Source organism: Choloepus didactylus, chromosome 4, assembly GCF_015220235.1.
Source record: "Choloepus didactylus isolate mChoDid1 chromosome 4, mChoDid1.pri, whole genome shotgun sequence".
Classification (NCBI taxonomy): Eukaryota; Metazoa; Chordata; class Mammalia; order Pilosa; family Megalonychidae; genus Choloepus; species Choloepus didactylus.
The window spans coordinates 110367884-110656241 of NC_051310.1; the positions used below are offsets into that span (position 1 = coordinate 110367884).

General features: G+C 39.6%; 3 protein-coding genes across 5 annotated transcripts; 2 read left to right on the forward strand and 1 right to left on the reverse strand.

Annotated features, from left to right (window-relative positions):
* The first annotated feature begins 47951 nt into the window (after positions 1–47951).
* CLN6 (CLN6 transmembrane ER protein) lies at positions 47952–66217 on the forward strand. The gene is made up of 7 exons (XM_037833577.1): positions 47952–48037; positions 55544–55658; positions 57885–57983; positions 58885–59073; positions 59387–59442; positions 60975–61097; positions 62693–66217. Exons 1-7 carry the CDS (start codon positions 47952–47954, stop codon positions 62961–62963), a joined length of 939 nt encoding a protein of 312 aa, XP_037689505.1. The 3' UTR covers positions 62964–66217.
* A 1593-nt stretch (positions 66218–67810) lies between these two features.
* On the forward strand, positions 67811–78799 carry CALML4 (calmodulin like 4). Of its 2 annotated transcripts, XM_037833580.1 has the most exons (5): positions 67830–68061; positions 68164–68194; positions 73312–73452; positions 75610–75798; positions 78530–78799. In XM_037833580.1, the coding sequence occupies exons 1-5, from the start codon at positions 68059–68061 to the stop codon at positions 78625–78627; spliced, it is 462 nt and encodes a 153-aa protein (XP_037689508.1). In that variant the 5' UTR covers positions 67830–68058; the 3' UTR covers positions 78628–78799. The 2 variants fall into 2 exon arrangements, with proteins under 2 accessions (XP_037689511.1, XP_037689508.1); XM_037833583.1 differs by lacking the exon at positions 73312–73452 and having other exon boundaries at positions 67811–68061; positions 78530–78667.
* Positions 78800–81261: 2462 nt separating this feature from the next.
* On the reverse strand, positions 81262–223635 carry PIAS1 (protein inhibitor of activated STAT 1). 2 transcript variants are annotated; one of them, XM_037833578.1, is made up of 14 exons: positions 223608–223635; positions 194390–194834; positions 130581–130665; positions 129302–129349; positions 125835–125925; positions 125226–125360; positions 110925–111030; positions 100750–100823; positions 95180–95340; positions 93278–93408; positions 92394–92574; positions 89180–89322; positions 85873–85910; positions 81262–85259 (listed from the first exon to the last, which is right to left on the reverse strand). In XM_037833578.1, exons 1-14 carry the CDS (start codon positions 223629–223631, stop codon positions 84966–84968), a joined length of 1956 nt encoding a protein of 651 aa, XP_037689506.1. In that variant the 5' UTR covers positions 223632–223635; the 3' UTR covers positions 81262–84965. The 2 variants fall into 2 exon arrangements, with proteins under 2 accessions (XP_037689506.1, XP_037689507.1); XM_037833579.1 differs by lacking the exon at positions 223608–223635 and adding an exon at positions 213613–214434 and having other exon boundaries at positions 84966–85259.
* Positions 223636–288358: the final 64723 nt, after the last annotated feature.

The window sequence follows — 288358 nt, forward strand, 5'->3', positions numbered from 1 at the left end:
CTGACCTCCTTGGAGAGGGAGAGAACATGCAAGAAAAGGGGGGGGGGGGGGAAGAGCTGCTCTTGCAGTGGTAAGGGGAAGGGGTGCCCTGGGAAGAAAGGTGAGCTCTGTGTGGGCAGACCAGGATTCTCATCCCGAGCCTGGCAGAACCTCCGTTCCCTTGCATACCTCACAAGGTAGTTCTTAGGATTTGAAAGGATCATTTATCCAAAGAATATTAGGAGACTACTATATACCGGTCTCTCTCTTGATACTGAGAATTCAGCAGTAGACCAGAGGCTTGCATTGCGGGGATGGCAGACAATAAATGAGTAAACAAATGATAGACAAGGCTGTTTTGAGTTAGTATCCTTACCATTTCCTATGAAGTAAATAAAATTGGATTGGGGGGGCCCTAATTTAGTTTGGGTATCAGACAAGACCTCAGTGACTAGTGACGATGTTATAAGCAGAGAGAATAGCTGGTAAAAAGGTCCTGAGACAGGAAAGCTCAGTGAGCTCAGGAATAGAAAGAAGGTCAATGTGGCTGAAGCAGAGTGGATGAAGGGAAGAATGATAGGCAATAAAGTCAGCAAGATGCTGGCCATGTTAAAGCCCAATGAACCATGATAAGGAGTTCAGATTTTACTCTTTAATGTGATGGGAGCATCTGAAGAGTTTTAAACAGGAAAACGTCAAGATAGGATTTATGTTTTAAACAGGATCACTCTGACTGATGTGTAGAGAATAGACTCTAGGAGCAGAGTCGTAAGAGAAGGAGGGATGCCAGTAGGAGAAAAGGTCTTGAGGCTAGGATGGTAGGAATGAAGGTGATGAAGAAACAGTCACAAAAATACAGGCTCAATGTGGAAGTTACTTCCTCTCCCCCCACAAAGTACAATCTCTACTACAGAGAAGAATAAATACATTTATCTGGCTCCAAGAGATGATGCTAGGTTCAGCAAGTTCCCACAAATTATTTTATTTGATCCCTACCATCCCACTCCTAGGAGGGGAAGATCTTGCCTCCGTTGCAGAGCTGTTGGTGGGGATTTGGGTCCCTTCTCAAATTCCATCCTCCATTCTACAGTGGAGCTTTGCCTACCTTGTAGATACCTACACAAATACTGTTGTTGTTTTTTTTCCCTTACATTAGTTAAACAAAAACAAACAAGCAAAAAAGACTTGGAAATGAGGGCTGAAGATAAAGTTCTGATGGTATTGTCTCTGAAATAGCTGGTAGTAAAGAGGAGGAAGCTGGCTGGTTTCATTCTGGGGCTTCAGAGTTCTAAGAAAATCCAGTTCTTGAAAGGCTGACCCACGCTTTTTGTCCTCTGGGGACCTGGACACATGGAGACGTGTGACCTGGAAATTCGCCTCCCCAACTGAGTTCTTACTTACACTGGCTGTTGCAGAGCAAACTGACACACATACTCTCTCTCTGTCTGTCTAGGCAGAGTGTGACCACTCCTGGACACATGCTGACAGCCATGGAGGAGTGCCTTTCTCCCTAGAAAAGATGTTCTCCACAGAGCCTTTTGCCCTAACATGTCTCTTCATCCTGCTTCTCCCACCCCAACTTTTTGGAGAAGGTGATTTAAAAGTCCAGAGACAACCCTTTTTAGGTTCTAATGAATTGGGGTAGCTGGTGGTAGATACCTGAAACTATCAAACTACAACCCAGAACCCATGAATCTCGAAGACAGTTGTATAAAAATGTAGCTTATGAGGGGTGACAATGGGATTGGGGAAGCCATAAGGACCACACTCCCCTTTGTCTAGTTTATGGATGGATGAGTAGAAAAATACGGGAAGGAAACAAACAAACAAACAAAGGCACCCAGTGTTCTTTTTTACTTTAATTGCTCTTTTTCACTTTAATTACTATTCTTGTCATTTTTGTGTGTGTGCTAATGAAGGTGTCAGGGATTGGTTTAGGTGATGAATGTACAACTATGTAATGGTACTGTGAACAATCGAATGCACGATTTGTTTTGTATGACTGTGTGGTATGTGAATATATCTCAATAAAATGAAGATTTAAAATTAAAAAAAAAAAAGTCCAGAGAGAGGCCCTTTCTCAGTGTTTTTCTGAAGGAGACCTTATTCATCCAGACATTTATTGCAGAATAAGAGACTTCCTTCTCCTTACATTAAGTTCAATAACGTCTATAATTTCTGGCACCAACTGCAAATAGTGCCATAGCTTCAAACACTTCTAACAACTCAATTCTGATTTAACTACCCAGAGTTTGGCCAGACTCCATAGTTCAGGGCAATCCTCTACAAGATTGCCCGTTCAGACACCAATAGCAAGCTCAGAGGCCCAGGTCACCTGCACTTCTTACCAATTGGCTACAAAGTGTTCCCACAACCACTTAGGGTTCCATAATTGGCTGGAACAACTCACAGAACTCACCAAAAATGCTATACTTAGGATTATAGTTTTATTATAGTAAAAGGATACAAATAAGTCAAAAGAAGAGACACATAAGGCAAGGTCTGGGGCAGGGTGGTGGGGGTGGGTCTCAAAAGCAAAGCAAGCTTCCTTATCCTCTCCATGTGGAATCAGAAAAAGTGATCCTCCCAGCACAGCAATGAATATTATCATTCACTATCAATCATGGAAGCTTATTTGAGCCCCAAGTGTCCAATCTTATATGGGATTTCATTCCAACCATAATTGATATAAGGTTGGGCTAACCAGAGAGGGGCCCTGATCTGTCCAGTATGGCACCTCTGCTTCAGCAGCTGAAAACTAGAAACAGTTTCTTGTGCTTTCATCCATATTTATCACAGTTGCCTAGTACAGGGTTCTGGGCTCCCTAAGGGCTCAATAGCTTTGGTTGACTGGAGACTATTTGGACAGCTCTATTTACCTGGGCTTGGAGAGTGACATTTCTGTGGTCAGACTGTGCAAATCTGGAGAGAAGATGTGTAAACAGGACAGCTGCTTTCCCAAAGGCCAGAAATAGTTCCTTGTACTTCTGAGCTATTGCCCTGCTTTTGACAAGGGAGAAAAAAAAAAAAAAAAAAAAAAACAGAGCGACTGAACAATATTAAAATATAACTGAGTAGTTAAATCCTGATCAAAATTGATTTGCTGATGGCTAGAAGCTGCAACTTTACACCTGGACAAAGGGTAGGACCTAGCTTCTCCTGTACATTGCTTCCTGGGCTTGGGTGGTGGCCTAGGAGCAGAACTGGATGCGCCTTCCATAGAGCATTGTTTTTTCCAAGCCAGGTTGGCCCTGCCCTACAACCCTGAGTCAATGGAGTTTCTCAGATTTTTATAAAGTAAATGCAAGATGTCATTCTTTGAGCACCAGTAAACATACCTCTTTGGTCCTCTAACCCTCCTGCATACTACAATGGAACAAGATGACCCCAGTGTTAAATAGATCTCAGTTGGACTCCTGCCTCTCCAGGCTAGCTGTGGCATTGGGCAATTTGTAAAAAATGGGGTTAATAAATACTTTGCATGGCTGATGTGGTGGTGAAGCAAAAGTTCCAGCATCCAGTGAAGGAGTGCCTCTCAGTATGTATTAATTGCCCTTCCCTCTGACTTCCATCCATCCCAGCACTGACCCCTCAATTGTAACATTAACCTTTCCAAGGAAGGACTTCCGGCTCCTTCAGCATTTTCACCCTGAGAATGTGTCTGACTCTGAGACTGAAGAATAAATCCACAAAATGCACAGGGTTAAAGAGGCTAATTAACAAGTGTTCAGAATTTCTGGCAGTACAGGAGGAAGATGTCAGAAATCAGTGTAACCACCAAGAAGCCACTAATGACCAGTTTCTGTTGGCCCAGTTTCAGAGGACTGACGGTCCATTGGCCTTTACCTCCTCTGCCTCCCACTCTCCTGCCTTTCCCTGAAAAGCAGATCTAATAATTGGTGAAAAAAATCTAAGATGGAGGAGAAAGAACATCCAATATGTGTTTTTTGCAAACCAATTCATCCCTGACAGTTTAGGTTTATTAGGAAAGTAGGGTGAAATAGACGTGTGTGTCTGCTTTGTTCTAACCCCATTCACCTCTGGATAGTGATACCAATCAAATACTCTAGAATTATAATAACAGAAATAATGATGGCTAGCCAGGCATCCTAGTAAACAGTCTAAATGGATTAGCAAGCTAAATGTTCACAAGTAGATACCATTATTATCATTCCCATTCTACATATGAGAAAACTGAGGCAAAGATGTTGAGCAGCTTGCCCATGGCCTCATAACTCGAGTAAGGTAGAATGCCACAACTTGAACTTAAGCTGTCTGACCCCAAGGCCATCCACATAAACACTCCACCACGTTGACCCCTTCCCTGCCCCTGCACCTGCCTTCTGTGCCTCCCTTTACTCAAGGAATGGGCCCCTGTCTGAGTTGCCCCCACCCAATCTGCTCTCCACAGTTAGGACCCGGGATGCGGGCCCCCAAGGCTTTCTGTGATCCTGCTCACACCACCTGGGCCAAGGCGCCAATTAACTAATCTGTGCTCATGGAGGAGGGGCTGGAGGAAACACACATACACACACACCCTGGACATTCCTCATTCCTCCCCCAGGAATGCAGGTTAAATCCAAAGAAAATGCCACCTCATCAGGAGATCTCTGATTTTGCCTTGAGCTCTATACCACTCTATACTTCTTGGGACCCTTACCCCTTTCTAATAATAACTCATATCTTCACAGCAGTTTACAGTTTACAAAACACTTCCCCAACCACCTAATCCAGGCCCCTCTTCCCAGGCTTCTTAACCACCTTCTATAACTGGGGTGGCACAAAGCATGGTGGTTCAGCACAGGAGCTCTGGAACTCACTCTGCCAGTGTTCCAGCTCCACCACCTGCTGTATGACTCAGGTAAGTTATTTACTTAACTTCCCCACATCTCAGTTTGTTTATCTGTGAAATGGGAATAAAAACATTGCCTCCTTCTCAAGGAGTGAGGGTTAAATGAAATAATCACACATACACACATACACACACACAGGCAGTTTCTGCCCTGTGTAACAACTCAGTTAAAGTATTGGCTATTGCTTTCATTATCTCACTGGCTCTTCCCCCAAACCCTGTAGGAATAAACAAGGCAAGTCAGTTCTTGTCATCAGTATAAATGAGTTTAACCTAGATGATCTCTAAGCTCTCTTCCAACTCCATCAAGCTGTGATTCTACAGTGAATCACAGTTATTTATAGATGTGTCTTAGCTCTTGTATGCTGTGGCTGTCACCCCAAGGCCCAGCCCTTAGCAGAGGGTCTTGTCTATGGTAGGCTGTCCTGCCAGGTCAGTGTTAGCATTGACAATAGTTCCTGCTTCATCTGGGCATTGGGATGAACAAATGAAAAAAATTCCTATAAAGGCTTTGGCACCATACCTGGCATTTAGTAAGCTCCTAATAATTTGTAGCTACTATTGTTATTCACATCTTATAGTGAGACTCCCAATCAGGGTCATTAAAAATATAGACTCTGGAGACAAATTGCTAGCGCTAACTCTGTGAGACCTTGAGCAAGTTAGGTAACTTGTTCCTCAGTTTTCTCATCTGTCAGATGGGCATGATGATAACAGTAGTTGCCTCCTCAGAATGTTTTGTGGATCCCATGAGTTAACAGAAGAAAGGCTCCTAGAACTGTGCCTGGCATATGCTTAGTGTAGGTATGTGTTTTTTATCATCATTTATAGATAAGAAGACCCAGGTTCAAAGACATCAAGTGACATCCCCATGCAGAAAGTGGAGTTGGGACCCAAATTCAAGCCTGTTTGATTGGAGCCTCACTTGTAATATTAGGGCATGTTGCTGCCCCATATAACCCATGTGTATTTTAATAAGAACCTTCCATGCCCACTCCTTTCAGTTACCCCCACCAGTAAACGAGTTCCTCTAATGCTGGAGATTTCAGAAGGAGAGAACAGTGAGTCCACACCAGAGACTTTTGGAGTCAGGGAGACCAGAAGATGCCCTCAAATCAAACCAGAGAAGAAGCTTCCTTTTCCTCACCTGTATGCAGTATATCATTCTAGCATTCCATCAGGGCCCAGCCCAGAAGCCTATAAACATGGTGCCACCCACACCTGCCATCTAGCCTGGAATCTTGCAGCAAAACCCTCATTATGCACATTGATGTCACACTCATGGCAGGGCCCCAGCTTTTCAAGACGGCCAGTCCCTGGCCTTGAGGCTTTTCCCATTTCTGAGGATGAATCAGCCCAAGAGACAAGACCAGACAGACTTGTGCCAGAGGAAGGAGGGTCAGGTGGTAGATCCAGGGGAAGAAGAGAAACAAACAGGGGTTGGAGCTGGGCTGAACCCACAGCGGCTCCGCTGCAGGGGGAGTGGGAGGGGCAGCCAGGCAGAGGCCTGCTGGAGGAGCTGGACAAAACGTTACTGCCCATTGACCGAGTTATCTCCCTTACAGTCAAATGTATTGATTTAAACGTGAATCCAGCTGTGCTTCTATATTTGTGTAGCATAGTATGATTTTCAAAGCAATTTCACCCAAATAACCTTGACTCTAAGGTTTTTTAAAAATATTTTTTCTCTTATTACAAAAGCAACACATGCTTATTGAGAAATACTGGGGAAATATTTTAAATGTAAATAACAGAAGTTAAAGAATGAATATAGAATTACACCACTAGCAAAAACATTTTCAGTAAATTTCCAACTGGTCTTTTTCGTAAGCCCATATACACATATAGCTCATTAAACAAAATTGGAGCCATAGTATATAAAAAGTTTTGTGTGGTTATTTTCCACTTAACATCAAATCATGGGCTTTTCCCAATGTTACCAAATATTCTGCTATAGCAATTCATAATGGCTGCATTTCCCAGTGAAAATGTGCCACAATTTCTGTAACCATGCCCTAATTGTTGGACATTCAGCTCATTTAAACTATATTACTATTATAAATAATACTACCATGAATATCTTGATACTTACATTTGTATTTATGTATCTGATTTTATCCTAAGAGTGACTTTCTAGTAATGGAATTATCAGCCCAAAGGCTTTGAATATTTTTGAGTACGTATGGCCCAATTGCTCTCCAGAAACTATTTTCAATTTACCCTCCCACCAGCAACATATGAGAGTAGACCTCACACTCTCCTTTCTGAGCTTTATGGGAGCCCGGCAACAGAGGAATGCGTGTCTCATGTTACAGATGAGGAAAACCGGGTTCAGAGCATTTAAGTAACTAGCCAGATTCACACAACAGAGGTCCATACTCTGGGCTCCTGGAGATGGTGGCAGGGCCTTCCTACTATAGAACTCTGCCTCCAGATAAGGAGAACTCATGAAGAGGTTTTCCTGATTAATGGAGTTGTATAAAAATTTCTTTTTATATTAATACTTATTGGTGAAAATACTTTTGAAACTCTTCAAGGTTTCTTGAACTTTTTTGTGCTGTGGACCTCTTTGGTGGTCCAGTTAAGCCTGTGGACCCCATCTAAGAATAATGTATTCATATACATAAAATAAAATACATAGACTTGCAAAGGAAACCAATTATATTAAAATATAAAAGAAAGATGATGATATAGTAATGTGTCCTTATTAATGCATTAAATAACAAAGTCTAGTACATGTTGGAGAGGCAGTCCACCATGAGCCCTGGGTCCCCTGCATGTTCTTGCTGAGTGTGCCAGACTCCAAGGCTCATCCACTGCCTGATATTGAGCAATTTCTGCAGCTAGTCACTTGGGCAACTGGACTGGCTTGTTTGCTGCTTGCTGCATTCACTGCTTTCTCAAAAAGTGCTGGGCCCTTGACTCTGAGTTCCTCTCTTGTAACATAATCCCCTATATGTGCTCATATCATCTAGCCTTCCATGTTGCCCGGTGGAAACTAGAGTTTACAGAAAAAGCACAAATATACTCACTCTGGCTACTGCTTTTGCTGTAATTTCAGCTCTCCATCTTTGTTCCAAGAGCCTCATGTCTTCTGTCATTATCTATGAAACTGTGACTAGTTAATTTGTTAGGTTGCAAATAGCATAAAATCTCAGTGCCTTCACAGTTCTGACACTAATTTCCAAGTAGTGGTGAGCATAAATGATATTTTGAGATACATGCAATAATTAAATTGTAAAATGAAGATAACCATAATTTTTACTGGTAACAAAGTCACCGTGGTTTGTTGCCTACATTCATAATTGAAGGAAGTGCTAAATTTCAGTTAGAGGTTTATGAAAATAAATGGCGTTTTTTTCTCATTTCTTGTCTACTGCCAATTCCCCCAAAAAAACACCAGAAAAACCTGTTGACCAAGCAAAGTCACTGTAAGTTTATTAGACTTACTGCAGTAAGGGAGAACACCACCTTAAAAGAAACTTGGTACTATCTCAGAAGGGGGATTTCAAGGAACATTATTTATAGGAGTTGGAAGAGTCTACTGACGGGGATTGGGCATAATCTGGGACATTTAGGAAGTTTGGGAATAGTAGACACAGAGAAACTTGGGGCCTGAAGCAAGTTTTGATAAACCAGTGTTCTGGTTTACTAATGCTGCCGGGATGCAAAGTACTAGAAATAGATTGGCTTTTATAACGGGGGTTTATTTGGTTACACAGTTACAGTATTAAGACCATAAAGTGTCCAACGTAACGCACCAACAAACGGGTACCTTCACTGGAGGATGGCCAATGGCATCCGGATAACCTCTGTTAGCTGGGAAGGCACGTGGCTGGCATCTGCCCCGGAGTTCTGGCTTCAAAATGGCTTTCTCCCAGGACATTCCTCTCTAGGCCTCATCTCCTCTTCAAAATGTCACTCTCAGTTGCTCTTGGAGCGTTTGTCCTCTCTTAGCTTCTCCAGAGCAACAGTCTGCTTTCAACGGCCATCTTCAACTGTCTCCCATTTACAGCTCCTCTCTCAACTCCTGTGCATTCTTCAAAGTGTCCCTGTTGGCTGTAGCAAGCTCATTCTTTCTGTCTGAGCTTATATAGTGCTCCAGTAAACTAATCAAGGCCCATGCTGAATGGGCAGGGCCACACCTCCATGGAAATTATCCAATCAGAGCCATCACCCACGATTGGGTGAGTCTCATCTCCGTGGAAATACTCAAAGAATTACAACCTAATCAACACTGATATGTCTGCCCACACAGGATTACATCAAAGATAATGGCGTTTTGGGGACATAATACATCCAAACTGGCACAGCAAGCTACTTGCCCATGTAAGCAATCTATTTTACGGATAGAAGAGCTGTTTAGCCAGATGAGCAAATTAAACAATTAATTTCTCAGAGCAAATAGCAAAGTTATTTATTGGTTTTCTGCCTTTTCTTCCTGGGCAAGAATTTTCTGGACCAGCTGTGTCATGGTAACATGAGTGGTCTCAGTTCTTACTCAACAAGCCCGTGTTCATGGCCTGGAAGGAGATTCTAACCTACATTTCTGTTGTTGCCAGCTTTTTGTATGAGACTTGACCCTTTCTCATAAAAAAGGAGGCCTGCCTATTTTTGCTTGTATTGCCAATCGGTCCTTTCCATACTGTGAGTTAATCTTACGCTGCTAGGTGTGGGATTTGTTTGTTTTTTATATAAATTTGTAGTTTATATACATAACTTATAACATTTTCTTTTATTTCCTGGATTTTTTTAAACTGAAAATTGTATCATAAGCATTTTCCCATCATATTATGCAATCTTTATAAAAACCATTTTGATGGCTATATAAGAACACTTATCATTGTTCTAGCATTAAATATTGGGTAATTGAGATTATATCCTTAGCTGGATTCCCATAAACTGTGAGTTATTGAGAAAAAAGTTATAAACATTTTTACATACCTTCTATCCATATATGAGGAACCTTATTTCACTAAACTCTCCTTAACATTGGATATTAATATTTTTTAAAGTACTTGTCAATTTGATAGTGTAACTGATAGCTCATTGTTCTAAGTAAATATATTTGTTTGATTCCTAAAAATGTTGGGAATTTTTCCATATGGTAGTTTATTAATTCTATTTAATTTTTGAAATTTTTTGTTGTTTTATTTTCTTCTTAAAAATGGGACCTCGGGTACTCAAATGCAGAGGATTGATTAATCATATACCTCAATCCATGGTTTATTGTCCTCACAAGTAGGTGCAATGGCCCTCTTGAGATTTTTCTCTTTTTTCCTCCTCTTCTCTGAAACCTACCCTACACACCGCTTCTAAAACTTTTTTTTTTCAGTCTCCAGAGAGCATTTTAAGACTCAAGATAATACCATAGATTCTAGTGCATCATAGTATGGAATATAACATATTTACATAGAAATGATAACTTTCCAAGTGCAATTTAACAAGTAATTAGAGAGCAAATTTCAAAGAATATTATGGGTTACAGTTCCACAGTTTCAGTTATTTCCTTATTGTGAAATATAACATACATACAAAAAGGTGGTAACTTTCAAATTACAATTTAACAAGTAGCTATATAACAAATTTCAAAGAATGCTATGGGTTACAGTTCCACCATTTCAGTTCTTTCCTTCTAGCTGTTCTAATACTTCAGCAACCAAGAAAAAGAAAATTATACAGAGATTCAGTATTCATAATCCTTTGTTAAGTTCTATCTTGCCTGTTGCTACCCCTTCCTCTAGTTTAACCACTTTCCCAATCTTCAGGGATGTTTAGGCAGTGACTACCCTAACTTGTTGAAAAGGAGTGTCAACATTATGGGTAAAGGGGACACAATTGGTTGATGTTCTTGAAGAGGCTGTTGCCTCTGAGTTTTGGTACTTTGCTGGCATAGGAGCTCTCTGGAGCATTTAAGTTTCTGAAGGATAAACTTAGCGAGTGAAACTTCTATAGAGTCTCAGATAGTGACCTGGGTATTCTTTAGGCTTTTCAGGACTACTGTGGAGTTGGGCTTATCATGCTGTGACCATTTGGGATATCTAGCTGAAACTTGCATAGGACTAACCTCCTGGACAGTCTCTCAACTCTATTTGAAATCTCTTAGCCATTGAAAACTTATTTTGTTGCCTTTCTTTTCCCCCATTTTAGTCAAAAAGGCATTCTCAACCCCTCAGTGCCAGGGGTCAGGATCATTTCCCGCATCTGTGTCCCATGTTGCCAGGAGACTCACTCACCTGAGGAGTCCTGTCCCACATCGGGGAGAGGGTGATGAATTTATTTGCAGAGTTGGGCTTAGAGAAAGTCCACATTTGAGCAACAAAAGAGGTTCTCCGGAGGTGACTCCTAGGCATAATTGTAGGTGGGCTTAGCTTCCCCTTTACAGTCATAAGTTTCACAAGGGGCCTCAAGATCAAGAGCTTGACTTATAAAGAAGGGGGTTCCTAATTCACATAGCATATGTTCTGTTGACAATAATCAATCAGTGTCTCACATTATCATCAGTTAGTTGTATAATCCTCATCACTCTCTATTTTAGATACTTTTCATGACCCAAAACACCCCATAGCTCTTTTCTAAAGCCTTGATGCAAGTCCTTAAATATGTATGTATCCTTAGAAAACATGTATAATGCATATATGTGATTTTAATAAATAATATTTTGCTATAAATCTTATCTGTTTCCTTAGTCAACCCTATGTTTTTGAGGCCCATTCATAATGTTTTATGTATATCTAGTTCATTACTTCTTTCCCTAACACTCTATCCCATGGTGTGCTATATTCATTGCAGTGACACTAGCTACTATAACAAAAAACCCACAAAACTATATTATGCTCATACACAACTGAAGTTTATTTCTTGTTCAGAAAGTCCAAAAATGGATATTACTACTTGGTATGCAGCTTTCCTCCCAAGTGTTTATTTACAGACCCAGAAAGCATCTGCCTTGTGAGTCCACCTTCTTTAACATGCAGCTTCCAAGATTGTCATGTCCATTGGCATCAGACTGGCAGAAGGTGAAACAGCATGGAAGAGCTTCTGTGAGAGGTTTTTATGGGCTTGGAATAGTGACATCACTTCCATTCACATTTTGTTGACTACAACTCAACCTAACTGCAATGGAGCCTGGGAAACATAGTCTAGTTATGTGTCCTGGAAGAAGAGGAAATAGGTTTGCTGAGCAGCTAACCAACTATTGCCACAGTTTGCATCCCTCACATTTTCTTCTCCATTATTAGCGATGGACACCTAGGTTGCCTTCACTTCCCTACCACTCAAACAAAGCCATACTTAAGATCCTTCTACATGTCCCCATAAAGATCTTTGTAAGAATTTCTCTAGCATAAATACTAACACACCAAATAAACTACCTTTCTAATTTTTGCCACTTTGATGTCCAGGTATAAAGTGGTATCTCATTGCTGCAATTTTCATTTTTCTGATTATTAGTACATTTGAGGGTCTCTTTATATTTATAGACTTTGGCTTCTGTGAATAGCTTGTCCTTGGCATCAATTTTTTTCTTTTGGGTTTCCTGTGGATTTATTTTGTTATTGGTTTGCATGAATTCTTTTTGTAATCTAGAAAAAAATCACGTATCTTGTTTGAGACATTACAAATATCCTCTCAAAATCAGACACCTACTTTTTTTTTTAATTTTATTTTGAAATAAATTCAAACTTACAGGAACAGTTGCAAAAACAATACAAACCCCATACACAGAACTCCAGCATACCCCGACCCCCCTCACCCGATACTCCATCCACCAACTTTAACATCCTGTCACACCCACCATTTTTTCTTTCCCTCCCTCCCTCCCTCCCTATCATCCATCATCTATTGCTCTGTCTTCTGAACATATGAGAGCAAGCTGCACACATCCTTGAACAAGCAATATAATTCACATATACATTTCCCATGAATAAGAACATTCTTTTACGCAACAGACACCTACTTTTAACTTGAACTTCATTGAACAGAAATTCTTAATTTTGACACAGTCATATCTACAGAAATTTGGCCCAATTATTTCTTCTTGGGTTTTTATTTAAGAGGTATTTGCATATTTCTAGGTCATAAAAATATTCTTCTACATTTTCTTTTATTATGTTGTCAATTCTTTTTTTTTTCTCTTTTAGGTCTTTAATACATCTGGGGTCTACTTTTGAATATGGTACAAAGTAAGGATCTGTTTTTATTTTTCTGCATATAATGAGCTAGTTTTTCTAAAACCATTTGTAAATAATCTTTCTCCATTGTTTTCTGTTACCCCTTGTGCCAGTTTGAATATATTTGTGTCCCCCAAACGCCATTATCGTTGATGTAATCTGGAGAACTCATGAAGAGGTTTTCCTGAGTAACAGAGTTGTATAAAAATTTCTTTTTATGTTAATACTTATTGGTGAAAATACTTTTGAAAATGTCCATATTTCCACAAACAGGCTCTTCAAAGCAGTTTAGGCCTTTTTTATCAAGCTCCTCACAATGCTGATGTGTTGCCTTGGACACTTTATGGCCTTAAGACTGTAGCTGTGTAACCAAATAAACTCCTTTTATAAAAGCCAATCCATTTCTGGTGTTTTGCATCCTGGCAGCATTAGCAAAATAGAACACCCCTTTTACCATCCATAAAATTCCCCTGCATACAAGGACCTGTATCTGAGCTCTCTTTGCTGTTCATTGGTGTGTTCATTCCTGTGTCTGATTATACCATTTTTGCTTTTATGGCTTTGTAGCATGTATTACACACATGACAGAGTGGATTATATTATTGATTTGGGACCATGTTTTTCACACAAGCATTAGAACCACTGATTAATAAATGACTGGATAACACTGTTATGATTTTTAAAAGAATATTTTAAATATAGTAAAAATCAATGTTAAAATAGCAGCACAATTGGCTGCCCATTCAGGGTGAGTCTGCATTAAATTACCTGCACTATATGCAAGATTCCAGGCTAGATGGCAGGCGTGGGTGGCACCATGTTTATAGGTGGCCGTCTTGAGAAGCTGGGGCCCTGCCATGAGTGTGACATCAATGTGCACAATGAGGGTTTTGCTGCTTAACTCCTTCTCCAATCTTGGCTCATACTGAAATGGCGGCTGGGTTCCATGTTTGGTTACATCCTCACATTGGGCTGTAGCTTCTGGGATTCCACCCCCTGGAAGCCCATAATTTTCCAAGCCATCAGCTTCTGGTTTCTTTGAACCCAAGAGTTCATTTCTCAGCTTATCTCTGTCCTCTCGCATTTTACTATAAGCTGCAAGGAGAAGCTAGGGTACCTCCTCCACACATAGTCTGGAAATCTCCTCAGCTAAGTATTCCACATCGTCGCTCTCAAATTCTTCCTTCCATCTTACACCAGGACTCAATTCTCTGCCACTTTAAAACAAGGATCGCCTTTCTTCCAGTTCACAACAACACATTCATCATTTCTGTTCAAGGCCTCATCAGAAGTATCTTTAGAGTCCATATTTCCACAAACAGGCTCTTCAAAGTACTTTAGGCCTTTTTTATCAAGCTCCTCACAATTCTTCCAGACTTTTCCCCTTATCCATTTAAAAAGCCATTCCAACACGTTTGGTATTTGCAAACTCAGCAGCAAAAGCACCCCACTCTCAGTACCAAAATCTGTTCTAGTTTGCTAATGCTGCCGGAATGCAAAACACCAGAAATGGATTGGCTTTTATAAAAGGGGGTTTATTTGGTTACACAGTTACAGTCTTAAGGCCATAAAGTGTCCAAGGTAACACATCAGCAATCGGGTACCTTCACTGGAGGATGGCCAATGGTATCCGGAAAACCTCTGTTAGCTGGGAAGGCACGTGGCTGGTGTCTGCTCCAAAGTTCTGGTTTCAAAATGGCACAATTGGCATTAAAGTCTCTCACACAATCTGTCAGCCAACTCTGTAAATAAACTCACTATCTTCTCCCCTATGTGGGAAATGACTCACAGGGGTATAAGTCTCCCTGGCAAAGTGGGACATGTTTGGCTTTCTCCCAGGATGTTCCTCTCTAGGCTGCAGTTCCTCAAAAATGTCACTCTTAGTTGCCCTTGGGGTATTTTTTCTCTCTTAGCTTCTCCAGAGCAAGAGTCTGCTTTCAGTGGCCATCTTCAAAACGTCTCTCATCTGCAGCTCCTGTGCATTCTTCAAAGTGTCCCTCTTGGCTGTGGCAGCTTGCTCCTTCTGTCTGAGCTTACATAGTGCACCAGTAATTTAATTCAGACCCACCCTGAATGGGCGGGGCAACACCTCCATGGAAATTATCCAATCAGAGTCATCACCCACAGTTGGGTGGGGCGTATCTCCATGAAAACACTCAAAGAATTACAATCTAATTAACAATGATAGGTCTGCCAACACAAGATTACATCAAAGATAATGGCATTTGGGGGGACATAATACATTCAAACTGGCACAGTATACTTAATGTTTATGCACTTTATTGTATGTAAGTTATACTTTAACAAAAATGTTTACCAAAAACCTCAATAAGATACCTTTTTTTTTTCATAAATAGAGATGTTCACTTTATGACTTCATTGAGCTGTAGTTTTTCTGCATGTATGTAAGACTTCAATAATTCTCTTTGAATGTTTAAAAAAAACACAAACATCCTCCTATTGACCCAACTTCCCTATTAGCTACTTGTTCATTTTTCTCCTTTTTATGTCAAAATTCCTAAAAGAGCTGTGAATGGTTATTGTTCCCAATTATCCTACTCTTATTCTCTCTCTTTCTTTTTTTAAATGAACTTTTTATTTGGAAAATTTCAAATATACAGAAGTAGAGAGACTTTGAGAGTACTCATAACCCAGCTTCAACAATCATCAACTCATAGTCAATCTTGGTTCATCCATACCCCGTCCCCCACCTCACAAACTCCCTTTTTATTATTTTGACACAAGTCCCAGACATTGTATCACTTCATCAGTAAGTATTTCAGAATGTATCTTTAAAAGATAAGACTTTCTAAAAACTTAATCATAATACCATCGCTAATAATTCCTTAATATCATTAAATATCCAAAGAGGGTTCAAATTGCCAAGTGTCTCACAAATGATATTGCACACTTTTTTGTTGCTATGTTCCCTAAATTTATTTTAATTTAGATATTCTCTGTCTATCCTGTATTTTTTTTCCCTTTTAATGTATTTACTAGAAAACCTAGGTCAATTGTCCTATAGAGTTTCCTACTGTCTGCACTTTGCTGAGTACATTACCATGGTATGTTGCTTAACATGTTCTTATCCCTATATTTTCCAAAACTTGGTAGACAGCAATTAGATCTAGTAACTTGATGAGATTCAGGTTCAAGTTTCTGGGCAAGAATACTTCATAGGCCATGTTGTGTTCTATTAGGAGGCATAGACTGTTCATTTGTCTCTCATTTTCTCTGTCTCTCTTTTGCAGCCATTAATAATCATTGTCCACATTTCCTTTAGGGTTACATTATTTCTTCTTTATTTACTAACTAGAATACTTTTAGAAAGAGAAACTTCCCCTCGTCAACTGTTTGGATATCCTGAAGCACAGTTTACATAAAAAGGACAGGTTAAATACTAGATTCTTTTCTTTTGCTTTCTAGTTTATTGGTTTTTAAAGTAGTGAATTGTTTCCCTAGCATCCTGCAGAAGTGATTGGTGAGGTTTTGGTTTGTTGGATTTCTTTTTTTTTTGTATCATTATAAATTCATGGATTTAAACATATTTGGTGTGTTCTTATTGATGGAAATGCCATTTTTAATCTATCATATCATCAAACCAAAAAGTTTGATAATATGCAGTGTTGGTGAGACTGTGCAAAGTGGTTCAACCTCAATGGAGAGCATTTTGACAATATTTATCAAATTACAAAATGTGCATTTCCTTCAAAAGAGCAATTTCACTTTTAGGAATTTATCCTACAGATATACTCACATACATGCAAAGTTGAGTGTGTACAAAGATCTTACTTGCAGCCTTGTTTAATTTTGCAAAAAATTGGAAACAACCTAAATTTATATTAAAAGGGGAATGGATTGTTGGGGATTGAATCATGTCCCCCAGAAAAGATATGTTCAAGTTCTAAACCCTAGTACTGTGGGTGTGAAGTCATTTGTGAATACAACCTTTGAAGATATTATCATTTAAGGTGTGAACTCATTTGTGAATAGGATCTTCAAAGACCCTATTTAGACGAAGCCGAACTGAATCAGAATAGGCCTTAGTCCATATGACTCGAGTCCTTACAGGCAAAGGAAATTGGACACAGAAGTAGAAGACAGAAGTCAGCAGAAACCAGAGGAGCATGCACAAAGAGAAAGAGATTTCCAGAATGCCACAGACTGGGAGAAAGCGAGCCCTGCCAGTACTTTATGTTGGCCTTCTAGCTTCCAAAACCATGAGACGATAAACTCCTGTTGTTGAAGCCAACCCATTGCGTGGTATGTGTCACAGCAGCCCTGGCAAACTGAGACAGGATAAAGAAACTAAGGAACTTTCAAACAAAACAACATTATGCAGTTATTAAAAAAAAATGAGTCATGAGGTTTCATCTTCAAACCCAGGATGTCATGAGGCTCTTCTCCACCGACTAAAGGCGATTCTTAATGTTACTAGTACCTGTAAATAACAGTTAACCTGTAATTCCGAGTTAAGTAATTGAAAGGTGATGATTCTCCAGCTCCTGGCTGGTTCAGATTCCCCTAAGTGCTGATTCCCATAAATGATACAGCCTTATTTTAATTAAAAGAAAAAAAAAAAAAAAGAAGGATGAGTCAGCTCTGTATTGGTGACATGGGACAATCTCCAGACTAGTGAAGGGGGAGCAAGAGAGCAAAAACCAAAACTAAGTGTACACTATGCTACAATTTATGTAAAAATATTACTAAAACTAAATATAAATGTATGGACTTATAGATGCATAGAATTTTTCAGAAAAAAGATAGAAGAAACTGATAAAAGCAGTGGCTTCCAGGGAGAGGAATTAGTTGTAGGAAGACAGGGATGTGAGGGAGATTATACTCTTTGAGTACCTTTTTAATTGTGTACTGTGTTGCGTGCCTACCTGTGCAAAAATAAATTTTAGAATAACAGTTTTTTGAAAATTAAAAAGTAAATTAAATGGTGCTATACAAATTTATGACCTTTACAATCTAATCTGGAGTCTAACATTCATTCTATTTATTATATTATATAGCATTAATTTCTCTGGATCTGGCTTAATTGTGTTTAATAGTATATTAGTAAAACTAATTTTATGGTATTTTGTTAAAGGTGGTATTAAATTAGTATGTAGTTGACATGTAATAAAGTTTTAGAACATATATTTCTCCCAAAATAATAGTTATCAGTCATGCTTATGTCACTTGAAGCAGGTCTTCCTTATTTTAGAAACAATCACTCAAGTTAGAAGACAGCATAGCATAGTGGTAAAGTGCTCTGGCTTCAAACAAACCTGGCTTCAAATCTGGGTTCTGCCACTTCCCAACTGTGTGACTTGATGCAAATTATTTAATCATTCTGTGCCTCCATTTCCTCATCTATAAAGTGGGCTCAGTAATAATCCTAAATGTTATGGGGAATAAGTATCATACTCCATGTGAAATTTTGTACTCAATAGATGTAAGTTATTGTCTTAGTTTCCCAGCTGCTATGACAAATACCACACAATGGGTTGGCTTAACAACAGGAATTTATTGGCTCTTGGTTTCAGAGGCTGGAAGGCTTGCTTCCTCCCAGGGTAGGTAGCATCCTGGCATGCTGGCAATCCCTGGGGTTCATTGACTTTCCTGTCACATGGCGATGTCCTCTTCTTTCTCTTCCGGGTTCTGTTGATTTCTAGCTTCCAACTACTCCCTGTGGCTTTCTCTACAAGTCTTCCAATAACAGGATTAAGATCCATCTTGATTCTGTTGGCCACTCTTTAACTAAAAATAACATCTTCAAAAGGTCCTATCTACTCTGAGAATTGAATCTTAGACCACAGGTTATCAGGGGAAGGCTTATTGTAAAGGGCCCTAGATTGTAAGCTCTTACAGAAGTTACATCTATTCCTGAGTTGTCATGGTTATCTCTAAATTCTGAGATGCTAAGTTAGGAGACAGCATAGCATAGTGGTAAAGTGCTCTGGTCAGTCCCTGGAACTTTGGGTATCTATGTGACACATGAGACTCAGAGCCAGAGTCCAGCAGCTATGAATGTCAGCATTACCCCATACGGCAACTGTTAAAAAGCTGAAAAAGAGTTCAGACTTCAATTAGAGATATGAATGAAGCAGATCTAGTTAGGACTAAGGCAATCAGCCTAAAGGGTAAAGGATGATATTGACTGTATTTTAAAATTTCAACTTCTGTGTGAGACCAAAGGAAGACATGTTTATTTGGTGCAAAATCTATATTTTCTGTAATTTAACTTCTACGGTCAGTTTATTCAAACACCATAATTGCATGGAACTTTGAATAGGCAGTGAGATCTGGTTGGTTTAATGTTACTAATACCTGTAAATAAAAGTAAATCTGGGGAGGTGGGGCAAGATGGCAGACTGGTGAGCTGTATGTTTTAGTTACTCCTCCAGGAAAGTAGGTAGAAAGCCAGGAACTGCGTGGACTGGACACCACAGAGCAATCTGACTTTGGGCATACTTCATACAACACTCATGAAAACGTGGAACTGCTGAGATCGGCGAAATCTGTAAGTTTTTGCGGACAGGGGACCCGCGCCCCTCCCTGCCAGGCTCAGTCCCGTGGGAGGAGGGGCTGTCAGCTCCGGGAAGGAGAAGGGAGAACTGCAGTGGCAGCCCTTATCGGAAACTCATTCTACTGATTCAAACTCCAACCATAGATAGACTGAGACCAGACACCAGAGAATCTGAGAGCAGCCAGCCCAGCAGAGAGGAGACAGGCATAGAAAAAAAACAACACGAAAAACTCCAAAATAAAAGCGGAGGATTTTTGGAGTTCTGGTGAACATAGAAAGGGGAAGGGCAGAGCTCAGGCCCGAGCTCAGGCCCTAAGGCGCATATGCAAATCCCGAAGAAAAGCTGAGCTCTCTGCCCTGTGGACCTTTCCTTCATGGCCCTGGTTGCTTTGTCTCTTAGCATTTCAATAACCCATTAGATCTCTAAGGAGGGCCCTTTTTTTTTTTTTTTTTTTTTTTAATCCTTTTTTCTTTTTCAAAAACAATTACTCTAGGAAGCCCAATACAGAAAGCTTCAAAGACCTGCAATTTGGGCAGGTCAAGTCAAGAGCAGAACTAGGAGAGCTCTGAGACAAAACGCAATAATCCAGTGGCTGAGAAAATTCACTAAACACCACAACTTCCCAAGAAAAGGGGGGTGTCCGCTCACAGCCATCATCCTGGTGGACAGGAAACACTCCTGCCCATCGCCAGCCCCATAGCCCAGAACTGCCCCAGACAACCCAGTGTGATGGAAGTGCTTCAAATAACAGGCACACACCACAAAACTGGGTGTGGACATTAGCCTTCCCTGCAACCTCAGCTGATTGTCCCAGAGTTGGGAAGGTAGAGCAGTGTGAATTAACAAAGCCCATTCAGCCATCATTTCAGCAGACTGGGAGCCTCCCTACACAGCCCAGCAGCCCAGAACTGCCCTGGGGGGATGGCACTCACCTGTGACATAGCACAGTCATCCCTCAACAGAGGACCAGGGGGTGCACGGCCTGGAAGAGGGGCCCACTTGCAAGTCTCAGGAGCCATACGCCAATACCAAGGACTTGTGGGTCAGTGGCAGAGACAAACTGTGGCAGGACTGAACTGAAGGATTAGACTATTGCAGCAGCCTTAAAACTCTAGGATCACCAGGGAGATTTGATTGTTAGAGCCAACCCCCCTCCCTGACTGCCCAGAAACACGCCCCATATACAGGGCAGGCAACACCAACTACACACGCAAGCTTGGTACACCAATTGGACCCCACAAGACTCACTCCCCCACTCACCAAAAAGGCTAAGCAGGGGAGAACTGGCTTGTGGAGAACAGATGGCTCGTGGACGCCACCTGCTGGTTAGTTAGAGAAAGTGTACTCCACGAAGCTGTAGATCTGATAAATTAGAGATAAGGACTTCAACTGGTCTACAAATCCTAAAAGAACCCTATCAAGTTCAGCAAATGCCACGAGGCCAAAAACAACAGAAAATTATAAAGCATATGAAAAAACCAGACGATATGGATAACCCAAGCCCAAGCACCCAAATCAAAAGATCAGAAGAGACACAGCACCTAGAGCAGCTACTCAAAGAACTAAAGATGAACAATGAGACCATAGTACGGGAGACAAAGGAAATAAACAAGACCCTAGAAGAGCATAAAGAAGACATTGCAAGACTAAATAAAAAAATGGATGATCTTATGGAAATTAAAGAAACTGTTGACCAAATTAAAAGGATTCTGGACACTCATAGTACAAGACTAGAGGAAGTAGAACAACGAATCAGTGACCTGGAAGATGACAGAATGGAAAATGAAAGCATAAAAGAAAGAATGGGGAAAAAATTGAAAAAATCGAAATGGACCTCAGGGATATGATAGATAATATGAAACGTCCAAATATAAGACTCATTGGTGTCCCAGAAGGGGAAGAAAAGGGTAAAGGTCTAGGAAGAGTATTCAAAGAAATTGTTGGGGAAAACTTCCCAAATCTTCTAAACAACATAAATACACAAATCATAAATGCTCAGCGAACCCCAAATAGAATAAATCCAAATAAACACACTCTAAGACATATACTGATCACACTGTCAAACACAGAAGAGAAGGAGCAAGTTCTGAAAGCAGCAAGAGAAAAGCAATTCACCACATACAAAGGAAACAGCATAAGACTAAGTAGTGACTACTCAGCAGCCACCATGGAGGCGAGAAGGCAGTGGCACGATATATTTAAAATTCTGAGTGAGAAAAATTTCCAGCCAAGAATACTTTATCCAGCAAAGCTCTCCTTCAAATTTGACGGAGAGCTTAAATTTTTCACAGACAAACAAATGCTGAGAGAATTTGCTAACAAGAGACCTGCCCTACTGGAGATACTAAAAGGAGCCCTACAGACAGAGAAACAAAGAAAGGACAGAGAGACTTGGAGAAAGGTTCAGTACTAAAGAGATTCGGTATGGGTACAATAAAGGATATTAATAGACAGAGGGGGAAAATATGACAAACATAAACCAAAGGATAAGATGGCTGATTCAAGAAATGCCTTCACGGTTATAACATTGAATGTAAATGGATTAAACTCCCCAATTAAAAGATATAGATTTGCAGAATGGATCAAAAAAAATGAACCATCAATATGTTGCATACAAGAGACTCATCTTAGACACAGGGACACAAAGAAACTGAAAGTGAAAGGATGGAAAAAAATATTTCATGCAAGCTACAGCCAAAAGAAAGCAGGTGTAGCAATATTAATCTCAGATAAAATAGACTTCAAATGCAGGGATGTTTTGAGAGACAAAGAAGGCCACTACATACTAATAAAAGGGGCAATTCAGCAAGAAGAAATAACAATCGTAAATGTCTATGCACCCAATCAAGGTGCCACAAAATACATGAGAGAAACACTGGCAAAACTAAAGGAAGCGATTGATGTTTCCACAATAATTGTGGGAGACTTCAACACATCACTCTCTCCTATAGATAGATCAACCAGACAGAAGACCAATAAGGAAATTGAAAACCTAAACAATCTGATAAATGAATTAGATTTAACAGACATATACAGGACATTACATCCCAAATCACCAGGATACACATACTTTTCTAGTGCTCAAGGAACTTTCTCCAGAATAGATCATATGCTGGGACATAAAACAAGCCTCAATAAATTTAAAAAGATTGAAATTATTCAAAGCACATTCTCTGACCACAATGGAATACAATTAGAAGTCAATAACCATCAGAGACTTAGAAAATTCACAAATATCTGGAGGTTAAACAACACACTCCTAAACAATCAGTGGGTTAAAGAAGAAATAGCAAGAGAAATTGCTAAACATATAGAGACGAATGAAAATGAGAACACAACATACCAAAACCTATGGGATGCAGCAAAAGCAGTGCTAAGGGGGAAATTTATAGCACTAAACGCATATATTAAAAAGGAAGAAAGAGCCAAAATCAAAGAACTAATGGATCAACTGAAGAAGCTAGAAAATGAACAGCAAACCAATGCTAAACCAAGTAGAACAAAAGAAATAACAAGGATTAAAGCAGAAATAAATGACATAGAGAACAAAAAAACAATAGAGAGGATAAATATCACCAAAAGTTGGTTCTTTGAGAAGATCAACAAGATTGACAAGCCCCTAGCTAGACTGACAAAATCAAAAAGAGAGAAGACCCATATAAACAAAATAATGAATGAAAAAGGTGACATAACTGCAGATCCTGAAGAAATTAAAAAAATTATAAGAGGATACTATGAACAACTGTATGGCAACAAACTGGATAATGTAGAGGAAATGGACAATTTCCTGGAAACATATGAACAACCTAGACTGACCAGAGAAGAAATAGAAGACCTCAACCAACCCATCACAAGCAAAGAGATCCAATCAGTCATCAAAAATCTTCCCACAAATAAATGCCCAGGGCCAGATGGCTTCACAGGGGAATTCTACCAAACTTTCCAGAAAGAACTGACACCAATCTTACTCAAACTCTTTCAAAACATTGAAGAAAATGGAACACTACCTAACTCATTTTATGACGCTAACATCAATCTAATACCAAAACCAGGCAAAGATGCTACAAAAAAGGAAAACTACCGGCCAATCTCCCTAATGAATATAGATGCAAAAATCCTCAACAAAATACTTGCAAATCGAATCCAAAGACACATTAAAAAAATCATACACCATGACCAAGTGGGGTTCATTCCAGGCATGCAAGGATGGTTCAACATAAGAAAAACAATCAATGTATTACAACACATTAACAAGTCAAAAGGGAAAAATCAATTGATCATCTCAATAGATGCTGAAAAAGCATTTGACAAAATCCAACATCCCTTTTTGATAAAAACACTTCAAAAGGTAGGAATTGAAGGAAACTTCCTCAACATGATAAAGAGCATATATGAAAAACCCACAGCCAGCATAGTACTCAATGGTGAGAGACTGAAAGCCTTCCCTCTAAGATCAGGAACAAGACAAGGATGCCCGCTGTCACCACTGTTATTCAACATTGCGCTGGAAGTGCTAGCCAGGGCAATCCGGCAAGACAAAGAAATAAAAGGCATCCAAATTGGAAAAGAAGAAGTAAAACTGTCATTGTTTGCAGATGATATGATCTTATATCTAGAAAACCCTGAGAAATCGACGATACAGCTACTAGAGCTAATAAACAAATTTAGCAAAGTAGCGGGATACAAGGTTAATGCACATAAGTCAGTAATGTTTCTATATGCTAGAAATGAACAAACTGAAGAGACACTCAAGAAAAAAATACCATTTTCAATAGCAACTAAAAAAATCAAGTACCTAGGAATAAACTTAACCAAAGATGTAAAAGACCTATACAAAGAAAACTACATAACTCTACTAAAAGAAATAGAAGTGGACCTTAAAAGATGGAAAAATATTCCATGTTCATGGATAGGAAGGCTAAATGTCATTAAGATGTCAATTCTACCCAAACTCATCTACAGATTCAATGCAATCCCAATCAAAATTCCAACAACCTACTTTGCAGACTTGGAAAAGCTAGTTATCAAATTTATTTGGAAAGGGAAGATGCCTCGAATTGCTAAAGACACTCTAAAAAAGAAAAACGAAGTGGGAGGACTTACACTCCCTGACTTTGAAGCTTATTATAAAGCCACAGTTGCCAAAACAGCATGGTACTGGCACAAAGATAGACATATAGATCAATGGAATCGAATTGAGAATTTGGAGATAGACCCTCAGATCTATGGCCGACTGATCTTTGATAAGGCCCCCAAAGTCACTGAACTGAGTCATAATGGTCTTTTCAACAAATGGGGCTGGGAGAGTTGGATATCCATATCCAAAAGAATGAAAGAGGACCCCTACCTCACCCCCTACACAAAAATTAACTCAAAATGGACCAAAGATCTCAATATAAAAGAAAGTACCATAAAACTCCTAGAAGATAATGTAGGAAAACATCTTCAAGACCTTGTATTAGGCGGCCACTTCCTAGACTTTACACCCAAAGCACAAGCAACAAAAGAGAAAATAGATAAATGGGAACTCCTCAAGCTTAGAAGTTTCTGCACCTCAAAGGAATTTCTCAAAAAGGTAAAGAGGCAGCCAACTCAATGGGAAAAAATTTTTGGAAACCATGTATCTGACAAAAGACTGATATCTTGCATATATAAAGAAATCCTACAACTCAATGACAATAGTACAGTCGGCCCAATTATAAAATGGGCAAAAGATATGAAAAGACAGTTCTCTGAAGAGGAAATACAAATGGCCAAGAAACACATGAAAAAATGTTCAGCTTCACTAGCTATTAGAGAGATGCAAATTAAGACCACAATGAGATACCATCTAACACCGATTAGAATGGCTGCCATTAAACAAACAGGAAACTACAAATGCTGGAGGGGATGTGGAGAAATTGGAACTCTTATTCATTGTTGGTGGGACTGTATAATGGTTCAGCCACTCTGGAAGTCAGTCTGGCAGTTCCTTAGAAAACTAGATATAGAGTTACATTCGATCCAGCGATTGTACTTCTCGGTATATACCCGGAAGATCGGAAAGCAGTGACACGAACAGATATCTGCACGCCAATGTTCATAGCAGCATTATTCACAATTGCCAAGAGATGGAAACAACCCAAATGTCCTTCAACAGATGAGTGGATAAATAAAATGTGGTATATACACACGATGGAATACTACGCGGCAGTAAGAAGGAACGATCTCGTGAAACATATGACAACATGGATGAACCTTGAAGACATAATGCTGAGCGAAATAAGCCAGGCATAAAAAGAGAAATATTATATGCTACCACTAATGTGAACTTTGAAAAATGTAAAACAAATGGTTTATAATGTAGAATGTAGGGGAACTAGCAATAGAGAGCAATTAAGGAAGGGGGAACAATAATCCAAGAAGAACAGATAAGCTATTTAACGTTCTGGGGATGCCCAGGAATGACTATGGTCTGTTAATTTCTGATGGATACAGTAGGAGCAAGTTCACAGAAATGTTGCTATATTAGGTAACTTTCTTGGGGTAAAGTAGGAACATGTTGGAAGTTAAGCAGTTATCTTAGGTTAGTTGTCTTTTTCTTACTCCCTTGTTACGGTCTCTTTGAAATGTTCTTTTATTGTATGTTTGTTTTCTTTTTAACTTTTTTTTTCATACAGTTGATTTAAAAAAGAAGGGAAAGTTAAAAAAAAAAAAAGAAAGAAAGAAAAACAAGGAAAAAAAAAGATGTAGTGCCCCCTTGAGGAGCCTGTGGAGAATGCAGGGGTATTGGCCTACCCCACCTCCATGGTTGCTAACATGACCACAGACATAGGGGACTGGTGGTTTGATGGGTTGAGCCCTCTACCACAGGTTTTACCCTTGGGAAGACGGTTGCTGCAAAGGAGAGGCTAGGCCTCCCTATGGTTGTGCCTAAGAGTCTCCTCCCGAATGCCTCTTTGTTGCTCAGATGTGGCCCTGTCTCTCTAGCTAAGCCAACTTGAAAGGTGAAATCACTGCCCTCCCCCCTACGTGGGATCAGACACCCAGGGGAGTGAATCTCCCTGGCAACGTGGAATACGACTCCCGGGGAAGAATGTAGACCTGGCATCGTGGGACGGAGAACATCTTCTTGACCAAAAGGGGGATGTGAAAGGAAATGAAATAAGCTTCAGTGGCAGAGAGATTCCAAAAGGAGCCGAGAGGTCACTCTGGTGGGCACTCTTATGCACACTTTAGACAACCCTTTTTAGGTTCTAAAGAATTGGGGTAGCTGGTGGTGGATACCTGAAACTATCAAACTACAACCCAGAACCCATGAATCTCGAAGACAGTTGTATAAAAATGTAGCTTATGGGGGTGACAATGGGATTGGGAAAGCCATAAGGACCAAACTCCACTTTGTCTAGTTTATGGATGGATGTGTAGAAAAGTAGGGGAAGGAAACAAACAGACAAAGGTACCCAGTGTTCTTTTTTACTTCAATTGCTCTTTTTCACTCTAATTATTATTCTTGTTATTTTTGTGTGTGTGCTAATGAAGGTGTCAGGGATTGATTTGGGTGATGAATGTACCACTATGTAATGGTACTGTAAACAATCGAAAGTACGATTTATTTTGTATGACTGCGTGGTATGTGAATATATCTCAATAAAATGAAGATTAAAAAAAAAAAAAAGTAAATCTGTAATTCTGAGTTAAGTAATTGAAAGGTGATGATTGTACAGGTTAATGTGAAACCCCAATACATCCCAAAGCAATTTGGGCAGAGAATAAAAATGTATTTGCAAAGCCCCCCTGAGGGACTCAGGAAAAATGCAGAAATATTAAACCTCTCCACCTGGGGAATTACTGATATTCTCACAAGCACTGGGGACTACCAATTTAGAAGGCCGAGCCTTTGATCTTGGGGCTTGCCCTTATGAAGCTTGTTATTGCAAAGGAAAGGCAATGATGATTCCCTGGGAAACATTGGAAATTTCTGAGAAATAAAAAGTAGCATTTAAGCACGTGCACTTCTAAGTTTGCAAAAGATCAAGGCAGAAAGAAAAAAAAAAAGACTGCTTGGCTGCAAGATCCATGCCACAGTGAAGTGCTCTTGGGCTGCTGTGGTTGTGCATTTAGGCACTGTGAGAACACACATGTTCTATTTTACATGGTTTCCTATGGAGAAATTAGAGTGCTGCTAATAGGATGTGTCGACATTCAAAAGCCTTTCAGATTCAGCAGTTATTTTACTGATGGATTAGCCTGCCATATAGTGGCGAAAGAGTGAAACTGCAGGCCACCTAAGAATGTTTAATATGCAATATTTGATACATCCAAAAAATTAAACACAACATAAAATGAACTCCTGGGAACCCCCGATCCATCTGAACTAGAATATTACCTATTGATGCATCTACCTGTTTGCCCCTGTCCTAGCTCATCTTACCTCCTCAACAGAGGTAATACTGGTTTGAATTTTATGTTGACCATTTTCTTATTTTTAAATGTGTAGTTTTATCACATGTAATCATCCCTAAACAAAATATTGTTAGTTCACTTGCTTGGGTTATACAAAAGCAGCATCATGACTTCATGTAGTTTTCTGCAACTTGCCTTTTTCATATGTTATGTTTGACCAAGTTGATGCCTTAACTGTATGTCATTCACTGTATAAATATCTCACCATTTATCCATTTTCCTATCAATGGACATTTGGTGGTTTCAAGTTTCTTTTTTTGCTATTGTATACAGTGCTGAAATGGATACTCTTAAGCATGTGCAAGACTTTCTCTGTAATAGATCTAGTTAAATTTTATAAAATGCTGCCAATGTGTTTTTCAAAGTTGTACCAAGAAAGACTCCACCTGTGCCGTATGAGGTCCACTGATCCACCTTTCACCAGCACTCGGTGTTACTAGGCACCTTAATTTTTGCCAACAGAGTTGGTGTAAAACAGTATCTTGTTGTAATATTGATTTATACTTACCTAATTGTTAAGGAGGTTGATCATCTTTTCATAGGCTTATTAGTGATTTATTTTTCCTTTTTTGTGTGACATGCCCATTCATGTCTTTTGCCTATTTTCCCACTCGTTTATCTTATTCTTATTGTAAGATTTCTACATATATATAGGATCTTTTTTTTTAATAGGATCTTAACTTTTCTCAGTTACATATGTCACAAATACCTTCTCCCAACTTTCATATTTTTGTATTTAGCAAACTTGCTGGGCTCTCATATTAATTCTAATTATTTGTCTGTAGATCTTTTGGTGGTTTTCTATGCACACAGTTATATTAGCTACAAATAATGATAGTACTGTTTCTTTCTTTATCCTTACATCTATCTTTTCTTGACTTAAAGAACAGAAGGGGTACAGCAAACCCCGGCTTCGTCTTGCTTTACTCTTAAAGAACAAGGCCTTCAATGAGTCACCCTTAAGAATCACAACTACTGAAGGCTTTTTGAAAAGAAAATCTTTCCACATTAAAGTTCCATTTTATTTCTGCTTTATTAAGAATTTTTATTATGAAGTGATGTTGACTTTTACTAAATGCCTTTACTATATATATTGATATGATCATATAACTTTTCTCCTTTAACCCATGAATATGACAAATTAAAGTTATGGATTTTTATGTTAAATCATCCTTATATTCTTGGGATAAATCCAACTTAGTCATGATGAATTGCTTTGTTGTACACTGTTGGTTTGGTTTGCTATTATGTGGCTTATGAATTTTTCATCTATATTCATGAGGAACACTGGTCTGTCACATTCCTTCTCATACAGTCCTTTACTGTATGTCATTCTCTGTATAAATATCTCACTATTTATCCGTTTTCCTATCAATGGACATTTGGTGGTTTCAAGTTTTTTGCTATTGTATACAGTGCTGAAATGGACCCTTATGCATGTGCAAGAATTTCTCTGTAATAGATCTAGTTAAATTTTATAAAATACCGTCTTACATCAAAGTTATACTAACGTCATTTAATGTTTGGGGAGTATATCCTCTTTACTATTCTTCGTAAATGTTTGTATAAAATTCAAATAATCTGTTCCATGAAAATCTGCTAGAAATTGCCTGAAAACTATCTAAAGCCTGGATTTTTTTAATCCATTGATTCAGTTTCTTTAATAGTTATTGGACTATTCAGACTTTCTTGATACAGCTTTGATAAATTATATTTTCTAGAAACATTTCCTTTTCTACAAAGTCTTCAAATTTATTGGCATAACGTTATTTGGGGTGAGCTGTTCTTATTTTTTATATCTCTTCTGTATTTACAGCTTTCTTCTGTTCTTCATTCTTAGAATTATATATACATGCTACAATCTTCTTTTTTAAACTTTGCCAAAGGTTGGTCTATTTTATCTTGCCTTGACCTTATTGGTCATCTCAATTTATGTATTTTTTTTCTATTTCATTCATTTTTGCTCTTACCTTATTACCAATTCCTGAAACTTTCTTTGGGTTTATTCAATTTTTTTTGTCTTGTGAAGGCTTGTGAAGTGAGAGCTAGCTCATTGATCTTCAACTTTTTCTCCTTTTTAATGTAAGCATCTAAAGCAATAGATTTCCCTGCAATTACCATTTTGCCGCATCCATAAGTTTTGATGTGTAGATTTTTTAATCATTGTTTCTATACAATTTTCAAATTTCCCTTATAATTTCTTATTTGATCCATAAATTATTGGGAAGACTTTCTACTTGTCAATCCTTAGAGGATTTTTCATTTATCTTTCTGTTACTAGCTTCTAATTTACTTGCATATGTTAGATACATGATCATAGGTCAAGAAATGTGGTTTGTGTGAATTAAATCTTTTGAAATTTGTTTGGACTGGTTTTATGGCCTTTCTCAATGGCCTTTTTAAAAAGATCTTTTTGAGATATATTCATTTATCATATAGTCTATCCAAATTATGTTATCAGTATCTCACAGTATCATCATTTATTTGCGCAATCATCATCACACTCACCTTTAGACCATTTTCATTACTCCAAAAAGAAAATTATCAGATAGACACAAAAAAAGAAAATCCAGAACACCCCATATCCCTTATCTCTCCCTATTACAGTCCCCTAGTATTGGTGTGGTGCACCAGTTACTGTTGATGAAAGAATTTTAAGGTATTATTGTTAACTATAGTCTATAGCTTGCAATGGATATTTTCTCCCACATACCACTTGTGCCAGTTTGAATGTATTATGTCCCCCAGAAAAAGCCATTATCTTTCATGTAATCTTGTGTGGGCTCACATATCAGTGTTGATTAGATTGTAATTCTTTGAGTGTTTCTTGGAGATGTGCCCCACCCAACTGTGATTGATGACTCTGGATAATTTCCATGGAGGTGTTACCCACCCATTCAGGGTGGGTCTGAATTAAATAACTGGAGCCATATAAATGAGCTGACAAACAGAAGGAACTCAGTGCAGCTGAGAGTGACATTTTGAAGAGGAGCTACAGCCAAGAGGGACACTTTGAAGAATGCACAGAAGCTGAGAGAGTAGCTGCAGATGAGAGGCAGTTTGAAGATGGCTTTTGAAAGCAGACTCTTGCTCTGAAGAAGCTAAGAGAGAACAAACACCCCAAGAGCAACTGAGAGTGACATTGTGGAGGGAGCTGCAGCCTAGAGAGGAACATCTTGGGAGAAAGCTATTTTGAAACCAGAACTTGGAGTAGATGCCAGCCACGTGCCTTCCCAGCTAACAGAGGTTTTCTGGACGCCATTGGCCATACTCCAGTGAAGGTACCCGATTGCTGATGTGTTACCTTGGACACTGTATGGCCTTAAGACTGTAACTGTGTAACCAAATTAACCCACTTTATAAAAGCCAGTCCATTTCTGGTGTTTTGCATTCCAGCAGCATTAGCAAACCAGAACACCACTCTATTATTAACTGTTTGTACCAGTGTCATAGATTTGCACCAGTTCATGCAAGTACTTATTTAAATTTGTAGTGTTAATTGGTGACATACATGACTCTAAACAACCCTTCTCAATAAAAATCACCAATCACCTACAATACAACACTGTTCCTTATTCTCAATTGACTTTAATATGATCAATTTTTGGAAATGTTTTGTGTGTGCTTTAAAAGAATGTCTATTCCTTGCTTGTTAGATGCAGGTTTTTTGTTTTGTTTTGTTTTGTTTTTTTAATAAATGAACACCAAATCAAGCTCATTAGTTGTGTTATTCAAATCTTCTTTCTTGACCCATCAATAACTGAGAGCACTGTGTTAAAATCACCCACCATGTTGTGGGTTAGTCAATTTCTCTCCATATTCCTATAATGTTTGCTTTATGTATTAGGATGCTATTTTAGGAGATACACACAACTTGATAATTATTATATCTCCCAGATGAATAAAACTTCTATTGTTATATAGGAACCCTATTTGTCCTTAATAACTTTGGCCTTAAATATATTTTGTCTAATATCAGTATAGCTACATAAGCTTTATTTCAGATAGTATTTGCCTGGTATATCTTTTTCCATCATTTTATTTTCACCCTTCTGTGTCCTGTTATTTTAGGTGCATCTAGATTTTTTTTAAATTAGGTCAAAGATCCTGTCTTTTAATTGATGTGTTTAGTTAATTTATATTTAATATGATTACTGATATATTTAGATTTCTAGCTCTTAATTTTTACTTTCTATGTGTTCTCCTTTCTTTAACTTCTTTTCTCTTTTTTTTTTTTTTATATTTAGTTTTTGTTTTTATGTTCTTATTCCATTTTCTCCTCTACTGGTGTGGAAGCAACACATTCTCTGTTTTTAGTGATTGCTACTGAAATTTTACCATGCATACATAACAACATTTAAAGTTAATCAGTACCTTAACCTTTTCTGGGAGAACACAAAGAAATCAGAACACTAACTTCCCTCACTGCCCTCGCCTTCCTCCCCCACCTAAAAATTAGTTGGTCACTATTTAATCCTGTTCTTTTTAACCCCACAAATTATATACCATCATCATCTTTTACTAGTAGTTTATGCAAATGGTGTTTGTTTGGAATTATCTACCTGTTTAATTTCTTGCTCACTATTCCTTCTTCCATTTTAAGACCTTCCTTCTGGGATCATTTTCCTTCTTCCTGAAGTACATCTTCTAGAAGTTATTTTAATAAAGGTCTGTTAATGGTTAACTCAGTTTTTTCCCTGAAAATTTCCCTATTTACTTCATGTTTCTATTTTACACTCATTTTGAAAGATAGTTCACTGGATACACAATTCTAGGTTAAAAGTTATTTTCTGTGAGTGGTTTGAAGATATTTTTCTGTTTTCTAGCTTCATTGTTGCTGTTACAGTCTGTTGTTTCTTTGTAGACATTCTGTCTTTTGTTTCGGCTGCTTTGGTATTTTGGGGTTTCTCTACAATATGCCCAAGTGTGGGATCTCTCTTTATTAATCTGCTTGGTTTATATTGTGTTTCTTCTTTCGTGTTTTTCATCAGGTCTGGAAATGTTTGGCCATTAGCTTTTCAAGTATTACTTCTCCCTCATTCTCTCTAGTCTCTCTTGGGAAATTCTGATTGAATGTTTTATAGACCTTTTCATTCCATCCTCTTTCTCTTAACCCCTTCTTCACATTTCTCATCTCCTTGACTCCCTGTGCTGCATTCTAGGTAATTTTCTCAAATATATCTTCCAGTTCACTAACTCATTATTTTGTTGTGTTTAATCTGCTGCTTAGTCTTTCCAATGAGTTTTAATTCCAACAATTAAAATTTAAGACCACTCAACTGGGAAAGAATATCTCTTCAACAAACAGTGGTGAGAAAACTGGATCTCCATTTGCAAAAGAAAGAAGGAGGATCCTTACCTCCCACCTTATACAAAAATCAATTAAAATAGATCAAAAACCTAAATATAAAAGCCAGAACTTTCAAACTCCTAGACAAAAACATATGGTAGCATCTTCAGGACCTTGTATTAGGCAATGGTTTCTTAGACTTTACACCGAAAGCAAAAAGAACAAAAGAAAAAATAGATGAATGGAATCTCATCAAAATTTAAAACTTTTGTGCCTCAAAGGACTTTATCATGAAAGCAAAATGACAACCTACACAATGAGAGACAATATTTGGAAACCACATATCTGATAAAGGTTTAATGTCCAAAATATATAAAGAAATTGTCACAACAAAAAAGACAAACAACCCAACTAAAAAATGGGCAAAAGACTTGAACAGGCATCTCTCCAAAGAAGATAGAAAAATGGCCAAAAGGCACATGAAAAGATGCTCAACATCTTTAGCCATCAGGGAAATGCAAATCAAAACCACCATGAGATACCATTTCATACTTATTAGTATGGCTAGTATTAAAAGTAAAAAATAGAAAGTTTTAAGTGTTGGAGAGGATGCAGCAAAATAGGAATTCTCATTCACTGCGGTCAGCAATGTAAAATGGTGCAGCCACTGTGGAAGACAGTTTTGCAGTTCCTCAGAAAAGTTAATATAGAATTACCATATGACCCAGGAATCCCACTAGTAGGTGTATACCCAAAAGAACTGAAAGCACGCCAATGCTCATAGCAGCATTATGTCCAATTGCCAAAAGATGAAAGCAACCCAAGTGTCCACCAACCTATGAAGGGATAAACAAAATGTGGTATATACATACAATGGAGTTTTATTCAGCCATAAAAGGGAATGAAGTTCTGATACATGTGATAACATGGATGAAACTTGAAGACATCAAGCTGAGTGGAATAAGCCAGACTCCAAAGTACAAACATTGTACGATCTCTATGACATGAAATAATTAGAATAGGCAAACTCATAGAATCAGAATCTAGAATATAGGTTACCAGGGGACAGGGTGGGGATAGGGAATAGGGAGTGTTCAGATTTGCTAATGCTGCTGTTATTCAAAATACCATAAATGGATTGGCTTTTATAAAGGGGGTTTATTTGGTCACCTAGTTACAGTATCATGGCCAGAAAAGTGTCCAAGGTAAGGCATCAACAACAGGGTACCTTCACTGAAAGATGGCCATTGGTATCCAGAAAGCCTCTTTTAGCTCGGAAGGCACATGGCTGGTGTCTGCATGCTCCCAAATTGCATTGCAAATGGCGTTCTCCAAAGTGTCTCTGTATCAGCCTCTTGGGGCATTTTGTCCTCTCTTAGCTGCAGCTTCTCTCCAAAACGTCACTCTTAGCTGCTCTGAGCTCCTTCTGTCTGAGCTTTTATAGGGCTCCAGTGAACTAATCAAGGCCCATGCTGAATGGGCGGGGCCACACCTCCATGGAAACATTCAATCAAAGGTCACACCCTAATCAAAGGTGTCACTCACAGTTGAGTGGGTCACATCTCTATGGAAACACTCAATCAGAAGGTTCCAACCTAATCAACACTAATACATCTGCCCCCACAAGATTGCATTAAAGAATATGGCCTTTTCTGGGGGACATAATATATACAAACCAGCATAGGGAGTTAAGGAAATGTTTGGTAATGTAGCACAACATTGCAAATGTAATTAACAGCACTGAAAAATATATCTGAATGTGGCTAAAAGGAGAAATGTTAGGTTGTATATATGGTAATACAATAAATGTTTTGAAAAAATCCATAAACCTATACTATACAAACAGTGAACCCTAAGTTAAACCATGGACTATAGTTAAAAGCACAATTATAAAAATATGCTTTCATCAGTTATAAAAATGTACCACACCAGTGGCATAAGGTGTAAAAAATAGGCTGGTATATGGGAATCCTGTATTTTATGCAGGATTATTATGTAATCCCACATTTCTCTAATAAAAAATTAACTAATTAATTTTTAAAAATTAAAATTTTAATTTCCAAACATTCCATTTCATTCTTTTTCAGATCTTTCTGGTAATCTGCAACAGTCTCTTTACCTTGCTTATATATATTTTAAATAACAGCTTTGTGGTATAATTCATATAATATAAATTTAAACTTTTTAAATGTACAATTCGGTGGTTTTTAGTATATTCTCAGAGTTGTAAAACCATCCCCATTACATAATTCCAGAACATTTCCATCACCCCAAGAAGAAACCTCACACCTGTTAGCAGTCACCCCCAATTCTCCCCTGCCCCCATCCCCTGGCAACCACTAATCTCCTTTCTGTCTCTATAGATATACCTATCCAAACAATCACATGAAAAGGATCATGCAGTATGTGACCTTTTGTGACTTGCTTCTTTCATTTAGCCTAGTACTTTCAAGATTCACTCATATTCTAGCCTCAGTACTTAATTTAGTATCAGTACTTAATTCCTTTTTTATGACTGAATATTGTTTCCATGTATGGATACACTACATTTTGTCTTGGACAAAAGGACACTTGGATCTTGTCCACTTTTTGGCTATTATGGATAATGCTGCTATGAACATTCATGTATAAGTTTTTGTGAGAATATATATTTTCAATTATTTTGGGTATATACCTAGGAGTCACATTGTAACTCTATGTTTAACATATTGAGGAACTGCCAGACTGTTTTCTACAGCACGTGTACAATTTACAAACATACCAGCCATGCATGTGGGCTCCAATTTCTCCATATCCTAACCAATACTTATTATTGTGTCCATTTATTTATTTATTTATTTATTTTTAAATCAGAGAAGCTGTGGGTTTAGAGAATAATCCTGCATAAAATACAGGATTCCCATATACCACCCTATTATTAACACCTTGCATTGCTGATTGTCTTTTTTATAGCTCGCTTACATCTGTGATCCATCTTTTATTTGTTCAAACATTTCCTGTCTAGTTATTTTATATCTTCTACCTGATAATTGCAATAACTAAATACCTCAAGGGCCTAAATGTGTTGGTTTTTGTCTTCGGTTGTCATCCATGGTGACTTAATTCCTTGTGAGTGTGATGATACTTTGCTGTAAAAATGTAAGGTAGGACTTATGTTTTGTTCATTGCTGTACCCCCACCATTTAAAACAGTGCTTGGTACTTAATAGGTGCTCAATAAATCCTTGTTGAATGCCTAAGTGAATTCTCAGGACCTAGGCAGAAGAGGAAACCACACAGAGGAGGTGTCTTTGCTTCTGCTGGGTGCCAGGATGCCTACAGATCTCAGACTGTGTTGCCTTCTATCAGTGAGGGTCTTGTTAGGAAAACAGAAGAGACTCTCTGTATTCCAAGTGTACCGTCTAGGTCCAATCAGAAGTCAGAAACCACACAGTGATTTAAACAGGGGACATTTAATATAATTAATTATTAAGCTAGGATTAAAAAGTAGCTATAAGATATAAAGAGAACTTTAGGACTGAAAGTGCCCAAGGAAGGATGAATTTTGAAGGGGAGGCTCCTTCCCCAAGGCTGAGGTTTAAACCTCACTGGAGAAGATGTGGTTGCAGCCCACTGTGTGGCCTAGGCCAGAGCTTGTCCTCAGACACTGGGTAGGAGGAAGCAACCTTCCAGGGCACAGGTGAGCCACAGCCAGTGGGCAGGTGGGCAGGCAGGGGGGTGGGCACCCACGTGCATAGAGGGAGTCAAGACTCTGTTGTGGGAAGGAAGCCTGGAGCACCCAGGGTCCATATTGGGGAGGCCACAGACACAGGATGCCAGGTTACTGAGGGTCTGTGTGCTCTGCGTGCATGACTGGGACAGAGCCCCACAGGAAATCCCACCCACGCTGCTCACTATGGTGCAGCCTGTGGTACCAGCAGGAGAAGCCCCCTCCTCCCACAATGTCCCTCCAGTGCTCTCTCCCAGAAAAGCTAACTCCAGGCTCATAGCTTTAGAGGAATTTTGCCCATTATCACAGAACAGGTGTTGAAAAGTGAATTCAGAGCTGAGAGGCAGTAAATTGATAATTGACAAGCCAAGTATCTGGGATTTGAATACAGGGAAATAGAGGTGTAAACAACCACTAGAAGGGTTGGAGGCGCAAAGGTAGATCTTAGTCTGCAACACCCAAGTGGGTGGTTCACAAGCGCTTTCCCTGAGGCCACTGCGAATTTCAAGAACCCCTGGGACCCGCCCACCCATGCTCTCAAGGTGCGCTATTGCAGGTGATTCTCAAGAAGCGCCCCCAGCAGCTGCTGTGAACTCCTGCCTGTCCATGTGTCTGCCTGTGATACCCCTGGGGAACTGGGCCCTTTCCCTCCGCACCACCACCTTCCAAGTCTCTCTCAATTGCCTCTCATTTGCAGACTCTCCACCGGAACCACGAGGGCAGAGGATTGTGGGAAATGTGGTCCCTGGTCTCCCCCCTGTGACGCAAAGAGACCTCAGAAGGGGACAGCAGTGACAACACACAGTCCCTTTGAGACACCGTAACTAATATGGAGTCTTGGGTCAGATCCCCCACCTTGCCACTGGCCCAAGGATAGGTCTCCCCAGAGCAGCCGGTCTGGGCGTTTACCCTCAGGGAGGCCCATCCTTCTCTTTGCTTTCCAGTCACAGCTCCCTGCTCTAGTTTCAGCTCCAGTTCTTATTTGTTTTTAGTGGTGGGGGACCTTCAAGATTTCTCTCACTTCTTGCATACCCAGCAATGCATTAAAAGTATTTTTTCCCTCAGGATCTAGATGTTGTATATGTAGAGTGAGAGCCCTGCAGAGAATCTAGTCCACTGCCCTCCCCAAAGCAGAAGATCCAGGCTACTTTTTAAAAGAATTGTTCCAACTGAACACTGGTAACACTCCTCTAAAGTCAATCGAATAATGTTAATACCATTGCTTGCAACAGAAAAACTTAAGAAATAAGTGGTTTTTTATTTGATAAAGTAATCTTAAAATAGAAAAAAAGAATTTTAGAAAAACATGTGCTCCAAATGAGCTTGAAAGCTTCCAAATTTAAACAAAAGAAAAAAAAATAAGTGATTCAAACTCGATGCCCATCTGTGGACCCCGTCCATGGAGATTAAGAATCTGATCAAAAAGAGAGTCACATCCAAAGTCTCAGCCCAGTTTTTATGAAGAGACCAAAGTCATCAGAACACTTCTCCCAATGCTTTTATAAGCACTAATTAAATATTCACCATTCAACAATGTTAGCATATTAGTTTTAAATGTATTAAAGGCATAGTAGCATTGTTTCTCATGTGGCATAAAAAATTTGCAGTAGAATAGAGCCCCTTGTAATTAATGGGTACAATGTCTTCATATCTGTTTCATAAAAACTGAACATAAGTTTACTAATAAATTATTATAAGGATTTTTGGTTGTAATAACTTTGCTCATATGACAGTTTTATTATTTATGTCAAAGTTTTAATCAAGAACCAATTCAAAATCAGCTCATCATTCTTATGGGGTAAACACAGTTGTATGTAATGGTCAGTTTTTCAAGATTGCCTTGCTTTGTGCATGTTAGTCTTGGTCTCTCAGCCACCTTACACTTTCCCCAGGGAAGGAATGGCCTAGCAAAAAGACCTGGGAGTCCACTCTGGCTTCTCTGGGCAACCTTGGACGGGTAGCTTATATTCCTGAGTTTCAGTTTAATCATTCAAAGAGATTAAATGGCAATACCCATGGAGTGGTCTGGCAAGCACAGTAAGGCTGCAAAAAATACTAGTTTTATGCACCTTAGCCTGTGCAACTTGACAAATGGTTATGGATCGATTGGAAAACTGAGAACTGTCTCTAGTTAATTGTTTAGCTAAGAGATCTGATCCAACTTTGACTGCTGGGTCCATTTAGAATTATGACTCACCCATTGTTTGACAGGGGATCCTGTAGCCAAACCAATGAATAGTTAATTTAAAGTCAGGCAAGGCTTTGGCTTTGCGTGGAAACTTAATTCCCAGGCAATCTATACATTATGTATAGACTTCCTTGACCTGATTCTGCTCTTGGCACTTACGGGCCAAGGGAACAGAACAGAACAGGAAGATCATTGAAGGGCAAGGAGGATGAGAGATGGGGGTGGGGGTGGGGCATTGACCGACTTAGTTTAGAGCTCCCCTTCTCACATAGCAGGGACAAGGAACCTCCAGGCTACAGGACTCAGCACAGTATTGCTGCAGTTACCACTGTTTTAGCCTGGAAGGTCATCTTTCTTGACTCTTACTGTGAGGCAGAGCATCTGAAGTTTTTAATGTGAATGACCAGTTGAAATGGTATAGCTACTTTGGAAAACAGTTTGCAGTTTCTTATAAAGTTATAACACAGACTTACCATGTGACCCAGCCATCCCATTCTCTACCCAAGAGAAAGGAAAATATCTGCACCCACAAAGATTGTATATGAACGTTCCTAGCAGCTTTATCCATATAGCCCCAAACTGGAAACAACCCAAATGTCCTCAACTGGTACATGAATTAAGCAGACTGTGGTTGATCCATCAATGACCACTACTCAGCAATAGAAAAGACTAAACTCTTGATACACACAGCAACATGAATGAATCTCAAACGCATCATACTAAGTGAAAGAATCCAGACACCAAAAGTTACATTATAATTCCATTTATCATATATTCAAGAAAAGGCAAAACAATGACAGATAGAATATCAGTGATTGCCAAGGGGCATAAGGGCAGTTTTTGAGGTGATGGAACTATTCTGTATTATAACTATGGTGGTAGTTACATGAGAATATATGTTTGTCAAAGCTCATCCAATTGTACCCAAAAAATGGTGAATTTCATTGTATGAAAATTATACCTCAGTAAAGATAATTTTTTAAAAACTATGTGATTTTAAGCTACCATGTTTATCTCTCAATAAAACCAATTTACTTGTGTCTGATCTTAGATTCACTTTTCTAGCAGGTCAGTGGGCCTCAGAAGAATTCCTAAGGACCCACTTGTGAGCCTGTGGTGCAGAAAGGCTGATGCATGCACAGCTTCTAAAATCAGAATTTGATGTGGTGTTTTCCGCTTTGGGAGTTCACAGATTTAAAATGCAGAAAGGAACTAAGGGTCATTCCTATGATTGGGAAAGGGATGCCAAGCCATCTGGTGGGACAAGCCCAGGAAATTATCCTTCAGAAGCACCCCCAAGTTGGTGCTTGAATCTCCAGTCTTCACCCTTCCTCTGGATTAAGCATTGCCTTCTCAGAATTTCCCACCTAAGAAACATCTTATGAGCCACCAGGACAATGAGCATGAGTTCTCAGACCTTCTGCCACCTTATTTGAATTTCCCAATAACCTTGGAAGGGGGCTGTTTTGATCACCCCCATTCTACAGGTAAAGAAACAAAGACTCGGAGACCTTGGTGGCTTCTCCAGGATCACACAGCCCTGAGTCAACCTAGGTGGGACCAGATCTCATCTAAGGTTTCTCTCTTATATCCCTCACTTTCTAAGCCAACCACAAAGACAGGGCTCTGGGCAGCATGGCATTGGAGTGAACATCTGCCTTGCTTTTAAAGAATGAGGTCTGTGAAGATTTTCTAAAGACTAACCATTCTGGGTCTCCTGTAACACTTAAACAGATGATTAAATTCCAACATAGAGGTCAGGGTTGACAAATTTTTAAGTACTCAAAGCAGATGTTACTCGTTGCTCACCATGACCATGGAAAAATCTCCCTCAAGCCTCCATGGATTGGCTGTTCAGGCATTTTAGTGGTTTCTGAAGAGTCAGATCCCAGAATCAGGATGCCCCAGTTCACTAACCACTGAACCATGACAAGCTGTGTGGTTCAGATAGGTGACTCAGCCTGATTTTCCTCTTCTATAAATCCCAGTAAGTTAGCTCTACCTCTTAGGGCTGCTGTGAGCATTAAATGAGATAATATGCATGAAGCATTGAGAATGGTGCCTGACACATAAAAATTGTGCAATAAATGATAGTCATTATAATTAAAGAAAAGAAGAAATGTGTCCTACAGCAAAACCAGTTGACTGGTAAAGCTAGTTTCCATCTCATTCTGTGGCCCCTCACCCTTCCCTTCAGTATCCCAGCCCTCTGGGTTATGGTCTTGTATGGTCGTGGTGGTTTGGCACCATGTAACCCAGAAATACATGTTTGTTATTAAACTTAATCCATTCCTGTGGGTGTGAACCCTTGTAAATAGGACCTTTTGATGAGGTTACTTTGGGTAAGGTGTAGCCCAGCTGAATTGGGATGGGTCTTAATCCTATTACTGAAGACTTTATAGGGAAGACCACAGAGAGAAGGCCAGCGGGAGCAGCCAGAAGGTAAACCTGGAAGAAAAGAGAAGCCAGAAGAGGCCATCATGTACATTGCCACCTGACAAATTAAAAAAAAAAAAAAAAAAAAAAAAAAAAAAGCACCAAGGATCACTGGCGGCCAGCCCCAGAAAGCCATAGTCTTCTGGGAGAAAGCATCACATTGATGATGCCTTAATTTTGGACTTCTCCTAGCCTCAAAACCATGAAGCAAGAAATTTCCATTGTTTAAGCCAACTCATTGCATGGTATTTGCTTTAGCAGCAAGGAAACCAAAACAGCAGCCTTCTAAGCATGTATGACCCCTGTTTCCCACATTCAAGGGTCCCTGTGTCAGGAAACTGACTGCCTTTCTCCCAATAACTGATCCTTGCCTGCCTATTTCCTCTTTCTCTGCCCTCTTGAGTCTCTGCTTCTGAGTTCAGGGGTCTATAGGTGATGACTCCCAGTTAGAGGCCACAGTCTAACATGGGCCTTCAAAGCCTCAGGGAGCAGGCCAGTGAGGGAAAAGAAAAATTGCCAGAAGTTTTTAAATTGATTTGACAGAAAGAGCCCAGATTAGGAGTGAGGAGACTGGATTCTGGTCCTGGCTTTGCTTCTAAGTCAATGTGTGACTTTAGGCTTCAGGTTCTTCAGCTGCAGAATGATGCAACTGGATGAGATCAAAGGCTTTCCAAGGAACCCTGTGGAGGCGCCTCAGCCATCGCCTTGGAAACCATAGGGAGGGACGAGATGGCACCCTACACCTCATTTCTCTTCACTTGGAGTAACCCCACTTTTTCAGTTTTATACACTGAGCTCCTTATAAGATGTTGTCTTAGCCCAGATTCCCTAAAAAGAGAGCTTGAGACAGAAGGGTATGTGCTAATACTTCATTAGGGAGTGCAATCCCAGGGAAACTGAAATGAGGAGAAAAGAGAATGACACAAAAGAGCAAATACAGGACTGCATTGCAGAGCTGGCCACCACTTGGTGTAAAGTGATGGCTACATCTTGGGGGACCTCTTTAAAGAGACTCTGTTAACTTCTGGAACTCAAAAGACAGTCCATCCAGGAAGAGGAAGAGAAAAGAAATTATCCACCAGTCCCTGTCTCTTGTTGGTCAAAGGTTCAGCCTGCAGATCGCCCAACACTCCCACACTCCCATGGCCAGAGGGTGTGGAGCTGATGGGAATGTGGCCCAGGGGATAGGGGGACTGTGGGTAAGAGGCAAGATGCTATTTGCTCATGCCTGTGTGAGGTCAGATGCCTCTGCCCCTAGAGTGAAACAAGCGGCATGGACCTGGAACAGGTGTGGTGAGAGGACCTGAGGTGGTACACTAAAGAGGATCTGATACATGATTCTGGTTGATGAGTCTGGTGGTGTAAACTGCTCCTGGGTGCTGTTCCCCTACAGAGAAAAGAAATAAAAGCCATCCAAATTAGAAAGGAAGAAGTAAAATAAAACTTTGTCTATTTGTAGAAGACATGATCCTATATATAGAAAACACTGAAAACTCCATAATAAGCTACTAGAGCTAATAAACAAATTCAAAGTGGCAGAGTAAAAGAACAACATACAAAAATCAACAGTGCCTCTATACACTAGTAACAAACAATCTGGAAAGAAAATCAGGAAAAAAAATTCCATTTACAATAGCGGCTGAAAGAGTAAAATATCTAAGAATAAATTTAATCAACGATGTAAAAGACTTGTACAGGGAAAGCCACAAAACATTGCTGAAAGAAATCAAAGATGACCTAAAGAAATGGAAGGTCATTCTGTGTTCATGGATTGGGAGACTAACTATTATTAAGAGTTCAATTCTTCCCCAATTTATAGATTCAATGTAATCCCAAAAAAAATTCCAACAGCCTTCTTTGCAGAAATGGAAAATCCAACCATCAAATTTATATGGAAGGGTAAGAGGCTCCAAACAACCAAAAACATCTTGAAAAAGAAGAACAAAGGGGACTCACAGTTCTCAATTTTAAAACCTATTACAAAGCTATAGTAATCAAAACTGTATGGTATCAGCACACGCAACGACATATAGACCATAAACTCTCACATCTCTGGCCACTTGATTTTTAACAAGGGTGCCAAGTCCACTCGCTGGGGAAAGAACAGTCTCTTCAAAAAATGGTGTTGAGAAAACTGGATATCCATATGCAACAAATGAAGGTGAACCACTACCTCACATCATATACAAAAATTAACTCAAAATTATAATTAGCACTGCTGAATTTTGTGTGAGTATGGTGGAAGGGTAAGTTTAGAGTTATGTATGTCCCCAGAAGGCAAGCTGGAGTATGTGGGAATATATAAGACATGTATATATACATGGAAATGTATAAAACAGTGAATCTTGTGGTAGGTGATGACTGTGATTAACAATACAAATATTAAACAGTTCTTTCATGAACTAGAACAAATGTACGACATTACTACAAGGAATCAATAATAGAGTGGTATATGTTACTAGAATAATGGTCACGGCCCAAGAGGGCTTTTGTTGCCAAAGGACTAAACAAAGCACTGGACACGTTCTGAGACATAAGCCTTTATTATAGGGTTTATCGACAGGGTGGGAAGTTGAGTCACATTGCCCTGAATTCAGGAGCTTCTCTGAATGGATTTGGGAGCTGCTCTGAATGGCAGCGGGTTCAGAGCTCACCGTGAAAATACTCCACACTTTGTGGGGGCTGAATAAGCTGGTTACAAGGGCTCCACATTCCAATGGGCATGAGAGCATAAGGCGGGCTTGCAAGGTAGGGAGGGATTGATTGTAATCAACAAGGAAGAGGGAGGATTATAGATTATCTTGTAGATAACAGTATCTCAAAGAGTCTCAGCAAGGAGGACTGATTTCACAAGGAGAATAGGTCAAAGATTAACTGTCCAAGGTCAAGCAAACTGCTGTGTGCAGTCTTCAAGACACTTGGGAGCCCAGGTTTCCCACAAATAAAAATGTTTTAAAAACCATAGGAGGGTACAACACGAACAGTGAACCCTAATGTAAACTGTGGACTATAGTTAATAGTATAATTATAATTATATTGTCTCAATTGTAACAAAGGTACCATACTAATGCAAAGTGTTAATAATAGGAAAACTGTGTAAGTGAGAGGAGGGTATATAAAACTCATTATTTTTTCTGCCTGATATTTCTGTAATCCTACAATTTCTCTAATAAAAAAAATTTAAAAACAACAAAGAAAGAAAAATACTGTAAAGTATTTGAAAAAACTATAATTGAATAATAGTGAGAAACTCTGCTAAGACAAAAATTTTAATCATTGGTCTAGATAATCCCAAAGGACCTTCTCAGCTGAAAAATTCCTTGATGCTGTTCACTGAAATTGCAGTTCAGAGAGCTGCAACCATTTACCCTTCTGGTATGCAGGGATCATGTCCCTAGATAGTTGCAAGCAAGACCCCAAAAATGTGACCCAAGTATTTGCCACCAACTTTGCTCTATGCACCCTCTCCAAACGTCCATGCAATCTGAGAGCTAATGAAGATGGTATTTTAAAGAATCCTGATGGGATGGGAGAGAGGGGGGATGAGATCCCACCAGGCAGGGAGTTTTCATCTAGTTCATATAGGAAGGCCTGGACTCCCCTCCACTTAGGCGGCAGCTACAGGCTCCAGCTAGAAGGCAGATTTGTTGGTATTTAAGGGATTGGAGGATTAAATGGGAAAGAAAAGCTCCCTCCATACAGCCTCATCCTCTGATGGCTGGAAGGCCACCACTGAGTGTTATTAAATCGATGATTACATCATGGGCCCTTCACACTTCTCCCTCCGGAGCCACCAGGCTTGCCAAGCCAGCAGAGAATGAGAGATTGGGGTGAGAACAGGAAGTCCTGATCCTTCTTCTGTGGTGCTTATATACACCAATTTGCCTATCAGATTCTCCTGACAAAGCCAAAATCAAACCTGGGATACAGTCTGAGCACTGTCATTGGCTGACCTTGGGCACGCTATTTCAGCCCAGGACCTCAGCATTTTCTGCTGCAAAACAAGGACATCCCTGTTCTGCCTGGGCATGGCAGGGAGCAAATGAGAGAATGAAAGCTGTAAAGCAAGAGTGTCCTTCAGCAGCACTGGTGGGGTTTGGGGTGTGGTCTGTGGGCTGCTGGAGCCCAGGAAAGGGCAAATGGAAAATGAGTCCCTGGCCCAGGCCGCCCCCGCCTCCCACAGGCGAGACAGGACATGCTGGTTCCAAGTAAAAAAGAGAAACACTAAAACCAATAAAATTCTCCCAAGAGAAAAGACAGGAAATAAAATAGAATGGAAATAGGCCTATCACTTCATGGAAGGAAAACTGAGGTCCAGAGAGAGATTATGGTAAATAACAAGCCTACCAGTGCCAGGAGCATTACTTCATTTCATCATCACAGCCCCAGTGCAGTCGATGCAACACACGGCTCCTTGTCACAGATGAGTAAACCGAGAGGAGTCAAGCTAGTTAGCAGTGGTGTCAAGACAGAAACTCGGGCAATCTATCCCACAGCCCAGGCTTTGTCTCTGGGTTCTGTTTTTAGTGGTGGCCAGCAATTCTTATCCTTGGCATTTCTTGGCTTGTAGACCCGTCATTCTAATCTCTGCCTCCATCATCACATGGCCTTCTCCCAGTGTGTCTCTGAATCCAAATTTCCCTCTTTTATAAGCACTAATAATATTGGATTTAGGATCCATCCCAATCCAGTATGACCTCATCTTGAATAATTGCAGCCACAAAGACCCTATTTCCAAATAAGGTCCCATTCACAGGTTCCAGATGGACATAAATTGGGGAGGGGGGAGCGGTACTATTCAACCCAGTCCAGGTTCCTGTGTCTTCTATATTCCCATAACTCCCAAGTCTGTTGGCCCAGCTCCCAGGTCTCACCTGAGCTTCAGACCCATGGGTCCAACAGTCCTCCCGACCCATCTCAAGCTTAATGTGTTCAAGGGCGACCCCTCATTTACCCTAAACCTAATCCAAACCACTTCTCAGTGGGTGCCTCCACCCAGCTGCGCTGCCAAATCAAGAACTTGGCAATAGCCTGAACTCCCCTCTCCCACTGGGGGTCACAGCTACATTACCTCCCACACCACTCTCAACGTCATCAACTCTTTCCTCCCCACCAGTCTGGGGCCCTCATTAGAAGGACACTTCCTGCATCTGGGTCTCCAGTCCTGCCTCCTTTCACCTTGGAGGGGATGAGTCACTCCCCAGCTCAATACCCCTCAGCTACTTCCCACTGTTCTCAGGATGAGGCGAGCCCAGCTCTGCACCTGCCCCTTCCCCACATCACCTCTTCTTGCTTTCCTGCCTGCACCCTCTGCTCGCTCTCGCTGAACTTCTTTCTGGTCCTCCAAACCCCAGCGTCTCTCTGGATGGTAAGTCTCCTCTTGTGCTGTCCCCTCTTCCTGGAACACTCTTCCCCACCCCGTGTGTTTGGCTAATTTTTGCTCTAACTTCATTTTCAGCTCAGAAGTCACAGTTAGGAAATCTGCCTCCAGAAGCCTTGTTTTACCCCACCCTCTCCTTGTCTCTGTACTTTTCCTATCACACCACTTACCTTTATATCCCCCACCCCAACTGTATGCCCTTCTAGAGAGGGTCTATCTGTCCCTCACAGCCGGCACTTAATACATGTTTGAATGAGAAAGAGGGTAAGTGCGTTTTCCAAGGCCACAAAGCCCAAGTGAGTAACAAAACCAGGGACTGAAATCTGGAGACCCCTCCCCAACCTGGAGGGACTTCGCTGCCCCTCTATGCCCTGCCCTACCTCACCGCTTATTAAATTCCTGGCATCAAGTGTCACAGAGCTGACATTTTAAGAACCATCCTCGCCTGAGGTAGCAAAGCGCCTAGCACAGCGGGGAAGGACTTGAAACCCTGCCCTTCCGTCCCCCAAGGACAGGGTAAACCCGCCTTGTCTCCTCCCAGCGGGAGCGTTTGGGTCAGGTTAGCCCATCCCCAGGTCCCTACCCCGCCCCATCCAATTTTCGGGCCCAGCCAGCCTAGGCAATGGTCCCTCTCTCAGGCGACGCTGGGAACCCCAGCAACACCCGGTCCCCATGCGGTCACACGGGTTGTGCGCGAATGCCCTTGGTGACCTCGGCTCTCTGCAGCGGATGCCACGGTCGCGCCGCCCCTCCCTCCGCTCGCCGGGCTCGCCCCGCCTTCCTGCCTCCACTTCCTCCCGCCCTCAGCGGCCCCGCCCCGGATCCTCGCCCCGCTGGCCTGCGCCTCCCGGGGCGGAGCGCCACCCGCCCGCCGGCCCGCCCCGCTGCTGGGTACTTGTGGTCACCGCTGTCAGGCAAGCAGGTCCCGTTTCCTACTCGGGGGAGCAGAGCTGAGGGGCCGGCCGGCCGGCGGACAGGACAGTCATGGAGGCAGCCGCGCGGAGGCGCCAGCACCCGGGGGCGGCGGGCGGCCCCGGCACGCAGCCCGGCGCCTCCTTCCTGCAGGCCAGGTGGGCGCGGGCCGGCGGGGTGGGGAGGGCCTGGCTCTGCGCCCGACACTGGAAACGCGCCCTCCCTCCTCCGCCCCGTGGCGGGGTGAGGGCAGCCGTGTGGAGACCCCCCTCTGCGGCGGGGGCCGCGGCTGGAGTGCAGCGCAGTGTGAGCCGGAGGCTGCCGCGGGACTCGGTCTGTCTCCTCTCAACTACCCTGGCAGCTTCTCCCTCGCCCACTCGCCTCCGCCCCGCCTCCGTGTTCTGTTCTCTTCCTCGGGATCCCCGAGTCCAGCGAGGCTCAGGGTGCCCCTCTGCAGCTCCGCCGTCATCCGAGTGTCAGGAGTCCCCGGCCAGGGTCTGGGGTCCGGGTCCGCTTCCTCTCTTCCCCGCTACCAGGGCCGGCGCTTGGAAGGTCGCTCTAGGGAGACCTCTCCAGCGGTCCGGGAAAGTCGCTGGAGGGCGGCGGGCCCGCGGTGCATCTGCAAACCCTAGTCGCCACCTCCAAGTTCTCGGGAATCCCTCCGGCCCTGAATGGGACTTGGATTCTGCTGTTAATCGGGAGGCTCGCTGCCTGCCCGGAGGGAACTCAAGAATATGAGATTACCAAGAGACAGCGGAGAAGAGTGGGGCCCTCCTCGCCGCTCCCCACGCCCAGAGAAGCCAGACAAACGGCTTTTATGCTTCTCACACGATTGCTTTTCCCTTCTCTCACTAAGAGAGAGAAGTTATGGGTTTTTCATGTTGAGAGGGAGCGGGGCAGAGAAAATGGCACGGAAGCTGGGTGTGTGTCTATGAGTGTGTGTCGGTCGCCTTTTAATCTTTCACTCCATTCTGTCTTCATCCTGTTTTACTGGCCAGAAACATTCCTTGCGTTCAAAAGGCATTCATTAAGTACTTCTGGCGTACCCGCGCTGCACCAGGCACTAAGAAAAGCGGGCAAAGGGGAGGCGCAAAGGGCTTGTAGTCTGATGGGATGGGAGGAAGAGAGCCCGAGTGGAGATGAGAGGTAATCTTTGAGGGCTTCGTGGAGGAAGTGACACTTGAGCTGAGCCTCAGAGGACTCAGTAGAGGACCCCGGGAAGAAAGGCTCTTCTGCTAGGGAGACAGTTTGGAAAGAGGGAGGAAGTGCAATGGTGCTGGAGCTTTGTGATCCTAAAAAGAAGCAGCAAGAGGATTTATAAAGATTGTGAAAGACTTTTCATAGCCACAGGGCTGGGTGTGAGAGCCTACAGCCCAGGCGCAGTGAGGCCCTACGCACCTCACTTGCCTCAACCTAGTTCCTACCTTAAGGGCAGGCCAAGAGGCAGCCTTTATTCCATAGACACTGGGGAGCCATGGAAGGTTTTTGAGCACTGAGGCAATGTTAGAATGCTTTTGGTATGATTTGGGATGATAGAAGTTTGGCAGTGTGGGCTGAGGGTAACTCTTCTCCGGCTTCTGAGGGAAATGTGGACTGAGGGATTGTGTGTGTTTAACTTAGAACACATACTTTAAACCCATTGATTCACCTAAGTCTCACCTCAGCCCAGATGGGTTAAGGAGACTGCACTAGGGGCTGCCTGCCGAAGTGTCCAACCTGTGGCCTCCCTCCTCTGAGGAGTTCCCAGCCCACTTGCTATCTGTTTTCTTCCAGGCAGCCTCCCTTGACTGAGGGACATCTTTGTTCTGGATCCCCATCAAGTTGGGGGTCTTCAGTTGCCCTGAACCGTGGAACTCCAATTATGATAGTATCAGATATAGTTACCGCTTTATTTCATGTGTGGGGCTTCCTTGTCCAGCGTCATAGGCTCCACAACACCTGTGAGCCGCCAGATGTTGCTTCCAATGTACAGGTGAGGATATTGAGGCCCAGAAAAGTTACATCACTTGCTGGCAAGAACCAGGGTCTGAACTCATAGCTTTTGACTCCTAATTTCTGCTCTTACTACTCCACCTTGGCTGCAGAGGAGTGATGTCCTTCTTTGTCCCTGCATGAGCTCCTTCCCAGCCAGGGCGCTTCTCTGGGATGGCACGAGGGCCTCTCCCAGGGTATCCTCTGTCCTCTGTGGATGCCTCTGGAGCCATTCCCGGTGTTACTGCTGTTCAAGACAGAAGGCAGATTTATCCTGTTCAATTCCTAGGATTTGTGGCTTCCCTCTTTTGCATCCATGATTTGCTTGCACACCTCTAATGACAGGGGCCTCACTAACACTCAAGGTAATCCATTCCAACTTCCATCTGCTCTTAGACAGCTTTTTGTATTCTAATCAAAGTAATATATGCCATGATTAAATCTCTCCCCAGCACCAGACAACCACATCAGCCTCTTTTATCTGTTTCTGCCAGAGTTAAATTTATGTTATATATAAGCTTATAATAATAACAACAAACACTTAACTAGTACTTTCTGTGGGTCTGGACTTATTCAAGGCTCTTTGCATATGTTGACTCAACCACAACCCTTTGAGGTAGGATCTACTATTACTCCCATTTTACAGATGAGGAAACTCAGGTCCAAGATCTGGTCAGTGGCAACTGAGATATGAACCCAGGCAGTCTCCAGAGTCCATGCCCTTACCAGCTGCGTGGGACTGTTTCTTGGTTTATCGGTTTTAAATATTACCCTACTGACTTCCTACTATGATTTGGCTCACTTATCCCTCCCCCATCTTCCCAAGATGGTTCTTTTTATCTTCTATGTATTATGTACTAGTTTCCTAGGGCAGCTGTAACAGAAAGTACCACAAACTGGGTGTCTTAAAAAAAAAAAAAAAGAAAGAAACTTATTTCCTCAGGGTTCTGGAGGCAAGAATTCTGAAATCCAGTGTCAGCAGGGCCAGATTCCCTCAGAAGGCTCTAGAGAAGAACACTTCTTTGTCCCTTCCAGCTCCTGGTGGTTACCAGCTGTCCTTGGCGTTCTTTGCCTTGGGCTGCATCAGTCCAAATTTCTGCCTCCATCTTCCCATGGCCTTCCTCCCTCTGGGTGTGTCTGTGTGTGCCAAATCTCTCTCTTTATAGGGCTACCAGTCTTTGCATTTAGGGCCCACTCTAATCCAGTAGGACCTCACCTTCACTTGATTACCTCTGCAAAGACTCTGTTTCCATTGAGGTCACAGTCATAGATACCAGGGGTCAGAACTTCAACATATCTTTTAGGGGGACACAGTTCAATCTGCCACCGTCACTACTTTTAGTTTTCCTACTGCTTACCTCTGTAGCCTTAGGGGATACGCGTACACCGTTATTTCCTTTTTAGTCAACTGTAGGCAGAATCTTTTGATTCTCTGCTTTTGAAAGGAGGTTAGTGTCCTAACCTTACCTTTAGCTTCCCTCACCCTTTCTCCCAACTCCTCTCGTCTGTATTTTTACTTTCATGTTATCAAGGTTGACGATATTTACCTGCTATTCTATAACCATAATTGTCTTCCATGTTTTGCCGGTGGATTGATTCTAAACACTGAAAATTTACATTAGTTTCACCAGGTAAATACTGTTCTCTACAGAACCAAGTAATGTTCAGTAATTACATTTACTTTCTTATAATGCTTTTGCTTTTCCTAGAGTTTCTATATTGCCTTTTTTTTCTCTCATGATTTGCCTTCATTTCATTTTCTGTTCAAACTGTCTATCATGTCATATTTTACCATTCTTTATATGGAATCAAATTAGCCCTCACAGGGGTGGGTGGTGGATGGGGTATATGGGAACCCCATACTTTCTGCATAATTGCTCTGGAAACCTACAACTGTTCTGATATATATATTTTTAAATCATCCCCTCAACTGTCCCCCTACTTGACTCCCCCAGGACAAGCCCTCTTTCTGTTCCACCAGGCAGTCCTGCAGATGCCACTGGCTGAATATTTCAACTGTACGGTGTGCGCTCCCTGGCTGTTGTGGTATCAGTTTCCCCATACGGTCAACTTGTCAGCTGTGGAGGAGAGAAAAGGCCAGCCTTGGTTCGGGTTACCTGCCATTGTGCTTTCGCCATTGTTCTTTGGCAACAGCTGCTGGTGATTGAGACCCAGGGCCGGCATGGGCTGGTGGCTCAGTGGGTGGAGTCTGCGGACCCAGCAACTTGGAACAGGCTGGAGGCTGCTCATCTCCAGGTCGGGGCTGGGGAAGAGGATGTCTTTACCCTCCATGCCTGCCCCCCATGTAAGGATCCCAACAGAAGAAACCAGTCAGATGCTGATCAGTCTTGATTCCCAGGCTGGATGTCTGCCTGTGCTTGCCTTTTTTACCTGCCCTGCTAATCTAGGATGGACCAATATCAGGGATCCCCATAGACCACGGTGCCTCCCAAGTTAAAGAGAACATTAATGAGCCCCTTGTGTGTCAGGTGCCCACAGATTCCAGAGACCCACACCCAAGTGGTTTCTCAGGTTTTTTATAACCCTTTATTCCTATTCTTTGCCCATTGTTTTAGTTTCCTAGGCTGCTTCAGCAAATAACCATGAAATGTGGTGGCTAAACTGGGAATATATTGGCTCATTGTTTTGAGGCCTGGAGAATGTCCAAATCAAGGTATCATCAAGGTGATGTTTTCTCCCCAAAGACTGTGGCGTTCTGGGGCTGGCTGCTGGCGATCCTTGGTTCCTTTGTCACATGGCAAAGCACAGGGCAGCATCTCCTGTTCTCTTCCTTCTCTTCTGGCTTCTGTTTCAGCTTCTTGCTTCCTGTGGCTTTCTCTCTCTCCTGTCTGCATTCATTCCGTTTATAAAGGACTCTAGTAATTAAAGATAAGATGCATCCTGATTGGGCAGAGCCACACACACCTTAACCGAAGTAGCCTCATCAAAAAGTCCTACTTACAATGGGTTCACACCCACAGGATCAAATTTAAGAACATGTTTTTCAGGGGTACATACAGCTTCAAACCACCACACCCATTTTGGAGGTTTCCAGAGAAAGGGGAGCAAAAACCTTAAGGGGCCTTATCTTCCTTCTGCATCCAGGTCTTCAGGCACAGAGGATATCACTGTGTCCTTTCTGAGGTCTCACCCTGATGGTCACTAAGGGGTGGGGGCGGTTGGGGCCTCCATGCTGGTCACTCATCTCCAATCCCTGAGCAGGCCTTACAGTTACTATCTGAAAACTGCCGAGTCTGTGGTCCAGCTGGTCCCTTCATTCTCCCCCTCACCCACCATTAAGCCAGGAATCTCAACTCCATGCAGAATCTCATCTCTTCTACCTCCAGATCCTCTATCCTGGTGCTTTGCTGCCCAGGTAAAGCTATCCATCCGTGTGTCATGCTCCCTTCATGCAGTGTTTGCATACTGTTCGAGGTTGCCCTACACTCTTTGTTGTAAGCCAAATTGTTGTTATAGCAATTGGGAGCAGAATGGTGGGTTGTTAAGAACAAATGTTTTGAATTCAGAGAGACTCAGGTTTGAATTTTGTGCTATTCAGGACTCCTGGGTTGCAAGTGACAGAAACTCTGAACTGTACCACCCTTAGCAGCAAAAGGGAATATTTCAGCTCATGACCAAACCACTGACTTTGGGGAGACCTAGAACAGGAACTTGAACACTATCAAGTCTTTTTCTCCCCCTTTCCCCTCATTCTCTCTGTGGGTTGCTTCATTTTCACCTTACTGGCCCTTGAGGCTGGCATGTTGGCCATAGGCAGCCCTGGGCTTGCATCCTTAGAGTCCCAGCACCAGAAAGGAAGGAGCTCTTTCCACCAACTTCTGTTAGAAAAGTCCCACTGGGCTAGTCTGGATCACAGGTCCTCCCTATGATCAAGGAAACAGCGTCTCCTACCAGAGGAAGCAGGGAGTAGGAAATAAACCAAAAAAGGAATAGTTGCTGCAGCTCCACACTAGACAGGTGACCGTGGCTAAGTCACTTAACCCCTCTAAGCCTCTATATCCTTATCTGTAAAACAGAAGGGTAACAGTTCCTGCCTCCTGGTATTGCCGTGAGGGTTAGATGAGAGGGTGGAGGTAAAGCTTGCACGGCACACAGTTTGTGCTCAATTAGTGGTGGGGACACTGAGTCGGGGTGACAGGAAGACTTAGTTGACTAGAAAAGGTCTACTTCCCCTGTCTTGCCTGCCAAGACCCCCCAAATATTTGCCTCCTTGGTCTCCGGGTTCCTCTATCAGCCCAGTGTGAATGCTCTTGGACTTGGCTTTACAGGATCCTAGAATGTTACAGAAGGAAGGCCAATGGCTGCATTGAAGAGGAAAGCCTTTGTGGTGACTCTAAGCTGATGTTTGCCACTAGAAAGAATGAGTACCTGGTAGTTGTGATTGTTTTAAAACAGCCAATAATTACTGAGCATAAACCAGGTACTGAGCTGAGAACTCTGGAGAACAGAGATACATGTCACACAGCTCCTGCTCTTGGCACAAATGGGATGGTAAAACTCACACCTCAGTCATCTTAGGAGGTAGTGGGGTGCTTGTCACTGGAGGTATGCAAGAAATGGCAGGGACACTGTGAGGATTTGGACTTTGGTGGAGAGATGGGTGAGATAATGGGATCTTAAAACTCACCCCTCTTCTTGAGAGTCTAGATGAAAGAACAAAACTCCAGCCCTCTGATGTTGTGGCCAGACTGTTAGAGAATGAAGTGCTCTCTGTAGTGGGCTGGGGGTGCCTTGGGGAAAGGCTTCATCAAGGAAGCCTTCCCAGAGAAGGTGACATGTGCGCTGGCCCTTGAAGTTCAGCTCCTCTGGGAACAGCAGATGGCAGACCACTTTGCTGGCAGATCAGGCAGCTAGAGATACGTTGTCACCAGGTGTCTCTCACATCAACTCATCCTTGCTGGCTTCCTGCTGAGGTTCCACTGTGAGCAGGCTTTCTCCACCTGGTGAGAAGAGGGACTCCAGCAGCTTCATTCTTACCTCCTTATGGCTCAGGGACCCAGGGAGGGGGAAACCTCTCCCTCCCAGTCTCTCCATAAGGCAGATCTCATTGCTGGGCTCTGATTGGTCCAGCTGGGGTCACATGTGCTTCCCATGGACCAATGATGGGATAGAAGTTAAAAGTATAAGCTCTGGAGCCCAAGCACTTAGGTTCAAATGTTTAGCTGTGTGACCTGGGGCAAGGTACACAACCTCTTGGGCCTGAGTTTTTCACTTGTAAAATAGGGCAACATTTCAACCTCAAAGAGTGCGTGAGGTTTAAAAGGGTTAAATGAGATAATACAGGTAAAGAGCTAACAGTAGTGCCTGGAATATAGTAACTGTTCAATAAAGGTTAGCAACCATCATCCATCCTCATGTTTCCCATTTTCCAGCTGCATCCTTTGCCTCATTTGATTGCCCATCATTCCTTGAGGGAGGAATTCTAACAGTCAGTGTCCCAGTTTAGCAGTTTCCTTCCTGAAGCACAGAGAGGCTAAGGTTAGGGCAGCTGGAGTCCATGCCCAGGACACCTTCTCCTTGACTAGAGGACCAGACCCCAATATTTCTGGCAAAATCCTCTCCCTAAAACTTAATCCTGTGTGCCTCTCCCAGTCCTCTTTGTAGCCCATCTCTGGGAGAGATTCTCTTGGGAGGAGAGAAGAGCTGACCCCTCCCGTCTGGTTCCTTCCCAGGCACAGCTCCGTCAAGGCTGATGAGGCTGCCCGCGCGGCTCCCTTCCACCTCGACCTCTGGTTCTACTTCACCCTGCAGAACTGGGTGCTCGACTTTGGCCGCCCAATTGCCATGGTGAGTGTGAAGCTGTGGATGGAGCTCCAGCCAGCAGGGAGGAGACTTGGTATGACTTGAATTTGCTGAGTGACCTTAGACAAGTCACTTCCCTTACCAGTAAACTGAGAGAAGAGCCTAGAGGCTTTCAGATCCTTTAGCTCTGTGACTGTGGCTGGTGCAGCAGGTGCAGTGAGTGGGGCCCTGTCTCTCTCAGCCCACATCTTAAGCTGGTGAACCAGGTTTAACCAAATCACCAAGCCAGACAGAGAAGTACGGGAAAGGAAGTGGAGCACGCCCTCCATCCTTCCCCGCAGCCTTGGAATATTATTTTTCAGGAGGTGAAGAGGTATAGGCTGATTTTTGTATATTAAACATGACTCTGACCCTCAAATAATTTCTAGTGTCATCTGGGAAACCATCTCCTTCCCACCAAGGCTGCCTCATGCATCAGAATACAGTAGTGGGCTTCACAGAGGAGATTAATACTGAAACAGCACCAAAGATGCTCACTTGTAATTAATAAATAAATGAATAAAGGAAACATTTAAAAAAACAGAATGTGAAAAAAAATTTCAGTGAGGTGCCATCATGCACCAAATTAACTTTTTCATAAAAATAATAATACATACAAGATCATAATTAATACCTGGAATAGTGTCTAACATGATAAGTGCTCAATACATTTTTATTGAATGAATAAAACCAACTAAGGTAAAAATAGCCATTAACATATGAAGTGCTTACTCTTCTAGGCACCGTTCTAAGTTCTTTACATGTTTCAACATATTTAATTCTCACATCAGCCCTATTTTAATTCCCATTTTATAGATAAAGGAACTTGAGGATAGAGAGGGTATGTAAACTGGCTCAAGGTCACACAACTTGCAAGTAACAGAGCCAGGAGCTGAACTTGGTCACTCTGGCCCTAGAGCTGACCTCCTTCCTAAGAAATTAAACCCTGTCATTTATGTATCCAGGACCCTAATATGTACATCCCTCCTGACCCAGTAACACCTCTTCTGAGAATCTGCCCCAAGGAAATAATCAGCAAAAAGAGAAAAATCTCTATCCCCAAAGATGTTCATTGCAGTATTACTAATAATAGCCAAAATTTAGAAATGATTCAATATCTAGCAGTAGGGACTGAGTAAGTCAGATTTGCTGTATCCGGTATAGGGAATGTTACCTGGCCACTAAACAGGAATTATGGAATCTATACAGCAAATTGAAATGTCCACAATTTAATATTTCAGGAGAAAAAAAAGAGATAGATTCCTAAGTGGCATCTATACTGACTGGTTGCAGCCAAAAAAAAGCTGCCCTGGCAGTGGTGTCAGGGAACAGGAGTTATGATGCTTGATGGTTCTCCTTTCTGCAGACTTCTGTAATGTTGTCACAGTGTTTTTTTAGAAAACACTGAGCCAGGAGTCACAACACCTGGTTGGGTTTGGTGGTAAACTTGAGCAAGTCACTGTCCCTTGGGCTTCAGTTCTGTCATCTGTAAAAAGACTGGTTGGACTAGCTGCTTTGAGCCTCATTCCTTGATGGTTCCACATATTGGGGACCAAAAGAGCTGCCCATCAAAGTGGTGCCCCGAGGAGGGCACGGTGAGGAGGAGGGATGGGGCCAGAGCAGGCCTGTGACTCTCCCCACTCACTAGGACTCAGGCTCGCGGGCCTGGTGGGGAGCTCCTGCTGGTTGAGCTACTCCCCCTTCCTGCCCAGAGTTGCTGTAACCCTATAACCCGAGTGGGACTTGTTGGGAGAGCCTCCTAGACTTGCCCCACTGGGAGAAGGTTCTACTTCACCCTGCAGAACTGGGTGTTCGACTTTGGCCGCCCAATTGCCATGGTGAGTGTGAAGCTGTGGATGGAGCTCCAGCCAGCAGGGAGGAGACTTGGTATGACTTGAAATTTGCTGAGTGACCTTAGACAAGTCACTTCCCTTACCAGTAAACTGAGAGAAGAGCCTAGAGGCGTTCAGATCCTTTAGCTCTGTGACTGTGGCCAGTGCAGCAGGTGCAGTGAGTGGGGCCCTGTCTCACCAGGAGAGGGGCATAGGGTCAGGTGCCAGGTTTGTGTGTGACCAGGGTCAGGTCCATTTACCTTCTCTGGAACTCAGTTTCTCTATCTGGAAATACCTCTTCCTGGGGTTGCCCAGAGGATCCCTAGAGATCACAGAAAGAATTAAGTGTGTGTGACGGGGGCTCAGGCCTGGGTGCACACCATGTTCCCCTCCTCCCCAGCTGGTGTTTCCCCTCGAATGGTTTCCGCTCAACAAGCCCAGCGTGGGGGACTACTTCCACATGGCCTACAACGTCATCACGCCGTTTCTCCTGCTCAAGGTATGGTCCCAGCTCCCTACCTCCTGGGGCAGCCCCCACCCTTCCTGCCATCCTTCCTCCCTACACTGGTGCTGAGCTGGGAGCTGGTGCTGAGCCCCCTCTTCCCTTGCCTGACCCTGGGGGATGAAGACTGTGATAAGAAGGATGTGTCACATGCCTGGAAACCCCAGGGGAGGCAGGGGCCGCCTCCAGCCTATGGGGATGGAGAAAATCTCCCCCAAAAGAGACATTTGTTCTGGCCTCAGCCTGTTGTGCTTGGGGGTGAAGTAGGGGAGGTGTTGAGGGTAAAAGGAGCTGAAGACAAGGCCATGCTTGGGAAACCATAAAGCATTTGGGGACGCTGAGGCAGAAGGAGTGATTGGGGTGCCCATAAACGCCGTCCTCTGGCCTGGGGTTCCCTAGCTTGGGGATGTCACTGCAGCACAGAGCTAAGACTGCTCTAGGACTGCCAGCTTTGTACTGTGCCAAGTAGGAGCTCTTAAAACAGGTGCTGCCCTCTCCTACCCCTAGGGTCCCTTATGCAGGTGGGCCCAGCCACCCGGGGCACTGAGGCTGAGCACAGTTGGGGGTGTGGAGCCCTGGGGCCTGGAAGCCTGCCCTGAAGGCCTGGCTGTCACCTGCCACTCATGGTTCCTGTGACCTTGGGCAATGAACTGTTTCCTCTCTGGGAAAATGCGGTGCTGTTCCCTGCTCCCCTGCTGGGTTCACAGGGATTCTGTGAAAATCTGGAGGCTGGTCTGGCCCCCTAGAGGGACCACCAGTTTCCAAGTGACTTCCCAGCTCCTCTTGTCCGTCCCACCCCAGGAGGGAGGTGAGGGAAGGAAGCGAGGGTGTCACTATTGTGACAGCGGAGGGGTCAGCTGTTGGGCCTGCGACTGACATGCGCCACCGTGGCCCTCAGCTCATCGAGCGGTCCCCCCGGACCCTGCCCCGCGCCGTGATCTATGTCAGCATCATCACCTTCATCATGGGCGCCAGCATCCACCTGGTGGGGGACTCTGTGAACCACCGCCTGCTCTTCAGCGGCTACCAGCATCACCTGTCCGTGCGCGAGAACCCCATCATTAAGAACCTCAAGCCGGAGACGCTGGTAAGGCCGCCCCCCTCCCTGCCAGTAAGCACCATCTCTCTGTCCATCCTGGGAGACCAGAGAAATTGCCCCAACCATTAAAGGGGGGTCCACCAGGCACGGGCACCCTCACCCCCGCCAAGCGAGGATGCGTGTGCATTATTAGAAAGCGGCATGTCAGCTGGCTCCCACCTGGGCTCGGGGAGAGGGCAAGGCTATGAAAGTAAGGAATAGGGAAGAGGGGGAGAACCAGGGGGAGGGGGGCAGAAGGGCTGCTTGGGGCCCAGCACCCTCTGATTTCCCCTTTAACCCTGCGTGCCCTTGCCTCCCTCAGATTGACTCCTTTGAGCTGCTCTACTATTATGACGAGTACCTGGGCCACTCCATGTGGTGAGTGATGGGTCCAGCCTGGGCCGAGAAAGTGTGCAGCATCCAGACTGTCTACCCCAAGGGGACCCGGCGCCTGGTCAGCTCTGCACCAGCCTCTGGGACACTGTCAAGTGCAGCAGTTGGAATGGCGTTCTCTTCCCCTGCAAGGGCCCTGAGCACAGGCCCCTGATGAGGCTGCCTGGGAGGCTGCCTGCTGGCCCCGGGCCCTGGCTCTCCGCCTTCTCCCAGCCCGGCAGTGCCTGTTGCGGCCACTAGAGGGCAGCAAGCAGCTGTCATCCCTCCGTCGCCCAGCCTGGAGCCCGAGGGTGAGGAGGAGGATGCTGACATGCAGCCTTGACAAGCAACCCCCAGGACTGAGGTGGGGTGGGGATAGAAGAGGAGACCCCTACCCGAGACAGGGCCGTGGTTTCGGGGCATAGAAGCGGGGAGAAAACTGAGGAAGGCCCGTTACGCCAGGTCAGAAGGGTGGGGCCCTGTGGCTCAGAACCCCCAGGGACCCCCTCTTCCTCCACTCCTCACCCTGCAGTCTGGAGGAAACTTCGGAAATGTGGGCTTAGCCCCAGAAGATTCAAGGCCCAAGCTGGGAGCAACTCGAGCGGTCATCAGTTCCAGCCCTCTACTTTATCCAGGATAAACTGGGGCCATGGGAGACATAGCTAGGGGGGAGTAGAGCCAGCCGGGAGCCAGGTGGCTTTACCCACCTGTGCCCTACACTTGTGTTTCCAGGGTCTGTTTCAGGGCATGAAAAGCTGATCTGCCTGCTCAGTGAGGGTTTCTGGACAGGTCTCCTGCCAGCTCTCCCTGGCCTTTGCCAGAAAACCCTTCCCTCAGAAGGCTGGAGAAGGGAGGAGGAGAGAGGGACAGAGACCTGGAGAAATAATGGGAGAGAACAGAGGAGGGCAGCACGGGGGAGAGCCTGTGTGTGGTGGGGGGTAATGAGACAAGGCGGAACATGGGAAGGGAAAAGGGGTGTGTGTGCATGTGAGAGAGAGAGCAGCCTGCGAGTAGGGAGGAGAGGAGGTGGCAGTTTTGGGGCGAGGTGGTGTGTGTGCGTGCCAAGGGGGTGAGGCCATGGGCTGAGTATGGATGAAAAGGCTTCCCAGAGCTTCCTGGGGCTGCCAGCAGGTGCTGCTGGGGTTTATTCAATCTGGACCATGGGCCTCTCCCTCCTCAGCCCTGCAGCATGCACCCGTTTCCAGGCCAGGGCTGCTGGTGAGTAGGTGTGTGTGTGAGACAGAGGTATCCCCCCCACACAGACCCCCGTCCTGTAGTCTACGGACCTTAGATTTGCACGCGCCCTGAGAGCCAGCCTCGCTTTGCAGGTTCCATTCCTGCCCTAGCCCTGGATCCCCAGCACAGGGAAGGCCGAGCAGGGGTGTGCACCTCACCCAAGCTAGGCATTTTGTAAACCATGAAGTGATCCTCACAGGACAGTGCCAGGCAAGGGCTGAGGGGTGGGAAAGAGGGTGTGGGCAAGGCAGGTGGCCAGGGCCACTGGGCAGGCCCCTGAGCCCCTGGCCTTCCTGTTGCAGGTACATCCCCTTCTTCCTCATCCTCTTCATGTACTTCAGTGGCTGTTTCACTCCTGCCAAAGCCGAGAGCGCGATGCCAGGAGCAGCCCTGCTCCTGGCGGGGCCCAGCGGCCTGTACTACTGGTGAGTGGACGTCAGCATCTGGGGGTGGAGAGGTGTGGACGGGCACACAGTGAGTCCCAGTGGTAAAAATCTGACCTGACCACAGGCCTGCTGCATCACCCTGGTGAGAGTCTCCCCCTTGGGACCCCGGTCCTCCTCTGAGCAGTGGGGGCTGTGACAGTGCCTGAGGCCAGGTCCTGGTGTGACAGAGAGGTGGGCGGAAGGAGTAGGGTTGCACAGCCTCTCCCTCCTCTTTACTCCACCTCCCAGCTCCCTAGCTCCGTCTTGAGACCAGCAGAATCTGCCTCCAGCTCCAAGCCCTATAGAGCTCCATGGGCCTCAGTTTCCTCCTCTATGAAATGGGGACGGTGAGGATCCAGAGGTAGAAAAAGGGCCTTTGTGTGTCACACACCATGGAGATGGCAAAGGGCAGATGGGGCATCCCAGCCCACTCTTCCCATTATAGATGCCCCAGGCCTCAGCCAGACTCATCCCTCCTCTGTCGCTTCCATTCTGGGACATGTGCCCTCTGGGGAATGGGGCAGCCTCCCTGGAAATGAAAAGGGGCCAACTCCAGCCCATTCCTAGGGCCTGCCCCTTGGCTGGCTGAGAGGGTCCATTGGGGCTAATCCATATTCCCCACAGGACAGGATTAAAAGGAGTGGGTGTAAACTACAGCAGGAGGGAAAGAGGTTAGACATGGGAAAGAGCTTCCTGCCCAGTTCTTCCCCATGGCATGTTGTTTCAGTGATGGCTACAGCAGTAGCAGCAATCATTTGTTGAGTGATACATGTGCCCAGGTAAGAGAGGGACACAGCTCATCTCATAACCATGGGAGGTGGGACCAGATATGCACACCACACCCCCTTTACAGGTGAGAAAATGGAGGTTCCAAGGTGTCGTCAAACTTCCTCAAGGTCACACAGCCACTATGTTGCAGAGCTGTAGTCCCCTGCGTGGGATGGGTCAACATTGCAGTTCTCCTTAGAGGCAGGGGAGTAGACCAGATGACCTCTCAGAATCCCTCTAACAAGTGTTACTGTGCTCCTGGCTGTGTGCTAGGTACTGGCTTGGATGCTACAGGGAACCCTGGAGGTCTGTGTCCCAACCTTCAAGGAGACAGTGATGACAACCCCATAAATGTGGAACTGCATTCCCAAACTCAGATTCCTAGAGGAACATAAATGCATCAAGCAGGCTGCAAGTGAATAATAGGGAGTGGTAGGGACTGTGGCAAAATGCTATCTCTCAAAGGATGCAGCAACTACTTCTCCTCTTGTCAGTGGTCATGTGAAAATACAGGCCCAGGTTGACCAGAGAAGCCAGAAATCCACATTTTCAGGCAATCTCCTGATGCTTAAGTATAGGCAGCAAACTCAAAAGTTTAAAAAATAGTCACTATACAAGCCAATGTGCCACACTTGGGCTGCGGCTTACAGTAGTGTGGTTCATGGAGCCCACTTGCTCTGTGAGCTTCTCTGACTCTGGCTGGGAGGTCAGCCTGGTACCCAGGGCCAGGGAGAGATGCAGGATGGGATGGGGAGGCCACGGTGCTGGCCTCACGGTGCCTGCCTCGCCGCGCCCCACCCCACCCCACCCCCACTTTGCCTCTTCAGGTACCTGGTCACCGAGGGCCAGATCTTCATCCTCTTCATCTTCACCTTCTTCGCCATGCTGGCTCTCGTCCTGCACCAGAAGCGCAAGCACCTCTTCCTGGACAGCAACGGCCTCTTCCTCTTCTACTCCTTTGCCCTCACCCTCCTGCTTGTGGCGCTCTGGGTTGCCTGGCTGTGGAATGACCCCACACTCCGGAAGAAGTACCCAGGTGTCATCTATGTCCCCGAGCCCTGGGCCTTCTACACCCTCCACGTCAGCAGCCAGCACTGATCAGCCACGGGTGCCCTCCCAACGGGAGATGGGCCGTAGAGAGCATCTGAGCACACTGGGGCTACATGGGTGTGCACCCAGTGCCTGGGAGTGTGGGTGAGGGCATGCATTGTGCCATGAACAGGGGTGTGTGTGCACACGGCTGTGTACATGTGTACGGAGTGCGTCCTTCTAAGACTCGATTGTTTTTGGTCAAGTTTCTATTTGGTTTGGATCTTTTCAGGGTCAGATTTAGTTTTAGGCCAAGCTGCTGTTCCCTGCCTTCGTGTGCCTGACTGGAGGAGGGGCCAGATGCCCTCTGGTGGCTGTGCAGGGAGGACTGGGCATATCACCCACCTCCTGCTTCATCCCCCGGGCCCACTGCTGACCCCAGAGGCCAGGTCGCTGTAGGTTTCATGAATGTTCCATGTATTGTTGAGCAAATCACACTTCCCTTCCTGGGTCTCATTTGTACCAGACAGACCCATGGCTCTAAGGTGGGTGAGGGGGCTGGAGCTGCTGATTACTGGGGCAACCTTGAGACAAAGCGCTGCATCCTTGAGGCCTACCTGCCTGTCACTGCCCTCACTCACCCTGGAAGGTGTGTGTGTGCCCCAGGTCCTTCCCCAGCCTCAGGCCCTACAGGATAGCGAGCTCCTACTCCCAGCATGCTCTGGGCCAGGGATGCTAGCTCCCCAGCCGTCTCCCTCCCTCTGCCAGAAGCTCCTGTCTCCCTACTCCCGCTCTGGAAGAATTGAATTGGGGCATCCCCTTGTGTGTCAGCCTGACCACAGGTTTTTGAGCTGCAGCTGAAGACAGAGTTCTCAAACACTTCCACTCCTCCCTCCACCCCATTAGAGGGGTGGGATGGACATCTTAAGGCTCTCTCCAGCCTGAATCTCTTGCCTTCTGCCAGCAGCCCAACTCCCAGAAAAGGGAGGCCTTTTTCCCAGCAGGATGGGGAGGGAGAGAACCCCAGCCCCCTCCCCCAACTCATCTCTTCCCAGGCATTGGATCCAGGTCTCCCCACACTGCTGAGGGCACCACAGCCTCTTTCCCTGACCTGCACTGGCCCAGGCCCTCTTGTGGGACTTGGCGACCTGCCTGGCCTTACCAGGCCCCTTCCTCCTCTCCTTGTATTCTCAGGTGGTCTCATGCCTCAGATCCTTTTATGTTGGTATCCCCCTGCAGCGTCCCTTAGGGCTCTTGCAGCCCCTGGGTCAGCCCCCATCAGCTGGCATGAATAAAGGCCCCTGCAGAGCCAAGCCTGGCTGGCAGCTGGTGCTTGCTTTTGGGTGTGGATTTGGGATGCAGGAGAGAATTCCCTGGAGGGGAGAGAGACTGGCAGATCTGGGGCTTGGGCTGGAGCTGGAGAGTCTCCATAACCGCAGGCTGGGCAGAGTGGGCAGACCCCATGGGCCCACCAGCCTCTGGTCTGGGCAAGAGCAGACACTTCCTCTGCCAGCTGGTCCTCTATACCATGGGCTCCCAGGAGGGTAACAGTGAGGGGACAAGAAGAGTCTCTCACTGCTCTCTTCAGAGAAGCCTGGGGGTTAACTGGGCTTGGGGAGGAGAAGGCATCCCCAGACCTGCCCCTCGAGCCTCCCAGCCATGCTGCCAGACCCATTCCAGATTCCCTATGGGGGAAAGGCAGGGAGGCCGGGTTATCAGGGGCTGGCTCTCAGCCTTGGGTCTCTTGATCCCTTGGGGCCTTGGCTTTTGATAATTAGAGGTGCTCGGCCTCTCACACAGTCCTAGAGACTTATTTGGGCTGTTGTTCTCAGACATCACACAGGAAGGGCAGCGCCTGACGGAAGACAGCTCGCTCTGCCCTGGAAGAAGCCCACTTTGCCGGCAAACATTTGATTCCTTCCATACCTAGAGGACACTGCACCCTTAAACCCCTGCTCCAGAACAGTCCTCCACAGACGGACTTAACGAGTATTTTATGAGCAGGGTCTGGCCAGTTGTGTAGGGTCTGAAGCATGTGCAGTTGAGGGTGGGGAGGGGAATTTCTTTGATAAGAAAACAGTTTTTTTAAAATGTAAATAAAATTTAGGCATAAAAGTGAATATTTAAAATGGAAAATAAATCAGCAAATTTTTGGTGCCTTGGACATCTATAACCCCTCTTGACTGAGAGCTCTCTGCACAGTTTGCTGGAAATGCTTCCCTAGAAATACTTATTGATTGTAACCTGACTTCATGCTACTTAGAAAACTTGAGGCCTCTGCTTGTCAAAATGTAGTCCCTGCCCATCAGGATCAGGATGGCCTGGGAACCGCAAGGAAATACAAATCGGTGAGCCCCACCCCAGACCTGCTGAAGGACAAAAGGGGTGGGGGTCTCCTGGTGATTCTGACACACTCAGGTTGGAGAAGCACCGCTCTAGGGCCCGGCTACTCAGAGTGGGGTCCTGGACCTGCAACATCGGCTTCACCCAGGAACTTGGGAGAAACACAGAACCTCGCTCTCCCCACCCCAGCCCTCCTGAGTCTGCATTTCAACAGGATCTGCCGTGATTCCCCTGCAACGCCACTCCACAACCAGGACTTGAAGGGCCAGTGACGGGCCTGAAGAGAGAGCTTCCTGAACCCTCTTTTCTGGGGCTCCCAGGACCAGGAGAAGGAAGGCTGGACAGGCCTCCAGGGGCCCCCTCTGCGCCCTTCGTCCAGCAGTGAAGGGGCTCAGGCTCCTCTGATTGTGGGGTGGGTGGAGGAGCCCTGTGGTGAATCCAAGCTTGTTTCCTGGAACAAAGCAAGCACAGGGTGGTGGCGAGGGTGGAGGACAAGCAAGCACGTCTTGCAGAGTGCCTGTGTCTGCATTCCTGCTCTGGGTGGGGAGAGGGGCAGAGAGGCTATGACCCAAGACCCAGAGCTCTTCTCATAGAACCACTGAGAAGTGTCAGGGCCCTGGCGGCCCTGCTGGAGGATTCCTTAGACAGAGTGTGACAGGGGGAAGGATGAGACGGAAAGAGGTGGGGAGCTCCCAGGGCCAGGTATGCGGAGCAGGAGGGAAGGGGTAGTGCCCAGGGGCTATGTCCACTCCCAGCCAAGGGGCCAGGGGTTAAGAATAAAGAGGTATTGGAGATGTTTCTATTTTGTGTTGAAGTGTCACATGCACACGATACAGTCAAGGGCACGAATCCCAAGGGGACGGCTGGGTGGATTTTGGAATAGTGACCCCTCATGTGGCCCCCACCCCGATGCAGGGTTTTGCCCATGTGTGACACACCCCTTGGAGACCAGGAAGAATATGAGGAGGGAGTGTGCAAGGGTGTATCGTCTAGGATGCCTTTTGGGGGCACGTGAACTTGAGCAACAGCATGCCTAACCTAGACCTCAAGGAAGTGTCTTCTCTCCCCTGTTGCGCCTCTTCCTAAAGGCGGGGGGCTCCTCGTGAGTGCAGCAGCTCGGCGGCCTGGCCCCCGCACGCCTCCCCACGGGCTTCAGCTCCGTCCCCCCAGTGCCCTCCCCCTCTGTCCCCCTGGCTTCCCTCTGCTCAGGGAAACCTCTCCTGCCTCCCGTGGCAGCGGCACCCACCCCTCTCCTCAGAGGTCTCCCACACTCTTTTTCACACCCAAAAGGGAGGCCTCGGAATCCTCAAACTGAAGTTCTCTGGGTGGAGGAACACGTGTAAGGAGGTGACAGGAGACAATTTGAGGGAAAAAGAGGGCTTTCCACATGCAGGTGGTCAGGAAAGGAGGGAGGAAGAGGGTGGACCACAGGCAGGGCCCCTTCAGCCCTGTGCCATTCTTTGCACACATTCATAAGGGGTCCCTCCTCCTCTGGCTAGATGCGACCCCTGGCAAGGACCACTCGCCCTTGGGCCGGGAGCCTAGTGCAGGCACCCTGGATTTTGAGCCCACGTCTCTGGCAGTGGACAAGGGCCTCCAGCTCCACCCAAGGGAAACGGGATCAGAGATGCAGGGGCAGCAGCTCCAGGGAAATGCCTCCACCCTGCCCTCATTTCCTTTATGGAGGAGGGGAGCAGCACAAACCACTGAGGAAATTGGGAGTGTCAGCAGCTTCTGCCGGAAGGGGTGGAGCTGCCGGGTAAGGAGAAGATGGAAAGAAAGAAAACAAGGTGCCTTCCTGGTCAGGCAATGCCCCCGGAGTAGCCTGCTGTGGGGCTGGACACCCCAGCTCAGGCAGAGTCCCCCAGAGGGAGGAAAGGGAACTGAGTCATGTTGAGACTTGACTGTGTACTGGTCACTAGATTCAACAGTCCTGCAATACGGCACAATAGGGAAACTGAGGCACAGCGGTGAAATGATTCGCCCAAGGTCACTTAGCAAGTCAGCGTCAGAGGAAGGATTGGAATCCAAATCTGAAAGCACCAAAGTCTGTGTTCCTTCTACCACACCATATTCCCAGCTTCACTCTTCACTCTTGCCTACAAGATGGTGTGTAATGAGCCTTAAATAAGATACAAGGTGTAAAGTGCCTGACACATAGTAGGAGCTTGCCGGGGCTCCAGCTTCCTCCCAGGACAGAGAGGCAGGTGCAGGGCAGAGCCAAGGATCAGCCCCCCCAAAACACACATACACACACACACACACACACACACACACACACACACACACACGAGCCGAGGATCAGCCCCCCAAAACACACACACACACACACACACACACACACACACACACACACACACACACACACACACACACACACACACACACACACACACACACACACCCTCCCAGCATGCAGGGCTCCAAGGAAGGAACAACAGTGCCTGTCATTTTGCTACACAAAACACACACACACACACACACACACACACACCCTCCCAGCATGCAGGGCTCCAAGGAAGGAACAACAGTGCCTGTCACTTTGCTACACCTCCGAGCAGCCCGGTGTCGGGAGCCCCGCGAGAGCCCTTCTGCAGTACCCTTTCCTCGAAAACAAACCTGCTGCTCCCCCTCCTCCCAGGCCGGCGACTGGGGCATCCGCTGTGCACAGGAAGCTGGAATCTGACCCCCAGGGGCGTTGGGCCCCGTCTCCACGGCAGCCGCGGATTTATTACTGGGGCCTCCACCCAGCTTGGGGACCTTTCGACTTGCAGCCGGGAGGGAAGGGAACGGAGAGGGCGGTCCCGGGAGCTGCGCAGCCATGGTGAGGGAGGGTCTGCGTCCGCGCGGCCGGCGGGGCTGGGGAATGGGGGGGAGGAGGCATTACTTAAGTCTTTCCCTGACTATTTTCCTCTCTCTGCTGCAGGCCAAGTTTCTTTCCCAGGACCAAATTAATGGTAGGTTGGAGTTGCTCTTTAATTAGTAACTCACAGAGAAATACGGGGCTCGGGCAATTTGCTCTGCTCGGTTTTTTCGTTGGTGGGAAGGAAGGCAGCTGGTGGGCAAGCTGGGAACACCCACGGGTAAGGGGTGGCCTGGGCAGGGTGCGCTGGCTGGTGGAGGAGGGGGAAGGCTCAGAGGTAGAAATGTTTTTACATTTGTCAGGGTGATTTACATGCGGGGGGTGAAAGGAGAGGGAGACCACAGGGTTTTCCTCCAGGACCTGATAGCTGGCTTTTTTGGAAAGAAGAGAGATTGGGGATAGAGAGAGAGACAATTAACTGGCTGTGGCTGAGGGTCTAGCAAAAGAAGGAGGGGGCTTTGAAATGGGCTGAGAAAGAGAAAAGGGCCCAGGTCTGCCTGCTCAGGCAGGATACTGCTATCTGGCCCTCAGTCTCCCCATTTGTAAGGTGTGGGTCAGATTAGGTGGTCTCCGAGCTCCTCTCTGCCCTGACATCAAGCCTGGTTGGGTGTGAGCCCTTTTTCCTGTGTCCCTGACCTTCCCGCACCCCACCATGCTTCCATTTCCCTTGGTATTGTTTCCACAAGGCCAAGGGGAGAGTTGGGTTACACAGAACCCATCTTGGGTTGATATATTAGAGTCCGAGGTCTGCCATAACAAATTACCACAGACTGGGTGGCTTAAAGCAACAGAAATTATTCTCAACACTCTGGAGTCCAGAGGTCTGAAATCAAGGTGCCAGCAGGATCATGCCCCCTCTGGGGGCTCTAGGGAAAAATCCTTGCCTCTTCTGGCCTCTGGAAGCTCCCAGCCATCCTTGGCATTCCTTGGCTTGTTGCTGCATCGCTTCAGCCTCTGCTCCATCTTCACATGGTCTCCTTCCCTGTGGGTCTCTGTGTCCTCTCCTCTTCTTAGAAAGACACCAGTCATTGAATTTAGGGCCCACCCTAATCCAGTAGGGCCTCATCTTAACTTGATTACCTCTGCAAAGACCTTTTTCCAGCTAAGGTCACATGTATAGGTACACATATCTTTGGGGGTGGGGGGTGGATAGAAGGGATGCACTAGTTCAGTTGGGTTACACAGAACTCAGGGGCCCTGACTTGGGCCATGGGAGCCGCAAGGCTGGAGCATGAGAGCACCTGGCGGGAGCAGCCCAGCAGAGCCCAGCCTGGAAGCTCAGGAAGGCACAACCAGCTGCTCCTTGAGTCCTGAAGCTGTCTCAACAGGGCACAGCCTTGGGATCTGAAACTCCACTGCAGTTTTCTGCTGAAATGTTACCTTCTCAGTGGGGCCCTCCCGACCACTTGAGATAAAGTTGTAAGCACTTTGGGCCTGCAGTGCTTTCGTGATCCAGGCCAGGGGTCTGGTGGGTCCTGGAAGTGGGTTTAGGATTACCTGGGCAGGGATCCCAGGGTCCTGTTTGGTCTAGCTTCAGGGTGGGGAGTGTGGACTCCAGGTGGACACATCCCCTTGGGCTCTTTGGACTTCTCACCCCAGGGGGAGAGCCAAGGCCAGCAAGACCAGGGGAGGGCCAGAGCAGGGCCTTGTAAATCTCAGGGCCCTGGGCAGAGGCCCCTCCTTGCCTAGGTCTAATGATGATATTGAATGATGGACTCAGGGCTCGAGTCCAGCTCTTGGCCTCAGTGTACCCCCACCAGGTTCTGAGGCTCATTGGCCCTCTCTTCTTGGGCCTCCGAGTTTCCGAGAAGGGAAGCTGTGTAAGCTGCTCTTTGTAACACAGCATCCAGCTCTAAAGGTCCACTAATGTCTAATGAACAAATGAAAGACTGGACAGGGGTGGCATGCTGGAGTGGGAAGAACAGGGGCTTTGGAGGCACCTCTGAACCTCAGTCTTAGCATCTGTGACATGGGGATAATGGTAGCACTACACCAGGCTGCTATGAGTGAGGGCCGAGGGGAGGATGCCAGCCATGGGCCCGGCATGACCTAGCACAGGGCGGGATCCCCCAGGTGTGTGAAATGCCATAATTAGGAATTTCGCGAGCTAGTTTTAAAACACATCCATTATTAAATAATGTAGATTCAAACAATGTTTCTGTCCCTGCATCTATATAGAAATATAAAAAGTAGCCCTATTGCAATCAGTGGTGCTGCAGCTTTTCCAAAAGTTTTCACTTTAGTGAATATGATTAGTACAAGGGTAAGAAATACTTTAACAGTAGATCACATATCAGATTTAATGCAAAACATTCGTTGGAAAAGGAGTTGCATTCATTACCATGCAACTCCATTTGTCAAATAACGGTTGAATTGCAACTACAGGTTGACTATGGATATAAGAGTTTGGCAAAACTCAATTGTGGTCATCAATTGGCTTTATGAAATTAATAATAAAGAATATTTTATATTTTAGTATAATTGGTAAATTGTGTGCTACATATCTTTTATGGCATTAAAGTTCACAATAAATTTATGTACACACATGTATATGCTATATATCACACCTCCCCATCAGAGACCATTTTTAAACATTTCCCAGCACATTACAAGTATCAGCCTTGCCCCGGGCATTTGCACTTTCAAAGGGAAGGCCTAAACAAGGTTTTTAATCCAATTCATTTAACCCAATTAATTCGTTCATTCAACAAATATTTGAGTACTTTCTATGTGCCAACCCTGTTGTAGGGTTGTTCTAGGATACAAGAGTGAAAACAGCAGACAATCTCCCTGTCCTCATGGGCTTCACTTTTAAATGAGGGGAGAACAATAAGAAAGCGGTAGAACGTGCAGGATGTTAGTTGGTGAGGAACCAGGAGGAAAAGCCAGGCATTCAGAGCAGGAAGCATTCCGTGCAGGGTAGAGAACGGATGGGAAAGGGGCCACTGGCCTGCACCAGTGCAGAAATTCCAAGTTCAGATCTGGCCTTCCAGGCTATAAAGATTATTTGTCAATGTCAAGGGCTGGACCTTTTATGTAACTGTTCACCTGCTTTTAGAACTTTTAATATTTGTAGATATATGGGAGATGAGCCTCCATCTGAGCCCTGGCCCTGCTGATGTTTGGGGCTGCAGCTCCAGTTACTGATGCAAGGCAGGGGGCAGGCAGTTTGCCCATCTATAGATCTGGTCCAATTCCAGGTCTCAGGGGTGTGATGAAAGCCTTCCAGCACTGGTCAGCCCAGTGGGGACAGTAGTTGAGGGAGAACAGCTGTCCCACGCCTTGCTCACAGGCAAACCCAGACAGAACAAGATAGGGGTGGCCACAGGAGGCCCCCCTCTCTCCAGGATGCTCGGGTCCCTAGGAGCTGTGCCCAAGAAGAAGGCTGAGTTTAAGCCCCATACCTGGGGGCAGCCCTTTCCTTACCCCTCTGAAATGGGGTGGCAGTGTATCACTGCTGGTTCTACAGGAAGCAAAGATGGGATCTCTCCCTTGGGTCACTCCAGCCCCTTGCAACCTGGTCCTCTTTGGTTTGCCCCTTCCCAAACCTAGGCTCTGGAAAGTTCTGAAAGAGCAAGTCAGCACCCCTTCCACCTCAGCCTCTCCACAGGCGCTGATTATCTCTAAACTCCACTAGGCCAGCCTGCCTTTCATTAGCAACACCCCTGAAATCTTAGACACAAAGGCTGCTGACCAGGAGGCTGGGGAGGCTTTCATTAAAGAAGGGAGGGAGGGTTTCGGGGCTTCTCTCTGCCTCCCCTCCCCAACTCTGCTGTGCTTTGATGGCCTGTGTCCTGGAGTGGAGGGGACAGTGTGGCCTTGTGAGTGAGTTTTCTTCAGGAGCCAGGCTGCCCAGGAGCAAACAGTGGCTCTGCAAAAAGCCTCAGCTGGGGAAGCACCAAGCAGCTCCCGCCTTCACTGCCCCATCTGCAAATGGGGATGAGAATCATCTAACCTCAGGGTAGTTGTGAGGTTTAAAAGAGGGCCTGGGGGTGAAGTGCTCAGTAACGGTAAGTGAACTGTCGTTATTGTTATTATTACCATCAGCTAAAGGGCAGCTAGTCCAGGCCTCTGAAAAATGACCTGAGTGGTGTGAGGAGAGAGGAGGCACCAAACTGAGCCAGCAGAGCACAAGGCTAGAAGGGGCCCCAGCAGGGCCAGGGCAGGTTCCCAGTGAGGGCTCTGCCCTATGGGCCTCAGTTGCCTCAATTGGAAAACAAAGGGGATTACACTAAAGTCACCGGGGGAGCATTTAACCCATTCTGAAGGCAGGCCCCACACCCATCTCCTGAATCCGGGCCCAGGGATCTTCCCAAGCTCCGAGGCTGGCTTTACTGTGCCTCCAAGGTTGGGAGCCAGAAGAACAGAGGATGCAGATTCCAGAGTGCAAGGGCCTTAGCTCTAACAGCCATTTCATCTCCACCAAGTACCAAGGAAGAAAGAGGTTCAGTGGGCCAGCAGCAAGCCAGATCGCAAGCACACCCTGGAAGGACTTACCGACAGTACTCCTTGAAGTCTTTAAGAACAGGACCAGCACCTGTGTCCTGATGACAGCTTGAAAGTTCAGCAGCCTGGAGGCAGGGTGCTGGACACTTGTAGTAATAACAATAATTATCACGATAAATGGAGGACCACTCTACCAGGCTTTCTCAGAGGAGATTTCTGGTCCTCACAGTAACCCAAGGGCATTATCCCAGTTTCCCAGATAAGCTATGGTATGCAAAGATTCCCTGGGATCTGGGTGCCCTGCCATGGACTCCTGGTACTCCTGGGCTGTCCCTGGAGGGCAGGAGAGATTTGACTATAATTTTAGTCAGTTGTGAGAGGGGAGAGAGCCATAGGGAGAGTTAGGAGAGAGGAGACAGGGTTGCCAGATTAAATACAGGACATCCAGTTAAATCTGAATCCAGAGAAACAACAAATAATTTTTTTAGTGTTAAGTATTTGCCATGCAATGTTTGGGATACACTTATACTAAAAATCTATTAATTGTTTATCTGAAATTCAAATTTAACTTGGCGGGCCTGTATTTTTATTTGCTACACCTGGCAACCCTAGGAGGGGCGAAGGAAGGAGGGAGGAAAAGTAAGGAGAAAGGGGGGAGGAAGGAGAAGTGCTGGCGGTGGGGGGAGGGCAGGAAGAGGACAGTGAGAGGTGATGGGGGCGGAGAGTGAACAAATGCTAACTGATTTACCCTTCTGGGCTGTGCAGAGTACAAGGAGTGCTTCTCCCTGTATGACAAGCAGCAGAGGGGGAAGATAAAAGCCACAGACCTGATGGTGGTGATGAGGTGCCTGGGGGCCAGCCCAACACCAGGGGAGGTGCAGCGGCACCTCCAGACTCACGGGATAGGTGAGTGAACCTGGCCAGAGGGGCTTGCTTAGCAAGCAGCAACCCAGCCCCTGCAGCTGAAGAACCCAGCAGGCAGCCCTGGAGGGGGAAGGTGTGAAGAGCTCAGGCATTTGAGGGGCAGGCGCAGAGCTCCTGGGGACTGAGCCAGAGGCACCTGGCCAGGTGAACTGTAGGTCCGCTCACGCTTCCATGAATCCTCACGTCAACCAGTAACACCTCATTTCACAGAGGACAGCAGGATCCAGGCATTCCAAGCTTATCACAAAGCCATAGTAAGGACAGTGCCAATAGTGGTCCCAATTCTGTTTTTTTTAAGCAAAAGTTCCCTTTATTAAGTACTTATTGTTAGGTTCAGAGCCGGTCAAGAATCCACACAAACGCAGCGAGTCATGGTTTAAGTAGAGAGTTTAAGGTTTATTAGAGGAAGAAAGAAGAAGAAAGCAGGTGGGAGGCATCAGAAAAGAAAAAAAGGAAAAATGGCTCCGGCCCTCTATCTGAGAGCAGCATTTTTTAAAGGAAAAACCCATGTTGGGTGTTGGGGGGGAAGGGTCCTGCTGAGTGTGTTCTGGGCCTCGACTGGGTGAGTGCTTATCAGTTCCTGCTGACTGGTTACAGACGTTCTAACACACTTCTCTTCTTTGATGTGCACTATATTATCTATGTGGAGGAAGTAGGCCTTTTGGCTTATGGGCATATCTGATCTTGCCTTGTCCACCCCCTAGAGTCTAGGTGCCACTGTGACTGGGATTTCTAAAACAGCCTTCAACCCTTGCTTTATGGCACACCTGGTATTTATGAGATAAGCAGCAGGGCCCCTGAATCAGACATTCCTTCTGTATGTTAGACTCTTTTTTCTGGGGTCTGACACTTATTAGGTGCAAGGCTTAGCTCAGACAACCCTATGAACATTATTATAATTCCCATATTATATGGAAAGAACAAGGTTTAGAGCCATTAAGTAACTTGCCCAAGTCAATCAGGACTGGAACCCAGATCTTCTGAATTCAAAGCCCAACCTCCTAAAAACTATGCAATACTATAGGAAAAAGACCAGAAGGAAACCTACCCAGGACACTGCTGAGTGGTTCTCCCCGGTGATGGAGTTATGGATGATTTTCATTCCCTTCATAGTTGTTTCCTATATTCCCTATGAGAACATTTTATCATCAAAAACAAGTTTTGCTTTAAGAAAAAAAAGGAGGAAGGGAATGTTGGAGGCCAGATGGCCATTTGCACTGGTGGGTGGACATTCAGGAGGGACTGGCCCAGAAGAAGGGATGGCCTGGAAGGAGCTTTTGGCCTGGAACCCAGAGGCCTCTTCTCAGTTTCTGGTCTCAGTTTCCTCTTCTATCAGGTGGGTTAGCACCATCTGCTAGGGTTGCCGGGGTCTCACTGGGGTATGGCTGCAGCAGTGCTGACAGATGACAGGCCAGGCTTGAGCCCCAGGTGGGATGCTGAAGGCCTGCAGCCCAGTGATGGGATGCTCAGTGGCTTGATGTGGGAGACTCACTTCCAGCTCTGTAGGAGATGGTGGTTTCCTTGGTTCCTGTCTCCTGACGGGAAGCTGCAGTAAGGTGGAAGTTCCAAATTCCTGTGGATATAGTCTGGGCAGGGCTTGTGCTACAGTCCCTGGAAGAGGCTCGCCAGGCTGGAATGGAGGCAGCAGAGGGGAAAGGTAGGTGAGCCATCCAGGCTGAGTGAGGTCATCTGTCCATCCTTGTGGCTGTGCTGTGATGGCCACCAAGGCAGGCATGGCCTTGGCCCAGAAGGGGTCGACCTGTGGGCATATGCCCTACAGTTCAGGGCAGGAGGGAAGCACCCCAGAGGGAGCAGAGGAGGTGGTGTCCCAAACTGGTCCTGCATCTGCTCTCTGAAGTTACTCCATACTCTGAGCTTCTGTCTCCTCATTAGGCAAAATGGGATAATGATAAACACAATCACCGAGGATTGTTTGAGGGGATTAAATGGAAGAGATCAAGTATAGTGAGTAGCCCTGGGGGGAACTCAGTAAGAGGTGCCACCTCCTCCTCCTCACTTTGACCTCTCCACCATCGTGGCACCTCCTGAGTCACCTCCTGGCACCTGAGTTGGCTGTGATGGTTTGGGCAGGCGGCCTTTCCATCCCTGTTCACTCTGCTGTGTTTGGGGGTTTTCTAGACAGAAATGGAGAGCTGGATTTCTCTACTTTCCTGACCATTATGCACACGCAAATAAAACAAGAAGACCCAAAGAAAGAAATTCTTCTGGCCATGTTGATGGCGGACAAGGAGAAGAAAGGCTACATCATGGCATCTGAGCTGCGGTCAAAACTCACAAAACTGGGGGAGAAGCTCACCCACAAGGAAGGTGACAACCTGGGACCCTGTCTGCCACACTAGAGAGGGTGGGGATTGGGGGGTGGAGACTAAAGCCCAATAAATGCCTCCAGGATTGAGTAGACCCCTGCAGTTGATGCATGCCCAAAAGTCAAACTAGGTGAGCTCTGGACCACAGTCCAGGCCCTAGAGGACCGAGAGGTGAGACCAGTGGGGACCACCCAGGTGAAGAGATAGCCTGGGGAAAACCTTGCTGGGATCAGGTAGCATGATGGTGGGCCTCACTCTGTGGTTGAGCCTTCACTGTAGGCCCTTGTCTAATGCTTGCAACACCCCATTGAGCAGTTACCCTGTTTTAGTGAAGAAGAAAGGAGGTGAAGTGAGTGGCCTGTGAGTAGCAGAGCTGGGTCTGGTCTATTAAACAGCTCCCACCCCCCACCTCAGGCTCTTTTCCCCTCACCACAGCTGTCCTTTGAAGTTGCTGCTGATGCCAAGAGCTTTCAAGTTGAGATGTGAATTTGGTCCCTTTCCTCAGGACTCAGCCAGCTCTAATTGCTCTTCCAGAAGGGGACTCTGGGGTGGCCTTTGCTGGGATAGTTGGACAAGTGCTACTGGTCACGGAGCCCTGCGAAGGGGCCCTTGTCTCGTACCTTCCTGTAGCCAGCATGTCATCCTAAGAGCACGACAAGGGGCCCGGGTCCTCTGGGTAAGCCCTTTATAAAGCTGTCGCTCCTGCCACAGCAGCCTCCTGACCTGCCCCTGGAGTCCATGTCCACTGACCGCCAGAGGTTGGTATTTCCAGTTGCGCCACTGGCTAGCAGTGGTTGGGGTGGGAGGGCTGGAGCTAGGACATGAGAAGGTGACAGAAAAAGGATTCAACAGTGAGTCACATTCAGTCTTTCATTAAAGGCTGAGTTTGACCTCAAAACAGACCAATGGAGGGTTGCAAAGGTGTGGAGTCAGGTTTGCATCCTATGGCTCCCCTTCTTGTTGGAGAAGCTAAGAGGAGTTTCTCCTCAGTTTCCTCACTGTGAAATGAGATTACAATAGATAATCCCTCAAGTTCCTCCAAGAGCTGCCATTCTGTAAAACAGTCTGTTTAGCTTTTATCTGCAGTCACAAAGACAGTGCAAAGCATTTAAAAATAGTGCTACAGAAAGCAGATTTTTCTACCCCACCCTCCTTCAGGCTGGCAGCTATCACGCTATCCCCTTTCACTGAGGCTGTGTTAATGTGAATGGGGAAAACAAGGACACTCTTTCCCCTTGGGACACTGCTCAGGGCCTTTTATGTACCAGTGTAGTGTTGGCATATAGGGCGGCCAGGGTCTTAATTCCTGTGGTTAATGATCTCTGTCTAAAGCAAACACCATGGCCCCCAAGCTCACAGACATCTCTCATTTGTTTAACCAGCAAAGAAACATTTCAAAGAAACTGTAATGTGTTCCAGACAAGCAGGGAGACAGATTTCACTTCTCTTGCCACATGTGGGAGGCAGGAAAGATGATACCAGAAGTAGGGATCCTTTACCCTGAGTGAAAGAAAATCTTCACTTTTATTAAGAAGCTTTCTCGGGGCAACTGGAGAAGGCTGTCAGGATAGACCTCCCTTCCATTTACTCAGATGGCACCATCAGGCTCCAGCCTGGGGCTATGAAGTGGGGGCCCCTCTTCTGGACAGGCAGTGGTGCCTGGGCTGGCTGGAAGAGGGTACTAGGAACCACTGCTGAAGCTGGAGATGATGCTGAGCATGTCCACTGGGATGGTTTTGACCAGCTGGCTGATGAGTAGAAACTTCTCTGTGAAATAAATTAGTCCCGACTTTCTAAAAATACCCAGGCCTACTATTACTGGGTATCAGCTTAGGCTCACTGCACAATAATCACACTTTAGAGGAGGATGGTTCAGCAGATGATCACTGGATATTTCCTAACTGCCAGAATTATGAGTGGGGGGTGCCTAGGTCCAGGAGAGGCAACAAAGGGCAGTGAGACGGTTTTTGCAGGAGGGTGAGGACGGTCCAAAGAGCCAATGGTAGGTCAGCCCTGAGAAGCCAATGCAGAGAAATGTTGGCTGAAATGGCTTTTCTTGTCAAAGACTGGGACAAACTAGTATTTTGTCCTGGGAATCCAGAACTAGAAGAAACAAGCAAATGAAGTGATTTCTATTTTTTTTTTTTTTTTTTTCGGAGCAGCGCCTAAGAACAATGGCAGTTTTGTATGCTTTGAGCTTTAGACACAGTTGGATTTATTTTTCTCTTATAATATACCCTCCCCCCAGACTCACTTTTTTTTAAACAGGTGATGGTAGCTGACACCACTTATCACTGAGTCTCCTATTGGTGTGGGGGCAGGGGTGATGCAGAATGCAAATTTGGAAGAGGAAGGCCACACCAGGACATTTCAAAGCTGGGATGCTCAGAGGCTGGGCTGTGGAAGATGACATCTAAGCCAGAGATTTTTTGAAATATAGGTGCAAGGGTCAGGTATTTTCTGAAAAGCACAGGATGATCTTCGCATCTGAAACCTAACCAGTATACCTCCCCACCCCTAACCCAGGCCCAGAAGAATGCCTGCTTAACTCAAAATTGACTGGGTGGTCTCCAAGGGGAAGACAGCGGGTTGTCTGTTTCTGATCACTGGTCTACTTTCTGTTCTACATGAACAGTCAGAAAGACCTCTGGGGATCCCCAAAGCCCAAAGAACTCAATGTCCTATAATGTAACACTAAAGCCAAACTGACAAATTAATGTGATTTATTGCAGTGGATGATCTTTTCAGGGAAGCAAATATCGAACCAAATGGCAGAGTGAAGTATGATGAATTTATCCGCAAGCTCACCCTTCCTACACAAGACTACTGAATGAGGACGAATGCAAGAGGGCCTTCCCTGGCCCTGAAAACTTGACTGATTAATTTTTAAAAAGAAAAGTGTTCCTTTCACTCCAGGGAGATAGTGAACAGCAGCAAGATGGCATTATCCAACTGTAGCTGAGAATAACCAGCAATGAAAATAAATTACTTCAGCCATGGTATTAGCATGTCTTTAATAAATGACATTTTTATTGATTTTAGTAACTACCATTAGTCTAGCACTTCACAGCATGGAAAGAGCCTGCAGTTTGGAATTGGGCCTGGGTTCCAGTCTTGGCCCTGCCATTTCCCAGCTATGTGACTTTGGACAAATAATTTCACCCTTCAAAGCCTCGAGGGCCTCAATGAAGTTGAATTCCTATTGAGAGGATGGACTAAGACAATGACTTGAAAATGCCTTTGCAAACTGTAGAGCACTGAGCAATCCTGAGTTACCATGGTAGTGTTTCTCCTAAAAAGGGCAATCTACCAAAATACCATCTTCCACACTTCCAAAAAAAAGCCAATGCTAGCTGAGAAACAGCAAGAACCAAAGGGCTAAAAACAAACAAACTTATGGCAATACTTCTTGCAGCACCACAGGACCACTTATAAATTCACATTTCCATCTCAACAGACCCTAGTTCAGAATATCCATTCATAGACACTAAGTATAGAGTAAAAACATATTCATGTACAAATGAGGCAGCATCTGCTAAGCAGTGGTAAGTGATCTGACTTTACATCCCCATACCAGAGGAGCCCTTTCAGACATTCCTGTCAAAAATTCAAGCTCTCTCCTGGACTGTGTTGTAAGGGAGAGGGAGGATTGTGGGCTAGATGGTCTGCTCATGTGGGAATGGGCCAAACTGATTGTGACCTCAAGCCACTTCCCCAAGATGAATAGAAGGAAATAAAAGGATGTAACACAGCCAATTATAGTCTATTTGAGTCTGCAGCCAAGGCCAGAGATTCAGCAAAAGACCTGGGAAACAGTAGTAGGGGTACCGGTCCTTCAGGGAGCCCACCCAGCTCAGCTGACTTTGAGTGAGTTACACAGCCAGGAGGTGCTGTAGGCTGGTGCTGCCTGGGCTTGGAGGTAGGTCTCCACACACTCATCACATTTGCAGATCCATTGGTAGTGTCAGCACAGCCCTAAAAAGGGCTGGAGTCACACGGCAGCATACAGAAAGGGAGGTGGGGGGAGAAGCACCAAGTACAAAGGTTTTCATCCTTATATGTATCAAAATTTGGCTCTCTGTGCTGCTGCCTTGTCTAATGGTGCCTTAGTGGCTAAAGCAAAGAGCACCAAATCAAGAAAGAGGTGTGTCCTTTGGGAAGCTATACAAAATACACTTCTTAAGGGCCAGGCACTAGGGAAACTGCAGGGAAGAAGACAGTCATAGTCTTGCTGCAACTATCTCATGATGCCACGTAGCTCCAGACCCAACCGAGGTCCTGACAAAGGAGATTTTTAGTTTTCCTGATGTTGTAATTGCCAATTGGAATGAGTAGGAATTCACAGGAGCTGCAGAGAGAGGTTTTCTGGGGGTCAGGCAGTTAATGGCCCTAACACCAACTAAGTGAAGCTGTGATATGCAACTGGGGAGTCAGGTCCACATGGGGAAGAGGAAGGTTCAGGTTTTATGGGACTCAGTGCTTACACAATTTGGTGACCTTCTGTATAAATACAATAGAAATGGAGAATTTCTAGGGTAGCTCCAAGGAGCTTTGAAGAGGCCCAAGCAAATGAGGGTCCCCAACACTTAAAACTTCGTTAACTTAAAGGTAAATCCACCTGAGAGCTGGTTAGACTTCAGCACCTCATAAACAACTGCCACATTTCACCTTCAGGCAAGGCACGAGGGTCCTAGATCCACAGCTCCTAACTCCCAGAGACATTGGAAAGCAAATCTTGGACAGCCCATGTGGAATACCAAGTATTAGGAGAGAGAGATGATTTAGATGGAATAGGAAAAGGAAGTTCTGGGCTGTAATAATAATCAGAAGATCCTTTCCTTCAAAGCTTTTTATTTTATATCTCTTTTTATCATTGAGTGGTCCCAGTATGTTTTAAAGCAGGTTTATTAACATCATTTGCTGAACAGGGATGTGAAGTATACTTCCCCAAAATACAGAGGTGGTGTGTAGTGGTCATTAGAACCTGGGCTCCTCTTTGCTGATGGAGGGTGTATGTTCCTAATTAAAGGTGCTCGGTGACTAGGATCTTGAGCTCCTATGAAATGTTCTGGTTTAAACCTCTACTAGAAAAGGATTTTACACTACCCACTACTTCTGTCCTGGTTTCACAGTCATTCCTGAAATTCCAGTTGGTTTACCTAGCACCTTGTGTTGTTTACAAAAAAAGGCCATGGTGCTCTTACAACTCAAATTGCAGATATTAAAAAGATTTAAAACTAAGCAGATGCTGTGGTTCATTACAAAGCTAGCCATATTTCAATGAGAAGAAAAAATGATTGCAGTATATTCATGACTTACCTCAAAGCATGTTGCAAGTGAATTAGTTAACTTGTCATGCTTTGAAATCTCCAGATGAAAGGTGCTTTGGAAGCACAAAAAATTATCTTTTTCTCATAGAGGTCATCAAGTGGTATACCCAGTAGCATATTTTACAGAAGACAAATTAACTGAAGGCTTTTCTTTTATTACATCTAAAGAACTCTACATAAACAGGTAACATTCAATAGGTAAACAATTTTTTCCAATGCATGTAATAAATATTTCCACTTGGTACTTTTATACAAACCGACATTAGTCTACTATACATTTTTAAAAGCCATTTTACTGGTTTGGCATGCGGTATGGAAATTCTAAGAGAGAAAGTTTTAAGGCAATGAATCACAGATTTAAGTTCATGAAATTTATGGTAACTTTTATATCTGTTTATATACATTTTCCCCTTTGTTAATTAAACAATTAACAGCAGCACACTCTGGGACCACCAGATCTTCACCCTCCCTCTTTACCGAAATCAAAGTTCTGTGTTTTTTTAATTTAAAAAAAAAAACAAAACAAAAAAACAAAACACAATTCAAATATATTGATAAAGCAAAATTCTTACTAAAATAACTTCACGTGTGCTTTAAAGTTCCAAAGATCTAGATGTGTTTTATGTATTTAAAACTAAGTTACTTAAAAAACAACATTCTTTCAATAGTTATTAGTTCAGAATTGGGATAGAATTTCATCCGGTTTCCGACATCTGACTCAAAGGAAAATCTGCCAAGAAATCACATTTTTCAGAAGCTTAGGTGAATCTTTCCTAAGTCAGTAATAAGTAATTATGATAATGCCTAAAATAAGAGAAGTAGAAATATTTTAATGCTCAAAATAAATTAGTCAACCAAGTGTGGCATGGTTAATGTTCAGATTGTTTTAAAAAGATGTGTCCAATAATGCCCACAAAGTAATTAAAAGCCACTTCAACCCTGCTAGTCAAACAACTATTTTATCAAAGATGTGTGCATACACACACACACACACACACACAAACAGTACTATACAGAAACACATACACAAACATATGCACACCTATTAGAAAAACCAAGGCAAGGGGAATGCTGGCAACTTGTCTGAAGACTAAAGATTCTGAGAATCACTGTCTGTCCACAGACAGCATGTGGGGAAATGAGGGTGAGCTAAGGAAAAGAGATGAAATGAATATGAGCTTTTTTATTTTTTTAACTCGAAACAAAGATGTAGTACACGACTCTACCAATAATTATGACTGATCATGAAAGTCATTGGTTTTAACCATGGAGCCAACAGAGTAATTACTAATAATGTAACATTTTGGAAAGTCAACAACTGAAGAAAACAAACTCCTTACAGAGTGGAAGGAACTAAAATAAAAAGATAACTGAATGGTTAATTTCACCCATGCAGACATGACCAAAGCCACTGTACATTTATTTCTCCCTATTATCCGTTCTTCCCTTAGGTTGGTGTAATGCAGGACACTGAAGGAAATTAACTGGGCTGAAGAAAGTAGAGGGTCAGGTTTTCAACTGCAACATTCAGAGAGTTTGTAATTCAGCATCATACACAAAGTTATTGATCAGAATTTTGAAACCACTAACAACGACAGAAAAAAGGGGTGGGGGGAGAAACAAGAAAAAAGAAAACTACTCATTTTACCTTAGGTAGCTGAATTAAAAGAAATATGTGTCCTAATGCAATGTGAAATAAGAAGCGACTCCGCACAATTTAGGAATTTCTACCCCCATCTGAATTTAGACACAAATTAGGACAGTGTTAAGATATTAGCCTAAAGTAATATGGCAATAGGTGATCTTAAACTGTTTATTCATCATAATACCAGATTCATTTTAAAATTTAACTATTTCCTGTTTTACCTGACAATGAATCTGAGTTTTTTTTTTTTTTTAATTGCAAATTGTTTAGTGACTATACTCAGACATTTGTGTGATATACACATGCACAGGGGAAGACTATATAACTCACTTGTCAGTCACATACACTTATCTATAAATACATATATACATACACACATATAGTATCAACATCAACTTTTTTTTTTTCAAAATTCAAGTCAACAACTTAGTGGCAGAGAGAGGCTGTAAAAAAGTCATTATTTTTAGATGCCATATAGCCATGTGAATTATTAAATTTACCATACAACTGAAGGTACAACCATCTTGAATTCTACCTGGATAAAAGTAGGTTTAAAAAGACAAGTTCATACACAAAAAGTGGTCCTTCATCAACTCTGAGAACAACCTGTTGACATTAACAGTTGTGATATAAAAATCCAGTCTGGAAAACTGGCAATTGATAAGCCCCTTCTTTATCTTTTTTGTTACACCTGCACTCTTGATCTGCTATAAAAATATTTCTCATACCTGAGAATATAACACTTTCTCCAATGAGGATTTTGGGACACAAGTAGAACCACTTTTCCTTCCCTCCAACCCTCACTCATCTCCTGAAAAACAACTTCAATATATTTACATGTTCCATTGTTAACAAGAATAGATCAGACTAATCTATGAATTCCAAAAAAACGTAACTCTCCCATGTCATGCTTTTCTTTAAAAGCTGAAGAAAAAACAAAACAAATAAGGTAGATAGGCTAAGTAAGTAAGTATACTCAGAACCAGAGAGTAAAAATAACTAAGACTCAAACCCATTTTAATTTTCAACTGTTTATCAAAGAGTAGATGTCTACAGATTGACATATACGGTGCATGGTATTTTCCAAACAGAATTTACTTTTAAGATTAGAATTTCTTTCTTTTTTTGAGATGACGATAACCTTACCTTTGTCAGCTGCACAAGACATGCAACGGGACCTTCTAAACTATTTTTACTTCCTACTTCGGTATGAAGATCTTGTTACCCTGTGGCCAAAAAAGCAGGTGTTCACAGACTTGGTTTAAATACACAATACTGGAAATCCAGATTTAGATAAAGAACTAGCCTAAAGTGTATTACTCACAGGTCTGCCAAGCCTACTCCTTACCCTGACAGCTTCACTCCAATATCTCTAAAATATATTCTCAGGGGATATATAACAAACAAGAGAGGATATGTGATGGAAACATGCAATTGGGATAGTCAATAAAGATGCTTACATGAGTTCAAGACCTTCAAAGCACTCTGAAAGAAGCAAGCAACTGATATATCAACTGAATGCAAACTTGGGAGGTGAGGGAACAGTAATAACAGGAAAATACACACAGGCACACACACTGAAAACACACCGAACACACACCACTAGCTAGGTCCTGAAAATACACAGGCAATGCAGTGGGACAAATGAGATTTATAACTTAAGGCTGGATAAAATATGCACACATTCACACAAACAGAACCCAACTTCCTCATTTTTAGAAAATGGAAATTAAACTTATCTTCCCCCAACCCCCTCCCCACAACAAAGAAAAGCCCGCAATTTAAAACATGCAATTACTTTTTTCTGTTTTTTTTGCAAATAAAATAATGCCATTTTTCTGAAGTAAAATAAAACTAAAACCATTGGACAAATGATGAAAAAAATCTTCAGAATCCAGAAAAAAATGAACTGAAGGTGGTCTGTGGGTGCTTTTTTTTTTTTTCCTTTTCTTTTTTTTTTTTTAACAAGTGTTTTATCAGACAGGCAGTCTTAGATTTTTATATACAAAAGTAAAACTGAAAATATAGTTTTGTTCTCTGTACATTTCTTTTAATTTTTTCCCTAAAAAAAGGAAAAAACACACGCTTATGTACTTTTCTAAACAGAATAAGGTAAAACAGAGCACAAAGTTCTCTTCTTTCTGCCAAGTTCATTTACTCTGGTGTGGGGATGGGAGCAGCAGGGCAAGGGAATCAGTCCAATGAGATAATGTCTGGTATGATGCCGAAGATGGATGCTGTGTCTGTGCCACTCCTGTTGGGGATGGTGTGGCTATGGCTCTCCCGTAGGCTGTTGGAGGACACGAGGCTGCTGTTACTGCCACTGCTGCTCCCATTGGTGGTTGGCAGAGAAGTACTGCCTCCTGCACTTAACTGATCAAGAAACATCTGTGAGGAGGTATACGGAAAAAACCGAGACGAGTGTAAGAGGTCTTGGTCATCTGAAACGGCTGCTGCGGCAGCGGCAAGGAGGGAAGTGTTGTAATGCTAGGGAGGGAAACATAAGATTTTTAAAATGTTAATTATACTCATAAATTAATAAATTTTCTTTTTGGCAGAACAAAGTCTAAATCTAATGTATTTTGAGTATCTGTTGTTTTTTATGTATTTTGTAAGACATTTTGCAAAATCCAATGGCCTTATGTAATGATTTTTGACACTGACAATTTTTGGATTTGAAACTAGACAAAAAATCTGAAATAAAAATTTTGCTGGTCTTTGTTTTAATTTGTATTGCAAACAATTTTTCAAAGTTCTGTTTTCAAAGAGGCATAAACGCTGAGAAGAAGCAGGACAATTCAACTCTCTTTCTCTTAGGGAACTATTTGGCCAAGAAATCTATCAGTTAACATTACTCACTGCATTATAAACTGCTTCTTTATAAAGCAATATTAGAAAGCAACAAATAGACACTGTTATTACATACTCAGGCGTAATTGAAACAAAGGGATTTTTATTTAAATTCTTAAAACAATGTAATGGGTATGACAGTCTGAAGTTTCTGAGGAAACTTATTTTCTTTCTTTTAGCTACATATTATATACATTTAAATATTTAAGTGAACATTTAAAATACTAGTAATTTTTTTAATACAGCATACCTGATTGTCTCCTGATAAGAAAGGAAAGAAATCTAATCCTGTAGGGAAAAAAAATGTATTTTAGTTTTGGAAAAAAAGAAAAAAAAAATTCCCCCCAAATGCCTCAATATTCCAAAACAAATATGTATCTTAAAAATGCTGTATAATTTAGAATTTTATTTAATCATGAAGAGTTGAGAAGAATGTTTTATGCTCTCTCCTATGTCTAGATTACTAAGGCTGAAGTCCAAGCTCTAGCAATGATTTCTATTTCCATCTATGGGACTTGGGCATGTCATTATTTTTGCCCTCATTTTGCAGAGGAGAAAGTTTGAAGTTAAAAGAGTTTAAGCAAGTTATAAAACAGATTTTCTGTTTTCAATTGCTCTTTCTCAAAAATGCTCACTTGCTACCATCTGTACCACATTCTAACTCAGAGACTTCCCAGGGGCTCAAGGGGAGAAGAGATCTGAGAGAGGGCCTGAGAGTTGAGGTGATGGCTATTACCAGAAGACCAGCCCCAATACCTGACTGCTAGGGATTCACTGCCAGAAGGCCCCCTTCAATACTATTCTTGTCCATACCACCCAAATGTGTAATGCGACAAAGACCAAGTAAACTAATGTGAACGAAATGCCTCATTATGATATCTAAATTTTTGGGAAAAGCATAACAAGTAGATGGAGATAAGAAATATGTCAATATTTCAAATGTATTTCAAAAATATATAAATATTTCAACATACTCGGAAAATTAGGTTGGGTGGGGATCCACCCACTGTCTACGTTAGAACAGATTACAACATAAGGACCTGCAAAATGTATAGCACTGGTTCTTCATGGTGAGATTTCACAATGGGCTAAGTGAGATATAGGCTGCACTGTCCAATAGGATAGCCACTAGCCACATGAGGTTATTTAAAAATTTATTAAGATTAAGTCAAATTAAAAATTTAGTTCTTCAGCCACACTAGCCACATTTGAAGTACTCAACAGGCACACATGGCTAGTGGCTAATATAATGGCCAGTAAAGATTTAGAACATTTTCCTCATTGCAGAAAGTTCTATTGGACAGTGCTGAAATGGGGTTTTCATTAAAAGTCACTAAGAACCCACCTAACTTTTCCAGGTCCCATGTCCATCTGCCTGGATTACTCTGTAGGGTCCTAGGGCCTAAGCTTAGGGACAAACCTTGACCATTCTCTGCTGATTAGACAGTGTTTGTGACAGCAGGCCCTACCAGTGGGTCTGGCTGAGGAAGATCCATGAGCCTTCTGGCCCAGAGGGACATGGGTCTGGCAATACTGGGGTGGAACTAAAGAGGCTACAGAAGGAAATGAAGAACTGAAGGGGTTAGGAAGGAAGTGGGATTTGCTGCATGGGGCATATCTTTCTTACTGGTAAAAACAATAAAAATGGTTGTGTGTGTTGATGTATGGAAAACAGTGAGAAAGAGAGTGACTGATAGGACTTAACATTAAAACAAGGTTGCAAGTCACTGAATTCTTAAACAACCTTTAAAATAAATTCCCTTGACTCCCAGGGGTGTAAATCCCCCTGGCAATGTGAGACATGACTCCCAGGGATGAGCCTGGACCCGGCATTGTGGGATTGAGAAAATCTTGACAAAAAAGGGGAAGAAATATGAAACAAAAGAAAGTTTCAGTGGCTGAGAGATTTCAAATGGGTTGAGAGGACACTCTGGAGGGCATTCTTAGGTGCTATATAGATATCCCTTTTTAGTTTTTTGTGTGTGGGAAGGCTAGAGGGGAATGAAGCTGTCAAACTGCAACTCAGCAGCCTTGATTCCTGAAGACGATTGCATAACTGTGTAGCTTACACGGTATGACTGTGTGGCTGTGAAAACCTTGTGGCTCACATTCCCTTTATCCAGTGTATGGACAGATAAGTAGAAAAATGGGAACAAAAATGAAAGGAAAAATACAGTGGGATAGGGGGTGGTGGAATGTTTTAGGTGTTCTTTTTTATTTTCATTTTTTTTGGAGTAAGGAAAATGTTCAAAAATTGATTGTGGTGACGAATGCACAACTCTATGATGGTATTGTGAACAACTGATTGTACACTGTGGATAACTGTAGGGTATGTGAATATATTTCAATAAAACTGTATTTTTTAAAAAAATGCCCAACAAGAAAATAACAATTGAAGTTTATGACACAAACAAAACATCTCACACTTGTCACACAAATTTACCATTCTTATTTTAGTTAGCACCTTGTGAAACTAGCTCCTTAACCCTAGTTAAGTGGTTCCCTCATCCCCATCTCCAGCTCAAGATCTTCTTAAAAGACAGAATCCTTTTCGAGGGGAGTCATGCTCACTTTCACCTAAAGGATTTTGTATAATGATACATCTTTACTGAGAACAAACCAACTGATGACCAAACAATTTAAACAAACACTATTCAAATTATTTATCTTGTTTTTAACCAAAACCATTAATTATAAATTCATAAAAAACGTTCTTGATATATTAAGTGAATAAAGCAAGTTGCAGGAAAAAAATACTCTTTAAAAAAAAAAAAACTTTATGTGTATGTTTCTTATGTGTAGAAAAAGGCCTGGGAAGATATCAAACTGTTAAGACTAGTTGTAACTTCTGGAGAGTGGAATTGTAGGAAGGGGTAGAGGGAAGTGCTCACTTTATGTTTCACAATTGAATTTTCTATAATAAGCACATATGGTTTTTTTAATAAAAAAGATGCTCTTAGATTATATGGCTAATATATACATTATTAAATTACAAAGATACATATAAACAACTAATAATTCTTCTTGATAATGCAAATGATAATTATGAACTCAAAATACGTTGTACAAATGAGTGCACTGACATTTCAAACTACTTCAAAAAGAATAAGGTTCATTGGAACAAAAATACAAACTTTCAAGAATATCCATTAAGCATTAACTAAAAGATAATATAACATAGGTACCCATGATGCCTGCTGCATTATAAGTGGAATCAGGGAACAGAAAATAATACACATAAACATCAAAATTCAAAGCAGAATATTGTAAGTCATTCAAAAACAACTTGCAGAATATTTTGAAGATCACAAAACCTAAAGATCATTACACTATTTTTACCACTGGTAGTAAAAGTAAAACAATGGCTATAGATGCAGGTACAATCAGGGACCTGGATCTGTATTTATGACCACAGTAAAAGTATCTCCCAGTTTTCTGGGTCCAAGCCCCTGTTACCCCAATCTTTCAATTCTTTCTTAGACTGACTCAGAAAAGGACTATACAGATCAAAGGCATTCATAATGTTAAGTGACAATACAGAAGAGTTGGTGACTCACCTTGTAAATCATAAGGCATGGGTGTCATATGGAAAGGATGCCTGTAGTCTTGGATGAGGGATGTGTTAATGTAGCTCGTGTCTACAGCAGGGAGGCTTGGGGTGCGGGACACTGGAGATGCTTGATGAGGAAGACTTAAGATGCTATTAGAAAGAAAAGTGTGCATAATTTTCAGGAGTCAGTGGAACTTTAAAGTTTAACAAACAAAGGATCTCACAATTAAGCCCTAACTTTTGGGCTGGAAATAATAAAAGGCAAGCAAAGCAATGTATAAATTATATTATCCATGATTATTAAGAAATATTTGTAAACTTTGTAGTATTTTTAGCGAATATAGGGAGAATGGATGCAATGGCATCCAACAATCAAAAATCACTTGCTATCTCTGAAACATCATCATCTATACTTTCAGAATAGAGGGGAAAGGCATAGCTTAGTCAACTAAATAGGATATGCATGAAAGGTATCTATGGCAGAAGAAACCCTAAAACCTTTTTAAAACCAGCACTGGAGTTTGGCTATGGTATACCTAATGCCCAGCACTGTCATCAGCAGACTGTTTGCATAAAAGGCTCAATGAATGAATGAAGGTAGCAAGACAAGCAGAAGAAATGTTTCAAAACGAATAGGTGATGAAGAGTTTTAAAAGGGAGAACAGCATAACTAGAAAAAGAAAAGAGGGATCTCTAGAAGAATAGGATGCAAATGTGTAACTGAAGGTTCAAACTAAAAAGAGCCTGTCTTTTGTTTATAAAACTTCATTTATAGTACTTGGGGTGTGGAATGCAATTTCAATGGTGCACAACATTTCAAAAAATGCCAGGGTGATTTCCAGGAATAACATTCTTGTTATGGGCATCTACCATGTTTATATGAACAGAATATGAAACACAAAATACTCTCTCATCTGACTCACAAAAAATGTTTCCTCTAATGGAAACTTTAATTAAACCTTTAACATCTTTAAAAAGTATCACTTTCCATTAGCTGTCTCCTCTGACAATGCCTAAGGAATTACAGGAGAGAGGAAAGCACTGGAAATGCTAGTCTTTTAAAATATCTCAGTATACCAAATAGTACAGGAAATTTCTGGATGAAATACTAAACTGGAAGCACACTCAGTGGCTGAAGACTAAAATGTTTTACATTTACTGATGCTTTGCCTCTTTCTAAATTCTGGATAGCTCCTTTTCTTTCAAATCTGTGATAATGTTCTGAAATGGATTTCCATCGTTAACACAGGACAATAACAAAAACAATATGCTTGGTTTATGTTTCTACTTATTGACTAAACAGTACTGTAAAATGGCCACTAGTACTAAATATAGTAATACCCTACTTCTAAAAATGGCATAAACTTTCAGGTTTCCTGTTTTCTATCTGAAAGTAGATAAAGAAAGAGCTGGCATTTGAAAATACTATATCTGGGTTCAATTAGTTACTAGGAAGCTCAGGAAGTAGTTAATGCATCTAATGTAATTTTCTATACATAACAAACAGCTATTTTGAGAGAAACAATAAAGTAAATATCCAAAAAAGAAATATTAGTTTCCTTAACACTTAAAAGTTTCCTTTAAGGAAAAAAATACAGACAGTAAAACTACTGCATAGTTTATGTGTATACTTGTATGACTACTATTAATAGTGCAAAGAGAGCTAACATATAATGATGCATCGAACCCATAAATTATTTACACAGCCAGAGTTTACGAAACTTAGTTACAATCACAGCATCAAAAAAAAAAAAAAAAAAAAAATGACAATATATATTTACTCATACTATGGTTTGATATTAAATATAAAATATTTTGAAATAAAAATTCTATAGATACTGCTTGAACTATGCTAACTTCAGAAAATCTGACCTTTTTTTTTAAGTTGGTTTAATAAGGTCAGGCTTACTGGGTAATAACCAATAGGATAAGTTTTCATGGGAGCTAATATTCACAGAACAGGATTTAAAGAAGAATTAGTGTTTAAATATTCATTTTGTTTAGAACAATGATACTACTTTTAATGTCTTTCTATAGTAAACTGAGATGAGCCACTTTAGAATGAAAATATCAACCTTCGTAAATGTTTGATGGCATTTTGAAGATTTCTAAAATAGTCAAAGCACTGTAACAAGTGAGGAGAAACTACATTTATCATGATTGTGCAGTTTTACTGTTGCAATTTTATCTTTCTGGTCACTTCAAACATATTCAAATGTGAGACCTTTTAATCTCATCAAACAAGGAAATGCCTGCTCTTAGACTGGTGTCAATTTTCCTTCTTGAACCTTGAAATCTATAACCATGTCATTTATAGACTTTCCTTCTCTCCCTTACATTTTTTCTTCAGACACTACTCTTGGTTAGAAGATTTTTTGAATAGCTCCTATTCAGTTACAACAGGCCATGATGATTCTCTTGATAAACAACTAAACAGGGGCATGTCTATTTCTAGATTTACCTTTAGTCTGGTATGCTAAAATTGTGCCACAGCAAAACATGATGTCTTTTGCTGAGACTCTCCAATGTGTTTCATGAGACTAAAATTCTGCTTTAGAACAGTTAGAGTTACATACTTGTTTTACCACCCCTTACACAGTGTTAAGCTCCCTTGATCATTTTATCATCATCCATGTTTAGCATGGGGTGTTTTACACTGTTCATGGATTGAACAGAAGCAAAAGCAAGGTGCATTACAGGTATGAAACCTAATGGAAAATACAGGAAACGAGTCTGCAACATAAATAAGTAATGTGTCAATCTAAGTCACCTTTGACTTCTTTCACTGATTCTTTCATTCATACATGTCCTCAGGGAGGTTTAAAGCATTCATCTTTCCTTCTTTGCTTTCTACTTGAAAAGCTCAACTTAGGGTTACTTTTACAGCATACATTTTCCAGTCTGAGTAAATGTTCTTAACTTTGTAAGTAGCATCATGACCACCTGATAACTTATAGACACGGGGAAGGGGGTGGGTTATGCACACTAAAGTTTGAGAAACACTGTACTAGATTCGATTCATCTTTCGGGTATGATGAATACTGCACCCAGGTAATCCATTTAAAGAATATTGTGCACCTGGGGAAAATTCAACATACACTTTGATTGCTAAATTAAGTTTTACAATCATAAAAAAATCATTTTGTTTGGCAGGTCTTTTAATCCCTATTTTGCTGTGTTAACTTTCATGATGATTTTTGTTTTGTTTTATTTTCACTTACCCTTTATTATTTAGCGGCGATGTGGGAGATAGGGAAGGACAGGTCCTCTTGGCAGATGGCTCTTCATCCTCTTCATCAGATGAGCTGTCTATGGTTAGGTCAATCACCTCGACTTTCTTGTTTTTATTTGAGGACTGGTGGTGAGAAGCCACCTGATGCTCCAATGTGGAGCTCAAGCATCCTGCATGGGAGTGATTAAAACACAAGGCAAAGAAGACCTATGACCTCTCTTCTTTGATCAGTGTCCCGAAGGATTAATTTATCAATTATAGTTTAGATGATAATACTGCTCAGGCCACAGAGTGGAAATTCAGAAGTGACTCTGCTCCTATAAGCTTAGAACTATTTCCTATTGAATATTAAGTAATTTTTTTTGAAAAACAATTCTGAATTAGGGCAAACAATCCAAATATCTTGTGTCCACTTCAGAAATAAAAGCAGTTTGAGAGCAGACACTGTACCTTACATGTTTATCTAGGTAGCACCTGACATACTTAAAAGAAATACTATAGTAACATTTTTTTTAAAAGTCATAGCCCCCACCCAGGATTAAATAAATAAATAAATAAATGAAAAAAGGAATGTTCACTCTCTGTATCAAATCTGTTAAAAATTTAAAACGATATTATTTCAAAAGCTTGACTTTACATGTGACTTATTAGATTATGTTACTTTGAAATCTTGTATCAGAAAATTTAAAATCCTGCAAAAAGTGAATTTAAAAGGAGTTCTACTTCTAAACATTTTATCAATAGTTTTTAATAAGAGTTATTGAGCTATCCATGAACTACTCAGTGTTTTTAAAAAATTTACACATTTTAATATTGAAAATCAAGACTTTATAACAGCAGGGAGACTGAATCACCCTTTTGGAAAACACTCACCATCAACTCCATTGTAAGAGGCAGAAACTTCCTGAACTTCCTTCTTTGATCTCATAGGTGCCCAAGAGCCATCTTCCTTAAACTGTATTTCATCACAATCTGTACAGTACTTTAGGATTTCCATAAACAAACTAGAAAAAAACAATTTGTCCCTTGAATATCACATTAAAGCAAAAATAAATTTGAATTATTACTGTTAAAAATATTCACCAAAATATGAAAACATTCAGGTCTTCTATATTTGGTACAAGTTTAAATGAGGAACAAGAAAGTAGAACAGATGAGTTATATTTTTCTCAAAATCTAATGTAAAACAGGAAACAGTTACTTAAATTATGGTGCATTTATGCAATGACATATTATGTAGCCATGAAAAATGAAGTTTTGAAGATTTTTAATAACATGAGGGAAATACAAAAAATAGGAGTAGGCCTAGAAAAGAAAAAAATCTACATATTAAATATAAAATTCTGTGTGTGAGTAGGCATATAATAGCAGTTATCTCTGGGTGGTAAGATTATAGCTATTTTTTTTCTCTCTACACCTTTATGGCATCTTCTAAACTGCCTACAAGAAGCATGTCTTATTTTATAAACTAGAGCAATCATATAAAAATGTCAATCAAATGTTAAATCTCCTTGATAAAAATATTTTTCTGACATTAAAAAATATTAACAAAGAATGTGTAACACTAACAATCTTAGCTTATAATGTTAAATGAAAAGATAAAAATTAATAGTGTTAACTCACAGTTATGTTAAAAAAAAACCTGAAAAATATACACCAAAAAAGCTTTTTCTTTCTTTCCCTATACTTTCCAATTATTCAAGTGTGTATATATAACAAGAGAATAAACTCCATTAGAGGGAAAAATTCTAAAACTACATAACATACAGAGTTGGTAAAACATTAGTATTTCATTCAGATTTAATGATCATTGCTATTTCTGAAAAATTAAACATAAAACATTTAGGTTTTATGATGGTTTTTTCCCCCCATATGACTGACTGGTCTGATATCTTTCAAGCTCTGGGTTATATATGCATTCACAGATCTATTGTTTGTTATGTTATACCTTCAGACTCCTGTATTTTCTCAAACACTATAGATAAGAAGCCTTAAGAGCTTTGCTAGAGAGTACAGAAAATATTAAGTAGATCCTCCTTTTTACAATTTGTTATCTTTGTTCAGTGACAAGAAGGGGAAAAAAAGGAGGCTAGAGAGTAAGGGAAAATTTAGAGGAACATTGCAAGATTTCTGATAGGACAGAAAAACTACAGAAGTATTAAAAACAAAACTAAACAAAACAGAAACAACCAAATTGCCTTTTGTGACACTGTAGTTGGACAAGAAAGAAAAGGGTAAGTATTTCAAAGAAAAGAGAAAAACAAAGTAGGCAGCTATATTCAGTTTGCTGATCAGTTTTAGGAGTCCTTACAGTGGGAGAATAAGCATGATGGACTGTGACTGAAACTTGATCCGATCTCCAGAAACAGGCAGGCTAACATCTATTTAAAAAGCTCAATTTTTGGTAGGCTTCAGTTAACCAGTTTCACAATTCTTTCATTTTTTTCTCAAATACAGTTTGCAAGTCTAGGGACAGACAGATTCATGTTAGGAGAAGGGCTACGTACACCCTTGCTTAGAATAAATGTTGCTTTAAATATCAAGAGGCATCGATGGTAAAGCATGCATCTCCAAAACAAGGGGAAAAAAAAAAGTTTACAATACTTAGTTACTTATTTTAAAAATACTGATTTCTTAAAATCATGAAAATCCTAAAACATATGGAACTCAGCAAACACTAGCATAGTATTTTTATCCAAACCTGATGGGTTACAAACCATGAAAACAGGTGGTCATTTTAAGGTACAAGGAAGAACTATGTAAAAAGTGACATACCCATCAATAATAAGGTGTTCATATGGAGCCTTCTTATCACACACAGGACAAACCCAGGTTGGTTTTTTCTCATTCATCTGAATATAAAGAGTTGCATCAAAACACTGCAGATGAGAGCATGTGAGGGCCCGACATGGAATTGTCAGCCGCATTTTACCAAGCTTGAAAAGAAGAGGGAAAAAAGGAAGTATCAGACAACTGTTATTCAAAATTCAAGCTTTGATCAAAATTTCCTGAAATACAACTTGTATGTGTTCTGATTTAAGGCATATTGTGTTTACTTTTCATCTATGTAGAAGAATATTAAACATATTTTTCTATGAAACATATCTACCAAGGTAAAAAATTATAGTATTTCTTTGGACATTAAACACAGTGACTCTGGAGAGTATACACTGAGGATTATTTGTCCCAATCCACACAGCTCACAGATTGGCTGGTGGAGAGGAAGAGGGAGAGAACCTTCTGAAATTACATGCAAAATGTTTATAAGAGTAAGCATTTTTCTGAAGAGTGCTTTCACCCAATTCTCAGAGCAGTCCCTGATTCAAAAAAGTGAAGAACCACTTAACTAGGGATTAGAGAAAGGAAAAAAAGAATGTCTTATTAGACACTGCAGGATACAGAAATATATTGACATTTACCATGAGCCTGATCTTTGAATGACAACAGTTCACGGGACAAAACCAAATCAGCAGCAAGCATTCAATGTTTGCATTGCAAATGCTGGCTCTTAGGAGGAAGTCAGGTGTACAAACTTTCAGTATTTCTTCCCTCTCTGGGCACCATCACAGGCAACTCTGCCCCTCTAGCGTCTCCAGCAAGCTATGGGACTTTCCCCTCTTGCCCTGAAAACGTTGCCTGAGATGACCCAGACTGAGCCTATCCTATGAACAATGAATGTTCTTCATCTGGTCCCTGAGCTGCTAGCATTGGCCCACTGTGGCAGAGAAGCTGCCCAGAGACCTACACAAGGAGCTGCCATATTGTAACCCTCTTCCCTGGAGGACACCTTGTACAGTATAGCTGGATTACCACTGGGGTCCTCACAGTCAACACGAGACACACAGGTTACAGGTTATCTTCTTTCAATAGCCATATTATTTGCTAAACACTAGGAAAAGATTTTCCACATATTTGTCAGATTGAAAAATATAAGGCTTGAAAATAACGTGAGTTAAATGAGGAAAAAATTCTTGGTCTAGAAGAATTTCAGGGAAATGTGCAGTTTCCCAGTCTATCCAGGAAAATAACTGTCATTTGGGGCCAAAATAATTGTTCTACCACTAACACTAAATGTCTCTAGGAAAGACATTTAAACTTTCTAGGCCTCTTTTTCTATCTCTAAAGTAACACTGTTTCCTCCTTACTTCAACTGGATATAGTGATAAAGAATAAAAAAGAACCCAGAATGTGTTATAAACATTTACCAGAAGGGAGTAGTAATGCCTGTTCACAATACAAGAACGGGCAGGAGGGACCAACACAGAGAGAACTGATAGCTCCTTTTTCTGTGTTCCCTTCTCTACCCATGCACTCAACAACATTTCATTACACTATTTATTTGTGTATGGCTCCTCCTCCTAGAAATATGTCAGACTCATCTCCTTATCTCCAGCACTTAGACATGTACCTGCTATGCAGCAGGAAAACAGTCTAGTGTACCAATAAGACTCTGGTTGTACACACTGAGCAGTTCTAGGAGGCACTCTTTATGACAGGTGTACAGGTTGTACATAGCATTTTACAAGGAAAGGCTGAGTGAGTTCTGGGAGTAGACTACCTAGGTTTGAGTCTTGGCCCCACTATTTATCAAATGTGTGAATCTTGAGTGACTAAATAAGTCTCTCAGCTTCAGTTTTCTAAAATATGGATAAAAATAGCATCTATATCATAAAACTGTGGGAATTAAATTAAATATATGCTTACAATAAATGCTATTATTAATCAAAGTACATTTCTTTAAACCACTTTGTAACTTAGTAAGAGAGCCACCCAAACCTCAGTCTCAGTCATTCTTCTGTTCTATGCTCACACAGCACTAAGCAGCCTCATTATTCCTTCACTACTACTCTATGCAATTTTTATTTGATTTACATAAGTGCCTGATGAAAAGGCCAGAAGAACAAAATAGCTTTTATAACAGAAATTAGCCAGGACATACTGCATTAGTCCAGAAACATTTTCCAAACAATCTGATTGGCAGTGCTAAGCCTTTATATTTTAAGTCAGACCTTAACTTACCTGCAAAACGCAAATTCCTACTAAGTAGGTATTTTTGCTATTGCCCTAATACTAAATAGAGAAAACATAGGCTAAAAATTCCAGCCAAATATGGTAATAGTACACATGGTTCATGTACTGCACAACTAGTATGCTACCTCTGATGGTTTATAAGGACAATGGATAGGGAGATAAGAAGTAAAGATAGTTTCAAAATTCAAGTCACAGGCCATGGTATTTATACTCTGAAAAGCAGTTATTTCAAATTCTTTCATCTTATATACCTTTTATCCCCATAACTCCCAGCTAGCTGTTAGTTCATATCTTTTTTACTGAGAAAGTAACTCTCAAGACCTTATGATCAGACACACTGACAACAGAGTTTTTAAGGAACACAGATACTTCAATGATACAGGAAGGACACTTACAAATGGGCACACTAAAGCAAAAAAAGTTCATTTTCAAATGTACTATTAGCTGTCACACAAATGCCTCCTTACAAAGAATCACAATTATGTGAAAATCCTCCTCAGATTCCTAATGTTCTGAAGAAAATCGCTAAATTCCAAATCTGATCTGACCAATGGAAAAGGATTTTCTCTAAATTGGTATCAAGAGGGAAACTGAGCTTTGAACATCTTCATCTTGTGATTACAAATTCCCCTTCTCCCTTTACAGGATGTGATAGATATTTGCATAATTTGCAGATACATGCTTTGAAAATAACTCCCAAATGGGTTTTCTTATGCCACTAACCTTACTATAACAGTGTATTTGAGCTATATTATTAACCAATGGTGCTGCAAGAAGAGACAACCTAGATAAGCTTAAACCAGCTTCTATCAAAAAGATCCCTTAAAAGTTAATAAAGGATGTATTTTTTCCTTATAAAAAGAGGGGAAAGTGTGATATTAAGAATAATTTCATAAAATTTAAATAACAGTTCATATGTACATTTCCAAAGTGTTGATTTTTTTTCCTTCTATCAACTCTGTAAGTCATTTAATATTTGGGTTTATAGGCATGGGAACGATTTCACACACAATACATGTTCTCAAAGATTCTCCAGCTCTACTTTAATTAATCAGAATTTAAAATTCCCACCTAAGAGCAAAAGCATTAATTATTTTTGTTGCCTTTACCTAAATGGCACACAAACAACAGAAACTCATTTATTTTGAGCTCTTTCTTCACAACAAGGACAATTCAAATATGTAGTGAGACATCATAGTTACATATTTCAAACAGAACAATCTCTTTCATTATTCTATAAATTTGCTAAGTAGATAAGTTGGCATTACTGAATTTTACTTCTGAGTAAACACAGATCTAAAATGTATGTTGCTACTATTTCAGAATAATTGTAAAGGGATTCTGCCTTTAGCCAAAATGGAACTCATACAATTATTATAATCATAGACTTTATATATATGTATGTGTGTGTATACACACACACACACACATATGGGGGAGAGCTTATTTTTCTATAATGTGAATTTTGAAAACAGGTAATTTAAAATGAACTACTGAAAGTGTTGGAACCAAAAGAGGAGAAGCAGGGAGATACAGGAAGAAAATTAAAAGCTTGCCCATTAGAGAAAGAGGGGCAAGAAGCAAAATAAGATTATTTTCTAACAATACAGATAATAGTACCTAACTATAAAATTCAAAACTAGTTCCACTAATAAAAACTTAACAAGACTTATATTGGAACAATATACTTATACAAATAAAAGCTTCACATATGTTAAATGTTATAAACATTATATATATTAGTGTATCTCTACATACTTTTAAAATGAGAATGCAGATTAACAAGACATCTTCCAGCAATTTAAATGGAAAATGAAGCTTATGTACTTTTCTACATTTATCATATTCTTAAATTGGTATTAGAAGGGAACGGAATGGAATGGCATGGCAAGGAACCATCTGTGCCTTGAGGGAGATAAATCAGGATTTTGGGGAAAGAGGGTGGCATAAGTGTGTGTGTGTGTGTGTGTGTGTGTGTGTGTATTTAATCATCTTCCCACCTTCCACTTCCCTGGTCTGTGAACTATTTTCCTAAATGGTAAAAAGTAGCAGCTTCCTTTACAACATAGGCTGTTAAAACACTTAACTGATTATAATTTTTAATAATTATGATATTTTACATAAGAAAAAGATCAGCTATAAAGAGGAATAAAGAGAAAAGATATACGAATAGAAGGATATACATGAAATAATAGGAGTTGGTGTTTTTTTTTTACTAACTTCATTGTGCTTTTGCTGTAACTTCAAAAAGTTTTATAATGAACAAGAATAACCACAGTAATTACAAAAACAAACAATGCTTTAGTTTTAAAGGGCTATGTAAAGTACAGCATTATAAACTAATTCAAGAGCTGATGACTTTTTCATATTCTGTTTGAGGCTTTACAAATTCTAAAAGACTAATATAGAGAACTAATAACACTTAGATTTAATTTGTTTGAATTCTTTGATTTTTATTAAGATTACAATGACTACATCTTAGATTTGCAGGATTTCAATTAATATTGAAATAATAGCCCTCCGTATTAGGCCTGAACAATCCAGTCAAATCAGGAAACAGATGTGTCCTCTCATTCTTCATATACACTCCCTCCACAATTTAAATGATTAATTCGATTAATTTTAGAACAAAGGTAATCAAAATGTCAAAGTAATTTAGTGTTAATTTTTTAATATTTTAGTTTGAAAGCCAAAAGTCAATTTTCATTCCTACTATTGCTGGACCTAACATCAAGCTAGATAAGGATAATCCGTAACAAAACATTTTCTTGGAAACTTTTTCACTACAAGTTTAATCATTAGGTAAGATGCAGGACCTTATATTTATTTCATATTTGATTTTGACCTCATTTTTTGATTTAAAAATATTTCTAGGTTATTTTTATATGCATAATAAATCCATTTATTCAGGCTGAATAGTTTTTAATTGGTAGAGTCTCATAATGTAGTCAAAGTTGGCAAAGTGGTTAAATTGAATATGTGGGTAATGATGACCAGATTTTTCTTCAGAAGGATACGATTTTAAAAGATATTATGAATACACTGATAATAAACATTTCTTATTTTGAGAATTTATACTGAGCCCAAGAGATAGTCATTAAACACAGGCAATATTTAGAATCTCTTACTATGAGAAGTTTATGCACATTTCTAGATCCTAAACTGTATGCCTAGATAATAATATCTTTCCATTTTTCACAAGGTGAGCATATTTTTAAAGTAAACAGAATTTCTCAAATATTGGAAATAACTTGAAAAAAAAAAAAAGAGGAACTGTATATTATGCCTTCTGGAAAGCATCAGTTAATACTTACTGGACACAGCAGAGAAACCCTTAAGCTGGTTGTAGCTATTTCACTGTCTGGATCTGCGGTCAATTTCTCTTTAACTGATATTCATTGAAGAGAAAAGAAACAAACAAATAGAATAAGTTTATTAAAGATACTTCACTGACGCAACATTTAAAAAATGGGGAAGTTAAATGAGGAACCTTTAAAAAAAGGAACTAAAAAATAATATGTTCAACTGTTTTTCAATCAATTGAACAGAAAAATAAAAACTAGATAGCCTATGATTTCTAAAATAAGCAAAGGAAGGAAAACAATTGTTCATCTATAGACTGACTACTTTTCCTATGAGTTTCCAGGAAACTGGAATATGGAAACTGGAAACTGCAATAACACGGAAATTTCTGTAGCAGGTTGACATATTCAACTGATGGCAGACCCTTTTACTTTTATAATTCTAAGATATTGGATGAAGATTTTATTTTAAACCATGACTAATATTATTTTGGCTCTTCTATTTTAAAGTAAATTAATGAACAGCAACTATAAAAATAAAATTTATGAATTATTTGAAAGCTCATATAATAAACAGTATTTTTATTATAACAGAATTGTAACTTTAAATTATGAAAAGAAAATCTTTAATTGCTTTTTCTGCCATATAATTAAGATCTACATTTATTTATCTATAAACTCACTGGACTATCTTGAACAAGTCAATCCACTTCTCTAATACTAATTTTACATATAGCAAAATAAAAATCCACACTAGACAACCTCTAAGTCTTGTAATTCAAACTTTCTATGGTTCTTAAAAGAGAGGAGGCACTAGAAATTTTATCTTTTATTGGCTATTCTGTACTATCCTTCAATCTAATACAACCAGGTTCTTTGTATCTGGAAAGCTGAGGCATCTGTTACCTCTGAAAACTTCAATCAACAAAGCATTATAGATAAGACTAGAAATAGTCTTTCAGATTAGATGTTTGCTGTGCTGATAACCATTTATGAAAATTAAAGAGGCCTGCCTTTATTAAATATGGTGACTTTACTGTCTGGATTTTTTTAGATGGTCCAAATCTTGGATAGTCTACCCAACTATTCCATAAATCAGTGATTCTCAACTAAGACCCATCTCAGAATTATCTACAGAGCTTTCTGATTTATAATTGTACCTAATACTAAATCCACTGAACCAGAATGGAAAAGAGGGACTGAATGAATGTGAATGCAGATGCTCCAGATGTGATTCTGATGCAAGAAAGAAAAAAAAAAAATATATATATATATATATATATATCATTTAATGGCCTGGAAATTCCAAATTTTCAAAGTATATATATTTCACAGACTGCCTCTCACAATTGAAAACGCCTAAAACCCTTGGTTGTTAGTTTGGAAAATACAGTTATCACACTTTATGCATTATAATTAACACCACATTTAAATTATAAAAAGTATGCCTTTGCCATTACAGATCCAATCTTAGTCAACCCTTTGCCGTAAAGATATTTTTAAAGAACAGTATCTTATTAAAGGCAACACATAATTGCTAAACAAAATAAACATGCGAACAGAATTCTAATGTAATTAATAACGATTGTGCATGCCTTCACCAATGCCTTCACTAACAACCCCACCAAGCATCCACCCACACATGCAGTGATGGGGGACAGTAAATCAATTTGGGGCTTTTTGTCTACTTAAATTTTCACTTAAATGAAGCATAAACACTGGTTGTAATTCAGCCTAAAGCAAAGCAAAGTTCAAACTTTAATACTTAGAGAAGAAATTGAAATAAAACAGACAACACGAGCAGTGATTAAGAGCACAGGCTCTAGGTCTGACTCTTAACTCAGGCTCTTTAATAATTATAAACCTTAGCCAAGGTTTCCTCTATGCCTCAGATTCATCATCTGGTAAATGGGAATAAGAACAGTACCTCCAGGGTTGTTTAGGGATTAAATAAATTAATACACACAAAATGCTCAAAAATAATCTGACATATAGTAAAAATACTCAATGAATGTTATCTTTTATTACTTAAAAATAAAATGATTTGTGTGTTCATTTTCTCTTTAGAGTTGGGAGAATTTTCTGGAATTATTTTAAAATCAGCTCATCAATTTCTATTTTTAAAAACCTGCTGGAATTTTGATTAGGACTGCACTGAATCTATAGATCAATTGGGAGAGAACTGACATCTTAAAAATATTGAGTCTTCTGTTCCATACACATGGATTATCTTCCATTTATTCAGGTCTTTTAATTACTCTCAGCAATGTTTTGTAATTTTCAGGATACAAATCTTCCACATATTTCATGAGATAAATCCCTAAGAATTTTGTGTTTTTGGACCTTACTGAAAGTTGTTTTGTTTTTAAACTTCCATTTCTGATTGCACTTTGCTAGAATTATACCTATTTTTTGTACATTTACCATATACCATGCAACCTTGCTAGACTCACATACTCTAGTAGCTTTTATGTCAATTTTCTGGGATTTTTCTATGTTGACAATAACATCATGTGCAAATAAAGGCAACATTATTTCCTCATTTCCAATCTTTTTTTTTCCCTTGCCTTATACTGGCTAAGATCTCCAACAATGTTGAACAGTAGTACTGAGAGCAGATATTCTTGCCTTGTTCCTGATCTTAAGGGTGAAGCAGTCAAGCCTTTCACCATTAACTATGATATGAGCTGTAGGTTTTTTCTAGATGCACTTTACCAAATTGAGGCAGTTCTCTTCTCTTTCTATTTTGCTGAGAGTTTTATCATGAAAGGATGTAGAATTTTGTCAAATGCTTTTTCTACATCTATAGAGATGCTTATATGGTTTTTCCTTTTTAGTTTGTTGAGAAGGTGAATTATATTGATCGATTTTCAAATGCTGAATGAATCTTGTATGACTGGAATAATCCCTATTTGGTTACCATGTATTATCTTTTTATATACTGGACTTAGAATGGTCAAAACAATTTTGAAAAAGAAAAACAAAGCTGGCGGACTCGTACCACCTGATTTGAAGGCTTACTTATCAAGCTTAGATCAACAGTGTGGTATTGACATAAGGATACACACTTCTATAAGAAAAATATAAGAAAATGTCGGTGACCTTGGGGTTAGACAAAGATTTCTAACTATACAAAAGCCATGAATTATAAAAAGAAAAAAAATTGATAAAGTAGGCTTCATCAAATTTAAAACTTCTCCTCTTCAAAAGACACTGATAAGAAAACAAAGAGGCAAGTCACAGAGTGGGAGAAAATATTTGCAAAACACATGTAATTCCTTAAGTTTGTCCAGAATATACAAAGAACTTTCACAATTCAATAGAATACCAATTACCCAATTTCAAAATTGGGCAAAATATTTGAACAGATACTTGACCAAAGAAGCTATAAGGATGGCAAATATGCACATGTTAAAATAATTAATGATGTTAATATTTAACACCATTAGTCATTAGGAAAATGCAAATTAAAACCAGAATGAAGTACCAACCCAAATGGCTAAAATCAAATCAACCTGATAATACCAAGGCCTGGTGAGGAGCAACCGGAAATTGTATACAATGCTGAAACAAATGCAAAATTGGTATATCTACTTTATATGAAACTGCCAAACTGTTTTCTGTACATTCATTATATGACCCAACAATTCCACTTCTAGGTATTTACACAAAAGAAATGAAAAAGTGTCCACAAAAATGGTACATCCATATGCAAAATGCAACTGTTTACAGCAGCTTTATTCAAAATAGCCCCAAACTGGAAATGATCCAAATGTCCATCAACTAATAAATTAACAAACTATGGAACAGACAAATGGAATACTACTCAGCAAAAAAAGTACTATGAAAACATGAAATTAAATGATAAACCTTCAAAGCATTACACTAAGTGAAAGAAGCCAAAGGTAAATACAAAAGGCTACATACTGTAGGATTCCACTTATCTGACATTCTGGAAAAGGTACAGAGACAGACATCACATTAATGGTTAACAGAGAATGGAGGGAAGGGAATTGGGATTGACTGCAAAGGGCCATGAGGGAACTTTCTGGAATGAAGGAAATGTTCTATATTTTGATTGTGGCTGTAGTTTTATGATTGCATACATTTGTCAAACTCATCAAACTATATACTTAAAGGGGGCGAGTTTTTACTGCTTGTAAATTATACTTTAATAAACATGATCAAAAGAAAAAAAAGGAAGGGAAGGAAGGGAAAAAATTAAAAAGCATATTAAATTTAATCACCAGAAAATATGGAAGAAAAATAAAATACCTGAAACAAAGTACTTAACATTCATGAGCAAGGGAGTAAAAAACAAAAACAAGACATATAATTCATATAACTCATCTTGCTGTCTTAAACCATGACATGGTAAGTCATCTGAGAGTTAACATTTTCTTATGTCATTGTGATTTGCAGTAGAAACAGTATTTTATTATATGACCTATAATAAAATTATAGCTAGTCACATTTAAAAATTTATTTTGTTTTTGATCCCTGTTGTCATGAACTAAGTCTATCCACTAGCCATAGGTGGCTATATTTAAATTTAAATAAAATTTAAAATTCAGTTTCTCAGTTGCTCTAGCTACATTTCAAGTGCTTAACAGCCACAATTGGCTGGTGGCTACCATATGGAACAGTGCAGAATACAGCATTTCCACCATCACAGACTGTGCTAATAGTACTGTTCTGGGGATTTTAAAAAACAAAAAAACAACTCTATTCTCCATTAATATCAGATTATTTTATATTCAGTCTTTTAGAATCTTAAAGCTGGAAACAAGTAAACATATCAAGTCCCATGTTTTGTTTTATAGGCAAGAAAACTGAGGCACCAGGTCCTAATTTTTACTCTAGATCTCTTTTCATCAGTTTACTGTGACAAAAATTTGAGGGTCTACTATGTGCCAGACACTGTGTTAAGTGCTAGGAATTCAAAGAAAAATAAGATTAAAATTCCTGTTCAAGTGTGATTGTGAAGACCTTGTGGATCACACCCCCTTTATCTAGTGTATGGATGAGTAAAAAAATGGGCATAAAAACTAAAGGACAAATGGGGTGGGATGGGGGGGATGATTTGGGTGTTCTTTTTTTTTATTTTTATTTTTTATTCTTGTTCTGGTTCTTTCTGATGTAAGGAAAATGTTCAGAGATTGTGGTGATGAACGCATAACTATGTTATACTGTGGACAGTGGATTGTATACCATGGATGATTGTATGGTGTATGAATGTATTTCAATCAAACTGAATTTAATTAAAAAAAAAAACAAAAAAACTAGATACAGAATTAAAAAAAAAAAAAGAAAAAAAAATTCCTGTTCAAAGAAACTTACAGTCTAGCAGAGTGCATAGAAACTCAATGAAATCATCTCTTAAATGTGCTCTGATGAAACTATTTTCAGGATGCTAACTGAAAAACCACTCCTCCACTCTGAGGTGCTAGGGATGCCCCCTAGAAAGTGAAACAAGAAGGTTGAACTGGAGTCAGACAAAGAAGGCAGCAGGAAGGTTCTGAGGTATAGAGAATGTTGGTAAAGCACCAAGGAAAAGACAAAAAAAAATTCCAATAATTTTTGGAGTGTAAAATATGAGAAGAGTGAATACAGATGGGGCTGGAAAGTAACAGACAGATGTCATGTCATGGAAAGCTTTATATAACTGCTACAGAAGTTGGAGTTTTTATCCCATTAGTTTTAAAAAGCCATGGAATGGCAAGATTAGCTCTGTATAAATCCCTTAAGGTGCTACCAGAGGAGAGATTTGAAGAGGGGTCAAGAAAGGAGGGGTAGATATTTGAGAATAGTTTTTTTATAAAAACAAAGGCAGGATATGTGGGCTTAAACCAGGGCAGTGATAAAAGAATACAGAGAGACAGGTTTGAGAAATATTTAGGCTGTTAAGTTTGACAGAACTTGGTGAGTTCAGATTTAAATAGGTGAATTTTAGGAACCACTGGATGTTTAAGTGAAGGCAGTTAGCTATAGAAGTCTGAAACTCAAGGGAAAGATATGTATTTGGGAGTTGGTGCTAGTAGAAGAGGAGAGAATTTCAAGGAGAAAGTGGCTGGTATCAAATGCAGCAAAAATATCCAAGATGAAAACTGAAAAGGCATACTTCAAATTTGGCAATCAGGCTGTCACTGGTGATATCTGCAAGAGCAGTTTCAGTGAAATGATGGGGGTTAGTGAGACCACGGTAGGCTGCACCAAGGAGGTAGAAGTATGTGTGGATGCTCTTTCAAGAACTAGGATAAGAATAGGAGGGACACAAACCTGTATCTAGAGAGGAGCTTGTTTTCCTTTTTCAAAAGGAAGGAGGGAATTGACACGGAAGGCTGAAAAAAAAATGCCTATAGAGAGGGAAGAACTAAAAACACAAGACAAAGAGCAGCAAAATGAGGGAGCCACGTATCGTAATACCGTTTACTAAGCATCTCTACCTGGATGTCTCACAGAAATTTCAAACACTACAAGTCTAAGACTGTACTCTGAATGTCCCCATGCAACCTCATCTTTTTAATATTGGTTTTCATTTTAGGAAATGGCACCACCATGTAACCAAGTGCTTTATTAAGAAGCCTAAAAGTCATCCTTAATGCCTCCTTTTGCTTCACTCTCCACAAATAACGAGTCACCATTTCTAGCCTTCAATACTTCTCAAACCCATCAACTTGTCCCCATTTGCATTCTATCACCTTAATCCAAGACACCATCATCACTTGTCTAGACTACCGCCAACAGCTTCCTAACTGGCCTCAGTGCATCAGCCTTGCCTTCCTTCAATTCAGTCCTCAGTGTGATATTTTTATTGTCAAACATGATCAAGTCACTACTCTGCCTAAAACGCTTCAATGGCCTTCTATCACCTAAATGAACCCGTCCTGCAGCTATCTCTCTGGCCACTCTCCCTTTTCTCTCTCCATGCCAGCTCTACTGGCTTCTCCCTTGGCACACTCCCTTCCACTCTTGGGGCTCAACCCCTCTTCATCCTTATAATCTCACCTTAAACATCACATCATCAGAGAGGACTATGTTCCTCTGCTGTACCTCCAAAGAGTTCCCTGTCTTTCTTCTTCAAGGCACATGTCACAACTGTAATTCGTAAAAGACTTGTATGATTACTGAATGCCTGTCTTTGCCACTGGATTGTAAGCTTCTGAGGGATGCAGAGACAGTATGTGTCTTATTTAATGCTATATTCTCCTGAAACACAATAGTATCTCAATATAATTTCTTAAATGAGTAGAATAGATGAATAAAAGATTAACCTTGAGCAGGAAAAGGGACATTTCCCCCCGAGACTGAAGGGAATGAAGCAAAGATGCATACAAGTATAGATATATTGAAAAGTAGTTATGATAGCACAAAGACTGGGGAAAAAATGGGCAGTTTAGAGAATTCATATCTGGTAGCCTCAATTTTCTTGCATCAGCAGTGTGCTGAGAGAAGGGACAGTGTTTGAGAAGACTGTGGCCAAGGTTTGAAGTGATTGTTGAAGGGGACAGAGGAAGAGGAGAGAGGGACCTGACCAAGTAAAAGACTATGAAGTGATGTTGAGGCAACAACCCTACACAAAAAGTGAAACCACAAGATAAAATGCAGGAATCAGAAAACGGTATTTCCTGTTTAGTGAAAAGCGTAAATACTACCTACTAATTGATTAATAAAATTTTTCCAACAGAATTTATTGATAAGACAAAAAAAAAAAAAACCTTAGTAACTAAGACTTAAGACAAAAAATGCGGATAAACTGACTCTTCAAAAATATCTGAAATACTTGCCAATATTTTCTTCTGTCAAGTCATTTTTTAAAATATCTCTTAATTAGAGATTAATTCATCTCTTAATGTGTTGGTAAAGTTACTTTTTATAAATATAAATAGTATGAAGGCTACCAATAGTATAAAGGTTGTCTTAAGTCAATTAGAACAAATTTCTTATTGGTGGGATCCAAATTAACATTCCATTGGTGCCCCAGGCCAATAATTAAGACAAGACATAAATACCACAAAAATCCCACCCAATCTGAAACTCCTCTCCACCTCCAGTACTACATCAGAGTTGAAACCAACAGTTTTTGCTCCTTAATAGTAATTGTGCTGGTTTGGATGTATTATGTCCCTCCAAAATGCCATGTTCTTTGATGCAATCTTGTGGGGGGCAGACGTATTAGTGTTGATTAGAACTTTTTGATTGTTTCCATGGAGATGTGATTCAATCAACTGTGGGAAAGACCTTTGATTGGATAATTTCCATGGAGGTATTACCCCACCCATTCAGGGAGGGTCTTAATTAAATCACTGAAGCCAAATAAAAGAGCTGACAAACAGAAGGAACTCACTGCTGCAGCCAAGACAGACATTTTGAAGATGGCTGTTAAAAGCTGAAGCTCACATTTTGGAGAATGCCATTTTGAAACACAACCTAGGAGCAAGCAGACACCAGCCATGTGTCTTCCCAGCTAACAGAGGTTTTCCGGACGCCAATGGCCTTTCTCCAGTGAAGGTACCCTATATTGTTGATACCTTGCCTTCGACACATTATGGCCTTAAGACTGTAAATTTGTAACCAAATAAACCCCCTTTATAAAAGCCAATCCATTTCTGGTATTTTGCATTCTGGCAGCATAAGCACACCGGAACAGTGGCTCACAGTGGTTCCTTGGAGAAGGTAATTCCAGGCTCACCTTCCCACTCTCCCTGCAGATGGTGCTACAGTGACAAACTGGAGAAGAGTAATGAGCTGGAGCAAAGACAGCTTGCTTCATATTATTATTTCATATAACAGCTTTACCTGTCTTATTTCTTGTATTCCTTTCCTCACACAGGCTCACATAACTCCACAATGCTTTCTAATTAGATGAGACCCTAGCACTATGTGGCAAATACAGAAGATTCTCAGTGGAATGAATAGAAATGGGCTGCGGCAAGGTTGTGAAAAATGAAAAGTTCTTCTCTTTGCACTCTTCTTAAAGGTAGATCTCTGTCCCTTTTTTTCTTTCAGGATCCCCACTATCTCCTCCTTCCTTGCCAGAGGGTGCCCCCACTCCTCCAGCCCCACTGTCTGTCAAGGAATGCCTACAGAGGCATTAGTCAGAAATGTGCTCCCCTCCACTAAGGATTATCTGCATTTTAAAAGGGCCCTTTTAATATAGAAAAAAAATCCTTCAATGAACTATTGGGGACATACTGATATGCAAAGGTATGGAAAACAGGTTCAAGAAAAAGATAAAAGCTATACCACAAAGGGAAGTGAAAGTAAAGTCAGCCTTATTACCTTAGTTCTTTCTACTAGAGTGTTCCTAATCCCAAATCTCATAGTGAGCTTTACTAATCAACTCACATGAAGGATCCTTACAGGGTAGCTGTCTTTAAAAGTTTTGTTCCCTTAGCACCCACTCTCCACCACCAAACCCATTCATGAAGGATATACCTCTCACAAAGAAAAGAATAGAGAAAGAACTTAGTTAACCTCTTTGGAAAGGCCACTGATCTCTGGCCTTACCTCTCAAAAACTGAGGCCAGAATGGCCAATTTGCAAATCTTACTGCAACTCAAATTCAACATGTCAAAATGAACCATCCAGTAATACACACCTACAAACCCAGACCCGGGAGAGACAAGTCACATGGTTCAAACCTCTTATTACAGAATATGAAACTAAGAAGAGTAGAGTGATTTGTCCAAGGCCACCTGATTAATGGCAGAGCCCATTCATTACTATTTTTATCACCGCACTGACTCTCTTTATACTTTGTTAATACAGGGTTGTAGTCATCTTATAATCCTGTACTCTTTTTTCCTGGATAAACTTCAATCTAAAATAATTCTCTTGAAATATATGTATGCCAAGATTTCTTTCCCATCTCCTAGAAAGGGAAAACAATTATTTATTTTATGATGTTTTAGTCAAATATTCTCCCACGTTCATGTACTGAGTTTACAAAGTTAATTTGAAGACCAGTAAAATGGATTAAAAAATATAGGTCATGACAAAGATATTATAACTACTACTGGGACTTGTTTTACTCCAACAGCAAAACATGTTCTCAGTGTTTTCAATCTTCTATGACCAGCTCTAGTAAACAGACAAACCTTAATATTTCTTGAGCTGTGAAAATACTACTCTAACCTTTAAAAAATATTTCAGCTGCATAAATGAAATAAGTTTATTATACGTACTTAAAGCTCTAGAATGATCCGGATTCCTTATTCCCTTTGCTCGTAACCTCTGAAGAAGAACTGTTGAGGACAACTGTTTTACAAGATATACTGCCATGGAATAGTTCTGGAAAAAAAAAAAAGATGTAGAAAACAAACAACATATGTAAGTAAATAGTACATCTATTTTAATCCCACACTGATAGGGAAAAGAAAACTGACGATTGTTAAAACACCTATTGTGTGCCAAGCACCATCTTAGGTGTTTTCATGAACAGTAATTCATTTAATCTTGACCAAAAAGCTGATGAGGTGATCATATACCCACTTTTATGAATGAGGAAAGTAAAGTGCAGAGAAGCAAAATAACTTGCCCTAATTCTACAACTTTCAAGTAACAAACCCAGGTCAGTCATGCTGCTGTATTACCTAACTACCTATATACTTGAAGCTCATCAATTTAAGGTACTTAAAATAAAAGGACACTGTTAAGACTAAATATAACCGAGGGCTAATAAGACATTAAAGTCATCACAAACCATATTTCATGGATAACATACATCTAAAACAGTAGCTGTTAAAAACTTACAAATGAGATAGGCTTCCTAACATATCCAAATCTATATCTTTTAACCTCCCCTCTATGCCTTCAACTAGTTCTTGAAAAGAGCCTATAAGGGCCATTATCACTACAAAGTTCTTCAAGCAGTGGGAACATTAAAGAGGGTTTTCAAAGAGAAGCTGCTGGTTTAGCAAACAAATCAATAAATATCCATTACCAATAGAGGGACTACCTAGAGATGGCAGTGGGAGAAGGGGATAAAGGCAGAGTGAAGGGTACACTGTTGGATAAGAGTAAGAAAAGTGGGCCAAGGTTAATGTAGAGTGGGAGAGATCTAAATGAGATAGACCACTTTCCATTTGGTGTTGGGATCAAGAGGAAGATCAAGACTTTGAAAAGAAGGAAAAGAAAGAATAATTACTGCCATCTTGTGTTTTATAGTGACATAGACTTTTTAAAGCACTCTTAACATATACTATCTACTTCAGTTAAACCTCACATTTGTCTAAAAGAGCTGATAAAACCATGGCACAAAAAGATTATGTAGTCTGGTCATGATCATGCAACTGCCTGGTTACACAGCAGGCAATAAGACCTAAGAGGAAACAGGAGGGATGTCAGAAGAATGGACTTAGTGACCAAGGTCAGTGTAATTCTCTACAGTTCTTGCTTTCACACACACTACTTGCTTTGAACCTCCTAACCCTACAGAATGCACATTCCAACTTTCAATTACTTTCACACTTTTGAAAATACATTCTCCTCTTTTGGCAACAAGAGAAAATACCCTACAGTACTCTCTGAAGATCAAATTTTCATTTAAAATTCAGAAACTTATCCATGTTCACATGCTGCACATTTTTCAGGGGAAAAAAATGAAAAGTAAAGAAAAGCTATTTTATTTTCTATGAGGAACTAGTAATTTTAAATATTTCCTAAATTATAGCACATATAACATCTCAATCTAATATAAAACTGAAAAGCTTCTTTTAGGAACAAAAAATGTGTTCACCTTTACTTCAAGAAAGATAAAAACTGGAGAAATGCTAATTAACACTGTGAAATCATGTACTGACAGCTTGAATCTTCTGAGCCAGGAATTACCCTAAGGATATTCATAAATATTTAAGAAATGATCAAGCAGAAATCACAACTACAAGTTCAGTGAAAAGGTAGGTTCATTCTAGTTGAAACATATAAGCAAATAGAGAAGAAAAAGTAACAAGAATGTCAGATATTAACAAATGCTACTTGTACTGATAACCTGGAATTCAATTTTACATTATATGAAAGTGGTTCAGCAGCAAAAAAATCCCAAAGCTAAATATTGGCGCAGTACCTCTTCTAGGTAGAATATATTATATTGCTACCTCTAACCCTGCAAACTAACTCCTACTATTGATAAATACTGCATCACACTGATGTTTCTGTCAAATGCTTTTTTCAAAAGTTTTCAAAATGGTCCAAGTTCATATGATACTTTCTCCATAATTAAAATGTAATCAACTCGAAAAAAGCAAGAAAGAGGAGGCAGGGCAAGATGGCGGACTGGTGAGCTGTATGTTTTAGTTACTCCTCCAGGAAAGTAGGTAGAAAGCCAGGAACTGCGTGGACTGGACACCACAGAGCAATCTGACTTTGGGCATACTTCATACAACACTCATGAAAACGTGGAACTGCTGAGATCAGCGAAATCTGTAAGTTTTTGCGGACAGGGGACCCGCACCCCTCCCTGCCAGGCTCAGTCCCGTGGGAGGAGGGGCTGTCAGCTCCGGGAAGGAGAAGGGAGAACTGCAGTGGCAGCCCTTATCGGAAACGCATTCTACTGATCCAAACTCCAACCATAGATAGACTGAGACCAGACACCAGAGAATCTGAGAGCAGCCAGCCCAGCAGAGAGGAGACAGGCATAGAGAAAAAAAACAACACGAAAAACTCCAAAATAAAAGCGGAGGATTTTTGGAGTTCTGGTGAACATAGAAAGGGGAAGGGCAGAGCTCAGGCCCGAGCTTAGGCCCTGAGGCGCATATGCAAATCCCGAAGAAAAGCTGATCTCTCTGCCCTGTGGACCTTTCCTTCATGGCCCTGGTTGCTTTGTCTCTTAGCATTTCAATAACCCATTAGATCTCTGAGGAGGGCCCTTTTTTTTAATCCTTTTTTCTTTTTCTAAAACAATTACTCTAAGAAGCCCAATACAGAATGCTTCAAAAACTTGCAATCTGGGCAGGTCAAGTCAAGAGCAGAACTAAGAGAGCTCTGAGACCAAAGGCAATAATCCAGTGGCTGAGAAAATTCACTAAACACCACAACTTCCCAAGAAAAGGGGGGTGTCCACTCACAGCCATCATCCTGGTGGACAGGAAACACTCCTGCCCATTGCCAGCCCCATAGCCCAGAGCTGCCCCAGACAACCCAGTGTGACAGAAGTGCTTCAAATAACAGGCACACACCACAAAACTGGGCATGGACATTAGCCTTCCCTGCAACCTCAGCTGATTGTCCCAGAGTTGGGAAGGTGGAGTAGTGTGAATTAACAAAGCCCCATTCAGCCATCATTTCAGCAGACTGGGAGCCTCCCTACACAGCCCAGCAGCCCAGAACTGCCCTGGGTGGACGGCACTCACCTGTGACATAGCACAGTCATTCCTCAACAGAGGACCCGGGGTGCACAGCCTGGAAGAGGGGCCCACTTGCAAGTCTCAGGAGCCATACGCCAATACCAAGGACTTGTGGGTCAGTGGCAGAGACAAACTGTGGCAGGACTGAACTGAAGGATTAGACTATTGCAGCAGCTTTAAAACTCTAGGATCACCAGGGAGATTTGATTGTTAGGGCCATCCCCCCTTCCTGACTGCCCAGAAACACACCCCATATACAGGGTAGGCAACACCAACTACACACGCAAGCTTGGTACACCAATTGGACCCCGCAAGACTCACTCCCCCACTCACCAAAAAGGCTAAGCAGGGGAGAACTGGCTTGTGGAGAACAGGTGGCTCATGGACGCCACCTGCTGGTTAGTTAGAGAAAGTGTACTCCACGAAGCTGTAAATCTGATAAATTAGAGATAAGGACTTCAACTGGTCTACAAATCCTAAAAGAACCCTATCAAGTTCAGCAAATGCCACGAGGCCAAAAACAACAGAAAATTATAAAGCATATGAAAACACCAGACGATATGGATAATCCAAGCCCAAGCACCCAAATCAAAAGATCAGAAGAGACACAGCACCTAGAGCAGCTACTCAAAGAACTAAAGATGAACAATGAGACCATAGTACGGGATACAAAGGAAATCAAGAAGACCCTAGAAGAGCATAAAGAAGACATTGCAAGACTAAATAAAAAAATGGATGATCTTATGGAAATTAAAGAAACTGTTGACCAAATTAAAAAGATTCTGGACACTCATAGTACAAGACTAGAGGAAGTTGAACAACGAATCAGTGACCTGGAAGATGACAGAATGGAAAATGAAAGCATAAAAGAAAGAATGGGGAAAAAAATTGAAAAAATCGAAATGAACCTCAGGGATATGATAGATAATATGAAACGTCCAAATATAAGACTCATTGGTGTCCCAGAAGGGGAAGAAAAGGGTAAAGGTCTAGGAAGAGTATTCAAAGAAATTGTTGGGGAAAACTTCCCAAATCTTCTAAACACCATAAATGCACAAATCATAAATGCTCAGCGAACTCCAAATAGAATAAATCCAAATAAACCCACTCCGAGACATATACTGATCACACTGTCAAACACAGAAGAGAAGGAGCAAGTTCTGAAAGCAGCAAGAGAAAAGCAATTCACCACATACAAAGGAAACAGCATAAGACTAAGTAATGACTACTCAGCAGCCACCATGGAGGCGAGAAGGCAGTGGCACGATATATTTAAAAATCTGAGTGACAAAAATTTCCAGCCAAGAATACTTTATCCAGCAAAGCTCTCCTTCAAATTTGAGGGAGAGCTTAAATTTTTCACACACAAACAAATGCTGAGAGAATTTGCTAACAAGAGACCTGCCCTACGGGAGATACTAAAGGGAGCCCTACAGACAGAGAAACAAAGAAAGGACAGAGAGACTTGGAGAAAGGTTCAGTACTAAAGAGATTCGGTATGGGTACAATAAAGGATATTAATAGACAGAGGGGGAAAATATGACAAACATAAACCAAAGGATAAGATGGCTGATTCAAGAAATGCCTTCACGGTTATAACATTGAATGTAAATGGATTAAACTCCCCAATTAAAAGATATAGATTCGCAGAATGGATCAAAAAAAAATGAACCATCAATATGTGGCATACAAGAGACTCATCTTAGACACAGGGACACAAAGAAACTGAAAGTGAAAGGATGGAAAAAATATTTCATGCAAGCTAAAACCAAAAGAAAGCAGGTGTAGCAATATTAATCTCAGATAAAATAGACTTCAAATGCAGGGATGTTTTGAGAGACAAAGAAGGCCACTACATACTAATAAAAGGGGCAATTCAACAAGAAGAAATAACAATCATAAATGTCTATGCACCCAATCAAGGTGCCACAAAATACATGAGAGAAACACTGGCAAAACTAAAGGAAGCAATTGATGTTTCCACAATAATTGTGGGAGACTTCAACACATCACTCTCTCCTATAGATAGATCAACCAGACAGAAGACCAATAAGGAAACTGAAAACCTAAACAATCTGATAAATGAATTAGATTTAACAGACATATACAGGACATTACATCCCAAATCACCAGGATACACATACTTTTCTAGTGCTCACGGAACTTTCTCCAGAATAGATCATATGCTGGGACATAAAACAAGCCTCACTAAATTTAAAAAGATTGAAATTATTCAAAGCACATTCTCTGACCACAATGGAATACAATTAGAAGTCAATAACCATCAGAGACTTAGAAAATTCACAAATACCTGGAGGTTAAACAACACACTCCTAAACAATCAGTGGGTTAAAGAAGAAATAGCAAGAGAAATTGCTAAATATATAGAGACGAATGAAAATGAGAACACAACATACCAAAACCTATGGGATGCAGCAAAAGCAGTGCTAAGGGGGAAATTTATAGCACTAAACGCATATATTAAAAAGGAAGAAAGAGCCAAAATCAAAGAACTAATGGATCAACTGAAGAAGCTAGAAAATGAACAGCAAACCAATCCTAAACCAAGTAGAAGAAAAGAAACAAGGATTAAAGCAGAAATAAATGACATAGACAACAAAAAAACAATAGAGAGGATAAATATCACCAAAAGTTGGTTCTTTGAGAAGATCAACAAGATTGACAAGCCCCTAGCCAGACTGACAAAATCAAAAAGAGAGAAGACCCATATAAACAAAATAATGAATGAAAACGGTGACATAACTGCAGATCCTGAAGAAATTAAAAAAATTATAAGAGGATACTATGAACAACTGTATGGCAACAAACTGGATAATGTAGAAGGAATGGACAATTTCCTGGAAACATATGAACAACCTAGACTGACCAGAGAAGAAATAGAACACCTCAACCAACCCATCACAAGCAAAGAGATCCAATCAGTCATCAAAAATCTTCCCACAAATAAATGCCCAGGGCCAGATGGCTTCACAGGGGAATTCTACCAAACTTTCCAGAAAGAACTGACACCAATCTTACTCAAACTCTTTCAAAACATTGAAGAAAATGGAACACTACCTAACTCATTTTATGAAGCTAACATCAATCTAATACCAAAACCAGGCAAAGATGCTACAAAAAAGGAAAACTACCGGCCAATCTCCCTAATGAATATAGATGCAAAAATCCTCAACAAAATACTTGCAAATCGAATCCAAAGACACATTAAAAAAATCATACACCATGACCAAGTGGGGTTCATTCCAGGCATGCAAGGATGGTTCAACATAAGAAAATCAATCAATGTATTACAACACATTAAAAACTTGAAAGGGAAAAATCAATTGATCATCTCAATAGATGCTGAAAAAGCATTTGACAAAATCCAACATCCCTTTTTGATAAAAACACTTCAAAAGGTAGGAATTGAAGGAAACTTCCTCAACATGATAAAGAGCATATATGAAAAACCCACAGCCAGCATAGTACTCAATGGTGAGAGACTGAAAGCCTTCCCTCTAAGATCAGGAACAAGACAAGGATGCCCGCTGTCACCACTGTTATTCAACATTGTGCTGGAAGTGCTAGCCAGGGCAATCCGGCAAGACAAAGAAATAAAAGGCATCCAAATTGGAAAAGAAGAAGTAAAACTGTCATTGTTTGCAGATGATATGATCTTATATCTAGAAAACCCTGAGAAATCGACGATACAGCTACTAGAGCTAATAAACAAATTTAGCAAAGTAGCGGGACACAAGATTAATGCACATAAGTCAGTAATGTTTCTATATGCTAGAAACGAACAAACTGAAGAGACACTCAAGAAAAAGATACCATTTTCAATAGCAACTAAAAAAATCAAGTACCTAGGAATAAACTTAACCAAAGATGTAAAAGACCTATACAAAGAAAACTACATAACTCTACTAAAAGAAATAGAAGGGGACCTTAAAAGATGGAAAAATATTCCATGTTCATGGATAGGAAGGCTAAATGTCATTAAGATGTCAATTCTACCCAAACTCATCTACAGATTCAATGCAATCCCAATCAAAATTCCAACAACCTACTTTGCGGACTTGGAAAAGCTAGTTATCAAATTTATTTGGAAAGGGAAGATGCCTCGAATTGCTAAAGACACTCTAAAAAAGAAAAACGAAGTGGGAGGACTTACACTCCCTGACTTTGAAGCTTATTATAAAGCCACAGTTGCCAAAACAGCATGGTACTGGCACAAAGATAGACATATAGATCAATGGAATCGAATTGAGAATTCAGAGATAGACCCTCAGATCTATGGCCGACTGATCTTTGATAAGGCCCCCAAAGTCACCGAACTGAGCCATAATGGTCTTTTCAACAAATGGGGCTGGGAGAGTTGGATATCCATATCCAAAAGAATGAAAGAGGACCCCTACCTCACCCCCTACACAAAAATTAACTCAAAATGGACCAAAGATCTCAATATAAAAGAAAGTACCATAAAACTCCTAGAAGATAATGTAGGAAAACATCTTCAAGACCTTGTATTAGGCGGCCACTTCCTAGACTTTACACCCAAAGCACAAGCAACAAAAGAGAAAATAGAGAAATGGGAACTCCTCAAGCTTAGAAGTTTCTGCACCTCAAAGGAATTTCTCAAAAAGGTAAAGAGGCAGCCAACTCAATGGGAAAAAATTTTTGGAAACCATGTATCTGACAAAAGACTGATATCTTGCATATACAAAGAAATCCTACAACTCAATGACAATAGTACAGACAGCCCAATTATAAAATGGGCAAAAGATATGAAAAGACAGTTCTCTGAAGAGGAAATACAAATGGCCAAGAAACACATGAAAAAATGTTCAGCTTCACTAGCTATTAGAGAGATGCAAATTAAGACCACAATGAGATACCATCTAACACCGGTTAGAATGGCTGCCATTAAACAAACAGGAAACTACAAATGCTGGAGGGGATGTGGAGAAATTGGAACTCTTATTCATTGTTGGTGGGACTGTATAATGGTTCAGCCACTCTGGAAGTCAGTCTGGCAGTTCCTTAGAAAACTAGATATAGAGTTACCATTCGATCCAGCGATTGCACTCCTCGGTATATACCCGGAAGATCGGAAAGCAATGACACGAACAGATATCTGCACGCCAATGTTCATAGCAGCATTATTCACAATTGCCAAAAGATGGAAACAACCCAAATGTCCTTCAACAGATGAGTGGATAAATAAAATGTGGTATATACACACGATGGAATACTACGCGGCAGTAAGAAGGAACGATCTCGTGAAACATGTGACAACATGGATGAACCTTGAAGACATAATGCTGAGCGAAATAAGCCAGGCACAAAAAGAGAAATATTATATGCTACCACTAATGTGAACTTTGAAAAATGTAAAACAAATGGTTTATAATGTAGAATGTAGGGGAACTAGCAGTAGAGAGCAATTAAGGAAGGGGGAACAATAATCCAAGAAGAACAGATAAGCTATTTAACGTTCTAGGGATGCCCAGGAATGACTATGGTCTGTTAATTTCTGATGGATATAGTAGGAGCAAATTCACAGAAATGTTGCTATATTATGTAACTTTCTTGGGGTAAAGTAGGAACATGTTGGAAGTTAAGCAGTTATCTTAGGTTAGTTGTCTTTTTCTTACTCCCTTGTTATGGTCTCTTTGAAATGTTCTTTTATTGTATGTTTGTTTTCTTTTTAACTTTTTTTTCATACAGTTGATTTAAAAAAGAAGGGAAAGTTAAAAAAAAAAAAAAGAAAAACAAGGAAAAAAAAATATGTAGTGCCCCCTTGAGGAGCCTGTGGAGAATGCAGGGGTATTCGCCTACCCCACCTCCATGGCTGCTAACATGACCACAGACATAGGGGACTGGTGGTTTGATGGGTTGAGCCCTCTACCATAAGTTTTACCCTTGGGAAGACGGTTGCTGCAAAGGAGAGGCTAGGCCTCCCTATGGTTGTGCCTAAGAGCCTCCTCCCGAATGCCTCTTTGTTGCTCAGATGTGGCCCTCTCTCTCTAGCTAAGACAACTTGAAAGGTGAAATCACTGCCCTCCCCGCTACGTGGGATCAGACACCCAGGGGAGTGAATCTCCCTGGCAAAATGGAATATGACTCCCGGGGAGGAATGTAGACCCGCCATCGTGGGACGGAGAACATCTTCTTGACCAAAAGGGGGATGTGAAAGGAAATGAAATAAGCTTCAGTGGCAGAGAGATTCCAAAAGGAGCCGAGAGGTCACTCTGGTGGGCACTCTTACGCACACTTTAAACAACCCTTTTAAGGTTCTAAAGAATTGGGGTAGCTGGTGGTGGATACCTGAAACTGTCAAACTACAACCCAGAACCCATGAATCTTGAAGACAGTTGTATAAAAATGTAGCTTATGAGGGGTGACAATGGGATTGGGAAAGCCATAAGGACCACACTCCACTTTGTCTAGTTTATGGATGGATGAGGAGAAAAATAGGGGAAGGAAACAAACAGACAAAGGTACCCAGTGTTCTTTTTTACTTCAATTGCTCTTTTTCACTCTAATTATTATTCTTGTTATTTTTGTGTGTGTGCTAATGAAGGTGTCAGGGATTGATTTAGGTGATGAATGTACAACTATGTAATGGTACTGTAAACAATCAAAAGTACAATTTGTTTTGTATGACTGCGTGGTATGTGAATATATCTCAATAAAATGAAGATAAAAAATATATATATATAAAAAAAAATGTAATCAACTCATTAAGTGCCCTTTATACCAGTATCTAAAATATTTCTCTGCAAACAACATGAGTTTAATAAAGGCCGAATGCAGTGTTTACGTTAAGGTGGGATAAGAAGTTACAATAGTTCACTTATTTCCTTCAGGCACTGTACTAGCTCTTCTACTCATTTCATTTCAAAAGACATATTTATAGCATTTCTCAAAAACAACTAATCATACACATTTATCAGCAAAACAGTAACAGAACCTACATGAACTATTCAGAATATCTTCAAAAGCTGAATTAAAACCAGTGATCTAAAAATAACCTAATAACATCACAGTTCTGGGCTTGGAAAAGAATAATTTCCTTTTAATGGTTCACTTCAGAAAGACGGTCTTCAACTTGTACATCAGGATCTACACAAAGAGCTTACTTGTAGATCTTAAAATCACTGTAGACACTCTTCTCTCTGAGGTTTGGAAGGCTCTCCACCACATCCTCTAGTGCTATAGATCAGCTACACGTGTCCAGCCCCCCAAATCTCACCTCGTTTCAGACTTCTTTCATATTTCATAATAAATACCCCATTCCTTCCCTGGTGGGTTACATTTTTCACAAAAGAAAAGCATTTTCAAGCCTCTCTTCAAAAAGGATGAAAGAAGAGATGGGAACTCCAAATTACACTAGAAGTAAAATATTTAAAAGGATTTTAAAAACCTAACAACTACAAATTAATTAGTTAAAGGAAAAAAATATAACCCAAATAGGTCAAAAGGGATTTTGATAAATTTCAAAACCCATAAACCCATTTCTAATACAGTAAAAGAGGAATGCATCCTAGATGTAATTAATTTCTGTGGAAAATTAATAGCCATTACATACTTATTATAAGGAATGTATCAAGTCTGCCCACTAACACCCACATTAACATTGTTCTAAAGGTTCCAGCCAGCACAAGCACAAGGAACAATGGCAAAAATGAGGATTATCATTATTTGTATAATGATACATCTCAAACTCAAAATTGCTCACCTAGAAATCCCAAGAAATCAACTAAAAAATTGAATCAATATGTGAATTTAGTACAAAGTAAATAGTCAAAAATAACTAGTTTTTAAATAAATCAATAATCATCTTCAGAAATAGTCTTCAGAAAATAGAAAAAAGATTTAAAATAGCAGTAATAGTAACAAACGAATTGATTTAAAAATAAGCAGGATTTATAGGAAGAAACCTATTACATTACTGAAGAACAAATAAAAAAGAGGATTTGAGTAAATAAAGAAGCATTTAGTTCCTGGAAAGGGTATAATACATACTGTAAATAAATTAATCTTTCCCAATTAATCTATAAACTTAAAGCAATCTCATACAAATTCAAAAGAAGTTTTAGGGGTAGCATGGAGGAGGGAAGCAGGAATTTGATAAAGCAATTCTGCAATTCATCTGAAAGAATCAATATGAAAAAACAAGAGTAATGCAGGGAAACACATCCCACTCTATGCAGTAACTTTTCCAAGCTTTCCCACTCTCCTCAAAGCCCCTATTGCTTCCCTCAATTTCAGCAGATTTATCTCACTTCTTATCTCACAGACATAAGAGAAGTCATTGGATCAGAACTTACTCATCTCTCCAGTACCAAACATATATATTCATCCAATCCTTTTATCCTCTCATTAAATAAAACAGTTATCCTATCTACTGTGAGTTCCTCCAACTATACAGTTCACTATTGATTATGCCTTCTTTCTAGTGTATTTACTCTTGTCCTCTCAAAAAGAACCGACATCAACTTTTCAACATGTTAACACACTATCTCCACTGTCTCACCTCCAGCTCACAACAATCTGTTTTCTACTCCCTCCATTTCACCAAAACAGCTCATGCTAAAGTCACCCTCATGTTCCTAATCCCAAGGGTATTTTTTACACTTCAACATACTTAACCTCTCAACACCTGTTCGATGCTGTTTAACACACCCCTCCTTTTTGAAACTCTTTTCTTGGCTTTTCATACCCACTCCCAATCCTACCCCTCTCTCTGGCACTATTTCCCCATCTCCTCTGTAGACTCATTCTCTTTTTTAGCATTTAAACATTCAGTTTATATTAAAGTTCCTCAAGGATAGGTTTTAAGGGTTCTTCTCCACCTACTGAATGAATTCCCCCTAAGCAACGCCAGCCCTGTCTGTGTGGTTCCAATATGCAGATGACAAACACATTCTTTACCCCTCCAGCCTAAATTTATCCTCTGATCCTATATACCCAATAACCTATTCAGGATGTCTCACAAGCATCTCAAACTCAAAAGCTGCAAAACCAAACTCATGATTTTCTTCACCCAGCCCTCCAAAAAACAAAACAAACAAAACAAAACAAATCTAAACTCTGTTCTCTCTCAGTGTTCCCTCTATCTCAGCAGTGTCATTATTTACCTTGTTACCCAATCCAGAAACCAAGGAGCCATATCTTTCTCTTAATCCCCATTTCTGAACCATCAGGTAGTCCTGCAGATCCATCCACATTATCTCCATCTCCAGTGCCACCACTCTAGGCCAAAATATTCTCTCTCTCACTAATACTTCAACAAGAGCTTGCCGCTACAATGTGGTCTCTCAGCATAATTCTGGCTTCCTTTCAAGCTATTTTCCACTCTGAAGAGTGACCTTTTCTAAACAGATATAGAGACCTGAAAACTTTCTGCTTAAAATAGAAAATCCTTGACATTAACATTACCTACTGGGCCCTGCATGGTTTGGCCCTTTCCAATGTCTCCAGCCTCCTCTCATGTATTACTCTTCCCCATTCTCTGTACTCCAGCCACAGTGGCTTCCTTTCAGCTTCTTGGAAAAAACTAGGTTCACCCCTGCTACTGGGCTGTTGTGTGGGTTGTTTCCTCCGAACCTTTCTCCTAAGTGATCCTCCACCCTTCTCTCAGCTCTTGGCTCAGCCACTACTTCTCCATGGAAGACCTCCTTGACCTCCCTCTAAGTTCAAAGTACCCTTTACTATATTCTAAAATTACCATGGACCTCTACTTTATAGTACTTATAATAAGTAATCCACATTGTTTTGAGTGTGAGCACCTGGCCCCTGGATCTCAGGCTCCATGAGAGCAAGGATTTTTTTTCTTTCTCCCTATGGTATTGCCTGATTTGAGCACAGGGCCTGGCATGTAGTAAGCATTCAACAAACTTCAAATGAATTGGTGAATAGATATGAGCTCCTACTCATATGGATTAAAAACTGCAATAATCAAAACTCTCTGCAATTGTCCCCCAAAAAGAATACTAGACTAGGAGATAATATGGAAAGCCCAGAAATACACCCAGAATAAATAAAAATTTATTATATAAAAACAGTGGCTTCTGAAATTAGCATTTATTTAGCGAATGGTTTTAGAATCACTGGCTAACTATTTCAAACATGAAAGTAAATCTTTATCTCATGCCACATACAAACTTAAGATGGATAAAATATTTAAATATAAAACATGAAACCTTAAAAGTCTAGGGTAGATGGACTAAGAAGCATGACGGGGAGGCAAGATCATAAAGAGAAAAAGCTGGTTAAGATTTAGCTCCATAATAAGTCTTTTATACTTTAAATAATTGCATAAATAAAATTAAAAGGCACACAGACTGGAAATAAATATTTGCAACATGTGACAATACATAAGGAACTCTCATAAATCAATAAAAAAGGAAAAACAGTAAAAGAGAAATAAGACAGTAGTAGAGAAATAAGACAGATTTAATTTTAAAATACAAATAATCACAAACATAAACCATGTTGGATCTCAATAATAATAAAAGGAGTATCAATTACAACAATGTGGTGCCATTATTTACCTATTAAATTGGTAAGGATTTTAAAGAAGACAGCACTTAAGTGTTGACAGGTATGGGGACACATTTATACACCATGTTTTGGGAGGGCAATCGGTCAACGTACCCAAAATGTCTTAAAATTCTGCATCCTCTTTGGCTCTGCAAATCCATTTCAGCAACTTTAAGGAAATCATCACGTATATATGCAAAGCTATAGCTGCAAGGATGATCTTCAAAATGCTCTTTGAAACAGCAATGAATCAATCAAGAAATCAAGTAAGTGCCCAAAAACAGGGAATAGCTTAAATTATGGCAGAACTGTATGTGGATATGATGTAGCTATAAAAAACCTTGCAGAAGAACTTGTTATGACATAGAAAGACATTTATGATAAATTGCTGAATGGGAGGATCAGGTCACAAAACACTGGGTACCAGATAATCCCATTTTTCAAAAGGGATCATGTTGAATATTCACTGTGAGACAAAAATATATCCTTTTGCAAGTAATTTTCCAGTATCATTCACATAAGTTCAGGTAGCCATGTAGATTAACCCCTCTTAATAACAGAAAAATCTAGTAGAAACGAAAATTTACTTACTCTTCCAATTTCTGCAGTCCAAGAAACAACAATGGTGTTTGGTACTGTTGTGGACAGTCGGACAAGTGAGGTGATATTAATTGGTCGGCTGGGTCGCTTTGGTTCCACACCATTTTTAGTAGGTGGAAGATAACCCTAAGAATGAAATAATTTATTTCTATTTATTATTTCCACAAACACTTCAACTACCATTCCTTAAAACATAAAACCTACAAGTAACATACTAGAAGATAAGAATGTTTTCATCAAAGAGTAGAGAAGCAAACATTTACAAGAGTTTCTTGTGCTATTATTTCTTAAACCACCCCCCCACCCCATTTAAGGCACAGCATTCTTCAAATCTCTACTCTACCAGATGAACATAATAGAGGAATTTTTAAAACAACTTCTCAAAATAGAGTACAATTCTAAAACTATCACACCCAACTTCAAATACAAGACTTTATTTCTATAGTTAATATCACAGCTACCAAATGCACACAGTTAGTAGAAGTACTTCACTCAAAAAAATGCTTTCCTAATGAAAAACAATGATTAACAGAAGCTGTGATCACCTATTTGATAGCTATGTTGCAATACATTTTTTAAAAACCAGCTTTTCTGACTTACTGGAAGACTGCAAGGTTTTGTATTCACTTTCACACAGAGATTGGGTGGGAAGTGATCTTCTTGTGGACAACTGGTTTCTGATAAACAAAACCTAAACAAAAAAAGAACAAGTTAAATTTCCTTTTTTAAAAGATGACCTCACTAATATTTTTGTTTAAAAGCTAATTTAAAAGATGGTCAACTCTTAACAACAGAAAAGGGAAAACTTAAAATTGGGGATTTCATGTAACAAATAAAGATATTTAAACAGGTTTAAAATAAATAACCCTGTCAATGAAGTGTTTCAGGAATACTGGCAATCATTTATTTAAGCATGTTTTGAGAAACACTAGCTGCCTGGAATATTAATAGGTATGTGTTGGGGTGGGGGTAGGGGATTGGGGTGGGTTGTTCTATGGTTAAATTTAAGAAAATCTGAATAAAAAAAATAAATTAAGCTTCCTAAATACAGAACTTCTCAGAGCTTTCAAAGGATTAATATGCATTATGACTCTTGAAGAGGAAGATACAGAATATAGTGTTTCCCAAATTTATTTGCCTACAAAATGCTTTTTTTTGGTTCTCAACAGAACATTCTGGAAAAGCTATGTAAGCCCATCCCCACAACCAAGTTCTGTTCACAAAGCCAAGGTACTCCATTAGCCCCTGAAAACTGAAGATGTTGAATAATAACATTATTTGTGCTACATCACCTATATTCAGAACACTATTTTAGAAATTTATAAAAACGTTTATTTCTAAATTATATGCATAGTCTTTGAGGAAAACTAAGGATATCTACATTATTTGTAATTCTCACTCTGTTCACCCTTTATATAGATATAATAATTTACTATATAAGAAATAAATTATTAATTTTGCTACTTAAGACTTCTATTCTTTATCACATCTTTATTCTCATAATACACCTACGGCTCATTCCACTTTTACAAAATGTGAATTATAAGCACATTTGAATTATATGGTAGGGAGAGCCCTATCTCTGAATTCTGCAAAACATTCATCGTGCATAAACATCTTCCCTAAACACCTATGGTGTAGGATCTTAATCTTTTGGCCATGGAATCCTTGTGTGGTTAGGGTCCAGAAAATGGACAATTTTCTTTGCAAAATTTTAAGAGTACATATACATGTTCATCTTTATGGGGAGACAATCCATAGCTTTCATCAGGTTCTCAAAGGGATCTCTAAAAATATTAAGAATTGCTTATCTATAAAGATCACTCAAAATATACTTAGCAATAGATGTCCAAGCTTACAAGATCATCTCTAACCTGAGCAGGACCTTCAATTACAGGTCAGTTCTTTAAACTGCAACTGTAAGAGGATGCCACTAAGTTTTTAATCAGTTATTCCAATGTAGTGATAAGTTTAAAACATTACATTGTTTTAAACACTACATGGCTGCCTGAAGTTATAGAAAAATAATAATTTATATGACAAATTGATTCTTATTCAGTCAGGTAAAACGTGAAAATCTAAACCTCTCTAACAAACTGAGGGGGATAAGAAAAAAAGTGAACAACGGTAGAAAGTGTCTGTGAAGGAGTTCATGGCAGAGGGGAGGATGATGATAAGTACGTTAATGAAAAGAGACTCAGGAGTCTAATAGAGAAAACACTGATCCTCATTCTGACAAATTATTGCCATGCTTTAGATAAACTTTTACAATTAGGATAGCAGATAGCAATATATACTCCCAACTTAAATAATATACTGGGGCTACTGACCTAGCAAATGTTGGGGGGAGGGGGGCATGAAGAAAAACAATTTTATTAAAATACAAAGAAACACCTAACGATGAGCAAATAAAATACAACACAGTTCATTTTTTATCAAGTTCTGGAGACATATTTTTAAAATGGCTAATCTATTTTTATATCTAAGATTCCCTTGGAATTCCTGAATTAAAGAGCTGATCTACCTTAGAAAGAAAACCATACCTGCTATTGCTTTAAAGAATGCATATGCATTAATACACATTAATATAAAACACTAAGGATAGTAACCAGAGCTTTTCATCCTAGAGCTATAGTTTTCAAATTTTATTTTACTATTTGGTCTCTTTCTTCCAATGAAACTTTACCCAGAAGTCAAACATGTCCAGAAATCAAATAGATCAAAGCAGCACACTTTTGGGGAAAAGGAGCAAGAATGTGGGACCCTAAGGGGAGCTCCATGCAACAATCTGAAAACAACTGTTTTAAAGGATAATGTCACATACCAGTTTAAGCAAAATGAAAAGTAAATTGTTGAAGCAAGGAATAAATAAGATTAGATTACAGGAATATATCATTAATTCTGAAGGCATCATATTTTAGTCCTTCAATTTATTCAGTCATTTTCACAGTCTGATCCTGACACAGGAAAAAGTACCAAATCTCCAGTATAAAAAATAATCTTTGTCAGTGCCTTTCAAAACCAAGCCCTAGATTATCATTTTTCTACTAGGGTGAGGTTTCGTCATATTGTTTTATGGAGTAAAAGTTGATCAAATGTAGTCATGTCCTTTTTAGAATCTTCAACTCAACTTTTCCTCTGCTTTCTCACTGTTTTCATCACACTTTTCAAAAGCCTGGATCAGAGGTTTTCAAATTGTACCACAAAGTTCTAAGCAGATGCTTGAGATTAATCTCTTTTCCGACCACCTTATAATTTGTATATGTAACCTAGTATCTGATTACTGAAACTGGGTAATCTCTTAGACTCGTCCTCTCATGATATAGAGAAAACAGCTTGTTGAGGGAAACAATTGTCTTCTATTTCTTCTTCTATTCCTAATTGCAAAAAAACAAAGAGTCTGGCACTTAAGTTCATGTAAGGACAGTCACTGTGTAACTTAAGAGCAGCACAAAATGGTTTATATAAACAAGAAAGAGACAAATTAACATAAAAGATTTTTCAGATATTCTAAGAAATAAGAGTGCTAAGAAAAGAAACCAAGTAGGGGGCAGCCGTGAATCCATGTTGGAAAATTTTTCATTAGTCTTTGCAAAACTAGGAAGATGTCTCATATAGAATCTAGACTAGGGAGTATTTAAATTAATGATTTAAAATAGAGGACAAAGCAAATTAGAATATTTTGGGTTTTGTTAGTTCATGACATACTGTAGACTTAACCTAAGTAGTAGTTCCTTACCTGCAGTATAGTTTGCCTCTTGTGCAAATAAGCCTCTTGTTTTCATAAAACACTGTATTTCTAAAGAGCTGACCACTATGGTATTTAAAGACATCATTACCTGAGGCTTCTCAATAAACCAAGGACAATCAAAGGGGAGAAACGCAGTTAGACATATGATACATGACTTGCTATATTATATATCTCATAATGGAGAAATGTTCTCCCTCACCCAAACATCGAAACACAATACTTTCAATATACTTAATGAAAGTTAGGTGGATTTTTAAAAATCTTTAAGGAATATTAACTTTTACACTTTGGATATATACTGTAGTCAATACTGTACCTTAACTGGACCTGCACTGTGAAGTCACATTTGGTCCCAGAAATATCCCTAGAAAAGACAAAATAAGAACTATAATCTTTTATTAGAGAAGTTGTATGTTTACAGAAAAACCATGCATACAATAGTTCCCATATTATACCCTATTAACACCTTGCATTAGTGTGGTACATTTGTTACAAGAGATGAAAGAACATTTTAATAATTGTACTATTAAAGGAACTATATTATTTTTAAAATATGCACATGAAAGTTGATTCAAATACAGTTATTTCAAAAAGTTTTTTGAATTATCAGAGATATAACTGTTCTTAGGGTAACTAACACTCTATACTAATGCTTTCAGTATGAATATTTTCATGACACCAATATTCACCCAATACACTGTTTTTTTTTTCCAATACACTGTTGTTGTTTTTTTGTTTGTTTTTTATTAAATTCAGTTTTACTGAAATACATTCACACACCACACAATCATCCATGATATACAATCCACCGTCCACAGTATGATAACATAGTTATGCGTTTATCACCACAATCTATCTCTGAACATTTTCCTTACATCAGAAAGAACCAGAACAAGAATAAAAAATAAAAGTGAAAAAAGAACACCCAAATCATCCCCCCATCCCACCCCATTTGTCCTTTAGTTTTTATCCCCATTCCTCCACTCATCCATACACTAGCTAAAGGGGGTGTGATCCACAAGGTCTTCACAATCACATTGTCACCCCTTGTAATCTACATTATTATATAATTGTCTTCAGGAGTCCAGACTGCTGGGTTGGAGTCTGGCAGCTTCAGGTATTTACTTCTAGCTATTCCAATACATTAAAGCCTAAGAGGTGTTATCTATATAGTGCATAAGAATGTCCACCAGAGTGACCTCTTGACTCCATTTGGAATCTCTCAGCCACTGAAACTATTTCGTCTCATTTTGCATCCCCCTTTTGGTCAAGAAGATACTCTCAGTCCCACGATGCCGGGTCCACATTCATCCCCGGGAGTCATACTCTGCGTTACCAGGGAGATTTACACCCCTGGGGGTTGGGTCCCACGTAGGGGGGAGGGCAGCGAGTTCACCTGTCGAGATGGCTCAGTTAGAGAGAGAGAGGGCCACATCTGAGCAACAAAGAGGTACTCAGGGGGAGACTCTTAGGCACCATTACATACAGCTTTAGATTCTCCTTTGTGTCCAATACACTGTTTTTTAAAATCACTTATTATAAAACAATATTGGATTCAAATGTCAAACTGCAAGCTATACTCAAAAACAACTTACATGGAACTACTGATTTGCTGCACTTGTTGCGGTGTCAAAGCAAATGCAAAACAGGTTTCTCGAAAGCGCTGACTATTATCTGATGCTAAAGAAAAAAAGAATCATAGTTTTAATTACTTTCAAATCATCAATAGGGAAGACAGTAACAAAACACTTGCATGTCTTTAATTAACTGGGAAGTACTCTAGAATGAGGAAAACAAGACAACTAAAACATCGAAAAATAAGAAATATGCCGGCTATATGATAATAGAAATTGGCATAAAAACTGGCTAATTCCTGAAGATAACACATTAGGACTCAAATTCAGGAAACACATATTCAAAGCAACACTAATAAAATAATTAACTAATCATATAAATGCACACATCTAAAAAATAAATTGTACTTGTATTAAAAAATACACTGATACCTAATTTTACTTGAAATAATATAAACCCACTTAAAGACAGAAGGTTTCTGAGCTAAGTAACAAACATGCACCTTGAGATCTGCACAGATGAAATGACTTTTGTTCTTCAAGGCAAATTAAGAATTGTATCATCTCTCATCAAATTATACCATTCAAGTTTTATATAAATATAATTTCTCCTATGCTTAGATGCTTGACTTCAAAATTTGCCTGTTGTCCCTATCTCAAAGAAGGAAAGAGTTACAAGAAGAAGGGAAAGAAGAGAATAAAGAAAAAGAGGGAGAGAGCGGGGTGGAAAAAAAACGAAAGCAAGGAAAACAAAGCAAGAGCAAGTGAGTAGGCAGACAAGTGTAGGTCAGTCTAGAGCAGGGATTCCTAAGAAGGCTGTACACAACCATAGTTCTCATGGCTTTTAAAATATGTGCTGTGCTAACATGAACTCTGTGAAAAATGTAAAATAAATGTTTTATATTGCAGAATGTAGTGGACATAGCAATAGACAGCAAATAGTGAAGGGGGAACGATAATCTAATAAGAACAGATAAGTTTATAGAGGATAATCTTAATGTTCTGGGAATGCTCAGGAACAACTATGGTTTGTTAATTTTGAGGGTATGGTAGGAACATGTTGGTAGCAATGTAGATATTTTAGGTTGTTTGTTTTTCTTATTCATTTGTTTGGTTATAGTTTGTTTATTTTCTTAGGGTAGGGTAGGAATATGTTGGAAGCAATGAAGTTATTTTAGGCTATTTGTCTTTCTTATTTCTTTGTTCAGTTATGGTATGTTAATTTTCTTGGGGTAGGGTAGGAACAATGGTAGTTATTTTAGGTTATTTGTTTTTCTTATTTCTTTGTTTTGGTTTTGTTTGAAATGTAGTTTTTTATTGTTTTTTAATTTTTTGATAAAGTTAAGAAAAAAACAAAAAAAATGTGGGAAAAAAATCAGTGGACAATATTCTTCTTGTTAATCAGTGTTTACTCAATGCTTGACACAAAGAAACATGTAATGACTATTTGTTGAGTGAGTAAAGGAATACAAAAATTTAAGACACACCAGATTAAACTTTAAACTTTACTTTTCCAGGGTAATACTCTAGAACAAAAGTCACCAATAACCTTGGTTATTACCAAGGAACTCCTGGCCTATTGGCCATTTGAGACTGGTGCAGGAAAAAAACAGCTGAATTTGGCTATTCTGATCTCTTGATTAAACTGGGTTTGATCCTATTCACAAGCAACACTTCCTTTACACCTATCATCAAAACTACAGTATGTCATGCAGAAAACTGTATAAATGTATCATTATGATGAAGAAATGGAAAAGAGCACTACTGATCTTGAATTGTATCTCAATATAGGAGTATCTTTTATAGGTGAAGGCTAGATTTGCATAAATTAGTCTGAAGCTTCCTTCTGTAATCTGGGAAGATTTCATCATAATCTATTCCCCAAAAATAGCTCCTAACCAGAGAAAGTCATCTTGATTATGAAACATCAACTTGGCAACGGCAAAGCAGTAAAGTAGACATGTCCCTCTAAGCAACTAACTTCTTTGCTTCTATCTGCCTAAAAATTTCAGTCCAGGAAGCTGAGCCTAATTTAGATTTTTGGCTCCATTCTAAAGCAGTGCTAAAATAATTTCCAAGTACAAAAATTCCTATTACTCTTTAGGCAAAATTTCAGGTTCTTTTTAAAGCCAGTGAAAACCATATAGCTTTGGTTTTAGATAACAGACTACCTAAAATCCATTCTTAAAGTGAACTGAGCTATCATTAGCCCTTCCAGAAAAATTCAGGCAAGATCACAGAATCATGGAAGTCTTCATACTGAAATAAGCCTTACAAGTGACCTAAAATAATACCTCCAATGCTGGGGGTATGCATTTTGGTGGGTAAACAAAACAATCCATAGTGATACAGGAAAAAATATCTATCCACATGTAAAAGAGAAGTTTAAAAAGGTTGAGATTTTACATAAAATCAAAAATCTGATCTACAAAACAATCTAAATTTCTAAGTAAAATCTTAAACTTTTTAAACTCTATTTTTCATGTATATTTTATAATATACACAATATTAGTACAATAGTTTGTGTATTATATGTGTATGTTCAATATTTTGCTGAGAGGTGCATGTGATCAGAAGAATTTGCAGACCACTGATCTCCAGTCCCAACTCTTTTTCAACCCTTCCATTCATTCTCTGTTGAATTCTTTTAGAGAGGAGGGAGGTGTGGTCAATACTTTGTCAGGCAGAAGATGGCTGAGGGTAGACAGTTACATTGTAAGAAAGCTTGCAGCCTCATAGAGTAGCCAAGTATAGTGGAAAGAGACGAGATCACACAAACTGCATTCCAAACTGCTTTTGCCACTTATTTGCCATGTGATCGTAGGTACTTATCTAATCTGAATGTTTCTTCCAAAATTTAAACACATACACATACATCCCCCCTTGGGGCCATTGTGAAGAACATAAATGAGATAACATGTTTAAAACAACCAACAATTTCCTTGTCTGCCCCCTTTCCTACTAAAACCCTCACAATGAATCAAAATATATTCCGCTATAACTTCACCCCTTGATACCATACAGCACTGTACTAATCTTACTATCCAGTGACAGCCATTCTGCAAATAATGTGAAGAAAGCATTAATGGACCCCTCCCATTTCCACTGTCTCTCTTCTCCCTGTATTTCAGGTGAGATTTCAGAATTATTCACTATCCTGATCTTCCTCCTCTGGTCATAGCTCATGTTGTCATATCCTTATTAAAATGACAGCCAGAAATGGAAACGCTCTGCCATAGCATATATTATTGTTCAAAATATATGCTGTCATTCTGTACTGGTCCATTCCCACCAGAGGATTCTACTTCCAGTGCTAATGACATCAGCCTTGGCCAACGAAATGGGAGAAGTGTACCACTTCCAAGCAGAAGCTCGAAGAGCCATCCTGTGTTTTCACCATCTTTCATCTTTCTCTGCCCTCTGCTTTGAATATATTATTCCAGATGTGGTATGAGTAGAACATTATTTTTATTAACAACTACCATCTACTAAGCACTTACTTTGGGGCTTTAAATATATTATTCCTAATCTCAACAATCATGAAGGAAGGATGCTAGTCCCTTTTTCAGATGAAGAAATTGAGGTTCAGAGTTATTATACAACTTATCAAAGACTCATATTTGGTAAGTTGCAAAAGCAGAATTTAAACTCAGATCTTCATGTCTCCAAAGCCCATGCTTTTCTCTAACATAGGTCTATGAGTTTGCTTTAGAAAAATTATCCTTATCACATTTTTCAATTGCCAGTCTCTATTACAATATTTTAATTATTCCATTGATTAGTCATTTAGGTTGTTTCTAATTTCTCATTATATGAAACAATGCTGTGAACATCTATGGGCTTATAGGTTTTATTGCGGTAGAGGGTAAATTATTATTTTCTTCGCATAACTCCCCAGACATGATTTCAGGGTCAAAAAAGTATGATTTATTTGAATCTGAACATACGATTAGGATGTTTTTCAAATAGTTGTAACAATATATTAGACCATTAGCAATTCATGCATCTAGTAACTGCACTGCACTCTGGCCAGCATGGGAGTTGTTGCTAATTTAGTGGGGATTTCGGTAACTTCTTGATAGTTTATTTTAAAATTGTTTTTCATGTTTACTTACTTGATGCATTTCCTATTTGGTTAATTGTCCAATCTTCTGTAATGCCCACGTATATAAGGGTTTCATATATAAGACTGTTAACCTTTGGAAATGTACTACAAATATTTTCTCCAGTCTGCAATGTCTTTTCATTTTGGCTACATTTTTGGATGACGTGAAAGTGAAATTTTTATTTGGTCTAATCTGTCAACCATGTCCTTCGTAAATTCTTCCACTACTTCTAAGGTTAGATGGTTATTCCCCGTCTAAAGTCCAATCAATATACATTTCAGTTCAGTGGCTTGTTGTTTCTAATTAATTATTTAATCCATCTGTAACTTTTTAGTAAGTGATGCTTTTAAAATCTGAACTTCTTTTACTCCAAACTGCCTAGAGTTACATCAACAACATTTGTTAAATAATCCTTCCCTTCCCTATTAATATATTGGCTTCCTTTATCATGTATTAAATTCTTATATTCAACAGGTTCCAATTCTGGGCTATTTTCCATTGGTCTTTTTATCTTGTTGCTGAGACTTTTTTTTTTTTTTTAATTTTTATTGGCATAACATATATACAACACAAAATTTCACATTTCAGCTTCATTATATTTTACTTACTTTCAGTTAAGAGAAGGCTTACCTGCAATTCCTAAGGAATTAGCTTTAAGACATCATTGATATTTTAAAGGGAAAATTTCTCTTCCTTTCTAACGTTTATATTTCTAGTTTTAATTCATGTTGTATTATATAGGCCAGAACTTCCAGGAAAATGTTGCAAGCATGGTGGTGACTTATTGTCATTCCCCGTGTGCCAGTTTGGATGTATTATGTCCCCCAAAAGGCCATGTTCTTTGATGCAATCTTGTGGGGGTAGACTACTAGTGTTGATTAGGTTGGAATCTGAGTGTTTCCGTGGAGATGTGACTCAATCAACTGTGGACAAGGCCCTTCATTGGATAATTTCCATGGAGGTGTTACCCCACCCATTCAGAGTGGGTCTGAATTAAATCACTTGAGCCATATAAAAGAGCTGACAAACAAAAGGAACTCACTGCTGCAACTTAGACATTTTGAAGATGGCCGTTAAAAGCAGACTTTTGCTCTGGAGAAGCTAAGAAGACAAAACACCCCAAGAGCAACATTTTGAAGAACGCACAGGAGCTGAGAGAGAAACTGGAACACAATCCAAGGTCAGCAGATGCCAGCCACATGTCTTCCCAGCTAACAGAGGTTTATCCAGATGCTACTAGTCTTCCTTCGGTGAATATACCCTATTGTTGATGCCTTACCTTGGACACTTTATGGCCTTAAGGCTATAACTTTGTAACCAAATAAACCCCCTTTATAAAAGCCAATCCATTTCTGGTATTTTGCATTCTGGCAGCATTAGCAAACCAGAACACCCTGCCTCAAAATAGACATATCTTTGTTTCTGTGAATTGTAAAATTATATAGAGTACCCACTGAAAAACAATTAAAAACAGAAGTGTATAGAGTATACGTATATAAGTATACTTTATACTTTATACTATATACTTATATATATATAAGTATATAGTGTATATATATAAGTATATATTATATATATATAAGTATATAGTGTGTATATATATAGTATATGTATATATATATATATTATATTATATATATATATATACTATATACTATATACTTATATATAAGTATATAAGTGTATAAAGTATAAAGTATACTTATATAAAGTGTATAAAGTATCCCCATAATCTTGCTGCCTCCCTCAGGAAGAAAAAAAAATCCCCAAACATTGTGAACAACTTGGTTAAAAAAAAATCATACGGTCTTTTAAGAATTTATAAATATATGTATGTATGTACGTATGTATCATGTATGTGTGTGCATACATATACACACATATCTATAGAATTATATTATTTTACAAATTATTTTGCATCCCTTTAAGATTTTGAAAATACCTTCTCATATCAAGATATACACTGAATTCTCTAATCCATTTTAATGTCTGCAAAGCATTCATTTTATATATATATATAATATATATATTTATAATCTACACACAGCTTTAAAATAACTTATTTATACTTTTATCTTTATTATATCTTCCCTGTTGGGGTTATTTCCCCCCCTAAATTTTAAAATAAATTCATGGTTCTTTATCTTCTTTTCAAGTGACCAAAGCACTCAGTGCTTTTTGCTTTTTTAAGCTGAACTTCAGTCAGATTCTTTGGCTTTTCATACATAATATCTCTGTTTTCAATGTACTGAAAACAGTAACTTAAAAGATTTCTGCCTTTTTGAATTGGGAAGTATCTTTATTATCAAGTATATATAAGGTTTCATGAGTATTTCATACACTGGAAATATGCAGTATCCTCTGTTTATAAGATACAGTATTTGGTAAATACATGTTATGTAACATGGCACATTATATACAGAAAGTTTTGGTCTCTTTATCAATTATTGCTATTCACCCATGGACTTCATTTTCTGGAAGAAAAAAATATCAGTACTATTTTAGTTTTTCATTATTGAGACTTCTTTCCTAACTGCATTTATTTACTGTACATTCTTGACTGCTCCTCAAATTTGTCCTCAAGACCACTAATTTGATTTTGTACAGTATTATCTTTTCCCAATTTTCAACAGAGATTTAACTTTGGCTATGTTCTGCTGGCTGGATTGCAAAGAGAAAAGACCCTCAAGATAAGCTGAAGAAAGGTTACTGAAATGTGTTTTAATCTTTGCATAGATAATGAGGGTAGTATTTTTTAATTTGGGGCCTTTTCTGAGCTGTCCCAATGTCCTTTTCAGATCAGGATTCTCAAACCTGTCCACACACTACAATAATCTAAGAACTAAACACAAACAAAACAATAGATGCCGGGGCCCACCCTAAATCAACCACATGAACTATCAGATCCAGGTCCTGGTCTTTCTTAAAAGCTTTCCAGGTGATTCTAAATGCACAGCCGCAGTTGAAAACCCCCATCCTAGAACGACCAATTAAACTACCTAACAAAAGATATAACAAGGGGGAAAAAGTCTCTCCTGGTAGAGATTGCTGCCTTAGTACATATACAGAGTTTCGATCCTTCCCAAAATTTCAATAAAGGGTCAAAGAGTTGTTTTATATTTGCTTGTTTTGTTTTTCAAAGGAATAAATCCATCAGGATGGAGGGGAAAGGACCGGAGACACTAGCCATGAAATTTTGGAAATTGGAAAGCAGATGTATACGTGGTTTAAAAAAGAAAGAGAGGCGGGGCAAGATGGCAGACTGGTGAGCTGTATGTTTTAGTTACTCCTCCAGGAAAGTAGGTAAAAAGCCAGGAACTGCGTGGACTGGACACCACAGAGCAATCTGTCTTTGGGCATACTTCATACAACACTCATGAAAACGTGGAACTGCTGAGATCACCGAAATCTGTAAGTTTTTGCGGCCAGGGGACCCGCGCCCCTCCCTGCCAGGCTCAGTCCCGGGGGAGGAGGGGCTGTCAGCTCCAGGAAGGAGAAGGGAGAATTGCAGTGGCTGCTCTCATCGGAAACTCATTCTACTGATTCAAACTCCAACCATAGATAGACTGAGGCCAGACACCAGAGACTCTGAGAGCAGCCAGCCCAGCAGAGAGGAGACGGGCATAGAAGGAAAACAACACGAGAAGCTCCAAAGTAAAAGCAGAGGATTTTTGGAGTTCTGGTGAACACAGAAAGGGGAAGGGCGGAGATCAGGCCTTGAGGCGCATATGCAAATCCCGAAGCAAGGCTGATCTCTCTGCCCAGGGCACCTTTCCTTAATGGCCCTGGTTGCTTTGTCTATTAGCATTTCAATAACCCATTAGATCTCTGAGGAGGGCCGTTTTTTTTTTTTTTTTTTTTTTTTTTTTTTTTTTTAAATCCTTTTTGCTTTTTCTAAAACAATTACTCTAAGAAGCTCAATACAGAAAGCTTCAAAGAATTGAAATTTGGGCACGTCAAGTCAAGAGCAGAAATAAGAGAGCTCTGAGACAAAAGGCAATAATCCAGTGGCTGAGAAAATTCACTAAACAACACAACTTCCCAAGAAAAGGGGGGTGTCCGCTCACAGCCACCATCCTGGTGGACAGGAAACACTCCTGCCCATCGCCAGCCCCATAGCCCAGAGCTGCCCCAGACAACCCAGTGTGACGGAAGTGCTTCAAATAACAGGCACACACCACAAAACTGGGCGTGGACATTAGCCTTCCCTGCAACCTCAGCTGAATGTCCCAGAGCTGGGAAGGGGGAGCAGTGTGAATTAACAGAGCCCCATTCAGCCATCATTTGAGCAGACTGGGAGCCTCCCAACACAGCCCAGCAGCCCAGAACTGCCCTGGGGGACGGCACTCACCTGTGACATAGCACAGTCATCCCTCAACAGAGGACCCGGGGTGCACAGCCTGGAAGAGGGGCCCACTTGCAAGTCTCAGGAGCCATACGCCAATACCAAAGACTTGTGGGTCAGTGGCAGAGACAAACTGTGGCAGGACTGAACTGAAGGATTAGACTATTGCAGTAGCTTTAAAACTCTAGGATCATCAGGGAGATTTGATTGTTAGGGCCACCCCCCCCTCCCCGACTGCCCAGAAACACGCCCCACATACAGGGCAGGCAACACCAACTACACACGCAAGCTTGGGACACCAATTGGGCCCCACAAGACTCACTCCCCCACTCACCAAAAAGGCTAAGCAGGGGAGATCTGGCTTGTGGAGAACAGGTGGCTCGTGGACGCCACCTGCTGGTTAGTTAGAGAAAGTGTACTCCACGAAGCTGTAGATCTGATAAATTAGAGATAAGGACTTCAACTGGTCTACAAACCCTAAAAGAACCCTATCAAGTTCAGCAAATGCCACGAGGCCAAAAACAACAGAAAATTATAAAGCATATGAAAAAACCAGACGATATGGATAACCCAAGCCCAAGCACCCAAATCAAAAGACCAGAAGAGACACACCTAGAGCAGCTACTCAAAGAACTAAAGATGAACAATGAGACCCTAGTACGGGATATGAAGGAAATCAAGAAGACCCTAGAAGAGCATAAAGAAGACATTGCAAGACTAAATAAAAAAATGGATGATCTTATGGAAATTAAAGAAACTGTTGACCAAATTAAAAAGATTCTGGACACTCATAGTACAAGACTAGAGGAAGTTGAACAACGAATCAGTGACCTGGAAGATGACAGAATGGAAAATGAAAGCATAAAAGAAAGAATGGGGAAAAAAATTGAAAAACTCGAAATGGACCTCAGGGATATGATAGATAATATGAAGCGTCCGAATGTAAGACTCATTGGTGTCCCAGAAGGGGAAGAAAAGGGTAAAGGTCTAGGAAGAGTATTCAAAGAAATTGTTGGGGAAAACTTCCCAAATCTTCTAAACAACATAAATACACAAATCATAAATGCTCAGCGAACTCCAAATAGAATAAATCCAAAAAAACCCACTCCGAGACATATACTGATCACACTGTCAAACATAGAAGAGAAGGAGCAAGTTCTGAAAGCAGCAAGAGAAAAGCAATTCACCACATACAAAGGAAACAGCATAAGACTAAGTAGTGACTACTCAGCAGCCACCATGGAGGCGAGAAGGCAATGGCACGATATATTTAAAATTCTGAGAGAGAGGAATTTCCAGCCAAGAATACTTTATCCAGCAAAGCTCTCCTTCAAATTTGAGGGAGAGCTTAAATTTTTCACAGACAAAGAAATGCTGAGAGAATTTGCTAACAAGAGACCTGCCCTACTGGAGATACTAAAGGGAGCCCTACAGACAGAGAAACAAAGACAGGACAGAGAGACTTGGAGAAAGGTTCAGTACTAAAGAGATTCGGTATGGGTACAATAAAGGATATTAATAGAGAGAGGGAAAAATATGGCAAACATAATCCAAAGGATAAGATGGCCGATTCAAGAAATGCCTTCACGGTTTTAACGTTGAATGTAAATGGATTAAACTCCCCAATTAAAAGATATAGATTCACAGAATGGATCAAAAAAAATGAACCATCAATATGTTGCATACAAGAGACTCATCTTAGACACAGGGACACAAAGAAATTGAAAGTGAAAGGATGGAAAAAAATATTTCATGCAAGCTACAGCCAAAAGAAAGCAGGTGTAGCAATATTAATCTCAGATAAAATAGACTTCAAATGCAGGGATGTTTTGAGAGACAAAGAAGGCCACTACATACTAATAAAAGGGGCAATTCAGCAAGAAGAAATAACAATCGTAAATGTCTATGCACCCAATCAAGGTGCCACAAAATACATGAGAGAAACATTGGCAAAACTAAAGGAAGCAATTGATGTTTCCACAATAATTGTGGGAGACTTCAACACATCACTCTCTCCTATAGATAGATCAACCAGACAGAAGACCAATAAGGAAATTGAAAACCTAAACAATCTGATAAATGAATTAGATTTAACAGACATCTACAGGACATTACATCCCAAATCACCAGGATACACATACTTTTCTAGTGCTCACGGAACTTTCTCCAGAATAGATCATATGCTGGGACATAAAACAAGCCTCAATAAATTTAAAAAGATTGAAATCATTCAAAGCACATTCTCTGACCACAATGGAATACAATTAGAAGTCAATAACCATCAGAGACTTAGAAAATTCACAAATACCTGGAGGTTAAACAACACACTCCTAAACAATCAGTGGGTTAAAGAAGAAATAGCAAGAGAAATTGCTAAATATATAGAGACAAATGAAAATGAGAACACAACATACCAAAACCTATGGGATGCAGCAAAAGCAGTGCTAAGGGGGAAATTTATAGCACTAAACGCATATATTAAAAAGGAAGAAAGAGCCAAAATCAAAGAACTAATGGATCAACTGAAGAAGCTAGAAAATGAACAGCAAACCAATCCTAAACCAAGTAGAAGAAAAGAAATAACAAGGATTAAAGCAGAAATAAATGACATAGAGAACAAAAAAACAATAGAAAGGATAAATATCACCAAAAGTTGGTTCTTTGAGAAGATCAACAAGATTGACAAGCCCCTAGCTAGACTGACAAAATCAAAAAGAGAGAAGACCCATATAAACAAAATAATGAATGAAAAAGGTGACAGAACTGCAGATCCTGAAGAAATTAAAAAAATTATAAGAGGATATTATGAACAACTGTATGGCAACAAACTGGATAATGTAGAAGAAATGGACAATTTCCTGGAAACATATGAACAACCTAGACTGACCAGAGAAGAAAGAGAAGACCTCAACCAACCCATCACAAGCAAAGAGATCCAATCAGTCATCAAAAATCTTCCCACAAATAAATGCCCAGGGCCAGATGGCTTCACAGGGGAATTCTACCAAACTTTCCAGAAAGAACTGACACCAATCTTACTCAAACTCTTTCAAAACATTGAAAAAAATGGAACACTACCTAACTCATTTTATGAAGCTAACATCAATCTAATACCAAAACCAGGCAAAGATGCTACAAAAAAGGAAAACTACCGGCCAATCTCCCTAATGAATATAGATGCAAAAATCCTCAACAAAATACTTGCAAATCGAATCCAAAGACACATTAAAAAAATCATACACCATGACCAAGTGGGGTTCATTCCAGGCATGCAAGGATGGTTCAACATCAGAAAAACAATCAATGTATTACAACACATTAAAAACTCGAAAGGGAAAAATCAATTGATCATCTCAATAGATGCTGAAAAAGCATTTGACAAAATCCAACATCCCTTTTTGATAAAAACACTTCAAAAGGTAGGAATTGAAGGAAACTTCCTCAACATAATAAAGAGCATATATGAAAAACCCACAGCCAGCATAGTACTCAATGGTGAGAGACTGAAAGCCTTCCCTCTAAGATCAGGAACAAGACAAGGATGCCCGCTGTCACCACTGTTATTCAACATTGTGCTGGAAGTGCTAGCCAGGGCAATCCGGCAAGACAAAGAAATAAAAGGCATCCAAATTGGAAAAGAAGAAGTAAAACTGTCATTGTTTGCAGATGATATGATCTTATATCTAGAAAACCCTGAGAAATCAACGATACACCTACTAGAGCTAATAAACAAATTTAGCAAAGTAGCGGGATACAAGATTAATGCACATAAGTCAGTAATGTTTCTATATGCTAGAAATGAACAAACTGAAGAGACACTCAAGAAAAAGATACCATTTTCAATAGCAACTAAAAAAATCAAGTACCTAGGAATCAACTTAACCAAAGATGTAAAAGACCTATACAAAGAAAACTACATAACTCTACTAAAAGAAATAGAAGGGGACCTTAAAAGATGGAAAATATTCCATGTTCATGGATAGGAAGGCTAAATGTCATTAAGATGTCAATTCTACCCAAACTCATCTACAGATTCAATGCAATCCCAATCAAAATTCCAACAACCTACTTTGCAGACTTGGAAAAGCTAGTTATCAAATTTATTTGGAAAGGGAAGATGCCTCGAATTGCTAAAGACACTCTAAAAAAGAAAAACGAAGTGGGAGGACTTACACTCCCTGACTTTGAAGCTTATTATAAAGCCACAGTTGCCAAGACAGCATGGTACTGGCACAAAGATAGACATATAGATCAATGGAATCGAATTGAGAATTCAGAGATAGACCCTCAGATCTATGGCCGACTGATCTTTGATAAGGCCCCCAAAGTCACCGAACTGAGCCATAATGGTCTTTTCAACAAATGGGGCTGGGAGAGTTGGATATCCATATCCAAAAGAATGAAAGAGGACCCCTACCTCACCCCCTACACAAAAATTAACTCAAAATGGACCAAAGATCTCAATATAAAAGAAAGTACCATAAAACTCCTAGAAGATAATGTAGGAAAACATCTTCAAGACCTTGTATTAGGCTAGTTTATGGATGGATGTGTAGAAAAGTAGGGGAGGGAAACAGACAGACAAAGGTACCCAGTGTTCTTTTTTACTTCAATTGCTCTTTTTCACTCTAATTATTTATTCTTGTTATTTTTGTGTGTGTGCTAATGAAGGTGTCAGGGATTGATTTAGGTGATGAATGTACAACTATGTAATGGTACTGTAAACAATCGAAAGTACAATTTGTTTTGTATGACTGCGTGGTATGTGAATATATCTCAATAAAATGATGATTTAAAAAAAAAAAAAAAATAAAGAATATTACAAAGTTAAAAAAAAAAAAAAAAAAAAAAAAAAAAAAAAAAAAAAAAAAGAAAGAAACAGGGCAATTACCTAAGAACTATATGAAACAGTGTTTTCGGGGTCTCCAGTAACCAGTCACCCATCGGACGCAAGTTTGGAATTGGAGGAAAAGCTGAGAACGCGGCGAACCTTGTAAGTTCCCCAGACCAGGGGTCTGGCACCCCTCCCCACCCAGACCTCACAGACTGTCTTGCTGCTGGCTCCCTGAAAGGGGGGAAAAAAAAAACAAAAAAGAGCAATCTGTTGAGGGCAAGAAGGGAGGCTCAATCCAGCCTCAACTGCAGAATTAATTAACAAATTAATTAACTAATTTTAGGAGCTGGGAGTGCTAAAGAAGGGCTGGGCTCTGAGAAAGGGGGGCACATAAAAGCAGGCACCCATTCCCAGGCTCCAAAAAAGCCATTTTTTCCCCCTACATTTTGTCCCTTCTGGCTTCTCACTAATTCCTTACTTTTTGCATTTCAGTAGCCCCCGGCAGGGGTGAAATTGAAGCTGTTGGAGAGTAATTATCAGACAATAGCCCAAAGTACATCTTCAAATGCTCTATTCTGACACTGACAAAACTTCCAGGCTGGGGAAAGACTTTTAAAAGGGACTCATTTTTTTTTCTTTTTTCTTTTTCTTGTTTTTCTTTTCTATTTTTTTTAAATCTTTTCTTGTTTTTCTTTTCTATTTTTTTTTAATCTAAAAGTGGTTATTTTCTATTGGAAAGCCCAGGTTGATGTACTAGGCTGGGCTTGCGGGGAGACAGGGTACCCACAGCGTCTCTGAGTTCCAGATTCACTTCTGAAGGTCTCCACCCCCCGTCTTTAATTGGCAACTCAGGCTGACCAAGGAATATAGCTGGAGATGCCCCAAAAAGGAGAGGGGAGAAGGGAATAGTGCCCCTGAGAGACAACTGGAGTTCTGAGGATTGGGAGAGTGGAGGAAGGTCCAGCTCAACTGGCAGTCCTCCTTCTGGGAACTCAGACCCCAGGGGCTGGAATTCAGATTCCAGCTTCAGTCAGCCACGCCCCCAACAGGATCAGAGTCACCAGGAGAACTAAAGTCTCCATACCTCCTTACACTGGTGGGGGAGCTGTGGGTTGGCAAGCGCCACCTGCTGGACAGGAGAGAAAAAGCACCGATTCAAAGGCCTCATAGGAAGGTCTCATTCTCAGAAAAACTCCATACCCTCCCAATGAGACCTGGGCCTCTCTAAACAGGGAAAATATGACTGGGGTCGACCATATCTGCGGACACCCTCTCACAAAAAGGCAGAGCAAGAAACAGAAAAAACAAGAGGTGAAAAATTCTGATCAACTAAACAGAACCTAAGTTAGAGGTCTAGAATAAGTTGAACTGAATAACAGAGGCCAGAGAACAAAGCCAACCAACAAGAAAACCCCTACATAAAAGATAGAAAACAAGCTCCAGAATAAACTAATCAAAAAAATCAGATGCCTAGACAACTTAAGATAACAAGCCATACCAGGAAACATGAAAACATGGACCAGCCAAAGGAACAAACTAATAGTTCAACCAAGATACAGGAGTTGAGGCAACTAATGCTAAATAAATTCAATGAAATGAAGGAAGATATAGCGAAAGAGATGAAGGATATAAAGAAGACACTGGATGAACATAAAGAAGAATTCATAAACTTGAAAAAACAAATGGCAGAACTCATGGGAATGAAGGTCACAATAGAGGAGATAAAAAACACAATGGAGGGACACAACAGTAGATTTGAACAGGCAGAATATAGGATCAGTGAACTGGAAGACAAGACATTTGAATTCATACACACAAAAGAACAGATGGTGAAAAAAATGGAAAAATACAAGCAGGGTCTTAGGGAGCTGAGTGACAACATGAAATACACAAATATACGTGTTATGAGTATCTCAGAAGGAGAAGGGAGGGGAAAGGGGGCAGAAAGAGTAATAGAAGAAATACTCACTGAAAATTTCCCAACTCTTATAAAAGACAGAAAATTAGAGATTCAAGAAGGACAGCGTACCCCAAATAGAACAGATCCCAATAGACCTACTACAAAACACTTACTGATCAGATTGTCCAATGTCAAAGACAAAGAGAGGATTCTGAAAGCAGCAACAGAAAAGCAATCCATCACATACAAGGGAAGGTCGATAAGACTATGTACAGATTTCTCCGCAGAAACCACGGAGGCAAGAAGACAGTGGCATGATATATTTAAGATATTGAAAGAGAAAAACTGCCAACCAAGAACTCTATATCCAGCAAAACTTCCTTCAAAAATGAGGGAGAGATTAAAACATTTTCAGGAAAACAGACACTGAGAGAGTTTGTGAATAAGAGACCAGCACTACAAGAAATACTAAAGGGAGTGCTACAGGCTGATAGGAAAAGACAGGAGAGAGAGAGTTGGAGAAGAGTGCAGAAATGAAGATTATCAGGAAAGGTAAAAGGAGAGAGAAGAAAAAAGAAGATATGACATATGAATTCCAAAAGACAAAATGGTAGTAGAAAGTACTGCCCTTACAGTAATAACACTAAACGTAAATGCATTAAACTCCCCAATGAAAAGACACAGACTGGCAGAATGGATTAAAAAAAAGGACCCATCTATATGCTGTCTACAAGAAACTCACTTTAGACACAAGGACAAAAACAGACTGAAAGTGAAAGGCTGGAAAAAGATATTTCACACAAACAACAACCAGAAAAAAGTGGAAGTAGCTATATTACTATCAGACAAATTAGACTTCAAAAGTAAAACATCAGAAGAGACAAAGAAGGACATTATATATTAATAAAAGGGTCAATTCATCAGGAAAACATAACAATCATAAATATTAATGCACCAAGCCAGAATGCCCCAAAATTCATGAGGTAAACACTGAGATCACTGAAAAGAGAAGTAGACACCTCTACAATAATAGCTGGAGAATTCAACACACTGCTCTCATCAATGTATAGAATATCTAGACAGAGGATCACTAAAGAAACAGAGATGTTGAATGGTATGATAAATGAACTAGACTTGACAGACATTTATAGAACACTACATCCAACAACAGCAGGATACACTTTTTTCTGAAATACCCATGGAACATTCTCTAGGATAGACCACATGTTGGGTCACAAAGCAAGTGTCAACAAATTTAAAACTATTGATATTATACAAAACACTTTCTCAGACCATAATGGAATGAAGTTGGAAATAAATAAAAGGCAGAAGGTCGTAAAATTCACAAACATATGGAGGCTAAACAACACTCTCTTAGAAAACCAGTGGGTAAAGGAAGAACTAAAGAGAAATTAGTAAATACCTTCAGGCAAATGACAACAAAAACACAACTTATCAAAACTTATGGGATGCAGCAAAGGTGGTGCTGAGAGGGAAATTTATTGCCCTAAATGCGTATATTAAAAGAGAAGAGAGAGCAAAAATTGAAGAGTTAACTGTCCACCTGGAGGAATAAGAGAAAGAACAGCAAACTAACCCCAAAGCAAGCAGAAGGGAAGAAATAACAAAGATTAGAGCAGAAATAAATTCAATTGAGAACAGGAAAACAATATAGAGAATCAACAAAACCAGAAGTTGGTTCTTTGAGAAAATCAATAAAATTGATGGACCACTGGCTAGACTAACATAAAAAAAGAGAGCGCGGATGCAAATAAATGCAATCAGAAATGGGAAAGGAAATATAACTACCAACCCTGCAGAAATTAAGGAGACAATGAGAAGATACTATGAGCAACTATATGCTAATAAATTAGACAACTTAGATGAAACGGACAACTTCCTAGAAAAGCAAAAACAACAAACATTGACTCAAGAATAGATGACCTCAACAAACCAATCACAAGTAAAGAGATTGAGTCAGTCATCAAAAAGCTGCCAAAAAGGAAAAGCCCAGGACCAGATGGTTTCACATGTGAATTCTGCCAAGCATTCAAGAATTAGTACCAATCCTGCTCAAACTCTTCAAAAAATTTGAAGAAGAGGGAAAGCTACCTAACTCATTCTATGAAGCCAACATCACCCTAATACCAAAATCAGACAAAGATAGTACAAAAAAAGAAAATTATATACCAATTTCTTAAATGAATATAGATGCAAAAATCCTCAACAAAATACTCACAAATCAAAACCAGCAACACATTAAAAGTATACACCACGACCAGGTGGAGTTTAATCCAGGTATGCAAGGCTGGTTCAACACAAGAAAATCAATTAATGTAATACACCCCATCAATAAATCAAAGCAGAAGAACCACATGATCATCTCAATCGATGCAGAAAAGGCATTTGACAATATTCAACATCCTTTCCTGATGAAAACACTTCAAAGGATAGGAATAGAAGGGAACTTTTTCAACATGATAAAGGCAATATATGAAAAACCCACAGCTAACATCATACTCAATGGGGAGAGACTGAAAGCTTTTCCTCTAAGATCAGGAACACAACAGGGATGCCCACTGTCACCATTGTTATTCAACTTTGTGGTGGAAGTTCTAGCTAGAGCAATTAGGCAAGAAAAAGAAAGAAAAGGCATCCAAATTGGAGAGGAAGAAGTAAAAGTTTCACTATTTGCAGATGACATGATCCTACATGTAGGAAATCCAGAAAAATCTACAGCAAAGCTACTAGAACTAGTCAATGAATACAGCAAAGTGACAGGCTACAAGATCAACACTCAAAAATCTGTAGTGTTCCTATACACAAGTAATGTGCAACAAGAGGAGGAAATCAAGAAAAAAAAATCCCATTTATGATAGCAACCAAAAGAATCAAGTATTTAGGAATAAACTTAACCACAGAGAAAACTGTAAGAAACTGCTACAAGAAATTGAACAAGACCTAAAAAAATGGAAGAACATACCATGTTCATGGATTGGAAGACTAAATATAGTTAAGATGGCAATTTTACCTAAACTGATTTGCAGATTCAATGCAATACCAATTCAAATACCAACAACTTACTTTACAGAAATAGAAAAACCAATAACCAAATTTATTTGGAAGGGCAAGGTGCCCCGAACAGCCAAAAATATCTTGAGAAAGAGGAATGAAGCCAGAAGTCTCACACTACCCGACTTTGAAGCATATTACAAAGCTACAGTGCTCAAAACAGCATGGTACTGGCATAAGGACAGATACAACGACCAATGGAATCAAACTGAGTGTTCAGAAGTAGACGTTCGCATCTAAGGACAACTGATCTTTGATAAGGCAGTCAAGCCAAAGCAACTGGGAAAGAGTAGCCTCTTCAATAAATGGTGTTTGGAGAACTGGATATCCATTTCCAAAAGAATGAAAGAGGATGCCTATCTCACACCTTACACAAAAATTAACTCAAAATGGATCAAAGACCTAAACATTAGCACCAAGACCATAAAACTCTTAGAAGAAAATGTAGGGCAATATCTTAAAGATCTTGTGATAGGAGGTGGTTTCTTAGACCTCACACCCAAGGCGCAAGCAACCAAAGAACAAACAGACAAATGGGAGCTCCTCAAAATTAAACACTTTTGTACATCAAAGGACTTTGTCAGAAAAGTAAAAAGGCAACCTATACAATGGGAGATGATATTTGGAAACCACATATCAGATAACGGTTTAATATCCCGAATATATAAAGGACTCCTACATCTCAATAACAGAAAGACAAACAATCCAATTAAATAATGGGCAAAAGACATGGAGGAAATACAAATGGCTCAAAAACATATGAAAAAATGCTCAACTTCACTGGCTATTAAGGAAATGCAAATCAAAACCACACTGAGATATCATCTCACACCGACCAGAATGGCCATTATCCAAAAAACAGAAAAGGATAAGTGCTGGAGAGGATGTGGAGAAAGAGGCACACTTATTCATTGTTGGTGGGAATGCAGAATGGTGCAACCACTCTGGAAGACAGTGTGGAGGTTCCTCAGGAAGCTAAATATAGACTTGCCGTATGACCCAGCTATTCCATTGTTAGGTATATACTCAGAGGAACTGAAATTTAAGACACAAACAGACATTTGTAAACCGATGTTTACTGTAGCATTATTCACAATTGCCAAGAGATGGAAACAGCCCAAATGTCCATCAACGGACGAGTGGATAAACAAACTGTGGCATATACACATGATGGAATATTATGCAGCTGTAAGACAGAACAAAGACATGGATCATATGATAATGTCGATGAACACTGAGGACATTATGTTGAGTGAAGTTAGCCAGAAACAAAAGGACAGATTCTGTATGGTCTCACTAATATGAACAGACATTAACAAACAAACTTTGGGAGTTAAAAGCTGACAATATAGGCAACCAGGAGATATATGAGAGGGGGATATAGGGGAGGAATATGGGATTCTTGGTAGTGGTGTTATTTGCTGTCCTTACTATTATATTGTATTGTATGACATGTTATTTTTCTTTTTATCATCTTTTTTATTATTGCTAAAAAAAAAAAAAACAATTTTTCTTGTAGTAATCAATATGTTCAAGTGCTGACTGTGGTGATAAATGTAGAACTTTATGATGATACCATGAACAACTGATTGTACACTGTGGATAAATGTATGGCATGTGAATATAACACTATAAAATTGTAGGAAAAATATATATAGGAGTAAAAGTGTTGGAGAAAACATGGTGAGAGGGATGTACCTATCTACTGTTGATGAGCAGGTAGAATGGTGCAGCCTTTCTGAAGGTCAGTGTGGTGGTTCCACAAAAAGTTAAGTATGTGGGGAACATAAGGTCCTGCAACCTCATTATGGGGTATGTCATTTGAAGATTTGAGAGCAGAGACATGAATGGACATTTGCAAACTGTTGTTCAAGGAGACAGTAATCATGATTTGCAATGGGTGGAGGTGACCTAAGGGAACATAGACTGAGGAAGAGAATGGTGAACTGTGGTGTATGCATACAATGGAATATTGAGCAACTACGAGAAGGCGTGAAGCTGTGGGACACCCAATGAGGTGAACAGATCCTGTATACAGTATTTGAGTGAAATATGCCAGAAATAAAGGCAAACACTACAATACCTCACCAATATGGACTAACTACAATGTGTAAACTCAGAATTGAATCTTAGAACATAGCCTAACGTGGACATGATTATTGTAATAGTCCCTAGATTGTAAGCTCTTACAGCAGTCAACTCTATTCCTGAATTGTAATGCCTATCTCTAAACTTTGAGATGCTGATCCCTTAGTGTATAACCTGATTGGTCTCTGGAACAATGCATATCTGTGAGACATCTGAAACTCAGAGCTAGAGCTCGGCAGATATGAATGTCAGTATTAGTGCATACAGCAACTGTTAAAAAAAAAAAAGCTGAAAAAGAGCCCAGGCTTCAATTAGTGATACGAATGAAGCAGATTTGGTTAAGACTAGGGCAAACGGGGCCAAAGGGTAAAGGTCGAAACTGACTGTGTTTTAAAACTTCAACTTCCATGTGAGACCAAGGGAAGAGATGTCTATTTGGTGTAGGATCTATATTTTCTAAACAATATAACTCTACAGTCAGTTTGTTCAAACACCACAATTACATGGAACTTTGAAGAGGAAATGAGATACGGTAGGTTAGTATAGGTTAGAGTAAAATAGTGACACATCCCAAAGTAATTTGGGCAGAGAATAAAAAATATATTTACAGCCTCCCCCACCACCACCACCACCCCAAGGAGCTGGGGGAAGGTGCAGAAGTGTTGGACTTCCTCACCTGGACTGGTGTTGATGTTGTCACAAACACTGGGACTGGTGGTTTGATGTGCCGAGCCCTCAATCGTGGGACTTGCACTTATGAAGCTCGTTACTGCAAAGGAGAGGCTAAACTTGCATATAATTGTGCCTATGAGTCTCCCCCTGAGTACCTCTCTGTTGCTCAGATGTGGCCCTCTCTCTCTCTCTAACTGAGCCATCTCAACAAGTGAACTCGCTGCCCTCCACCCTATGTGGGACCCGACTCCCAGGGGTGTAAATCTCCCTGGCAACACAGGATATGACTCCTGGGGATGAATCTGGACCCGGCATCGTGGGATTGAGAATATCTTCTTGACCAAAAGGGGGATGCAGAATGAGATAAAATAGATTCAGTGGCTGAGAGATTTCAAATGGAGTCGAGAGGTCACTCTGGTGGACATTCTTATGCACTATATACATAACACCTCTTAGGTTTTAATGTACTGGAATAGCTAGAAACAAATACCTGAAACTACCAAACTCCAACCCAGCAGTCTGGACTCCTGAAGACGAGTATATAATAATGTAGATTACAAGAGGTGACAGTGTGATTGTGACAACCTTGTAGATCACACTCCCTTTATCTAGTGTATGGATGGATGAGTAGAAAAACAGGGATAAAAACTAAATGACAAGTAGGGTGGGATGGGGGGGAAGGTTTGGGTGTTCTTTTTTTACTTTTATTTATTTACTCTTATTCTGATTCTTTCTGATGTAAGGAAAATGTTCAGAAATAGATTGTGGTGATGAATGCATAACTATATGATTGTACTGTGAACAGCTGATTGTATACCATGGATGACTGTATGGTATGTGAATATATTTCAAAAAAACAATAATAACACAAAACTGGAGTGCATATCAGACAAGGTAGATTTCAGAACAGTAATAAAGAGGACCATTCCATAAAGATAAAGGGGTCAAGAGGACCTAACAAACCTAAGCGTTTATTGCACCTAAACCCAGAGCTTCCAAATAAATGAAGCAAAAACTGATAAAATTTAAGGAGACAAAGAGACAAATCCACCATTATAATTAGAGATTTCAGCATCCTTCTCTCATTTGATAGAACTAGTAGATGGAAAATCAGTAAGGAGAACAACAGTATTAACCAACTTGATCTATTTGACATTTATAGAACACTCAACCAAACAAAATATACATTCATTCAAGTGAACACAGAACATTTATCAAGATAGACCCTATTCTGGGCTATAAAACAAGTCTCAATAAACTTACAAGGATTCAGGTCATATAAAGTATGCTGTCTGACCAAGTGGAATTAAATTAGAAATCTGTAACTGAAACATATCCATAGATGCCCAAATATTTGCAAACTAAATAATACACTTCAAAAGAATCCATGGTGATGATACTATGAGCCACTGATTGTATACTCTGGATGGATTGTACGATGTGTGAATATATCTCAATAAAATTGCATTTAAAAAAAAGAACCCACAGGTCACAGAAAAGATCAAAAGGGAAATAAGAAAATATTTTGAACTGAATGAAAATGAAAACATAGCCTATCATAGCTAAAGCAGTACCTAGAGGGAAACTGAACTCTCTAAAATGCTGTTATTAGAAAAGAAAGGTCTCAAATCAATGACCTCAACCTGCATCTTAAGAAACTTAGAAAAGCAAATGAAATCCGAAATAAGCAGAAGAAAGGAAATAACAAAGATCACAGCAGAAAACAATCAAATAGGAAACAAAAAAATAGAAAAAAACAATGAAACCAAAAGAAGGTGGTTTCTTTCTAAGATCAATAAAATTGATAAGCCTCTAATAAAGACTAAGGAGGGAAAATGAAGAGAAGACACAACCAATATCAGGAATAAAAGGCAACATCACTACAAAGATATTAAAAGCATACTAAGGAAATATGAATAGCTTTATGTCAACAATTTCAGCAACTCAGGAAAAAAGACAAATTTCTTGAAAGGTACAAACTACCAAAGGTCACTCAAGACAAAACAGATAACCAGAATAGCCCTGTTATCTACTAAAGAAACTTGATTTTTAGTTAAAAACTTCCCCTAAAAGAAAACTCTAGACCAAGATGGCTTCTCCAGGGGAATTCTACCAACAGTAAGAAAGAAAGAAAACCAATTCTACAGAAACTCTTCCAAAAAATTGAAATGGAGGGAATATTTCAGTTACTATTCTGATACCAAAACCATTATTCATAATAGCCAAAAAGGTAAAAGCGGCCTAAATGTCCATCAAGAGATGAATGGGTAAACAAAATATGATATATACATACAAAGAAATAGTATTCAGCTATAAAAACAATGAAGTTCTGATAAATGCTACAATATGGATGAACCTTGAAGGCATTATGTATAGAACACGCAAATTCATAGAGATAGAAAGTAGAGTGGGATGAGGAGTTAATGCATAATGGGTACAGAATTTCTGTTTGGGATGATGGAAAAGTTTTGGAAATGGATGGTGGTGAGGGTAGCACAAACACTTTGAATGTAATTAATCCCAATGAATTGTATGCTTAGGAGTCGTTCAGACAGGAAATTTTATGTTGTAAATATGTTACTACAATTTTTTTTACAGTTGGTGGGACTGTATAATGGTTCAGCCACTCTGGAAGTCAGTCTGGCACTTCCTTAGAAAACTAGATATAGAGTTATTACCTTTCGATCCAACGACTGCACTTCTCGGTATATACCCGGAAGATCGGAAAGCAGTGACACGAACAGATATCTGCACGCCAGTGTTCATATCAGCATTATTCACAATTGCCAAGAGATAGAAACAACCCAAATGTCCTTCAACAGATGAGTGGATAAATAAAATGTGGTATATACACAACTACAGAATACCACGTGACTGTAAGAAGGAACAGTGTCGTGAAACATATGACAACATGGATGAACCTTGAAGACATAATGCTGAGCAAAATAAGCCAGGCACAAAAAGAGAAATATGCAACCACTAATGTGAACATTGAAAAATGTAAAACAAAGGTTTATAATGTAGAATGTAGGGGAACTAGCGATAGAGAGCAATTAAGGAAGGGGGACTGATAACCCAGTAAGAACAGATAAGCTATCGTGGGTAAATTTAACCTTCTGGGAATGCCCAGGGATGACTATGATCTGTTAATTTCTGATGGGTGTGGTAGGAACAAGTTCACAGAAATGTTGCTATATTAGGTTATTTTTTGGGGGTAGAGTACGAACATGTTGGAAGTAAAGCAGTTATCTTAGGTTAGTTGTCTTTTTCTTACTCCTGTTCTATGGTCTGTTTGAAATGTTCTTTTATTGCATGGTTTTTAAAATTTTTTTTATATATAGTTATTTTTTTAAAAAAAGAGTTAATAAAAAAAAAAAAAAAAAACAAGGAAAAAATATGCAGAGCTCCCTTGAGGAGCTGGTGGAGAATGCAGGGGTGTTGGGTTCCCCACCTCGATGGTTGCTGACGTGCTCACAGACATAGAAGACTGGTAGTTTGATGGGCTGAGCCCTCTACCACAGGACTTGCCCTTGGGAAGACAGTTGCTGCAAAGGAGAGGCTAGGCCTCCCTATAATTATGCCTAAGAGCCTCCTCCTGAATGCCTCTTTGTTGCTCAGATATGGCCCTCTCTCTCTAGCTAAACCACCTTGGCGGGTGATCTCACTGGCAATGTGGAATACGACTCCTGGGGACGAATCTAGACCTGGCCATTGTGGGATGGAGAACATCTTCTTAACCAAAAGGGGGATGTGAAAGGAAATAAATAAGCTGCAGTGGCAGAGAGATTCCAAAAGGAGCTGAGAGGTCACTCTGGTGGGCACTCTTAATGAACAATATAGACAACCCTTTTTAGGTTCTAACGAATTGGAATAGCTAGCAGTAAATACCTGAAACAATCCAACTACAATCCAGAATCCATGAATCTTGAAGACAGTTGGATAAAAATGTAGCTTATGAGGGGTGACAACATGACTGGGAAAGCCATATGGACCACACTCCCCTTTGTCTAGTTTATGCATGGATGAGTAGTAGAAAATGGGGGAAGAAAAAAAAAAGAACACCCAGTGTTGTTTTTTACTTTAATTGTTGTTTTTCACTTTAATTTTTATTCTTACTATTTTTGTGTGTGAGGTAATGAAATTGTCAAAAATTAATTTTGGTGATGAATGCGCAACTATATAATGGTACTGTAAACAAATGTACGTTTTATTTTGTATGACTGCATGGTATGTGAACATATCTCAATAAAAATGAATTTAAAAAAAAAAGAAGCAATGACATATACACAGAACAGTGACAACCATCATAACACAACTCAACAAGAAGCCAGAGAGCAAACTCCAAACAATGCCATGGGTCACAGTTCTACAACCTCAGCCACTCCCCACTGTGATATACAACATACATACAAAAAGGTGACAACTCCCAAAGCTCGATCCAACAAGCAGTTACACAGGTAAGTTCAAAGAATGCTATGGGCCACAGCTCCTGTATGTTAGATTTCACAATAAAAAATGTATTAAAAAAAAATTTTTTTTAAAAGAAGCAATAACAATTAAATGTAATCACTAGATACTGGACTGGAGAAAATGCCCAAAGGACATTATTAGGACAAAATGGAAAAATTTATAATATAGACTGCATGCTTTATATTAATGTTAAATTTCCTGAATTTGATAACTGTACTTAAGATGGTTATATAAGTGAAAATCCTTGTTTTTAGGAAATATATATGAAAACATTGTGTTAAAAGGAACATTATGTATGCAACCTACTCTCAAATGTTTAGAAGACAGAGGAAGGAAAGAAGGGAGGGAGGAGCAATAAATCAAAAGTTGGTAAATCTGGGTATCTGGGTAAGGGTACTGGAGTTTTCAGTACTGTTTTTGCAACTCTCCTGTAAGTTTGGAATTATTTCAAAATAAAAAGTTTAAAGCCCCAAAACAAAAAGGATGCTCAACATCATTAATCTGTGGGAAATACAAATTAAAACCACAAACTAAATACAAATTAAATATAAATTAAAACCACAAATTTAAAACAAATTAAAATCATTACACACCTACTAGAACGTCTAAAATTCAAAAGATGATGAGGTAAGTGCTAATAAGGATACAGAACAGTTAGAACTCCCACACGCTGCTGGTAGGAATGCAAAATGGTCCAACACTTTCGAAAGCAGCTTGGCAGTTCCTTTTTTTTTTTTTTTTTTTAATTAAATTCAGTTTTATTTAAATATATTTACATACCATTCAATCATCCACAGTGTACAATCAACTGTTCACAGTACCATCATATAATCATGCATTCACCACCCCAATCTATTTTTGAACATTTTCCTTACATCAGGAAAGAACCAGAATAAGAATAAAAAATAAAAGTAAAAAAGAACACCGAAATCATTGCCCCCATCTCACCCTATTTTTCATTCAGTTTTTCTCCCCATTTTTCTACTCATCCATCCATATGCTGGATAAAGGGAGCGAGAACCACCGAGTTTTCATAATCACACTGTTACCCCTTGTAATCTACATTGTTTTACAATCGTCTTCGAGAGTCAAGGCTACTAGGTTGGAGTTTGGCAGCTTCAGGCATTTACTTCTAGCTATTCCAATACATTAAAACCTAAAAAGTGTTATCTAGTGCATAAGAATGTCCACCAGAGTGACCTCTCAACTCCATTTGGAATCTCTCAGCCACTGAAGTTTTACTTCGTTTTATTTCGCCTCCCCCTTTCGGTCAAGATGTTCTCAATCCCATGATGCCGGGTCCAGATTCATCCCCAGGAGTCATATCCTGCATTGCCAGGGAGATTTACACCCCTGGGAGTCAGGTCCCACATAGGGGGGAGGGCAGTGAGTTCTCCTGCAGAGGTGGCTTAGTTGGGGGGGGGGGCACATCTGAGCAACAAAAAGGTACTCAGGAGGAGACTCTTAGGCACAATTATATGCAAGTCTAGCCTCTCCCTTGCAGTAATGAGCTTCATAAGGCAAGTCCAATGATAGAGGGCTCAGCATGGCAGTTTCTTAAAAAGTTAAACCATGCATCCATTAGATAACCCACCTATTCCATTCCTAGGTAATTTATCCAAAGGAAATAAACGCATATAATCATAGTAGCCTTATTTTCAATAACCAAAAACTGGAAACAACCCAAATTTCTGTCAATATATGAATGAACAAATAAACTGTAGTATATCCATACAGTGAAATACTGGTCAGTAACAGGAAGGAATAAACTATTTATACAGACAACATGAATAAACTATTGATACATACAACATGGATAAATCTCAAAATAATAATGTCCAAAAAGAAGATTAATTACTCTATGATTTCATTATATAAAATTCTAGAAAATCTACAGTGACAGGAAGCAGATAGCAGTTGTCTAGGGATTGGTGTGGGAATGGAAGGGGCAACAGGGAGGAATTACTAAGGGTCACGAGGAAACTTCGGGGGTGTAATGGATATATGTTCATCATCTTGACTGCGGTGATGGTTTCACACGTCAAATTATCAAGTTGCACACTTTAAATATATATAATTCACGGCGTGGCAAGAATTCTTCAATAAAGCTGTTTTTTTTTGTCTGCTTTTTTTTTTAAAAAAAGTGGCTAAGGGAAAATGTACCCAACCACCATCCCATCCCACTCCCCCAAAAAAGTGGGATGGGTGTCAACAGAACACTGGGGAACTGATACCAGCATTCAAGGCTCAAGTCAAGGAAGAAATGGCTAGAAATATAGAAGAAAAGTAGGGAAGAAATGGTTTCTTTGATACCAAGAAAAGACAGAATTTCAGAGCAGGATTGGGCAGTGTTAAATGCTGCAAAGGTCAGTTAAAATAAGAATTGAGATCTGGGTTTAACAACTAGTGAGTCAAAAAAAAAAAAAAAAAAAAAAAAAAAAAACAACTAGTGAGTCATAGGTGATCTTAGCTAGAGCCATGTCTGTGAAATGGTAGGTGCAGAGGCCAACTGCAAGAGGTTCAGTTGTGAATGGCTTAAGTCATTTATTTTAACACTTAAGTATAAGATCTTTAATTGTTTTCATACCCGCACTAGGAAATTATATTAGTCATATCAGATTTGACTGAATTATTGTACTGTTTTGAATAACTGTAACCAATCCTGAAGATTCTCAAGTTTCTATAATGTACAGTAATTTGACATTTTGCTAAAACCAGTGTCTGAATACTGGGTGCTTTGGGGTTGACTTGACCAGTGTTCCTGGGATACTGTCTCAGCCTCTCAATGCGGCCTCACTTGTTCTCTACTTTTCAGTAGTAGCTCTCATTAAGAGTAAAAACAGAAGCAGTTCAAATTTCCCACTTATCCTAATTATTGTGTTTCAGGGGAAAGCTTAAATGTTTTCATGACAGTCATACATTTGGGCACTTACAAAGGTCATAGGGACATCTCTTATGAATATTAAGGGTTTTCTGTACTTTGGAGGAGATTTTCAACAACCACCTCCCCTAATAAGCATTAAATATTAAAGTTTCATCTGTAGGAAAGAAAAACATTGCCCACAATAACTAGAAGGTATACTTATAATTAAAAATACACAGAATGTGCAGAGAGAAAGTTAAGATTTTTGAAATTTGGCCTTTTTGTGTTTTTTTATATACTGTTCCACACAATCAAATTAGACCAAAAAGAGAAAGGAATCATGTTGCAATTTACATAAGTTCAAAATATTGGAAGGTAAAACCTAGATACATGAAATACACAAGGTTACCAAGATTCTGATAGAAACATTGAGCTAATCTAAGTGGCTGTACTTTCAACTGCTCTAAAAATATTCCCTATTCCACCTCACCAGCAGAATGAAAAGCTAAAAATAGTAATCTTTCTGTTATAGAATATTTCTTACCATCTTAGGGAAAGTGAAATTACAATACATTTCTATAAACGTCAGTCTTATAATCTTTAATGAACTTTCTGGTTTACTCAAGCAAATAAAAAGAAATCTGGACAGCTATGTAATTTTTTTTTTTTAATATAGCTGGAATGATACCACTTCATCAAAGAACTGTCAACTACCATTAAGAAAGAAGGTTGCACACACACCCCCCCAAAAAAAGCAGTCCCTTCAATAAAAGGCACATACTGAATCATTAACAAGTCCACAATACTTTAACCACTTTATCTTTAAAATGGGAAGTTTGTTTTTTTTACAAAAAAAAATATTTAATGACAGACAACATGGTCATAAAATCAAATTACATGGCAAGATATAAAACTCAAACGTACAGCATAAGCAAAATCATATATACATGCATTGCAGACCAAAAAAGGCAGCAATAATTGATTTCTTTGTAATTTCTACTTTCTAAATTTCTCACATTAAGCATATATTGCTTTTATAATATTTTTGTTTTACATATTTTGTGCAAAACCAATGTAATATCACTCATTTGTGTGCGTATATGTATATATATTTACATATATATGTTTGGGTGTATACATAAACATAATATTGGATTACTAGATTTCAAGAATTTTCATGGTAGCATATTCACAATAAAACTTGGCTAAAGTTCTTTGAGGAAAAACATAAGTTACATATGAATTTTTCCACACACACAACAGAAATCATTACTGAGAAACAGGAATTACAACATGCAAAACTGTTGGACTTCAGCTCTAAATGATCCTTTGATTTCATTTTATCACACCCTAATTGCAGTTTCTGAAAAACCCACCTTCAATGAGCTTGCCTAAACTTTTTAGTCTTTCTCCTTTGGGGTTTACTTCTACTGTCCTATTTATTCTGTATTGATACTATTTCTCAGATAGTTTACTGAGTTAGTAGCTGACCTTCAAGCAGACATACTCTAACTCCTAGTAGATTTACTCAAACAGGCTTGTGGAAATTCCTGGGCAATTCTGGAGCTAAAAACCTGGTAAACATTTCATGTGGCCCATCTATTCTCTCACAACTGGCAAGCTATCAGGCTATTTTAAGTCTGATAGGGTTAAGAAACAGGACTAGGTCAGACCAAGCCAGCCAAGTCTGAATGATCACTATCCGAATGCAAAAATAAAGGAAGCAAAATACAATAGGGAAGTCAGTTTTCTCCATTTTGCAAAAATTTCTTTTCCTTTGTCCTTTGGCGGTGGTGGTGTTGCTAATACAAGCCTTCTAAGTCAGCGAAAAATGTATAATTTTAAGTCTTAAGAAAAAGTGACCAGCCAGATAGGAGAAAATCAAGAGAGTATAGCATCCTGAAAGTTAAGTGAGAAAATGCTGCAAGTAGGGGACCTGGTCAATTGTGTCAAATTCTGCTAAAAGATCAAGTAAGATGGAGGCTGAGAACAGAGAATGAGGCTTGACATCACAGATAAACAAGAGACGTTTCACTGGAGTGATAAGAGCAAAATCCCAAATGGAGCAGACTTACAGGAAAATGGAAAGTGAGGAAGTGGAGAAAGTGACTACAGAGGACTCTTTCAAGGAATTTGGCTACAATGAGAAGTAAACCAATCGGGTAGAAACTAGTGAGAAGTGGCGTCAAGAAAAGGATCCTGTTGATGTTCACTGAGCTCATAATCAAACCCCCTATTCTTTGGTTATATAAACCAATAGATTAACTTTTTTGTTCATGCAAGTTTTAGCTGGGCTTTCTATCATTAGCAGTAAAAAGAATATTGGTTTTTCACATTAACTTTGTAACTTAGCTATCTCACTGATCTCTTAATTAGTTCTAACAGCGTCTCACTGCTGATTTTCTAATAGTTTTCTTGTACAAGCCCAGAGGTAGCTAGTAGTTTCTGGCTACACTACACTGAAGATGAGAAATTATTTAAAATAATGTTTTACCATCTATCTGATAGCCTAGCCTAGATTCATTTCAAAAATGATTGAGGAAAACCTAAGATGGCGGCTAGGTGAGACAGGGCAAAAAAACACCTCCGTGAAAAATACTAGATAAAAACCAGAAAGTGACCCAGAACACCAATTCCAGCGATGAACCAGCTGGACAACGTCTGCTAAAACCACAGGGACCATGCACTTGGTGAAACTGGGAGTCTCCATTCTGAAACGAGTGAGTAAACTGGCTGAAAGTCCCGCAACCATGCTGCGGTGTGGGGAAACTGCAGGTTTGCGTTTGGAGACGGACTAGTTCTTTAAAAAAAAAAAAAAAAAAAACAAGGAGCGGCTGCAGATATGGCAATGAGAACTGCGCAGTGAAACACTGCAGGAGCAGGCTGTAGCCAATGCCTCAGTGTCTAGCGTGGAGGACAGCCCTCCCACACCTGCTGCTGATTGTCCTGGGGCCAGAGAGACAGAGGGGAGAGCCAAAAGGAGAAAGAAACCGTGCCCCTTGCAGCTGGCTTCCCGGTGTGCTGGCGACACTCCTGCCCAGGGCCAGACCCACAGCCCAGAGCTGTGCCAGGAAACCCAGTCTGACGGGGAGTGTATCCCACAGCACCACGCACACACCACAATATCAGCCGTGGACAGTGGCCTTGGGTACACCCACAGTTAGCTGTCCCGGAGCTGGGAAGGTGGAGCTGTGTGAAAAGTGTGTGTGTGGGGGGTTTGAGACGCCCCATTCAGCCATTTTTGCATCAGGCTGGGAGCGCCCCTGCACAGCCCAGCGGCCCGGGGCTTCCCTTGAGGGAAGGCGTGCACTTGTGACGTAACACAGCCTTCCCTCAGCACAGGTCCTGGAAGATCACAGCTATCAAGCAAAGCAAATGCCAAGAAGCCAAGAACAACAGAAAATCTTAAAGCATTTGATAAAACCAGACAATATGGAGAACCCAATCCCAAACACCCAAATCAAACGATCAGAAGAGACACAGTACTTGGCACAATTAATCAAAGGACCACAGTCAAAGAATGAGAGCATGGCACAGGATACAAAGGACATAAGAAAAACATGGCACAGGATATAAAGGACAAAAAGAAGACCCCAGAAGAGCATAAAGAAGAAATTGCAAGAGTAAATAAAAAACAGAAGACCTTATGGAAATAAAAGAAACAGTTGGCCAAATTTAAAAGACTCTGGATACTCATCATACAAGATTAGAGGAAGCTGAACAATGACTCAGTGTCCTAGAGGACCACAGAACAGAAAATGAAAGAACAAAAGAAAGAATGGAGAAAAAAATCGAAAAAATCAAAATGGATCTCAGGGATATGATAGATAAAATAAAACGTCCAAATTTAAGACTCATTGGTGTCCCAGAAGGGGAAGAGAAGGGTAAAGGTCTAGAAAGAGTATTCAAAGAAATTGTTGGGGAAAACTTCCCAAACCTTCTACACAATACAAATACACAAAGCATAAATGCTCAGCAAACTCCAAATAGAATAAATCCAAATAAACCCACTCCAAGACATATTCTGATCAGACTGTCAAATACTGAAGAGAAGGAGCAAGTTCTGAAAGCAGCAAGAGAAAAGCAATTCACTACATACAAAGGAAACAACATAAGACTAAGTAGTGATTACTCAGTGGCCACCATGGAGGCAAGAAGGCAGTGGCATTTTCTAAGTCTCTGATGGTTATTGACTTCTAATTGTATTCCATTGTGGTCAGAGAATGTGCTTTGAATAATTTCAATCTTTTTAAATTTATTGAGGCTTGTTTTATGTCCCAGCATATGATCTATTCTGGAGAAAGTTCCGTGAGCACTAGAAAAGTATGTGTATCCTGGTGATTTGGGATGTAATGTCCTGTAGATGTCTATTAAATCTAATTCATTTATCAGATTGTTTAGGTTTTCAATTTCCTTATTGCTCTTCTGTCTGGTTGATCTATCTATAGGAGAGAGTGATGTGTTGAAGTCTCCCACAATTATTGTGGAAACATCAATTGCTTCCTTTAGTTTTGCCAATGTTTCTCTCATGTATTTTGTGGCACCTTGATTGGGTGCATAGACATTTACGATTGTTATTTCTTCTTGCTGAATTGCCCCTTTTATTAGTATGTAGTGGCCTTCTTTGTCTCTCAAAACATCCCTGCATTTGAAGTCTATTTTATCTGAGATTAATATTGCTACACCTGCTTTCTTTTGGCTGTAGCTTGCATGAAATATTTTTTTCCATCCTTTCACTTTCAGTTTCTTTGTGTCCCTGTGTCTAAGATGAGTCTCTTGTATGCAACATATTGATGGTTCATTTTTTTTGATCCATTCTGCGAATCTATATCTTTTAATTGGGGAGTTTAATCCATTTACATTCAACGTTAAAACCGTGAAGGCATTTCTTGAATCGGCCATCTTATCCTTTGGATTATGTTTGCCATATTTTTCCCTCTCTCTATTAATATCCTTTATTGTACCCATACCGAATCTCTTTAGTACTGAACCTTTCTCCAAGTCTCTCTGTCCTGTCTTTGTTTCTCTGTCTGTAGGGCTCCCTTTAGTATCTCCAGTAGGGCAGGTCTCTTGTTAGCAAATTCTCTCAGCATTTCTTTGTCTGTGAAAAATTTAAGCTCTCCCTCAAATTTGAAGGAGAGCTTTGCTGGATAAAGTATTCTTGGCTGGAAATTCCTCTCACTCAGAATTTTAAATATATCGTGCCACTGCCTTCTCGCCTCCATGGTGGCTGCTGAGTAGTCACTACTTAGTCTTATGCTGCTTCCTTTGTATGTGGTGAATTGCTTTTCTCTTGCTGCTTTCAGAACTTGCTCCTTCTCTTCTATGTTTGACAGTGTGATCAGTATATGTCTCGGAGTGGGTTTTTTTGGATTTATTCTATTTGGAGTTCGCTGAGCATTTATGATTTGTGTATTTATGTTGTTTAGAAGATTTGGGAAGTTTTCCCCAACAATTTCTTTGAATACTCTTCCTAGATCTTTACCCTTTTCTTCCCCTTCTGGGACACCAATGAGTCTTATATTCGGACGTTTCATATTATCTATCATATCCCTGAGGTCCATTTCGAGTTTTTCAATTTTTTTCCCCATTCTTTCTTTTATGCTTTCATTTTCCATTCTGTCATCTTCCAGGTCACTGATTCGTTGTTCAACTTCCTCTAGTCTTGTACTATGAGTGTCCAGAATCTTTTTAATTTGGTCAACAGTTTCTTTAATTTCCATAAGATCATCCATTTTTTTATTTAGTCTTGCAATGTCTTCTTTATGCTCTTCTAGGGTCTTCTTGATTTCCTTCATATCCCGTACTAGGGTCTCATTGTTCATCTTTAGTTCTTTGAGTAGCTGCTCTAGGTGTGTCTCTTCTGGTCTTTTGATTTGGGTGCTTGGGCTTGGGTTATCCATATCGTCTGGTTTTTTCATATGCTTTATAATTTTCTGTTGTTTTTGGCCTCGTGGCATTTGCTGACCTTGATAGGGTTCTTTTAGGGTTTGTAGACCAGTTGAAGTCCTTATTTCTAATTTATCAGATCTACAGCTTCGTGGAGTACACTTTCTCTAACTAACCAGCAGGTGGCGTCAACGAGCCACCTGTTCTCCACAAGCCAGATCTCCCCTGCTTAGCCTTTTTGGTGAGTGGGGGAGTGAGTCTTGTGGGGCCCAATTGGTGTCCCAAGCTTGCGTGTGTAGTTGGTGTTGCCTGCCCTGTATGTGGGGCGTGTTTCTGGGCAGTCGGGGAGGGGGGGTGGCCCTAACAATCAAATCTCCCTGATGATCCTAGAGTTTTAAAGCTACTGCAATAGTCTAATCCTTCAGTTCAGTCCTGCCACAGTTTGTCTCTGCCACTGACCCACAAGTCTTTGGTATTGGCGTATGGCTCCTGAGACTTGCAAGTGGGCCCCTCTTCCAGGCTGTGCACCCCGGGTCCTCTGTTGAGGGATGACTGTGCTATGTCACAGGTGAGTGCCGTCCCCCCAGGGCAGTTCTGGGCTGCTGGGCTGTGTTGGGAGGCTCTCAGTCTGTTCAAATGATGGCTGAATGGGGCTCTGTTAATTCACACTGCTCCCCCTTCCCAGCAACAAAAGAGAAAATAGATAAATGGGAACTCCTCAAGCTTAGAAGTTTCTGCACCTCAAAGGAATTTCTCAAAAAGGTAAAGAGGCAGCCAACTCAATGGGAAAAAATTTTTGGAAACCATGTATCTGACAAAAGACTGATATCTTGCATATACAAAGAAATCCTACAACTCAATGACAATAGTACAGACAGCCCAATTATAAAATGGGCAAAAGATATGAAAAGACAGTTCTCTGAAGAGGAAATACAAATGGCCAAGAAACACATGAAAAAATGTTCAGCTTCACTAGCTATTAGAGAGATGCAAATTAAGACCACAATGAGATACCATCTAACACCGGTTAGAATGGCTGCCATTAAACAAACAGGAAACTACAAATGCTGGAGGGGATGTGGAGAAATTGGAACTCTTATTCATTGTTGGTGGGACTGTATAATGGTTCAGCCACTCTGGAAGTCAGTCTGGCGGTTCCTTAGAAAACTAGATATAGAGCTACCATTCGATCCAGGGATTGCACTTCTCGGGATATACCCGGAAGATCGGAAAGCAGTGACACGAACAGATATCTGCACGCCAATGTTCATAGCAGCATTATTCACAATTGCCAAGAGATGGAAACAACCCAAATGTCCATTAACAGATGAGTGGATAAATAAAATGTGGTATATACACACGATGGAATACTACGCGGCAGTAAGAAGGAACGATCTGGTGAAACATATGACAACATGGATGAACCTTGAAGACATAATGCTGAGCGAAATAAGCCAGGCACAAAAAGAGAAATATTATATGCTACCACTAATGTGAACTTTGAAAAATGTAAAACAAATGGTTTATAATGTAGAATGTAGGGGAACTAGCAGTAGAGAGCAATTAAGGAAGGGGGAACAATAATCCAAGAAGAACAGATAAGCTATTTAACGTTCTGGGGATGCCCAGAAATGACTATGGTCTGTTAATTTCTGATGGATGTAGTAGGAACAAGTTCACTGAACTGTTGCTATAGTATGTAACTTTCTTGGGGTAAAGTAGGAACATGTTGGAAGTTAAGCAGTTATCTTAGGTTAGTTGTCTTTTTCTTACTCCCTTGCTATGGTCTCTTTGAAATGTTCTTTTATTGTATGTTTGTTTTCTTTTTAACTTTTTTTTTCATACAGTTGATTTGAAAAAAGAAGGGAAAGTTAAAAAAAAAAAGAAAAAAGAAAAAAGACAAACAAGGAAAAAAAAACAAAAAACAAAAAACGATGTAGTGCCCCCTTGAGGAGCCTGTGGAGAATGCAGGGGTATTCGCCTACCCCACCTCCATGGTTGCTAACATGACCACAGACATAGGGGACTGGTGGTTTGATGGGTTGAGCCCTCTACCATAAGTTTTACCCTTGGGAAGACGGTTGCTGCAAAGGAGAGGCTAGGCCTCCCTGTATTTGTGCCTAAGAGTCTCCTCCTGAATGCCTCTTTGTTGCTCAGATGTGGCCCTCTCTCTCTGGCTAAGCCAACTTGAAAGGTGAAATCACTGCCCTCCCCCCTACGTGGGATCAGACACCCAGGGAAGTGAATCTCCCTGGCAACGTGGAATATGACTCCCGGGGAGGAATGTAGACCCGGCATCGTGGGATGGAGAACATCTTCTTGACCAAAAGGGGGATGTGAAAGGAAATGAAATAAGCTTCAGTGGCAGAGAGATTCCAAAACGAGCCGAGAGATCACTCTGGTGGGCACTCTTACGCACACTTTAGACAACCTTTTTTAGGTTCTAAAGAATTGGGGTAGCTGGTGGTGGATACCTGAAACTATTAAACTACAACCCAGAACCCATGAATCTCGAAGACAGTTGTATAAAAATGTAGCTTATGAGGGGTGACAGTGGGATTGGGAATGCCATAAGGACCAAACTCCACTTTGTCTAGTTTATGGATCGATGTGTAGAAAAGTAGGGGAAGCAAACAAACAGACAAAGGTACCTAGTGTTCTTTTTTACTTCAATTGCTCTTTTTTCACTCTAATTATTATTCTTGTTATTTTTGTGTGTGTGCTAATGAAGGTGTCAGGGATTGATTTAGGTGATGAATGTACAACTATGTAATGGTACTGTAAACAATCGAAAGTACAATTTGTTTTGTATGACTGCGTGGTATGTGAATATATCTCAATAAAATGATGTTTTAAAAAAAAAAAAAAAAAAAAAAAAGAAGGCAGTGGCATGACATATTTAAAATTCTGAGAGAGAAAAACTTCCAATCAAGAATACTTTATCCAGCAAAACTCTCCTTCAAATTTGTGGGAGAGCTTAAATTCTCCACAGACAAACAAATGCTGAGAGATTTTGCCAATAAAAGACCTGCCCTACTTCACATACTAAAGGGAGTCCTACCGACAGAGAAACAAAGAAAGGAAAGAGATACGGAGAATTTTAACAGACATATATGGAACCTTACATCCCAAATCTCCAGGACACACATTTCTCTCTAGTAATCACAGATCTTTCTCCAGAATAGACCATATGCTGGGACATAAAACAACCCTCCATAAATTAAAAAAAAAAAATTTGAATATATTCAAAGCACATTCTCTGACCACAATGGAATACAAATGGAAGTCAATAAGTTTTTGATTTGTAACTCCACTATTTACTCCCTATAGGATATAAAATACATAAACTTTAATGAGAAATCAGTGGTTTTGGACTCAATGTAAAATATGTAATTTTTGAAAAGAACTATATAAAGGTGGGGGAATGGAGGAGTATAGGAACATAGTTCACAGGTCCTATCGAAGTTAAGCTGGTATCAAAGAAAACCAAGATCATTATGGAATTAAGAGGCTAAATTTAAGCCCCACAGTAAACACAAAGAAATTATCAGTGAAAATGACCATAGAGATGAAAAGTAGAGTATGGGGAAGGGGCAATGGGGAGTTAAGAAATGAGTGTAGGGTTGCTGTTTGAGTTGAAGGGAAATTTCTAGTAATGGATGGTGGGAAGGAGATAGCATTACAACATTCTAAATGTAATTAATCCCACTAATGGAATGCTAGGGAGGGGGTGGAATGGGAAGATTTTGGCTGTAAATATGTTTCCACAATAGAAAAACAAACAAACAAAAAAGACAGTCTAAACAGATGACAGTTGAATGCCAAGGATGATCCTGGATGGGATCTGAGGATGGAGGACAGGAGGCTCAAAGAGACACAGTTCGGACATAAGAAAAAAAAAAAAAAGGAAATACAGAATGTAAGCTTTGTACCGATGTTGAATTTCCTGAATTTCTTAGCTGCGCTTAATGGGATTGCATAAAAGAATGTTCTTGCTCATGGGAATTGTATATGCGAATTACAGTGTTTGTGCAAGAATGTGTGCAGCTTGCTCTCGTATGTTCAGAAGACAAAACAATAGATGATGGATGACAGGGAGGGAAAAGAGAAATGGCGGTGTGAAAGCATGTTAAATTTGATGGATCGGAGTATCAGGGAAGAGGGGTCAGGGTATGCTGTGAATGGGGTTTGTATTGTTTTTGCAACTGTTCCTGTAACTTTGAATTTATTTCAAAATAAAAAAAAAATGATTGAGCACTTAGTTTTCTTCTTAAATATGTCTTTTCTCTGTCTAAGTATAACTTTTTACTATCAACTTTTCTCCTATTTATAAACGTTGGTAACCTTATCATTCATCACATATCATTATTAGCTATATAATTGTATTTATATACCTTTTCATAGCCATTGTCAAATACATTCTACACTAGCCTTGCTTTCTTAAATGAAGTATAAGGGTAAAGTACTAAAATTTGAGTATAAGCCTCAATTCATGAAACCAGGAAAGGTTCCAAAGGCTATAATTATCTAGTATATTAGGCATTTAACATTTGCTCATAAATGACTTCATATTCAGAATAGATTAACTAGAAATTCCAGGCATTTAGGTAAATATTGATTTGTACTTCTGAAATACACAGCTTAAGAGAACTCAGGGAAGATGGTGAGGTAGGGAGCTACAGGACTCACACTTTCTCCAAAAACAGCTAAAGGACAGGCAGAAACTGTCTAAAACAACTGTTCTGGGGCTCTGGAGGTCAGGGAAGCACTGTACGGCATCCAAAGAAGAGCAGGATGAAGTTACTGAGAAACTACAGTAAAAACTGTAACTCACTCTGTGGCAGCGGCAGGAACCCATCTCCCACCCTCAAGGCATGCTACCTTGGGATCATTCCCTGGGTCACTGCTGCAGAGAGGACGCTGAAGCCCTACAGCCAAGAACAAGGCAGGGCACAGCCAAGTAACGACCACAGCTTTTGACTGGTGAGTTTCAACGCCTGGGTCCTGGCTCTAAACTGTGTCTTATCCTGCCAGGGACAGGAACCTCCATGGCCATTGTTTCAACCCTGCCCCCGATACAGGGTTGGAACAGGAGGTTTAAAGACACACTGCCTACTTAGGGCTGCAGGGACCAGTTAGCCGAAGAGCTCCATCTGCTGAACAGGCAAGGAAAGGGCAATCTCAGGGAGCTGACAAAAACGATTTGGGGCATCTTTCCTGTCCCTCTCCCTAGGTCCTTCAGAAATGGTCTGCGCCCACTTCGTGGTCCCCTGGCCCTGTTTTGGCTGGGAACTAACGACTTGTTTAAGTCCTCTGCGGAGTGACCCCCCAGGCAAAAACGGAAGCAAGGAAAGAAGACTTAAAAAAAAAAAAAACACTTAAAGAAGCAAAACAAAAACAGAACAGATCGAGATTCCCAGAAAAGGAATAGAGGAAAGGAAGCTTTCTCCTGAGGGTGAAACAATTGCACAGAGAATCTTAAAAGTTGTACCACATACCCAAAGGGCAAGAATCACATGTAGAATAGCTGGATAAATCTAATCAATTAAACACAGGCAATTATAAAAGTCTAGAGTAAGTTGTACCAAGCGTCAAAAAAGAGCTTCAAAACAAAGCTAATCAACAACAAAACCCTAGATGAGAGAGAAACTGACCTTCAGAATAAGCTCATCAAGATAACCAGACACCTAGACATTAGCAAAAACATTACAAGCCATACTAAGAAACAAGAAGATACTGCCTGAAGGAACAAATCTAAAAGTTAGAGGGGAAACAGAATTTGGAATAACTAATCAAACATTTTCAAACAAATCTCCTAAATCAATTCAAGAAGATAAAAGAAAATATAGCTAAAGAAATAAAGGCTATTAAGAAGAATCTGAAAGTATGAAAAGAAACATTAACAGAACTTATGGGAATGAAAGGCACAAAAGAAGAGATGAAAAATACACTACCGGCATACAACAGAAGATTTCAACAGGAAGTAGAAAGAATCAGCAAACTAGAAGACAGGACATTTGAAATCTTACAGACAGAAGAACAGATAGAGAAAAGAAGGGAGAAAAAATCCAGCAAGGACTCAGAAAACTGAAAGACAGCATGAAGTGCACCAACATACATGTCATGACTGTCCCAGAAGGAGAAGAGAAAGGAAAAGGGGCAGAAAGAATACTGAGGAAACTATAGCTAAAAATCTTCCAACTCTCATGAAAGACATAAATATACACATCCAAGAAGCAAAACAGACTCCAAACAGTATAAATCCTAATAGACCTACCCCAAGACACACAGTAATCAGAATGTCAAATGCCAAAGATAAAGCAAGAATCCTGAAATCAGGAAGTGAAAAGCAATTCATCACATACATGGGAAGAGCAATAAGATTAAGTGCCAATTTCTCATCAGAAACCATGGAAGCAAGAAGCCGGTGGTATGCTGTATTTAAGGTACTGAAAGAGAAAAACTGCCAGGCTGAATTCTTTATCCAGCAAAACTATCCTTAAAAATGAGGGAGATTTTAAAATATTCACAGACAAACAGAAACTGAGAGTTTGTCAAGAAGAGACCTGCCCTACAAGAAATACCAAAGGGAATTCTGCAGGCTGAAAAGACAGGAGATCTTACAGCAGTCACATCTATTCTGGAATTACAATGGCTATCTCCAGATTCCAAGATGCTGATACCTTTGTGTATAACCTGATCAACCCCTGGAACTTTTGGCATGTGTGACACCTGAAACTCAGAGCTAGAACTCAGCAGATATGAATGTCGGTATTAACACATACAGCAACTGTTTAAAAAGCTGAAAAATAGCCCAGATTTCAACTAGAGATATGAATGAAGCAGATGTGGTTAGGACTAGGGCAAATTGAGCCAAAGAGTAAAAGATAATCCTGACTGCATTTTAAAACTTCAAATTCCATGTGAGACCAAGGGAAGAGACGTTTAGTTGGTGCAAGATCTATATTTCCTAAACAATTTAACTCGTATAATTTGTTCAAATACCATAATTACACGGAACTTTTAATAGGAAGTGAGACCTGGTAGTTTGCACAGGTTAGTGTGAAATAGAGACACATCCCAAAGTAATTTGAACAGAGAATAAAAATATATATGCAGGGCCTCTCGGAGGAGCTGGCGGAAAATGCAGAGGTGTTGGGCTTCCTTACCTGGTTTGTTGCTGATAATCTCACAAACATTGAGGACTGGTGGTTTGATATGCCGAGCCCTCTATCACAGGACTTGCCCTTGTGAAGCTCGTTACTGCAAAGGAGAGACTAAACCTGCTTATAATTGTGCCTAAGAGTCTCCCCATGAGTATCTCTTTGTTGCTCAGATGTGACCCTCTCTCTCTGGCTAAGCCAACTCAGCAGGTGAACTCACTGCCCTCCCCCGTACATGGGATCTGACTCCCAAGGGTGTAAATCTCCCTAGCGACATGGGATATGACACCCAGGAATGAATCTGGACCTGACACCGTGGGATTGAAAACATCTTCTTGACCAAAAGGGGGATACGAAATGAAATGTATGAAAGTTTCAGTGGCTGAGAGATTCCAAATGGAGTCGAGAAGTCACTCAGGTGGGCATTCTTATGCACTATATAGGTAACACTTTTTAGGTGTAATACACTGGAATAGCTAGAAGTAAATACCTAAAACTATCAAACTGCAACCCAGTAGCTTTGACTCTTGAAGACGATTGTACAGCAAAGCAGCTTACAAGGGGTGACAGTGTGATTGTGAAAGCCTTGTGGACCATACTCCCTTTATCCAGTGTATGGATGATGAACAGAAAAATGGGGACAAAAAATTAAATGAAAAATAGGGTGGGCAGGATGATTTGGGTGTTCTTTTTTACTTTTATTTTTTATTCTTATTTTTACTTTTTCTAGTACAAGGAAAACGTTCAAAAAATAGATTGGGGTGGGACTGGAGCTTTACTTCAGACCCCCGCCATGGTGATGGCGCTTTTCTTGCCAACCCCAACCCTGCTGCTCGAATAAAACTTTCTTGCCTGAAGTCAAAAAAAAAAAAAAAAAAAAAAAAAAAAAAAAGATTGGGGTGATGAATGCACAACTATATGATGGTACTGAAAAAGTGATTATACACTTTGGATGATTGTTGTACGGTATGTGAATATATCTCAATAAAATTGAATTTTAAAAAAAAAGGCAGGAGATCGAGGCGGGGCAAGATGGCAGACTGGTGAGCTGTATGTTTTAGTTACTCCTCCAGGAAAGTAGGTAGAAAGCCAGGAACTGCGTGGACTGGACACCACAGAGCAATCTGACTTTGGGCATACTTCATACAACACTCATGAAAACATGGAACTGCTGAGATCAGTGAAATCTGTAAGTTTTTGTGGCCAGGGGACCCGCACCCCTCCCTGCCAGGCTCAGTCCCATGGGAGGAGGGGCTGTCAGCTCCGGGAAGGAGAAGGGAGAACTGCAGTGGCAGCCCTTATCAGAAACTCATTCTACTGATCCAAACTCCAATCATAGATAGACTGAGACCAGACACCAGAATCCGAGAGCAGCCAGCCCAGCAGAGAGGAGACAGGCATAGAAAAAAAACAACACGAAAAACTCCAAAATAAAAGCGGAGGATTTTTGGAGTTCTGGTGAACATAGAAACGGGAAGGGCAGAGCTCAGGCCCTGAGGCTCATATGCAAATCCCGAAGAAAAGCTGATCTCTCTGCCCTGTGGACCTTTCCTTAATGGCCCTAATTGCTTTGTCTCTTAGCATTTCAATATCCCATTAGATCTCTGAGGAGGGCCCTTTTTTTTAATCCTTTTTTCTTTTTCTAAAACAATTACTCTAAGAAGCCCAATACAGAAAGCTTCAAAGACTTGCAATTTGGGCAGGTCAAGTCAAGAGCAGAACTAGGAGAGCTCTGAGACAAAACGCAATAATCCAGTGGCTGAGAAAATTCACTAAACACCACAACTTCCCAAGAAAAGGGGGGTGTCCGCTCACAGCCATCATCCTGGTGGACAGGAAACACTCCTGCCCATCGCCAGCCCCATAGCCCAGAGCTGCCCCAGGCAACCCAGTGTGATGGAAGTGCTTCAAATAACAGGCACACACCACAAAACTGGGCGTGGACATTAGCCTTCCCTGCAACCTCAGCTGATTGTCCCAGAGTTGGGAAAGTGGAACAGTGTGAATTAACAAAGCCCCATTCAGCCATCATTTCAGCAGACTGGGAGCCTCCCTACACAGCCCAGCAGCCCAGAACTGCCCTGGGGGGACGGCACTCACCTGTGACATAGCACAGTCATCCCTCAACAGAGGACCCGGGGTGCACAGCCTGGAAGAGGGGCCCACTTGCAAGTCTCAGGAGCCATACGCCAATACCAAGGACTTGTGGGTCAGTGGCAGAGACAAACTGTGGCAGGACTGAACTGAAGGATTAGACTATTGCAGCAGCTTTAAAACTCTAGGATCACCAGGGAGATTTGATTGTTAGAGCCACCCCCCCTCCCTGACTGCCCAGAAACACGCTCCATATGCAGGGCAGGCAACACCAACTACACACGCAAGCTTGGTACACCAATTGGTCCCCACAAGACTCACTCCCCCACTCACCAAAAAGGCTAAGCAGGGGAGAACTGGCTTGTGGAGAACAGGTGGCTCGTGGACGCCACCTGCTGGTTAGTTAGAGAAAGTGTACTCCACGAAGCTGTAGATCTGATAAATTAGAGATAAGGACTTCAATTGGTCTACACATCCTAAAAGAACCCTATCAAGTTCAGCAAATGCCACGAGGCCAAAAACAACAGAAAATTATAAAGCATATGAAAAAACCAGACGATATGGATAACCCAAGCCCAAGCACCCAAATCAAAAGATCAGAAGAGACACAGCACCTAGAGCAGCTACTCAAAGAACTAAAGATAAATAATGAGACCATAGTACGGGATACAAAGGAAATCAAGAAGACCCTAGAAGAGCATAAAGAAGACATTGCAAGACTAAATAAAAAAATGGATGATCTTATGGAAATTAAAGAAATTGTTGACCAAATTAAAAAGATTCTGGACACTCATAGTACAAGACTAGAGGAAGTTGAACAACGAATCAGTGACCTCGAAGATGACAGAATGGAAAATGAAAGCATAAAAGAAAGAATGGGGAAAAAAATTAAAAAAATCGAAATGGACCTCAGGGATCTGATAGATAATATGAAACGTCCGAATATAAGACTCATTGGTGTTCCAGAAGGGGAATAAAAGGGTAAAGGTCTAGGAAGAGTATTCAAAGAAATTGTTGGGGAAAACTTCCCAAATCTTCTAAACAACATAAATGCACAAATCATAAATGCTCAGCGAACTCCAAGTAGAATAAATCCAAATAAACCCACTCCGAGACATGTTCTGATCACACTGTCAAACACAGAAGAGAAGGAGCAAGTTTTGAAAGCAGCAAGAGGAAAGCAATTCACCACATACAAAGGAAACAGCATAAGACTAAGTAGTGACTACTCAGCAGCCACCACGGAGGTGAGAAGGCAGTGGCACGATATATTTAAAATTCTGAGTGAGAAAAATTTCCAGCCAAGAATACTATATCCAGCAAAGCTCTCCTTCAAATTTGAGGGAGAGCTTAAATTTTTCACACACAAAAAAATGCTGAGAGAATTTGCTAACAAGATACCTGCCCTAATGGAGATACCAAAGGGAGCCCTACAGACAGAGAAACAAAGAAAGGACAGAGAGACTTGGAGAAAGGTTCAGTACTAAAGAGATTTGGTATGGGTACAACAAAGGATATTAATAGAGAGAGGGGAAAAATACGACAAACATAAACCAAAGGATAAGATGGCTGATTCAAGAAATGCCTTCACGGTTATAACGTTGAATGTAAATGGATTAAACTCCCCAATTAAAAGATATAGATTCATTGTTGGTGGGACTGTATAATGGTTCAGCCACTCTGGAAGTCAGTCTGGCAGTTCCTTAGAAAACTAGATATAGAGTTACCATTCGATCCAGCGATTGCACTTCTCGGTATATACCCGGAAGATCAGAAAGCAGTGACACGAACAGATATCTGCATGCCAATGTTCACAGCAGCATTATTCACAATTACCAAGAGATGGAAACAACACAAATGTCCTTCAACAGATGAGTGGATAAAGAAAATGTGGTATATACACACGATGGAATACTACGTGGCAGTAAGAAGGAACGATCTCGTGAAACATATGACAACATGGATGAACCTTGAAGACATAATGCTGAGTGAAATAAGCCAGGCACAAAAAGAGAAATATTATATGCTACCACTAATGTGAACTTTGAAAAATGTAAAACAAATGGTTTATAATGTAGAATGTAGGGGAACTAGCAATAGAGAGCAATTAAGGAAGGGGGAACAATAATGCAAGAAGGACAGATAAGCTATTTAACGTTCTGGGGATGCCCAGGAATGACTATGGTCTGTTAATTTCCGATGGATATAGTAGGAACAAGTTCACAGAAATGTTGCTATATTAGGTAACTTTCTTGGGATAAAGTAGGAACATGTTGGAAGTTAAGCAGTTATCTTAGGTTAGTTGTCTTTTTCTTACTCCCTTGTTATGGTTTCTTTGAAATGTTCTTTTATTGTATGTTTGTTTTCTTTTTAACTTTTTTTTCATACAGTTGATTTAAAAAAGAAGGGAAAGTTAAAAAAAAAAAAAAGAAAAACAAGGAAAAAAAGATGTAGTGCCCCCTTGAGGACCCTGTGGAGAATGCAGGGGTATTTGCCTACCCCACCTCCATGGCTGCTAACATGACCACAGACATAGGGGACTGGTGGTTTGATGGGTTGAGCCCTCTACCATAGGTTTTACCCTTGGGAAGACGGTTGCTGCAAAGGACAGGCTAGGCCTCCCTATGGTTGTGCCTAAGAGCCTCCTCCCGAATGCCTCTTTGTTGCTCAGATGTGGCCCTCTCTCTCTGGCTAAGCCAACTTGAAAGGTGAAATCACTGCCCTCCCCTCTACGTGGGATCAGACACCCAGGGGAGTGAATCTCCCTGGCAATGTGGAATATGACTCCCGGGGAGGAATGTAGACCCGGCATCGTGGGACGGAGAACATCATCTTGACCAAAAGGGGGATGTGAAAGGAAATGAAATAAGCTTCAGTAGCAGAGAGATTCCAAAAGGAGCCGGGAGGTCACTCTGGTGGGCACTCTTATGCACACTTTATACAACCCTTTTTAGGTTCTAAAGAATTGGGGTAGCTGGTGGTGGATACCTGAAACTATCAAACTGCAACCCAGAACCCATGAATCTCGAAGACAGTTGTATAAAAATGTAGCTTATGAGGGGTGACAATGGGATTGGGAAATCCATAAGGACCACACTCCACTTTGTCTAGTTTATGGATGGATGAGGAGAAAAATAGGGGAAGGAAACAAACAGACAAAGGTACCCAGTGTTCTTTTTTACTTCAATTGCTCTTTTTCACTCTAATTATTATTCTTGTTATTTTTGTGTGTGTGCTAATGAAGGTGTCAGGGATTGATTTAGGTGATGAATGTACACTATGTAATGGTACTGTGAACAATCGAAAGTACGATTTGTTTTGTATGACTGCGTGGTATGTGAATATATCTCAATAAAATGAAGATACAAAAAAATAAATAAATGAAAAAGAAAGAAAAATAAATAAATAAATTCCTCAAGCACCAAAAAAAAAAAAAAAAAAGGCAGGAGAGAGAGAGTTGGAGGAAGAGTGTAGAAATGAAGATTATCAGTTAGTGTAACTAAAAGGGTAAAAAGAGAGACAAAAATAAGGTGACATGTAAAAACCAAAGTATAAAATGGCTGGAGTAAGTACTGCCTTCACAGTAATATTATGTTAATGGATTAAAATCCCCAATCGAAAGACACAGATTGGCAGAATGGAGAAAAAAAGTATATGCTATCTACTAGAGACCCACCTTAAACCCAAGGACACAAATAGATTGAATGTGAAAGGTTATAAAGATATTCCACGCAAACAGTAACCAAAAAGGAGCTATGATAGCTATACTAATGTCAGACAAAATAGATTTTAAATGCAAAACTATTATAAGAGACTAAGAAGGACACTAGATATTAATAAAAGGGGCAATCCACCAAGAAGAAATAACAATCATAAATCTCAATAGAGAGAATATCTAGTCAGAGGATCAACAAGGAAAGAGAGAACTTGAATAATATGATAAATGAACTAGGCCTAACAAACATATACAGGATATTGCACCCCCAAACAGCAGGATATACGTTCTTCTCAAGTGCTCATGGATCATTCTCCAGAACAGACCATGTGCTGGGTCATAAAACAAATCTCAATAAATTTAAAAAAACTGAAATTATACAAAGCACTTTTCCCTGACCATAATAATAATAAATCAATAAAAGGCAGAGAACTAGAAAATTCACAAATATATGGAGGTTAAACACCACACTCTTAAACCATCAGTGGGTCAAAGAAATTGCAAGAGAAATCAATAAATATCTTGATATGAATGAAAATGAGAACACAACAAATCAAAATTTATGGGATGCAGTCAAGGCAGTGCTGAGATGGAAATTTATAGCTCTAAACACCTACATTAAAAAAGAAGAGCTAAAATCAAAGACCTAACTGAACACCTGGAGGAACTAGAAAAAGAAGAGCAAACTAATTCCAAAAGCAAGCAGAAGGAAAGAAATAAAAAGAGCAGAAGTAAATGAAATTGAGAATGAAAAAAATAGCAAGAATCAACAAAACCAAAAGTTAGTTCTTTGAGAAGGTCAGTAAAATTGACAGATCCTTAGCCAGGCTGACAAAGAAAACAGAAAGAAGATGCAAATAAATAAAATCAGAAATGAGAAGGGGAACAAAACTACTGACCCCACAGAAATAAAAAGGATCATAAGAGGACACTATGAACAACTGTATGCCAAGAAATTTGACCAGTTAGTTAAAATGGACAAATTCCTAGAAACAGATGAACAACCTAAACTGACTCTAAAATAAATAGAAGACCTCAACAGACTAATTACAAGTAAAGAGATTGAATCAGTCATCAACACTCACCCCTACCTCAAAAAAAAGCCCAGCACCAGATGGCTTCACAGGTGAATTCACCAATGAATAAGGGTAGAGAATAGGGAACCAATGCTTAATTTGTGCAGAATTTTTAACAAGGCTGGCTGTGAATGTTTGGAAATGAATAGAGGCTATGGTAGCACATTATTGTGAGTATAATTAACAGTGCTGGAATTATGGGTGTGAATGTGGTTGAAAGGGGAATCTTAAGGTAGTGTACGTTACTAGAAGGAATGCTAGAGGACAAAATACAGGACTGTACAACATAGTGAATACTGTTGTTGACAATGATTGTGGGTAATAGTACAAATTAAGAATGTTCTTTCATGAACTAGAACAAATGCATGTTACTATTACAAGGTGTTAATTACAGGGTGGTATATGGGAAAAAATACACCTAATGCAAACTATGGACTATGGTTAACAGTAATATTTCAATATTCTGTCATGAGTTGCAACAAAGGTACCACACCATGCTAAGTGTCAACAATAGGGAGATATAAGATTGTGGGTTTCGGAGTAATGAAAATGTTTTGGAGTAATAAAACATGTTTTAAAATTAATTATGGTGATGAATGCACAACTCTGATTACCCTGAGAGCCAAAGAGTGTTCACTTTGGATGGATTGTATGGTTGGTAAATATATCTTAAGAAATGTAGTTTTAAAAAAAGTGAGAAATCAATCATATAAACTATTAGGTGCACTTTCCCCTAGGAAGAAATGGAATTTCCTTCTGGTAAGGATTAAGAGATATCATGAAGTGACAGTATATGGGGTCCAGCAACAGGCAGGTATGGAGGCCTGGAAAGAATGCTACAGTGAGGAGCTAAAGACACTAGATGCCTATGGAGGCAGTAACAGGAGGTGGGAAAAGCATGAAGAAAGACAGCTAGGGAGACGGCAAAAACAACTTTCTATTAAAATTTGGCCTGAGCCAGCCTTGCATCTAAGGTAAGAGAATATTTTATTCCTTCTCCTACCAGTTTACCTTCCCATACCACAAAACCCTTCACTCAGAAAATCTAGAATATCTAGCCTAGAAGCAAAGGTTACTTTCTTCATGCACATAGGGTCAAGTGTTTAAATCACATTTCTGGGATTTCCATCCCAGAGGAAAGGAAACTTATGTCCATATAAAAACCTGCACATGGATGCTCACAGCAGCATTGTGATAGACAAAAAAACTGGAAACAACCAAAATGCATTTCAATAGGTGAATAGTTCAACTGTGATATGTCCCTATCATGAAACACTACTCAGCAATAAAAAGGAACAAGCGGTAAATTCGCAATACCAATCACAAAATCAAAAAACAAACACATTGGATAAAACAGCTGCAATTTATATCACAAAGGGTTAAATTATGTAATTGAACAAAATGGAAAAATAATCCCAACAACCCTATTTTAAAAGGGCAAAGAATATGAACAGTTCAAAGAAAAAGACATACAATCACCTCAAACACATTAAAACATTTTTTAAAAACCCTGCATCCAAAAAACAAAACAAAACAAAACAAAACCCTGCCCCACCCAACCGTGGGTGATGACTCTGATTGGATGATTTCCATGGAGGTGTTGGCCTGCCCATTGGGTGCGTCTGAATTAAATTACTGGCGCACTATATAAAATCAGACAGAAGGAGTGAGTTTGCTACAGCCACGAGGGACGCTTTGAAGAAGGCACAGGAGCTGCAGACGAGACAGTCTGAAAATGGCCGTTGAAAGCAGACTCTTGCTCCACAGAAGCTGAGAGAGGACAAATATCCCAAGTGCACTTAAGAGTGACATTTTTGAGGAACTGCAGCCTAGAGAGGAACATCCTGGGAGAAAGCCATTTTGAAACGAGAACTTTAGAGCAGACGCCAGCCACATGCCTTCCCAGCTAACAGAGGTTTTCCGGACACCACTGGCCATCCTCCAGTGAAGGTACTTGATTGCTGATGTGTTACCTTGGACACTTTATGGCCTTAAGACTGTAACTGTGTAACCAAATAAACCCCTTTTTATAAAAGGAAAAAAAAAAAAAAAAAAACCTGCATCCTCACTAAGAGAAATGCAAGTTAAAACGAATTATAAATTCCCACCTATTTTTTTGCAATGATCAAAAACTTTTATAATATACAACATTTTGAGGGACTTATGAAAAAAAAACAACACTCTCTTACATGTCCAGTGAGATTATAAATTAGCACAAACCTTCTATGGAGGGCAATTTGACAGCATCTACTAAAATTTTAAATATATGTTCTACTTCGAGGAATTGACCCTGTAAAATTATTGAATATATTTAGACATGGGCATGGTGATACACCACATAAGTATATAAACAAATGTGTGTGTGTGTGTATATACATACACACACACACACACACACATTCACATATATACACACACACATACACACACAGAATATTCTCTGCAACACTGTTTTTATAAGCAAGAAACTACTAAACGTCAATCATTAGAACACTGAATAAAGCATAGTCTAATAAGTCTATCAATTACATACAGTAGCTGATAAAAAGAAGAATGAGGCAAATATATTTGTATAGGCAGAGAACTATCTCTGGAAAGACATAAAAGGAACTGAAAGCAACACCTGTGGTTGAGATAAGGGTGGGCAAGCGACTTCCTTTTCATTTTAAACTCTTTTGTAAGTCTGATTTTTGTGCCAAGTGAAGTTTTTAAAAATTACATAATTAAAAACAATAATGCCATTTAAGTAGAGAAACACACAAATAAATCAGTGGAACAGAATAAGGTTCAGGAAATAAAAAGGTTTTAGAGAAAACACTCATGGTACACAAAAATAAAATCTAGCAGCTTAAAGAATTGAGCACAAAAATCCAAAAATGTTGGAACTGAAAAATGTAGGGATCATCCTGGAGGCAGGGTGGGTCAACTGAAATCAGAAAAAATCCAAAAGCCACTGGTTTAACAAAATCAATGTAATAAACCATATTAATAGAATCAAGGACAAAACACCACATAATCATCTCAATAGAGGCAGAAATAGCATTTAACAAACCCAACACACTTTCATGATTAAAAAAAAAAAAAAAAAAAAAAAAAACCTCAACAAAGTAGGAAGAGAAGTAAACATCCTAAACCTGATAAAGAGCCTCTGAAAAACCCTTAGCTAACATATTCTTGCTCTCTACAGAGCAAGAAAAGGATGTCTACCATCCCCAATTCTATTCAATATTGAACTGGAGGGTTAGTCAGGGCCAATTAGTCAAGGAAAAAGAAATAAAAGAAACCCAGGTTAGAAAAGCAGCAGAATAACTTTCCCTATTTGAAGATACATAATCCTATATATAGAAATCCTAAGGAATCTACAAATGAGTTTAACAAGATACAGGATACAAGATCAGTATACAAAAATCATTTGCATTTCTATATCCTAGCAAAGATCAATCCAAAAATGAAATTAAGAAAATAATTCCATTTACAATAGCATCAAAAAGAACAAAATGAATTTAACAAAAAAAGTGCAAGACTTAAAAAATCACTGAAAGAAATTAAGGACCCAAATAAATGGAAAGGCAACCCACACCCAAATTATCTACAGATTCAGTGCAATTTCTATCAAAATCCTAGATGCCTTTTTTGTGGACATTGACATATTAATCCTAAAATTCATATGGAAACGTAAATGACCCCATAGTAGCTGAAACAATCTTGAAAAAAGAAAAAAGTTGACTTTCTATTTTAAAGCTAGAATAAACACAGTATGATATTCAAATAAGGATAAACATATTTATCAGTGGAACAGAATCTGGAATCCAGAAATAAAACCTTACATTTATGGTCAGTTGATTTTCAACAAAATTGTCAAGACAATGTAATGGGGAAAGAACATAGTCTGTTCAACAAATGGTGCTAAGACAACTGAATATCCACGTGCAAAAGAATTAAGCTGGACCCCTACCCTCATACCCTATTAATAATTAACTCAAAATGAATCACAGACCTAAATTTAAGACCTAAAATCATAAAATCCTTAGAAGAAAACATAGGAGTAAAGCTTTGTGGCCTTGGATTAAGCAATCATTTCCTAGATGTGACATCAAAAACACAAGGGACAAAGAGAAAAAAAAAGACAAATTGGATAAATCATTAAAATTTTAAAACTTTTGGGCCTCAAAGGTCACTATCAAGAAAGTGAAAAGACAGAACAAAATGGGAGAAAAGATTTGCAAATCATATATCTCATATAAAGAACTTGCACTAGAACACATAAAGAACTCTTACAACTCAATAATAAAAGGAAAATAAATATAAAAACCCAATTAAAAATAGGTGAAGAATTTGAAGACATATCTACAAAGAAGATATACAAAGGCCAATAAGCATACGAAAACATGCTCATTATTAGTTATTAAGGAGATGCAAATCAAAACCATAATGCAAATCAAAACCACTTCACAAAACCTTGTGGATCACACTCCCTTTATCTAATGTATGGATGGATGAGTAGAAAAATGGGGATAGAAACTAACTGACAAATAGGGTGGGATGGGGGGATGGTTTGGTTGTTCTTTTTTTGCTTTTATTTTTTATTCTTATTCTGATTCTTTCTGATGTAAGGAAAATGTTCAGAAATAGATTGTGGTGATGAATGCATAACTATATGATCATACTGTGAACAGTTGATTGTATACCATGGATTATTGTATGGTATGTGAATATATTTCAATAAAACTGAATTAAAAAAAAAAAAAAACCACTTCACACTCACTAGAATGGCTATTATTAAAAAATGGAAAATAAGAAGCATTGGTGAGATATGGAGAAATGGGAACCCTCAACACACCAATGGTGGGAATGTAAAATGGTACAGCTGCTTTTGAAAACAGTCTCGCAGTCCCCCAAGAGTTAAACATCGAGTTACCATATGACCCAGCAATTCCACTCCTAGTAACCAAGAAAATTGAAAAAAACTGTTCCTGCACAAAAGCTAGCATACAATGTTCAAAGCAGCATTAGTCCCAAAAGTCAAAAAGTGCAAACATCTCAAATGTCCATCAACTGATGCACAGATAAACCAACTGCGGTATATCTATACAATGGAATTATTTGTCCATAAAAAAGAATGGAGTACCAACACATGCTACAACATGGATGAACGTTGAAAACATTGTGTTAAGTGAAGGAAGCCAGTTATAAGAGGTCACATAGTGTATGACTCCATTTATCTGAAATGTCCAAAATAGGCAAATCCATAGAAACTGAAAGTAGATAATGGTTCTCAGGGACTGAGAGAGAGAGAAGAATGGAGAGTGGTAATAGGTAAGGGGTTTCTTTTTTGGGGTGATGAAAATTTTTGAAATTAGATAGTGGAGATAGATGCCCAATTCTGTGAATATACTTAAAACCAATGAACTGTACACTTTAAAGGGCTGAACTTTGTGAAATATATCTCAGTAACTTATTTCCATAAAATACTGTACTGTAAAAATATTTTTATATTTAATTATTTAATATTATTTAACTATATATTTATTATGCCGTAAAAATAACTGATACATTTGACAACTCTAGCGTTTTAAACTTCCGTGTAATGAAAGACACTATAAAGTACATAAGATAAGTGACAGATCAAGATAAAATATTTGCAACATATAATAGAAAGCAGGTTAATAAGCATCACATACAAAGGACAAACCAACCAGAAAATATACAAAACAGGAAAATGAACAAAGTATATGAACAAGCAATTCACAGAATACAATTTGGTTAATAATCATAAAAATGTCTAACTTCAGAGTAAGCAAACATATGCAAATTAAAGCAAGACGTTCTCGTTTTATCAGTTTATAAAGATTTTTAAATTACTGATAAAACTGGGCAAACAGGCACTCTCATAAGAGTATAAACTGTGGAAGTTTAAACTCTTTTTGGTGAGGGGGATGCAAATTGATGGTAGTAAATTCGGAGCATGCATACCCTTTGAACTAGCAAAACTACTACGGATTTAAAGAAATATTCACATGAATCTAAAAATACATTTTTTATATATAAGGATGTTCATTAGTGTTAATAGCAAAAACATAGAAACAACCTACTTTCGTAGAAAGGATAAAATGTAAGTTTATGATTAACACTTATACTATGATACATTCTGTAGGGATTTAAAGAAATGAGGTAATCTATATGGGAAGGTATGTATTAATATACTACAATGTTAAGTGTAATTCAGAAGACGTGGTATGTGGCAAATCTCTAATTTTAATAAGCATCCCAGGTAATTCTGATTCAACTACTCTATGAGACAAAAATGTTAAGTTCATGTTCTCTAGTAGACATATCCCTTTAACTTTTATCACTAGATTCTGTCTTTATTTTATTGTGTCATATGTTATCCGAGGTGAACTACTATTATGTTTGACTCCACCTAGATCATGAACTCCTTGAATAATCGTGTCTCTTCCAGCAATTAGAAACATGCTTAGCACAAAAAAAGCACTCAATAATGGCTGAATGAATTATTGTTTTAAATATTAAAAATAATTATCTTTATATGAATGTAAATTGAAAAGTCACAAATCTTTTGGGAGGAAGAGATACAGAAAATCATACTTCCATGACCACAGGTATTTACATAAAATGAAAGCATGCCTTAAATAAGATCTTTGATCTTTTGGAATGTTTTACATTGGCTTGATCCATATGGAAAGTATAAAAATCAACAAAAAGAACTAAAGAAGAAAATAAAATAAATCATGAATCCTCTATAGTTCCATTTTTCTTTTATTCAAGTAATTTTAAAAGAACTTTTAAAATTCAGTTATTTATTTTTTCCTCATTCTTTTTGAGGAACCTAACAACTGTATTTTTGAGGTCCCTCTACATCTTACAAAGAACTATATGAATTATTTTCAAGGAAAGAAGGTTCTGCTTCCCTCAAGTATTAGGAAATCTCCAGAGAAATTTTAAGATTAACTACAGATACATGTCATTTCAACAGAATGAATCTTACCAAAAATATGAACTCTACAGACTAAACTGAATTAAGTTCTGAAGGGTTCTGGAATTTTGACGTGATACACATTTTTTTTAATTACAGACTATTACCTAGAAGTGATAAATCAGAAAACCAGAACTCCTTATATCAACTGTGATTTCATAAAGGACTTGTTTAAATAAAACAGTATTAATTTACAGTATGCCTGGTAAAGATTGTCATGTAAAATTAAAATCACAAACCTCTTTCAATGTATGTATGGAATACAAAAGACCTTCAGTAGTTCTCTGTACATTTCAACACACTGATCCTACTTTTCTCCAGTAACTTCTATTGAAAAAAAATTCAGGGAAATTTTCCAAACAAAAATGAGAGCAAAAGATGTTATAAAATTACTAAACTGTTGTAAAAAACAATTTTTAATCTTTTTATTTACTTTTTAATATCTGACGTTACATAGTAAAAAGACTGTAGAATCAAACTGTGTTCAAATCCTGATCCCTTTACCTTCGTGAATTACCTTCTTCAGGTCTCAGCTACCTCATTTATAAAATTTAGGCTGTCTCATTTTTGTTTGTAAAAATAAAAAAAAATAATCTAATACTATAGACAAGATTTGGAACCTCAGTATTAACTTATTTTCAATTTCCCCAGGTAACTGGTGAAACTGAGCATCTTTTCGTGTTTCTTAGTTGCACTTCCCCTTTAAGTAACTTACCTCTTCAGAAATGTTGTGAGTTCTTTCCTTTTGTCTTATGTTTGAGTCAAATATTTTTCCTATATGGTATTTGCCTTTACACTTGGGCTTTTAAAAAAATTGATGCATAAAGGTTTAAATTTTATGTAATCAACTTTATCATTTCCTTTGTGATTTCTTCAATCATTTGTAAACATAAATTGTTTAAACTTGACATGGGGGGATAAACAGCACACAAAGTTTAAGAGTATTTATATTATGAATAAGCAATTTATCCCTTCACATTTCATGTAATAAAATATATTAATTTTATAGCTAAAATAAAATTTAAGAGCACAATTAAAATTCTGATTCAAAAATATACTTCAAAATAAACACTGAAACAAAATTCTAAGAACTGCAGACTATCATGCAAGGACATGTGAAGGGGATAAAAATGTATTTTTCTTTAAATTCAGCTTTTATGCTTCTACCTATTTTAAATTGCTTTAATTCTAAAACTACATTCAACATATCCTATTCCAGCTTCTTTTGCCCAGCAATATCCCCATCTTCAGTCCCACAGTACATCTAAAGCTTATTTACATCTTAGTTTTAATAAATTTAGGTAGCAGTAGTATCAAAGAATTAGAAGGACTAATCTCTGCTCAAAACTAGTTGGGTCATCTGCCAAAGTAGCATGGTTCATGAAACGGAATGGCTTAAAATTATCTTCCAATCATCCAGACATCTATCAATAAGATTTCTGGAAGAAGAAAGAGAGGGAAGGGGTAAGGAGGAGGGAATGAAGACAAAGAAGGAGATTCCTAAAATTAGGTTCTCTCCTATTATTCAGTCCTGATTACCACAACTGCAAAAGCTGGTCAAGTCCTACAGCTGATTGCCCTGCAACTCTTACAGCAACTCAATTTGTGCTGGGAAGGCTATATCGAAGTGGTGCAGAACCCACTGGCAAATTCTGAAATCCTGCATTTCAAACACTATATATTGGGTGTTTGATCTTTAAATTCTATTCCAGTAAAATCGTGTATGTTGGATTATTTTTGTTAAATTGTGCTTACTTCTTCTGACCCTAAATGGTTGGCTGATTAATCTAGTCATTTAAAATATTTAATTTAGTACTTACAATTAAATAGAAGGGTTCTTTACTGATTCTGATTGTCAAGATCCCTTTCCAAGCAAAAACAGACTATCATCCCTAGTTTCCAAGATTACACTCAACTACAAAGACACCCATTTATTATTTATTTTATTTATTAAATAAAAACACACTGGATGCCTTGGAGCTTCTGGGCAAATATAAAAACACTAATAAAAATATTAAATTAAATTTACCAGATAAAAAGAAAGAATATTATCTACAAAGGAATGTAAGATTTAGAAGGTAAATTGTAGATTTTGTTTTGCAGATCAGAAACCAGTGCTGCCAAATTAGGAAGCGAAGTTTCTAAGGAAGAAATCCGCCTACAGAAAAATTAGTACTTTTGATTTCCCAAATTCAAGTATAGAAGAGCACAGCTTGGGCTTAATTGTTAGAAGGCAAATTTTCTAAAAGCAGAATAAAGTGGATCACAAAATCTCTGAATGCCTTTTCCAATACTTATCAGAGTCTGTGTCCTTGAATTTACATCACCTGATCTCCAGGCACTGGTTATTAGGCATGTGGGGGAAGGAAAACTCAATTATAAAAAATGAGGAGAAGGAAACTGTGAAACATAATCCAATGCCAGAGGAGTCCTTGGCAGAAAGCGCTGGTAACCAGTGTTACTAAGATGCCGCAGAAACCTTACCCCCACTGCACAAAACAGTATGGATCATTTTAACTATTTAAGAATGCTAAAGTGTCTCCTGCTTTTTTTCATAAAGCAAAGTCCAAGCTTATATATATAAAAGTTCAAACGTTTTCTATAAACTATCCTTGTATCTTCCCAAGCTTAAAACAGTTATAAATTTCTATGTAGAAATGTTCTGCTTTTAAAAGGAGATCACAATCTAGCTTTCTAAAATACTGACACTTATAAACCCAGTTTGTTGGTCTTCCCCAGGAAATATCAGTAGATATGCTGCCTCACACAAGTAAGAAATACAACATACTTTTAGAAATTTAGGAGGACAAAGAAAAGGAGAACACTTTCACAGATTAATTTCCAACTTTCTGGTGACAAACCAGAGACTTAAGAGAAAATGCCCCGAAAGGGCTTCATTTTATCCCTGCCAATTACTACTACTATCCTCAATGAGAAAAAAACTGAACTGAATGAGCTCCAAATGAAAGACTACAAACATAAAACTGTAATATAAAAAATGTTATTTACTACTTCCCTAATTCTCCCAATCCTCAACCCTATTTCCCCCATTACAACCTTCCCAAAGAGATGAGAGGAAGACAGAAGTAGACCTCTTTTAAAAAAAACTCAACTATAATTCACCAACAAGAGAACAAATAAATTTCTAATTTCATTGTATTAGAAGTCAAATAAGAATGGTGCAAAAAAATTCAATAGAAGCCCTCCTAACCGACCTGAGCTTAAACGGATTAACTGAAGCTTTCCATTCCCTCTATAAAGCACACTGGCTGACAGCTTTCAGCGACTCTCCACAATTTCTGAGCACTTCTGCTTCCACTACTTGGTATGCTTACCAAGAATCATAGGTGTTTGTTCTCAAATCTGTTTTTACCAGTTATTCTTATAATTTTAATGACAGAACAATTAAAAAATTACAAACCCATGAATCTAAGCCTGGAAATCAGCAGTATTAAAGAAAATGCCTTGAATTACATCAAAAGACTGGCAAATGTATAACATATATTTTACATTAAAATAAGATGTTTAAGTTATTATATTTTTATCATTCAGCACGTTTGTCAATTAAGTATGGATTCCAGTTGCACTGAAGAGGGAATACTGTATCTTTCAGTAATCAACTAGAACAATAAATTAGAACATTAGAAAAAACAATTAGGCCTCATACCAATCAGTGAGAAATCTCTAATTCATAGACACATGAAGTGAAATTACGCAGATGTATAGCCTAAGATCTTTAAAACCCTGAAAAGGAAATATCCCTGGCGAAGAAATAATTTGCCTTAAATGTAATGGGCAGCAAACCTTGAGGAGTCACCAAGCTTTTACGTGACTACTCCAAATGAATGCAAAACTCTTCTCTAAGTGGTAGCCTTAGAAAAAATTAAAAATATCAAAAAGCACTGAGTCAAAAAATCTGTTTCCTCTTTGAAAGTTTACCTGAATCAAGGAAGATAAAAATAACTAAATTATTAACAATTATAAAAACTGAGTATTAATGAATTTGTTCACACAAGTCTCAATCAAATCAAATACTGCATACTAAAGAGTTATTCTTTTAGTCGCTGTGAAAATATTTTGTGTTTTTGCCATTATATTCTAATGGAGGCCAATATGGACAATTGTATTCTAAATAATTTAGAATAATGTAGATAGTGTAAATAAAAGATTGTTAAAGGATTGAGGGGAAATACCAAGTAATCTGATCTTATAATGGATATAAGAAGATATTCTAATCCAAAATTTTTCTTCCTTTTCAATTTCAAAATTATGTAAATTCCATAGCTCATCAACACAATGTTACACCATGCAAATAAGACATTTCAAAGTACCTTCTGACCCATGGTGCTCAGCATATTATGAAGACTAAAATTACTGTGCCCCATTATTTATAAGGAGCAAAAATATATGGGTCAGGATCCTACCAGTTTAAAGGCAGCTTATATTTGAGTTTCTCCTCTCCTTAATAATAAAAGCAGAAATAAACACAAACACACACACAAATATGGCTGACCAGCAGAACACAGAAATATTAAAAGAGCTCATCTCTGAAGTCGAAGTGATTTCTATGAATTCTGCATCAAATGTGTTATTTTTGTAATTAGGGAAAAAAATTTAAAAATAGAGTACATTAAATTTCCAAGTCATCAGTTAACCAGAGATCAGAGCAAGGGTGAGGGGATAAGGGAAGGGTTCCCCCTTTCTCCTATTCTACCCCCCATCATCCCTACTGCAAAGCCACTGTTTATGATAGTAGTGTGGCATGCTCAGTTGTGTATGGATGGTAAAATGGTTGGAATCAACTGAACTGGAGTGAAATAAAAGACAATCTAATGTAGTAAAATGAACTGGAGAGCTAGCAAGCGTTTACTGAACAACTACCATGTAGTAGGTTCATAGCTAGCTATTATGGGAATATGTAGAAAAATACTGCAGAGTCTTTACTCTTTTGAGGAACTAACAACAAAAACAACAAAAACAACAAAAGGTAAATTAAATGTTATGAGAACATGCAGGCAAAATGAAATTGACTCTGGAAGGGAGACAGGGTAGATAGATGTAAGGGGGATAACTTAATGGAAAAGATTAAAAAGAGCACAGGAAAGAACCTCACAGTATAAAAGGATTTTGATACTAATAGACAAAATTATACAATGAATCAAACATTTCATTTTTCAACTATATTTATCTCAGTTCTCTTAGTTAACTATGGACAATGGAAGGAATTCTCTTCAGTATATGGCTCCAAAATGAATAAAGACCTTAAAATTACTTGGTTTTAAAGGAATAATTAAAAAATGATTTTAAGAATGGGTAAGAATTATCTGGTAAAATAATTGGAGTTACCAATACTGTTATTTTAATTTTAGTTAGAAACATGAATGATATACAAAAACATTCTGCTTACATCTGAACCTCATAAAATTTGTTTAAATCTAGTGCTTAAGGCCAAAAGAGAAGGAAAAAATGAAAAGTTAAATTTACCTTGACATTCTGGACTCAAGCAAAAGCTATGATGAACTAGCTAACTACTGGTCAAAAATAAGCTCTTAAGTGTTTGTAATGCTTGAAAGCCAATTTAAAATATGCTGTTTAGAAATAAAAAGAATGCTAAAAGCCATTTAACTTTTCAGAAAACATGGTTATCCTAGATTCAAAACAAACGATCTATTGGCAAAAGTAGTTTTCCAAAAAATTAAATTCTGTGAGGAAGTAACTATACGTCATTTACTGAAGTACAGAAATAATCTTTTAATAATGTTAGAGAATCTATAAAAATAGACACAGCCTTAAAATATATTCATCCTAAATTCTGCTGATTACTCAGAATCTTTATTCATTAAATATTTTTCAGATTCACTGAGCATCCCCCTCCCCAGAATATTTACTGAGTAAATAAACTTCCATAAATTACTTTCTGGAGAGATGCTTTCATGCATAATTAAAGTGTTTGCTTTTATTTTAATTCCATGATAACAGCGAGAAATTAGAAATCTACTTGCATATCACCTTAACCTTTAAAAGCAATTCTATACCTCCTACTCAAATATGTACACCACAAACAATGGATTCATTCTTGAAAACTGGTATTCAAATCAGATTATACTTTAAATGTATAAAGAAAACCCAATTAAATAAATCTCATGGAAAATATTTTACTAATTCCCAACCAGTCACTTTTAGAAAGTCAATCCAGTCAATTCTGTAAATGCAAAGGTTTACATACTGGTTATTAAGAATAGACAAAACATTATGCATTGTTTTTAAATCATTACACATATACACACACAAACTATCAAAGCTTTCTACTTTAAATTTTCAGTTGAAGAGGGATGATGGAAAAATTATTTTAAATATATCACCTATTCTTTAAAAATAGTCATTATAGTGGAAAACAATGACTATATTTTATTATAGAAAAAATAAAAACCATTTGCAGTTTTAACAACATAATATTTTATGAGATATCTACTTCTAAATTACTTTTTAGGGAAATTTAGGCTTACTCATCACTATTATATATTAAAAAGTTCATAAGGATAAAAGTACCCTAAAGTATTAAAGCAATAAAATATAAAATGCAAATTATGATATATGTTAAACTGCAATGCTGACACAAAGGCATGAAACAGTGAAAAGACAATTGGCGTAGACAATTAGAAATGAACACCTAATATACATATTAAAACCAAGTACTTTTTATAATAAAAAAGTTTAAAATTCTCTAAATATTATCCAATATAGTATAATTTGCATCCAGCTTGCATTTCTACTCACCATACAAAATTTTAATACATGTAAACGTGTTCTAAGCACATTGGCATTTGATATTTATAATAGTGAAAATGAAAACAGCAAAATACATTAATTATTAAGACCAGAAGAAAATTTGAGAGCTGAGAATCAAATAAAATAAAAGCCACCGATGTTTTTTTCTTTTTAAATTTCAGGCGATGTTCACTGCAGCAATGTTTTTAATAGCGAAATACTAGAAACATTTGTCTTTTAATAAAGGACTCATTAAATAAGTTATGAAATAGTATACAGTCTTTAAAAAGAAGTGAGCTAGAATATATATGTATACACATACATATACACATAGACATGGATACACACATACTACGTGTGTGAGTGGCCTTTAATTAAAAATGGGAGACATATATATACATATAAAATACAGACTGGAAAGATTTCCGTATTTGGGGGGGAGGGGGAAACAAATGTATGATATGATTCTCACTTGTGAAAAACAAGAAACATAATTTGCTTGTATATTCATACACACTAAACTGTTAATGAGGAAGGGACTTAGGGACTTCCATTTTCCTCAATAAGTATGTATAACTTTTATAAGCATAGTGTAGGTTCACAAGCAATAGTTTTCTTTTCTTGTTATAGCCATTTTCAAGAAAAATATGACATAAAATTTATAGTTTGAAAATAGCTCTTATATTCTTCATTTATTCAGATAAGTTCTGCCAAATAAATTAAAAACAAACCCTTCCCAGTTGAAAGATAGAATTTCAGTAAAATAGTCTCAAAATTCAACATTCACCAACCCCCAAACTGAAATGCTTAACGATTTGTAACACGGGTCAGCAAACTTTTTCTGTAAAGGGCCAAATACTAAATATTTTAGACTCTGCAAGCACATACGGTCTCTGTTGCATATTCTTCTTTGTTGCTGTTGTTGTTGTTTTAAGAATCCTTTAAAAATATAAAATCCATTCTTGGCAACAAAACATACAAAAACAGGCCACAGGCTGGATTTCGCCCACTGGCCACAGTTAACTGACCACTGATTTATAGCAAGTCAGCATTTGGAAGTCTGGCATTATAAACATATTATACTGAAGGCATGAGAGATCAAAATAAGGTCAGTTATATTCTACATTAAATAAAGTTAGAATTTTAGCAATTTAAATTATAAGTTGATTAATACATCTAATTCTTTTAATATGCCAGACACTAATCAAATGATGGGGAAAACACAGTAAATGAGATTTCAAGCATTCATATTATATAATCATGATCATGTATTGGTCTGCACAAGCACACATACTGAAATACAACTGAAACTGAAATACATCACATCAAAGCTCAAATCTTCTTTTATGAAAATTAAAACCATTGAAATAATCAAAGTAGTTAGCCTTTTGTTTTTCATGCCATCAACCCCTGAAAATTAAGAACTGAATACAGAAGCCGTTAGTAATTTACTTGGTTTTAACTGGTTTATAATAAAATACTAATACAGTAATACAGTATATTATACTTAAAAGTTTGTATTCCTAAAGAAAAAGTTTATATTCTGGAAAACTTTTTAATTTTTTGCTGTATTAGTAAACATGACTGAAAAATTGAGTCTTTCCTCCTTCTCCCTGAAGATAGCTTTTATAGATTTGATTTTACGTAAAATTGAAAGATCCTTATTATCACTTGGATGCTACTACCAAGTGTAGCTGGGTCAAATTAAAAGTCTAAAATTAAAACCCATCCCCACCCTCCATCCTCAAAGTAACCAAATAACCATTATTCAATAACCTTACCTAGACTGGTGGGTTTTATCAGTTCATCCAGTAAATCATAAAATGGTAATTTTTGAAGCTTTATATCCGGGTGGACTGGGTGAAGAGCTGATGTAAGATGTGGGAGTTCCAGTTCATGTTTAGGTCCCAGAAGAGAAACAGGGAGTAACGGTGATGATGCAGGGTGACCATCATAAGTGAGCTGTGGAATGGTAGATGGAGACAAAGCTGCTGGCATAGGACTTGAATGTACGTTAGGGATGGACAAGTCCGCGGGTGTCATAATTTTCTGGGGGAACCGCCGCCTATAGAGTTCCTTAATTTTCATTTGTACAGCAGGACTGCAACCAGCCTTTAGCAAATGCAGGGCCTTTGTGAGAAGTTCGTGTTTGCGTCCGTGCTTGTTTCTCCCAGCGTAGCCCAACAGTACTTGGAGTTCAGAAACTCTAAGGCTCATAACCATTTGCTTAGAAACAAAACAAAATGTAAAACATTAGTATTCTAATAGTATAACGTAACAGTATTAAACAATACTAATAACAATACCATATAACAATATAATCCACCTGTTTAAGTGTGCTTAAGTCAACAGCTTATTTACAGTCAATCCTAGTTATTTCAAATTTAAAAGTTGATCATTTAACATAAGTAATCAAAGAAAACTAAAATTAATATTCATAAGTGCACAGACTTCTGCCCAGGGTTATGAAAGATGTGAGGTAAAATATACATCAAGTAGAACCACATCTCACCTCCTTCTACTACTTCAATGAAATTGTCAGGTATTTATCAAGCACTTTCTGAGTTTCCTGGAGAGTGCTGAATGTCATGCACTTAGCAAAAGATAAATCATGTGCTCTCAAGAACATTTCTTTTTCCTGGGGGAAAACTACAAGTATATACAAAACATATGAAGGACCCACCTCAAACATCAGATGTAGGCAGGATATAAAAAACACATTACCTAGAGACAGAACTAGTGAAGGGGGAACGATAATCTAAAGAACAGATAAGCTTTTGAGAGTAATCTTAATGTTATTGGAATGCTCAGGAATGATAATGGTTTGTAAATTTTCTTGGGTACGGTGGGATCATGTTGGAAGCAATGTAGTTATTTCAGGTTATTTGTTTTTCTTATTTCTCTGGTTTTGTTTGAAATGTTTTTAAAAAAAAATTTTTTTTTTTTGGTTTAAGTTTTCTTTATTTTGAAATCAAGGGGAATATGTTCATCTTTACTTTTTTTTTTTATTTTATTAAATTCAGTTTTATTGAAATACATTCACACACCATACAATTATCCATGGCATACAATCCACTGTCCACAGTATGATAACATAGTTATGTGTTCATCACCACAATCTATCTCTGAACATTTTCCTTACATCAGAAAGAACCAGAACAAGAATAAAAAATAAAAGTGAAAAAAGAACACCCAAATCATCCCCCCATACCACCCCATTTGTCCTTTAGTTTTTATCCCCATTTTTCTACTCATCCATACACTAGATAAAGGGGGTGTGATCCACAAGGTCTTCACAATCACCCTGTCACCCCTTGTAATCTACATTATTATGTAATTGTCTTCAGGAGTCCAGACTGCTGGGTTGGAGTTTGGTAGTTTCAGGTATTTACTTCTAGCTATTCCAATACATTAAAGCCTAAGAGGTGTTATCTATATAGTGCATAAGAATGTCCACCAGAGTGACCTCTCGACTCCATTTGGAATCTCTCAGCCACTGAATCTATTTTATCTCATTCTGCATCCCCCTTTTGGTCAAGAAGATACTCTCAGTCCCACGATGCCGGGTCCACATTCATCCCCGGGAGTCATATTCTGCATTGCCAGGGAGATTTACACCCCTGGGAGTCGGGTCCCACGTAGTGGGGAGGGCAGCAAGTTCACTTGTCGAGATGGCTCAGTTAGAGAGAGAGAGAGGGCCACATCTGAGCAACAGAGAGGTACTCAGGGGGAGACTCTTAGGCACCATTACATACAACTTTAGACTCTCCTTTGTGGTAATGAGCTTCATAAGGGCAAGTCCCATGCTCGAGGGCTCAGCACATCAAACCGCCAGTCACAATGTTTGTGACAACATCAACACCAGTCCAGGTGAGGATGTCCAACACATCTGCACCTTCCCCCAGATCCTCGGGGCTGGGGAGGGGGAGACTGTAAATATATTTTTTATTATCTTCCCAAATTACTCTGGGATGTGTCACTATTTCACTCCAGCCTATACTAACCTACCGTATCTCACTTCCTATTCAAAGTTCCATGCAATTGTGGTGGCTGAACAAATTGACTGTAGAGTTGTACTGTTTAGAAAATTCAGATCCCATACCAAATAGATATCTATTCCCTTGGTCTCATATGGAAGTTGAAGTTGTTTTTTAAAATTTTTTGATAAATAAAGATTTTTAAAAAAAGAAAAAAAAACACATTATCAAGTATTATATTCTATACTAACTCTGGAATTTGTAGGACTTAAACTGTACCTTTTTTGCTCCATTATATATACCAGATACTACGATGTTTTCAAATGGGTTCTCACTTAATCTTTACAACTTCAAAAGGTGTTATCCTTCCTTCTTTAGATATGCGGAAACAAGCTCAGAAAGGTTAAAGAACTTACCTAAGGCCACACAGCTACTAAGTAGTCAGAATTCAAACCCAGATATGCCTAATTCTAAAGCCCTAGCTCTTTCCATTAAACCATTAGGAAAAGGACAGAGCTAGAAACATTGACTCTCACTCTCCTTTGCAAGGCCACAATAAAAAAAAAAAAAAAAAAAAAAAGAACAGGAATTCAATCTATATGCTATAATGCATGAGGCTGCTGTAAAGTAATCTTTTAAACTTTGTTTAATCCTGTATTCCCAAACTTGTTTGGTCACCATTTCTTTTTCCCCACCTACTAAAAGGCTACCAATAGGGAATACCCATCTGTATCAATCCTTCCATTTTAAAGCAGAAGAAAATGGTATCCAAAGAGAATACACGGCTTACCCAAGATCACACATTAGTGGCTTACCCAAGATCACACATTAGTAACAGAAGAACCTTAAAAGACTCCACCACTACTGGCAGGGAATGTTAGGACGGAAAGACACACAAACTTACCATTTTGCTATTTCATAGTCTTATTCCCTCACCTCATACCAATTACCAATATACAAAACTAGGCTGCCTTCTCTAACTCAACAACCACTGCTGGGGTGGGAGTCACTGTGATGACCCCTCCTTCAACCAACTCTTTAGAAATTCTTATAGGTGGCAAAAAAATTAAGTAAAAAATAAAATAGGGCAAAACATAAGTGTATGAAGAACTTTGTAAGCAATATAGCTGGTTAATCCAACAAATATGAGCTTTTCCCCTACTTTCCAGCCTCTCAAAACTCATTTCCTCAAGGTCAGCTTTTGTCGGCTTTTGCCCAATAATGACTCTCTCCTCATTCTTCTTACTGGTCATTTTTCATATCTTTATTTTAGCACTTATTCTGCTGTATTGTAATTTTCTGGTTATACAAGTGATTCCAGGACCAGATTGAGGTCCTCTGGAGCACAAGGCCATGTTACTCTCAGCATCTATGACTAGTGCCTGACAACAAAAAAAACTCATCAAATGCATGGACAATGGATGAATGGTTGAATGAATGAACAAATGAACAAGAAAGGCACAACAGAACAAAGGACAGGGGTAGAATCTACAGTGATAAGATATATACTATCATATAAACCCAAACAAACTTCCGAACTCTTATGTGCTGTACAAAGCATGTAAAGATATAATGTAGACCTTAAAAACAAATTCAACCCCAAAGCCTATAAATGTTTCTTTTTTAGATAATATCTTCTGAGATTAAATAATTCCTAACTATAATGTCAGAAGGGATATCAATTTCTTATTCACCTGTCTTAAGAATACAAAATAGTTTTAAAAAATTTTATTACCTATTTTAAAAGGAATAGGGACTTCAAAGAGAAAGACTGTTAATAGTTAAGCTTATGCTTTTAAAGAAATAACATGAAATATGCTTCAAGAAGCAGAGGTTTAAAATAAATTTACATTAGCATTGGTCAGATGTACTTCACTTTAGAGAGAAAATTGTATATCTCTTATAAGGAGAAAAATGCAGTTCCACTTCAGTTCAACTCCATTCTCAAAGTCAAACACAAACAAAACCACAATTCATTGATTACTGTAAACTCTTTATTCCTTGATGACAGCTTTTGTCCTTACTCTAATGGGTATAAGGATTTAATATAGCATAGATGTATTATTGCTCTATTTTTGTGTAAGAACATATTTGACAATTCACATAAAATAAAATCTGATGGTAAAAAGAAAAAAAGTTAATGATGTAACTGTAAGTCGGACAGCTTTCAATTATGTTTGTGACTGTCTATGAAAGGCAAAGCAAGCAATAGCAGCAGAAATAACAACACTTAGTACATAGTAGATTCTCAAATGGTAGCTGCTATTAGTAAGCCACAGTTATTTATTTATTTATTTATCTATCAGGATGCACCATTAGGCCTCACAATTATGAGGCAGGTATTGTCCTCATCTTATAGATAGAGAAACTGACACTTAAGAAAGTTAAGAAACTTGTTTAAAGTGCTGAAAGACACCCACACAAAGTTCTGCTCCAAATCCTGTGCCTTTACACTATGATGTCATTTAGAAGAAATAAACCACGTGCCCTTTCAAAGGGAAACAGAAATACCTATTAGAAGATTAATTTATTTACCATACACTCTCCATTTCAAACTTCAACATTTTGGTTAAAAAACAAAACAACCTGGTAATTAAGGTGAGAAAAGTGCATTTGGATTCAAATAACCATTGAACCTTATAATCAGATACTGTGAAAGATCAGGTGGCATCTATTGTTATTATCAGAACAGCTTTACATACTCTTAAGGACTGTAATAACATGCAGTATTTAAAAAAAAAAAACTAAATAGAAGGAGGAGGTGGGAACAAACATCTGAAACATCACTCAACTGAAAAGCTGCAGAAAAGCATGGCGCAGTCAACTCACAATGTGAAGTGTTGACAACACAGAGGAAAACTAAATACTTAAGTACATCTGAAATGCTGAAATGCAATGCATTTTAATCTGCCATGTGTTTAAAAATCTCCATTTGTTAGCACAACAAAATGAATATTTACAACTTAGGAAGAAATCAACCACTACCGCTATTATAAATCATTACCTCCTTGGCAACCAGAATTTCATAGCTTTCTGCTGACTCTACATCCTCAAATGATAAAAGTTCTCAGAATCCTAGAGGATTAAGAAGTGTATATACATTCTGTACAGAAGAACATTCTGCAATTTAAAAGGGGCATCTCTTTAAAATTAACTGTTTAATCAAACATGTGCACTGTTTAAAAAGCCAAAACAAGAAAAACAGTATCCCCTTGCTCCACCAATTCTCGCATCCCTGAAGCAACAACTTTTAATTCTTAAATCTTTCTTGTGACATTTCTTACTATATTCTATATAGCAGGCCTATAAGGCTATTTCTTAATTTTTCATTTAGCTATCTATTGACTTCCTTTTATGAAAGATAATGTTTTCACTCTCTTACAGCTACTCTCCCTTCATTTTCTCATCATAATTTTTAGTTGAATCACTTGTCGACATTAACATTATTACTTATGACTATAAATAATATTCACAGTTGAGCCAAAAGTACATCATAACTCTTTCTTTTATATACACTTTTGCCTTTGTTAAAGTTGATAACCACACCATTTTTCTATTTGGTATGCTACTGCTAATTCATCTGTATAACTCCGCCAGAGTGTTAACTTTCCTCTCAACATATTCAACTACATCAGGTATTTGATTTGTTTTAATTTCTTTCTTAGAGACATGTCATACCTCCTATAGCCTTCCATTTTTATGTCTCAATTTGTTCTGCTTGCTCTGTAGACCTGGTGGAGATCACGGAATTTCCCTTTAACTTATCCTAGGAATTCCTTTGTATCTCTTCTATATAGGATCCCCTGCTTCCCGGATCTCACTTCTTCCTCTCTTATTTTAGTGGGGTATTTCCTCCAGTAGCTTCCTGAGAGAAGAGTGCAGGGAAGGTACTTATTTTTAGTCCTGGCATTGTCTAAAAACTTCCTCATTTACCCTCTTAACTGAGTTTGGCTCTCTACAGAATTCTAGACAGGAAATCATGTTCCATCAGAATTTTGAAGGCCTCTCCTCATCATGTTCTGACTTCCAGTGTTGCTGTTAAGAAAATGAACACCATTCTAATCCCCAGACATTCACAGTCACCTGTACATCCCCTTCCGGAAGCTTGCAAGACCTTCTCATTACGCGTTCTGAAATGTCACAATGTTGTGCCTTGGTGTTGATCTTTTTTTTTATTATTTCATAATTGGTGGGCCTTTTAAGGATGCTTGCCCCTCCATTCTAGCAAGGTTTCTTAAAATAATCTTCCATTTTTTTCTTTCTCTTTCTTGTCTCACTTGCTATGACCTTACATGATTAAAGGTCATATCTAAACTATGAATAAGAATTAGGTACTTCCTGTTGAACTATATAATTACTCTTGTTCATATATCCCACTGCAGTGGTTTAAAGGATAAGTCATAAAGTAGACTCTATATTATGAGTCTTTATCTGGTATCAGTGTATTACCAATTATAACCCAGAATGCATTCTGAAGACATATAAAATAGGCACTTAATAAAGTCATAACATTTTATACTTCTGCTTTCTATCCACAAAAGCAAAGAAATAATAAAACATTCTACAGTTGCGTACATTAAAGACTGCATGACACAACAAAAATATTTTATACATTATTTTCAAAGTCATATTCTTCATCTAATGGAAAAGACCCTCTGGACCATTGCTAATCCTCCCCGTTTGAAACACTTAATAAGCAGCTGTTGGATTAGCAATTTGTCAGCAATGCCCAGTTCAACCAGAAAACCTAGTTATACAGTTTCACCTAAGGTTACATAGTTGAGGCTGGTTACATAGTTCTCCACAATGTTGTTCCATCCAATTCTCATCTTTTATTTATTTCTCAACATGTAACTGACAAATGACTCATTTGTACCTACTAGCTGATCATTTCCCTCCTTTCCTAATCTCTACTCCATCATACTAATAGCATTTAGTCCCCACATAATGAAAAAATATTGCAATTATACATAAATGGAGATTCCACACTCCTTAAGAAAAGTATAAATTTAACTGTTGAAATAGTGTGTAATGGCTTCAATTTGATAGATAATTCAAACCTCACCCCCATTTATGTATTAACACTTTTCATGAAAGATATGGATATGTCCTTCAAAAAGCTCTCTCTAGATAATAACCAGAAAACTAAAAATAGCAAACTCAACTCAAAACATTTTAAAATTCAGATACAATATTTTTCCTAATAAAAAGTTTTAATTTAAAATTTTAAAGTTTAAAATTCTAACACATTGCCAAATTTCTTAGGCAAAGGCAAGAAAATACAGCTCTCATGTAGGTAGAAAGCTGCTCTGCACACAGATGTTCAGTAAATGCTTTTAGGATCACTACATAGGTCTTAAATGAGTATGTAGAGAGGGGGAATAAAGGAAAAAACAATAAACACATGAGATAAGCTAGTCTTCAGAGAAAAGACACACATAATTATATTAATTCAATTCTCACAAGGTACTGAACATCTACTATATGCTAGGTACACATCCAAAACCATATGATACTAGTCTATAGAATCTGGATTCCAGTACTGACTTGGTCACTAACTTATATCTCCTTTACCTTAAATATCACAATTTTTCAGGACCTATTTTCTCACTTCAAAAAATGAGAGATTAACTAGAGGTTCTCAAAAGTTCCTTACAACTTCAAAATTCTGTGAGGCTTTAAAATCTCTCTTCTCATTCTGCTATAGTTGAGGAATACAAACAATCCATATAATCAGTGAGTTCTTTCTATATTACAATGTTATCAATCAAATTTAAATGTCATTTATATGGATTGATAAGAGTAAAAATAAACATAAAACTAATATGTTAAATGCTTATGATGTGCCAATTACATACTAATTATAGTAAACATGATCTTATTTAACCTTCACATGAACCTAGAGGATAAAGCTATTATTATTCCCATTGTATGGATGAGAAAGCTGATGCTAAAGCTGAAGTCATACAGTAAATAAGCAATGGAGGGAGAGCTCAAAGACCTGATTTCAGAGCCAAAGCTCATACCCACTAACCAATACAAGTCTCTTATCACAAGTCTTATCCTGGACAGAGTACTTGTTATACTGCGACAGGGACAGGACCTGCATGACAAGAGGCAACTGAATGACAGTAAGGAATTTAAACTATACAGAGTGAGCAAGTGGTGGAATAAGTGCATATTTTGGGGCAGTAAAAATGTGGTAAAAATAATGCTTGAAGAAGCTGTCTGTAAGATGGATGAAACAAGAAAAGGCTAAGAAATAAGTCTTCTAGCTAAGAGATATATGGCAACAAGCAGGAATTACTTATCTACATGTAAGGTAAGAAGGAACTGTGATTGTGGAAATACAGGAGACAGGACCAAGTAATACTGCAAAGAAAAACTGCAGGTCATGTTCAATATTCCAAATACAGGAGAGCCTAAAAAATAATTACTGTACTTGTTCATAAAAACAAACATCACTCACTTTTCAGATAAAATCTAGAATTTAAAAATAAGAGCAGAACTTTAAGAAATTTTAAGTCTATCAAATTCTAAAAGAAAAACAGTGAACTCTAAATTAAACCATGTACTATACTTAATACTACAATTATAAAAACATGCTATCAATTGTAACAAATGTTCCAGACCAATACAAGGTGCTAATGATAGGGCTGTATAAGGGACTCCTATATTTTATTAGAGTGATTGTTCTGTAAATGCACAACTTCTCCAAAGATAAAAATTCTAAGATAGTATTCTTTCCCAACCTCCCCACCCCAACCCACCCCTGCACCACCACCACCAAAAACAAACAAAACACTGCATTTGCCATAGGAAATACCAACTCATCTAATTTAAGTTTTAGAAAAGAAGCAAATGAAAGAAACAGTATGCCCTACCTGAGAGAAAGCTGAGAAGCCTAAAAGGAGGAAGAGACACATATTAGCAAAACAAATGCAGAGTGAGAAAGAGAATGCATTAGATAACTAAACAAAGTCTTTAAATCACAGCCTTCAGCCTGAGTCCCAGAAAAGAGATTAAGGAAAAGCCCCACAGGGAAAAGTATCAAGAAAAATTTTTCAGGGTAACAGGTGTAACCCCCTTAAGGTTACAAAGCTCAAGAAGAGGAGCTCAGATTCAAAAAGCATCCCATGCCAACTAGACTCGGGCAAGATGGCGGCATAGAGAGGAGTGGAAGCTAAGTAGTCCCCCTGGAACAACTACAAAAAAACAGAAACAACTAGTAAATAATCTAGAATAACTGCGGGGGGACAAACGAGACCATCCATTCATCATACACCAACCTGAATTGGGAGGAATGCCCGAGAACACAGCATAAAATCTAAGTAAAACCTGCGGAACCAGGTCGGGAGACCCCCTCCCCCATAGCCCAAGCTGCAGAGCCGCGTGGTGCCACAGAGAAGCTCTCTCCCAGCAAGCGAATACAGCTCAGCTGAGCTCCAACTGGGGTTTTAAGTAGAGAGTGTGAACTGCTCACTACAGGTACGCAGCCCCAAAAAACAGACAGAGGCTTTGGGTGACGACTGACCTGGGAGAGCCAGAGGGTTGCCTTGGACTGGGTCTGAAGGGGACTATCTGTTTCTTTTTTGGCTCAGTGGAGAAAGCCCCAGTCATTTTCAGTTTCCAGGGTTGTGACTCTGGGAAGGGTGGAGACACAACAAGCAGAGAGCGAGACCATTGAAATGCTAATGACCTCCACCTGAGGGGTCTGTCTTCTGTAGGAGGAAAGGGGTGGGGCCCTTTCCATTCAGAACCAGACCCCAGAGCCTGGGGTAACACAGCCACACCTCCTCACACCAGTCAAGAATTATAGGCTAACAGGCGTCACCTGCTGGGCAGAAAAGCACAGTGACTTGAGGAATCAAAGGGTGGAGCAATTTTCTAAGACACACCCTCAGGGAAACCAGATACTGAATATTTCTTCCCTCTGGGATCTGAGCCTGTTCTGGTCTGGGAAAACCTGATTTGGATAACCAAGGAAACCATGCCTAGACAACAGAAAATTACAACCTACACTAAGAAAAACAAAGTTATGGCCCAGTCAAAGGAACAAACGTACACTTCAACTGAGATACAGGAATTTAAACAACTAATGCTAAATCAATTCAAAAAGTTTAGAGAAGATATTGCAAAAGAGATAGAGGCTGTAAAGGAAGCACTGGGCATGTATACAGCAGAAATCAAAAGTTCAAAAAACCTACTAGCAGAATCTATGGAAATCAAAGGCACAACACAAGAGATGAAAGACACAATGGAAACATCCAACAGCAGATCTCAAGAGGCAGAAAACATTCAGGAACTGGAGAACAAAACACCTGAAAGCCTACACGCAAAGGAGCAGATGGAGAAAAGAATGAAAAAATATGAGCAACGTCTCCGGGAATTCAAGGATGAAACAAAGTACAATAATGTATGTATCACTGGTGTCCCAGAAGGAGAAGAGAAGGGAAAGGGGGCAGAAGCAATAATAAGAGGAAATAATTAATGAAAATTTCCCATCTCTTATGAAAGACATAAAATTACAGATCCAAGAAGTGCAGCGTACTCCAAACAGAAGAGATATGAATAGGCCTATGCCAAGACACTTAATAATCAGATTATCAAATGTCAAAGACAAAGAGAGAATCCTGAAAGCAGCAAGAGAAAAGCAATCCATTACATACAAAGGAAGCTTAATAAGACTATGTGCGGATCTCTCAGCAGAAACCATGGAGGCAAGAAGGAAGTGGTGTGATATATTTAAGATACTGAAAGAGAAAAACCACCAACCAAGAATCCTGTATCCAGCAAAGCTGTCCTTCAAATATGAGGGAGAGCTCAAAATATTTTCTGACAAACAGACAATGAGAGACTTTGTGAACAAGACACCTGCCCTACAGGAAATACTAAAGGGAGCACTACAGGGTGATAGAAGACAGGAGTGTGTGGTTTGGAACACAATTTTGGGAGATGGTAGCACAACAATGTAAGTACACTGAACAAAGGTAACTATGAATACGGTTGAGAGAGGAAGATGGGGAGCATGTGAGACACAAGAAAGGAGGAAAGATAACAACTGGGACTGTGTAACTTTGAAATCTAGAGTATTCAACAATTGTGATAAAATGTACAAATATGTTCTTTTACGAGGGAGAGCAAGCAATGTCAACCTTGCAAGGTGTTAAAAATGGGGAGGCACTGGGGGAGGGATGCAATCAGCATAAACTAGAGACTGTAACTAACAGAATCATTGTATTATGCTTCCTTTAATGTAACAAAGGTGATATACCAAGGTGAATGCAGATAAGAGGAGGGGATAGGGGAGGCATGTTAGACACTTGACATTGGTGGTACTGTCTGATTCTTTATTCTACTTTGATTTAAGGTTATTTTTCCTTTTGCTGCTTCCTAGCTGTCATTTTTTTGTTTCCTCTTTCTTTTGCCTCTCTACCTTCTATGACTCTCCCTCCTGCCTTGTGGAAGAAATGTAGATGCTCTTGCTTAGTATGAGCAGAATGTTCAATTAGGATGAACTTAAATGTTTGGAAATGAACAGGGGTGTTGGTAGCAAGATGTGAGAATAACTAACAGTGCCAAATAGTGTGTGAATGAGGTGGAAAGGGAAAGCTCAGAGTCATATATGTCACCAGAAGGAAAGTTGGAGGTCAAAAGATGGAAATGTATAAAACTGAATCCTATGGTGGGCAATGTCCATGATCAACTGTACAAATACTAGAAATCACTTCATGAACCAGAACAAATGTATGACAATACAATTGGAAGTTAATAATAGAGGGGCATATAGGGAAGAACTATCTACCTATTACAAACTATATACTACAGTTAGTAGTATTTCAACATTTTTTCATAAACTAACAAACGTACTATATCAATACTAGGAGTCAACAATTGACGGGGGTTGGTTAGGGATAGGGGAGGTTTAGAGTTTCCTTTTCTTTTTTTCTCTTTTCATCTTTCACTTTATTTCTTGTCGGGAGTAATCAAAAGTTTCTAAAAATTGAACAAAAATTAAGTGTGATGGATGCACAGCTGTATGACAGTACCCAGGGGCAAGTGATTGTACACTTTGGATCTTTGGATAATTGTATGGTATCTGAACAATCTCAATAAAAATGAAAAAAAAAAAAAAAAAAAAAAAAAACGCATCCCATGCCAAACTCCGTACAGTGCTGACAACTGTAGACACCACTACATAATTTGAAAACAATGCTTTTGGAAACAGTAAAATCACAGGATTATAATAATAAGCATTTTTCTTATCCAACTCTCCATCTAATATACAAAGTTTTACTATAACTTTGACTTATGGTCTCCCAGCCTCTGCTGAAACACTTCTAAGAGTTCACAACCTCTTAAAGCAGCTCACACTAGTGGAAAGCGCAATGAATAGAAATTTTCCTATAACTTCTACGCAATGGTTCTAAAATTTTAGAAAAATTTATTCTTAAAATGTGTGAAGAGAGTTCTTTTTCCTTCAACTGACTTGGTTCCTAGACTAAATTACTGACAAGAAGTAATTTAAAAAAATAATAATAAAATAACACAAAGCACAAAAATAGGAAGAAAAAAAAAGTTTACCTATCATGTCTAAAGGGCAATTTATAAACAAGCCAACAAAAAATAAATAAATAAATGGTATAAGCTTATGCTAAGAGTATTTTAGCTATTGCTGTCATTAGAAGGTATGAAGTATAACTTATCATAACCATTTGAAAAAAAACAATAAAACTGGAAACATTCTTAATATCATTCCTTAAACACATATTATAACTAATCAAAATCCAGAGCATTTCTCCAAATACTTAACAGTTAATGTTCTTAAAACTAGAAATTCAATTCTTCTTTTACTTCCTAAATCTAGAAGGCATAAATTTTACATTTGAGGATCAAAAACATAAAGAACCAGAATTAGGTAGATTCTGTGACAGAGGCAGAACAATACCAGTCATAGCATTCTACAACTAAAATAATGAAAAGGAAGAAACAAATGTAGGCATACTGCTTTACTTTGGAAGAAACAGCACAGAAAAAGCCTTTTTTATAAAATGAGTTCAATAAATTAGTATTTAATCCTCAAAGTCCCTCTAAAAACAAAATGCAGTGTTTTACAGAAAAAAATGTATTAAGATTGTATTTTTTTAATTTCAAATTTTACTTATTTTAATTCAGTTAGCTGTCCAGACATCCTTAACCAAAATTCCAAATAGAACATAACTAAGAAGCAATCTGATTGGGCTTCAAAATAAAAGAGTTCCAATTTAATGTAAATAACCTCTAAATCAGCATTTTCCAAACTAGATTAATACTGTTAAAAGATATTCAGAGAAATAGGGTTCTGCAGCAAAAAAAGTTCAAGAAACTCAACACTCTATAGTTCTCCACAATGCCTCCCTTCTCAAATCATATTAAGACATTAAAGGTCCCAAGAAGTCCAGCAGAAAGAAATGTGTTAACATTGCTTAATCTAACATTCTACAAATTTACCTAGTCATAAAACCCTTATTATTATTATTTTTAATCTATTATCTCTTTTCTTAGCACACTACAGAACAATTCTCTAAAAAAATTATGAGACCTCCAGATTTTCCAAAGGAGTTCCAGTTCATGCCTTTTGTTCTAGCAAAATTATTAAGGGCACACCTTTTCACTCTTAAAAGTGTCCCAGTTTTACACTGGGGACTGACTGACAGCTTGATGTGCTGAGTCCTCTGTCTGGGGGCTGGCCCCTATGAAACTGATTGCTGCAAGGAGAGGCTTAACCTGCTTATAATTGTGCCTAAGAGTCTCCCCCTGAGTGCCTCTTTGTTGCTCAGATGTGGCCTGCTCTCTCTAACTAAGCCACTTTGGCGGGTGATCTCGCTGCCCTCCCTGCTACGTGGGACCTGACTCCCAGGGATGCAAATCTCCCTGGCAATGCGGGATATGACTCCCGGGGATGAATCTGGACCCAGCATCGTGGGATTGAGAACATCTTCTTGACCAAAAGGGGGATGCAAAATGAAACGAAATAAAGCTTCAGTGGCTGAGAGATTCCAAATGGAGTCAGGAGGTCACTCTGGTGGACATTCTTATGCACTATATAGATAACACTTTTTAGGTTTTAATATATTGGAATAGCTAGAAGTAAATACCTGAAACTACCGAACTCCAACCCAGTAGCCTTGACTCTTGAAGATGACTGTATAACAATGTAGCTTACAAGGGGTGACAGTGTGATTGCGAAAACCCTGTGGATCGCACTCCCTTTATCCAGTGTATGGATGGATGAGTAGAAAAATGGGGACAAAACCTAAATGAAAAATAAGGTGGGATGGGGAGTGTGATTTGGGTGTTCTTTTTTTATTTTTATTTTTAATTCTGATTCTGATTATTTCTGGTGTAAGGAAAATGTTCAAAAATAGACTGGGGTGATAAATGCACAACTATAGTATGGTACTGCGAACAGTTGATTGTACACCACGGGTGACTGAATGGTATGTGAATATATCTCAATAAAACTGAATTTTAAAAAAAGTGTCCCAGTTTCAATTCTAAATTATATGGTCACCCTAGAATAACTACTCTAAAACAAAATACCAATTATAAAACATGTGAACTACCTTTAAAAAATGTCAAACTAACACGGCCATATTACTGCATTCAATTAAAGCATTATGAAGACATGACTGTGTTGATCTTTTTCCAAATAACTGAAAGAATTCTTTGCTACCATCCTTACATACATTTTCAGAATACTCTGGGTGACCAAGCTCTATCTGAACTCTTGAACCAAACAGATTTGAATGGTGAAGGGTATCATAATTGTGTATTTTTTAAAGAGTCCATTGTACCTAATTCTAAAAAAAGGAAAACCTTTGAAAACACTAAAGCAGTCCACGGAAGACAATCTTAGAGTTTTATAATATTATTTTTAAAAACTAGAGATGAGGCGTGACTGTGAGAATTCCTCAGAATTCTTCACCTTACTTTCAATTAGTCCAATCTTCCTGGGTTAACTCATTCATCTCATGATTTCAAAATACCACCTCTAAATTAGTAATTCCCAAATCTTTATTTCCAGCTTAGCCATTGTCTCCTGAACTCCAAATCCACATCTGCTATACCTCTGCCCTTTATGTCCCAATGTAATTCACAACTAAGCCTAATGCATCAAGTTTCTCTAAAACCTTCAATCCCACCTAACCAGTTGTCCAAGCCAGAAAGTTATTTTCTACACCAACTTCTCCTTCATTCCACATCTATTTACCAGATCCTGTCAATCCTACCACCTTAAAATGTCTAAGTCCCTATTACTATTTTAATTCAGACTACCATGATCTCTTGCCTAGGTATCTGCTACAGACTCTTTAACTGTTCTCCTTATCTCCAGTACCATCCCCTCCAAATCTTTCTAAAATATAAATCTGATCATGTCACACTCATACTTAAGCCTTTCAATGATTACCCACTACACTCACAATACAGACTAGACCTCACAGCATGTCCTTACATATCCTTTTATGATCCAGTCTGTTATTGCCACTAACCCCCTTAACTAGGTCTCCACCCCCTAGGACTTTCTATGCATGCTGTTCTTTCGCTAAGGAACTCTTCTCCTCTCTCCCACCCCAACCTATTTCTAGATAATTCCAACACATTCTAGTCTCAACTTCAGATGTCATGACTTTTGGAATGCTTTCCTTAGGTCACCCTGAACATAAGTAAATTTCCCATTCCATGTACTCCCCTGCTTAGCCCAGTACAATTCTAATGCTGTTTGTAGAAATGCCCTGTTTACTTGTCTATTCTCTATTAAGCAATAAGCTGTCTACAGTCTTGTTTGTTGCCAGCAAATATGAATAACCACAATCTGGCATCTGTCTTAATTATTATGAACCATATTGGTAGTGCAAACCTACTAGAAATTATACATAAGTAAGCATCCTCGGCAGAAGATGGAGAATTCCACTCGGCAAAAAAGACAGTCAAAGACCTATTCATGCTTGGAAGACACCAAGGTGCAGGGGTGGGGGGCAGACTCACTGCTCAATCATCTTACTACAAAAAAATCACCAATAATTTGGAGAAAGCCTGCCAACAAAAGACAGAGAACAAAACAAATAAAAATTTTAAATGAGGAAGAGAAAATCAGTAAACAGAAATAATGTAAGGGAAAAATAAAAGTACTATACTTTATACAAATGAAGATTACATCCATGAAAAAGAACAAGATGCTAAGTTTTAAAGAAAAAGAAGATAGAATTAAAAGGAGGTACTGGAAATTCAAAAGTATGACAGCAGAAATTAAAATCTATTAGAAGGCTTGGAAGTCAGGAAAATCTCTTAAAAAGCTTAACTAAAAAAGATGGAGAATAGAAGAGGGAAAAAACAAAGATAAAGGCAGATGGCCAGGCCTCCTACAAGAGAAAAGAGAAAAAATGGAAGGAAGAAAATTCATTAAAGGATTAATACAAGGAAACTTCCTAGAAATAGAAGACATGCAGCCTCTCCAGACTGGAACATGTTCACGTAATACTGAAAAATAACCACACCGAGTCATATCATCATGAAATTTGAGCATGTAAGGAATAAAGAGACGATCCTAAAAATCTACAGACAGGTCCCATGTAAAGGCACAGGAACTGAAATGATGCTTTGTACAATACGGAAATCATCTTTAGTTTATCATTAAAAACATGAGGATAGAAGAGATAATGTCTGTTCTAACTGTTCAAAACTACACCATGCTTCAAATGTTTTAGAGTTTCATTCATTACAGAGCTAAAACTTGCTGTGGGAACCCCAGGCACAGGGCATTCACCAAGGGCCTTGAAATTGCACACAGCAGCTTGCGTGACCTAGGTCAGTTGAGGTCTGACCTATTCTCCTTGTAATATCAGAAGCTAACTGTAATCTATACCCCAAACTACCTCCTCCCTGAGATTCCCTGAGATACTATTATCTCTATAATCCTCTCCTCCTCCCTGTTGACAATCTACCCCTCCCTACGTTGCACAACCCCACTCCCTGCCTTATGCTTTCATACCCATTGGAATGTTGAGCCCTTATAAGCAGCTTATTCAGCCCCTCAAAGTGCAGACAGTTTCCACGTTGTGCTCTGAACTGGCCGCCATTCAGGGCAGCTCCTGCATCCATTCAGAGAAGCTCCTGATTTCAGGTAAGACCTATAATAAAAGCTCATGTCTCAGAACGTGTGGGGTGCTTTCTTTAGCCTTTCGGCTACAAAAACCCCCTTGGGCCGTGACACCTGCCTTTAGAGAAAATTTTTTGAAAAGCAAAGATTTGACAAATAATTAACAATAAACTTTGAACAAGATCATTATTAAAGTTCAATATAACTTTATTTAAAGTTTCGCTCCTAAAAAATTTTGATTACTTTAACTAGACAGAAAAACCTAAAAATGAATGATATTTTTTAAAAACCTTGGGCGAGGATGTTAGAGGGGGAAGACACAGGAATCTCAGATTCTTTCAAAAGAATAAGAAGTTGTGGGTAACTATTTTTTCAAGTCTAAATCACTCATATGCATAAGGTGGGGAGAAACAGTTAATTCTCTTAAATCCTTAAGTGTAATTCAGCAATACAGAGATTCAGAATTAAGTAAAAAGTACAGGATCTATTAATGGTCTTAAGCAGATAATTATAATCAGGACAGTATATGTCTACCTTTGCTCCTTTCAATCAGGAACTGTATTTTAATTACCTTTGCATACCAATGCCTAGCATGGTACCAGGCATATAGCATGCACTCAAACATTAACTGAGTAAATACATGAGTGTGTGAAAAGGCCTAACTATATAGAAAATAAAACAAGTTCTCTTCAATGTCCTGCTTTTAACAAGCTATTTAGGATTATAAAGGTAGAATATTAAAGGATCAAGTAATTTTAAATAAAATGAAAAAGATCAGACTTGTTTTACTCATATGGTATTATTACTTCTTCAATCAAATACCCTAAATTCATAGCTAAGAGCTGGAGTTTACTATTTGTACTTCATGACTACATTACTTTTTCTCTTAATTAGCTTTATTTATATAATTATCTTCAACAGCATTTAAAACATCCTCCCTTCCCATCCCCCAACAAACACAAACATATATCACCCTCAGACCCCATGCCCTGAGATTGGATTGTGCAGTTAGGAAAACAAACAACAAAAAAAAATGGGCCATTTTTACTAAAGCTACAAATCAAATTGTTCAGCATCACTGTCCACACTCAATACTATAGCCTGTTAAAATCAGCAGATTCCAGAAAATAATACTTCAGTAGATTAAGAAGTGTTTACCTATAAGAAAATATGTACTAAATAATTATCAACCAACCTATAAGTAGCAGAAGTTTAATCTACTCAATAGAACAAACTTTTCAATAGTTTTAGGGCATTCAATGTTTGTTTATATTCAAAGATTGCCGCTAATTACAAATGAGTCTTATCTACTACCCTTTCCACTGGGCAAAATAGGGTTGCCACTTGGGAAAATTTTAAGCAGTTACCATATATATATATCAAGAAATAAGTATTAAAGGCACCCAGTGTTCTTTTTTACTTTAATTGTTCTTTTTCACTTTGATTTTTATTATTATTTGTGTGTGTGTGGTAATGCAAACGTTCAAAAATTAATTTTGGTGATGAATGCACAACTATATAATGGTACTGTGAACAACTGAATGTACGCTTTGTATGACTGCATGGTATGTGAATATATCAATAAAAATGAATTTAAAAAATGAACAAGGGGAAAAAAAAAACAAAGTATTAAAAATAATCTGGAATTAAAGAGTTACTCATTTTAATTGTTCATCCTTTCCATTAGTCTGTTCTAGGGATTACACTCAAAGTTCAGGAGTGAAGACTAATGGCAATCCTAAAATTCAAGTTCTTTCCCAAATTATGATTAAATTAAACAAAGAATGCTGTAATTTTTTTTAATCTTTCACCTTTAAGATGCCACTTTACTTTCAAATTGCATATTAAAATAACCTTTGCTACAAACATGCTCCTTTTCCAATCATACCTTTAAATCCTGGAGAAAAATGTTTGAGAAATACAGAGGTTGGAGTTTTTCAGTCACAGCTCTAAGGAATATATTTGGCAAGAGTTAAGCTCTGATGGAGAGGAAATTGGCTAAAATCAGGATTTTTCATTTCTCCATACTATTCCCATCCCCTGCTACAAAAAAAAGAAATCAAGGGTTGAGGCATAACATTGAGGAAATAAAAAGTCATAAAATTCATCTCCTACACCATTACTAATTGGATGTAATTAAGTAGCTTCTGCTTGGCAAATATGCCTTATAAATGGCGCACTATTTATAAACAAATTTTTCTTTTAAATTATAAAAAATATCATGAGAAGGTGAAGGAAATATTCCCATTTTTAAACTATAGACTTCTATAGTGTGTAAATCTTAACATAACAAGAAAATTCAGTGGTTCTCAAAATTTTTGCTCTGAGGATTCCTTTATATTCTTGAAAATGGGGGACCCACAAAAACTTGTATATGTTGATTAAATCTATCAATATTTACTGTATTAGAAATTAAAACTGAAAATTTATTAAAAGATTTATTGTCATATCTAGCTTAATAAAAACAGCTTGGTTTTCACATCTGCTTCTGCATTCAATCTGCTGCATTAGCTTGTTGTTGAAGTATATAAAGAAAATCCAGCCTCACGCAGATACATAGCTGAAAAACAAAGTAATTTAATAGTCTTTCAGATAATTGTGGATATTATATTCTTTGATACTTCACCAAAACTCAACAAGTAGCAGTTTCTTAAAGACTGTAGAAATATGGAATCTGAAATAATATCAATGAACTTTTCCTACTCTGATACACTGAAATCCATCAGTATATCTTCTGCTTCAAATGGATCTTTTTACCCATGCATGATTTTACAACATCATGCATTGGTCAGGTGGAAAATATTGGCTCACTGAATTATGCAGTTCTTCCAAATGGTAACACATTTTACTGTACAACTTCAACATATCACATTTATTAATATAGCTACTGATCTGATAAAAAAATTAAGTATCGGTTAAGTGAATTATGGTACAGTGAAATGGAATGTAGAGCTGCTACCTTGTTTAATGAAGAGTACTTAATAACATGGGAAGGTATTTACATTATACTTTTAGATGGAAAAAGCAGGATATAAATTCCATGTAGACAGTAAGATTCCAATTTTGTAATGAGTTAGGAGATTTATGGGTGATTTAAACATTTTCTTCTTTGTATACATAGACATTTCACAAATTTGTATAGACCATGAATTACTTTATAAAGTGCATACCAATAAAAATCAAATATAAAAAAAAAAAAAAAATTAAGTATTGGGAAGCTGTCAAGATCACAGGGGCAAATTCAAGTTTTCCAAAATCCTATTTTCACTTGAAAACTAGAATTTTATCATCAGCAACAAATGTCAGTTGTTTTCCTTGAAATGATAAGTTCACTGTTAATTTTTTTCATTAGAATAGTTGCAGGTTTACAGAAAAACCATGCAGAAAGTACAGTGTCCCCATATATTTCCTCACTTTGTTTATTTTTGAATAAATGTCTGCCAAATACCAAAGTCTGTATAACCATACTTTGTTAGCCATTCTTGAGTAAAAATGATATTCCATGAAAAAAGCAGCTAGTTCAGTCTGCAACTCAAGCAACTGTAAAAGTTCTTTTCTTTGAGTTAACCATTTTATTTGGTATTCAGTAGCAGTGCTTTATGGGTACTTTCCACCTTTTCACACAGAGTAGTTTTTTTTAATGTACTCAAAGATCAAGATGTAAGTCTAACTGCTTCATCAAGAACATACAGTGTAACTGGCATTTATTTTAAATTCTAAATGCCTGGAAATGAAGACTACAACTACTACTAGTAAAATTTAGTGCCAGTGTCTTAATTTGTGCTAAGGCACCAAGAGTCTTACCCACCATTGCTTGTGCGAATGTCAACAGAGCAAATAACACCTTAATATTACTACAATAATAGTTCTGACATGGAGGACCCAGTGGAAGAGTCTGGGCAACCCCCAGAAGTCTGGAAAATACACTTTGAGGAGCCACTGTAATAGGTGATGCATTACTTGTACGATTAAAAGACAATTTTTTAGTAAATATTTCAATATAACAAGTGTGTTTTAATACGAACATATACATGTAACTACACTCAAGCCATGAGTAGCATGGTACCTCACACACAGCAGGCACTCAAACATACAATGAATGACAGAATATGATAGAACTTCTTGAATAAACAAACAATTACCAAGTACCTACCATGAGCCCGATTCTGAGCTAGCTGCATCTACATTCCCTTTCTCGGGTAATTTTCAGAAGCCCATAAACCAGAATGACGATTTTAACATATGAGAAAAAAACTTCCCCTGAAATCTTTCAGATCTTTATTTAAGATTAAACCAGCATGACTGTAAGGAAACATCTTAAAATTCATCATAAAGCACAAGATAACATGTTAAATTCTATTTTAAGCACTATGCCATGAGCTAAAAACAGGCTTGCTCACATTCAAAAACCCAAATACAAAATGAACTGCTTTGGCTGTACATTTTCAGAACCTATAAAGAGCCTGAATTCCATTTCTCCTCAAGCCAAACAACCCTAGCCTGTTATGTTTTTCATTCCTATTTTTAAGTGACACTGCTACATTAATACTGTGGAGGTTACATTAAATGTGGCGCTACCTTAAAAAAAAAAAAAAAGTATAACAAAACCATCAAAACAAGAACTTTTAGCCACATACACTGACAAATCCAAGAGGTAAGCCTCTATAAGCATACATATGAAATATTATCAACTATTAAAAAGAATGAAACAATCTCATTCTTGGACGTGTAGGAAAGATCTATACAATATTAAGTGAAAAAAGTCATAAGATATTATGTATACTGTGATCCCACAGTATACATAAATATCTTTTCTAAAAGTTTATCTTTTTAGTAAAGATATTTATGAACATGTACAATCATTTACTATTTATTGAGCTCCTATGTCCCTAGTTTTGTTCTAGACCTAGACAAATATATGTAACATAAATTACAAACACCATACATACATATTTAAATGCACATGCAGAGAAAAATGAACAGAGGTCCAGACACACAAAAAAAGCCAATATATTGTATGATTCCATTTATAAGAAATGTCCAAAATAGGCAAATTCATAGAGACAGAAAGTAGATCAGTGGTTGCCTAGAGCTGGGGGATCAGGGGAGAGTTGGGGAGACTAGGGAATGACAGCTGAAGGGCATGGGGTTTCTTTTGGGGATGAGAAAATGTTCCAAAATTGATTGCAGTGATGGTTGCACAACTCGGGACATATACTAAAAACAATTCAGTTGTGCACTTTAAATGGGTGAATTGTATGGTATGTGAATTATAGCTCAATAAAGATGTTACCAAAAACAAATAAATAAAAAAAGGATGCACAAAGTGGTCGCCCCTAGTAGGGGAATAAAGATAATGAGGGCCTTTCAAATTTTACTCTATTTACTCCTATATCATTATAATGAGAAACATATTCACTTATTATCTATTTAACTTAAATTTAAATCTATTTAAATTAAATAGACAATCCTACAATAGGCCTTCATAAATTATTCTGAAATTAATGTTATTCAAGTTAATCTAAGAAGCAGCCATGGAAAAAAGCCTAAGGGTGAATATAACCCTATCTCAGAACATTTACAATTTAGACCATCAGATAGACATGAGCATCAGCCCTCTCCCTAACAGAAACAAATCTTGAATATATTTGCACATTTGACAAATATATTTTAAGCACCTACTGTGTTCACAGCACAGGAATGAGAGGGATTGGGTGTTCAAAACATAACACCAGCCAACAAAAAGAAGCAAACTAACAGCCCTACTCTTTGGCTATATAGTTGAGGAGACAGAACACACACAAAGTAGACAAGGGTCAAACTACAGAAAATCTTGAATACCAGATTGAGAGCTAAGACTTTCTACTGTTTTTGATGGAAAGCCATTGAAAGTTTTTGTCAACAGCAGTGACAGAATGAAAAGAGTGTTCTGGGAAAATTAACCTGGCAACCAAAAGGGAGAAACTGAAAGCAGAGAACAGTAGAAAAGGTAAGAAAGAGATGTGGTTTCAAAATATAGGTGCATTCGCAACAGTCCTGTGAGAAATACTGCTATTCCAAAGTTACTAGCTAATGTTCAAAGGGTTTGTGTTTGTTTTGTTTGCTTGATGTAAGAAGCAAAAAAGGAAAAAACGTGATTTCTTCATTTTGATGAATTTTAGAAGTTCGTGGCAAAGAATGAAGGGTTACCTGAAAATTCTAAGGAGAGTTCTAAAGAACTATCTTTTCATGTGACACCACTAAAACCAAGAGTAAAGGGAATCAAAAGCAATGAAAGTTCCACAATTTTTAACATGGAAGCGGAAGCATAATAATAAACAGTACTGAGAGTAGCAAAAAGCACCTGGCAATTAGTACTACTTCTGTAATTGATGATAAAGGACAACTAAGTACTTTAAAATTCTCTATTCCTATTTCAAAATCTTATGATAAAATTTGATACATGAAGGCAGATTTCAGTGAAGACTAAATTTTAACTTCAAATTTAAAGTATGATCAATTTCCCATCCTTATTTTCATTAATCATTCCTTCTATAGTGCAGTACTTTTCAAATGTTGCATAAATAGTTGGTATTCTTAATTCACATATGTATTATTAATTGGTTTAACCCATAAAAGGCTCTTTCTTAACAATGAAAAATATTTTTATTGCCTATGTAGCCTCCTTTCTATAGCCAGCTCCTCAAAATAACCTTACCTACCAATCTAAAACTATAGCAACACTGCTTTGAGATTAAAAATATGAGTAAGGAAGTCTCATTTCCACTTTCTCTTCATTAATTCTCAGTATAGCTTTTTTTCTAATGCCAATTAAAAATCTGATGAGCATCTAACTATGGCATAAACTTGCAATATTTGATTATTATGATATAATGTCCAAAAATAAAAAATTGAAGTAAATTATATATTTCATAATCCATTTCATGCATTATCCTATCTTCTGTTTAAGAAGCAATGTTTGCTTACATTTTGTAAAATCTATGTCTGCCATAGTTAATAATCTCATGTGATACATTTATAGAAACAGAAACAATAAAAGTGTACAATGAACAAATTAAGAATTACTATTATTTCACTCACAGCACTTCATCTAATTAAAATACCATTTGATTTGCTCCCTAAAGCAAGAAAAAAGCCTGTCATGTCAATTTATTTAATTGAAGTAAAACATCTTCAAACTTTTATCCAAGGATATCTGTTTGAAATAGCAAAAGGTGGAAATAATCTTACTGCCCAACCACAGAGACTAGTTGAATGAAATACAATGTAACCTTTAAAATAATATAGACTTATATTTACTGACCTGCAAAGATTAGCCATGAAAATAGCAGATTACAAAAATGTATCGTGTGCTCTTTGCGAAAAATATACTACTCATATGCTCTATATCCATTTACACAAAATCTAAATGAACATATATCCAAATGTTAACTGTGGTATTTCTGGGTGCTGGGATTACAGGTGCTGTTTATTTTTCTGCTTACTTTTCAGTATTCTCTGAAATTTTCTCAAGCAAAATGATATTTCCAAGAATTAATAGTTATGATTCCAACTAACAAACTCCAAAATCCTCCTTACAAAAAGCCCAAAGAATATCCAAAAATACCCTGGCATAGAGCAAGAGGGAAAGTATTAGCAGCAACATAACTAGAATTCTTTGTGAGCCAGGCACCCTAGAGAGATTCCTGACTGCCATGGAACCTTTAAGGCAGCCTGCAGTCGAGTTTTGACATCACAAGACTTAGGTTCAAGTCCCTACCACATTTATTTGTATGACCTTGGGCTATCACTTACCTTTTTGGGCTCACTTTCTCTATCTATAAAAAAGGAAATATCACCTGCCTTCCTTACCTCAAAGAACTTATATGAGATAACGTACATGAACTGTGAAGTACCATATGAATAAGATCCTATTATCCAAACATTAAAAAAATAAAAAATAAAGTGCCTAATGCCAGAGCCTGCAGAAAACACTACAATCAATTTTATGATATAACGAACCAGTTTTTTTTGTTGTTTTTAAAGGCTACATCCCATCAAAAACACCCAATTTTTCTGGGACTTAGATACTTCTTCCCAGTTCCCACTACAACTATGAGCCATTTTATTTTCTTATCCACAGTTTCCAGCAATAAACTGAACCCATTACACTGAACTCAAAAAAAGCCTCAGCAAGATTCCCGGGGCAGCATGCTGATGGAGTTCAACAGGAGAAACCCAGGGTTAATCAGCTATGGACTCACCACTGAGCACTATAGCAATCAACAGGGATTACAAGAGACTCTTTAAAGAGAAAGACAATACAATCACGGAGGAGAAAGTGGGGAGGAAAAGGTGGCGGTATTTCAAAACAATTATATGAAATACTTAAAAACGAAAATGTTTTAGAAATTGTTTTTAAATACTGTTCATAACAATAGTGACATAAAAGTCATCTAAATGTGGCACTTGACAAAGCAAGTTATGAAGATTCAGATCAAATCCATGAATAAATGACATTTATTTGCTTTTATCTGAAATAAAAGCAGACAAATTACACCACAAAGATCAAATCTAAGTGGCTATTTCTTGAAAATAAAGAGGTAGAATATAGCAAAAGAATTTACTGATACTCTTAGAAATACTTAGAAATACTTTCTAAAGTATATTTTCTCTCCCCATCAAATTCCATCATTCTACTCCACTAAAATGATGAACTTCTTCCTATGAATTAGAATGGCTATATAACTTGGTTTGAGTTTTAATGCAAAAAAAAAAAAACCTTTGTAATTAAAAAAAGGAGAGAGAGAGAGAATATTTTAAGGGGAGCTACATGAAGCTGTCAGATTATTTAACTACCAAGATCACCTGGCCATGGCATCCTCCTGCTTTTAAGTTCCTAAAGATAGTAAAATGTTCACCTCCACATTCTTACAAAGGTCATGTATGGGTATCCCCTAATGAAAAATTAAACCTTTCATAAACAAATGTACATAAAGAACTCATTTTGACATGTATGACTCACAATCTCAATTTTATTGGTTGGCAATATTTTGAACTGTTGCAGCTTGCATTCTTCCTACAGGGGATGCATATCTGTCCATTTTTCCCATCTGATCTTTGCAGATTCATTTAAAAGGACTCACTAAAAATGGGCCATGAGGAAAATAACTACAAAAACAATCCACAGCAAAATGAAGAGCGAGGTGTGAACTAAGACAATGAAAATATCAAGGCATTAACGCAAAGCCTCATAGTTGGAAATCCACTGGAAGTACTGTATTTTCACCTATAACTTTGGAAAATCTGGGTTTTTTTAAATTCTTACTCTGATTTTTCCGACCTTATTAGAATATAACCTATTTACCTTTAAAATCCAAGCAAAAAAAACCCTCAGAAAATATTTCCAAAAAGAGTATCTTCCAAAGCTCACTGCACAGAAACATTAAATATATGCAATCTCAAATAACCCTACGGTAGCCATTTCTGAGATCACCCCCACCTCCACCTCCTCAAAATAAAATAGGAAATCTAACCACAATTAAGTATTAACTAAATTTTTAACACAGCTATTACCAGCTAAGAATTATCAAAAGCTCCTTAAAGTATCAGGCATAAACAATGACAGACCATTACCCATTATAACCACTATGTCAAAACAGTTATTATAATTAGAAAAACTAAACAAAAGGAACATGAAAGTATAGAACAACTCCTCTGGGAAACTCAACTAGTTTTTGGAGAGGGCAAAAAAAAAAGAAAAAAAAAGAAAAGAAAAGGAGATCAATTTTAGATAAATAACATTTCCCCCAAATGTTCAGCTTCTCATTTTTGTAAAGAAAAAATTTACCTAGTAAGACTCACACCAGGGATCTGATCTATCCCCAAAGGCACTTTCTTAAAATGAAAAAGAACAAAGGAGGAAATCTCCCAGCATGTGCTTTCCATACCAGTTTCTTTGGACAGCATCAAGAGTAACAACATAGTCAGCACAAGCTTTTCAGCTTTATCCTGTGGCCCAAGTATAACAGATCTGATTAGATCTCATTCAAAAGGATCCCTAACAAAATGAATATCAGAACGCAAAGATCACAGCAACATACTGACTACAATTTAAGAGAGTAAAACTGTAGAAAACACCTATCTTAAAGTTATGTTTTTACTTTTTAAATATATACAAATATTCTAATTTCTGAGCCTTTCTCATTTCAGTCAATAGTTTGAAACTGGAAAAAACGAAACACCATTCTAAATCTGCTCTTCCTTAATTAAATTCAGAATCAGAAGGAAATTTAAAAGACACTCAAAGCCAACACCTTAATATACAAATCTTGGAACACTAGCATCACGAAGTTATGGGGAAAAACGAGCTGCCACAGGAAAACACTCCAGAAACAAATCTGGCATTTGGCTCTTCTAGAAGTTAAGTTCTCGTTTCATTACAACAAACTTTCAAAAAATAAGTTTTATTAATTATAAAAAGAATATTCTCCCCCAAAATTGACAGTTGTATATCCCCATCAACACTGTGACAGAGGTGTCAGTTCTCTGGGTCAGGATAAAACCAGCTGCTTGGTTCACACACAGGAACCAACAGAGAAGGCAACATCGCATTCACAGCCTCAAAATAATACGCGTTAGTTAAAAACTGCCCGCTACTAAACCAAAATTATTCAAGCGGAGTCCCATTTGTCAAAATCCAATCATAAGGATTCCACCACCACCCCTCCCCCCACTGCTTGTACAGTGGTGTATCTATATCTGCTTCGGTAAAGAAGCCATCATCAGGTAAAGAAGATTGGGGTGGGAGAAAAAGCGGGGAAAAGGGGCATTCTTTCATCTAATTTCGCGAGGCGTGAGTAATCGGTACAGTTGAAAGGAACGAAGGAACGTTCTATTTATTGGGAGTTGAAGTAGGATTGGGGGAGAATTTCGTTCAAATCAACATGGCCAGCAAGATGTCCCTACAAACAAAAGGCAACAGGGGGATATAAACACGAACCATTCACCTCTATCAGCTATTGCATCGCCATCATGGTGTGTGCAGAGACCCCCAAAGGCTCCTCTAACCCTGCACACCAGCCAAGGGAAGAGAAGGAAAAGAGAGATAGCTGTATCCCACTACCTACCACTGCTTCCAAATACAGACCCTTAGAGAGGGTTTCTCTCACCCGTTGCTCGGAATCAGAGAGAAAAAGTAACGTCCCGCCCAGGCAGACTCCCCCCGCTACCCTTCAGCCGAATCCCAAATGCCGGCCCGGGGCTCACTAAACTTTATCGGAGCTTTCTCCCCCATCCCCACCCCATCACCCCCAGGATTGCGCTTCCCTCTAGCGGGGCACCCCGGGCGCCTCCCGACATGCTGGCAGCCGAGAGAGCCGAGTCTGGGGCGGGGGCGTCAGGGAGTCTCAGAGGGGCGGAGCGGCCGAAGCCAAGTTCCCGGGGGTCTGAAGAGAGCGCCTGACAGGAGCCCGGGACTGCAAGGGAGGAAGAGGAAGCAGCGACGGGGAGCTTTTCCAATCCCCCCTACATGAACACCCTGCCCCCAGCTCCATCTCCCCATGGGGGCGGGGAGGCTGACTGGGAGGTGAGGAAGCCAAGTCCCAGGGGCTGCCGCAGCGCCTACCTCTCGACTCCCTATCTCTTCCCCCGCCAACCCCGCCAGAGGCGCCCACAACAATAACACGCCGGGGACGACCCGTCAGCGCCCCCGAGGCACCCGGGCCCGCGGCCCGCCGTGGCTGGCCCCCTCTACTGGGGCCGAGCGCGCCGCCTCTCCTTGCAACTCCAGGCCCGGATAGAGTCAGGACCTAGCGGCCCCCCAGGGTAGGACCCATCCCCCTCGGCCCCAGCAGCGCCATCTCCGCGGCCGAATATTAGAAGTGAATTCGAGCTGCGCTTTACCTTTAGTTCCGCACTGTCCGCCATCTTGCGTCTGTCAGCGCAAGCGCAATGAACCTCGCCGGGGGCCGCCGCTAGACCCACCCCTCTCGCCGGCCCGGCCCCGCCCCTGTCCGCCCCCTCTTGCCCCTCCACCTTCCCGGCCCGCCCCCGGCCTCCACCCGGCTCCGGGCGCTCGGAGCCCCGCCCCGGGCACGTACAGCTGTGAGACAGGCACGTAATATTTAAATAATGGCGCCAAGCGGGGAGGTTTGACAGTTACTCCCCCCTCGGCCTTCTCACCTCCCTCCCCCCCTCGCCCAGCTAGGGCCTCCAGGGAAGGGCCTGAGCGAGAGGATGCTGGCCTGAGCCCGCTTCTCCGCTATCCGCGGAACCCTTCTACAAGGGGTTCCTACAATCACAGGAAAAAATAATGCCCCCTCCCCCAATCAGTACGTCTCTTTGAGCACCTGCTATCTGCCATGCTCCGTATGGGCTAAATAGAACAATCTGTTACACTTAAGAAGCATTTTCAGGTTTATTAGCTCAGTTCCTCCTCATGACAACGCTGTGAGGTAGGTAGCAGGGAGAAAATTATAATTCCCATGGTATACAGTCAAAAATGAAAGCTCAGAGAAGAAAAATGACTTTGTCCAAACAAGTGTTTAACAGAAGTGGCCTAACATAAAATTCTGAAGACATCCATTAACATCTTTGTTCCAACAAGCGTTTATTTAGTGACTAAAGCTAAGCTCTATATATTCTTGGAAAATTAAATAAAACCAGGTCCCTGCCTGTCCGTGGCTCTCTAACGCGGGAGCAGAGGAGGGAACCAATAGAGACACAATTACAAATTGTAGTGAGTACTAGAAAGCAACAAACGGGCCAGTGAAAGAGAAAAGGGTATTGGAGATATATTTAATCCTAGGAAAGTTTTCCCTACTAAGATGGTATTTTAAGTAGAGACTTGATGAAGGAATTATTTTACACCTTTTTCTCTCTACTAAAAACCTCTACCTCTTCCAGTTTTGCTGATCCATTTTGCCTCACACCTCATGGGAAAAAAATCGAAGATAACAGACATGAACTCACTTATCATCAAAACTACTCTTATCTGCATAATAACATTTAGGTTACTATGAATGAAATATCCCCGCACCTGTGAAGATCAGCCCTCCACTACTGACCTGGATTTTTTTCCCTCCCATGTTCCAAAGGATTTTACTCCTACAATTACCTCCCCCTCCAGCATCATTACTTTTTTCCCTTTTTATTGGATTACTTCTATCAGCATATAAACATATTGAAATTCCTATCATCTAAAATAAACCTCCCTTGACTCCAAAATTGCCTCCAGCAACTGCCCTATTTCTCTACCCTCTTCATTGCACAAATTCTCAGAGAAGTTTTTCAAGATCTCTCAACAGTGCCTGTTCCCACTACCTCCCTTCACATTCTCTTCTCATCCTACCCTGATCCAGCTTTGACATCCCTCATCTTGATTGCTTATCAAGATTACTAATGATCTACATGTTTCCAAAGTCAATTCTCTACTCTTATCTAAATTGGCCTCTCCTTAGAATTGCAAACACTTCCTTTGTCTTGAGATACTTTTCCCTCTTAACTACCCTCAACATCAACTGTCCCAGTTTTCCTGTCTTCTCCCAGAGCTTGCTTTTCAATATCCTTTGCTAATTTCTCCTCTTTGCTCAACCTTGAAATGTTGGAGTGCTCCAGGGCTCAGTTCTTGATCTTCTTTTCTTCTCTAGTACACTCTTCCCAGGTGATCTTATCCAACTCCTTGACTTTAAATTTATATACAGATGACTTTCAATTTTTGCTTCAGCCCAGGCCTCTCCACCAAAATCCAAATTCACAAATCCAACTGGCTACTTAATATCTTTACTTCATGTCTAGCAGCCATCTCAAACTCATTATGGTCAAAGAGAGCTCTTGATCCCCTTCCCCTCAGCCACGCTCTTCTCCCAGCATTCTTAGTGGTTGGCACTACCGATGATACATGCAACAACATGGATGGACCTTAAGGAAATTATGCTGGATGGAAAAAAAAAATGTTGAAGCCAAAAATCCTAAATCATCCTTGATTGCTCTCTTTCATTCACCTCCCAGATCCAACTATCAGGCAGTCCAGCTGACTCTACTTTCAAAACATATATCAAGCCAGTTAATTTTTCTGCATCTCCACTACCATCATCTTACTCCAAGCTGCAGAGGCCAAATGACAGAGCCACATCATGACTTTTCTTACCCTACCTAGGCACTTTTGTCTTCTTGGATCCCTACTTCCATAAAAAAAAATCCGTAGGGACCCAGGGTCCAGGCCCCCTCCCCTCTATAGTGAAAGTGAGTTATTTCACATAGCCACCTACTTGCCCTGGACAGACATCGGAAATTATCAGACCTCCCCAGTGGGGTGGGGAAGAATATATCCTAAACAAAGCATTGAAACTCCCCTCCCCTGATCACTGGTGATAACACATCTCTACACCCCTGTGTCACAAGTCCCTGCCAAAACTCTGTTATCACACCTTATGGAATGTCCTTGTCCTAACCCTTATAAACCATCCCCAGGGACGCCAGCTCTTTACAGGGCACTAACTTCCATCTTTCTGCAGCAGGCCGCTACTGAGAATTATTTCCTGCAGTAAGTCCTATTAAACTCAGGTCTAACTCCATGCCTGGTGGTTCTTCAATCTTGGGGCTAAGCTGAGTTGGAACAATATCAAAAATTATATTACAACTGCATAGGTATAAAGATGAAGATAATCTAGGCTGATTATACTCATTTTCTTCAAAGATTTCAAATATATTGTAGGACCCTAAAAGTATTGTGGCCCTCTTTCCAGATTCAAAAATATACTCAAAATGGATCATAGACCTTAATATAAAAGCTGAAGCTACAAAACTCTTAGAAGAAACATAGGAGTAAATCTTTGTGACCATGGGTTAGACATAGCTCTCTTAAATACGGATCACATATACATTTCTGTTAGGAATATAAAATGGTAGAGCTACTCTAGAAAATAGTTTGCCAGTTCCTTTGAAAACGGAAAATGGACATACCATATTACTTAACAGTTATACATTTGGACATTTATTCCAGAGAAATGAACATTTATTTTCACTCAGGAAGTTGTACACAAATGTTCATAGCAGCTTTATGCATAAGGACCAAAAACTGGAAACTACCCAAATGTCCTTCAATGTGTGAATGGTTAAGTAAATTGATATATACATTCCATGGAATACTACTACAAAATAGAAAAAGAATAAACTATTGTTAGGCGCAATAATTTGGTTGAACCTCAAGAAAATTATGCTGAGTGAAAAAAAAAAAAACAACTCATGAAATAACGTAATTGTTAAATGGAATAGATTAGTAGTTGCCAGAGACAAGGACAGAGGAGGGAATGGATAACATATGGAATAACAAAGGGAGTCTTATAGTGATGGTACAGTTGACTATTTTGATTGTTGTGGTGGTTAAACAAGACTATACATGTGATATCATTGTGTAGAGATAAAAACATGCAAATGAGTGTATGTATAACTGATGAAATCTGAATAAGGTCCATGAATTGTACCAATGTCAATATCTTGCTTTTGACATTGCATTATAGTTGCATAAAGTGTTAATATTGGGGGATGCTCAAGGAAGCGTTCATTGGACTTCTCTATACATTTCTTTGCATCTGCCTGTGAATCTATAATTGTTTCAAAATTAAAAGTGTGCCTGGGTATATACATACATACATTAAAAACTGAATAATGAAGATATAATATATCAAAACTTGTGGGATATAATTAAAGCAGAATTCAGAGGGAAATTTATAGCTATATGGGCCTATATTAGAAAAATTAAAAGGTTGAAAATTAATTATCAATGTTCCTATCTCAAGAAAGTATAAAAAGAACAAAAAATCCAACTCAAAGAAACTAGCAGTGAGGAAATAATAAAGAAGCAAGCAGAAATAAAATTTAAAACAAATGTACAGAAAATCCACAAAGCCAAAAAAATTGGCTTTTTGAAAAATTTAATAAAATTGATAAGCCCCTAATAATTCTGATGAAGAAGAGGGAAAAAAAGATAAGTTATCATTGTGATGGTTTGATGCTGTGTGTACCTTAAGAAAGATATGTTCTTACAGCAAATCTATTCCCATGGGTGTGGACCCATTGTATGTAGGATCCTTTGGTGAGTAGGATCTTAAGATGAGACCCACCTCATTCAGGGTGGGTATTAATCCTATTACTGGAGACCTTCAAAAGGAAGAAATCTAGAGGGAAACACAGAGAAGCTGAAAGAGAAAAGCCAGAGAGGCTGAGAGATGGAGCAGCCAGAAGCTGAAAGCAATGAAGCCCAGGAGAGAAGAACCAGCAGACATCGCCACATGCCTGGCCATGTGACAGAGGAGCTGAGGATCATCAGGAACTTTGATCTTTGGGGAGAAAGCATCATCTGGTTGATGCCTTAATTTGGACATTTTCATGGCCTCAGACTGTATACTTCTAAGCTAATAAATCCTCATTGTAAAAACCAGTCCATTTCTAGTATATTGCATTTCATCAGCTTTAGCAAACTAAAACAAACATTATCTGGAATCAACAAAGGGACATCACTACAGATCCTGTAGGCACTGAAAAAGACAAGAGGATACTAAGAACACCACGATGCCAATAAAGCTGAAGTCTTAGATTAAAAAGAACAAATTTCATAAAATATATAATTTATTAAAACTGACCTAAGAAGAAATAGAAAATGTGAATAGTCCTTGTTCTAGTTTGCTAATGCTGCTGGGATGCAAACTACCAGAAATGTATTGGCTTTTATAAAAGGGAGTTTATTTGGTTACAGTCTTAAGGCCATAAAGTGTCCAAGGTACCACATCAACAATCGGGTACCTTCACTGGAGGATGGCCAGTGGCACCCGGAAAACCTCTGTTAGCTGGGAAGGCACATGGCTGGCATCTGCTCTGGAGTTCTGGTTTCAAAATGGCTTTCTCCCAGGTGCATTCTTCAAAGTGTCCCTCTTGGCTGTAGCAAGCTTGCTCCTTCTGTCTGAGCTTATACAGTGCTCCAGTGAAATAAACAAGGCCCACGCTGAATGGGTGGGGCCACGCCTCCATGGAAATTATCCAATCAGAGTTATCACCTACAGTGGGGTGGGTCACATCTCCATGGACACTGAACCAATAGGTTCCAACCCAATCCACACTAATACATCTGCCCCCACAAGAATGCATTAAAGAATATGGCTTTTTCTGGGGGACATAAATATACAAGCCAGCACAGTCCTATATCTATTAACAAAATTGAATCCATTACTTAAAATATCCTCACAAAGAAAACTCCAGACTCAGATGGCTTCACCAGGGAATATTCTAGACAATTAAAGATGAAATAATACCAATCTTACATAAACTCTTTCCAAGAACAGAAAAAGAGGACAGCATCTTGTTAGTAAAACATGGCAAGGATATTACAAGAAAGGAAAATTACAGACCATTCTCTCTCATTTCCATAGAATCTTAAGCTAAATAGCAAATGTAATCCATCAACATATAAAAGTATAATACAACCTGACCAAGGGGGTTTTATTCCAGGAACAAAAATGGTTGCTTAACATTTGAAAACCAACAAATTTAATTCACCACACTAACAAAAGGAAGTGAGGAAAAAAAATCATATATTCATGTTGACCAATGCATACAAAGCACCTAATAAAAATTAAACACATGTATTCATGATACTAACTCTTGGGAAACAAGTAATAGCAGGGAACTTCTTTAATAATATTACAATTACCTGCAAAAACCTACAGAAAACATAGTTAATAGTAAAATATTGAAAACATTCCCTCTGATATTGAGAGTGATAGAAAGACAACCACTATCACTGCTTCCATTTAACATTGTACTGGGAGTCTTAGCCAATATAATAAGATAAGTAGAAGAAAGTATCAGGATTAGAAAAGAAGAAATAAAATGGTCATTCACAGGTTACATAATTATTCATAGAGAAAATATAAAGAATCCTTATTAGTATTAGAATAAGTGAATTTATCAAATTCACTTGCTACAGTGTGAGCTAACAAAAATCAACCATATTTCTAAATATCAGCAATAAGCAAACAGAAAGTATAATTCAGAAAAGTATTCCATTTACATTAAAAATAATAAAAAATATCTTGGAACAAATGTAACAAAATCTAACCCAAATGGCCTCTACAGAAAACTACTAAACTTTTGCTGAAATTAAAGGAGACATAAATAGAGAAATTATACCCTGTTCACAGATTGGAATAGTCAATATTGTAAAGGTGGCAATTTTCCACAAATGGATATATAGATTTGATATAATTGTAATAAAAATCCTAGAGGTATGTGGTGGAAATTGATAAACTGATTCAGACATTAATAGAAATGCAATGATTCAAATGAATAGTAAATGCAATTTGAAGGGATTAACTAAACCGGAGGCCTCACACTACCATATATGAAGGCCTACCGTAAACCTAGAGTAATTAAATCATTGTAATATTGGCACAAGGATAGATAAATAGACCAATGAACAGAATAGAGAGTCCAGAGACATGTGGGGAAAGGATAATCTTTTCAATAAAGATATATGTCAATCAGATACCATTTAGCAAAAAAATGAATCTTGACCCCTACCTCAAACAATACATGGAATTCAATTTCAGATGGATTATAAATCTAAATATGAAATATAAAATAAATAATACTCTGTAAATTAATGTAGAATATATCTTCATGACCTTGAGGTAGACAGAGATTTCTTGTACAGGATACAAAACATGCCACTGTAAAGGAAAACATTAATAAATTGTACCATATTAAAACTTTAAACTTCTCTTCCTCAAAAGATACCATTCAGAGATTTAAAAGGCAAGCCAAGCAATATACCAAAGTTAAATGTGCAAGAGAGGGGGATATAAGGGAGGGATACGGGATTCCTGGTAGTGGTGGTGTTTTCTGTCTTTACTATTATATTGTACTATATGACATTTTATTTTTCTTTTTATTATCTTTTTTATTATTCACAAAAAAACACTTTTTCTTAATAATCAGTATGTTCAAGTGCTGACTGTGGTGATAAATGTACAACTATATAATACCATGAACAACTGATTTTACACTGTGGATAATTGTATGGTATGTGAATATATCTCTATAAAATTGTAGGAAAAAATATAAATAGGGGTAAAAGTGCTGGCAAAAACATGGAGAGAGGGATGTACCTATTTACTCTTGATGAGGAGGCAGAATGGTGTAGCCTTTCTGGAGGTCAGTGTGGTGGTTCTACAAGAAGCTAAGTATGTGGGGGCCATAAGGTCCTGCAACCTCATTATGGGGTGTGTACTTGGAAGATCTGAGAGCAGAGACATGAACGGACATTTGCACACTGGTGTTTATGGAAGCAGTATTCATGATCTGCAGTGGGTGGAGGTGGCTTAAGGGTACACTGACTGAGGAACAGAATGGTGAACTGTGGTGTATGCATACAAGAAAAATATTGAGAACCTATAAGAAGGAACGAAGTTGTGAGACATGCAAGGAGGTGAATGGATCCTGTAGACATCATTTTGAGTGAACTACGCCAGAAACAAAGGCAAACACTACAATACCTCACCAATATGGACTAACTACAATGTGTAAACTCAGAATTGAATCTTAGAGCACAGCCTAACAGGGAAATGATTATTGTAATGGTCCTTAGATTGTAAGCTCTTACAGCAGTCAAATCTATTCCTGAATTGTAATGGCTGTCTCCAAACTCTGAGATGTTGATTCCTTTGTGTATAACCTGATTGGTCTCTGGAATGTTGAGTATCTGTGTTACACCTGAAACTCAGAGCTAGAGCTCGGCAGATATGAATGTCAGTATTAGCACATACAGCAACTGTTAAAAAAAAAAAAAGCTAAAAAAGAGCCCAGACTTCAATTAGAGACATGAATGAAGCAGATCTGGTTAAGACCAGGGCAAATTGGGCCAAAGGGTAAAGGCTGAAACTGACTATGTGTTAAAACTTCAACTTCCATGTGAGACCAAGGGAAGAGATGTTTATTTGGTGTAGGATTTATATTTTCTAAACAATATAAGTTCTACAGTTTGTTCAAACACCACAATTACATGGGACTTTGAATAGGAAGTGAGATATAGTAGGTCTGTATAGGTTAGAATGAAATAGCAACACATCCCAAAGTAATTTGGGTGGAGAATGAAAATATATATGTGGGGCCCCCATGAGGAGCTGGGGAGGATGTGGAGGTGTTGGACTTCCTCACCTGGATTGTTGCTGATGTTTTCACAAACATTGGGGACTGACGGCTTGATATGCTGAGCCCTCTGTCTTGGGGCTTGCCCATATGAAGCTTGTTACTGCAAAGGAGAGGCTAAAGCTGCTTATAATTGTGCCTAAGAGTCTCCCCCTGAGTGCCTCTTTGTTGCTCAAATGTGGCCCTGTCTCTCTAACTAAGCCACCTCAGCAGGTGATCTCACTGCCCTTCCCCCTATGTGAGACCTGACGCCCAGGGGTGTAAATCTCCCTGGCAATGCAGGATATGACTCCTGGGGATGATTCTGAACCCGTCATCATGGGATTGAGAACATCTTCTTGACCAAAAGGGGGATGTGAAATGAAATGAATTAAAGTTTCAGTGACCGAGAGATTTCAAATGGAGTCGAGAGGTCACTCTGGTGGACATTCTTACACACTATATAGGTAACACTTTTTAGGTTTTAATGTATTGGAATAGCTAGAAGTAAATACCTGAAACTATCAAACTCCAACCCAATAGCCTTGACTCTTGAAGACAATTGTATAACAATGTAGCTTACAAGGGGTGACAGTGTGATTGTGGAAACCTTGTGGATTGCACACCCTTTATCCAGTGTATGTATGGATGAGTAGAAAAATGGGGACACAAACTAAATGAAAAATAGGGTGGGATGGGGCGATGATTTGGGTGTTCTTTTTTATTTTTATTTTTTATTCTTATTCTGATTCTTTCTGGTGTAAGGAAAATGTTCAAAAATAGATTGGGGTGATGAATGCATAACTATACGATGGTAATGTGAACAGCTGACTGTACACTATAGATGATTTTATGGTATGTGAATATATCTCAATAAAACGGAATTTAAAAAAAAAAAAAAGGCAAGCCAAGAGGGGGCGAAGATATTTGCAATACATATATATAAAAAATGAAATCATCCAGAATATTGCACTAGAAGTTAGAAAAACTTCTTCAAATCAACTAAAAACCAACCAAACAAACAAACAAAGAAAAGAAAAGCCCACAGATGACCCCGAAGAAAAATGGACAAGGGACTTGAAATGGCACTTCACTGAAGAGCATATTTCAAATAGCCGGTATACATATGAAAAGATAACCAATTTCATTAGCAATCTCGGAAATGCTAATTAAAATTACAGTATAGCAAACTTGGGAGAAAGAAAGGAACAGGCTAGCTCGGCTTAAATTTTATTTTCTCTGAGATGCCTTCTTATCAAAGATAGTATCTTGGTAAAATTTATTTCACCTATAGTCAGTATTTGCCCTGTTTTTAGCTGATCCACATCTAACTCACTTCCACTATAGTAGCTCTCACTGAGAGAATTCTCTATTGTGGGAGATTTGGCAGAAGGGGAAGGCCAAGAACTAGCCAACCAATATGGAGCCAGAAGCTGAAAGAAAACAGGCTCCTGGTTCAGCGACAAGGGCAAGACTGTGAAACATGCTCAATCAAGGAAAACTTTACTGTTGGTTCCATAGTTCTCTGTTGCTCCAGGGGCAAAGGACAGGGACCCAGAAGGACAGCTTCTTGAAGCATAACCATCTCAGTGGTTCCTGTCACCCAGTCTTAGGATATCTCAGGGTTCTAGATGACTTTCCACATCTACCACTTTGAATTCTTGTTGATCCTGAGCTCTCAATTACCTTCCAATAAACTCCCATGTTTGCCTAAATCAAGAATCCTGACAAATACATTATTCTCTTGTTCGTTTTTTTCATTGCACATATCACAGTTTATAATTATTTTATTAACTGGTGTGTCTGCTTGGTACTGACATATTTCCAAGAGTAAGCTCTATCAGGTCATGGGTCATATGTCTTGTTTTCCGCTGTATTACCAACACCTAGAACAGGACCTAACACTTAACAGGAACTAAGTAAATGCCTCCTTTACTTACTACCCTTCTGTCTTGTCTATTTCTTCACATCTACTCAAGGAGTTTTCATCAGTCATCTCACTTTAATGTTTAATTCAACATATTTTCTGCTCAGGGCCTTTAAACCAATGACTAAGAACCCAGCATTTAGTAAGCCTTCAAGATAGGCCCTGGATCTAATTTCAGGATGGAAGATAAAAAGTTACCTCATATTGCTACTTCTCAAATATGCCCAGATATTTATAGTAACATTTTAGTTGCTAAAAAGTTATTGAATTTTCTTTCTCATTAATATTTTTACATATAAAAAAGTATTCATAATTTTAAGAATATCCATTATTGTTAAACTAAATTAAGCCACTTTTATTTTGAATGAAAACAAAAAGAAGGGGGAATGATACAAATATTTAAAATTTTTCTGAAATGACCCTGTGGCAGATTGAGTTATGGACCCCAGAAAAAAACATATTCTTAATTGTAATCCTATTCCATTGTGTATGAACCCTTTGCAAATAGGAACTTTTGAAGAAGTCATTTTTAGTTAAGCTATGGCCAATTGAAACAGGATGAGTCTTAATCCTATTCCTGGAGGCTTTAGAGAGAAAAAACCCCAGGAAGAAACCAGGGGGTGGGATGGGGCTGGGATTAAAAAGGAGAGGACATCTTCATGTGACATGAAGGCCAAGGAACCCAAGGATTGCTGACCAGCCATAATGCTACCAACCCTGGGAAGAAGTAAGCCTTCCAGCCTCTGAAACTGTGAGCCAGTGAATTCCTGTTGCTAAGCCAACCCATTATGTGATATTTGTCATAGCAACCTCAAAACTAAGACAACTCTCATGCAAAACACATCATTCACAATGGTTTTCAGTCTTTAATAGAATTGCAGAATGAAATATCAGATAAGGAAGGGAGGATAGAATAAGGGAATATTCCAATTATAATATATTTTGAGTGAGTGAGGCTTAATGGAAGGAACTCAATCTCAAGGATTAGGTATTTTTATTCAACTTTAAAGCAAATTTAAATTTCATTTATAGGTGGAGTCAGAACAAGATGGCCCATCCTGAGAACCATAAAAATATAGTTTCAGAGGCCTTACTTGGAAGTAAGAACTGAATATGAAAAATGAAAGGCTGTTGTTGTCACCTATGGTCTATTTACTGCAATAAACTCAAAACAAACAAACAGACAAGCAAAACAACTTGTGATAGTCATTAAGTTTGTTCACAAATACCCATGTTCTATGCTCCATGGCCTCATAGGATGAGTTTCCCACCCATTTTGTAGTCAGGCGTACCCATGTGATTTGCTTTGAATAAGGAAGTGTGAGCAGAAAGAAGTCGTATTACTTCTAGGCAGAGCCAGTGCTAGACTTATGCCATGCCCCCACCTCCCTGCTGTGATGACTGTGGAAACATGTATTGAGGTTGAGCTTCCATCAGTGAAGATGAGCAGGTAGATGCCCCTGCTGACCCACACTGGACATACAGCATGGGCAAGAAATAAACTTTTATTGTTTTGTCATTGAGCATTTGGAGTTTGTTATTGCAACATAACTTATTTATCCTGAACAATCCCTGATATAGGATGTTGCAGGAACAAAAAATCTAAAAAAAGTGTCACTGGCTCAGTGGTCAACTGGTGGTGACAAGCATGGTAAGCAATGTTGCATAACGTTGAAACGTTGGTCAAAGCTATTGTCTGAAATTACTTGGAAGGCAGATTATGTACTTGAAATTCTAGAAGAAGCAGTTGGAAAACAGAATGTTAACCCTGTGTGTTGGCTGTTTTTAACAATGTGTCACAAAAGGAGAAAGAGAGACAAAGCTCAGAAAATAGCTGGCTGGTTTGCAAGCAGGAATGAAAGGCAAAAGACAAGCATCCAGAAATTCAGATTTGCTGGGTTGGAAGAGAGAACTGCTTCTCAATACAAATTAGTTAAAAGATAAAACTGAGATAATAGATAAAACAATGAAAATTTAGCGTTACAACAAGGAGTATTCCCATCACGTTCAAGGTGAAAAGTTCTGATGGATCAAGTTGTCTCAGAATAAAGCCCCAACCAGGGTGTGACATTCAGTGAATCTTTTCAATTACACAAAATGCCTCAAGGAAAAAAGATGAAAGGTATAGCCCCACCATCAAACTCAGTAGTAGTGTGAGAAATAGCACTATACCTAAAAAGGAATGAACACTCACCTGATTGCAGAGAAGAAAATAATTTATTCAGGACCTTGCAAGAACAGGCAAACAACCAAAATGTGGGGGGTTGACATGCCAAACAATAGACCCAGCACTATTTATTCCCTATGCCTAACCTGCAAGTCCCTCCCCTGTCTCTCCAGTGGCTGGATACTTCAGAGGTTACAGCCTATTCGACAAGCCTACTTAGCCCACACAAATTTGAAACATGCAGCCTGGGCAAATTGGAAACATTTGAAAAAGTCTCCCTGGCGAACTTGAAACATTTGAAACACAGAATATTTGAAACAAGTCTCCACCCCTCTTTCCTTTGTTCTTTAACTGCAGGGCCAGTCTGAGCTAGTTTGGTAACAACTTATGAAGCTATTTTAGGGACCTCTATAGGCAGTCTCCAGCTTGCAAGGATAGTGGGTGGATAAACAGGAGGACCGGCCACCAATTACAGCTTGGCTTCTTGACCCTCTGCCATCCCCCCGAGCTGCCCCCACCCTGTGTGAAAGCTAAACTTAATTTAATTCTCACAACTCCCCCCTTTTCCTTTTAAACTCTTTTTAGCTTTCACATTTCAGTCCCTCAAACCTCCAAAGAGTTTTCTCACATTCCTCATCACAAAGATCCTCCTCCTTGAGGGGGTACAAATTGTTTTGTGTGTATTGAACCGCCATTTGTTTGGTTAGGGCCATCTCGATAAGTCTTTGAGTCAATCCCTGTATGCATGGGATGATGCAGCAAGCAACTGTTGTGAGTACTTCAGCTACAATGAATAAAAGAGGTTAAGATGGACAATGCCACCCCTTTCCACTTTTCGAACCAGCTTTCCAACCACCCAGTGAGGAGGTTATTAATACCTGAATTCTCTGCTAATTCCTCAGCTAAGGCTGTTAGAACTTGCAAAGCTCTGGTGATTGTCCCATCAGGTGCTGTATTATTTGGGATAAATGTACAACAACTACTACCAATCATTACACAAATGCCTCCTTTTTCAGCTAGCATCACGTCTAAGACTATTCTGTTTTCCCATGCCATTTGGCTAGTAGCATCTAGCTGCTCTGCGATGCCCTTAACCACATCCTTGGTGTAACTGATAAATCTTTATTGGTTATAATATATGTAATTAATCCAGTCTACATTCTTATTCATTGTGACCCACCAGAACAAAAATGACTCAAATCCTGCAGCTACCTGATTTCTAGCCTTAAACTCATCTGGGATTCCCCATGGAACTCCTATAGTGTCTAAATAGATTCAGTCATCGAAAGAACCAGGTAAGCTTCTTTTCTCCCTCTTCTCTTGGGTTTTCACTTCCTCCCCTTCCTCAAATGCCAGGGTGAATGGGATGGCCAATTGAACCAGAGCACAGATCCCTTTCCACCTTTCAGGTAATACTGATTGGAGGATACCCTTTCCATAGTACCAGCAAATGTATGCTCAGGGTATGGTTAAACTGGAGAAACTGCCACTTACTATCCTCAGTCACATCCCACACTTGGGTACATAAGGCCATGGTCCCAAGATCCTGGAGCCCCTCTCCTCATCTAGAGAGACAGGCAGAGTGGCTTCCTGGACCAAGGTGAGGAGCTAGCCTGGCCTTGGTGTTTCATCTCCTGATTGGAGAAAAAAAAAGGGAGGACAACGTACTACAATTTTCACCAGGAGTAGTATTCTGAAAAAGGAGCACCATACACTTGAACTTCTCTCATACTTTCCATACCAAAGGGAAAGGGCACGATCCAAGCAGTGGGTCGGCCTCTTGCACAGGCATAGCAGTTACTTTTGTTTAGGCTCTGGACTGTAATATTTAACCCATTCTACCCAGGCACTTGCATCCCCATATCCTGTTTCTATTTCTGTGGTTTGCTTTAAGTTTTCTGCTTTGATTATTCTAATTACCTTGCCCCCTTAAGTATTACTGAAGGGCTAACTAGAGAGAACGTTGTTAATGACAAGTTTAATGGAGGGGAAAGGACCCACAGACAGAATATCCCCAGAGGATCTCTACCAGTAACCTCTACTCCTATGCCATATACCCCATCAACTCCCCCACTGGTAGTAGGTTGTTTATCAGCTTCTTTAATAGTTATTACCACTGGGTTGCATTGAAGATTCCTGCACTCTGGTGGGGTATTACCTTTATAAAAGGTTATTTTACCCTTTAATTTCTGGTAGGTTGGGCAGATCCAACTTCCATCTACGGTCCATCCCTTGTACTGGGTAGTCTGCCATACATCAGCCCAAGAGAGGCAAGGAGAGACTTGGCTGAAAACATTTCTTACCAGCTCTGGGCATAGATATTTATCCTTCCCACTCAGCCACCGCTGGTACTCCAAATTCCCACAGTCGACTACTTGACATGCTTCAAACTGCACTGTTTGAAACTCTAAACCCTCGGTTATATTTCTTACTAGTTTGACACAACTCGTTGCATTCCAAACTGGGAACATTATGGCTAGCATAATTATCCCCATTCCTAGTTTGAGCTTTAAGCTGACCATTCTTCAGTTTTCTAAAGCACCTGACCAAGTGGTATGGAGACACAGGGTTTGACCCCCCTTCCCTTTTCCTATATTCCCTCCCAGCTATTGTATTTTTAGAGTGATCCTTAAGGGATCTGAGGTTGGTGTTATTTTCCAAGATTTGGGCAGAGTTGCTGGGTACTTATTGTCCAGTTCAGATACTGGTCCCTTTACTCAGGTGTAGTGAGTCTAGCCTTTCTCTGTCATCCAGATTGCTGTTTCAGTTGTTAACAAAACTTGATAAGGTCCCTCCCAGGCCAGTTGAAGTCTGGACTTCTCCCACAACTTGATCAGGACCCAGCTGCCAGGTTGATGTTGATGGACAGCAAATTCAAGAGGCAGAGTCTGGGCCAGCAAACCATGATGCCTGAGGGATGACAGAGTAGGAGAAAAAGCTAGTACATAATTTTTAAGGAAGAGGTGCTTTGAATCTAAGGGAGGGAGATCTCTAGTTTTAGCCGCCCCATGGGGGTATTTCAGTGTAATCAACTTGAATACTCTGAAAAGACCTGAGGCCTGGTTCCCTTCCCCCGTGTACTTGTTTCCTTAGGACTTTCTTATTAACCCTTTGGCAAATTATGCATCATTCACATATTTGTTTAGCTACAGTATAAAGGCCCACACATCCAAAACAAGTAAGAACCAGATCACACATGGCCTGTACTCCCCAGTGACTCCCCTGGTATAAAACTGCTAATACCTCCCTCAGTTGCAGACACCCCTGAACTCATTTGTATGAATCTCAGCAAGAATTTACCAACATTTAAGGCTATTTACTGGTTAAAAAGAATGGAGCAATTAGACAAAAAGACAACAATAATTCAGAAAACCCAGGATTAATGAATATAAAAAGGTTCACCATTCCAAAACATCCAATCAAAATCCAGTCTTCAGTACACCTAATTCAGTGATGCCTGAATATACTTGATTCACATATATGTATCCCTTGAACACACACCCAAGGTTTGCTGCCAGATGAGTAATAACCCACTCTCCAGGGGGAGGAGGACAAGCCTTGGTGTGTGGCATTTGACAATATATGTGGTGTCTCTATTCTCACCAGAGCCAATTTCAAGCTAGCAACCTGGCATCACCAAACACAGAGCTGGAAAGAGATATGCACCATTCACTGTCCCAAGTTCGTTTGATTCAGTTTCAGTGAACCTCAACCCCTTCTGCAGGAACATGTACATATAATCCACTTGTACTCTGAGTATGAACCTTTTGCTTTTGTCCAAAATATATCAGCAAAACCATACTATGAATCACAAGAACACACAGCCCTTTATATGTATTTGGAACACAGACACATACTACTTACATATACTCAAACCACTTCTTCCTAACTAAGGGAAAACACTGCAGACAGTAACAAAGAAATATCTCCAGTCTACCATAGATGAATACACAGAAAATCTCTGCCAAGTCCCAAACCATACACCGACAAACTCCCACAACTCCAAAGACTCCTACATAATCATATCACATGCTTCCATTATATACAAATACAATTATCCCAAATCCCTGTGTAAACACACAACCCAAACTTCCATTAGATACACGAATCTTCAACTCCCAGAATGCATACACTAAAATATGCAAATGTATCCAGCCTGACATCACTTAAGTCAACAAATAGAGAATCACACAAAGCCCATGCCACAGAATCCTTAAATCTGAACATATATGACACCCCACCAATCCAGAAATTTCCTTAGTTCCCTTTTTGTCCAGGGAAGAGGCAAGCCAACCATGGCCTGAATTCCCTCTGGACCAATCCCCCCTCTTTCTTTCTAACTAGCCCCGACTACTTCTCTATCTCACCTCTGTCTGTCTCCTCCCTGCCTCGTCTCTAATCTCTCTTTGACCATGAGGTCAACCGTGCTCATCATGACCTTGGCTTTCTGCTTCTGCTTTTCCCTCCCTTCTCACAAACACTTCCTGAGACTCTCTCAATAACTCCTCTGTTTTAGTTTGCTAATGCTGCAGAATGCAAAACACCAGAGATGGATTGGCTTTTATAAAAAGGGGGTTTCTTTGGCTATACAGTTACAGTCTTAAGGCCATAAAGTATCCAAAGTAACACATCAATAATCAGGTACCTTCACTGGAGGATGGCCAATGGCATCTGGAAAACCTCTGTTAGCTGGGAAGGCACGTGGCTGGCGTCTGCTCCAAAGTTCTGGTTTCAAAATGGCTTTCTCCCAGGACATTCCTCTCTAGCAAGCTTGCTCTTCTTCAAAACGTCACTCACAGCTGCACTCCGTTCTGTCTCTTTGAGTCAGCATGTTTTATATGGCTCCACTGATCAAGGCCCACCCTGAATGGGTGGGGTCACACCTCCATGGGAGTATCCCACCAGAGTCACCACCCACAGCTGGGTGGGGCACATTGCAAGCAAATCTAACAAGCACCAAAACGTCTGTCCCACAAGACCACAAAGATAATGGCAGTTGGGGGACACAATACATTCAAACTGGCACATCCTCCAATGGCTTATCCAGCCATCCATCCATTTTCTGGATCTTTTTCTGAATATCAGGCCAAGATCCCTTCACATAACTGACCTTTAGCATTCCCTGGGCCACAGGATCATCAGGGTCCATCCCTGAGTACTTCCTCACCTGGCCCCTCAACTTTTGCAGGTAGCTGAGGGGGTCTCATCTTTTTCCTGATTTACCTCAAAAGCCTTACTTAGGTTCTGGGATTTGGGTATGGCCAATTTTATTCCCAGTATAACTAGTTCTCTTAAGATCTTTCATGTGTGTTCTATCCCCCAATCATTATTATCCCAATTGGAGTCTACATTGGGGAATTTTTGCTCTGCTGCCATCACCCCTCGTCCAGGTGGGTGCTGCCTCTCCCATTCTCTCACGGCCGTCCTCCTCACCATTCCCCTTTCTTCTCCCGGAAAGAGGATATTCAATACAGATGTTAAGTTCTGACCAGGTATATAAACTGGGGCCTAAGAATTGATCTAATTGTTTGGCTAGCCCCACTGGGTCTTCTATTAATGATTTCATTTCCCTCTTAAATTTCCTTATTTCTGTACTCGTCAAAGGACATTTACATAACCAATTTCTCCTGGTCCAATACGTACTTCTCTGAGAGGGTACAAAGACTCAGTGGTTTTATATGGTCTCACCCTCCTTTCCTCAGGAGCCTCCAGAAACGGAAACTTCTGTATATCTTTCTTACACTGTTTCAATTCTTTTCTTAACTGTTGGTGGGGTGTAACCAGTGGAGCAGTCAGCACTGATTGGATGTCCAATTGCCTGGGGGCGTGGACTGATTTCACTGAATCTTTAGGTTTCAACGGTTCCTGCCCCAGTGGCAGAGGGGAAACATAAGACAGGGAAATTCTTAACAAAGGATCCCAGGTTTTAGTTTCTAAAGATTCAGTCTCTGGGTCTGGGTTTTTAACTTTCATGGGATAAAAAGTGGTCTCCTTTCCCAGCAGCCAGCACATGGCATAGTCAGATTCCTCCTTGGGAAAAGGGTTCTTTTCATTAACATAACTCACGAGGTCGGCAGAAAGCCATTCTTCATTTGCCCTGTATTTTGGCCAGAATACATCAGGCAGCAAAATGCTTTCTCTTGTCCAACCATAACAACAATATTTGATCATTTTCCTTTTATCCTTTCCCTTTGTCTGATCACTTTTGGCCCAATGTTTCAACATCCTCCCCAATGGACTATCCAGAGGAATGTTCCAGGGGGACCCTACAGATAGCCCCTTCCCTTTCTCCCTGGCTGGTTGACTGCCTCTTTTCCCCATTCTGAGTCTTGCCTGGGCGTCTTTCCCTCAGGATCAGCCTGACTCATCAGAATGTCCCGACCACCAAGGCAATACTTAATAGTCCTTTTTTTCCTTACCTTGGGCTGTGCACAGTTACCTGGTTGCTGCAAGGCACATTTTTCCTTCTCCTTTTTTTGTCCACAGTCGGCAAACCTAAGCATCTGATTGCGGGTCTCATCAGCAGAGACAGGCCGCCAGTGAGGGAGTCCGAGACCGCTCAATCAGCAGGGCGTGCCTTCCCTTCTTCCATCCCAGGGGTCCTTCTTGATGCTTCAGATCCCAAATGAGCCCTCCAAGAATTGTGAGAAACAGCACTGTACCTAAAAAGGAATAAACACTCACCCAATTGTGGAGAAGAAAAGAATTTATCCACGATCTTGCAAGAACAGGCAAACAACCAAAATATGGGGGGCTGGCATGCCAAACAATAGACCCAGCACTATTTATTCCCTATGCCTAACCTGCAAGTCCCTCCCCTGTCTCTCCAGTGGCTAGATACTTCAGAGGTTACAGCCTATTGGACAAGCCTAACTAGCCCACGCAAATTTGAAACATGCAGCCTGGGCAAATTGGAAACATTCAAAAAAGTCTCCAGAGGGAATTTGAAACATTTGAAACAAGGAATATTTAAAACAAGTCTCCACCCCTCTTTCCTTTGTTCTTTAACTGCAGGGCCAGTCTGAGCTAGTTTGGTAACAACTTATGAAGCTATTTTAGGGACCTCTACCAGGAGTCTCCACCTTGCAAGGACAGTGGGTGGATAAACAGGAGGACTGGCCACCAATTACAGCTTGGCTTCTTGACCCTCTGCCATCCCTCCAAGCTGCCCCCAACCCTGTGTGAAAGCTAAATTTAATTTAATTCTCACAGTAGTAAAGTTTACACAGACAAAAACCTATACAAGTCAGGACAAAAAAAAAAAGACTATGAGCATCCAAGATTTAAATCTTGGGACTCCCACCATCTAGACAAGAAATGGACTAAGAAATTTGCTCAGCTCCCAAGGAAGACACTTTCCTCAAATGTGTGTCTTAAGTGGCCAAGAAAGAATAGAAAAAAGAAGAATCTCTCAAGGCATTAAGACATGGGCTGTAGAAAAAAAGAAGGAAACGACTCCCAAACTGAGCAATCAGTGCCTAATTAAGGGAAATTCCCCAAGCTCAGGGTAGGGGGCTATCAAAATGTCTGCCCAGTGGGATTTCAGAATTGTTATGGATTATATCTAGCATGTCTTTTCCATTCTTCCCCTTTATGAATGAGAGTGTTTATTGTAGATCTTCTATCCCTATTCCACCACTGATGTGTTGGACAGATCACTGTCTTTTTAGTCCATGAATTTCTGGATCAAGGGAACCAAGTCTAGCCCTGACATACAGACAACCACACGTTACCCTTTGATGATAAGACTATAATGCATCATCACTCAGAGAACCCTGACTTTGACCTTGATGACATAACTGAATATATGGGATTTTGGGATTGTCTCCCTTGGGAAGAAGTGGGTGAGGGTATTTTGATCATGGGAAAGGCATTTGGTGAACAGAACTGGGATTCTAGTAGTTCTTTTGGCTGTTCACAAATATTTAGGACTCTTTTCCTAAGCACACGGTAGGCATATGCTTCCCCATTCCATGTTACTGAACTTGGTCTAGAATGTGAGGGAAATAATGGGTGTCATTTTGGGGCAGAAGCTTTAAGAGCTAGTGCTCAATCATCATTGCCTGTTCCTCCTCTTCCCCCTTTCTTGGGGATGTAGAAGCTGTACTAAGATTGTGTTAAGATGGAGCCTCCATCATCCTGGAAACCTGCATGACAACCAGCAGAACCTTCTGCCAACCCACCATGTAGTGTGAGCAAGAAATAAAGTTTTACTGAGATAAGACACTGAGATTTTAGTGAGGTTTTGTTTCATTCTGTTTTTTTAACAATATCCTGACCAATATAGTGACCAATGTTCTTATCTTTTAGTGGAACACATTCTTAAACAAGAAAGAAAATCTACAACCATAAAGTAAAAATAGGTTACATCAGACAATATATAAATTTTAACTTTTGTATGATAGAAGACACTATAAAGAAATTATACACTGGGAAAAACATTTGCAACACGTACACAGAAAATGGTTAACATTTGCTATATGTAAAGACCATCAATAAATTGATAACAAAAAGATGACAACTCAATAAAAACAACAGGTAAAGGATTTGAGGAAGCTGTGATGAATATTTGTTGTCTGCTTTTCCAGCACTGTTTTTTTCTTTCCCTGCCAAAAGCACCTAGATTTTCCTTTAGAGAAACCACCCTTCTCACATTCTCAGGCATATGATTTAGGTAGGTTTGACCACACCCTTAGCTGTAGGTGGGGCTCAGGTTGACTTCAAAGGCCAAGCCCTGATCCAGTCTTTGAGAATGAGAATGATTGGATAAATGTTGGCATTTTCATGCAATATTATTGGGCAGTAGTTTAAAAATGAGATTGTCCTAGTATGCTTACATGGAAAGATGTACATGATACATTGTTTAATGAAACAAGTATGTCTCAAAGTAATGTGTGTATGACCACATTTTTACTAAAGAGGGAAAAAGGGGGAAAGCCTATAATAAATGGGAATACGTGTTTGTATAGCATAGAGAAAGTGAGTAATGGTGCAGACCAAATCTTTAACATTGTGCACATTAGGCTATTGTCTTAGCTCCAAATACACCCTTTTATACTCTGCTTTGGATACTGTGGAGTCTCCCACCTTTCTGCTTTGCAAGCTGCTCTTTGTTAAATTCTGCCAATAGGGGGTGTTGGAAGGAGAAAGGGAAGCTGGAGGATGGACTTCCTGTCTGCATCCTCAGGGCTTCCAGTTCCTGTCAGAGTGGTCCCAGTATATCTTCACCTGGGAAGCAGCAGCTAGTTCCAGTTTCCAGTACTTTCCACACCCCCATAATCAGCTTCATGGTGCCCCTCAGAGCATCAGTTGAGCAGTGGCCTCTCCCCAGGGTCCCAAGTCCACACAGCCTTCCTCCAAGTTTCTGGGTTCCAATAATCCTGACCAGTTTCCTTCGTTCCCCAGCCCTGGGGTGGGAGCCACCTCCTGCAGCTCAGTGCCCCTTTTTGCCTTCCCAATCCTCCAGTATCTGTTAAGCCATTTTTCTTAGTTTGCTATGGCTGCCGTAACAAATCACCACAATGTTAGTGGCTTAAAACAACACAAGTTCTTTACCTGAAATAGGTTGCACTTGGTTAAAATCAAGGTGTCAGCAGGGCTTCATTCCTTCAGGAGGCTCTAGGGGAAATGTTTCCTTTTCCTGCTTCTAGAAGCTGCCTGTAAGCCTCTGGTTCCTTCTTCCACCTTCAAAGACAGCAGCGAGGCCTCTTCAAATCTGACACTCCTGCCTCCCTCTTTTCCTTATAAGGACCTTATGATTACATTGGGCCCATCAGGAAAATCCAGGATAATCTTCCCATCACAAGATCTTTAATTGAATCACATTGTAACTGAGAAGTTAGGATTTAAGGGATGATTATGATTGCTGAATCATTATATAGATATTCCTTTATACTTTCTGGTATATTAGAATTGAGAGAGGGAAATAACTGAAATCTCTACAATAACTACAATCCAGCTGACTTGATCTCTTGATCATGACTGTATAGCCTTTATTTTTATTTATTTATTTTTTTTTTTAGGATTCTCTCGGATTTTTATTATCAAATCTCTGCTACAGAAACACCAAATGAAAGGGGAAAAAAAAAACATTAGGAAAAAAAAATCACTGGAGGGGCAGCATAACATAGTGGTTACCAACGTGAACTTGGGAGCCAAACTGAATCCCAGCTCCACTACTCACCAGCAGTGTGCCCTTGGGCAGGTTCCTTAACACCCCTGCTTCAATTCCCCATCTGTAAAACTGGGACAGTAACAGTACCCATCTCACAGAGCTAAGGAGATCAAACAAGTTAATACTTGTGGAGCATTTAAAACAATGCCTGGCACGTGGGAAGCGCTATATGCGTTTGTAAAACTCAAAAAAAAAAAATAATTCTTAAATTAACTGTTAATTTCTACATGGGTCCAACTAGTTTTTATCCACATACATTTCTGAAATGTTATAGGATATATATATATACACACACAATTCTGTGCCCTTTCTATTCCTTCATTTCATGTATACCTGAAACAAATTACTAACTGCCCAACAATGCAGGAATGAGTGAACAATGGACACGGGCACATTGAGTTATTAAGTACCACATTTTGTTCCAACAGCATTAGTCTCTTATAATTCAGGCAGTAATCTTTCCATCATCAATTATCGCATTTACTAAACTTTGCTAAAGGGGCTAATTTTGATCAATAGTAAATACCCATTCAATGGGATTTTTCCTTAAATTCAGATTTAGTACTCCAAATCCTAAAAGGGCACCCTAACCCTCCCCCCTTATCTTAGCAAAGTCTGTATTTCCACAATTATGCACAAAATATTACTGTAAAGCCTTCCATCCAGTACTCCAAGCTGATGCAAAACAGTGTATCTCCAGTTGACACACTTGTCCTTACATAAGGTTTTCCCTTAATAATATACACAGATCCACAGATAAGTGAGAGGTGTTGCTACAAGACACCTCACTGCTTCAGTCACGTTCCTCAAGCATGAATTTCTGGTGGACAATAAGGAGAGTTTGGGGTTTTCTTCATAGTAATTACCTGATGTTTAATAAATGCTGAATAACTGCAGAAAACGATTTGCTATTCTTTTCATTCATGGGTTTTCTTCCAAGAAGATATTTTCTGAAGGACAGTAAAGGGAGAATTCTTACTGAAAAATTACCCCACTTCATAATATTTATAGGTTTCTTTTCAGTATGTTATCAAATGTACAATATAAAAATCTCTCATCAATTCAATTCACAGAGTTTCTCTTCACTGTGATTTTTCTGGTGCTGAATTAGGGCAGGGTGACCACTAAAGGCTTTTCCACATTCACTGCATATGAAGCGTTTCTCTCCGTTATGCATTCTCTGATGAATAATAAGGGAAGAATTCTTACAGAAAGCTTTCTCACAGTGATTACATTTGTATGTATAGCCTTTATCTTGCACCCTTGTGATTGTAAAAACCTTGTGACTAACCTTCACTTGTACACATTTTATCCAGTCTTTCAACTTTAAATTCTTATGATCACTAAAGATAGCCTCTAATGTTTATTAATGAAGGGTGTTGGGTCAGCACAGAACTAACCCACCCCAAGTTGTAAGTTATCCTGATAACTTAAGCTGGATCTAACCAAAATGGGCCCATCTGACATGCACAGTAGGTTAGACTTTAACCTATGAGTCATCTATAACTTCATTATAATATTAAAAATCACACCCATCATCATATTAAGTCTGCCTGTTTCTTACATTCTGTGACTAAGCATGTAATCAATCTGCGCATGCTCTATAATTAGATCACCTCTAATTACATCATCTGGAGCTATTGTGCTCATTATCTTAAAACCTGCCTATCTTTTTTTAAATGTAATTTTATTGAGATATATTCACATACCATATAATCACCCTAAGTGTGCAATCAATTGACCACAGTATCATCATATAGTTGCGAATTCATTTCCACAATCAATTTTTGAACATTTTCATTACTCTAAAGAACAAAAATAAAAATAAAAACAAAAATATAAGATAAAGGAACACACAAAATATCTCATAACCCCCTCCTCTCCAATATTCATTTACTTTTTGTCCCCATTTTTCCACTCATCTGTCCATACCCCGGACAAAGGGAGTATGAGCCACAAGGTTTTCACAATCACATAGTCAACACTGTGTAAGCTATATAGTTATGTGATCGTCTTCAACAATCAGGGATACTGGGTTGCAGTTCAACAGTTTTGGTTCTTTCCTTTTAGCTATTCTAATACACTAAAAACTAAAAAGGGATATCTATATAACACATATGAATAACCTCCAGAATGACCTTCTCATCCATTTGAAATCCCTCAGCCACTGAAACTTTATTTTGTTTCATTTCTCTTCCCCCTTTTGGTCCAGAAGGCTTTCTCAATCCCACAATGCCGGGTCCAGGCTCATCCCCAGGAATCACGTCCCACGTTGCCAGGGAGATTTACACCCCTGGGAGTCATGTCCCATGTAGGAGGGAACCTGACTATCTTTTGATACTATAAAACTATCAGAGTTACTGCCTTTCAGGGAGACAGATTTTTGGGCCAGTAGGCCATCTGCTTTCTGGCTTCGTGTCTAGCTATAAACTCTTCCTCTCTTCGAAACCTCAGTGTCTCAGGAATTGGTCATTTAAGCACCTTGAGCAAAGAATCCACTGCCTTTGTCCAGTAACATCTGCAAAGTCCCTTTTGCCATGTAAGGTGACATTCACAAGTTCCAGGGATTAGACGTGGACTTTTTATTCAGCCTGGCACACCAATCCCCTAGAACAGGGGTCAGGAAACTTTTAGTGTAAAGGACCAGAAAGTAAATAGTTTAGGCTTTGCAGGCCATACAGTCACTGTTACAACTACTCAACTCTACCACTGTAGCACAAAAACAGCCATAGACCTCAGAAATGAATCTTTCAATAAAAGTTGTCCAAATAAAACTTCATTTACAGAAACAAGCAATAGATCAGATTTTGCCAGTGGACTGTAGTATGCTAACCCCTATCCTAAATAAAATTATCTCCATTAAAATGCCAATGCAGTGGGAAGACAACCTACAAAATGGGAGAAAATATTTGGAAACCATATATCCAACAAGGGTGTAATACTAGAATACATAAAAAACTCCTACAACTCAACAATATAAAGACAAACAACCCAATAAAAAATGGACAAAAGATTTGAATAGACTTTTCTCCAAAGGAGACACACATATGGTCAATAAACATGTGAAAAGATGTTTAACATCATTAGCCATCAGGCAAATGAAATCAAAACCGCAGTGAGATACCTCCTCACACCCACCAGAATGGCTATTGTTTTAAAAATGGAAAATAAGTGTTGACGATGATATGGAAAAGTAGGAACCCTCACACATTATTGGTGGGAATGTAAGATGGTGTAGCCACCGAGGAAAACAACTTGGTGATCTCTCAAAAAGTGAAACATAGAACCCCCTTATGACCTACTTCTAGTTATATACCCAAAAGAATTGAAAGCAAGAAACTTGAACAGATGTTTATACACCAGTGCTCATAGCAGCATTATTCACAGTAGTCAGAAGGTGGGAGCAACCCAAAAGTCTACTGACAGATGAATGGATAAACAAAAATGGTATATATATAAATGTTATTCAGTAGTAAAAAGGAATGAAGTTTTGATACATGCTACAACATGGATGATCCTTGAAGACATTATGTTGAGTGAATTAAGTCAGACACAAAAGGACAGATATTGTATGATTTCTCTATATGAAATAACCAGAATACAAAAATTTACAGAGACAGAAAGTAGAAAGTTTACCATGGGCAGGGGGTGGGGTGGGGAGTTAAAGCATAATAGGTGCAGGGTTTCTGTCTGGGGTAATGGAGACGTTTTGGTAAGAAGGTGATGATGCTAGCACACAACATTGTGAATGCGACTAATGCCACTGAATTATATGCTTGGGAGTGGTTGAGATGGGAAATTTTAGGTTGTAAATAAGTTACACAATTTAAAAAAGAGAAAGAGAGACTAAAGGGACAATGACATTAAATGTAATTCATGATCCTGAACTGGATCTAATGGAGGAGAAAAGGCCCAAAAGGACATTTTTGTAATATATGAACAAACTGGAATTTGGGCTATATGCTTTGTATCAATGTTAAGTTTCTTCAACTTAACAACTGCACTTAATGTGGTTACAGAAGTGAATATCTAATATCCTAGTTCTTAGGAAATAAACATGGAAGTATTATATTAGAGGAACTTGATGTAAACAACCTACTCTCAATTAGAAAATAGATGAGAGATTAGATAGATAGATAGATAGATAGATAGATAGATAGCTAGCTATAGAATGATATAACGAATGTGGCAAAATGTCAAAAGTTGGTAAATCTGAAAATCAGGTGGGGGTATATTAGAGTTCTTTGTATTGTTTTGTATTACTTTTGCAACTTTCCTATAAGTTTGAAATTATTTTAAAATATTTGTATTTTTAAATGCCAATATAATTTCTGTTTTCCTGCCTGATTCACCTTGATCACCCTCAGAAGGGTGATTTTGGAGGAGTGTTGAAGAGATTATTAAATTTTCTTTATATAACTCTATGTTTTTGGCTTATTACAATAAGTATATATTATTTCCATGATTAAAATATTAAATATCCAATAAACAAAAAATGTATCTTATCTATGTATAAAAATATGCTCTCTATAATAACGAAATATTGGAAATGACCTAAATGTCAAGCATTGGTTGGATAAATTGCATATTCACAAAAGGGACCACGCAACTCTTCCCCTTTTCACTCAGAGTAAAAGTTTAAATCCTTACAATGGTCTACAAGGCCCTACATTAATTTATTCATTATGTTTTGGTTTTTTTTTTTCATTGTTTATTTAAGCCTGCTGGAATGTAAGTGACATGAAGATGGGGGTTTTTCTCATTATTGTTAACTGATGTATCCCAAGAGCTCAGAAGAGTATTTCTCACATGGTAGGTGCTCAATTATATTTATTGAGTGTATGAATAATGGAACACTGCTGCCATTAAAAATGATTTTATAGAATTAAATTTCAACATCTAATCATATGGGAAAATGTTCAAAATATTTTAATTGGGAAAAATTTCATTATACAATAATATGTGCCCTATAATTCATCTTTTAAAAAGTGTTTATACATACAAACACATCTGGACAGGTATACCCTAAGATATTAAAGAGTGGTCATCTCAGGATAATGGGATTTTGAGAAATTTTTATTTTTAAACTTTGTTTCCTTGTATGTTTCAAGAGAAAAGTTTAACTTGTATGCCTTTGAGGTAGGCTTTGGGGGTCTCACCACTTGTTCCCCATGTGACTCTTCAGCTACAGAGAAATAATACAATTCCCAAGTTACTGCCTCCCGCACTTCAAACAACAAAAGCAAAACAAACAAAATGGTTCTGAGAATCTCGAAGCAGTCTTGATCTGAATAAGAGTCTCCCAAGAGCTAGCTAGCTCCTCTTCTGGGCCAATGGCCGGCAGCAATCCTTCCGTCAGTCTCCTGTCACTCCAGCTGAATGTCCCACTGCCTCCTCTGAGTGCCTAGGCACTTTATTGGCACCTCAGAGTCACTGATTTCTATAAAGACTCTTCCCACCTAGAATAGAAGCTCCTTGTGGCCAGGAGTCCTGTTGAGAATTAGCCTGGATAAGTAATTAAAGTAATGGCAAACAAGTCAAGACCTATTTAATCTTGGGCAAGTTTCTTGACCTCTTGGAGCCTCAGTGTCCTTATCTGTGATCTGGGACAAGACCCACAGGACATGACTGTGGAGTTAGCCTAGATAAGAGAGTTGGGTGGGGCTTCACAGCCAAGCTTTGTCATTTGCATGCTGTGTCCCTAGTTAGGAGCACTTCACCTGTCCACATCTGTGTATTAAGGCTCAACCTGGTCCCTATTTCAAAGGTTTGGTGGAGGACATAATGGGAATGTCGTCTCCGTGACCTGACTGATGGAGCCAGCACTTGGCACTGCAGTGGCCTCCTCACTGGTCTCCCGGCTTCTCTCCCTGCCACCCTACAGCTTCTTCACAACACAGCAGCCAGGGTGCTCCCATGGAAGCCCTGTCAGATCAGGTCATTCCTTTAAAATGGGGCCAAATACAGCCTGTCTCCTGTTCCCGTACGGCCTGTGAGCTCAGAATGGGTTTTCACATTTCAAATGGTTGTAAAACAAATCAAAGGAAGAATAATATTTCATGACACATCAAAACTAGATAAAATTCAAACAGTGTCAGAAATAAAGTTCTACTGGAACACAGCCATGCTCGTTTCTTTACGCATTGTCTCTGACTACTTTCCCGCTACCGTGGCAGAGTTGAGCAGTTGCAACAGAGACCATATGGCCCGCAAAGCCTAAAATAGACTATCTACACTATCTGGCTCTTTACAGAGAGTTTGCCAACCCCTACTCTAAACAAATTAACAACAACAACAAAAACAATAAACAAACACTCCCAAGGCTTCTCCTGTCACTTATAGTAAAAGGCAAAGGCCCTTCCTAGTCAGGCTTGGCTACCTCTTTGACCTCACCCCCTTTCAGTCACTCTGGCCTCTTTGCTGTCCGTTTACCAGTCACACTCCGGGTTCAGGGACTTGGCTCTGGCTCCTCCTTCACCCCAGAATGCTCTTCCCTGTGTAGCTGCATGACCAGACTCCTTTGCCTCCTACAGTTCAATCTTAGCTCAACTGTCACCTTCCCAGGGAAGACCACTTGGGCCACTGTTAGAAACAAGCATTATACCTTAAAAACGCTCACCCAGTTGTGGAGGAAAAAAGAATTTATTCACGATCTTGCAAGACTGGACGCACAGCCAGACACATGGCAGGTGTGCCAGAAAAAGAACATGGCCATGGTTATATCCTACCCTTAATGCACAGGTCCCTCCCCTGTTTCCCCATTGGCTGGGTACTCCAGAGGTTGCAGCCTATCCGAGAGAGCGAACTAGCCCGCCTTTGAGATTTTGAATTGTACAGCCTATCAGAGAGAGTTAACTAGTTTAAATTTCCTGCCAAGAGTTCCCGCCTTTGATTATACCCCATATTCCTTTACATTCCAAACCCTGGTTATTTTTCTCATAAGGAGCTGGCTCTGATTCTAGGCTTACATCATGGCTTTCTCTCTCTCCCCTTTACCACGGAGACTGTTGAAGCCAGTTTTTCTGCCATTTTCCCTATTCCATGTTGCCTTTATGTGAAAGCTAAACTTAACCCTTTCTTACAGCCACTTATTTAAAATTGCAGTCTGCCTCTGCGTTCCCCACATGCAGGCCCTCCCTTCCACCTAACCCAGCTCCATTCTTTTCACTAACACTCCACTTAATTTACTTATTTATTACATCTATGGGCCTGTCTCTCCTACCAAAATGAAAGCTCCAAAAGGGCAGGGATTTTTGTTCACTGACATCTCCTAGCACTTACTGCCTTGTAGAGGTTATAAACAATGTGTGGAATGAATGATGGAATAAAATATAAAGCACTAAGCACAGTGCCTAGCCCAGGGTTATGTATTTCATGAGTACTTATCATTGCTATTATTATTGTTGATTAATTGTTAGTATACCCAAGTGCCTAGCAAGAAACAAACACTTAATAAATTTTAATCTTCCTTCCTTGCCCTTTATATCTCTTACAGCCTTGGGTGTGCTGGGAACTCACTATTCTGATGCTATTTCGCTCACCCTCAAGCCCCTCTATTGCTAGGTGCTCTGTCAACAACGGCAAGCCAAGCTCTGTGCCTCTGGTCCCAGGCCTTGAACCTCAGGGCTCTGTGACCTGTGGGAGAGGGTGCACGTGATGAAGGTAAGCCCAGTGGCCTGATCTCACCAGATCTGCCTGAACTGCTCCGGACTGCTGCGCCCAGAACTCAGGCTCTGGCTCTAACCTCTGAAACTTTATTCAAATGCAAAACACTTTGGAGGTATGGATGCTTGGCCCTAAGATAAAATTGTGATAAACGTCTCCAGGCCTTGAAAAAACCTAGCTGTGTAATCACAACTGGGCTTTGTTTATATAAGAGTGTTTGAGGAATGTGTTCAGCCTATTTAAACTTGGGCCATTTAAATTCTTAAGAATTCAAAAAATAAGGGTAAACACTTGAATGATTTTAAAGATTAGCAAGACAGGAGATTGCATAATTTATATCGTCTCCTTTCCACCCCTCCCCATGGTTCTGAGGATCATAACATTTTATGTAGTATGTCTGGGGGAAACAAAAGATGGGGGTGGGTGAAGGTGGAGATGGATTCTATCTACAGTTGTACAATGAGATCATACATCCTGGATTTTGGGGATGCATTCCCAGTATCAAATATTCTGGCATCAAAAAATATATGATTTTTGCTTCTGAAAATAAGGTCACCATTTTGATCCATTGAGATCAAACACCCTACTCCACCACCCTTATTTTATAAAGAAGAACTGAGACTCAGAGATGGACTCACCAGTGCTTGGCACAGTGCCTGACACATAGTAGGTGCTCACCAAATGTTTGCTGACTGCCTAACCATGGGCCAATGACTTGCAGAGTTAGACCACAAACACATCACCTGATACTGAGTTCAGGGATCCCTAAGCTCTCCCTCACTTCCTAGATGGCTCTAACTCCCCTGGAGTGAAGATTTTATTTGCCATTAAACACACTGTCTCTATCAGCACCTATCTCTGCCTTAGACCTCCTTAGCTAGAGACTACCCAGTCTGCCTTGTGCAACCTCTACTCCACAGAGGTTCCAGGCCAGTACTGACCCAGAGAGAGTGAAATGAACAGCTCCACATCTTTCCAGCAGCTGGCTTTGGACTTAAGTGGGCTTCTACAATCTTGTTGGGGCCTCTGGGCACCAGTTACACATTTCCCAAATACCTCTCTTACTGGTAGCACACGGTACCATTCTGAGAAATCTGTCTTGCTCTTTCAGATAGTTCTGCAACGTATCCCCAATGGATTAGACCGAAGATCAGGCCCAAGGCAATGTTGTCCATCCTTATAGGTTGGAAATGAAAGAAGCCTTAGGGTGCCAAGCACAAGAACACTGATAGACAGACAACTTTTCTACTATAGAGTGATCAGTGAACCCCACCAGAGAAACTTATTAGGGGAGAGTCAAACAGAAGATATGGTGGATGCTGTCATGTGCCATCACATCCTTTTTCATTCTCCCAGTTGCCCATAGTCTTGGATATCGGCAACCCACAACTGAGTCCCTCTCCTAGAATTGCCTTCAGCCATGTTATTCCCCTTCCCCAGGAGCAGCCATCATCCAACACCTGGTGAGAACAAAAAGGCCCAGACCCATTGCCTCAATCTGGGGCAACACTGGAAGGCCATCCCAGCTCCAGGACTCCCCACAGGCGGGTTGAGGTCTTTGTATGGTCTGCATGGCAGGCAGCCCAACTACTCCCTGCTCCCTCATTCCTCACAGGTGTTGATCCTGAGAGCATCCTCAATAAACTTCCTGTGTGCAAATCTCCCCCTCAGAGTCTTTTTCCTAGGGAACCCAACCTAAGACAGGGTGAGAAGCAGACGGTGGTGGGAAGCCTAGAGACAATCAGCAAAAGCCATAATGAGCAGAAACCATGACTACACCAAAGTCGTTCAGAGGTCAAGAACTACAGTTAAAACAAACAGGAAGTATAGAGAAGCTGAGCCACTTTCTCACTGCATCCTTAACATCAGTTGAGGTAACCTGCCTCCCTTCCTCCCAACCAGAAAAAACCCCAGGACCACACTCAGCAGCTGGGCTGGGCATCCATTTTGTTTCCTCATTGCCTTTCTACTTCCTCCTTGACCCTCGGATCAAATGACTGGGGCACTGTACCCAGAGTTTTTAGCCTCTCCCTTTTAGGAACTGGCCAGTGATATCTAAACCTTCAATGTCTGGCTGGAGTCTTGTTCTGAAAAAAACGAAACAAAACAAAAAAACTGATGACCCAGAACAAAGGTGCTTCCGCCTGTCTGACTTTGAGCACTGGAAGTCCCTGTGGACTCTGTGTCTTGGACTGCTGCCAACTCCCCTGGGGGCTAATCTGATGGAGGGTCATTTTCTCTAGCTCCACACCCTCAGGCTCCCGGCTCCTCTTCTTTCCCCATTAACCCCTGATGTTGAGGGTGCAGTGGAGCACAGATGTTGTAATAGCCTCCTTTTCCTTTTTGGCTTTATGTTCACCTCTAAGAAAACACAGACATGTCTTCTTAAAACGTTAGAACCTCCCATCCCTCATTTCTTGCTCCCTTGATCTGCATGGTTTCTTTTTTTTTTTTTTTTTTTTATCATCATTTTATTGAGATATATTCACATACCACGCAGTCATACAAAACAAATTGTACTTTTGATTGTTTACAGTACCATTACATAGTTGTACTTTCATCACCTAAATCAATCCCTGACACCTTCATTAGCACACACACAAAAATAACAAGAATAATAATTAGAGTGAAAAAGAGCAATTGAAGTAAAAAAGAACACTGGGTACCTTTGTCTGTTTGTTTGCTTCCCCTACTTTTCTACACATCCATCCATAAACTAGACAAAGTGGAGTTTGGTCCTTATGGCATTCCCAATCCCACTGTCACCCCTCATAAGCTACATTTTTATACAACTGTCTTCGAGATTCATGGGTTCTGGGTTGTAGTTTAATAGTTTCAGGTATCCACCACCAGCTACCCCAATTCTTTAGAACCTAAAAAAGGTTGTCTAAAGTGTGCGTAAGAGTGCCCACCAGAGTGATCTCTCGGCTCGTTTTGGAATCTCTCTGCCACTGAAGCTTATTTCATTTCCTTTCACATCCCTCTTTTGGTCAAGAAGATGTTCTCCATCCCACGATGCCGGGTCTACATTCCTCCCCGGGAGTCATATTCCACGTTGCCAGGGAGATTCACTTCCCTGGGTGTCTGATCCCACGTAGGGGGGAGGGCAGTGATTTCACCTTTCAAGTTGGCTTAGCCAGAGAGAGAGGGCCACATCTGAGCAACAAAGAGGCATTCAGGAGGAGACTCTTAGGCACAAATACAGGGAGGCCTAGCCTCTCCTTTGCAGCAACCGTCTTCCCAAGGGTAAAACTATGGTAGATGGCTCAACCCATCAAACCACCAGTCCCCTATGTCTGTGGTCATGTTAGCAACCATGAAGGTGGGGTAGGCAAATACCCCTGCATTCTCCACAGGCTCCTCAAGGGGGCACTACATCTTTTTATTTTTTTTTCCTTGTTTGTCTTTTTTCTTTTTTTTTTTTTTTTAACTTTCCCTTCTTTTTTAAATCAACTGTATGAAAAAAAAAGTTAAAAAGAAAACAAACATACAATAAAAGAACATTTCAAAGAGACCATAACAAGGGAGTAAGAAAAAGACAACTAACCTAAGATAACTGCTTAACTTCCAACATGTTCCTACTTTACCCCAAGAAAGTTACATAATATAGCAACATTTCAGTGAACTTGTTCCTACTACATCCATCAGAAATTAACAGACCATAGTCATTTCTGGGCATCCCCAGAACGTTAAATAGCTTATCTGTTCTTCTTGGATTATTGTTCCCCCTTCCTTAATTGCTCTCTACTGCTAGTTCCCCTACATTCTACATTATAAACCATTTGTTTTACATTTTTCAAAGTTCACATTAGTGGTAGCATATAATATTTCTCTTTTTGTGCCTGGCTTATTTCACTCAGCATTATGTCTTCAAGGTTCATCCATGTTGTCATATGTTTCACCAGATCGTTCCTTCTTACTGCCGCGTAGTATTCCATCGTGTGTATATACCACATTTTATTTATCCACTCATCTGTTGAAGGACATTTGGGTTGTTTCCATCTCTTGGCAATTGTGAATAATGCTGCTATGAACATTGGCGTGCAGATATCTGTTCGTGTCACTGCTTTCCGATCTTCCGGGTATATACCGAGAAGTGCAATCGCTGGATCGAATGGTAACTCTATATCTAGTTTTCTAAGGAACTGCCAGACTGACTTCCAGAGTGGCTGAACCATTATACAGTCCCACCAACAATGAATAAGAGTTCCAATTTCTCCACATCCCCTCCAGCATTTGTAGTTTCCTGTTTGTTTAATGGCAGCCATTCTAACCAGTGTTAGATGGTATCTCATTGTGGTCTTAATTTGCATCTCTCTAATAGCTAGTGAAGCTGAACATTTTTTCATGTGTTTCTTGGCCATTTGTATTTCCTCTTCAGAGAACTGTCTTTTCATATCTTTTGCCCATTTTATAATTGGGCTGTCTGTACTATTGTCATTGAGTTGTAGGATTTCTTTGTATATGCAAGATATCAGTCTTTTGTCAGATACATGGTTTCCAAAAATTTTTTCCCATTGAGTTGGCTGCCTCTTTACCTTTTTGAGAAATTCCTTTGAGGTGCAGAAACTTCTAAGCTTGAGGAGTTCCCATTTATCTATTTTCTCTTTTGTTGCTTGTGCTTTGGGTATAAAGTCTAGGAAGTGGCCTCCTAATACAAGGTCTTGAAGATGTTTTCCTACATTATCTTCTAGGAGTTTTATGGTACTTTCTTTTATATTGAGATCTTTGGTCCATTTTGAGTTAATTTTTGTGTAGGGGGTGAGGTAGGGGTCCTCTTTCATTCTTTTGGATATGGATATCCAACTCTCCCAGCCCCATTTGTTGAAAAGACCATTATGGCTCAGTTCGGTGACTTTGGGGGCCTTATCAAAGATCAGTCGGCCATAGATCTGAGGGTCTATCTCTGAATTCTCAATTCGATTCCATTGATCTATATGTCTATCTTTGTGCCAGTATCATGCTGTTTTGGCAACTGTGGCTTTATAATAAGCTTCAAAGTCAGGGAGTGTAAGTCCTCCCACTTCGTTTTTCTTTTTTAGAGTGTCTTTAGCAATTCGAGGCATCTTCCCTTTCCAAATAAATTTGATAACTAGCTTTTCCAAGTCTGCAAAGTAGGTTGTTGGAATTTTGATTGGGATTGCATTGAATCTGTAGATGAGTTTGGGTAGAATTGACATCTTAATGACATTTAGCCTTCCTATCCATGAACATGGAATATTTTTCCATCTTTTAAGGTCCCCTTCTATTTCTTTTAGTAGAGTTATGTAGTTTTCTTTGTATAGGTCTTTTACATCTTTGGTTAAGTTTATTCCTAGGTACTTGATTTTTTTAGTTGCTATTGAAAATGGTATCTTTTTCTTGAGTGTCTCTTCAGTTTGTTCATTTCTAGCATATAGAAACATTACTGACTTATGTGCATTAATCTTGTATCCTGCTACTTTGCTAAATTTGTTTATTAGCTCTAGTAGGTGTATCGTCGATTTCTCAGGGTTTTCTAGATATAAGATCATATCATCTGCAAACAATGACAGTTTTACTTCTTCTTTTCCAATTTGGATGCCTTTTATTTCTTTGTCTTGCCGGATTGCCCTGGCTAGCACTTCCAGCACAATGTTGAATAACAGTGGTGACAGCGGGCATTCTTGTCTTGTTCCTGATCTTAGAGGGAAGGCTTTCAGTCTCTCACCATTGAGTACTATGCTGGCTGTGGGTTTTTCATATATGCTCTTTATCATGTTGAGGAAGTTTCCTTCAATTCCTACCTTTTGAAGTGTTTTTATCAAAAAGGGATGTTGGATTTTGTCAAATGCTTTTTCAGCATCTATTGAGATGATCAATTGATTTTTCCCTTTCGAGTTTTTAATGTGTTGTAATACATTGATTGTTTTTCTTATGTTGAACCATCCTTGCATGCCTGGAATGAACCCCACTTGGTCATGGTGTATGATTTTTTTAATGTGTCTTTGGATTCGATTTGCAAGTATTTTGTTGAGGATTTTTGCATCTATATTCATTAGGGAGATTGGCCGGTAGTTTTCCTTTTTTGTAGCATCTTTGCCTGGTTTTGGTATTAGATTGATGTTAGCTTCATAAAATGAGTTAGGTAGTGTTCCATTTTTTTCAATGTTTTGAAAGAGTTTGAGTAAGATTGGTGTCAGTTCTTTCTGGAAAGTTTGGTAGAATTCCCCTGTGAAGCCATCTGGCCCTGGGCATTTATTTGTGGGAAGATTTTTGATGACTGATTGGATCTCTTTGCTTGTGATGGGTTGGTTGAGGTCTTCTATTTCTTCTCTGGTCAGTCTAGGTTGTTCATATGTTTCCAGGAAATTGTCCATTTCTTCTACATTATCCAGTTTGTTGCCATACAGTTGTTCATAATATCCTCTTATAATTTTTTTAATTTCTTCAGGATCTGCAGTTATGTTACCTTTTTCATTCATTATTTTGTTTATATGGGTCTTCTCTCTTTTTGATTTTGTCAGTCTAGCTAGGGGCTTGTCAATCTTGTTGATCTTCTCAAAGAACCAACTTTTGGTGATATTTATCCTTTCTATTGTTTTTTTGTTCTCTATGTCATTTATTTCTGCTTTAATCCTTGTTATTTCTTTTCTTGTACTTGGTTTAGGATTGGTTTGCTGTTCATTTTCTAGCTTCTTCAGTTGATCCATTAGTTCTTTGATTTTGGCTCTTTCTTCCTTTTTAATATATGCGTTTAGTGCTATAAATTTCCCCCTTAGCACTGCTTTTGCTGCATCCCATAGGTTTTGGTATGTTGTGTTCTCATTTTCATTCGTCTCTATATATTTAGCAATTTCTCTTGCTATTTCTTCTTTAACCCACTGATTGTTTAGGAGTGTGTTGTTTAACCTCCAGGTATTTGTGAATTTTCTAAGTCTCTGATGGTTATTGACTTCTAATTGTATTCCATTGTGGTCAGAGAATGTGCTTTGAATAATTTCAATCTTTTTAAATTTATTGAGGCTTGTTTTATGTCCCAGCATATGATCTATTCTGGAGAAAGTTCCGTGAGCACTAGAAAAGTATGTGTATCCTGGTGATTTGGGATGTAATGTCCTGTAGATGTCTGTTAAATCTAATTCATTTATCATATTGTTTAGGTTTTCAATTTCCTTATTGGTCTTCTGTCTGGTTGATCTATCTATAGGAGAGAGTGATGTGTTGAAGTCTCCCACAATTATTGTGGAAACATCAATTGCTTCCTTTAGTTTTGCCAATGTTTCTCTCATGTATTTTGTGGCACCTTGATTGGGTGCATAGACATTTACGATTGTTATTTCTTCTTGCTGAATTGCCCCTTTTATTAGTATGTAGTGGCCTTCTTTGTCTCTCAAAACATCCCTGCATTTGAAGTCTATTTTATCTGAGATTAATATTGCTACACCTGCTTTCTTTTGGCTGTAGCTTGCATGAAATATTTTTTTCCATCCTTTCACTTTCAGTTTCTTTGTGTCCCTGTGTCTAAGATGAGTCTCTTGTATGCAACATATTGATGGTTCATTTTTTTTGATCCATTCTGCGAATCTATATCTTTTAATTGGGGAGTTTAATCCATTTACATTCAACGTTAAAACCGTGAAGGCATTTCTTGAATTGGCCATCTTATCCTTTGGATTATGTTTGCCATATTTTTCCCCTCTCTCTATTAATATCCTTTATTGTACCCATACCGAATCTCTTTAGTACTGAACCTTTCTCCAGGTCTCTCTGTCCTGTCTTTGTTTCTCTGTCTGTAGGGCTCCCTTTAGTATCTCCAGTAGGGCAGGTCTCTTGTTAGCAAATTCTCTCAGCATTTCTTTGTCTGTGAAAAATTTAAGCTCTCCCTCAAATTTGAAGGAAAGCTTTGCTGGATAAAGTATTCTTGGCTGGAAATTCCTCTCACTCAGAATTTTAAATATATCGTGCCACTGCCTTCTTGCCTCCATGGTGGCTGCTGAGTAGTCACTACTTAGTCTTATGCTGTTTCCTTTGTATGTGGTGAATTGCTTTTCTCTTGCTGCTTTCAGAACTTGCTCCTTCTCTTCTATGTTTGACAGTGTGATCAGTATATGTCTCAGAGTGGGTTTTTTTGGATTTATTCTATTTGGAGTTCGCTGAGCATTTATGATTTGTGTATTTATGTTGTTTTGAAGATTTGGGAAGTTTTCCCCAACAATTTCTTTGAATACTCTTCCTAGACCTTTACCCTTTTCTTCCCCTTCTGGGACACCAATGAGTCTTATATTTGGACGTTTCATATTATCTATCATATCCCTGAGGTCCATTTCGAGTTTTTCAATTTTTTTCCCCATTCTTTCTTTTATGCTTTCATTTTCCATTCTGTCATCTTCTAGGTCACTGATTCGTTGTTCAACTTCCTCTAGTCTTGTACTATGAGTGTCCAGAATCTTTTTAATTTGGTCAACAGTTTCTTTAATTTCCATAAGATCATCCATTTTTTTATTTAGTCTTGCAATGTCTTCTTTATGCTCTTCTAGGGTCTTCTTGATTTCCTTCATATCCCGTACTAGGGTCTCATTGTTCATCTTTAGTTCTTTGAGTAGCTGCTCTAGGTGGTGTGTCTCTTCTGGTCTTTTGATTTGGGTGCTTGGGCTTGGGTTATCCATATCGTCTGGTTTTTTCATATGCTTTATAATTTTCTGTTGTTTTTGGCCTCGTGGCATTTGCTGAACTTGATAGGGTTCTTTTAGGGTTTGTAGACCAGTTGAAGTCCTTATCTCTAATTTATCAGATCTACAGCTTCGTGGAGTACACTTTCTCTAACTAACCAGCAGGTGGCGTCCACGAGCCACCTGTTCTCCACAAGCCAGATCTCCCCTGCTTAGCCTTTTTGGTGAGTGGGGGAGTGAGTCTTGTGGGGCCCAATTGGTGTACCAAGCTTGCGTGTGTAGTTGGTGTTGCCTGCCCTGTATGTGGGGCGTGTTTCTGGGCAGTTGGGGAGGGGGGCTGGCCCTAACAATCAAATCTCCCTGGTGATCCTAGAGTTTTAAAGCTGCTGCAATAGTCTAATCCTTCAGTTCAGTCCTGCCACAGTTTGTCTCTGCCACTGACCCACAAGTCTTTGGTATTGGCGTATGGCTCCTGAGACTTGCAAGTGGGCCCCTCTTCCAGGCTGTGCGCCCCGGGTCCTCTGTTGAGGGATGACTGTGCTATGTCACAGGTGAGTGCCGTCCCCCCAGGGCAGTTCTGGGCTGCTGGGCTGTGTTGGGAGGCTCCCAGTCTGCTCAAATGATGGCTGAATGGGGTTCTGTTAATTCACACTGCTCCCCCTTCCCAGCTCTGGGACATTCAGCTGAGGTTGCAGGGAAGGCTAATGTCCACGCCCAGTTTTGTGGTGTTTGCCTGTTATTTGAAGCACTTCCGTCACACTGGGTTGTCTGGGGCAGCTCTGGGCTATGGGGCTGGCGATGGGCAGGAGTGTTTCCTGTCCACCAGGATGGTGGCTGTGAGCGGACACCCCCTTTTCTTGGGAAGTTGTGTTGTTTAGTGAATTTTCTCAGCCACTGGAATATTGCCTTTTGTCTCAGAGCTCTCTTAGTTCTGCTCTTGACTTGACGTGCCCAAATTTCAATTCTTTGAAGCTTTCTGTATTGAGCTTCTTAGAGTAATTGTTTTAGAAAAAGCAAAAAGGATTTAAAAAAAAAAAAAAACAAAAAAAAAACGGCCCTCCTCAGAGATCTAATGGGTTATTGAAATGCTAATAGACAAAGCAACCAGGGCCATTAAGGAAAGGTGCACAGGGCAGAGAGATCAGCTTTGCTTCGGGATTTGCATATGCGCCTCAAGGCCTGATCTCCGCCCTTCCCCTTTCTGTGTTCACCAGAACTCGAAAAATCCTCTGCTTTTATTTTGGAGTTTTTCGTGTTGTTTTTTTTCTATGTCTGTCTCCTCTCTGCTGGGCTGGCTGCTCTCAGAGTCTCTGGTGTCTGGTCTCAGTCTATCTATGGTTGGAGTTTGAATCAGTAGAATGAGTTTCCAATAAGAGCAGCCACTGCAATTCTCCCTTCTCCTTCCCGGAGCTGACAGCCCCTCCTCCCCCGGGACTGAGCCTGGCAGGGAGGGGCGCGGGTCCCCTGGCCGCAAAAACTTACAGATTTCGCTGATCTCAGCAGTTCCACGTTTTCATGAGTGTTGTATGAAGTATGCCCAAAGACAGATTGCTCTGTGGTGTCCAGTCCACGCAATTCCTGGCTTTTTACCTACTTTCCTGGAGGAGTAACTAAAACATACAGCTCACCAGTCTGCCATCTTGCCCCGCCCTCCTCGGTTTCTTTCATTCTTTAGCAAGAGACCATCTTATCTTCCAAAAATTCAATAGATTGGAATTTCTACTTATTGTGGAGAACATCTAAGTAGTAGAATGAAGTGTTCACATTGAATCAGAAGTATTAGTTCAAATATTTCCTGTCATAATATTAAACTTGATGGACAATAAAATTTTGCTTTTAAAATTGGAAAATATTTACTTATTTTTAAAAAATTAAGACAGGGTGGGAAGCAGACCTTTCAAATACACAAAAGGGGAAATCATATATATGCATCACCAGGCCTAATTAACCTAAAATGTGCATATTATTCCTACTGTGTTCACTTGTCTAAGTGCAGTCAATAGATGACGTTACCTGTTACGTTACTTGTAAGATAACTGAAGGTCAACTTAAAATGACAACTACTGATTGCATTGTTTGATTGATCTGGGTCATAGTGCTAGTTCAGACATTATTCTGCTACTCCCACATTGAATGATTGGCAGGTATTAATGGTTCTCTCTTCTACACATCTCTTGAATTCTACTTCCACCCTACTTCTACGGTTTAGGACCTCGATCATCTCCTGCCTGTCGGACTAGAGTTTGTAGTTTGAGATTTTAACACCATCTCCCTCCTCCCACCTGTATTTGCTCCTCTTCATTCCTCCCATTCAAGCAGGTGGTCAGCTCTGAACTGTGAGACCTAGTGAAAGATCTGAGGCAGAGCAAAAGGCAGAAGTCTGCAAAATTCTGACTTTGTTTTCCAAAAACCCAAGTGGTCTGAGGGAAAATTAGAGCATTTGCAGAGGAAGGAAGTGGAAATTATTTGCAGGTACAGAAAGTGTCTAGGGCAAAAATGGAGTTCCTTCCTTGGGGGAGAAGGAAAAAAGAGAGGCCTGAGGGTCCCTGATCAACAGGGAACCTGGTTCTGCTTCCCGGGAGGTACCAAGTCCCCAGAGAGGAATGGCTGTTGGCTATGTCCAGGATGCGTAACAACAAGCAGACTCATAAAAGATGCCCGAGTCACAAACGTGGCATGGTGGTAACAGAATTGCTGTACCTAAAAGGCCCATATGGGCAGGGCCAGTGGTTCAGTGGTTGTCTTAGTGATCTGATGAAGGGCACATTGGCCTCCCTATCTCTCTTCCCCTGCCCCCCTTCCACCCCACTCCCTTCAACCCCCAGGGATGCGGTGAGACCCTGGAGCTGTGTGGCACCGCCACTGCTGGTGAAGGGGAGGAAGAACTCAGGTCAAGTTCTCAGCTGGAAGGAGGCATCCCTGAGCCCAAGATTGAGTTAAGTAACCTGCCCAAGTTCACACAGCTGCCAACAAGTGACAGAGCTGGTATGCAAGGCCAGATCTGATGATTTCAGCATCTATGTGCTTAACTCTTTTGCAGTGTTGCAGAAATTCTGTACCTTAGCCCTTCCATCAGCTCCATGATACCCACTTGCCCCAGAGTTATGAGGTTATGTGACCCCTCTCCCAAGGCCGCTGTAGGCAGCGAAGGAAAGAGCAGAGGTGGGCACAGTCCCTGACTCCCTGAGACTCCCAGAGCCATGTGACAATGTCAACCTCAGGCTCCTCACCTGTGAAATAGAGGTACAACACATACCCCACAGGGTTCAGCCGAGCATTAGATCACAAAATAGAGGTTAAAATAAACTGTACTATGCAAATATCCAGGGTTTAGGAATAGTATCAGGAAGAACAATTACAACTTAGCACTTTCACACGTGATAATGACAGGCCAGGAGGCTCTGCTAGACCTTCAAGGGCAATTAGTTCCAGGAGCCTGAGTTCTCTGGTATCCTGGCCTGTGCACAGCCTGCTCCCTTTTCCTAGAACATCTTGCCCTTCTTTCCCCTCCCCACTTTCCTTTTGGAAACTCCTATTGATCTTTTGATCTCAATGTAAGATGTCATCTCCTCTGAAGGACCTTCTTGGATCACCTCTCATCCGGACCTCTGGGTGACAAACCCTGTGCCAGTTTGAATGTATTATATCCCCCAAAATGCCATTATCTTTGATGCAATCTTGTGTGGGCAGACATATTAGTGTTGATTAGATTGTAATTCTTTGATTGTTTCCATGGAGATGTGACCCACCCAACTGTAGGTGATAACTCTGATTGGATAATTTCCATGGAGGCATGGCCCCACCCATTCAGTGTGGGCCTTGATTAGTTTACTGGAGCACTATGTAAGTTCAGACAGGAGTGAGCTTGCTACAGCCAAGGACGCTTTGAAGAATGCACAGAAGCTGAGAGAGAAGCTGGAGCTGAGACAGTCATTTTGAAGACAGCCGTTAGAAGTTGATGCAGACATTTTGGAGAATACCATTTTGACAAGCAACCTGGGAGCCAGCAGACGCCAGCCACGTGCCTTCCCAGCTAACAGAGGTTTTCCAGATGCCAATGGCCTTTCTCCAGTGAAGGTACCCTTTGTTGATGGGCACTTTATGGCCTTAAGACTGTATCTGTGTAACCAAATAAAGCCCCTTTTATAAACGCCAATCCATTTCTGGTGTTTTGCATTCTGGCAGCATTAGCAAACTAGAACACACCCCTTTTCCAGGCAGCCCTGGAATGTGCTCCTTCATCACTGAAACCCCCCATTTACTGTCCCATCAGCCAACTCCTCTTCCTTTTAGGTTTCCCCAACTAAACTAGTAAGCTCATCGAGAGTGGGGACTGTGTCCTGTTTATCTTTGTATTTCTATGGTCTAGAACAGGGCCTCACACAAAGCAGACAACATTTGAATATTTGTTAAACCAAGGAAGGTATGAATATGCTCTCTGAATCATCAAAGACATTGATTATGGCCCAAATGCCAAGCATGTTTTATTGCAATTTAATTTCCTGAAAATTGGTAATCCAAACATGGCATAAATATACCATAGTTGTTCCAGTTTGCTAATGCTGCTGTTACACAAAATACCAGAAATGGATCAGCTTTTATAAAGAGGGTTTATTCGGTTACAAAGTTACAGTCTTGAGGCCATAAAAGTGTACAAGCTAAGGCATCAACAAAAGGGAACCTTCACAGAAGAATGGCCAATGGTGTCTGGAACACCTCTGTTGTCTGGGAAGGCATGTGGCTGGCGTCTTCTTCCTTTGCTCCCAGGTTGTGTTTCAAAATGGCATTCTCCAAAATGTCTCTCTTAGCAGCAGCACCAAGCTCTTTCCATCTGAGCTCTTATAGAGCTCCAGTGATTTAATTAAGACCCAAACTGAATGGGCAGAGCCACACCTCCATGGAAATAATCTAATCAAAGGTATTACCCACAGTTGGGTGGTCACATCTCCATGGAAACAACCCAATCCAAAGATTCCAACCTAATCAACACTAATATATCTGCCCCCACAAGATTTCATTAAAGATCATGGTGTTTTGGGGGACATAATACATCCAAACCGGCATAATAGTTATAACCTTTTTGCACATATGTTATGTGTCACAATGGGGAAATGACTGAAACTATGGTACCATAACCCATAACATTCTTGAAAATTTCCTATATAGCTACTTGTCAAATCATACTTTGAAAGTTTATATATATATATATTTATATATATTTATATATATATATATATATATGCACATACCATGGCCAGTCAGCAACCACTAGAAGTAAAGCGTACGTTCCTCCTTGAAGGACCTTCTTTGGCTTGCTTCATTGTGCCTAAGAAAGTATTCAAGAAACATTTGCTCATTGGTAAATATAATACACCTATCCTGATGGAGGGTGCCGGGGTGGGAGGCAGAACGATGACCACACAGAATTAACTGCTTAAATGACTCAGAGCTGAGGAATGTTTTACGTTTCATAAATTAGAGGAATGTACAAGTCTTTTCCTCTTAAAGCAATATCAAGGACCAGTATATGTGAGGCTTGACACCAGGAACTATGGCGTAGTCAAGAACGTCTAGAGTCTAGATTCTAGGCAGCCCTGCCTTCAATTGCTTATGGTCTAATAATGGAAAATAATAAACTGTTTGCCAGCTCCAGTCTTCACCTTGGCTTCTGAACAGATCCACACATTTCTGCTCTGCCCTCTGTGTCTCAATCTGGTCAATGAGAACTTAATGAACTAAGAAGTCAACCAAGCCCTAAACCAACAATTGCCCTGATCATGGACTAGATCCACAGGCCAAAGGCGTTTCACAAAAAATGATGGTGGAAATTCAGTCTTATTCACAGTAAACAGTACTGTCATAAAAGGTAGCCCATCCCCTCAAGACAAACAGCTGGGTCATTAAAATTACAAGTTGTCACTTAGGCCAATGTATTTTATTTGCCCAACACACTCTGGAGCAGTTCATCTGTCTGCCAGAGATGACACAGATAGGTGAATTCTTAGTTTTGTCCTAGGCTGGAGAAGAACAATGAGGTCTCCTATAAAGCTTTGGATGGCTGGTCTCAGGACACAGCTGTCATCTTTTACAACATCCAGTGGACTCTGGGGACAAACGATGCATTTCCTCCTAAGGAAAAAAATACATAGAGTTGATGACTTTTATTCTGCCTGACTTCCATATTTCCCTCCTTACTTTATAGAAGAAACTTTGAATGATGGGTTCATGGCTGGGCATCTGGGACAAGTTGAACCAAAAGTCTCCTTCCCTAGAAATCTGGAAGCAAGACTAAGATTCCAGTTTCAGTGTGACTGGTTTATAGACAAGTCTTATAAACTCGAGACCTGGGAGTAGTTATTTCTGTCATATGGTCTGGGGAGCAAAGAAAATCAGTCTCCAGTTAGAAAAAAAGGAAAGAAGTAGATGCATTGTGAGGATGAAAAATGAGGGAGAAAGTTCTAACAACATTCCATCCCTTCTCTTTTCTGAGACTTTGCTTCTTTTTTGGGTTTCATCAAATGCCTCTGTATACTCGAAATTAATCCCCCTCTTTGCTTAAGTCAGCACAAATTAACTTTTATTACTGCATGCAAAAGAGTCATAACTAATACATAGCCTTATGTGTGGTAAACTTAAATTGAGATAAGAATTTGAGAAGAGAGAAATTACTAACGTCAGCTAATGTCAGAGCTGTGTTAGAGCTGTGACCTCCAGATTTGCAGTTCCATAATTTTCCTACTTCTGTGCTACAGTAGATGCTGTAAGTTCTTTGACTTGGCCCACAGAGGATTCTATGATCCTAGGCATTGTCAAAAAATACCTGTGGAATGAATTGAGATCAGTGATAGTCTGGTAAATGTTCAACGACGAGCTTTGGAGGAAAAAAGCCCTGATTTGTATCATTTGTCAATTTCCATGGTATAAATGCTCCAAATATGGCCACTTTTAAGCTATCAAGGTGAGGTTATGTCATGTAAATGTAGTTGTACTAAACCAAAAGCAGAATGAAAACAAAAGTAAACTTAGCTCTTGTAAGCAGGTCCCATAGGACTACAGTTTGAATGCTCAATGCAATTTATTTGCTGGCTAAATTGCAAGCAGCCAACATGACCAATGTTCAATAACCAGGTCAGTACACAATCTATTTAAAGGCAGAAGATACCAGTATCTTTAAAGTCCATTGGCCCAAGAGCTACTGGACTGCAAGGGAATAACTTTTAAGGATATGACTCTGGAGCCAGGTCCCACACAGTGTTAACTGAGCATGCATAGCTAGCATGCAAAGCCAACCGCAGGGATGCTGGTCTGGCCGCAGAGTGTCAGTGAGAAACGCAGCAAATCTGGCAGCGTGGGCGGTGAAGCTGGATGTCAGTTGCCAGATCTTCCTCAACCTGATACTCTCAGAAGCAGCCTCTATACTGGATACTTATAAGTGCCCATCTGGCTGGCATTAAGCCAATTCATATCATTTCTTCACACAAATGTCTGGTTGTCACATATTACAAAACATGTTTTTCTCAATCTGTTTATATTCTATTTGTGGTCAACATGTTTACAATATTTTGAGTTTTTTTCAGTTTGTTTACATTCTATTTTGTGGTCAAATGTTTACAAGTTTGGGGTTTTTTTCTCAATTTGTTTATATTCTAATTGTTGTCAACATGTTTACAAGTTTTAGGGATTCAAGATCATTAATACTTCAATACACAACAGGTTATCAAACAGAGCTAGGAAGAGCTGCTCAATAGTGCACCATTACATTTCCACTATACATATCCAATAGGTGTATATTACCTCAAGAGTACAGATAATAGTAAAATACAGAAAAATAATTAGAAAGTGACAACTATTGAATACCTATTACAGTAATGAGTATTATTTATTGCTTTGTTTTTAATAGTGTATTTAATATAATTAAATTTATCTAATTTAATTTTTAACGATGGCTGAGTTTAATAACTGACTTGCAAATTTCCAATAAATTTGACCAACTGCTTTTGCAAACTGGTACAAGTTGACTCCAGCACACCACTGATTAAGATGAATGTTTGTTGGTCAAATTCAAACACCGGTTAATATTCTAGTTTGTACAGAGCAATCTCACCTAGTCCTTGATACATTTATTCTTTTTTGCTATTGTTGTTACTCCTAATTCAGTACTTTTCATTCCCCCTGGCAACTGTTCCAAATCTTCAACCATCCTTCTTTTAGAGGAAGGGATGCCCCACCCTTTCTAAGGCCTGGCCCCTGCCCCCACGTTCCTACTCTCAGCCATCTCCTCCAGGACATCAGCCCATTAATTGCATTCGGCACATCCCAAATGAAACTCATTATTTTCTGCCTGAACTTGCTCTTTCCCCCCACCTTCTCCAACTACTTTACACCCTAACCACAAAGAATTATTTGTTCAGTATCTCATTTACTACCATCCCGAATCACTCTGTTTACCAAGCTCAAAATCTTAGTGCAGTGGGTCTCAACCTTGGCTGCATTAAAAAAAATACCCACACCTGGACATGGTGGGTAACGATTCAGACTTAATTGGTGTGAGGTGTGGCCTGGACACTGGGTTAAGATTCCCAGGTGATGCTAATGTACAGCCAAGGCTGCAAACCACAGCCTTAGTGTCATCCTTAGCATTCATTTTATTTTATTGGCTGCCAAGACAGTCCATTCTGCCTCTAAAATGTCTCCCAACCCATCCCAAACCTCCATTTATACTGTTCTTGCTCTGTTTGAGGTTTCCATCACCCCCTCACCTGGACTACCATAATGGCTTCTTGAGTGGTCTCTCTACAGTCAGGTCCCCCATCTCCAGAATGTCCTCCTTGCAACTGCTGGAGTGATCTTTCCAAAATACAGGTCTGATCATGTCTTACACCCACTGAAAAAGTCATTATAGTGGTTAAGTATTTGCACCACAATATTCAGGTGCAAGAAATGTCACATCTAATTATCTTTCTGAATTAAATTAACTTGACTTTGAGCACTCATTCTCCAGGGTTTCCTTCCTAGAATTGTACAGGAATCCCAGGAAGCTGAAAAGGTCAGAAAGGTTGGAGAAAGACCCCCTTGGCTTTGGTCTGTCTTGGTCACTGCTGAGATATTCCTTGTCCAATTTGTGAGGCAGCTCTTTCCCCTCCAATGCAAGCATGATAGAGAGATGTTTCTCCCCAACTTCCATGCCACCATCAATTGGGCTGTGGGCCAATAGGTGCCCGGGATTCCACTCCCCATTGACCCTCCAAACACCCACTTTCTTTACTGTCTTGGAGAAACTGGCTCTGCCTCTTCAATCCTAGGAGCCCTTCTTCTCCCAGAGGAACCAGCTTCAAACGTAAACATAAAGTTCTGTTTATTGAAGGGCACCTGGCCTGGCAGCCCGAAGCAATCTTTTGGACATAGAGGAGAGCTCTGTTCTGGTCATATCCCTGGGCCGGGGAACCCTGTTCCCTGGGCAGAGTTTGGGGTGAGTACTGCCAGGGCAGGTAGCTATGACTCCCTTTCCTGGGCTTTTGTTGTGAAGCAGCCCACCACTTATCAACACGTTCCTCTTTTACTTAACCCAGTGGAGTTACATAATAATGAAAGGAAAGAGTGGTGTGATCAATGATTATTGTTAGTTGGTCACACACGGCAGAAGCCAGCATCAACCCAAAAAGGGTCCTGGGGGTTTGGAAGGGGCTGCTCTTTTCCACTTGTCCCTCAGCTTCCTTCTTGGCCACTTCGAGCCACTGTCCCTCAATATGTAGTGAACACGAAGAACCACCTGTAGTTCCCCAACCATGCACCCTCTTATGGCCTCCATAACTTTGTTCATGCTGAACTCTCTGCCTGCAATACCTGCCTCTTCTTTTCTTCACCTGGTGCGCTCCCATTCTTCATTTAATACCTACTTAAATGTCACCATCTCTAAAAACCTTCCAAAATCATCTCCCCAAACACTTGATTCTTGTCACCATTTTGGGCCTTATCATGGCCTAAATTTTATACACGGCTGTTTCACAACACGTCAGTGGTTTTCCAATCTGTTTTTGTTCTGCAAACCATTTTTCCAAACAAAATCTTACATGGAAACCCAATATTTAAACAGATGAGAGCTGAGATGCTCTTTTGAAAGTGGGAGAGACTGGACCGAGATAGGTCCATGGGGCCACCTCCACAGGTCAAAACTGAGAACCCACAGGTCTAGCCCAAGGCCCTCATTTTACAGATGAGACAATTTCTATTTCACTCTATTCTCACCTTCAGAAAGTTGTTACTTTATTCTCGACAATCTTTTGGAAGCGTCAGAGGCTCACAAGAAGAATCAATAGCCCATTTTTAAAGCCTTTGTGGGATAAATGATTTCCTTTGCCATGTATTGCACATCCTATTAACTAATTCCTCAAGGAAGGTGTTTACAGGCAAGTTATTACTGTATCAGGATTGCAGAAACATGTACAGCAATTATCTGGGTCTTTTTTTTTATTGCTTAAAATTTTTTTTCCTAATATTGTGTGGGAGTTTGTGAAATTAAATGGCTTGAGCCGGTGCCATGTAGCTCTGTCAGTGTGCCTCAGTAAGCAGTTCCAACCTGCAGAAAGACTCTTGGAGACCGAAGATTCTTAGGAAGGATCATTTGTTGTCTCTTGTTATAAGGTCCAGTTTTTCGTGTTTTTTTTTGTTTTTTCTGGCTTTTTGTGAGTTTTTTTAAAACAATACCAGGAAGCCAACCAAAGTACTCCCTTCCTTTAAAAGACACAGTACGTTCAGATGCAACTCCTTCAAGGATGGAGGCATTTGCCTAAACGTATCAGATCTTGGGTACTTTTAAATTATAAGAAGCCGTTAGACATTCTCAATCTCCTCAAGGAGTAAATGCATGTTGTGAATTCCTGGGGAGGGGGTGTAGTCAATTCTATTGCATTCACAACTCTTGTATGGACCATTGCAGTTGCCTCCTAATACATTTTTCTGTCTTTAGTTTCTACCACTCCAGTCCCTTCTTTGAGCTGCTGCTAGGCTTTTGCAAATGAATCTGTGTCCTTGGGAAGGGGTGGTGATCAAAAGGGTTTTTTTGGGTGCTGATCTTGTTCTGTTTCTTGATTTTGGTTCTTGGTTACATGGATGTGTTCACTTTGTAAAAATTCATTGAGCTGTATATTTATGATTTGGTGCACTTTTCTGTGTTTTTGGTAAACAACAATAAAATTTAATTTAAAAAATAAGTATCTGTGATCATTTTACAGCCGTGGTCAAAAATCCTTTTCATTTTCCCATCTCCTACAGGCTCAAATCCAGACTCCTTAGCCCCACAGAAAAGAGTTTCCACATCTGTCCCCAACCCACCTTTGTACATTACTCTATCATAGTTGGTTTATTTGTCCTGTTAACTGTGATTCAAGGATGGTTCTTTCATCTTTGTAACTCTACTGTCCAGCACACAGTGGTTATTTTCCAAATTCTTGTTGAATATTATAAGAATAAATCTGTCTTTACTACCCAAACTGCAGTAACTCTGATAGTTTTATAGTATTCAAAAACAGGCAGGTTTAGGATAATGAGTATAATGGATGCTCAAGATGATGAAGTTAGAGATCATCTACTTATTGAGCATGTGCAGATTTATTACATGCCCAGTCACAGAGTGTACGTAAGAAAATGGCGGCTCTAACATGATCATGGGCATGATTTTTAGTATTATAATGAGATATACATCATACATAGGTTAAGGTTTAAGCTACTACACATGTCAGGTGGGCCAATTCTGGTTAGAACTAACTGTCTAGTAAGATAGCTTAGGAATTGGGGTGGGTTAGTTCTGAGCTGACTCAAGTTCCTTCATTAATAAACATTAAGAGGCTGTCTATGTGATCACAAGACTTCAAAGTTGTAAAACAAGACAAGGGGTCCAAGGGGGGCCATTCATGAGTTATCATGAGTGTTTCAGTTTGCTAATGCTGCCATCACGCAAAATACCAGGAATGGATGGGCTTTTATAAAGGGGGTTTATTTGGTTACAAAGTTACAGTCTGAAGGCCATAAAAATGTCCAAATTAAGGCATCAACACTAGTATACCTTCACCAAAGGAAGGCCAATGGTGTCCGGGAAACCTCTGTTAGCTGGGAAGTCACATGGCTGGCATCTGCTGATCCCGCGTTGTGTTTCAGCTCCTCTCTCAGCTCCTGTGCTTTCTTCAAAATGTTGCTCTTGGGGTGTTTTGTCCTCTCTTAGCTTCTCCGGAGCAAACACCGGGCTAGCATCCCCAATGTGTCAGCAAAAGTCTGCTTTCAGTGGCCATCTCCAAATTGTCTCTCTGAGCTGCTCTCCAAAATGTCACTCTCAGCTGCACTGAGGTCCTTCTGTTTGTGAGCTCTTTTATAGGACTCCAGTGATTAAATCAAGACCCACCCTGAATGGGCAGGGTCCATCTCTTCATGGAAATAATCCAATCAAACATTTCCCTCATAGCTGATTGAGTCACATCTCCGTGGAAACACTCAATCAAGGATTCCAACCTAATCAACAATAATATATCTGCCCCACAAGATGGTATTAAAGAACATGGTGTTTTGGGGGACATAATACATCCAAACCAGCCCAATGAGCTTTTCAGTTATAAGGTAAAGATTTTATAGTTACAAAATAAGGCATCACTATTAAAAATCAAGGTATCTGTGTTATAGATCAATGAATTTCAGGTACTTAGTTTTGGCTATTCTACAATATCCTAGAAAGTAAGAAAGTGTCTATCGTATGATTCAGTAATATAATCATTTGTTAACTCTTACCTCTCAGTTACAAAGGCTTGGGCTGCAAGGGCTATAGGAGTTTTCCTTGGGCTGGTGATTATATACGCATGAATGGAATTATAAAGAGTTGGGGGAGGTGGGTAAGAGAGCATGAGCTTGTAGTGGAGTTAGAAAGGCTGTTTAAAAGTATTATGTTCAAACAGGAGGGAGGCAAGAGGGCAGTGAGGCACTAGGCGAGCACCTGCCAACACAGGCCATACTGAAATCGCCGTGCCCTGCCCCACTCCCAAACCAGCTCTTCTTGACTTCCCTATTTGGTTTCTGGAACTGCCAACCTTCCAGCCACAAAGGCACCAAGGTTCTTCCTCTTTTTGCCCTCTCCACATTCAATTTGCTGCCAAACATTATCTCATAAACGTTTCTCAGTTCAATCCTCTCTCCATTCCCACAGTGGGCCCCCTTGTTCAGACGCTTGCCATCTAGGACTCTAATAGCTCCTCACTGGTCTCTGCTTTATTAATTAGGACTTCTTGGGAAACAGAAGCAAGTAATAGGAACTGATTTAAACAAAGAAGAGAAAAAGGCTAGAAGGGAAGATTCATTGAAAGATGAGAGAGGCAACCGATGATGCCTCCAAGGGAAGTCACCACCACTCTTCTGGTGCCTCTTTCTGTGCAGTCTGGGTGGTTTTATTCACACATCTTTCTCTTATTATTCAGACCCCATGATGGAAAGCATGGCCATTGACTCACAGCTGAAGTTTTTTTGTTTTGTTCTGTTTTTAGTTCAGTTTTATTGAGATATATTCACATACCATACAATCATCCATGGTGTACAATCAACTGTTCAAAGTACCATCATATAGTTGTGCATCCATTATGTCAACCAATTTTTGAACATTTTCCTTACTCCAAATAGAATAAAAATAAGAATAAAAATAAAAGTAAAAAAGCACAACCAAAGCATTCCATTCCCCCAATCCCACCCTATTTTTCATTTAGTTTTGTCCCCATTTTTCTACTCATCTGTCTATAGACTGGATAAAGGGAATGTGAGCCACAAGGTTTTCACAATCACACAGTCACACCATGTCAGCTACATAGTTACATGATCATCTTCAAGCATCAAGGCTACTGGGCTGCAGTTTGACCGTTTCAGGTATTTCCTTCTAGTTATTCCAATACAATAAAAACTGAAAAGGGATATCTATATACTGCGTAGGAATGCCCTCCAGAGTGACCTCTCGACTCCACTTGAAATGTTTCAGCCACTGAAGCTTTATTTTGTTTCATTTCTTGCCCTTTTTGGTCAAGATTTTCTCAATCCCACGATGCTGGTCCAGGCTCATCCCCAGGACTTGTTCTGAGTTGCCAGGGAGATTTACACCCCTGGGAGTCATGTCCCTTGTAGGAGGAAGGGCAGTGAGTTCACCTGCTGAGTTGGTTTAGAGAGAGAGGCCATAACTGAGCAACAAAGAAGTTCTCTGGGGGAAGACTCTTAGGCACAATTATAAGTAGGCTTAGCCCCTCCTTTGTAGTAACAAGCTTCATAAGGGCAATCTTCAAGATCAAGGGCCTGGCCTACTAAATTGTTAGTCCTCAATGTTTGTGAGAATATCAGTAATAACCCAGATGGGGAAGTCCAACATTTCCACATTTTCCCCCAGTTCCTCAGGGCAACCCTGCAAATATACTTTTATTCTCAGCCCAAATTACTTTGAGATGTATCGGGATTTCAAACTAACCTGTACAAACCTACCAACTCTCACTTCTTAGTCAACATTCCATGTAATTATGGTGTTTGAATAAACTGATAAGGTGTCAACAGTTTTACCTTTCAATGCTTTGCACCATCAGTGCAAATGTCAACCTAGGGGAAAAGTAAATAATGTTTTGGTATTGTTATAAAAATAGCTTGACCTTGCAAAGTCCCTGGAATGGTTTTGGAGATCTCCAGGGGTTGGCAAACCATGCTTTTGCAACATCTGGGCTAGAGGAAAGAAATAGAGAAAACAGTAAGATGAACCATAACTCAAAGAGTTATGATCTGGGGAGGGACTTGGAGCATTATTAAGTGGGCATAGGATAGAGAGCCCCCTGTTAAGGATTGAATTGTGTTCCTCCTAAAGACATGTTCAAGGCCTTAACCCCTTGTCCCGTGAATGCGAAGTTACTTGTAAATAGAATCTTTGAAGATGTTATTAGAGATGAAGCTAAACTGGATTGGGGTGGCCTTTAATCCATATGACTGGTGTCTTCTAAGCAGAGAAAATTTGGACAAAGTGAAAAAGGGTGGGGGAGGAGCGCTATGTGATGGAAGCAGCAATTGCATTATATCACAAGCCAAAGAACCTCACAGGCAGCCAGCCAGCCACCACCCAAACCCTACAAGCTTCAGATGAAGCACATCCCTGTGATACCCTGGTTTAGACTTCCAGCCTCCAGAACTGTGAGACAACAAATTTCTGTTGTTTCAGCCATCTAGTCTGTGGCACTTGGTGACAGCAGCTCTGGCCAGCTAAGACATCCCTGGACACCCCGAGGGTTGGCAGATTTCAAACCTGAGGTCTGGGTTTTCTTTAAGCAATAATGTACCCAGCATGTTTGACACTGGAGCTGATCACTTTTTAAAAATAAACTTTTAAGTTTAGAACAATTTTATATTTACAGAAAAATTGAGAAGGTAGCACAGAGAATTCCATGTACTCTGCACCCCAGTTTCCCATGTTAATAATATTTTACACCAAAATGGTAAATTTGTTACAAATAATGAACCAATATAGATGCGTTATTATTAAATACAGTCCATTCTTTATTCAGATATTCTTGGATTTTGTCTAATGTCTTTTTTCTATTCCAGGAATTCCATCCAGGATACCACATTACATTTAGTTGTCATGACTGGCTCTGACAGTGCTGGTAGTTTTTTAACACTCCCCTCTATATGACAAAATTATTTTCAATAATACTAAGTAGAACAAATACTATTACTGGTCAGAAAAGAAAGTCAGACTGTGAAAATTTTCTTTTATTGACCTTCATATATATAATCATGTCAACAAAAATAAATGAATAAATGTTACAATACAAAAAAAAAAGGAAAAACTTAATGATCAATACTTTTTTTTTTGGTCCTTTATTAAAGAAGTTGTGGGTTTACAGAACAATCATGCATAAAATACAGGATTCCCATATACCACCCTATTATTAACACCTTGCATTAGTGTGGAACATTTGTTACAATTGATGAAAGCACAATTTTATAATTGTACTTTTAACTATAGCCCATGGTTTAACTTCCGGTTCACTGTTTGTGTCATGCACTTCTAAATTATATCAATGTATCTTTTTTAAAAAAAAGGAAAAACATATCTATTGATCTGTTTGAAATAATCTGTTGAAATAATGAATTATAGTTTGTTTTCTTGATTTGGTCTTTAGTTTTAAAACAACAAATTTTAGAAGATGAATATATTTCAAAATAAGATGTCATTCAGAAGCCATTAAAATATTTCATGTGTGAAACTAAAATTCCTACTTACTAAATAAAACTATTTCACCTTACAGTTCTTACTCTGTTTCAATGTTTTAAATTTTAAACACAAAAACTCCAAGTGGTCACACTGAATGATAGAATTGAAGTAACTTGAATTCCTATAATCATTGTACTATTATTTGTTGCAAATGTACTGTTTAAATGCCAGAAGATGCTGTACCACAGGGGCTGCAGACATGAATTGGACCCAAATTGGGCTCAAGAATGATTTTGAACTGAACACGTCAGTGAGTCTGCATGTGTGTGGTGGAGGGCAACGTCAGGACTAGGAGTTCTCCAAAGGAACTTCCAGGTAGAATGCAATGTTTATTAAGGAACATATAACAACACCAATCTTTTTTTAAAAAAATTTTAATTGTAGAATATAACATATATACATAGAAGTGATAACTTTCCAAGTGCAATTCAACAAGTAGAGAACAAATTTTAAAGAATATTATAGGTTACAGTTCCACAGTTTCAGTTATTTCCTTAATGTTAAATATAACATATACAAAAGGGTAATATCTTTCAAAGTATGATTTAACAAATAGTTATATAGGAAATTTCCAAAGTTATTATGAGTTATAGTACCACAGTTTCAGTTATTTCCTTATTGTGAAATATATCATATATACAAAAAGGTGATAACTTTCAAATGACAATATAACAAGTAGCTATAGAACAAATTTCAAAGGATGCTGTGTATTACAGTTCCACCATTTCAATTCTTTCCTTCTAACTATTCTAGTACCCTAGCAACTAGAAAAAGAAAATTATATAAAGATTCTGTATTCAAAAACCTTTGTTAAATTCTATCTTGTCTGTTGTTACCCCTTCCTCTAGTTTAATCACTTTCCCAATCTTCAGGGATGTCCAGGCAGTGACCACCCTAACTTGTTCATGTTGAAAAGGGGTGTCAACAAAATGGGGAAAGGGGACACATATAGCTTATGTTTTTGAGGAGGCTATTGCCTCTGGGTTTTGGGACTTAGCTGGCATAGGAGCTCTCTGGGGGATTTGAGTTTCTGAAGAATAAACTTAGTGAGTGAAACTTTTATAGAGTCTCAGATAGGGAACTGGGTATTCTTTAAGGTTTTGGGAACTATTGTTGTTTTGGGCTTATCATACTGTGGCCATTTGGAATATCTAGCTGGAGCTTGTGTAAGAGTAACTAACCTCTAGGACAACTTCTTGACTCTTTTTGAATTCTCTCAGCCACTGAAACCTTATTTTGTTGCCTCTCTTTTCCCCCTTTTGCTCAAAAAGGCATTCTTAACCCCTTCAATATTGTTTGGAAAACACTCTGGGTTGAAAAGCGATTTAGGAGAGTGGGGCTTGGAATGTGAAGACATTTTAGGAATATCTAAATCCATTTGTTTTACCTCTATTTCCCTTTCTCTGTATGGCCAAAGTGATATATGATTAAAGTAAATGTCTAAATGAGTCTAAAAGAGTTCTTTCACTAAGTATAAAATAAGAATTCTGTGATAAAGTATTGTGTGATAGTTTATTTGGCAACATTATTTTCATTCTTAGTGATACTATCAATTATAAGCTCTACCATTACTTTGTATATCTTAGATTCAATAAGTTATGGTGATAATACTTGGATTTAGATGTACCCAAGGTCTTGAAACATGGCCCTTGTGAATGAAAGAACTCTAATGTATTTGTTTCTTATTTCTTCTCTTATTGTTTTTCTTCCCAATACAAACATATTGCATATGCATCATAACTGATAAAAGAAATTCAGAAACAAAAGAGAAAAAAGTTCCTCATGAACCCAGTCCCCAGACATACCACCGTGGTGTATATTCTTCCAAAACTTAACTTTTAAAAATATAGTAACATTTTCATTTTGAAGTGTTTGAGACATACCAAAGAATACATATACTTATATATTCTTATATATATATATATATATATATATATATATATATATGTTATGAAGCATAAAACTAATACCTATGAACAAACGCCCCAATTTAAAAGTATAACATGACCAACAGTGTTGCATTTTTTTTGTGTGTACTCCTTTCCAAACCCATCCTCCAAACTCTCCATCAGGAAAACCACTGTTCTGATTTTTTGGGGGGAGAGGGGGGTTGTTATTATTTCTCTTACTTTTCTTTATAATTTTATCATATATCTGCAAATCACTGAACAATGTATTTTTTTGTGTTGTTTGTTTTTGAATTTTTAGGTTTCATACTGTATATATTCTACAACTTGCTTTCTGTGCTCAACATCATATTTTTAAGCCATATTAATGCCTATGACTCAGGGTTTCTCAACCTGGACACTATTGACATTTTGGTTTGGATAATTCTTCGTTGTGAGGGCGCTGTACTGCTTATTGTAGGCTGTTTTGCAGCATCCCTGGCCTCCACCCTCTAGCTGCCAATAGCACCCCTCAATTGTGACCATCAAAAATGAGTCTGGACATTGCCTACTGTCCCCTGTGGAGCAAAATCACCCCTGGTTGGGAACCACTGCTAAAACTGGCATCCGTTAATTTCCTCTGCTGTTGAGTATTCCATTCTGTAACTAGACCACAATTGATTTATCTAGTCTGCTATAGCTGGACATTTGAGTTGCCTATACTTTTTGGCTATTGCAAACCATAGTTCCATGACCAGTCTTGTGCAAGAGTTTCTCTAGCCTGAAATACATACATGGGGGTAAAATTTCTGGGTTGTTTAGTATACTTTCCGCTTTATAAAATGATGCCTGCATATGTTTCTTTAAAACAAACCCATACTGAAAATAATGAGATCAGAATGCCTCTGGTCATTCATGCAGTTGTCTGAATTCCCTCTCCTGGACTACAGAGGCCCAAGCTGGTGTAGAAGCATCCCATGGACACGGAAGAGGAGAAATCTAGGAATGCTGGCAGGAAGGAAAGACGGGAATCTGGATTCTTTAGCCTGCATCTGAGCCCTCCAGGACCTGACGGTGCCCACCTTTTGGGCCTCCTCCATCTCCCACTCCAACTCTCCCACACCTTGTTCTCCCATCACCCCAGATTACTCCTCATGTCTCTGCTCAGTCTACACCTCCACCTGCAGTAGCCTTTCCTGCTTCCTTTGCCTCTCAGGAGCCTCCTCACCCTCAAGGCCCAGCTCACATGCTGCCTGCTCCCAGAGCCTGAGCTCCCGCAGCACTGTCAGCACCTCCACTCAGAGTACCCCTACTTGGCAGGCATCGTCTCCCTTGCTTCTAGAATCTTCTTGAAAGCAGGGGCCTTAAGGGTACACTATCTTGTCATCCACCAAAACGTCCACAAATCCACTGTTGCATGCCCAGTTTGCATATGTAACAGTACAGAAGAGCCTTTGTGCCTTCTCACAGGGCTGCTAGGGCCACCATCTCCAACGAGACTCTCCAGGCTAAAGGCTAAGGGAAGAGAAAGAAAGCCAACATTTGTGAGAATGCCACCATCTCCCTCAATCCCTATCACAGCTTGTGAAGGAGGGGTTATCATCATTCTAGGTTTGACAGAGAAGGAAACAGAAACCCAAAGATATTACATCCCTTGCTACTAAATAATAGGACTGAGATTTGAACCCAGAACTATCTGACTAAACTATAAATTCACAAACAGAAAGGAGAAACTGTGCCTTATCCCTATCTGTATCCTTCCAAAAACACAGGCCGGAGCCTGTAGTCAGTGCTCAGTAAGTATCAGTGACCGATGATTGTGCTGGTTTGGATGTATTATGGGCCCCAAATGCCATTATCTTTGATGCAATCTTGTGGAGGCAGACATATTAGTGTTGGTTAGGTTGGAAGCTATTGATTGTTTCCATGGAGATGTGACTCAATCAACTGTGGGCAAGACCTTTGATTGGATAATTTCCATAGAGGTGTTACCCCACCCATTCAGGGTATGTCTTAATTAAATCACTGGAGCCATATAAAACAGCTGACAAACAGAAGAAACACAGAGAGCAACTGAGAGTGACATTTTGAAGAGGAGCTGAAGCTAAGAGAGGACAAAACCCCCCAAGAGCAACACTTTGGAGAACGCCATTTTGAAATGCAACCTAGGAGCAAGCAGACGCCAGCCACGTGTCTACCCAGCTAACAGAGGTTTTCCGGACGCCATTGGCCATCCTCCAGTGAAGATACCCTATGGCCTTAAGACTGTAACTTTGTAATCAAATAATCCCCCTTTATAAAAGCCAATCCATTTCTGGTGTTTCGCAAAACAGCAGCATTAGCAAATCAGAACAATGATGATTGACTGATTAAAGACATGCTTATGGCCATATACTCTCAACTTTTAAACAAGAATTTGAAATTCACTGGTTTGTTCATGCCAAACAGACAAAATTTCTACCAAAAAAAAAAAAAAAAACACGTATGTATAGATCAACTGGACTGACTGAATTGATTTATTGTATTGACATCAAAGAGACATAGTTTATATTTGTAAGAATAGAGTTGTGATTACCTATCAGCTTTCCATAAGCTGTTCCCATTCTCTGTCTCTCATCCCCCAAAACAACATTTTTCACAGTAAAAAAAAAAGGTTTCCAATTACTCTTTCGCAAGCATATCCTGAACGGGATTCCACACACATAAATCTTCATCTTCAGTTCATGTAAGTGGCTGGCGGTGATGACAATGGCACCTCCACCACACACAGAGATTAGTATCTCCATGTCAGCATTTCACAATCTGGAGCTCAAGTTACAGACTTAATTCAATGAAAAAACATAAGAGGTATTTATAGTCAAAATACTTGTTGAAAGACTCCCCACCTATAGAAACATACAGAACAGCTCCAGGGGAGTATATCATCATTTTCCTAAAATTTTGGCAAGAAACTGTTAGGAGCCCTGATAAGGCTGGCAACATGGAAGAACAGTCCCTCCTCTCAGTGGCACCCAGCCAGCTTCTGACAGCCCTGTGCCAGCTTCCCAGAGCTGCAAATGGCTTGGGGTGATTTTATCTTGACTGTATTATCTTAACTCACAACCTATAGAAGTAATAAAAGGGGAAACACAATGGATGAAATGTAAAGCAATTGCAATGGGCCATGACCAATTTAAGATGAAGTTCAAAATGTGTAACCAAGCAACAGACTTAATCCAAATTCAAACTGTAGGGACTAAGGTGGACAAGCCCTGAAGAAAGCAATGGCATTAGAAGAGGACAAGGGTAAGAACTAAAATATTCCTTTGACTCCAGGTGGGGCCAGACAGGCAGAGATTCTTTTGTTCCTCCTTCTTGGGAGACTTGAAATGGAAGTCATGGATGATAAAACTGATTCTCTGTGTATTTCACTGGGCTCAAATAATCATCTGTAATATTATAGGAGACTGATTATAAATTATTCATGCGTTCATTTATGAAATATGTTTCAACACCCACACTGTCAGACTCGTGCCCTCAAATTCCTCACAGTCCAGGGAGGGGCTCAGTTATGAAAACAAATAGTTATAAGACAATAATAAATTATAGAACAAAGAGGTGGGGACTATAGAGGCAGGAGCAGTCTGAGTCCTTCCTTGAGGATGGAAAGCTGGGTGAGGACCTGAGAGCCCAGGGCTGAGGTAGAGAATTCCTTGTCATTTATGGCTGGGCCACTGAAACCAGGTTTGTACCAAGCCAGGATCCATACACAAAGTCCAGAGCCAGAAGGAGAAACCTAGGGTGGACAAGACAAAAGTCTCAGAGACAGCACTCCCTGCTGGAGCACAAAGCCCCAAATCTGGGGAACAAGGGAGGCCACACTGATCGCAGAAGGGAAAAGTTAACATCAATTGCTGAGAGGGGCATGCTTTTATGCAGGGCTGACATCTGGCTAGTGTGCACCAGTATACTGGTTAGTATAGTTATTAAAATAAGGAAATAATTCTATATTGATTGGTAAACAGCGATTCTCCAAGTCCCGGCTGACCCTGCGGACTTCCCCATGACCCGGCAACTGATGGGTTACCGATGGCCTATCTGGGACCCCCAGGACCGTGCTCCAGGCTTCAGCCTGTTTCTTCTGTTCTGATAGCTTTTCCATGCTTGCAGTGGTTAATAACATGTGAGTGGATCAGCCAAGTTTAGAGGGTTAAGGACGCCGTGACGAGTGACCCTTTCTCTGTTTGGTAGGATGGGGGAGGTTTTCTCAGAGATGGATAATTAGGCAGGTGTTTAAGGTTGGAAATAGGAAGTGAGAGAGCCATGTGTGCCAAGGCAGGAAGCATGTGAGCGGCTGGAAACGGGCTAGAAGGACGTCGCTACAGATGAGTCTGGGCCAATGGGCTTGAGCCATCCAGGGGAGCCCGTGTGCAGGCTCTGGGTCTTGGACTTTATCCTACAGATATAAAGAGGGTCGCCTTCTCTTCAATTAAGAAGAGTTGGTTCTGAATTCTCGGGAGCTTTCACTGCCATACTAGGAGCTCTCACTGCCTTATGGACTGGGCCGCCATGCTCTTTTCTGTGTCCTGGAGAACAACCCACCAGGAAACAGGTGCAAGTTGTTTGCTGCAGTTTCACTGCCTCTGAGCTGAGTAGGGCTGCAGATGTTCCAGACACAGAGAAGCTTTGCTTGAGAGCGTGCCCAGAAGGGCAGAAGTCATCAGTACCAGGTACCATCCCAAAGTGGCCTCGGGAAGTTAGGGAGTCCCACTGCCCAGAATCCTGGGAGAAAGCCATTTCTCTGGGCCTTGACCCTTGACTTCTTTGGTTCTCAAGGGCCACAAAGTCTGTAACTGCCCAAGAGATTATTTTCTCAGGCCCCTTGTGGCAAACAATGCATCCTCATATAAAAAGAATGCTATCCTATTAGAGACACAGTTCATTTGTTTCTGGTCTGTGCCTTGGGGAAACAGCTGAATTATATCAAAAGTATAAACATCTTCTGAGAATTCAACAGAACTTCTTTCCTTTCCTTCCACATATAGACTCACCTGTAACATCACGTTAGCTTGGGCATAGCTCCCATGGCTCCAAAAGACTCTTCCATCTCGGCCTCACAGAAGCCTTGTGAGGGAGGGGCCATCACCCCAGCCCACAGGTGGGGAAACTGAGGCTCAGACAGGGCGAGAGCCCCATGTGAAGTTGAGGTTCAGACCCAGACCTGCCAGAAGCCCTGGACCATGCACTTCCCACTGGCCCATGTTTTCTCTCGTCCCAGGGGAAAACAGAGGCCAGGCAAACCAAGGGCTGCTATTTCAAAGGGTCTGGGGTCTGGCTGAATGATTGCTTGTCAGGTCAGGTGAATTTAATAATCTGACACCTTGAATCTTTCTGACTGGCCTCAAAGGCAACACCTCATGAAGGTGAAAAGTGTGTGTGTGTGTGTGTGGGTTCATAATAATATTTTGCATTTATAGGGCTCTTTATTTTCTCAAGCATTTTACAGTTTCCTCTGACCGGAGTCATCCAGCCCTCCTGTGAGGGAGTTGGAGTATTTATTACCACCGGCCCCTTCTAAGGATTAAGGCTGAAATTAATCTAAGGATTAAGGCTTAGACCAGGCAAATTTCAGCCTGGTCTAAGGCTCAGCTGCCACTCCCTTTAGGGGTTCTAGTCATCCAGTGTGTATTAGGAAAAAGGGGGTTTGCATGTCAGGGTCCCCCCACCCTAGCCCAGTTCCACTGGGCTGCCTGGAACTTTGATCACGCTTCCCTTGATAGTAAGCGGCTTTCTCCAAACTGGAGGAGCAGCCCACTAGCACCCACTCTCACCCTGCCTTCCTTTACTCTCCACTACATCATCACATGAGGCTAAACTGAAGGGGTGGGGTAATTAGGGGCAATTGCAATGTAGCTGTGGAAAAAATTTAAGCATGCGTGCCAAATATGTTTTTTTCCCATAGTTTGAGAGAGAATGCCAGGAAGTTAAACCCTTCACAGGGGGCTGTCAAACTGCACAACACCAGACCTACCTGAGGTCTTGCCAGTCTCTATCCCTGTCCCCCAGCTTCATGCTTCTCTGAGAAGTCTTCCTCCTTTTCACTACTGCCTTGCAGGTCTCATTTGCAAATCTTTCTACTTCTGCCTTGCAAATCTGCTCACACCTTTCAGGCAACCCCACCTTCAAACCATTTCCGACCCTCAGCAGTGCCATTCCCTAAGTCTGAGCTGTTGAGTCTGGAATGATATCCAGAGAGCCAACAGGATAGATCACAGAGGTTAATGGCAGCCTGTTCCACAAAACATTCAGAGAGGCTGTGGAGGGCCTCATCTGTCTCCTCCAGAACCACCCCCATACACATATCACCACTACCACCACCATCCCATGAGTATCAGGTATGTTTCTTTATTTTTCTGATTAATCAGTGGGTAATTAGATCAGACACACACATCTTTCTAATAAACAGAGTTTTCAAAGCTAAATGAAGCCCCAAACATCCTCTACTTGGCCAGTGCTGAATTTTTTTTAAATGTTTGAGAATTCAAACTTCTTTAGGTAGGGCAGGCGCTCTCAATTAGCCACAGTCTCCACTGCTCCCTGCAGTCCTACACCCAGTCTGAATCATTCATTTATATGATCTTTGTTGCCTCTATAGGCATCTGTGTTTGCATTCTCCCAAACCCACAAAGAAGAGAAGAAACATCTTCCTAATTGTGCCCTACTTTGCAAATCTGCTTCTCTTACAGAGGAATTAGTACTTTACATTATTAGCTGCCTTGTGCTTGAGTCTTTCCTTTAAACCCCTTCAAACAGACTTTCTTGGCCCTGTTTGAATGTAGAAATTCCATCACTGACTTGCTTGTCTCTTAAGGTTGTTCTTCTAACTATACAAATACACAGACAAAGTTTTTAAACCATCTCTAGGGGTAGAGTGAGCTGGTGGGGAAGGGTAGGCTTGTCACTGAGCTGGCAAGAATGGGGTCTGGACCTAGCCCTGGGGCTGGGCTTCAGTTTCTACCATTCTTCAGTGTAAGCAAAAGGGAGTTGCCCTCAATTGATTCAATAAGAGTTGGGGTAGTGAAGGGGAAGTCAACAACATCAGTTGCAGTGGAGGACTCAGATCAGGTGACAGGAGGTCCCGAAGGCTGCCATGTGAGCCCCTCACCATCCCGCCCATGCCTCATTCGTGCAGACATGATTAAACGGTCCCAGCACTCTTTCCTACCTACCTGGGCGACTGCTGCATGAGATCTCTCAGACCATCAGCTTGGGTAGCCACCATAGCTTGGTCAAAGCTGACACTCGTGGTGCAACCTATTTTCTCTCCTTGGTGGAAGGGAAGCTCCTGCAATGACTAATCAAAAGACTTAGATTTTTTTTCAACCCTGCCATTGACTCACTGGGCTACCTGGGGCTTGGGCAAGGCTGTTTGCCTCTTTAGACCTTATTTCTTCATCTGTTAAGAGAGGTGGTTGAGCAGGTAATTAATTGATTTTCCAACCTCACATCAACACTAGGTGAGTGGAGGTGGTGATTTGGTTGAGGAAGGCTGGAAGAGTTCAGAAAAGGAAGAGATCCTCCCCATGGATCACTGTGGTCCTGGCAGATCTGTAGTTTAGCAGAACTCGTGCCAAAACCAATGTACACATTTAAATAAACAGTAGGGCCTTCCAAGCAGCTGTAATCAGCAAAGACATGGAGGTAAGAATGTACTGAACTCAGAGATTGTCCATAAATTACCAATAATCTCATAAATTCCTGTGCTAGATGAATACATTC

Coding starts and splice junctions, on each gene's coding strand:
- CLN6 (XM_037833577.1), top strand. CDS start 47,952: ATGGAGGCAGCCGCGCGGAGGCGCCAGCACCCGGGGGCGGCGGGCGGC. Junction 48,038..55,543: donor GCCTCCTTCCTGCAGGCCAG/GTGGGCGCGGGC, acceptor GTTCCTTCCCAG/GCACAGCTCCGTCAAGGCTG. Junction 55,659..57,884: donor TTGGCCGCCCAATTGCCATG/GTGAGTGTGAAG, acceptor CCTCCTCCCCAG/CTGGTGTTTCCCCTCGAATG.
- CALML4 (XM_037833580.1), top strand. Junction 73,453..75,609: donor CCTCCAGACTCACGGGATAG/GTGAGTGAACCT, acceptor GGGGTTTTCTAG/ACAGAAATGGAGAGCTGGAT. Junction 75,799..78,529: donor GAAGCTCACCCACAAGGAAG/GTGACAACCTGG, acceptor GATTTATTGCAG/TGGATGATCTTTTCAGGGAA.
- PIAS1 (XM_037833578.1), bottom strand. CDS start 223,631: ATGGCGGACAGTGCGGAACTAAAG. Junction 194,835..223,607: donor CGGACAGTGCGGAACTAAAG/GTAAAGCGCAGC, acceptor TTTGTTTCTAAG/CAAATGGTTATGAGCCTTAG. Junction 89,323..92,393: donor TCGCCGCTAAATAATAAAGG/GTAAGTGAAAAT, acceptor TCTTTCTAATAG/CATCTTAAGTCTTCCTCATC.